Consider the following 288358-nt stretch of genomic DNA (forward strand, 5'->3'; position numbering starts at 1 on the left):
TTGGTTTTTATGACAATCCGACAGCTTCATGGTCACTTTTATTGATACCAGCTTTTTATTTCCAGATTTTATTCATGAACCGAATTCAAATTCTGAAACTACCACGGTGGGATTTGGACTCACATTCCCTGGATTACTTGACCGTTAACATGACCACTACACCAACCGTATCCTCTGTGGTGTCCCATTGCAGCACCACACACATTTTCCTTGTTGGCAGCACAGGCTTCCCCTTGTGATGGAGATGCCTCTGGGAGACCCCTCTGCAGTAGTAATGAGCCCCAACCCAGGAAGAGAGATTGGGCAGTAGGCAGAAGTCCAGCCCTGACCCTACTTTGGTGGGTGGAGGGAAATCCACCTCAAGTATAATGGCTGAAATGTGACACTTATGCATATAACATATGCTCCATATGACTTATATAAATTGACATATATATGTCAATGAAATTAAGGTGATTGGCTAAAGAGCCAGAGGCGACATGAGGAAACATTTTTTTTTACGCAGCGAGTTGTAATGATCTGGAATGCATTGCCTGGCAGGGTGGTGGAAGCAGATTAAATAGCAACTTTCAAAGGGGAATTAAATAAATACTTGAAGGGAAAAATTTACAGGCTATGGGGAAAGAGCAAGGGAATGGGACTAATTGGATAGCTCTTTCAAAGAGCCGGCTCAAACACGATGGGCCAAATGGCCTCCTCTTGTGCTGTACCTACTATGATACTATTATAGAAATGTTGAGAGTGTGAGATGAAGTAAGGTGAGTGGGTGGAGGCTCATGTGGAGCATGAACACCAGCATAGACCTGTTGGACCAAAAGGCCTGTTTCTGTGCTGTATAAAATTACATCGAATTTTACATCTACAAACTTGATAAAAATGTAACACAATGAAGTTTGGGTTCCGCCAGGACCACTCGGCTCCAGACCTCATTACAGCCTTGGTCCAAACATGAACAAAAGAGCTGAATTCCAGAGGTGAGGTGAGAGTGACTGCCCTTGACATCAAGGCAGCATTTGACCGAGTGTGGCACCAAGGAGCCCTTGTAAAATTGAAGTCAATGGGAATCAGGGGGAAAACTCTCCAGCAGCTGGAGTCATACCTAGCACAAAGGAAGATGGTAGTGGTTGTTGGAGGCCAATCATCTCACACCCAGGACATTGTTGCAGGAGTTCCTCAGGGCAGTGTCCTAGGCCCAACCATCTTCAACTGCTTCATCAATGACCTTCCCTCCATCGTAAGGTGAGAAATGGGGATATTTGCTGATGATTGCACAGTGTTCAGTTCCATTCGCAACCCCTCAGATAATGAAGCAGTCCGAGCCCGCATGCAGCAAGACCTGGACAACATCCAGGCTTGGGCTCATAAGTGGCAAGTAACATTCGCGCCAGACAAGTGCCAGGCAATGACCATCTCCAACAAGAGAGAGTCTAACCACCTCCCCTTGACATTCAACAGCATTACCATCGCCGAATCCCCCATCATCAACATTTTGGGGGTCACCATTGACCAGAAACTTAACTGGACCAGCCATATAAATACTGTGGCTACAAGAGCAGGACAGAGGCTGGGTATTCTGCGGCGAGTGACTCAACTCCTGACTCCCCAAAGCCTTTCCACCATCTACAAGGCACAAGTCAGGAGTGCGATGGAATACTCTCCACTTGCCTGGATGAGTGCAGCTCCAACAACATTCAAGAAGCTCGACACCATCCAGGACAAAGCAGCCCACTTGATTGGCACCCCATCCACCACCCTAAACATTCACTCCCTTCACCACCGGTGCACAGTGGCTCCAGTGTGTACCATCCACAGGATACACTGCAGCAACTCGCCAAGGCTTCTTCGACAGCACCTCCCAAACCCGCGACCTCTACCACCTAGAAGGATAAGAGCAGCAGGCACGTGGGAACAACACCACCTGCATGTTCCCCTCCAAGTCACACACCATCCCGACTAGGAAATATATCGTCGTTCCTTCATTATTGCTGGGTAAAAATCCTGGAACTCCCTTCCGAACAGCGCTGTGGGAGAACCATCACCACACGGACTGCAGCGGTTCAAGTAGGCGGCTCACCACCACCTTCTCAAGGGCAATTAGGGATGGGCAATAAATGCTGGCCTTGCCAGCGATGCCCACATCCCATGAACGAATAAAAAAAAAATAAACATCATCATATTATAGTGAGCTTAAAAGTACATGCATAACTTCATCTGGTATCTGCTTATTAAATAGAAAATTTGAAATTGGATTTGAAATCTAATGGGGTTTTAGGTCGAAGATCAGCCGTGATCTTATTGAATGGCGGAGCAGGCTCGAGGGGCCATATGGCCTACTCCTGCTCCTATTTGTTATGTTCTTGAAAGTTCCCTGACCCTCAGCTTAGGTGCAGATGGGGCTAAAAGAGATGGTACAACTTATGGAGTTCCTACAAAGCTACTGTCTGAGTGCATCCATGGAGACTCTGAAGAAGGATAGAAAGGAGGAGATTGAGGGGACAGGTTATGACTGGAGAAACGGTCATTGATCCCCTCAGATATTTGCAGGTGTGTAAGAAATAACTGCAGATGGTGGTGTCCAAATGTCTATTTTTCTATTTCCACTAAATGCCCATATAGTATCCTGCATCAAGTCCCTGCTCACCCATCACCCCTGTTCTCACTGACCTATATCCCCTTCCATGTCTGTAAACTCTTCCAGCCCTATAACCCCTTGCCCACCCCTCCAAATTCTTCTGACTCTAGCTTTCTGTGCATTTACCCGTTCCTTCGCCCCACTATCGACAGCCTTCAGCTGCCTAGGCCCCACACTCTAGAATTCCCAAACTAAACCCTTCAACCTCTCTGCCTCCTTAAAACTCACCTCTTTGACCAAGTTTTTGGTCACCCCTCCTAATATCTCCTTCTTTTGGATCAACGTCCACTTTTTTTTTTGATTATGCTTTTGTGAAATGCCTTGGGACATCTTAAGTTGAAGGCAATTTGTTATTATTGAAGCCGATGCTACTTTGCACCAATGCCAAATTTGGAATGTAAATCAAGTGTAAAGGCCCAAACTAACTCCTGAAGTGTAGTGAAGTAAGACTCTCCTTCAGGGAGTCTCCCTGCCCTTCAAACCAGTGTCAGGTTGGGCCCCAACACCAGATTCGGACGGCATTTACACAATAACTGCAGCAACAGTGTGAAGTAAAACCACTTAAATGAATACACCCTAAAGTTCTTCATCTGCTGAAGTGGAAATATTGCTACTGATATCTATATACACACAGCAAAGGAAACCCCAAAATAAATCTTCATGTCCTGAGGAATTTATTTGTGTTTTTCCACAACATCATTAAAAATGGTCCACTGCCAGTATTCCCTATTCCCCTTTCCAGTCCGGTATTAACATCGTATTAATTTTATAATATCATCTTACTTAACTGCAAATTGCATCCTTATTTCTGGAGTAATTCACTGATGCAAACAGGAAAATCAGCCAATTTAAATCGCCTGTCAGGCAGAGCATGGCAAGATTACTTTGAATCAGGTTTGAGGTGTTTCCCCATTTCTGAATTAAATAATGAGCCTTGGCAAAAGTTTGTATCAATCGTCCTCCATTAAAATGTGCAATTCTTAAAGAACAGATTTTACATTCTAACCGATGTTTAGTCCTAAAGATGGCAAAGAATCCACCTATTTTTCATTACTGGTTATTTTTGTTTAAAGTGTTGTATTTTCATCAGAGTTTTTTTTGCATTAATATTCATTAGCTGTTTGAATGGTTCCCTTCCCCTTCTACCTTACATTAGGTGATATTCTAAGAATGAAAAAGGGGAACAGCAACAGACTGCTACAAGTTCAATAGAACTTGAAGCCAATGATGTGACAATGTCACCAGCTCCGCCCCTCCCCTTCCCAACACAGAGATCACCTGTGGTCCATCCTATACATCTGGAACTGAAGAGAGAAGGCTGAGCTAATAGATGTCTTTAAAATTATGAAGGGGTTTGATAGGTTAGACGTGGAGAAGATGGCTCCACTTGTGGGGGGAGTCCAAAACTAGGACGTCGTAAATATAAGATAGTCACCAATAAATCCAATAGGGAATTTAGGAGAAACTGCTTTACCCAGAGAGTGGTTAGAATGTGGAACTTGCTACCAAATTAGTAGTTGAGGTGAATATCAGATGTATGATCTACCCCAATAGCTTAGCACAGCATACCACCGGGCAGCTCAGTAAGAGAAAAGAAAGACTTGCATTTATATAGGGTCTTGCATGACCTCAGGATGCCCTAAAGGGCTTTGCAGCCAATGAAGTACCTTTTGAAGTGTAGTCACTGTTGTAATGTAGGAAACCCGGCAGCCATTTGTGCACAGCAAGATCCCACAAATAGCAATTAAATAAATGACAAGATAATCCGTTCTTTTTTTAGTGGTATTGGTTGAGGAATAAATAATGGCCAGGACAGCGGGGAGAACTCCTCTGCTGCTCTTCAAAATAGTGCTACAGGACCTTTTATGTCCACCTGAGAGCGCAGATGGGACAGCACCTCCGATGGTGCAGCGCCCCCTCAGTGCTGCACTAGAATGTCAACCTAGATTTTGTGCTCAAATCTCTGGAAGAGGGGCTTGAACCCACAACTTTCTGACTCAGAGGTGAGAGTGCTACCAACTGAGCCATGGCTGACATACCTGAGAAAGAAGCTCAACACAAAAATAAGTGCTGGATACGTTTCAGCTCTGTTGCATCTCAAATGGCCTGAGCGTTTCAATAAACCTAGATCACTAACTGAGCTTTTAATTTTTTTTTATCATGTATCGGTGAGGTTTCCTGCTTGGGCTTTCCTGTTGCACATCGGGAAATTCTGCCTCCCCAGGTGTGAGTTTCCATCCATCAATCTTAGTGGAAACTCTCGCCTAGGAAAGGTACTGGCTGATGATTAACGTGCAAATAAAATTAAACAGCAACATCAAAAAATAAATAAGGAAAGAAATGTAATTGCAAAGCTTATGAGTGAAATTCCACTGCGCGATTTTAGTTTACATTGACAGATCTGTATGAAATTCCTATACAGCCAGGTTGATGTCATTGTTAAAATAGTAGACCAAAAAATTACATATGAATGTGTTCATTATGTTAATATTGCTAATTTCACCTCATTAATGTTTAATACAAGAAATCAGCAACGCCCCCAAATACTCAAACATATGATCAGTTGTCAAAGATAGACTATTGAATTATTTATTGATTATTATTCGGTTCCATGGTTTTTAAATAGACTCCACAGTGTTTCCTTTGGCATTTCTTAATTTTTGCTGGCATTTGTCTGTGCAGCTCACGCTAATATACTCATAAGAATAAAGACTTGCTGTTTCACTCCTTTGCCTCTTGGACTGAAGTCAATGCCCTCCTGATCCTCCAGGAATCGCAAAGCAAATAAGTCTGGCTGTTGTCAAAATCAGCTGGCGTCAGCCCACGTCAGCATTAAACTATCCGACTGTCCTAAATAGCCAGCAGTGGAGATCAAGAGTAGCAAACTGGACGTGCATCCCTAGCACTTGGGCTTAAATTCGGCCTTGACAGATGAGATTAATGTTTTCTCCGATTGATGGGCGTGTTTGGGTTTTTCTGCTAGATATCCTCCTTCGGTTCAGTGTCTCCGACCATTCCTGTAATTGGACCCACCTTTCCCTTACGAACCAGAGTGTACAGTTTCCTGTCCAATATTTAGATAAATGTAGTGAGTCCTAGAGGCTAAAGAGAACCCTTGTCACTGCACTCTGGCTTACTGGAATATATTGCATGCCGGGAGCTGGATCCCGGCCAGAAAAGGCCTTGAAGGTAAATGCAAAAGCTTTATTTTAGGTTTCCTTGTGGGCCAGGAGGGGTAGGAGTGCTCCTCCGCACCTCACAAGGAAGCCTTGGACCTCCCTTACACCGGGCTATTCCCTTCCCAATCATCGGCAGGGACTTACCCCGACCCCCCCACCCTGATCCTGCCCAGAGAATTCTCTCTCCTCCCGATTCCTGCTAACAGTCTCCCCCCCCCCACCCCACCCCCCAACCCTGATCCCTGCCTACAGCCTCTTCCACCTCCTCCCGATCCCTGCCCACAGCCTCTTCCACCTCCTCCCGATCCCTGCCTACAGCCTCTTCCACCTCCTCCCGATCCCTGCCTACAGCCTCTTCCACCTCCACCCGATCCCTGCCCACAGCCTCCCTTCCCCTCGATCCTGCCCAGAGCATTCTCTCCTCTCCCGATCCCTGCCAACAGCCTCCCCCCAAACATCCTCCACACCTGGCCCCATAAAAGTACTACAGCCAACCAGGTGGCCGGTGCACACATTCCCACCACCCCACCTCTTTTTACTTCTGTCTTCCAAGTTGGCACAACCATGGAGCGGCCATATTCCCTCCTCCCCCACCCCGCCCGGAAAGCTGCCCACTCTCGCTTGAATTCTGTTGATGTGGCCCGAAACTGAAAGTGGTTCCGGCCTCCCGACGCTGGTTTCGGGCCTCCCTCCCCAACTGGTGAGCTCCATCGGAGCCCTGGTCTGGAGAGGTGCAGCTCTCTGGATCCCTGCAAAGGAGGCGGGGGTTGACTTCATGTCCATTTTGGGTAGATGTTACTTGTCGCCGCCATTATGAACGGTCATTTTATGGGTGTGATCAGGGCTGGGGGGGGGGGGGTGGTGGGGGGAGCGGGACAAGCATTATGTGAAACTGGTCCAATGGGTGACTGATCCCTTATTAAAAAAATTTACAACATCTTTTTGTTCGGTCCATGGTGATCTAGTGAGGGTACAGAAGGCAGAAGAAAGGGAATTTTGGGAGGTTTCACTCCTGATGTGGATCCTCGCTAGACAGGAGTGCAGGCTGAGGAATTAGCTCCACTGAAAGAGGACAACCCTATAGCTGACCCATGCTCCCATCCAGCATGGCTCCATGACGGGAATGGGTCCCAGCAAAATTACCCTGGAGGTCTTGTGACTGACATGTGAATCTCATCTGTTGCAGTCTATTGCAGTAGTTTTAGACTCAGACCAACACCCTTTAGCACTGGTGCAGCTGTACAACCTCATACAATAGTTTCAGCATACCAAGGGGCATTGGTACGAAATGTCACTATTTGGACGTTCCTAGTCGCTGGTGGTCCAGGTAAGCCTGCATTCCTGCTTGCCTCTCATATAACCACAACATCTCCTCCGCCACCAATCTACTATCTGTAAAAGGGGCCCCGACTTCAGATAAAAATGACTGAGCTTGTGGACAATTCTCGTTGGCTAATATCTTTTGTGTTATCTTTAAAAGGATGAAAAAAATGAGAAAGCCCTACAATACTCCCATCAGACGTTCAGTATCACCCAATTTGTTCTCCCGCCTGTCAGGTTCGGCTGGCGTCAGGGAAGATTTTGAAGCTTTGTTGACTGTGTCTTGGGAAGGAACAGATTTCGCCCACACCCGCCGAGATGGCTTGGCCCTGCTTCTGGAAACAGCCGTCAGCCCCTGTATACTGGTTGTTATTTGAACAACGACGGAAACAACGGGGGGATTTCGCCATCCGACGGGTGCAACAGGCGGAACTACTCCTCGTATTCCACTCTGCAGACAGGAGCTAACTTAAAGTTTTGACGGTTCACTTTATAACTGTTGGTGTACTGACCTCTACTGGTATATCGCAAATAATAATTTATTTTAAAATTTATGAAGTTACAATTCTTTTTTTGTAGGCTAAACTATCAATGTTGAAGAAAAACTTCACAGCAAAAAGTGGGTTTCACTTACATTTAATTGAATTTCAAAGACCAATAAATGTCCTAGGTTGTTTTTGTTTTCCCCAGTACAGAATTATTGATAATAGAAAAATGTACAAGTAGCCAGATTATGTTGAGATTCTTAAATTCATAAAACAGTTTAAGCTCAACTGTTTTTTTCTCCCCACCCTGAAGGATACTTTTTTTGCTAAATTTATGTGTCCACTAAGGAGAGGGGTGTCAGTACTCGGCCGACCCATCGTTACCAGAGCAGGCAAGCTGCAGAAACAACCTCCCACAACCAGACCCGGCACTGGGGTCAATTTAGTTTTTGCCACTCCTGCTGTAGAACTTTGTACATTGTGTGTGTATGTTGGAAATTCAGGTACAACCCACACCACCCCTCCCATACCACTTGATTTTCTATCCAATGTGCCTTCACTCCAACCTCAAAATTGAGTTAAAATAAATACAATTGCACCAGTATGCTTTTTCCCATTTGCCACACCAGCCTCTCTAAGATTGCCAATTTAACATAACGTGTGCCCAAATTGTGGGCAGCTCTGTACTTCTGTCCAATATGAACTGGCTGGAGACTGCCCAGACTTAGTTCAAACAAGACACTTACAGCCAGCAGAAAGAGGAGGCTTGATGACACTAGTCTGGCCTGCATTCAAATCCAAGTTCCAGGAGTGAAAAGCTAGTGTGTTAACCCACTCAGAACTCTGTGTAATGACCAATGCAAGGTAATGACAAGGAAATCCTCAGTGAAAGGGTAAAATTTGTTTTGGGAGTTCAAATCCCAAAGGAATATGATTTATATAGGAACAAGGTTGCACAAGGTTGTGAGGAACTCATGGACTACTTTGTCACTAAGACTGAGACCACCCGTTCAGCTGCCTCTGCCGCATCCCTCATTTCCCCTTGCCCACCATGCCAAGCTTCCCCCAAGGTTTTCCCTGCCCTAGCCCTGAACCCGTATCTTTCTCCAGTTTCTTTCCCTACGTCCTGTCTCTACTCATCTTGTCCACAAGACCCACCTCCTGCTCTCTCGACCCTATATACACTAAACTGCTGACCACTCAACTTCCCTTCCAGGCCCCCATGCAAGCTGACATTGTAAACCTCTGACCGCTCCACTGCCTCTGCGTTGTGAGACTGCTTGTCCAACATTCAATCCTGGATGAGCTACAATTTCCTCCATTAAATATTTGGGAAGATCGAATCCGTTGTCTTCGGCCCCCGCCGCACATTCTGTTCCCTCGCCATCCCCCTCCCCGTCCACTGTCTCAAACTGTTCGCAACCTCGGCATGCCTTGCTCTGCTCCTCGGGGATAGCCTCAGAAATCCTGGGGGATGTGTGAAGGGGATGGAGACCAGGCGTAATGGGTCTTTGCCCTGTTTCCTGACCTTAGCACCTGAAGGATAGGGGTCCCTGGGAGCCCCAGAGAGTTTAAGTTTATAATACAATGAAATATCTTTTGTATAAATAGACCCTGAATTTCCACAGGCTTCTCCTAATCTCCTGCTGTAACACTGGTGGGAGATTGGCAGAACTCTTGGGGAAAAGCATAAACGGCCATTTACACCGTTTCTCTGGGGAATTCCGCCAATCCCTCATCTGAGAATCCTTGCGAAAATTCCAGGTGATAGTTTGGATAGGATGGTTCAACAGTAAGAGTCTATGATTTGCAGGTTAACAGCTGGATTGAACTTCACAGCGAGGAATGTGACCAAACCTCCTCTCTTACTAGAAAGAGTAATCCCCACACTACTCCGATTAAACAGATTGGGTTCGATTTTTAAAGTTAAAAACAGGTGGGTTGAGGGCGGGGGGGGCATTGAAAATTACCACCATTTCAGACCCAACCCACCCATTTCCAGTTTTCATGGGGACAGGACGAGGGGCAAGCGGCCAACCCGCTCCCGGGAGGTGGGTCGGGCCTTAATTCCTTTCAAGGAGGCTTTGGGCCTCCATTTTTAACTAATTCCCCATTTCAACCCTGGGGGGCCGGGATTCCCAGGCCTTCTGTTTTACGCCTCATGAAAGGAGGCGAGAAGGCCCGAGACTGCAGGTAAGTGCCTAGAAAGACACAGCTTGTGGGCCCAGAGGAGCAGGAGTGCTTCCCCCAGGCCCAACAAGCCTACCTGCACCGAACCCCCCTTCACCAAACCCCGATCACGGACCCCTGAACCCCCGACCCCGATCATCCTCCCCCTCCGACCCCGATCCCGACCCTCCCCCTCCCTGATCGTGGACCCATGATCCCATCTCCCGTGACGTGAGACCCCTGTGCCCCCCCACCCCTCCCCATGCAAACAAAGACTTAGCTGAAAACGTTCTCTCCCTGACTGGTCTCCCGTCCGAATAAGACCAGCCTGTCAGTCGGATGGGAAACCGACAAAAAAAAGACGTCCTTATGTCAAAATTATAAGGACGTCCAGGAAACCCGTACTACTGGGTTTCCCAACCTCAAATTGACCCCCCGCCCCCTTCCCGGCTCCGTTTGAAAATTGAGCCCATTATGTTAAATGTGCTGTAATAAGATGAAAGGAAATAAGTTCAGAACCTCCACTTTCATCTGAGCTATAACTTCTGCCAAGGTCCAGGTCCAGTGGCAGAATCTAACCTTTCCACTGTGGTTAGTTTCATAACTTTGAGATGGAGTGACCTTGAAGGGTTCTCAAAATTCCCACATTTTTCATATCATCAACGAGGATATGACTTTTGGAATTTTATTTGAAGACATATCAACTGCTAGTTTTAAAACATGGATCCCTGCAAGACATGCCTGGACTTGTTGCGACAGAGTGGATTGTTCCTGAAAACCAGACAATGAGAGTAGACAGAATACGCATTCTTCCCTTTAAAACAATCAACCCAGAGAAAGACTTCAGCTTACACGAAACTAAAGCCCATCAAAACCTTGCATAAATTATCGCTACTAACTACTAAAAGCAGGAAGCCAACAATCACCTGAAGAACACAAAGAACTAACCTTGTTTTGGGAATCAGATAAGAAATTCGAAAGTCAGTATAACTGGGGACCAGTTATGAAGCAGGGAGGTTTTGGTTTTGGAGCAGGTTCTAAGCAGTTCAGCTTTAAAACAGCAGTTTTGAAGCAGCAAGAAGGCAGCCACAGCCCTGCACGAAGATCGTCCACCCACAACTGCGCCTTACCGTACCAACAGACTCTATCCAACTGAAGAACCTTCGCAGATTCCTCAGACCAGGGCCACGTGGGGACGGCAGGTCCCAGAGGACACAAAGAGCGTACCCCAAAACTGCAACCGGCTTACCTGGCTGGATTTCGAACTGTCAAGGAACCCTGGTTTGGTGAGCATGATTCCTGACCTCTCCTAGTTCAATTTAGTTAGGTTTTGGGGGTGGGACAAGGGTAAGGGGATTAGTAGTGTGATTTTCCCTCGTTATGCCGTGTGTTCCCCGTTCTTAACTAAGTGTACTTTGTATCTCAGTGTTATCCTAATGTTATAAGTTCATTTGTGATTTCAATAAACCCAGTTTCTTTTCTTGTACCAAAACCAGTTGTCTGCTGCATTTTTTGTCACAACCCCCAAATAAGTCCAAGGTCTAGAACCCAGGGAGTGGGAGCGATTCGGTAGTCAGAGGTGAAGCTGACACAGACCACCACCCCCTACAACCTTCAAGGAGGCCTTCCAGGCTACAGGATTCAGAAAGCCCAGTATGGAGTTTCCAGCAAATTCAGAATTTAAGGGGAAATATCCGTGCGGCAAGTATGTAATCTGCACACAGAAAAAATACCACTCTGTGAAAAAGACCACCATGACCACCATGAATGTCATTACTAAAGTGTCTGGTTTGTGGCTCAGTGGTAGTATGCTCATCTCTGAGTCAGAAGGTCAGGGGTTCAAGCCTCACCCCAGACTTGAGCACATTAGCTAGGCTGGCACTTCAGTGAGTGTTGGATTGTCGGAGGCACCATCTTTTGAATGAGACGTTAAACGTAAAAGATCCCACAGCACTATTCGAAGAAGAGCGAGTTCTCCTGGTGTCCTGGCCAACATTTATTCCTCAATCAACATCACCACAAACAGATTACCTCATCATTTATTTCATTGCTGTGTGTAGGATCTTGCTGTGTGCAAATTGGCGGTCGTGTTTTCTACATTGCAACAGAGGCTGCACTTCAAAATGTACTTCATTGGCTAGAAAGTGCTTTAGGTCATCCTGGGGTTGTGAAAGGCGCTATATAAATGCAAGTTCTTTCTTTCATGAACAATACATTCTCACTTAGGTCCACCTGTGCGATATGTTCATCAGAAAGTAAATATTAGGAGTCTGGCTTCCAGGTAAATACTTGATGCTTGGCTTGTAGCAAATACCTAAATTTCTCTCTTGGCTGTTAACTTACAGGGAAAGGTGGCGACCCTTTTAAAAGCTGCTTAATGATGTTCCTTAGAATATCACATACTCTCCCTTCGGCCAGATGCAATCAGGGTTCGCCAGAAATGTCACTGAGCATTCCTTCAGCTTACTGATGAAGTTTTTCTTTTCTTAACACCCCTAGTAGACTGTTGCCACATAACCACGAGGAAGTATGTAGTATATTTCTGGCATGTTATATCTTGCACTATTTTCCCTTTAGATGTGGAATACAGCCAGCTCAATCATACCCAAGTGCCTTGCTAACCTTCAGAGGTCAGTTACCACTATGTTGCTGGGATCCTCGTCCCCACAGTGTACACTATCTGATGAGATCCCAGACAGTGTAGTGAATCTGGTGAAGAAACACAGAGGGGGGGCTGAATTCTCATGGCCATTCCAGTGGAATATCGCCTTGGCTTCTGCAGGAGCCCACCAAAACAGCAGCAATCTTTGCTGGCACCTGGATATGGCGGGTTCAGGACGTAATTTCTGCGATGTGGGGGTGGAGCCTCCACCCACCTCAATGAGGCCAACAAAATACGGGGGCGGGTGGGGCTAGGAACGGGGCCTACAACTGGCATTAGGACCCCAATTTGCATATGCAAGTTGCCTAATGGTTGTTTCAGGCGGGTGTCCTCCACACCTAGAAGATGCTGGCTTCCAAATTCGTAGTCAGCGCACTTCTGAGGGAGATCAGGCGCAGGAGGTCGTGACCCAAAATTCGTCCCCCCACCCCAACGTTGATTTATCACCCAAAAAAAAAACAGGTGCAAACGATGTTGAATTTCTCCCACTATATGCCTTGTGAACAAAGTGGGACCGCAGCAACAGAGTGACCCTGGGCTATCTCCGTTATCCAGTTGTAGTGGCCATCAGGAGACTTTGAGAAGTCCCTGAGCTACACCGAGAATGGTGACTGATGAAGCACAAGTGCGGTCAATACATTAAATTAAAGAAAAACTACAAGTCCGAACTAAAAAAATGGAAAAAATGCTGAAAATACTAATCAGGCCCATCAGAACTTGAAAAGAGAAAAGACAGGTTAATGTTTCGATTGTAGATCTTTCATTGGAATTGGAAACTGGAAGATAAGTGAGTCCCAATGGGGCTGAACAAAACAAATGGAAAGGGTGGGAACAGAACATGAGGTAAATAAATGACCGTATCAGTCTGTTTGGTTAACCTAACCAAAATTTCATATGATACAATGTTATCGTGCAGATGGCGCAAGGTAAATTAAAATGTGTTGCGGCAGCCACTGCATCTTGTTTCTAAGTAGAAAGTGGGGATGGGGGTGGGGGGAAATAGAGGAAACAGCTGATGAGGCCCTTTTGTTTTTTGAAGAGCCCCAACAAATGCCCAGTCTTTTATGATATACCTCTACAGAGGTTTCTACAACTGAAGGCACGTTCGCCCTTTCTCTCTTCCCAAGTGTGCTATTTATGTTATTATCCAGGCTTTCTGTTTTGTTATCTGCATTACAAGCGGGTACGATAGCATAGTGGTTATGTTACTAGACTAGTAATCCAGAGGCCTGGACCAATATTCTGGAGTCATGAGTTCAAATCCCGCCACGGCAGCTGGGGAATTTAAATTCAATTAATTAAATAAAATCTGGAATTTAAAAAAAAATAGTATCAGTAATGGTGGCCATGAAACTATCGGATTGTCGTAAAAACCCATCTAGTTCACTAATGCCCTTGTAAGAAAGGAAACCTGTCATCCTTACCCGGTCTGGCCTATATGTGACTCCAGACCCACAGCAATGTGGTTGATTCTTAATGGCCTAGCAAGCCACTCAGTTGTTCAAGAAGGTGGCTCATCACCACCACCTTCTCAAGGGCAATTAGGGATGGGCAATAAATGCTGGCCTTGCCAGCGACTTCCACATCCCATGAACGAATAAAAAAAAGAATTCCCAGTATGCTAGCCAACACTCTTCCATTGAAAACAGATTAACTGCTTATTCATCTCATTGCTTATTGTGGGTTCTTGCTATGTGCAAAATGGCAGTCGTGTTTCCCTACATGACACCAGTGACCGCACTTCAAAGTAATCCATTGTATGTGAAACGCTATGGGACATCCTGGGAGAAATTACGTCACAACCTCAGGATGTCCCAAAGTTCTTTTGAAGTAGAGTCACTGTTATAATATAGGAAACGCGACAGCCAATTTGAGTACAGCAAGGTTCTACAAATAGCAATGAAATAAATGACCAGATAATCTGTTTTAGGAATTGGCTGAGGGATAAATGTTGGTAGGACACCAGAGAAGTTCCCCTGCTTTTCTTCAAATAGTGCTGTGGGTCTTTTATGTCCACCTGAGAGGGAAGACTTGGTTTAAAGTCTCATCCAAAAGACGGCGTCCCCGACAGTGCAGCACGCCCTCAGTACTGCACTCAAGTGCCAGCCTAGATTTTGTGCTCAAGTCTCTGGATTGGGGCTTGACCACGTAACCTTCTGACTCAGATGCAAAAGTGCTACCACTAAGCCAAAGCTGACACCTTTTTGAAGTGTAGTCACTGTTGTAATGTAGGTAAACACAGCAGCCAATTTGCGCATGACATGGACCCACAAACAGCATGAGATAAATGACCAGATAATCTGTTTTTGGTGGTGGTCATGAGGGATAAACATTAACCAGAACACCTCCTCCAGCCTTACAACCCTCCAAGAATACTATGCATCTCCAATTTTGGCCTCTTGTCCATCCCCCACAACCCCCTCCTGCACAGCACCATTGGCAGCCGTGCCTTCAGCTGTCTAGGCCCAAAGCTCTACAATTCCCACCCTGAACCTCTCTACCTCTGTCTCCTCCTTAAAGGCGCTCCTTAAAATCTACCTCTTTGACCAAGCTTTTGGTCACCTGTCCTAATACCTCCTTCTTAGGCTCGCTGTCAATTTTTGCCTGATTACGCTTCTGTGACACACCTTGGGACATTTTTCTACGTTAAAGGCACTACATAAATGTAAGATCTTGTTGCTGCATCTAGTGTGGTAAATTGCTATATAAATACAAATTCTTTCTTTTACTTTTTTAATGCCCTTTGGATGTTAGATGGCATTCCATGGTGCCAATGGTCTCTGCCTCCATCCCCCTCCCCCCCCACAGTTCTCTCTCCTTGTCTTCATACTTATATGACAACATAACGGTACATTCCTTTGAGGAATCAAACATGGCTTGGGATGTAAGTGAATAATCTTTTAAGATTTGCAAACCTGATTTTGGATTGCGTTATTGTCTTTTTTTAAAAAAGACCGTAAGGTACATAAGAACAGGAGTAAGCCATTCAGCCCATCGAGCCTGTTCCGCCATTCAATTAGATCATGGCTGATCTTTACTTTAACTCCATCTACCCGCCTTGGTTCTGTAACCCTTAATACACTTGCCTAACAAAAATCTTTCAATCTCAGTTTTGAAATTTTCAATTGATTCCCAGCCTCAACAACTTTCTGGGGTAGAAAGTTCTAGATTTCCACTACCCTTTGTGTGAAACTACGATCGTGCAGTTCTCATACAAATGCTTAAATGCACTGGTGCCAAATTCCTTTCTGCACTATTTTAAACACAGGCACTAAGCCCAAATAGGTTATTGCCTGCACTTAAAGAGAAGAATTGGGTTCATGCATGTTGAGCATTTGTAGAGAAACAGCACTGGTAGTTACTTCTACCCTCGTATTTACAAATGGTATTCACAGAAATGTGAAACCTATCCTTCTGAAATGAAAAGATAAATAAATCAGTGTTCATTAAAAAGCATGACAGCAGATAGAGAGAGAGAAGACAGAAAGATAGATAGAGAACTGACATGAAGTGTCTCACAGTTAAGGCAGATCTTGGGAGATAGAGATAGAAGAAAAGATATCAAATTGGCATTGTATTGTCAGTTTATAAGTTTTATTCTGTGCTGCAGCTCAAGAATTGAATGAAGAAAATGATGAAATGTAAAAAGGTTTGTTCCAGTAATAGCTGTTGAATAATCCACACATCTGGATGCATATGTATGACCATCTCTCATTTTGACTAGATAACCACGGGTTTTATCAGGACCTTTGGTGTCTCCATTGGCGACTGATGAAGCCAATGCAGGAACCACTCAGCTCACACTGGCCACGGTGTAGGTTGGTCTGATTGGGATCGGCTGGTTGCTGCAGCCATTGTGTGGATTTGTGGTTTTCTCGCTCAACTCATACAATTTGCACAAGCACACGTTTTTGGTGAGAGGTCGCGCCAGCCCACAGGGATGTGGCAACATAGTCATGTCCTCTCACTGATCGGTATAAGTGTTGAAGTTGTTTCTCAAGATGTCTTTGTTGTTTCTCAAGATGTCTTTATACTACTTCAGCCCAGATCTCACAGCCTTTCAGCCTACAGTAGAACTCTTATTTCAGAAGTCTACTGTCTGGCATCCAAGCAGCATGGCTGACCCAGTGAAGCTGTGATTTGTTGAGCATTGCTTTGATGCAAGTTTTACTGGCTTGTGACAAATTACACAACCTCCTCTTCATTAACCCTTCCTCCCCCAAAGACCACCGGGGGGCTCATAAAAACCTCACAGTGCCAATGCCAGTGGCAGCCTTCAATTATATCAGGGACAGAAAGCAGAGATTAAGGGTAAGGGGATTTTTTTTTCCCGGATTGGCAGGGTGTGTGTCAAAGATCAGTACTGGGACCTATTTTGTTTACCATTTTTACAAATAATTCAGACATAGACTGTAAAAATATAGCTTAAAAAAAGCATAGAAAATAGGAGGACAAAGGTCCGTATCTGAGGAAAATAACTTACAGAAACCCAAGAGGTCATTGAAAGAGTGCTGAGGCACTGAATAGTGAAAAAGAGTAAGATTCACAAGACAGGGTATCCTATCCTAGTATAAACATACTGAGGCCTGATAATGGTAAAAGGCTACATAAACACGAAGACATTAAACAATCCTTGGTGGTTTTTGGAGAGTTAGCACAGTAGGATGGTTTACGAACAGGAGATAAGACCAGCGGTGCTTACATACTGGACAACACAGCCGAATAGTATAAAGATATGGCATGCTCCCTCTCAAAAAGAGCTCTCAAGAGGGGATGGTCGGAAGTCCACGGCTACACGCAGTCCGCAGAGGTCAGGTCTGATCTACCTGGATACGTGGACAGATCAGGTTGTATTGATTGCTCGTCATTAATGTAATCTGTAAGCTGTTGTATATAACTATAACTGTTGAATGTAACATTGAAGACAGCTGTAGTGCAATTCTGTTGTAAGTCAATCTATTAAACTTGCCATTTTATAACCACTCGGTCTAGAATCAAGCAGAGGTTATTGTTGATGGATTAACAACCCATAGTTACGACAGTAACAGGGGAAATCCGCAACCATAGGCACAAGATGATTGATATCAAATTAGGGAGCATGCCAAACTGTGAGGAAACATGCAGGAGAAAATAGACAGCTTAGCTGGAGGGGCAGATAGAAGGCAGCTTCAGTTCAATGAAGAGAAAAGTGAAGCATTATAGAGTCATAGAGTCATAGAGTTATACAGCACGGATAGAGGCCCTTCGGCCCATCGTGTCCGCGCCGGCCATCAGCCCTGTCTACTCTGATCCCATATTCCAGCATTTGGTCCGTAGCCTTGTATGCTATGGCATTTCAAGTGCTCATCCAAATGCTTCTTGAATGTTGTGAGGGTTCCTGCCTCCACAACCCTTTCAGGCAGTGAGTTCCAGACTCCAACCACCCTCTGGGTGAAAAAGTTCTTTCTCAAATCCCCTCTAAACCTCCCGCCTTTTACCTTGAATCTATGTCCCCTTGTTATAGAACCCTCAACGAAGGGAAAAAGCTCCTTAGGATCCATCCTATCTGTGCCCCTCATAATTTTGTACACCTCAATCATGTCCCCCCTCAGCCTCCTCTGCTCCAACGAAAACAAACCCAATCTTCCCAGTCTCTCTTCATAGCTGAAGCGCTCCAGCCCTGGTAACATCCTGGTGAATCTCCTCTGCACCCTCTCCAAAGCGATCACATCCTTCCTGTAGTGTGGCGACCAGAACTGCACACAGTACTCCAGCTGTGGCCTAACCAGTGTTTTATACAGCTCCATCATAACCTCCTTGCTCTTATATTCTATGCCTCGGCTAATAAAGGCAAGTATCCCATATGCCTTCTTTACCACCTTATCTACCTGTTCCGCCGCCTTCAGGGATCTGTGAACTTGCACACCAAGATCCCTCTGACCCTCTGTCTTGCCTAGGGTCCTCCCATTCATTGTGTATTCCCTTGCCTTGTTAGTCCCTCCAAAGTGCATCACCTCGCACTTTTCCGGGTTAAATTCCATTTGCCACTGTTCCGCCCATCTGACCAACCCATCTATATCGTCCTGCAGACTGAGGCTCTCCTCCTCGCTATTTACCACCCTACCAATCTTTGTATCATCAGCGAACTTACTGATCATACCTTTTACATTCATATCCAAGTCATTAATGTAGACCACAAACAGCAAGGGACCCAGCACCGATCCCTGTGGTACCCCACTGGCCACAGGCTTCCAGTCACAAAAACAACCTTCAACCATCACCCTCTGCCTTCTGCCACTAAGCCAGTTTTGTATCCAAAGTGCCAAGGCACCCTGGATTCCATGGGCTCGTACCTTCTTGACCAGTCTCCTGTGGGGGACTTTATCGAAGGCCTTACTGAAATCCATGTATACCACATCCACTGCGTTACCCTCATCCACACACCTAGTCACCTCCTCAAAAAATTCAATCAAATTAGTCAGACATGATCTTCCCTTGACAAAGCCATGTTGACTATCCCTGATTAATCCTTGCTTCTCCAAGTGGAGACTAATTTTGTCCTTCACATTTTTTTGAAAAAGTGCAAGGAAATATATACCAAATGGTGAAATTCTTAACCGAGCGCAGGAACAGAATGATCTGCAGGTGCCGATATGTGGATAATTGCCAATTTGGTTCAATTGGTAGCATTCTCACCTCTGAGTCAAACGATTACGGGTTCAAGACATGAGCACATAATCGCTGAATTCCAGTTCAGTACTAAGAATCAATGCTGACATTAATATTACAACCTCTAATCTTCGGCAAGGACTGGAAAGATTCTGGTCACTCTGCGGTTCTCAGGGTGAGGGGTCATCCTTTATGTCCCTGGTGGTTTAACATGGCAGTCTTCTTGTCATGACTCAATCTTTTTCTGATCTCTAGCTAGGTTCCTATTTTTTTGCAAGATTGCATTCATTCACTTAGTCGTTCTCTTCCCATGCCAGTCTACCTACTTTGGGATTTGATGCCTTCGCAGCACCTTTTCCATGATGAGTTCAAAATCCTGCTCCCTAACTAGTGACAGTGTCAATTTGACTCAACTACCTCTAAAAATCAGAAGGTTCGGGGGTTCAAGTCCCACTTCAGGACTTGAGTAAATAATCTCGGCTCACACTTCAGTGCAGCACTGTGCTACATTGTCTGAGGATAGGATGTAAAACCAAGGTCCCATCTACCTATTAAAGGATCCTGAGGCACTACTTGAAGAATGGGGAGTTCCCTTGGTGCCATTACCACCATTGCTCCCTCAATTAACACCTTCAAAATATAAATTCACAGGTTTTCATTACATTTGCTGTTTGTTGGACTTTACTCCACACAAACCGGCTACCATGTTTGCCAACATTACAATAGCAACAGCACTTGAAAAGGAATTCATTGGTTGTGAAGCACTTTGGGATGTCTTAAGAATTTGACAAGGTGCTATATAATTGTGCTATATAATTGCAAGCTCCTTCATTCTATTGGTTTCCCAACTTTCTTTAAAAATGACATAGAAATTACAACATGGAAACAGGTATGTTTGGCCCAACTAGTCAGTGTTGGTGTTTAACCTGCACACGAGCAGTAGTCCTAATCCCATCTGCCCGCCTTTTCCTTCAACCACTTTTCTAATCTATTCTTAAAAGCTGACATGGTCTCTGCTTCAATCATTAACTCCAGTAGAACATTCCACAGCCTCAACCATCTGTGTAAAAAATGTTTCTCCTGCTCTCTGTCCTAAATCTCTTACATTTAATCTTATATCTATGTCCCCTCACACTAGATCCCTCAGTCACTACAAACAGTGTGTTCCAACTGCTCTGTCCCATCCCTTCATAATTCTAAACACCCCTATCAAATCAGTCCAGAATCTTCTCTGTTCAAACAAAAAAAGGCCCAATTTTTCAAGTCTTTCTTTGCATTTGTATTTCCTCATACCACGCAGTTGGGGTGAGCCCTAAAGGTAGCACCTCTGTATTGTAGACAACTGCACCCAGAAGGGTGGTGTAACTAGCAGTTGGTCCTGACGACTCACCCAGCTCTCACTAGCAGCTCCAAGCGCCACATCCAGGGAGCCTTGCCTCGGTTGGCATGCTCAACTTAGTGAGAGTAGCCAAGGAGTAAAGGTCAAACACTTGGCGAATTCTAGACTGCTGAAAGCAAATCATCGTCCCCATCATTGCTGCTGAGTTGACAGATGGGAATTTAGTGGTCATAGTATATGCTGTACCCTCTCTGTTGCCTCAACATCCTTCCTATAGTGTTGAGACCAAAATTGTACACAGTTCCCTAACTGTGGTCTTACTAAGGTATTATATCGATTCGCCTTTGCATATTGACTTTTATATTCTATATCTCTTGCTGTAAAACCCAGTCTTCCATTTTTTAATGGTCTTATCCATTTGTGGTGCTGCTTTTAATTTCTGTGAACCTGAATCCATAATCCCATACAGGTCAAAGAGCTGTTCTCTAGCTAGATAAGATAGTTAAACCAATTGTTGCAACCATTGCTTTGATGAAATAATTTACTATTTCTAGTAACAGTACGATAATTGTATGTATAGCTAAAGGCACTTACCAAAATAATAGAGGATGGCAGTGTAGTGATTATGGCAGTGGCCTCGTAACCCAGAAATCATGAGGTCAAATCCCACCATGGCAACTTATTAATTCTGGTAATTTGTGGACTGACACCACCAAAAAAAATTCTAATTAGTTCACTAATGTCCTTCAGGAAAGAGAGCCAACATCCCATTCTTCATTTACCCTACTCATGACTGTAGTAACCATACTATGTGGTCAACTCTAAATGCCCTCTGAACCAGCCATTCAATTGCAAAAACAATCACTCAAGAAGGTGGCCTACCATCTTCTAAGGGCAGTAAGGGACGGGTCATAGCTGCAGCCTCATTAGTGTCACCCACATCCCAAGAATAATTTCTTTTAAAAGCCTTTACACCTAAAGACCAATCCTGACATGTGGAAGTTTCAGTAACTAAAACATGATATCGGTCCTTTAGGAAATAAATTAGTGTAAGAATATGGTTTAAAATAAGCATAGAAGTTAGGAGGGCAAAAGTTCAGTATCTCTCAGAACAAGGACAGCTCACACAACATATCATCAGGGAGACCATAGAATAGACAACATTAACATCAGAAGGTGGTTTACACCAAAACAAAAGATGTGATTGCTATGAAACTGACATTGGTGGGGCCTTGCAAGGCTGAATAAGGGGGGGTGGGGGTTATACTCAGATAAGAGGGACGCATTCCTCAGAGGAACACAACAGCTTGTAAACAGAGATGGAGGTTGAGGTAATTAGCTACGTTACGTAAAAAAAGCTCATCTTGTGTTGCTAACATGGCGTCAGCGCGGTGGGAGGGCTTATGACAATGAGATAAGACCAGTGGTGCTTACACACAGAACCACACAGCTGAAAGGTATAAAGATCGGGCATACTCCCTCCCAAAAGGGGACAGTCGGAGGTCCATCAGGTTGTACTGATTGCTTGTCATTTAATGTAATCTGCAGATAGTTGTATTATAACTATAATACTGTTGAACGTAATGTTGAAGACAGCTGTAATGCAATTCTGTTGTAAGTCAATCTATTAAACTTGCTATTTTATAACCACTCAGGCTAGAATTAAGCGGAAGTTATTGTTGATGGATTAACAACCCATAGTTGCAACAGTAACGAAGAAATCCGCTAGCATAATGATGTGTCTGGGTGGGCCCGAGTTTTAAAGGTTTAAAAATAACTAATGTTGAGTGACAGAGACACAGAGAGAGAGACACAGAGAGAGAGAGAGATAATAATGGCGAGCGCACCGGATAGTTTGTGTTCTAAGCAAAAAAGAGGGAAAGAAATTGTACAGGAGGATGAGGAGTTAAGAATGAGTCCTTTCATAGCAGACGGAGGCTGTAAAGAAATCATGTAAAAATCAATAGAGTGTTACTAGCTGCGGAATGTGTTCTTTGTTTTAACAGCCTGTGTTAGTGCTTTCTTTTCGCAATGTTTGCTTTGTGTTCTCTTTTGTGTAATGTTACAAAGAATTTGTTTAGCTGTGAAGGCTAACATGTCCTTCAATTAAAAGTGGTAGAAATGAAACTTAATCTCCTCTCTCTATGACAACAATCTAGAAATGTTGGACTAACTAAAAATAAGATGAATGAACTAAAATATTATCTTCCCTGACATGAAAGGTTTCTTTTTTAAAAATTTACACGAACGCTGCGTTACCGCACGCTGCGTGAGTTGTTTATATTTCTGCAAAGAAGTTAACCCTTTCCGGGGACACCAACATATGTTTTTACTTCACCAAGCAACAACCTTTGCATTCAAAATAAGTTTCTTAATATAAGTGGATATTTCCCCACGTGATGGAAGGAAATATTGGGCATAATTTTGTGCTCCTTTTGCTGACTATTGCTCCTGGAGTGAGGTCATTAGATTCATTCACGGAAACTTGTGTGGAGTCCTATCTGGTCCCGGGATAAAGGGTGACATGAGAAAATAATGCATTCTTTGTTGTTTTTAACCTCTTGGGCTCTCAAGAGGAGCCACAATAGATTTTCTATTTTTCTTTTAAAACAAGGGACCATGGTTTTCGGGACCGCAAAAAAGTGTCGGTGCAGGAAATGATCCAGTGGTGTTAAGAATTTAAGACCTTATCTGCAGACATTGGCAGATATCAAATGTCACACCATTTATTTTCCGAGACAGATTGGGGGGGGGGGGGGGGGAGGGGGGAGGGAAGAGGATTACTATCCAAGAGTAATTACGAGCACTTCTGTCTCTACTGTAGGACCACAAAGCCTGGACATAATTTGTTTCTGAAATTGGAATTGATAAGATAAATTGATATGAGTTGCTGTTTAAGCACTCGAGAAGGGACATTTACCTGTAGTTTAAGGGGATAATCAAATTATATTTTAAAATAAATTAAGTTCCACCTAAATGGTTCCTATCTAATGCAAGGAAGAAAGTATTTTGCGGGGAAATAAAATTGTACATTGACAAGTCCTGTCAGTCCAACAATACTGCTCTCGAATTGGGATAATGAAAAGTGGTCCAAAAAGAATTTAAGTAAAATAAACAAAAAAAAGTATTGGGATATTGGACCAGACTGTAAATATTGTATTGGACAGTAAAGTTCCTCCAGGGCTCATGAATGAGATGAAATGGTAATATAATGGGATGTGTAAAATTGGATGAGAGGAAGTGATAGGGAATTAAAGTATAGAAACAGAGAAATCACACCACCAAATGGGAATTTCTCTAAAGTCATCACCCTGGATGATTATACCCTGGGTAAATAAATCACCTGGGCATGAATTACCAAAAGGTATCAATCTAGTATAAATGTATGATCTAGTGAAAGTCAGAAAAGTGTATTTGAGAAAAGAGTAATTGATAGCTTTCTCTTGGAGATATCTGTGTCCTTGCCTATACTGAACAATGAGGAAACTGCATTTGATAGCCTGGCCACTACCCGAGAAGTCGGGACCATACAGGCGGAGATAAGCAAAAACCTTCAGACACCCACCCTGATCTTTTGATAAGATAACCTGAAAGCCCAAGAATAGCTACAGTGGACATGAAAGATACAAATGTATGTTGCCATCAATTGGAAATGGAGACCAGGATGAAGAACATGATTACTAAGGCCTATGGTCTGGTGAGCTATTGGAACCACTCTATAAACAGGGCAGTTGCTCTTACAGGATTGAATCTTACTGGACATATGACGTGTGCCATGGAAAACACATTCACCAATACCATGAGGAAAAAGAAACCGGGCAACAGAAAGTTAATATTCAAGGATATTACCTATGGTACGTTGCCTGCGAGGCAACCAATATGTGGAAATACATGATGAAGATGCAGTGAAGAACGGGTCTCAGACATGCTCAGTTACTTGACAACAGCACGGCATGAAATGGTTAATGTGGCTCAGGAGAGTGAGAAAACCTTTTAAACAAGGCACTGACATTTGCTCCATAGAGAAACCGACTAATTAATGAAACAATCAGGAAACAATCAGAGGGATTGAAATTAGAGTAAAGAAGGACATAGTAATTTGGATTTCCAAAATTCAGGGTTAGGTTCCTTTCAGTTAACAATTGGATCAGGGAGAAATAATACTTAGCAAAAATATCCACAAGATGGATATTAGTAAAAGGACAGTTAAAAAAAATTCTAAGTCCATGATTTCTTGATACACTGTAGGTTTCTGTATTAACCAAATGAAACTTAAAAGCAATATGTATAGGTTTATGTGTGCTTATGTACACTCAACATGATCTTAGGCAAGAGCAAAGAGATAGTTGAGGGATAAATTGAAAATTGAACCTGGGTGGAACCAGGAGCCAAACGTGGTCAATATCCCATCTTGCATAAAGCTCCCAAACATTTAGCAAGAGGGCGGTGTTAAGAGGAGGGTGGTAAAGTCGTGTCTCGGTGTATGTATAACGACAGTTTGTAACAGACAGAGCATGCTGACACTTCAGAACTATAAACACCCAAAAAGTCAAAAGATGGCCCATTTCTAGACGCTATAATTGAACCAGAGTGTTTCCACTCAGGTTCGAGAGGAGGGAATGTAAAAATATTGTTTAAAACAAGCACAGAAGATAGGAGGGCAAAAGTTCAGCACCTCTGTGAGAACAAGGTCAGCTCACACAATAGATCATCAGGGAGACCATAGAACAGATAACATTAATGTCAGAAAGTGATTTACACCAAAACAAGAGATGCGGTTGCTACGAAACCAACATTGGTAGGGCCTTGCAAGGCCGAATAAGGGGGGCTGCACTCATAAGAGGGACGCATTTCTCATAGGAACATGACAGCTTGTAAACAGAGATGGAGGTTGAGGTAATTAGCTACGTTACGTAAAATAGCTTATCTTGAGTTGCTAACATGGCGTCAGCATGGTGGGAGGACTTACGACAATGAGATAAGACCAGCGGTGCTTATGTACAGAACCACACAGCCAAATAGTATAAAGCTTGGGCACGCTCCCTCCCAAAAGTTAGAGCTCTCAAGAGGGGACGGTCGGAGGTCCATCAGGTTGTATGGATTGCTTGTCATTTAATGAAATCTGTAGACAGTTGTAGTATAACTAATACTGTTAAATATAATGTTGAAGACAGCTGTAATGCAACTCTGTTGTAAGTCAATCTACTAAACTTGCTATTTTATAACCACTTGGGCTAGAATCAAGCGGAAGTTATTGTTGATGGATTAACAACCCATAGTTGCAACGGTAATGGAGAAATCTGCTAACAATTAGTGAAATAAAACAATATTAATCTAAACCATGTTTAGAAGTGAATTAATTTAGATTCTTCATTGTCCACTCACAACAATGCTTGGTCATTCATATTTCAAAGATCCTATGAAGGATCTCTAAAATAGAGGTGGTTATATCAATGTGAAAAGGGGGATGGGCATATTGACTGACTTTTCAGAATTACTTGGGGTCACTGATTGGCATAAAGGAAGTTCTGAAAACATAAATGGCATTTGTGTAGCCAGAAATTGTAAAATGTATGTAGTCTGAAAATAAAAAAAGTTACAAAGAAACATCCCTATAGCAGGAATCTTCCTGTCTGTGGTTAAATTAATTTGACATAAGATGCAGTTAAGATCAAAACTATTTCAGAATGCAGTAGTAATTTACTTAAAATATGTAACAATAAAATTTGCCTAACTATTTGAATAATATTGACCGTCAGACACTGTGTAAAACATCTGAGTGCAGAAATCAGCAAAATGTTATCCATTTTGGATTGAGTATTCAATCACAATAAAGGTTCCCTTGTGCACTGGTCTTCCAGCTTTACCACAAAAAGTGTACTTTTGTGTTACACTGCAAACTCTGGGAAAGCTTTTATTAGCATAGAACACGACCCATTTTGGAAATATTAGGGTGCTGCACGGTTTATTTTGCTGAGACACTTGCAGAGGTAGTATTAGGTTACGTGAAAGTAAACACTTTGTCCCAAAGATCACTCAGCAGGAGCAGCACACACACGCTTAGGTAAAGAGCCAGCTCCACTTCATTCAAGGGCAGCCCCTGAATCTCATTAAATCTACCTCCCTCTTACAGCCCTAAATTCCATCATCACTGGTCTACATCTTACTACTTTGGACCATTTCAGAGGGTAGCAGCTGAGGGTGAGTATTTGGGCTTTGGATTAATTTGCAGTATCTAAATGTCTTCATTTTTTTTTTGGTTTTCATCAATGTAAAATTACAGACCAACCATTTATATATTAAGTGCTGAAGTGTCAGCTGCCAATTTTATGAAACTATTCTTGGTGTAGAATTCTTCACCCTACTGCAAGAATGACTATGTGGTAATGAATCAGTTACGACCATGCTTTTGTATGGTAGATGCAATACTGATACCGAGCACATTTGTTCATATAGAAGAAAAATCAACTGTTTTAATTTCCATTAGGTCGCGCTTGCTGTGGATGAAAATCTTTTGCTAAATTCTATGCAGGGACAAAGAGGACAACAAAGAGAAAACTGTTCTACCTTTTGAGCTAAGAGAGAGAATGCCAGGAGCTTCACTCAGCCAAGTAAAATAGGACCTAGATAGATACTGAGAGGCATACAAAATAAAAATGCAAGCCTGCAGTTGAAGTTATTACAACTTTTAATTTGCAAATTCCGTTATGTGAGTAAAACAAATGCTTCTGTGATAAAGGTAAAAGTTTTGAAATCACTGGTTGTCTGCTTCATATTTTTTATTTCAAAAAAACTATTTCTGGGACTGAAGCTAGGCTAATGTGTTCATTAAAATAAAAGTTGACTTGGTGGCAGTCTTGGAGGTGATAGTTTGATTCAAATTACAGTCCACGAGCCACATTAGGTATATTGGTTAATAAGAGTCACAAAGCTTCACTGTAACTCGTCTGTCTCAACAATTTACCCTTTGGCATGAAGAGTTTATGTGAAGAGGCCTGAAAAGGAAACCAGTGTGAAATCCATGGGCTGAACAGCAGTCCTCTGCTCCCAGAGGAATTTCATATACTGGTGATTAGAGCAACTCCATACACAGACCTGCTTTCATATAGGAAATTCTGTCTGTAAATAGAAATGCAGCAACAAAAAAAATACCTGGTCTACACTGGCTGAATATAATTTGATATAAATATATACAAGAATACACTATTTAAAATGGAAATAGCTTGCTTGAAGAAACTAACATTTGAATTATATTTGCTTTGTATTAGACAGGTTCTATATTAGGTATAATTATAGTCTTTTTTTATAATTGCAAAGAGCAACTACTTTATTACAAGATCATAATCTGGATACACAAAGTAACTGAGAAAAGAGGTTTTTCTGTGCAAGTTACGAGCGGTTCCATTACTCCTGTAATTTAATGCAAAAAGAGCACGGCCATTCATAGAAGTATTAACGGGACTATTTATTTCTTCAAGAATTCAAGAATGAAGACCTTTGCTTATATGGTATTGTTGGGACTTCTAATCCTGGAGGCAGTTTTTGCTGCCCCTACAAAGAATGAGGAGACATCAAAGAAATTTAGACAAATACAATTATTACCTGATGATCATTTTGAAGAATCTGACTACATGAATCAGGATGCAAGTGACTCCTATGACTACGAGGGAGAGCTGAATATTGACGAGCCATTGGTAATGGTTTTACTTTTTCCAGGACAAATAATCAGTTTAGATATTCTTTTTTAAACTTTGAAAAGATTAAAGTTCCTATAGTCTTAACCTCTCAAAAGGGAAATTGGATAAGTACTTGAAGGGGAAAAATTTCCAGGGTTATGGGGAAAGGGCAGGGGAATGGGACTAATTGGATAGCTCTTTCAAAGAGCCGGCACAGGCACGATGGGCTGAATGGCCTCCTTTTCTGCTGTACCATTCTATGATTCTAACGTATTACTCAATAAGAGGGTTTTATCACTATGGCTTATAAACCTACTTCTTCTTGAGATTGCTACTGGCAATAGAGTGTAGGTAACATTTTATAAATTGCCTTGTGTTGGTGGTGTTTATAATCTTAACCTTGGTGCCAAGGGAGAGAGGGTTAAAGCAGATGGACCAGTGTTAAGGGCTAGTTTCAACTGAATATATCATGTCTTTCTAACTCCCATGAATTTATCGTGTGTGATGTATGAAATCTTTTTACTTTCACTCACGATAAACTAACAGCTGTGATGTCACAAAAAAGTAAATACTACATGACGTGACTCTGTTACGGACTTGCAAACACTTTATTCCATTTAACTGGCAAGGAAGGACCAACAGTATTTTTTGAACAATTATATATAATACTACACTATAAAAATTATCTTAGACTATTACTGTCTATTTTAGCAGTTACATTATTTTAGAAACCTTTTCCACCAAACTGAACAGACAGCTGACAGCTCAATTAATGACTCCTGTGCTTATTGGCAAACTTGCGTTAGCTGGTAATCTACTACCCTGGTTTCAACAGTTTCGTTCCGGAATGCGACCTTTCCGATGGGGCTCAACTCTAATGAACCAGAGGCGACAGAGTTCAATTCACAGCCCACACAGAGCCCAGGCATTACAAACAGCCAGCTGTCCCTGCCTTCACATGCTGTCCATTAACCTTGCCCAGTTTCAAACACGCGCTAGAGAATAGCAACAGTATACCACCCCTATGCTTCTGAAAAAAAGACATTAGAATAAGCCTTTCACTTCTGGCAGGTGACTGCATGGGATGTATGATAAACTTTATAGATTACAGTTTATAAACTTCTTCTAGGGGATGGAAGGAGAGAGTGCTCAGTGCTTCCAAGTAAATAAGTGTGACAGCAAAGGAAGCAGGTTATTGATTGATTTTGAAACTAATTATAAAATACTCTAATTTGTACAATAAACATGGCCATGATTGCACTTCCATTGGCAAGCACTTCTTTTGTCATTCATCAACATTATGTGGCAAAGCTGACTTGCAAAACACTTTTAAAAAAGATGTTTAGAGCCAAAACAGTGATGCTGAGTGCACTTGGAACAGAATGAATCATAAAGCGAATTTAAATGATTAAAAATCTCAATCTTCACACAATACGTAAAACTCCAAGACATTAAAATGTTGTATGCCACTATTAAGATTTTTAAAAATTACAAAACACACTTTCAAACTGACATATATTTGAAGATCCTGAGCCACTAAAGAACGGGATTAAATAGTTCGAGAAATGGAAGAAATATTCTCTGGATAGTGAGCAAAACTACTAACCTCAAATGCAAAATGTTATTGCTAGGAACAACATAACTCAGCTACTCAAACACACGCATATACCTCTGAAAATCAACAAACCACTGCACCAGGAGCCTCACTGCCAAAGAAGGTAGCAGACAGCCACAAACCTTCAAACAAATTACGGATAGATGATGAGATGGACATCCATTTTCAGCTGTATTTAAAATTATGCCCTCCACCATTTCAGTGTAGCTCTGTGACACTTTCCATACCAAAATATGGCATGATAGTCAGCCATGATGTGTTAATCAGCAAATTATGGTATCCAACTTTCTTCCTACATAACTACATGACCACAATTACACTGATACCCAATACTCCTTTCTAACTTCATTGTAAAGAGACAAAATCCTAAACCAGGCAACACTGGGATAAGACACAACCTATGAGACTGAATAAAGCCAGCAATGTAGAGGGAAATGATAAACTTTGGAATACAAACCAACAAAATGATAAAAACCATTGGGTTTCAAGCAGCTTATTCAAAAAATGACAGTGAAGTTCCCCCTTAGCTAATTGTGTATGTTACTGAACACAATAAACTTAGAATGAAAATATTTAAACAATTTCCACTTACCTGACCGAACATGTAACTAATAAAAATGCCACCAAATGTCTCAAACATAGAAACCACTGATTTTAATGAAAACATTATTATTTCTGATTCTGTAATTACTGGTGGTACATTCAACATAAACAGCTACCAAACAAAGCAATCCAATAGCAACAATACATTTTAGATTCCTCTCTGTGCTACCTTTAGCACACTGGTTAACGTGTTTGTGTTATTTTCCTGTCTGCATTACTGTAACAACAGTTGTTCAATTTATTTATTTTAAACAGATTAACAGCTATGTTAAAATAGCACAGGCAGGAATTTAGCACCAATGCTTTAACCAGTACTAATCAGTGTTGCAAAGAAGAAATGAAACTAGTTGAAAATTAATACAAAAGCCCACAACAATTTCTTATTCATTTTGGAAAAACAAAAAAAGTTTCCCAAATAGAAAAAAAAAGTTTTAAAAATGTTTTATTCCTTACTTGATAGCTCACCCTTCAACGAACACATTTTGAAAATCCAAAAAGGCTTCCTCACAAATATCCACACCCAAAATGGCACCACTTCCCCCTCATGCTCTGCAACTTCACCCTCCAAGCTCCAGTCTCAAACTGACACTGGAATAATGAGCAGGACCAAATCACCTGAGTTCATCAAGTGTATCACTCCACACTTAAATGTTAGGTGCTCCCAAAAATGGGAGTAAATTAATGGAAAATTATCCAAAAAGGTTAAAAAATAAATCAATATTGATTGTGTACACCAATTCTGCAAATAGTTGGGAACCAGTGTTTTTTTTTAAACGAAAAACAGATCTTCTTGGTGCTGCCAATGTAAACCCATAAGGTCCTGCAATGCTGGTGAGTTGTGTGACTGACAGCACTCAGAGTTTTTTTTCTCATAAGCCACTGGCCTCCAACAAGTATTCTCTGTAGAACTGAAGATTTATACTATCACTTTTATTGATTTATTCCTTACCCGTTATACTGAATGGAATTGCTGGAATTAAATTAATAACTCATATGCTTATTAGCAAAAATGTCAGCCTTGTTTCAATGATAACCCTCTCACCTCTGAGTAGGAAGGACATATGTTCAAGCCCCACTCCAGAGATTTAAGCACAGAATGTAGGCTGACACTTGAGTGCAGTACTGAGGGAGCCTTTTGGATGAGAGGTTAAATTAAGGTAACATCTGCCCTCTCAGGTGGATGTACAAGGTTCCATGGCAATATTGCAGTGTCCTGGTCGATATTTATCCCTCAACGATCATCAATAAAACAGATTTTCAGGTCATTAATCCCACTGCTGTTTGTATGGGACCTTGCTGTGTGCAAATTGGCATTTCCCTACATTACAACAGTGACACTTCAAAAATACTTAATTGGCTGTGTAGCACTTTGGGACCTCCTGAGGTTATTAAAGGTGCTATATAAATTCAAATTCGTTCTTTCTTTATTGACCTGCACTTCAATGGCATCCAGCCAAATACTGCTAAAGAACATTTTTATCCCAAAGTACCCTACTGTAACTATGTATCACAAAACAGACAGGCTGTGAAATCTCCTTTGTGCTCCAACACCATTGCTGCTCCATAGATTGGCCAATGGAGACAGGTTTCATTTACCTGTTGGATGAAAACTTACATCTGCAATAATGAGGTGTTACTTCTTACTACAGCCTGGCCTTGATGTAATAGCAGCACAAACTATGTGCTTAAACGACTGGACTACAGGGATGAGCTGCACTTTTAAAAGCTGGAGTCAAAATCTTGGATCTGATGCTTAGTTGGAATTTGATTCTCTAAAGTGGCCTCGTACTGTGCAAATATCCAAGCCAAGACCAACTTGGTTTTGTTATTAAAGTTACTGGTACTTAGCAAGAACAATGTTTTGCTTTCCCTAGCTGTAGCACTTACTGATCAAAAATAGTATCCTGAACTCTGACCAGGGGAAATTAACCCCAAGTAACAAAACCATTGAGAAATAAAAACTCCATGGAAAAAGTGATCCATCCATGGCTAATTAAAGAAGCTAAGGATAGTATTAGATTAAAAGAAGAGGCTTAAAATATTGCCAAGAAGAGTAGTAAGCCTGGGGATCGTGAGATCTTCAGAAACCAGCAAAGGATGACCAAAAAATTGATAAAGAGGGAGAAAATAGAATGAGAGTAAACTAGCAAGAAATATAAGAACAGATTGTAAGAGCATCTACAAGTATGTAAAAAGGAAGAGAGTAGCGAAAGTAAACATGGATCCCTTAGAGGCTGAGACAGGAGAAATTATAATGGGGAATAAGGAAATGGCAGAGACAGTAAACAAATATTTTGCATCTCCAATTAGCCTGACATCAGTAGCCATGAAAATGCTGGATTCCATTATTAAGGAAGTGGTAACAGGGCACTTAGGAAATCATAATATGATTAGGCAGAGTCAACATGGTTTTATGAAAGGGAGATCATGTTTGCCAAACCTATTAGGGTTTTTTGAGGATGTAACCAGCAGGGTAGATAAAGGGGAACCGGTGGATGTAGTATATTTGGATTTTCAAAAGGCATTCGATAAGGTGCCACACAAAAGATTGTTACACAAGATAAGGGCTCATGGGGTTGGGGTTAATATATTAGCATGGATAGAGGATTGGTTAAAGGGCAGAAAACAGACAGCAGGAATAAATGGGTCATTTTCAGGTTGGCAGGCTGTTACTAGTGGGGTGCCGCAAGGATCAGTGCTTGGGCCTCAGCTATTTATAATCTATACGAATGACTTAGATGAAGGGATCGAGTGTAATGTACCCAACTTTGCTGACGATACAAAGCTAGGTGGGAAAGTAAGCTGTGAGGAGGACACAAAGGGAGGGATTTTAAACCCCAAGAACAGGTGGGTTGGGGGCGGGTGGGAGTTGAAAATAGTTGGTTTTTTTGGGTCGCAACCACAAACTTTTCAGATTTTGCATTCCCAGTGGGAAGCCAGTACTTTTACGCGCCGACATTAAACCCAGAAATAAAGCCGGGTTGCAATCACGACCCAAAAAAAAACTATTTTCAACTCCCAACCCACCCGTTTTTGGAGTTTAAAATCACCCCCAAAGAGTCTGCAAAGGGATATAGACAGGTTAAGTGAGTGGGCAAGAAGGTGGCAGATGGAGTATAATGTGGGGAAATGTGAGGTTATTCACTTTGGTAGGAATAATAAAAAAAAGAATATTTTTTAAATGGTGAGAAACTATTAAATGTTGGTGTTCAGAGGGATTTGGGTGTCCTTGTACATGAAACACAGAAAGTTAACATGCAGGTACAACAAGCAATTAGGAAGGCAAATGGAATGTTGGCCTTTATTGCAAGGGGATTGGAGTGCAAGAGCAAGGAAGTCTTATTGCAATTGTACAGGGCTTTGGTGAGACCACACCTAGAGTACTGTGTACAGTTTTGATCTCCTTACCTAAGGAAGGATATACTTGCCATAGAGGCGGTGCAATGAAGGTTCACTAGATTGATTCCTAGGATGAGAAGGTTGTCCTATGGGTTGTCAAATGAGAGGGTTGACCTATTGAGTAGAGTGGGCCTATACTCTCTGGAGATTAGAAGAATGAGAGGTGATCGCATTGAAACATATAAGATTCTGAGAGGCTCTTTCCCCTGGCTGGAGAGTCTAGAACCAGGGGACATAGTCTCAGGATAAGGGGTCGGCCATTTAGGACGGAGATGAGGAGAAATTTCTTCAATCAGAGGGTTATGAATCCTTGGAATTCTCTAACCCAGAATGCTGTGGATGCTCAGTCATTGAGTATATTCAAGGCTGAGATCGATAGATTTTTGGACTCCAAGGGAATCAAGGGATATGGGGATCAGGTGGAAAAGTGGAGTTGAGGTCGAAGATCAGCCATGATCTTATTGAATGGCGGAGTGGGTTCTAGGGACCATATGGCCTACTCCTGCTCTTATTTCTTATGTTCGTAAAATACTTATTCAGCACTGATAGTGACTTAGGAAGCTTATGGGTGGAGAATCACTGCACAAGGACTATGGCAAATGGGGAGGCCACCTCTCGAGGGAGCGTAGAGGCAGAGAATCATTGCACCGGGACTATGGAAAATGAGGAAGTGTCCTCTCCCGGAGTAAGAATAAGGATATGGAGTCACCAAACAAAGACAATAAGCACTTAGAAATTTTCCATTAACAACTACAACATATAGTTGCTCTTACACTGTGTTTCGATGTTTATGTTGTTCTGAGGTACTTAGCAGATATTTACATGGAACCTGAACACTTTGCAATCTTAAAAATGATCAGAATTACACTTGTTATGAGAAGGCTGACTCAATCCCAACCTGCACAGCAGTGGTTTATCTTAGCCAGTGCGATTGTAGGGGTGCTAAATCTGATCTCAGTGACCTGAGTTATGGATTGCGTTCAGAGGCCTCTGCTGGAAGTGTGCGCGTGTGGATGCCAGTGAGGTCAGGAATGTCAGCAGCCTACTCCACCGTGAGCTTGTGTTGCTTCATATAGTTCAACCTTCTGACTCAGAGGTGAGAGGGCTACCAACTGAGCCACGGCTGACACCCGAAGATCAGGGGGCAGTGCGCATCCCAAATTCAATATGCTCCTCACGCCAAGCAAGGTTCCCTGCCGGCAGCTCAGACTCGTAAAATTACCCCCGATCCTGTATGCAAATATCAACGATACCCCACCATCATCACATCGGTAAAATTCACCCTGACATATACCACCTATAGAACACAATCACAAAAAAACTTACATCCCTTTGCCAGACAACTGAAGTTTGTGAAAGATCATTATTTTTGGAAATGTTCTTATCACAGAATTTTAAAGTTTTTTTTAAAAATAATTTATAACACGGTATTGAATATCCTGCGAAATGTGGTGCCCATCTGTGGCCTACTTTAACAGTCGTGTTCTGTGTGTCTCACCATTCTGTCAGATTACAGTTGGAGTAACATTCCAGCACAAGATCACGATCGCACAATATTTTCTTTTGAAAAGAGATGATGAACCCAGGCTTGTTTGGCATGCAGGCTTTCCCTGTGCCAAGCAAGAGCCGAGTGCAGGCCTTAAATTTATTTTACTAGGAACAAAAAGCTACAAAAAGACATTCCTCATCCCAGATTTGGTGCTGGATGAAGATAACTGCTTCCATTGCAAAAAATGCCTGTGGGGGAAAAAGCTACAGGCTGATTAACTTGTGAAATAGGATAACACGGGGGAGAATTTTATGAATGTGCACTCCTGGCTCAGGGCATCGCCCTCTGGGAGCACCTCGCAGGAAACTGCAGGTGCGCTTCCCATGATCTTCCATCCATCTTGGGAAATCTCGGGCACACTATCAATCCATTTAAATTTCCGTGTTGGGTCTGAGCATTGTAAAATTTACCTCAGAGTCTTTTAACGTATTAGATAGCAAAACGCAGCAGTGGGTTAACATACAAATATTCGAAAATGACAGAGGAACAGGCCAACAACTTACATTTATATAGCGCCTTTGACATAGTAAAACGTCCCAAGGTGCTTCACAGGAGCATTATCAAACAAAATTTGATATTGAGCCACATAAGGAGATATTAGGATAGGTGATCAAAAGCTTGGTCAAAAAGGCAGGTTTTAAGGAGCGTCTTAAAGGAGGAGAGAGAGGTAGAGAGGTTAGGGAGGGAATTCCAGAGCTTAGGGCCTAGGCAGCTGAAGGCACGGAATTGCTGGACTGGGAGCCAATGTGGGTCTGCAAGCACAGTGACCAGCTGGTTCATTAAAGTCTCTCCCATACTGTCATGGTGCAACTTATGCATAAGTCCCCCATACGCCCCTTCCCACCAGCCAGCCACGCAATCTCCTGGGAGGGTCAAAAGCCCCCGAGGAAAAGGTCCTAAGCCAATCTAGGGGGGGAAAGCTTTGGGAGATTCCTCTCTGACTCCCAAAAGCAATAAAACAAGTTCCAGGAGCCCACAGGGACTGGGAGATACATTCCCCAATATCCCACCTACCTTTTATATGCAGTGATGTCGGCCACAGTTAGGAAGTTGTCCAGTTCCCTTTTGAACATTTGCAGCAAACCCACACTAACTGCACGAGCCAGCAATGTGTTCCGTAGTTCGACATCTCTCTGAGAAAAGAAATAACTCCTGACTTCTAACCTAGTTCAATGCTTACATAACGTATACATACTCATGATCCTCCCTTCCCTAGCTAACTCAAATATTCGATCCATATGGACTGAATCTAATCCTTTAGACCAAATTCCCTCAAAGTCGGTGCTTTTGTACAGTAAGAAAGCCCAGCTCTTTATCGTGGTCACTAAGGGCCTTTAAACTAGGTATCAGTCCAGTGACATTCTCTATATCACCCACAACGTGAGGAGACTAAAACTGGACACAGTATTCTAGATGAGACCTAACCAACGTCCTTACAAAAGGACGGGATTGTATTTTTTGTTTTGTATTTGATCGTCCTGGTGATACACCCTAGCACTCTACCTGCTTTTACTATAACCTCGTGACATTGGTCATGAACCTTCAGAGATTCACGCACTATGACACCTAGGTCTTTCTCTCACTCAATAGCCTTAAGTTTGCAATACTGCATGGTATATACATTCTTGGTATTACCCCTATCCTCGTCCATAACACTACATTTATCTGTTTAAATGACATCTGCCAGACGCAGGCCCATTTTTAAAAATTTTTTTTTTATTCGTTCGCGGGATGTGGGCGTCGCTGGTGAGGCCAGCATTTATTGCCCATCCCTAATTGCCCTAGAGAAGGTGGTGGTGAGCCGCCTTCTTGAACCGCTGCAGTCCGTGTGGTGACGGTTCTCCCACAGTGCTGTTAGGAAGGGAGTTCCAGGATTTTGACCCAGCGACGATGAAGGAACGGCGATATATTTCCAAGTCGGGATGGTGTGTGACTTGGAGGGGAACGTGCAGGTGGTGTTGTTCCCATGCGCCTGCTGCTCTTGTCCTTCTAGGTGGTAGAGGTCGCGGGTTTGGGAGTTGCTGCAGTGCATCCTGTGGATGGTACACACTGCAGCCACAGTGCGCCGGTGGTGAAGGGAGTGAATGTTTAGGGTGGTGGATGGGGTGCCAATCAAGCGGGCTGCTTTATCTTGGATGGTGTCGAGCTGCTTGAGTGTTGTTGGAGCTGCACTCATCCAGGCAAGTGGAGAGTATTCCATCACACTCCTGACTTGTGCCTTGTAGATGGTGGAAAGGCTTTGGGGAGTCAGGAGGTGAGTCACTCGCCGCAGAACACCCAACCTCTGACCTGCTCTCGTAGCCACAGTATTTATATGGCTGGTCCAGTTCAGTTTCTGGTCAATGGTGACCCCCAGGATGTTGATGGTGGGGGATTCGGCGATGGTAATGCCGTTGAATGTCAAGGGGAGGTGGTTAGACTTTCTCTTGTTGGAGATGGTCATTGCCTGGCACTTATCTGGCGCGAATGTTACTTGCCACTTATGAGCCCAAGCCTGGATGTTGTCCAGGTCTTGCTGCATGCGGGCTCGGACTGCTTCATTATTTGAGGGGTTGTGAATGGAACTGAACACTGTGCAGTCATCAGCGAACATCCCCATTTCTGACCTTATGATGGAGGGAAGGTCATTGATGAAGCAGCTGAAGATGGTTGGGCCTAGGACACTGCCCTGAGGAACTCCTGCAGCAATGCCCTGGGGCTGAGATGATTGGCCTCCAACAACCACTACCATCTTCCTTTGTGCTAGGTATGACTCCAGCCACTGGAGAGTTTTCCCCCCGATTCCCATGGACTTCAATTTTACTAGGGCTCCTTGGTGCCACACTCGGTCAAATGCTGCCTTGATGTCAAGGGCAGTCACTCTCACCTCACCTCTGGAATTCAGCTCTTTTGTCCATGTTTGGACCAAGGCTGTAATGAGGTCTGGAGCCGAGTGGTCCTGGCGGAACCCAAACTGAGCATCGGTGAGCAGGTTATTGGTGAGTAAGTGCCGCTTGATAGCACTGTCGACGACACCTTCCATCACTTTGCTGATGATTGAGAGTAGACTGATGGGGCGGTAATTGGCCGGATTGGATTTGTCCTGCTTTTTGTGGACAGGACATACCTGGGAAATTTTCCACATTGTCGGGTAGATGCCAGTGTTGTAGCTGTACTGGAACAGCTTGGCTAGAGGCGCAGCTAGTTCTGGAGCACAAGTCTTCAGCACTACAGCTGGGATGTTGTCGGGGCCCATAGCCTTTGCTGTATCTAGTGCACTCAGCCGTTTCTTGATATCACGTGGAGTGAATCGAATTGGCCGAAGACTGGCTTCCGTGATGGTGGGGATATCGGGAGGAGGCTGAGATGGATCATCCACTCAGCACTTCTGGCTGAAGATGGTTGCAAACGCTTCAGCCTTGTCTTTTGCACTCACGTGCTGGACTCCGCCATCATTGAGAATGGGGATGTTTGCAGAGCCTCCTCCTCCCGTTAGTTGTTTAATTGTCCACCACCATTCACGACTGGATGTGGCAGGACTGCAGAGCTTTGATCTGATCCGTTGGTTGTGGAATCGCTTAGCTCTGTCTACAGCATGTTGCTTCCGCTGTTTAGCATGCATGTAGTCCTGAATTGTAGCTTCACCAGGTTGGTACCTCATTTTTAGGTACGCCTGGTGCTGCTCCTGGCATGCTCTTCTACACTCCTCATTGAACCAGGGTTGATCCCCTGGCTTGTTGGTAATGGTAGAGTGAGGAATATGCCGGGCCATGAGGTTACAGATTGTGGTGGAATACAATTCTGCTGCTGCTGATGGCCCACAGCGCCTCATGGATGCCCAATTTTGAGCTGCTAGATCCGTTCTAGATCTGCTTGTAATCTATTTTTCTCAACTAACAACGGCACAAATCTTTGAATCATCCGCAAATTTGGAGAGAGTTGCCCCATGTTTTCATCCGGATCACTGGATGATGAAGACTAACATTCCTAACACCTATCCTTCCGGAACTCCACTAGTAATTGGTCCCCGCGCAGAACCACTGCCACTAATAACAACCTTCTGCCCAGGAGAATGCAACCAATTCCTTATCCAACCCAAAATCTGCTCCCAATCCCACAGGACTCTAACTTACTAAGTAGCCTATTGCGTGGCACCTGGACAAAAGCTTTTTGAAAATCAAGGTACAGAATGTCAACTGGGCTTTCTACATCCATCAACCTAGGAACTTCTTCAAAAAATTCAACCAGATTGATGGGCCATGACCTTCATTTCCAGAAGCCGTGTTAAGAGTCTCTAACTACCCCTTTTCTGTCAAAGTGGTCATAAAGTGTATCTCTAATGATCCCTTCCAGCAACTTGCCAATAACCAGTCAAGCTAATGGGCCTGTAATTTCCTGGTTGTGGCTGGTTCCCCTTTTTGAATATTGGCACCACATGGGCCTCCCTCCAGTACCTGGGAACAGTCCTAGACCCTAGGGAGCTGTTAAATATATGAGCAATGGGCTCACAGAACACAGCTCCCATTTCTTTAAGCACACTCAGGTGAATCCCGTCAGGACCAGCAGCCTGATCTGTTTTCAGACCTCTTATTCTAGCCAGGCCTATATCTGTATTCACTTTGACACTTTCAACTTTGGCATCAACCATTTAAATGTATCACTGGAGATTCAGCATTGTCTTATGACGCAAAGGAGCCATTCAAAACCTCTGTCATACCAGCATGAACTGCAAGGGAAAAACTGAACCGGTTTTTAAAATGTGTCACTGCCTTGGATTGCACTCTGGAATGTATTATTCTACAGAACACAATAGAGTAGATTTTCCTGATCCTGCACCCAGGTAAATTAGATCACTTGGGTACAGTCAATAAGAGATAATTGAGTGGACAGGAGTGCGTGCCCATCTACAAAAAGTAGCTCCCCTATGTGTACGTGCTCCTTCCCAGGTTTCCCTGTATTCGTCGTGCTCAGGAGATCCGGCGTGCCCAGGTGCAGGGCCAGGAACATCTATCCCAGTATGTCGATGCAGTGACTTTTCACTGTGTTCTGTTTTAGTTTTTTGCTGCAGTGTTGCTATGGCAGGTAACAACAGACTGTGGGCTCCTGTAATCAAAACATGTTACTTGGCTAGCAATCATACAGTACTGTGTGCTTTGACAAGTAACATCAGAATTTATTTTATTGATTAACATAAGAATGTGTTGTGCCATATATAATGTATACAAACAGGAATTGGATACTTAATTTTTGGTTTTATCCACAAAAATGTATTTGAAAATGTATTCCTTCAGGCATTTAAGGATGTCCATATATAAGGCATGCGCTTAAAATGGAGTCCTTGGTCCCTACCAGATCCGCAGATCTTTATAGGTCTATGAGTGAACCCCAGACATATCCACAAAGTCATCAGATTGATGAATTTTTCTGTGTGACAGTAATAGCACAATTTTTTGTTTGGGTAGTTGATACTGTCTTTCGGAAGCTAGGACAGGGGTGTCCAGGAGTGTGTCAATATTTGCAAAGTTTGTAAACCACTGCCTTTTGTAAATCCAAATTGGCCCATTATTTCTGAAAATGCATTGGATTTGGACATTAGCAATGTGGAAACTTGCGTTGACACTATTATACTAGCAAGGGTCCAAATGGGTTTTATTTCACACTGACACTGAAAATGCATGTAAACCTAGAGTTAGGGCCCAACCTGACTCTTGAGTGAAGTGTAACGAGACTCTATAGTGGAAAGAATCTCAATTCGCTTCGCTCCAGAATCAAGTCAAGCTCTGACTCTGGATTTACAAATCAATGACAGTGTTGGTGTGAGGCAGTTTCACTTCACACTAACACTGCAGCCTAGGAGTACCTTCAAATTTTCAAATAAAAGTGGTAGAAGTAAAAAAAGAGAAACAGCCCTGAAACACTAACTGAAAGTTAATGTGGGTATCTTCGGAAATCTGAAAATCATTCTTAAAATTAGTTGTAGTCAAACCTAATGAGCTTCCAAGCCTCTCAATAATTCAATGTTCAATGATTCTACTGATAAAGCATTTTTATGATACTGAACACTTTATCGAAACCACTGTTGCTCATCGAAAAAATATTTCTAGGCAGTTGACAGCTCTGACTGGACTGCTGGTAAACTGAGTCCAAGGCTTGTCCTGGACTCTAGACTTAACCAGGGCCAGGCCTTCAACTTAGTTAAAATTTTAGCTAGAACTCAAAACTTTTTGAACATTTGCCGATACTTCTGCTTACTCAAACTTTCAGTTAGAACTTTTAAATGGTTAGTTCAACTTATTAAAATTTCAGTTGTTGGTGCGCTTCCCCTGCTTTCTGTGTTTGTTGTAGAATACAGTTCTCAGATCTGATTGAGTCATGAGGCTAGCAGAGACCAATGTCATGTGATTAACACAGCCCAATCAGAAAGCAATTTGGAAGGACGCAGTCCTACAAACACAAAGTTTATTTTATGGATGGCTATTTGAACCATTGTTTGTTACACTCAGAAAACAGCATAAAGAACGAAGGAGAATATTTTCCTCTGTGCTTTTAATTTGATAACAACAACAACTTGCATTTATATAGCGCCTTTAATGTAGTAAAACGTCCCAAGGCACTTCACAGGAGCGATTTTCAAACAAATTTTGACACCGAGCCACATAAGAAGATATTAGGGCAGGTGACCAAAAGGTTTGTCAAAGAGGTAGGATTTAAGAAGCGTCTTAAAGGAGGAGAGAGAGGCGGAGAGGTTTAGGGAAGGAATTCCAGAGCTTAGGGCCTAGGCAGCTGTTGGCACTGCCGCCAATGAGCGATTAAAATCGGGGATGCGCAAGGGGCCAAAATTGGAGGAGCACAGAGATCTCGGAGGGTTGTAGGGCTGGAGGAGGTGACAGAGATAGGGAGGGGCGAGGCCAGGGAGGGATTTGAAAACAAGGATGAGAATTTTAAAATCGAGGCGTTCCCGGACCGGGAACCAATGTAGGTCAGAGAGCACAGGGGTGATGGGTGATGCGAGTTAGGATATGGGCAGCAGAGTTTTGGATGAACTCAAGTTTATGAAGGGTGGAAGAAGGGAGGCCAGCCAGGAGAGCATTAGAATAGTCAAGTCCAGAGGTAACAAAGGCATGGATGAGGGTTTCAGCAGCAGATGAGCTGAGGTGGGGCGGAGGTAGGCGATGTTACGGAGGCGGTCTTGGTGATGGAGCGGCTATGTGGAAGCTCAACTCAGGGTCAAATAGGACGCCAAGATTGCGAACGGTTTGGTTCAGCCTCAGACAGTGGCCAGGGAGAGGGATGGAGTCAGTGGCGGGGGACCAAAGACAACGGCTTCGGTCTTCCCAATATTTAGATATTACTCCAACTAATTTAACAAAAAGAGTTAAAAGCCGACAAGAATAGTAGAAAGCTTTTTATCCATTTGGATTGCTACTCTAAATATTGTTTCCAACTTAAAAGCTGTTAATGAAAATTAGCAAAAACAATTGCTTGTTACATACCACTAAACCTTATTAAAAACCAATCATGCTGGGGAATGTGAACAAAAGTGAATTCTGAACTCCAGGTCAGACCTAGAGTTAGTGTTGTTAATGATCAACATGATCTTGAAATATGATCATAAGATTAACTATTTTCATACAGCTACATCTTCTTTAAAGTAATTAATTGATGAATCTAGTTTGTATTAATTGTGCAGAATCTACAATCGAGGTCTTTTAAAAAAAATTAAAACATTTTTTAAACATACTTTTCCAAGTATGTTATGTTTGTTTGGTGAGCAGATCTTTGAATGATTCATTAGATCAAAAATTGCAAAACAGAAAAGTTCTGCACTGATTCTGAGTGAGAGGCTTATAAAACTAGATTTGCTAAGATGTAGTAAAAATGAATTTGCAGAAAATAAATAGTAAAAATATATTTTTTAAAAATCCAAGCATCTGTTGCAGTTACAAGTGCCAATTTTCAAATTTTATAACCTGGAATGAGCAGGAACTCCAAAAATCTTATCCGTTTTCTAACATCCTTTGCGTGCACACTCAGTGGCTCGCTTCACATCCTGGAAAGTAGAGATAATCATGAGGTAATCAAGTTATGCACGGAGCAGGAAATCAAACAGACCGCAGCAGCCAAGGAATATTCAGTTCAGCTTTATGGCCCTGATATTAAGTGAGACTGTGACAAGTCCTGGTTTGAACTGTAGTCAGGTTCACATAAACCAACAATGAAAGAAGTCACAAGGGGCCTGTTTGGAAAGGCTATCTTTTGCATTTGGTTTTTCGAAGGATACAGTAGCCGTAATGAACCGGTATAATATAATTCAAACTGCAAAACATTTTACCGAGAATATTTAAGATATGCAACTTGCTTTTTGTTAAGATTTGGTAAATCAGGACTTTATCCACTTTCACTCAGTATTGCACATTCCACACCTGGATCACCAAACTTTGTCTGTTTTACAAGTTAGCCAGTATTTTTTTTAGCTACTTAAGAACTGTGAGAGGACCATTATTACAAGTGTGCCATGATTGGCCAGTTTTCTGTCCGTCCCACCAACCAAATCAGGTTTCATACAATCACCTGCGGGGAAGTTGGGCGCAGTTGCCATTTTGATTGGAGGTTATCAACTTCTACAAAATTAGGATGATTAACTCTTATTTTCATGCAAAATGAGAAAACGGAGCCCTAGAAAAATAAAAGCAGTTATCACCCTACAACTAGTCGAAAATCATAGAATCATACAGCACAGGAGGCCATTTAGCACAGTGTTTGTGCCAGCTCTTTGAAATTCCCACTAGTCGCACTCCCCTGCTCTTTCTGCATAGCCCTGCAAATGTTTCCTCTTCAAGTATATATCCAAAATAATAAAAACAAGAGGGCTTGGGGGTTAATTAATGAGGGCAGGTTGCATTCCCTTGAGTATAGAAGATTGAGGGGTGATCTGATTGAGGTGTTCAAAATGTTAAAAGGATTTGATGGGGTGGATACGGAGAAACTATTTCCTTGGGTGGGGGAAATCAAGAACAAGGGGGCATAATCTTAAAATTAGAGCTAAACCATTTAGGAGTACAATCGGGAAGCACTTTTTCACACAACAGGTAGTAGAAATCTGCAACTGTCTTCCCCAAAAGGCTATGGATGCTGGGGGACAATTAGAGCTTTCAAGAATGAGATCGCTAGATTTTGGTTAGGTAAGGGTATCAAGGGATATGGAGCAATGGCAGGTAAATGAAGTTGAGGTACAGATCAGCCCTGGTCTAACTGAATGGCAGAGCAGGTTCGAGGGGCTGAATGCCTACTCCTGTTCCTAAGATCCAATGTGAGCCGGCTAATGATGTATGTATTATGTTAAATTTCTCTATTATTGAAAGATTGGCATGTTAAGAAATATTTTAATATTTTTCTGAGCATTGTGTCATCTAACATCAAATTTTCTGCTGTGCATCATAACAATTAACAGGAACATTGGCGAATTAAATTCTAGTTTGACGAACATGCAAAATAAAATTTTAGGAGGGCTTCCCAATGGCTTAGTTGTAGAACGCAACTATTCTATTGACTGCTGTGACACTGAGCCATAAGATCAAGGGGATCCCGGGTCCAAAATCTGGCCTATGTTGTGTTAGCTGATCTCAAACACGGCAGCAACAATCGGTCACAGCTAGCGAGGGGAGTAAAAAAATTTGTCTGGGCACCCAGCCCTGATCCGTATCTAGGAAACGACCCATACTGAAAAATGCACGAGTGTGGACTTTGCGTGAGGATCGGCTCAAACCTGACAATGATGTCCCCTCCCGTTCCATGACCGATTGGTTGTCGGCATTCTATTGTCTGGGCTCACTCACGAAGAATGGCCTCTTGGGTGTGGACCCAAGAAAACCGCTGACCCCTTTGGACCTAGGCCCCAGCATAAGTCAGCAACTTCAGGAAATGAGTTTAGAAAAGTTGAAAGAGAAAAAAGAAACCGAGTAAAATAACCAAGAAAAGCAGAATTTACTGGGTAAATTTTACGAATTAATGCTCCCGGCATGGAGCGGATACTGGGAATTTGGGTGCAAAGATCAGTGGGGCCCCACAGCATTTTCCATCCATGAAATCCTGTGTAATCTTTGACTTTCACATCCATATTCCTGATAGTCTGCTCTGGATGAGTAATCCTCTAAGCCAGGAGCGCAAATTCGTAAAATTTCCCCTCAATATATCTCTCTGCAGGTTTAGTGCTGTGTTACAATCAGAGGAAACGCAGTGGCCTGTAAGTATCCTAAAAAATATTAGAAGTGGAATTACATATAGTTTGAATTCCTAGTATGTGTATAGGCAAAGGTATACTTAGAAATGGCATTATCAAAAGGCGTTTTGTTACATTCTGAAAATTCATATTCAAGTTCTTCAGAGCTGTTACAGCAACAATTTATTGAAATGACTTAATATCTAATTAAAGGGAATAAAAGAAGAAAATCATAGCATTTTTCTACAAGCATACAACCTAAGACATGGGTTGAATCATTAATGTTTAAATAGAATTTGGACACGTATTGATTAGTTCAACGAGCCTGATGCAGTTTTACAATAACTTGTCAAGGACCTTTAAGGTCGTCAGACTTCGGTGCCCTCATGTGGTAGAACGTGGTACAGAGACTGAATTGGGTTTGCCTCGATTGCGACTGCGCAGATATAAAACTAGGTCAACGTGAAATGATATTTTTTCTTTAAACTTATGTACGTTGCGTTTTTGATCATAGCTCGAGATTGGCAGGCTGACACCTTCTGGCAACAGTGTGCTTGTTACCTATGACAGTGACTATGAGGAGGAGTTGATTCCCCATGAACCTTTGGATCCTGGTGCACCCAGTGTGCCTGGTCTTCTTGGCCCCGATGCGAAGGAAGGTTTGTAGCGCCGACAGTGTGAGATTCTATTCAGAATTTGGATCTATTTGCGCTTAATGGAATTTTGGACGATTGCCACAACTTACATTCTCAGTTTTTACAAAACTGTAAATATAAAAATCATTTTTAAAAAACAAACTAGTATGGTTAATACTAAATTTGTTATTTCTGATGATGCTTTGGTGTGCTATGATTTCTGAGTGACAGTTTATTTTCAGCCCATTTGTTAGAGGTGACAAAGGCCCTTTTGTAAGCCTTTCATTGTAATTTTGGCTTCGAGCAAGAACATTTTCTCTGAATGCCTCACCAAAGCGTGTGACTTTCCGGTGTCTATAATATAACCGCAGCAGACAAAAACTATCCATAAAAGTTTAAATTACCTCAAAAATTCCAGACTCTGGGTACGTTCATGAAATATCTATCAAATAGGATCCAAACCTAACATTCCACATTGCACAAAAGAATTAATAATTGGAAATTTGCAGTCTGTTAGGCTATAAAATTGATATTTTAAACTGGAGATCAGCAGTGAAAACTGTCACAATTACAAAATATGCAGGTATTTCCATTGATATTCTCCACCATTTCCAGAATTCCATCGTTTAAAGAAGAAAACAATCATCCTTTTATTAATGTGTCATCATTGATAAAGTTTACTCGAAACAAATTAGATTTAGTATTATACTAAAAGATGTCTCGTAAATATTCTACTTTAAAGCATTTGGTACTTAAAACGCTGCAAAATCTATGAACTGCAGGGATATCTTTTTACCCTATCTAACACTCAGTATTTGTGATTTGTCAGTTATATTGTAAAGGATATTGTTTGAGGAAAGGTAAGGATATGCTTATATGTCCAAGAGAGACCTTTACAGCCTGAATTTGTAACCTGTTTAAGAATATACAGTCCACTGATGATCTGGTATTTGGCTGAGTTTCCTGTTGCATTCTAAGCTTTCGTTACTCTTTAGGTACCATGCATCAGTCATTCAGTCATGCATGAGATAGGTACAGATCAGTATGGTTAGAACTAACGGCTGGGGCTTCCCACCCTTCCTCTGCTGATTGTTCAGCAGAACTGGGACAGAAAATGGGTTGGGGACATGCTCCATCTGCGCTCCACTGATTTTTACATCCTCCCCATTTCTTGCAGGCAGGGTACAGTATGCCAGCCATATATGGGTGAACCTAATTTATGCGTATGCGCTTCACAAACCCACGATCTCCACCACCTAGAAGGACCAGGCCAGTGGGCGCTTGTCCTGCCTGAGAAATTTCTTCAGAGGGTTGTGAATCTTTGGAATTCTCTACCCCAGAGTGCTGTGGATGTTCAGTCGTTGAGTATATTCAAGGCTGAGATCGATAGATTTTTGGACTCCAAGGGAATCAAGGGGTATGAAGATCAGACGGGAAAGTGGAGTTGAGGTCGAAGATCAGCCATGATCTTATTAAATGGCGGAGCAGGCTCGAGGGGCCGTATGGCCTGTCCCTGCTTCTATTTCTTATGTTCTTAACACTATAACCTCCAAGTTCCCCTCCAAGTCTCTCACCATCCTGACTTGGACATATATCGACCGTTCTTCATCATCGCTGGGTCAAAATCTTGGAACTTCCTACTTAACAGCAGTGTGGGAGCACCTTCACTGCAGCGGTTCAAGAAGGCCCACCACCACCTTCTCAAGGGCGACAAATGCCGGCCTCGCTAGTGATGCCCACATCCCAAGAATGATTTTTTTTTAAATGGAAGAAATATGTCATCAGATAGTTCTGTCATTTGCTCCAAAGCAACTCCAGGGTCACCTGTTCGCTCCTGGCATCCAGCATGAAGGGGATGATTTAATTTGAAGCATTCTGAAAACCCATGCAATCAATCACAGAACGATCAATGGTACAGGCCAAGGCAGTGGACACATTTTTTTTAATATAAATGCCTCCGTTTTGCCAATCACTTGCCAATGCTGCCGGAGCCCTGCCACAGGCCAAGGAGTCTGCTGCAAATATAATGATTACTCTCAGGCCGAAAGGTCAACCGGGGTCAGGAGCGCACCTTTGTGCCTGGCAGAAGTGCTTGGAAGCTGGAGACGTGCCCCGATTCCACAAAACTGGAAAATCTTGGCCAATGCATTCGGAAAGCTATCCCAACTGTGTTGTTTTTACGTAGCAAAAACATTTACTGCCCCAAACCTCCACGTGGCCATCAGCCCACTGATCCATTGCAGCGCTGACCCCACCCTAAATTGCAGCTTCGGGGAAGTGGGGCCCGGACCTCCTGAGTACTCGGGAGGATGAGAAGATGGGCTTTTGAGGAACATCGCGCCTATGGGCAGGCTCCGAGTTCGGTCTCCGAGGAGATGCGGCAACTGGCAGGAGCGACGCAGAAGTCACGGCCCTCATTTACAGTGACATCATGGAAGCGGTTTCTCTGTTGTGGGCATCAGTGAAGCGTTTTGCAGCTTCACCGGGGTCTGCAGCAGTCCGCCACCTCAGAAGTGGCCTGGGACCAGTCAATGCCTCCTTCCAAGCACGTTACTTTCTTTCCATTTAAGTAATAGTTCTTCCCTGGATCTCTTGTCCCCCTGTAAAGCACTTCGCGTTTCATTACATTCAATTTCATTTGCCATCTGTCTGCCCATTTCCCAAGTATTTTCAAATCCTCCTGTAGCTTATCCTGTTCAGCTTTGGAGTCCACCACCTTCATTAGCATTGTATCATCTGCAAGTTTTGCCACTGTGCTTGTGACGCCTAGCTTCAGATCATTTATAAAGATATTTAAAAAAAGACCCAAAATAGAACCCACTGGTAACATTCTCCCAGGCAGAAAAATTCCATATTCCACTGCTCTCTGGGTTGTATTGGTCAACCAATTATGTAACCATTGTAAAATATTTCCACTGATGCTCGAGTTGTACTAATATGAAGATGCACTTCTTCTTGTAAATTGGTTGTGGTTTGAGGTTGCAACACAATGGATAGTGCTGTCACTCACTGAGCACTTAAGAAATTAAGGCCCCAAATTCCCACTGGCAGGAGACCAGTGGCACCACAGGAACACAGCGGATATTCGGTTGTACCGGGTCTCTGTTGATTCTGCGAGTTTCCTCTTTGCCTTGCAAGGGGTAGAACTTCCGACCATCCTTTATAACGTCAAGGCAAGGGGGTGAAGCCAGGGATGGAGACTCCCTGAGCCAAGGGTTCCCACTTCTTAGGCACACTTAAGACCTGGTGCAACAATGGCGGCTGGTACATCAATTAAGTGGAGGCATACCAGGCTCTACATGGGCGTATATAGGGTTCGGGTCAGGCAAGCAGCTTGGACCCACCCCCCAAAGTATTTTAAATTTTAAAAAATACTGCAGCTCGGCCATCGGCCCCTTGATTGGGAACATAGGACTCTTGATGGGGGTCAGAGAGGGGCCTGCGCAAGACCACCTCCACCAGGGGCAGATAAATAGATGGGTGCCGGAATTTCCGCCAGTCGTGGCCAGAAATGTGCTCCAAGTGACATTGGTGCTTGCATGACGCTTCATATAAACATACGAACATGATGGGCATGAAAAGACCAACTGGTCTATCAAGCCTGCCCCACACTCATGATGGCTGAAGCAAGATGGCAAGACATTTCCTACCCCTCCCCCTCCCCCCCCCCACCCCTGCAGCTGTGTAATCTCCTGGGAGAGGAAAAAAAAAAGCCAACAAAACCCAGGGCCAAAATTCCTCTCCGACCCCTCAGGTGATCGAAAGGTGCCCGGCCTGCTGAATTTGCAAACACCAGCGGGGTTAGTGCTGGCGGGCACCCTGTTTCGTGAACCTGAACTTCCAGGATTGTGACCAGAGGAATTTCAAGGCCTGAATGTCAATTCTTCAGCTGTTCTCAAAGGAGTGGAGTGGCAAAATAAACAGGGTGAAACATGCTTAAATGTTATCATCATCATAATAGTACAACTTTAAGAAGCCAATATTTATCTTCTCATTTTACCTCTCAGGGCTTCCAACCTGCCTTTTGTGTACCTGCCTGAGTGGGTCTGTCTACTGTGATGATACAGATATCGAAAACATACCTCCTCTTCCCAAGGATACCACTCACTTCTATGCACGTTTTAACAAACTCACCAACATAAAGAAAGGAGATTTTGCTGGGCTAAGTATGAAATTGTGGAAATTCAAGCTTATTATTATGGAAGATGAGACAATATTAATGTCTGATTACGTAACGTGTGTTTTTATTCTGTTTTATACTTTTTGGGTGCTTGTAGCTTGGTTACAACGTAATGAAAGTAATAATGTGATGGCAGATAACCGAAGTGCTTCAAAGCTTTGATGCTGGGGCCTATATTGTTGGCCAGGCCTGGGGCCTACGACATGCCTGATGTCCTTAGCAGAGTGGACGGGAAGCACCTATCACTAGGGGCATGATTTTAAGTTGGAGCCTGGAACCCAGTCCGTCTGTAGATATTCGCGTGGGGAACCCGAAAGCCAATTGAGTGTATCGCAATTTGCGATCGCAGCTCAATTGAAGGTGAGTATTTGAACTTCCAGGTTTCCCGTGTGATAGGCAGCCAGATTGACAGGCTGGCTGCCTGTCAGAAGGGAAAGGAGCCACAAATCATAGAGCGGAGAGGGAGGGAAAGAGGGATTGAGGGTTCGTGGGCCCTGGAACAAACAAGGTTTGGGGGGGGGGGGGGGGGGGGGGAAAAGAGAGAAAACATGGATGACATTGGGGGTGGGGCCCAGCCTGCATTGGGATTGAGAGGGGGGGTCCAGCCAGCACGGGATTGGGTGGGGGCCCAGCCAGCATCAGGATCAGGGAGGGTCCATCTAGCATTGGGAACCGGGGAGGAGGGGTCCAGCATCTGGTGGGGGGGGGGTGGAACGGCCAATCGCGGGGGTCCTGTTGGCCAGGTGAGCTTGTTGGGCCTGGATGAAGCAGTCCTGTTCCTCCAGGCCCGCAAGCAGTGTAATAAAGGCCCTCACTCATCTCATGGATCCGCCCTTCCTGCCTGCTTTTACCTTACGTGCATCGGAAGCGATGCGAAACCCGAAAAGGTAAGGTTAAATTCATTTTACTTATGAAATACACAAAAACGCATGTACCTCAATTATTTCAATGAGGTACATTGCCCCTTTAAGTATCGTGATTACGTATCGTCTGCTTTACTTACACGCCTGGGTCAAACCCAGAAGTGGGTGAGTTGGAGCCGGGATATGGTCCAGCTTCAAAAAGCTATTAATTTAACCTCCCACCCGCCCCCAACCCACCCGTTCTTGGGGGTTAAAATTACCCCCTAGGAGTCTGCTCATCTCCTGCATGCAAGGCTCATTAGGGCCAAGACTTTCATTCAAATCAGGCCAAAGCCACCATCATGTGCCTGAGCAGTGCCTGTTAACAATGACTTAGATGAAGCAATAGAGAGCCATGTATCTAAGTTTGCTGACGACACTAAGTTAGGTGGCACAGTAAGTCGTGTAGATGGGAGCAGAAAGTTGCAACGGGTCATTGATGGATTAAGTGAGTGGGCAAAACTGTGGCAGATGGAGTTCAGTGAGGGGAAGTCATCCACTTTGGACCTAAGCGGCCTTTGGCAAAATACTATTCAGGCCAAGTCAATTGAAAAGTTCAATTAGGTAAAGGTATTAAGGGATATGGAACCAACACGGGTAAATGGAGTTAAGATACAGATCAGCCATGATCTAATTGAATGGCAGAACAGGCTCGAGGAGCTGACTGGCCAACTCTTGTTCATATGTTAACAATGGGCGTTGAAAGGGCAACCAGCTTTAAAAACTTCCCAATGCGGTCCTGGGCTGCCATCTCCTTGTTATAGGGAGTTCTTTAAATGCGTACCTTTTGTGAAAGCCTCCAATGGCTAATTCTTCACTGGGGACCTTTGTCCAGGAGCACCACAGAAATATTGAAATGAACTGAATTCACTTTACGTTGCAAGGCCAATTCATTTGGGCCCAGGACCATGCAGTGCTTCAGAAGCAGTAATTGGGGCAGCTCTGAAATGGGAGCATATTATCTGTCCCAGTGTGTGCAGTATCATTTATATCTACAATAAATTTGTTACCAAATGGGGAAGGAAAGTCTGGGCAGAATGCATTTTGTTCAAGGTACTCCCCCATTTTATGAAATGAATATTTGACTTATCATAAATTTCTTTGATTTTTTTTATAAACACGTCAACTTTGTCTCTGCCCCCAGTGATGTCGGTTACAGACAGTGTCAAGGAGCAGCTCTATTAGAAACAGCAGGGAACAACAGTCCAAGAACTGCTCTGAAGGAGGCTTGTCTTTTTAATATTGCATACACATACACATGTGGGATTTGTTAAAACCAGATAGATATTAAAAGGGGATCACTGTATTTGTAACTGTTCCACGAAGAAATAGTTAAGCTTTATTTTCCGAAGTATTTTAATTGTGTTATTATTATCTTAGATCACCTAAAGAGGATTGATGTGACAGGTAATATGATTTCTTCAATTGATGAAGATGCTTTAAGGCAGCTGCCTGAACTGGTGGATCTAATGGTTGCTTCAAATGACCTCGAGCAGCTCCCTGAGCTTCCCAACACTATGATCAACATTGATGCAAGTTACAACAAACTGCACAGCAATGGGATAAAGAAAGAGGCATTCAAAGTAGGAGCCATTATTATAAACTTTAGTACTTTAAAAAAAATATTATGAGGTCAACTTTCAAATATTAATGCAAATTTCAATTAATTGTAAGTTGATTGAACTTCCTTTATGCAGCAGATCTTTGCTCCTTTTGTCATATCCATATCTATATTATATATATATATCTCCTTTGAAAATCTTTCATCTGCACACACATCCTGTCTGCACTACATAAGTTTGTGTTGTCACGTTTTTGTCACACTTTGTGTCAACTTTTCCCATTATGAATTCCACACTTATAATGGGATTTGCCCATGTAAACTATGTCACAATTATTGTCCAATCAAAGATGACTCTGGAGCAGTTTTCAGAGCTGTCTGTGCCAGCTTAGCTTCCATCTTGTTTTTTTCCTAACTGTGGAAAACGCAAGTATTTACGCTTTTCTTCAACCATAAGTTTTATTTTTTTTACTTCAAAATAAATATTTACTCTCAATATTCTCTTCATAGAAATATGGTGCTGAACCTGAGTTTACGGGGGTAATTTTGACTTTGGGGAATAGCGTAAAACAGGCGATATCGATTCAGCCACCCGTTATACATCTCTCCTGATTGAAGTCAATGAATGTAAAAATCAGGAGAGATGTATAACGGGCACCTGAATCAATATCGCCAGAAGTCAAAATTACCCCCATATCAGAAATAAGTTGTAGCTTAAAACTAAAATCCCTCCTAGGTCAACTAACCAATAATCCTAATCATGAATCGGGTCAGAGATAGGGCTATGAGAGAGCAGCACTGATGCTCCTGCCCACTCCTCTCGTCTCATGTGTCTCCCAGCTTGGGAACTGAGGTGAGTAAATTCAACCTATAATATACACACTTTGCTTAAGACCAGTTTGCTGACTATTACTTCACTGCTCAACCATGAAGATTATTTAAATAAAAATATACAGCAAGGTACAGCTTACCCAATGTTTTTACAATCCTGGTGGGAATGGAAATGCTACAAATGCTTCACTTTTTGGGCCAGCTGAACCAGCATCTGAAGAAAGAACTTGCATTTATATGGCTCCATTTACAACCTCAGAATGTCCCCAAGATGCTTCACTGCCAACAAAGTACTTTTGAAGTGCAGTCACTGTTCTTTTTAAGGGAAACGTGGCAGCTAAATTGCACACATCAATGTCCCGCAAACAGCAATGAGATAAATGACCAGTTGATCTGTTTTTAGCGATGTTGATTGAAGAATCATCCCAATGGTAGCTTTTGAAAGTGTCTGTCCAGTAAATAAAATTTACAGATAGTATTATGCCGATAAAAGCTTTTGTAAAATTTGACCATAGATTTCTCATTGTTTTACTAAAGTTGGACGCTTCCTTTAAAAGCCAAAACAAAATTATTTTAACATTCAGTGATCCTTGGGACTGAAAATCTGCAGTCCACGTGTCATAAGTCTAGTAAAGTTGTGGGAGAAGCGCCATAAATTAGGCCAGGACCCGGATACGCCATGTCCCAATGTCTCCCGCTTGTTTCCATGAGCCTTGTTTGGGGTAGAGACTCTGTTTGCCCTGTATGTCACAGGACGCAAGGCCAAGGAAGGGGGCTCATGGGTATGAGACCAGCCTGTCATGCAGTGGAAATGGGACATATCTAGGGGTCATGGTCTGGACCCCTGAAGATTTAAAACATTTCTACAGTTTTTTTTCAGCTCCCTTATAAACCGACGGGCCACAAAGGACATCTTTCTGGGCAGGGAGACTGCTCCCCCAAAGCAGGCACCCCCTGCTGCATTTTGCAAGTTTCCCCCTCTGGTGGGTACCCAAAAATGCCCCTATTGGTACAGGCACCCATCTGAACTATGCAAATAGGGTGACCTCCTCCCTGACCTCATTGGAGGGGCCTATGCCAGAGCTCACCAATGGACACATCCCAGCCCGTACAGCGGGATGGATGGCCTGCGGATTTTTGCTCCCGCCTCCCCCAAGTTCAAACTTGGACTCAGCTTTCAATTAGATTCAGTTTTCCCTCGATATGTCTGCTAGCTTCAGGCTGCACCACTTTAGGAAGCACTTTGTGGCAGCACTCCACTTCAGGACAGATAAAAAGACAAAAAAAAAGTCTGAAATCATCTTTACCTTCACCTTCATGAAGCAGAGTTGTTGTTTGGTGAAAACTCCACTGAAACATGGATAAGGGAGGGGCAGGACTGGCAGCTCAATGTTCCAGGGTACAGATGCTATAGGAAAGATAAAGCAGGAGGTAAGAGAGGAGGGGGAGTTGCGTTCTTGATTAGGGAGAACATCACGGCAGTAGTGAGAGGGGATATATCCGAGGGTTCGCCCACTGAGTCTATATGGGTAGAACTGAAAAATAAGAAGGGAGAGATCACTTTGATAGGATTGTACTACAGACCCCCAAATAGTCAACGGGAAATTGAGGAGCAAATATGTAAGGAGATTACAGACAGCTGCAAGAAAAATAGGGTGGTAATAGTAGGGGACTTTAACTTTCCCAACATTGACTGGGACAGCCATAGCATTAGGGGCTTGGATGGAGAGAAATTTGTCGAGTGTATTCAGGAGGAATTTCTCATTCAGTATGTGGATGGCCCGACTAGAGAGGGGGCAAAACTTGACCTCCTCTTGGGAAATAAGGAAGGGCAGGTGACAGAAGTGTTAGTGAGGGATCACTTTGGGACAAGTGATCATAATTCCATTAGTTTTAAGATAGCTATGGAGAAGGATAGGTCTGGCCCAAAAGTTAAAATTCTAAATTGGGGAAAGGCCAATTTTGATGGTATTAGACAGGAACTTTCAGAAGTTGATTGGGAGAGTCTGTTGGCAGGCAAAGGGACGTCTGGTAAGTGGGAGGCTTTCAAAAGTGTGTTAACCAGGGTTCAGGGTAAGCACATTCCTTATAAAGTGAAGGGCAAGGCTGGTAGAAGTAGGGAACCTTGGATGACTCGGGAGATTGAGGCACTAGTCAAAAAGAAGAAGGAGGCATATGACATGCATAGGCAGCTGGGATCAAGTGGATCCCTTGAAGAGTATAGAGATTGCCGGAGTAGAGTTAAGAGAGAAATCAGGAGGGCAAAAAGGGGATATGAGATTGCTTTGGCAGATCAGGCAAAGGTGAATCCAAAGAGCTTCTACAAATACATAAAGGGCAAAAGGGTAACTAGGGAAAGAGTAGGGCCTCTTAAGGATCAACAAGGTCATCTATGTGCGGAACCACAAGAAATGGGTGAGATCCTGAATGAATATTTCACATCGGTATTTACGGTTGAGAAAGGCATGGATGTTAGGGAACTTGGGGAAATAAATAGTGATGTCTTGAGGAGTGTACACATTACAGAGAGGGAGGTGCTGGAAGTCTTAACGCGCATCAAGGTAGATAAATCTCCGGGACCTGATGAAATGTATCCCAGGACGTTATGGGAGGTTAGGGAGGAAATTGCGGGTCCCCTAGCAGAGATATTTGAATCATCCACCGCTACAGGTGAGGTGCCTGAAGATTGGAGGGTAGCAAATGTTGTGCCTTTGTTTAAGAAGGGCGGCAGGGAAAAGCCTGGGAACTACAGTGAGCCTGACATCTGTAGTGGGTAAGTTGTTCGAGGGTATTCTGAGGGACAGGATCTACAGGCATTTGGAGAGGCAGGGACTGATTAGGAACAGTCAGCATGGTTTTGTGAGAGGAAAATCACGTCTCACGAATTTGATTGAGTTTTTTGAAGGGGTAACCAAGAAGATAGATGAGGGCTGTGCAGTAGACGTGGTCTACATGGACTTCAGCAAAGCATTTGACAAGGTACCGCATGGTAGGTTGTTACATAAGGTTAAATCTCATGGGATCCAAGGTGAGGTAGCCAATTGGATACAAAATTGGCTTGACGACAGAAGACAGAGGGTGGTTGTGGAGGGTTGTTTTTCAAACTGGATGCCTGTGTCCAGCGGTGTGCCTCAGGGATCGGTGCTGGGTCCGCTGTTATTTGTTATTTATATTAATGATTTGGATGAGAATTTAGGAGGCATGGTTAGTAAGTTTGCAGATGACACCAAGATTGGTGGCATTGTGGACAGTGAAGAAAGTTATCTGGGATTGCAACGGGATCTTGATCAATTGGGCCAGTGGGCCGATGAATGGCAGATGGAGTTTAATTTAGATAAATGTGAGGTGATGCATTTTGGTAGATCGAATCGGGCCAGGACCTACTCCGTTAATGGTAGGGCGTTGGGGAGAGTTATAGAACAAAGAGATCTAGGAGTACAGATTCATAGCTCCTTGAAAGTGGAGTCACAGGTGGATAGGGTGGTGAAGAAGGCATTCGGCATGCTTGGTTTCATTGGTCAGAACATTGAATGCAGGAGTTGGGATGTCTTGTTGAAGTTGTACAGGGCATTGGTGAGGCCACACTTGGAGTACTGTGTACAGTTCTGGTCACCCTATTATAGAAAGGATATTATAAAACTAGAAAGAGTGCAGAAAAGATTTACTAGGATGCTACCGGGACTTGATGGTTTGACTTACAGGGAGAGGTTAGACAGACTGGGACTTTTTTCCCTGGAGAGTAGGAGGTTAAGGGGTGATCTTATAGAAGTCTATAAAATAATGAGGGGCATAGATAAGGTCGATAGTCAAAATCTTTTCCCAAAGGTAGGGGAGTCTATAACGAGGGGGCATAGATTTAAGGTGAGAGGGGAGAGATACAAAAGGGTCCAGAGGGGCAATTTTTTCACTCAAAGGGTGGTGAGTGTCTGGAACGAGCTGCCAGAGGCAGTAGTAGAGGCGGGTACAATTTTGTCTTTTAAAAAGCATTTGGACAGTTACATGGGTAAGATGGGTATAGAGGGATATGGGCCAAGTGCAGGCAATTGGGACTAGCTTAGTGGTATAAACTGGGCGACATGGACATGTTGGGCCGAAGGGCCTGTTTCCATGTTGTAACTTCTATGATTCTATGAAGTGAGAGCTAAGGATTAACAATCTTACACTTGGGAACTGGCTCATCAATATTCTTTACTCTCTGTACCAATTATAAACATGGATGACAGTCATCGCCATTTTCCCACGGCATTGTGCTCATTGATGATATTGGGCATTGTTTTCTCACTGTTCCTTTTCCCTCCTATTTGATAGGATATGAACAACCTTGTTTCTCTATATCTGGCTGGCAATGTGCTGAATTTCGTCCCACTTCCTCTGCCAGAGGGTCTTCGTTCTATTAACCTACAGGTAAAAGATACACCATCCATGTTGCACATTTATTGCAAATACCCTGGTAACCTGCTGTCACCACTCCCTCCAAAATTAATATAACTAGGGACCAACAATTATCCAAGTGCAGTATGGATGTCTGTCTGCCTATCTCTTCAAACTCCCACAAATAGGAATATAGACATTTGTACCCATCTCAAGTAGCTCAGTTGCTACGCAAACCAATGACTACACTAAATGTAGCCTCAGGAATATTCACACTCTGCTCATCACACCTTTCAATCAGGCATACACTCCATGCAATGTATCTGGTGCTTGGTTGAACATTTTCGATGTACTAAATCTCTGAATTTAATTTCATCTTTAGAATAGTGGTGTTTTTGCAGTTAACCAGGTTAAAATATAACATGTTTTTTGTGGACTCATAACATTATACAGTTTAAGAATGAACTTACACTCGAACTGTAGTGTCGATGCAAAGCAATTCGCTCTTTGCACTGACACAAAACCAACAGTGCAAATCTGGAGTCAGGGCCCAATCTGACTCTGGAGTGTATCAGAGTGAGATTCCCTGGATGGGTTGGTCTCACACGGTTCAGTTTCATGCTGCGTGGAGTGTGAATCCAATGCAATGTCCATCCAGTTTACACATTGCTCGTGAGAGTCTATTGGACACCCTGGACACTTGTTAAACTTCCCTAAGCTCAATTTAAATGTTTAGTGAGTGGGGATTCTTCCCTTTCCCACTTTCTAACCACATATATTTTTTTAACTGTTGGAAGAAAGCTCTGCTCATACCAATATCCAAGCAGCATACAGCTCCCTCCTGGGCAAAACTGTTACAGTTCAGCCAGACAGGATTCAGGCAATGCATCAGCAGTTCCGTCTTGCTGGAACCCAACAGTTGCAGTGTAAAGGCACCCTAAATGGTACCAACACAAATCTCGTCTGGTTAATACGAAGCCTGCTGATCATGTCGAACAGTGAAAAGTAACATAGAAAAGCGTCCCGAGGCATAAGGGAAAACAGATGGCAAGCCAAATAAGGAGAAATTAGGGCGGGTGGTGGAAAGCTTGGTCAAAGGGTTGAACTTTAAGGAGAGTCTTAAAGGAAGAGAGGTGGAGGGGTTTATTATGGAACAAGTTGCCAGCTTGCACAGCGAGTGTGGATTCACGACAGACATCCAACAGGAACCTGGAGGGGTTCCTGAGTGTGACCGACATAACTGCATACAGTAGGTAGATGGGGTATTGGAGGATGTGTCTCCCAGTCACTTTGGCCTCCTGGAATTTTCGTGATTGCCTATGGCAGGTGGTGCGGGGGGGGTCAGAGATCAATGTACCAAGTTCCTTTCTCTAAATTGGCCTAAAGTTTTTTTTCCTTCCATTTTCATTTTGCATCTCCCAAGAGATTGTGCAGCTGGTTGGTGGTGGGAGGGGGAACGCCTGGGTGGGGGCCATGGTGTGCACCACAACAGTATGAGACAGGCTTAATGCACCAGCTAGCCTTCATCTGTCCTTTCTTGTATGGTCATATGTTTAGAGAGGGAATTTCAGAAATTGGGATCTAGGCACGGCTGCCAATTGTGGGGCAGAGAGAGTGGGGGATGCACAAGAAGCCAGAGTCAGAGGAACAGAAAGTATGGTGGTGGGGGGGGGGTTATAGTGCTGGAGGAAGCTACAGAGATAGGGGAGGGCACAGCTCCAGATGGAAATATAACATTACTTATATCTTATTAAACTAATGTGCCAATTTATTTTGTTTTCATGTTTTCAGAACAACAATGTTCAGCAGATTGATGATGACACTTTCTGCAATTCAAAGGACATACACTATGTTCGCAAGGCCCTGGAGCTCATTCGACTGGATGGAAATCCCATTAATCTAAGCAAAACACCTCATGCCTATGTCTGCCTCCCTCAAGTGCCTCATGGCAATTATTAAAAGATCTGTAATTCTGTTAACTGCTCACACAAAAACCATATGACAGCAAGCAAAAGTCTTTTATTATTGTGCTTAGGATTTTTCAAAGGCAAATCCTGTTCCTTTAAAGGAATCTGTTTAAATACAACACCCACAGTATTTCCTACACTTTAGTGAACAATTGAATAATCTCAGTAAAGGAAGAGTGCTATTCAAAATAATTATATTTGAAATGCTAGGTAATAAAGTGAAAGGAAAAGTTGTAAATGTTTTAAAAAAAAACAACTACTTTGGAATCCAATCTGTACTGACCTTCCCAAATAAAAAATATGATTTGGTTAATATATTCTTGTTACTTGTTAAGCGATATATAAATGCTTCATCAACACATTTTCAACTTATTTCATGTTTTAAGCTACGATAAATCTGACTCAATAAACAGAACAATTTCTGTTGCCTTTTCATTCCTTTGAAGCATTTTACTTTATTGTTAAGAGTCTAATGGATCCAGTTATTGCAATCTGCCTTGTAACCATTATTCATAATTGTACTTGCAGCACGAATAAATGTCTTATTAATATTTTATTTTAAAAGTCTCTTAATATAAAAAAAATTTGAATCTTGTTATATGCAACAGGTCAGGACAGATTAAAAAAAGTTACTTATAGCTAGACATTGATGCACCAAGGTTAACTTTTATTGGTGCTGACTAAGGAGAGACAAGCATACTAGAGCTACGTAAAATATGGCTGCAGCATCCATTTCTTTGTATTGCATTTAAAAAGTACCACACGCCAGTTACGAATATGTAACATGGCTTAAAATGTTAAGTACAGTACATTCATTTATTTATGCAAATTAAGGTTTAAAACATTTTGTTTAACCCTTAGGCCTCACTTAACTACTTTCTTTTTCTCTGGAATAGACTTGTTTGAGCCAGAGTGGCAAAGCTATAACGGGCAAATAATTTTTGGGACTGACAATCCATGGGCGCCGGGGTGGGGGGGAGGGGAGGGGGGGAAAGAGGGCAGGGGCACATCCCTCTTAAATGTAAGGATGTGCCTGCCGAAGACCTCCACTACTGACCTTTTTTTTAAGTCATTCATGGGACCTGGGCGTCGCTGGCAAGGCCAACATTTATTGTCCATCCCTAATTGCCCTAGAGAAGGTGGTGGTGAGCCGCCTTCTTGAATCGCTGCAGTCCGTGTGGTGAAGGTTCTCTCACAGTGCCGTTAGGTAGGGAGTTCCAGGATTTCGACCCAGCGACGATGAAGGAACAGCGATAGATTTCCAAGTCAGGATGGTGTGTGACTTGGAGGGGAACGTGCAGGTGGTGTTGTTCCCATGCGCCTGCTGCCCTTGTCCTTCTAGGTGGTGGAGATCGCAGGTTTGAGCTAGAATTTCTGGGGTCAGAGGGAATTTTCCCACTTTGCATCACAGCAGCAGATGCCCACCTGTCTCAATCTGTCAGAAAATTTCAGGAATGTGGCTGGGCCAGAAGGGTTGGGGTCAGGCTCACGCCCCTCCCACCTCCCGGATATATATATATATATATTTATCTATCTCTGGGGGTGCAGGCTACATTGAGATCTGGAGTTCCAGGTGGGGCCCATGCCCGCTATTTGGTCGCTTGAGGTGTTTGGTTCCACTGTTGATGTTCCACCAGTCCTCTTTAGAGGTCAGGGATGCAAGAACACCTAGGGCAGATTTTAAAAGGGAAAAACGGGTGGGTTGGGGGCGGTGGGGCATTGAAAATTGCAACAATTTCAGACTTGCCTTCAACCCGTCCATTTCCAGTTTTCACCGGGGCGGGAGACCAACCTGCTCTCAGGAAGCGGGTTGGTCACTAAAACCTTTCAAGGTTTTTCAAGTTTTGCAATTTCAACCTCTGGGGGCCGGGATTCCCGGGCCTTCTCCTTCACGCCATGTGAGAGCAGGAGAGAAGGCCCAAAACTGCAGTTAAGTGCCTTTATAGCACAGCTTGTGGGCCCGGAGGAGCTGGAGTGCTTCCCCAGGCCCAACAAGCCTTTGTGCAGCGATCTCCCCAACGATTGCTGATGCCCCACTCCCAACGATCGCGTGACCCCCGACCCCCCACACCCTCGGTGACTGACTCCCCCATGTCTGACCTCCGATGACTGACCACCCCACCTACCATGACTGAGTTCTCCACCCCCCCCCCCACCCCGGTGATCCCCATGCCACCAATGCCCCCGTGCCCACCCATGCCCCTTCCATCCATACAATCTAAGACTTACCTGAACACTTACCTGAAGGTGTCCTCTTCCTTGCTCTGCTCCCGTCTGACTGAGACCAGCCTGTAAATCAGGCCGGCCTGTCGGACGGGAAACTGGCAAAAAAAATTCAAAGATGTCCTTACATCAAGATCGTAAGGACATCCAGGAAACTCGTACTTCCGGGTTTCCCGTTGGCGATTTAAACCCCCACCCCTTTCCCGGCTCCAGGTTGAAATCCTGGCCCTAATGTTGGGAGTCCCACTCCTGGCACCACCCACTCCTACATTGCTGGTCTTGCTACCTAGAATTACATAGACCCGGCATAGCAGGTCCCAGAATAATTTCTGGCCCTTCTTTTGTGCTCCTACTGGTCTTACAGCAGGAGTGTGCTGGAAGAGCCATGGATTTTTGGCCCCTTCATTTGACAAGTAGAGAGAGAAGGAAAGGTCTTGCATCTATATAGCAGGTCAAGTATTTCAGGATATATCAAAGTACTTTACACAAAATAAATTAATTTGAAGTGTAGTCACATGAAATAAATTACATTGTTGCTTTGCAAGCAGTGGAGCAGCCATTTTGTGCACAGTAATGTCGCACAAATATCAATGGGATGAATAACCAGTTAATCTATTGTTGGATGGCACTTCAGTTTAATCTCTCATCCAAAAGACGGAACCTCCGACCATGCACTGGAGTATCAGCCTTGATCATGTGTTCAAGTCCTAACATGAAGTAAAAGAGTAAATCCGTTGATTTTGCACTCCGAGGTGGGGAGCCGTGCCCAGTAGGAGCCTGGGTTGGAGACAGGGTTACAACACTGTGGCTCCAATTCTCTGGGTCGCTCTCCCTTTAAATGAAATAGTGCTGTGTGATATAAGCCTTCGAACACAGTGCATTTATATCAAATTCTTACACATGCTTTTGTTTTTAAAAAGACAAGGGAATTTTCACACACCTGCATTAAGCCGCTAATTGTTGGCACATTAATATCTTACAGCGCAATTTCACAAGAGTTTTGCAATTTCTGCAATGAAAAACAATTTTCAAAGAAATCATTTTTCTACAGAACATTCTGGGAGGAAGGGTTATTGAATTTTACATCACACAATAAAGAACATACGGAACCAACGGTGCTGTTAAGATTTTGAAAAAGTTAATTAAGCTTGATATGAGATTGAGACCTTGACGGCACAAATAGGAAATCGGAAAATCGGGTTCACATTGTTTACACTGGAGTAAATCAAATGATTACTCCCCTCCCCATTTTTATAGTCGGAGATGTGTTGCTACCATAAAGATACACTTGGGAAAGATTCACTGCACGTTATGAATATTATACTAAGCAGGCTTAAATTATTGTTGCTTTGGTTTTTGCATACAACATCGTTTGCAAAGAAACAACTTGCACTTATATAGTAGCTTTCACATCTTCAGGGCATCTTAAAATGCTTTACAGCCAACAAATTGGTTTCAAAATTCAGTCAATGTCGCTCGGTAGGCAAATGTGACATCTAATTTGCACAGAAGGATCCACAATAACAATGGAGATAAATGGCTAGTTAAACTCTTGATGGTGTTGGTTGAGGATGAATATTGAATTCTCTGCTCTTCTTCGAATAGTGCCATGGGATTTTCTACGTCCACGTGAATAGTCAGACAAGGGCCTCAGTTTAACGTCTCACTTAGCAGACAGTACTTCCAGCAATGTAGCACTGCATTAAAGCGTCAGCTTAGATCATGTGCTCAACACCTGGAGTGGGACTTGATCCCATAACCTTCTGTTTGAAAGAAAGAACTTGCATTTATAGATTGCCTTTCACAACCTCAGGACATCGCTAAGCGCTTTACAGCCAATGAAGTACTTTTGAAGTGTAGTCACTATTGCAATGTAGGAAACATGTCAGCCAATTTTCATACAGCAAGATCCCACAAACAGCAATGAGATAGTGAAAGACGACTGTGTTACCAAACTAAGCCAAACTGACAGGAAAGGAATGCATGTGAAAACCTTTCCTCATATTTAGTTTTTGATTGACATCTTTGCAGTATGTGTCATTCTCCAAATGAGAGGGTGGGCAAGACCTCCAAGACCTGCAATTCCATACCAAACTGACCAAAAAGAGATGCATAAAAGCAAGTGTGGAAACAGTTCCTGTAAATCTCCTGACATAGGAAAGGGGAATTACAAGGGAGACCGTCTATGTCCTACCTGCCCTTGGCACATCAACTTATGCCACTTGACCAGGATGAATGGAATGGAATGGTTTTAGCTAGAAATGCATACCTCATCTGCCTGTACTTTGAAGAAACCTAATGCCCAATTCAGGTTCCTTCTCTGATTTGGATACCAGCTTATAAATAACAAATGTAGATTGTCTTGAAACTCCTTCATTTTAAGGGTCATTTTCTGACTTTGTGCTTTCGGTGGGAAGTCTCAGCCGCCTGTAACACTAGATGGGAAACTTTTGATTTTTGAAACCATTTAAAGTACAGTCATGGGAAAGTGGCTCAGTGTGTGTCCGAATTTCTGATAAGCGCTCCCAGGGCAGAGGTTCCCCGCTGAGAGCACAAAGATAGAAAATGATCTCCTTTTGTGCTGCAGTAATTTTATTTTATTTCAACAGCTCCACCTGCAGGCAACTGGTTTGAACTGCAGTAGTCCTGGTAAGTGATGGTAAACAAGTCCCAGAAATCACTGCAACTAAATGATCAACTCTTAACATATTTTCAATGGTACAAGCTTAAAAAACAACACTCCTTTTAACATGTACTGAAAAAATGGGTAATTGTTACCAGAGTAGATTATTACATGATCACGTTCAGGGGTTTTAGTGTTGTGCGTGAGTACCACTACCTGCGAGGTGCAGGTATGCAATTTTTAAAACGTATTTAATTGCTGACATTTTTGAAACTGGAATGTAATGTCCCAGATGGTGTCTCACCTGGAGGAAGGTAAAAGCTATCAAGCACATCGATGCTGTTCTTAAGATCTCACAAAACAGGATACAAGTACCCAACTTTTCAAACCGTTTTCTTCCCCTTTTTTTCTTTTGCCTGGCTCCCAAGGGAGTTTTTGCCTGACCTCCAGAGCAGCATGGCTAAGATTGGGTCACGCAGTGATGTGAAGGGTTTTGGTCAGAGACCCAGATCCATTACTATGTGGTGAATCGCACTGCTGTTCATCATCTGTCTACAAATGATTCTTAGGAGAAAAAAATAAATGACAGCCTTGATTGTCCCATGCTGTAGGGTAAAGTCAAAAATCTTTCACTATCAGTATGGCTAATTGAAATTATTTTTTACATATTACATAGAATTTACAGCACAGAAACAGGCCATACGGCCCAACAGAACTATGCTGGCATTTATGCTCCACACGAGCCTCCTCCCGCCCTACTTCATCTCACCCTCTCAGCACATCCTTCTACTTCTTTCGCCCTCATGTACTTATCTAGCTTCCCCTTAAATGCATCGAGGCTAGTCGCCTCAACTACTCCCAGGTGATAGCAAGTTTCACATTCTAACCACTCTCTGGGTAAAGAAGTTTCTCCTGAATTCCCTACTGGATTTATTAGTGACTATTTTATACTTAAGGCCCCTACAAGTGGAAACGTCTTCTCTAAGTCTACCTTATTAAAACACTACACGATTTTAAGGACTTCTATTAGGTCACCCTTCAGCCTTCTCTTTTCTAGAGAAAAGAGCCCCAGCCTGTTCAATCTTTCTTGATCGTTATAACCTCTCAGTTCTGCTATCATCCTTGTAAATCTTTTTTGAACCTTCTCCATGGGCCTCGATAACCTTTTTGTAATATGGAGACCAGAACTGTGCACAGTACTCCAAGTGCAGTATAACCAAGGTTCTGTACAAGTTTAACATAACCTCTCTGCTTTTCAATTCTATTCCTCTAGAAATGAACCCCAGTGCTTTGTTTGCATTTTTAATGTAATATTATTTACTTACCAACCAAGTATTAAAATTGTTAGTGTATACTAATTGGAGCAAAAAAAGACAATTCATACATGGCTAGTAATTATTAATTCAGAGCAATTATTAAAATGAATTGGCAGCTAAGGAGTTAAAGCTGAGTTTCTTTTCATTCTCTGAATGTGGGCATCGCTAGCAACGCTAACAGTTATTGCCTATCCCTAGTTGCCCTTGAGAAAGTGGTGGTGAGCCGCCTTCTTGAACCGATGCAGTCCATGTGGTGAGGTTACTCGCACTGTGCTGTTAGGTAGGGAGTTCCTAGATTTTGACCCAGCGACCATGAAGGAATGGCCGATATATGTCCAAGTCGAGATGGTGTGTGACTTGGAGAACTTGGAGGTGATGGATGCCGTTGCCCTTCATGGTGGTGGAGGTCTCAGGTTTGGGAGATGCTGTCGAAGAAGCCTTGGCGACTTGCTGCGGTGCAACGTGTAGCTAGCACACGCTGCAGCCACGATGGAGGGAGTGAATGTTTAAGGTGGTTGATGGATTGCCGATCAAGCGGACTGCATTGTCCTGGATAGTACTGAGCTTCATGAGTGTTGTTGCAGCTGCATCCGTCCAGGCAAGTGGAGAGTATTCCATCACATTTCTGACTTGTGCCTTGTAGGTGGTGAAGAGGTTTTGGGGAGTCAGGAGGTGATCCACTTGCTGCAGAATACCCAGCCTCTGACCTGCTCTAGTAGCCACACCATTTATGTAGCTGGTCCAGTTGAGTTTCTGGTCAATTGCAACCCCCAGGACATTGATGGTGGGGGATTCGGTGATGGTAATGCCATTGAATGTCAAGGGGAGGTGGTTAGACTCTCTCTTGTTGGAGATAGTCATTGCTTGGCACTTGTGTGATGTGAATCTTACTTGCCACTTATCAGCCCAAGCCTGGATGTTGTCCAGATCTTGCTGCATGGGGACACGGACTGCTTCACTATCTGAGGAATGGAGCTGATCACTGTGAAATCATCAGTCGTGCTCTATCTTAATTTTTCAGGTGTGCTGTTATGCCTGTAAAGCACGGTTTAAAGATAGCCCAATGAGGATGTATAATATACAAATTTGAAGTATCAACACCACCGATAGCTTGGTGGGTTAGGCGGTGAGTAGCTCAGTCAGAGGGAGCAGCAAGGATGCTGTTCTGATGTCTACTGATCTCAGTTTTAGGTTAGGTAGCAGCATTATAATTGGCCCCAATGGCACTAGGTGAGGAAGGGGAAAATTTGCTCGCGTCCCTGCTCTTGATTGTTATTGAATGACCTGTTGGAAGTATATGTGTGTACAGTGGCTGAGTATAAGATTGGGCTCAGTTGGAACAGCCTGGATATTAGGAGGGGTGACCAAAGCTTGATCAAAGAGGTCGGTTTTAAAGAGGGGCTTAAAGGAGGAGGGGGAGGTGACAAAACAGATGGGCAAAGGGAGGGAGTTCGAGTTTGGGTCCTGGACGCTGAAAGCACAGCTGTCAATGGTGGAACGAAGAGAGGGGTTTGCACAAGTGGCCTGAGTTGGAGGAGAGTTCTGGGAGGGGTGGGGGTGAGGTTGTAGGGCTGGAGGAGGTTACATAGATAGGAAGGGGTAAGGCCATGAAGAGATTTAAACATGAGGGTGAGAATTTTAAATTGGAGCCAATGTAGGTCAGTAAGGACAGGAGTGATGGGTGACCAGGACTTGGTGTGGGATAGGATATGAGCAACAGGGTTTTGGATGAGCTGAAGTTTATAGCACGGAACAAGGAGAGCATTGGAATAGTCGAGTCTGGAGGTGACGAATACATGAATGAGAGTTGCAGCAAAAGATGGGCTGAGGCAGGGGCGGAAGTGGGCAATGTTACAGAAGTGGAAGTGAACAGTCTTTGTGATGGAGAAGATTATAGGGAGAGAAGCTCAGCTTGAAGTTGAATAGAATAAGGTTGCAAACAGTCTGGTTCAACCTGAGACAGTGCGGGGCAGGGGGATGGAATCAATGCCAAGGGTTGGCGGCGAAGCCAAAGACAATGGTTTCAGTCTTTCCAATATTTAACTGGAGGAAATTGCGGTTCATCACAGACTGGATATCGGACAAGCCTGGTCTGGAGGCAGTGGAGGGATCGAGAGGTGGTGAAGAGAGCGGGTCTATATCAGTGTTTGCTTCTCAGTCTAGTCTAATCCCAATCCTGTTCATACATATTTTTAATTCCCCTTTTTCAAGTAACTAATTTCCAAGTACTTATGGACTCTGCTTTAACAGCTTCTGACAAAAAAAATTCATATTCTAACCAACCTCTGTGTAAACAATTTTTTCAAACCCCCCCTTTAATTCTTTATCTTAAATTTGCACCCTTGTGTTACTGCCTTGACAACCAATAAAAACAATCTATGCCTATTCACCTTATCACAGCCCTCGTAATCTTAATTAGGCCACCCCCAAACTTTTCTGCTCCAGTGAAAAACTCTAATTTCAAATCTCCTTTCATAACTGTTACACCTCATCCCTGACAACGTTCCAGTGAATCCACAGACCATTTCAATTTTGTCTCTACTCTTTCTATAATGGGGTACCCAAAACTGCACACAATACTCCAACTTACTCCACTAACTATTGACAATGCAGCCATCCTGCATCAACAATGACGTCACAATGACTATTGACACCGCAGTCGACCCTGCATCACGCTAATGACAACACGCAGTTTAGAGTCTAGGGTTAGATCCAGGGGTTAGGGTTAGGGTTAGAAACCACCATTGTGGCTAGACCTGTCCTGTGCTTAAAGTATAAGTTACCTCCTTGCTTTTGTGTTCTATGCCTCTCGATGCACAACCAAAGATTCAGTTTGGCTTTTTATGGCTTTATCCACCAGCAAAGTCACCTTTAATGACCTTACGCTTCTGTGAAGTGCCTCGGGATGTTTTTCCATGTTGAAGATGCTATATAAATGCAAATTGCTGTTGTAGCCATGTGTTTGTGCACGGAAGGTCCCTCTGCTCTGCTACTCCAAGTTACATGGAGTAGCAGAGCCGAGGGACCTTCAAATTATATGGGATTTTGATAGAGTAGATGGGGAGAACCTTTTTCCACTGGCAGGCGTGTCGGTAACCAGAAGATACAGATTTAAAATAATTTTTAAATGCAGCGAATTGTTACAATTTGGAATGCACTGCCTGAAAGGTTGGCAGAAGCAGATTCAACAGTAACTTTCAAAAGGGGATTGGATATATACTTGAAAAGGAAAAATATGCAGGGCTTTGGGGAATCATAGAATGGTTACAGCACAGAAAGAGGCCATTCGGCCCATCAAGCCCGTATCAGCTCTTTGTAAGAGCAATCCAGTTAGTTCCATTCCTGTGCTCTTTCCCCGTAGCCCTGCAAATTTTTTCCCTTCAAGTATTTATCCAAGAAAGAGCAGGAGGGGGAGTGGGACTCATTGGATACCTCTTTCGAAGAGCCGGCACAGGCACGATGGGCCGAATGTCCCTCCTTCTGGATTGTATAATTCCCCTACCTCATAAATGCATTGCTTCACTTTTTTTTAAACCCACATTGAACTGAACCTGCCCATCCTACCACCCCATGTACATCCTTATACAGTCCTTACTACAATTTAGATTTACATAAAATGTACAGGACAGAAACAGGCCGTCTGGCCCAACAGGTCCATGCTGGCGTTTATGCTCCACACGAGCCTCCTCCAACCCTACTGCATCTAATCCTATCAACATATACTTCTATTCCTTTCTTCCTCATGTGGTTATCTAGCTTCCCCTTAAATGCATCTATGCTAGACACCTCAACTACTTCTTGTGGTAGCGAGTTCCACATTCTAACCACTCTCTACGTAAAGAAGTTTCTCCTGAATTTCCTATTGGATTTATTAGTGACTGTCTTATATTTATGGCCCCTAGTTGTGGTCTCCCCCACAAGTGGAAACACCTTCTCTATGTCTACCCCTATCAAACCCTTTCATAATCTTAAAGGCCTCTAACAGGTCACCCCTCAGCCTTCTCTTTTCTAGAGAAAAGGGCCCCAGCCTGTTCAATCTTTCCCGATAGGTATAACCTCTCAGTTCTGGTATCATCCTCGTAAATCTTTTTTGCACCTTCTCCAGTGCCTCTATATCCTTCTTATAATATGGTGACCAGAACTGTGCACAGTGCTCAAAGTGTGGTCTAACCAATGTTCTTCCATGTAACTTCTTTGCTTTTCAATTCTATCCCTCTAGAGATGAACCTAGTGCTTTGTTTGCTTTTTAAAAAAAAAATGGCCTTATTAATCCTGTGTTGCTACTTTTAGTGATTGGAGTTGTATATGCAAGTTTCCAGATGACACTAAGTTGTGTACCTTACAGCCTGTGCATGCAATCAGGAATTGTTTCCTCAATTTTGCTGAGTGTTACTGGTTAGTAGAGAATAGTTTACACAATATTCAGTGGCAGGGTTTTGAGTGGCATTCACCAGGAGCTCCACTTGATGTGAGTAGAAAAAAAAATCATATGGGTAGAGTCTTTATTTTTTTTTAAAAACACGACGACTTGTTTATACACTTTTAGATTGAAGCATGTCTCATCTATTACCTTCGACATGAAGCAGGGACGTAGCCACCGGCGGGCCTGATGGGGTCAAAACACCCCCCCCCCAAGGTTCTATATTTTGATATAAATGTAACTCCTTTCTCACCTTCTCAAATCTTTTTGTTCCCGAAAGATAACGTCCTAAAAGAAAAGAAAAATAAAATCTAATAGATGATGACGACGAACCCTCCCATCGGCGGTGGAGGAGAGGAAAAAAAAACTCGGTACTTAGCAACCGTCATCCGGGCACTTTTGTGCTGCGAGCGACGTCATCCCGCCAGCCGACGGATCTGATTGGCCGTCTCCCGTGGCAACGGCGCGGACCTGCCCCTCCCCCCCCCCTCTCCCAGGATGCGCGCGGCGGCGATGTAAATATATAAGACGTTTCCAGAACGTCGGCCGTTAGTTTGTCCGCTTGGAGAGGCGGAGGGAAGAGGTAGAAAGCAGTGCGTCAGGTACTGAAGGGAGGGGGGCTGCTTAAACAAGCGGGGTGTATTGTATTATATATATTTATTTTTTTTAAGAAAAAGAGAGCGTGAAGCTGCTTAACTGTTGACGCCGATATTCTGCGCTGGTGTTATGTGTGTGAGAGAGGGGTTTGGATCTCGCTGCCCGGTGGTCCCTGCCTCCCCCCACCCACCCACCCCTCCCTTATTATTGGTACCTTGGTTGTCAAGAGAGCCGAAGGCCTTACTCCTGCTTCTATAAACTTGCTTAAAAAAGGGCGGGGGGGAAGGGAACCACCAGTCTCTTGAACAGTGAACAACTTTCTGTTGAGCCCTTACAATCATCTCTCTTGGAGACTCTCTTCCCCAGGGCTTGCTCGGAAGGCCACAGCCCAGTTTGTATTGTGTGTTGCACTGGACTTACTACTACTACTACAACTTGCATTTATATAGCGCCTTTAACGTAGTAACACATCAAAAGGGCATTGACTTTCAATTGAGGTTAGGCTAAAAGAGGTGGTGTGTTTTTTTTTTGTTGTCTTGGAGACTATGGGAGGTAACGTCGTAAATGAAGGCTGGAGGAAGCCCCACTCTTATCAGAAGAGGTACAAACGCTGTCGATCCAAGTGCTGCTGTGCCCGCCAGCAAAAGTGGAGGAAGAATCAGCAGCAACGGTATCAGCAGCAGCAGCGACACAGGTATGGAAGAGGAAGGTCCTACTACCGCACTGACCCCCGGGCTTTGCTCAGGCCTGTTAATGTAAATGGCAAAAGGGCACCTGGTATGAGAGCCCCAAGGAACACGACACAGTTTCTAATGCATGAGAAATACCAAGAACTCAAAAAACAAGCTGCAGACTGCCCCAACTACTGGGAAGAGGAGGGTGATAGCATGCTAGACTACCTGTCTTACTTTGAACACTCGCGTGGAGGCTTCGAGCAAGCAAATGCTGCATCACTTAGGAATGGTGAGCATGGACAGTTGTCACAAAGTGTGTCTGAGCAATATTCTTCATCAGAAAAAGATGTAGACAGAACTGAAACATTCCTAAAGAGAAACTTTGAAGATATGTATAACAGGTTGGAAGATAATGTGAATTCTGAGGTCTAGTTAAAGACTCCATTTTATTTGATTTATCACATAGACCATTCATGTTAGACCTGGCAGAATTGAGAATTCTATCAGAAACCACAGACTTTAAAAGCAAGTTGTTTGTAGGGCTTTGAATTAATCTTGTAAAATAAAGGTGTCTGATTTAGAAGTTTCTGTCTTTATATATCTCTACATAAAGAATAACATTTTAGAAAAATAAATTAAAATGACTGTATAGAGTTCCATCAGGAAGTATTACTTTAAACTAGTTCTGAGAAACTAAAGAATCTTTATGCAATCTTTTATTTCAAATACATACTCAATTAGTTTTCTGAACTCTTACCTCCACTAAGCAGGTAATGCTGTCCTGATAGTAGATCTTACAACACCAGGTTATAGTCCAACAGTTTTATTTGAAAATCACAAGCTTTCGAAGATTATCTCCTTCGTCAGGTGAGTATGACTCACTCACCTGATGGAGATAATCTCCGAAAGCTTGTGATTTCCAAATAAAACTGTTGGACTATAACCTGGTGTTGTAAGATTCCATACATTTGTCCACCCCAGTCCATCACTGGCATCTCCACATCATGCCTGACAGTAGATGTTAGTGTGAAGTGATTACACCTTTATGCAGAAGTGTCTGGTTTCTGCTTGGGCACCTCCTCTGTCTGATGACATGGCTGTAACTAGGATGTTTGTGATGGCAGTTTTTAATCATGTTTTTCCCCCAAGCACCTGAATTCAACCAATTCCCCTTTGCTAACTTAAACGGAGTGAATTGCAAAGACCACCTACAATATGCTGATTCTTCCTTGTAGCTAAAATGGTGGTTTATGTGGAATAGCAGGAATGCTAGTCTACCTAAGTACCTAAAAAGAAACCTTTGTGTTGCAGCTTGGATTTTGCCACTGTTATGCTGAAATTTCCTTGAACCCCCAAAATTTTGTTGATTCTTACTCATTTTGAACATGTTCACTCTTATGGTGTAGAGGTAATTCGATTGCGTTGGGGGGAGAGGAAAAAAGGATGTTTTGCATGCTAGCCTTGATCTTAATTGGCTGTGAAGCAATAACTGAATGAAAGGTGGATTAAACTAATTTATTTGAATCTATTTTATGCTGGAAATACAAGATGCTTTTCCTGTCAAGTTTATCTGAAGGTTAGCAAATATTTGGGATGTGTATTTCACATTGGCAGTACTTATACAATGCAGTGTTGCATGTCAGATGTGACTGACATGGAGCTGAATAATTTGATAGTAAAGACTGGGTAAAATCTTCCAATGAGTAGTATCCTACAAAAATACATCACTTCGGAAGCTTAATTTTCCATTCAGGATTGGGCTTATAAATAGAAAAAGATTTCCATTATAAACATATAAAATGGTTGCCTGTGTGCCTTATTTTGGCTTTGAAAACTTTAATATGGATTGAAATCCATTTTTTGGGTGGCTTTGCTCCCTTTTTCTAGTTAAAGCATAACCCCAAGTCTCTAGGTTGTGTGGTTTGAATCCATTCCCCCCAACCCTGGCGCATCCCATCCCAACTACTGTAGGGCAACAAGGGGATATTGTCTCTTTAATTGTTGTGTACCTACTATTCGTGTACATCACACCCTTGCATATCGATGCTTACTCGTCTTCTTATCTCACAGCAATGGGACCTCCTGAAAGGCACAAGAAACCTGTCTACAGATGGCTGTTACCCTAGGCAGGCTGTTGCAGTCCAGGACCATGAAAAATGGTTGGGAGCCTGCTGATGACTGTCCATGATCTGGAGTCCACGCAGCAGTCGGCAGCTGGTGTGATTTCCAGGTAATCGTGCCCACTGGATCTGGCACAGCACATTATAGCAGAAAAAGCTATCAAAGTTTGTATTGGTATATGAAATGGAAATCATGTTGCCAAGATGAAAACAAAATTGACAATGCAAAGCTTTTGATAGTAAATTTTAAGATGAGATCCCTGATCTAAATTCTCTGCTGGTGGGCAATTTGTGCAATTTCAGAAGTGAGCTTGTAGTTTTCTATAAAGGGTGGCACACTCATTTTTAAAAATAAATGAGAAAGCCATGCCCTTTAATTTTAGGAGGATTGAATTCCACATTACTGATGATTTTTAATGTGTGCCAGTCCACTTCTAGCAGCTTCTGCTTTAAGTGGTCTGCAAGCATCTGGGTTAACCCCTTTGGCAACAGTTTCCAGGTGAAGTGACAATTGGCACCAGTTCAGTGTACAAATCACTCACTAATGAAGTGCCACTGTGCTTGCTCTAAATTTATTGGGTTGAAGAACTTTTGTTTTTTAAAACAAAAATAAAGCTGAACTGTGGTTGACCATGCAGGGTTTCAAATTCACTTTAGATGCTCATGTGGAAGGTAAGATTTAAATTAGAATGTGCATGGCATTATAAGTGTGATTTCAATGTGTAATTAAACATTTTTCTCTCCTGTTCTATCTCTTTCCATTATAACAGTAGTTCGATATAACTACAGTCCTGTCTGCAGCTTATTGATTGATTTTTCAGAAATCCTAAGGTGCATGATTAAGAAATATATTTTTGTCAGGTAACATAAGAACTCAAGTCTTTTATAAACAAATAGTAAAAGGGTAGTCAAATGAAGGGTGAGGCCAATTAGGGTCCAAAAAGGTCATCTTGTGGAGGCAGAGGATGTAGCCAAGGTGCTAATGAGTATTTTGCATCTGTCTTCACTATCGTGGATGAGTACTTCGCATCTGTCTTCACTATCGTGGATGCTGACAATGTCACAGTAAAGGAGATGGTTTTAGAGAAATTGGATAGGATTAAAAAATAGAGGATGTACTTAAAAGGTTTACAGCACTCAAAGTAGAAAAGTCACCTGGTCAAAATGGGATGCATCCTAGATTGCTGAGAGAAGTAAGGGTGGAAATTGTGGAGGCTCTGGCCACAATCTTCCAGTCCTCTAAATATTGGAGTGGTGCCAGAAGAATGGAGGATTGCAAAAATATTACACTGTTCAAGAAAGGGGGAGAGGGATAAACCTGGTAACTACAGGCCAGTCAGCCTAATGGTGGTGGGGAAACTTAGACAATAATCTGGGACAAAATGAATTGGCACTTGGAAAAGTATGGGTTAACAATGAAAAGCCAGCATGGATTTGTTAAAGGCAAATTGTGTTTGACTAACTTGTATTCTTTGCATTAAGAGGGTTAATGAAGGTAGTGTGGTTGGTTGATGTGTATATGGACTTTCAAAAGGCATTTGATAAAGTACCACATAAGAGACTTGTTAGCAAAATTGAAGCCCGTGGGATTAAAGGGGTAGTGGATACGAAATTGGCTAAGGGACAGAAAGCTGAGTGTGGTGAATGGTTGGTTGTTTTTCAGACTGGAGGGAAGTGTGCAGTGGTGTCCCCCAGGGGTTTGTGTTGGGACCACTGCTGTTTTTGATTTATAAATGACATGGACTTGGGTATACTGGGCATAATTTCAAAGTTTGTTGACTACACAAAATTCAGAAATGTAGTAAACAGTGAGGAGGATAGTAATGGGTATACACATGGCAGATGAAATTTAATGCAGAGAAGTGTGAAGTGATTCATTTTGGTAGGAAGAATGAAGAGAAGCAATATAAATTATTGTACAATTTTAAAGGGGGTACAGGAACAGAGACCTGGGGGTACACATGCACAAGTCTTTGAAGGTGACAGGACAAATTGAGAAGGCTGTTAAAAAGACATATGGGATTCTTGGCTTTATAAATAGAAGCATAGAATACAAAAGCAACAAAGTTATACTAAACCTTTATAAATCACTAGTTAGGCCCCAGCTGGAGTATTGTGGCCAATTCTGGGCACCACACTTGAAGGATGTCAAGGCCTGGGAGGGTGCAGAGAAGATTTACTAAATGGTACCAGCGATGAAAGACTTCAGTTATGTGGAGAGACTAGAGAAACTGGGGTTCTCGAGCAGAGAAGGTTAACAGGAGATTTGATAGAGGTATTCAAAATCATGAAGGATTTTGATAGAGTAAATAAGGAGAAACTTTCCAGTTGCAGAAGGGTTGGTAACCAGAGGATACAGATTTAAGGTAATTGGCAAATGAACCAGAGGCGGCATTAGGAAAACATTTTTTATGCAGCGCGTTGTTGTGATCTGGAATACACTGCCTGAAAAGGTGGTGGAAGCTGATTTGATAATAACTTTCAAAAGGGAATTGCATAAATAGTTGGAGAAAAATTTTCAGGGCTATGGGGAAAGATCAGGGGAGAGGGGCTAATTGGACAGCTCTTTCAGAGAACTGGCACAATGAGACAAATGGCCGCCTTCTGTGCTGTACCATTCTATGGCTTGCTGACCTCGACACTTTTTTTCCTTGTGCCTTCCTGGTAATTTAATTTTTCATGTCGTGAAGTTACTTAACCTGCTTTTGGGCACATAGGAATCTAATGGCCTCAAACCATGAGTGTGGAAAGGGACATGTTTTTAAAAGTATTAATAAATAAAATGCTTACAAAACATGAACTTGTGAATCTTAATTTGTCATATTTTACTGCTATAGAATGATTAGCTTTTTAATGTTGAGGTAAGTGGTCTGATATCTAAATGCTTTAGAAATAGGACATTGGCAATTAATGCATTGTGTGAAATTGGTACTGATGGCAAGCCTCTTGCACGCACAACATATTTTAGCTATGATTGGAAGAAACAGATTACCACTGCTGAGAGTTGCATCCTTGGTATTCAAACATCTAACTAATCTTCTGGAACTTGCGTTCATAGCCAGTCCAGAATGACATGATAAGCTTTGGAAATGAATAACTGACAGGGCCGCAACATGGCTGGCATGTCAAATGAGAAAAGTAGTCTCAATAGTGTAGTATCAGATTCCCTTGATGGGACTGGGACACATTGGGGCAGAAGAGAAGACATTTTACTCTTAGGTTACTGTTATGCGTCATTTTCATAGTGATGCAAAGTTGCTCATGTAACTGTCCTTAATCCATGCTTCTCCAAGTGAGAATTAATTTTGTCCTTGACTAATGGTCTCTAGTAGTTTTCCCACCACTGATGTTAGACTGACTACCCTGTAGTTACCAGGTTTATCCCCCTCTTTTTTTGAACAGGGGTGTAACATTTGCAGACCTCTGGCACCCCTCCCATAAATCCAAAGAGGATTGAAAAATTGTGGTCACAGCTTCTGCTATCTCCACCCTGGCTTCCCTCAGCATCTGGACTGGGTGACTTGTTAACTTTGGTGCTAATCTATTTAGCACCTCCTTTCTGTCTATTTTTATCCTACCCAATCCCTCTCCCCACTGCAACATTGAGTACTTCACAAAAGAGGATGAAGTTATTCAGTATCTGTCATGCCCTCTGCCTCCACAAGAAACTTGCCTTTTTTGTCCCTAATCATTCCACCATGTCCCCACCATTCCATTAACTATCCTTTTTTACTTTTTATGTTTAAGATTTTTGGGTTCCCTTTTATGTTACTTGCTAATCTTCTCACTTTTTGCCTATCTTATCGTTTTTTCAATTTTCTGCTGCACTCAGTATCCTGCTTGGTTTTCTACTGTATTCTGTACCTGACATTTGTCAATCCTTTATTTTATTTTAAGTTCTGTTTCCTTTGTCATCCAGAAAGCTTTAGCTTTGGATGCCCCATCTTTCCTCCTTATGGGAATATGCTCATCCCTGCCTTGAAGACCTGCCATTGCTGATTTACTGTTTTCCTGGACAACCTTTGTTTCTGGTCCACCTGTGCTAGATCCCTTCTCAAATCACTGAAATTGGTTCTCTTCCAGTTGGTATTTTCACCTTTGATTTTTCTTTTGTTCCTTTCCATAACTACTTTACTTTAAACCTAATTATATTACGATCACTATTACCCAGATGTTCTCTCTCTGAAACACACTGCACTTGCCCTACTTCATTCTCCAGAACTAGATCCAGCACTGCTTCCTTCCTCGGGCTAGAAACATACTGATTAAGAAAGTTCTCTTGTTCACATTTTAGGAATTCTTCACCTTCCTTGCCCTTTACACTTTTTTTTCCAGCCTATATTTCGGTAATTGAAGTCCCCTACTATTACTAATCTATTTTTACATTTTCTCTGAAATTTGCCTACAGATTTGCTCCTCTATCTCTTTCTCACTGGAGGTCTATAGTAAACATCCAGCAATGTAACTTTTTTTTTCTGTTCCTTAACTCTAACCAAATAGACTCAGTCTTTGAACCCTCTAGTATATCATCCCTCAGTAGGACTGTAATATTATCCTTGATCAATCACCTCTTCTGCACCTGCACCCACCCCCCTCCCCCAAACTCATTTCTTCTTTCCTTCGCTATCCCTCCTGAATACATTGTAGCCAGGAATGTTTAGTTCCCATTCCTGCCCATGTTTAAGCCAGCTCTCCATTATAGCTACTATATCATAACCCCATGTGACAACTTGTGCCTGCAGCTCATCAGCCTTATTTGTAACACTCCTCGCATTAATGCCATGCTAGTCGGTTTTCATATTTTACTCCATCTAACTCCTGTCCTTTCTACACTATTCTATTCTGTTGCTATTTGCCCCTCCTAGTTTTCTATGCACCTTGTCTCTCCTCTCTAGTCCTGGTTCCCAATGCCTGCCAAATTAGTTTAAACCCTCCCCAACAGCACTAGTTAACCTCCCAGCAAGGACATTGGTCCCAGCCCTGTTCAGGTGCAACCTGTGGCTTGTAGAGGTCCCTCCTGGCCCAGAACTGGTCCCAATGCCCCAGGAATCTGAAGCCCTCCCTCCTGCACCACTTCTCCAGCCATGCATTTACCTGCATTATCTTCCTGTTTCTGTACTCACTTGCATGTGGCACAGGGAGTAATCCAGAGTTTAACACATTTTGAGGTCATGTTTTGATCTATTTCCTAGCTTCTGAAACTCTGTAGTACCTCAACCCTTTTCCAACATGGACCATGACTTCTGACTGTTCCCCTTCCCCTCACAGAATGTCCTGCAACTGTTCAGTGATATCTTTTTACCGTGGCTTAATTTCTCTCTCACACATACCTCCATATTTTAGCTGAAGCCTTAATAGATGTTTTGAAAAGGGTTGGGAAAGAAAGATAGACAGACTTGCATTTATATTGTGCTGTAATTTCTATGTAAATTCTATACAAAGTGAAAAGTGCACATCCATATTAAAACATGGACAGACCTTGTACGCCCACCTGAAAGGGCAGACAGGGCATTGGTTTAACGTCCCATCCAAAAGACTGCATTTCCACCAATGCATTGGACTGGAGTGTAAGCCTAGATTTTGTGCTCAAGTCTCTAGTGGGACTGAGCCCATCTCCTTCTGACTTGGAGACAAGTGTGCTGCCAACTGAGCCAGTGACTGTTGGACTGAAAACACAAGATGAGGCCAGATACAAATTATTAAGCTGCTTTATTTTAGACAGCAGTGAATATACAGAGTAACAGTTATAAACAGACCTTAAAACTTTACTCAATTTCACTTGGCAAAAAAAAAGCCATGTGTCCTGTGCTTTTTTACGGAATGACTGAAATGTTTTTGATGTCGTCTTTCTGTCTAATCAACATGTGACTGCCAAAACTGACCATCTGCATCTTGGCTTCCAGCCTGAGATCAAGGCCTGCCACTCAGCCTCCTGTTTTAAACGCTACTGCCTATGCATGTTCTCTCGCATGCATAGGAAATGATAGGATGGTGCCTCTGATTCCTTCCTCATGCAGGGATTTGCCAGCAGGCCTGCCAACTATCCGTTCGCCACAAGTATATTCTCAGCAGACACTTCGAGCCAGTTTCATGTGAATAGTATTCCCACCATAAATATGGATGTTGTTAGGCCATCTGAGAAAAGATAATGAATTACTTGATGTCTGTCTCTAGTCATTGTGGCAAATTCTTAAATACCTGGCTCATTAAACCACCTAATTCTCTTCTGTCTCGGTGGCTGCAGCCTGTAGTTTTTTAAACCTGTTAAAATACAATATTGAAACATAACTTATTCCCAAATCCTTTCTGTGGAGGAATAAAATCAAAAATCCCAAAATGTGACCCTATAGCATTAGTTAGTAATAAAACAGTGCTGATAAGGTTTTGATTCCAAATAATCTTGTCCCTGCCAGATCCAGAAAAGAATTGCTAGCCGTTATGGAAAGACATGGCTCACTGGTCAGTTTTTCCTCCCTCCCATGCCTAGTTCAAATCCCTGTGCAGTAGTTTCTTAACTTTGGCTTGGTCTGGTTAAAGGCAGCTGAATTTGTAATAACTGCACAAACACAATTTAAAACTCAAATGCAAGTATACATACAATCCAGGTACAGTGCTTGTGTGTTTTAATTCTCGAGATTAAAATTGAAATAATTTTTCAAAACTTGCATTGCTTTAATTGGTCAGTATAGTGTTCTTGCATGATAAACTGATGCCATGAGTAACTGGAAAAATGAGACCAACTTTTTGGTAGGTAGGCAACAAATTGGTGGTCTGCACACACAGCCTCACATCACTGTTAAAAACATCAGAAATACAGGAAGAGACATGCCCACATGACTCTTCAATCCAAAACTTAATTAGAAGGGTAACAGAGGTAAAACAGGAAATTATAGGCAGATTAGCCCAATGTGTATTTTGGGGAAGTTACTAGAATCTGTTATGACAGTGACTGCATTTGGACAAATATGAACTGATTCGAGAGCCAGCATGGATTTGTAAAGGGCAAAGTCTTTTGAGGCGGTAACTAACGTAAATAAGGGAGTATCAGTGGACTTCCAGAAGGTATTCGATGAAGTTCCACTGTTAACAAAAATCAAAGCACATGGAATTGGAGGCAACCTACTTTGGATAGGGAATTGGTTAGGAGGTTGGAGTCAGTAGGGATAATGCGTATGTATTCAAATTTGCAGGATGTGACTAGTGGTGTCCCCCAGGGATCTGTACTGGGGCCGCAGCTTTTCGCTATAATTATCAATGACTTAGATGGAATAGAGGGCCGTTTTTCCAAGTTAGGTGGCACAACGAATAGTGTAGATGGGAGCAGAAAGTTGCAAAAGGAGATTGATAGATTGAGTGGGCAAAAATGTGGCAGATGGAGTTGACTGGAGAAAATATGACTTTATCCACTGTGGACCCAGGAAAGATAAATCATAGTATTTTCTAAATGGTGAGAAGCTAGGAACAATGGAGGAGCAGAGAGATTTAGGGGGTCCACATACAGAAATCACAAAGCTGGTGGACAGGTACAAAAAATAATTTAAACAGCTAATGGAATGTTGGCCTTTATCTTGAGGGCTGGAATACAAAGGGGTGGAAATTGTGTTGCAGCTGTACAGAGCTCTGGTTAGACCCCATCTGGAGTATGGTGTGCAGTTCTGGCCACCGCATCGCAGGAAGGCTATGTTGGCCTTAAAGGGGGTGCAATGCAAAATCACCAGTATGATACTGGGGCTAAAAGGGTTAAATTGAGGACTGGTTGCAAAGACTAGACCAATATTTGCTTGACTATAGAAGATTAAGGGGTGATCTAATTGAGGTGTTTTAAGATGATTAAAGGATTTGATAGGGTAGGTAGAGAAACTCTTTCCTCTAGTGGGGAGTCCAGAACAAGGGGGCATAACCTTAAAATTAGAGCTAGACTGTTCAGGGGCGATGTCAGGAAGCACTTTTTCCACAAAGGGTAGTGGAAATCTGGAACTCTTGCCCCAAAACCTGTTGAAGCGGGAGGTCAATTGAAAATTTCAAAGCTGATTGTTTTGTTAAGCAAAGGGTATTAATGGTTATGGCACCAAGGTGGGTAGATGGAGTTAAGGTACAAATCAGCCATGATCTAATTGAATGGTGGGACTGAATGACATGCTCCTGACCCTGTGGTCCTATGTTCCTAGAGCAGATTGACTGTGGAGTCCTTCCCATCACTCCTGATGTGAAGCTAACTGCTCCCCATAGTGCTCTGGATATAGCTATTCACTCTTGCTTGAATTGTCTGAGGCAATTTCAGTAAGAGGTCTGAGGCCCCTTGCTGTATTAAGATTGTACTTTTGTGTGCCACTCTATAGAGCATCTTTTAACAGAAGGGCCCTCTCTGATTTTTTTTTTAAAAAGTAATAAACTGGTTTACATGATCATTAGAACTAAAACTTACTTTTAATTGGTATGTTTTCCCCCAAAGGCAGTTGACTCCTTGGGATAGTTCCATGGATGTTGGTCACCCTAAATATCCATTTTTTTCATGTGGCAGCCTTGTTGAATGTTTGCAGGCTACTTGACCATGAAGTGGCATAAGAACTGAGCCTGGTCCTGTTCTCACCGATGCTGTTCCACAGGAGTTGCTGGATGACATCATAGAAATTTACAGCCTATAAGGAGACAATGCAGCCCATTATGTCTGCTAGAGAAATTGGGAGTGCAAATCTTGGCTGATTTAACCCTCCCTAAAACATAGGCCAATTGTACTGTCCCTTCAATCATCCTGACTGGTTAACCTGGCACAGACAAGGATCCATATCTATGATCTTTCCACTCTGCTCAGGTACCCAATAGTTAAATTGCTGAGCCTTCAGGGGTGCCCTGCTGGTTTGCATGTGTTGAAGTGTTGAATTATTGTGGTTTTGTAGATATTGCACAAAGACATTCACTTTATATTTGTCTTACTCAGTTTCCATCACAGATTGTAGTAGAGATTTTCAGTCTGTTGATTTTATTTATCTATAATTTTTCTATTTAAAAGTAGCCATTTTTGGTCATCAGTCTACATTGTCTTGTCCTGTTCCTCCCCCCTGCCCCGCCCCACCACAGCCCTTACCAGTTGTTCAATTCCACTTCATGTGTGGACTGCATGTATTCAGCTTGAAGGTGTAACCATTTTTGGAATGCTAAGTTGTGTGTGATGCTCCTTTTTGTCCTGTCATATTGTCCTTAATTGAGTTCTTTTAAAGAGTGTTTTCATTATGCTAGCAGCATACTTTATCTGCTCCATAAATATTTTGCAAATCATGCATATTTAATAGACCCATTTACAACAAAACCATTGTGCTGTAAGGATTGAGGTTTTGCTGCACATACTAATGTGTGTGCATAGTAGGAGAAAATCAGTCTTGCAGGATACCAACACATACCATCCATTTGGTATGCACAGTACTTTTGATTAAAACCATTTGGGGGGGGAGGCAAAGGGAGATGATATGATATATCTATTACTACATTTTTAGACCACTGATGTAATGACTTGCTGAGTGTAACTTAACTCTCAGTTGATTTATGCTACATAATTATCCAGGATTTGCAGTGATCTGTTCCACAGTAATTGATTATACAGGTGTGTTGTAGAAGTCTAATGCTGTAGTAAATATGTTGGAAATTGGGACCCTGCACAAATAAACATGTTCCTATTGCCATTTTCTGCAGGTTGACATAACTTTCCCTACAGGTGGAAAATCATTCTGTAAATGCCTACAAGGAATCTTGCCCAGATGGGATACATGACTCAAACATTGGAAATTGGGGAGGAAATGAATTCTAATATTTTTACAAGCATCATTAGGTGCAAGAGCTACACCCAAGGACAAGATTAATTGAGGAATTACAGAAATCAGTATTAATGAAAATGGCTGGGAGCTTTTAAATTTAATTTCACTTTTTTTTTAAATAAGATCAAATAGATGGATGAGTCACTTCTGAGTTGAGTACATTTCACGAACAGAGGGCTTGGGCTATGAACAATAGTCAGTGATAGTGAGAAACTATTTCCTCTGGTGGGTGTATCCGGAACAAGGGGACATAATCTTAAAATTGGAGCTAGACCATTTAGGAGTGAAAGCAGGAAGCACTTTTTCACAAAGGGTAGTGGAAATCTGGAACTTTCTTTTCCTGCAAAATGCTGGGTCAATTGAAATTTTTAAGACTTAAGATCGAATTTAGATTGTTGTTGGGTAAAGGCCTCAAGGGATATGGAACTAAGGTGGGTAAATGGAGTTGAGGTACAGATCAGCCATGATTTAATTGAATGGCAGAACAGGCTCAAGGGCTGAATGGTCTACTCCTGTTCCTGTGCTCCACCCCAGCAAGCTGCTGGACTAATGATTAGATTAGCCATAGATGTTGGAACTGCTTAATGTCTCATACTAAGATGTAAAGAAACATTGAAGAATAAGAGGTTGTGTTTCTATAGTGCCTTTCACATCTTCAGGATGTCCCAAAGCACTTTACAACCAGTGAATTACTTTAAGTGTAGTCATATTTGTTTTTTTGGCAAACCTAGAAGCCAATTTGCAGATAGCAAGATCCCAAATGCAGAAATTAGATACATGACAGATGGTGGTGGTGAAGGATAAATGTTGCCCAGGACTCCTCTCCTGCTCTTTGAATAGTGTCATATGATCTTTCATATACACCTAAACAGGCAGATGGGACGTTGGTTTAACATCCTAAAGACCACACCTCTAGTGCAGCACTGCTTCAGTACTGCACGGATGGATGTGTCAGCTGATAGTACGTGCTCAAATCCTGGAATGGGACTTGACCCCCACAACCTTCTGACTCCGAGGTGAGAGTGCTACTGTTGAGCCAAGGCTGACAAACACTATGCTTAATTGCATCACAGGATACTGAAACTTTTTGAGGCTTGGACCAATCCTTGTTCAGTAGTCTTATCAAGAGGGCTGACATAGCTGGAGAGAATTTTAAAAGGGGAGCACAAAACTGACAGCACAACTTGAGCCCCATCAGCTGAATACTTTAAGTGCAAAATGCTGGGAAAGAAAGATTGTCACCTTGAGATTCATTGTCATATGTGACAGCCAGTTGATCAAACCAAAAGGATTCCTTTATCAATGTAATGCATATGTTGGCATCAGTGTATTCTGGGGTTGTAGCCCACCAGTGTGACACTCAGATTGACATTAGTACATTATTGGAGCCTATTACCTGGAGAATACAGCAGAATTGGTCCATCTGATCTCCTGGACTGGTTTCAATCGCCTGAGGGGGTTGGAGAGGAATTTTCAAGAGTTTTTCCCCTTCATGGGGCAGGCTTGGTGGAGCAGCTGGTCTTTTCTGCCTGTTGATTTCATATGAATTCATGCCTCAGACTTGAGACTGAGGCAGACCAGAACAAAGGAAGCTTGTTGGAGGCATTTCTAATGTACAGTGATGGGTTTTATGGACAAGTTGTTACAGCTATATATTGAGCTGGTTCAGAAATAAAAATGGCAAAAAATAAAATTGCTTGCAATTGTGGTTTTTCAAGTGATTAAAGATCCTACAGAAAACACTGATCTACATTTCAGCTAATACTGGAGCTGCTTATTTATGCCAGTATGAAAAGTGCCAATTGATCTTTTTCTATATAGGCAGTTACTGAGCCACCCAGAGATTTAATTTCCTTCCCTTTGCCTCTTGTCTCTCTCCAACTCACGTCAGCTGAATCTCTCCATTGTGTTGAAACAGTTGGATAGCACGTAATTCAAAGTTGATGCTTGTGAGCAGCTTGGTTTGAATCCTCTACGTATCGGGTTGGTTGTCTAAATAAGAGGCAATTTAAAATTTTGTAACTTTATTTTAGATGAAGTTACAATATTGCACTGTAGCAAGTAATAGATACTAGAAAAAAATAAGTTTCTTTAAGGTTGCATTTTCCTGTTTGCACATTTTCTGGGTTAAAAACATTCATATTCTCCCCTTCCACTTTTTTTTCCACTTGGACTTACTTCGGGGGAGGATTGGAAAAATTCCCATTCATTTTTTTAAAAAAGTGAAGCTGGAAACAGCAGTTTAATGTATTTTATCTGAAATATTTAAACTAGGCCACTAGATGGAGCTGCAACTCAGTGTGTTCAGTGTATTATAATTTTTGCATCAAACAGTCTTGCTGCCAAGAGGCAAATGAGCACTTGCAACAGAAGCTTAACATTTGCACCAGCATCTGGTATATTGCCATTTGTCCTGCTCTCATTTTTACCACTTTTCCATAGCACCAAGACCAGTCCAGCCAAATTCTCGAATGTCCTCTGACTGCAATGCTGTCCGTCCTTGACCTCGACCCCCTCTAGCATATTATATGGTTAACCATGCCATCTCTCCATCATCCAGCTCAGTGGGACTGCCCTCGTGTGGTTCCACTCCCATCCGGCCCAGTGCATCTTTTGCCAGCCCTATGCAGTCTCCTTGTATTCTGTTCTTGCTGCTGCCTCCTTCCTCTTCTCTCCGCCCGCCCCCCCCCCCCCCCCCCCAAAAAAAAATCTCTTGGTGACATTATCCTGGGTACAGGGTCATCTTCTATGTGTATGCAATCAACACCCAGCTTTATTTCTCCACTGATTCCCTTGATCCCATGTCCAAGTTTTAATTACCCCTCCTAATTATTCTACCTTAACTCGCAATTTGTTAAAATCTGTACACCCCCCCCCCCCCCAATATGCCTGGGTTAAATGCCTTGTAAGACTTTCTATATTTAATGTTATTACTGTATGTAAATTCAAGTTGTTGACATGGAACGGATGTGCTGACGAGTACTTGGTAAATTGCCACTCGAGTGCCCTGTCACACAATCTCTGAATAGCCTGGATACATACAGCAACAATCCATTCCAGGACATGGGCAATTATTGAAGAGCATTTTTTCCTGAATGCATCATTTATTAAAGCAAAACCATCAAAGTGCATTGGGATTAATAGAAACCTGAAGGACAGAAATGATCCCTGATCAAGGTTACTAAGATACCAACATTTGACAATTAAAAAGTACAATTTATTTTCAAAATATGCACTGTACAATTCAAAGTTCTGCCAGCCCTGTGCTAGGGCAATTTAGTAGCATCATGGTGTAAACTGATTATGGTTGAGGGCAGTTGAATTGATCTTCTGATCTGAGTGAATGCCCAAAAGGGAAAACAAAATTAGTATGTTTTGCAGAACATGTCAGACATTAAGTAGCCCCTCAACTCTCATGATTCCTAAAAGTCAACTGCTGAAAGGAAGTGGTTTTGTGTGTGCATGCATGTGTTATGGATGGAAAGCATCTGTAGATGTTAGATCTATTCTTCTGGACAAATGGCTGACATTTTTGTGATCCCATTGTATATTATTTGTGCCCTGCAATATTTAAAATCATGGGCTTTAAGGCATTTTGGTATTATTTCGGGAACTCCAGCTATTTGAAGTGATTTATTTTTATGCAGAGATATGGTCAACTGCACTATAATGTATCCTCATCCAGTGTCTTTCTCTGTGGTTGTGAACAATTTTACAACACCAAGTTATAGTCCAACAATTTTATTTGAAAATCACAAGCTTTCGGAGGCTTCCTCCTTCCTCAGGTGAATGTGGAAATGAAATCCTCTAACCTTTCGCATTTATAAATCACCGAACAATACCTGGTGATTATAGTCTTTCCAACTGCCCGTTGCCAAGGCAATCAAAGTGTTCAGACAGAGGGGTGTTACCTACAGGGCCACCGAATATACAAACAACCAAAAAAAAAGAGGCAGAAACATCTGGAAGGAAAAGAAAGACAGCAAATGACCCGTTATATTAAAAACGGATATTTTTTGTTCGCTGGTGGGGTTACGTGTAGCGTGACATGAACCCAAGATCCCGGTTGAGGCTGTCCTCATGGGTGCGGAACTTGGCTATCAATTTCTGCTCGACTATTTTGCGTTGTCGTGTGTCTCGAAGGCCGCCTTGGAGAACGCTTACCTGAAGGTTGGTGGCTGAATGTCCTTGACTGCTGAGGTGTTCCCCGACTGGGAGGGAACCCTCCTGTCTGGCGATTGTTGCGCAGTGTCCGTTCATCCGTTGTCGCAGTGTCTGCATGGTCTCGCTGATGTACCATGCTCCGGGACATCCTTTCCTGCAACGTATGAGGTAGACAATGTTGGCCAAGTCACAGGAGTATGAACCATGCACCTGGTGGGTGGTGTCCTCTCGTGTGATGGTGGTATCTGTGTCGATGATCTGGCATGTCTTGCAGAGGTTGCCATGGCAGGGTTGTGTGGTGTCGTGGACGCTGTTCTCCTGAAAGCTGGGTAATTTGCTGCAAACGATGGTCTGTTTGAGGTTGGGTGGCTGTTTGAAGGAGAGTAGTGGAGGTGTGGGGATGGCCTTAGCGAGGTGTTCATCGTCATCGATGTCATGTTGAAGGCTGTGGAGAACATGGTGCAGTTTCTCCGCTCCGGGGAAGTACTGGACGACGAAGGGTACTCTGTTGGTTGCGTCCTGTATTTGTCTTCTGAGGAGGTCTATGCGATTTTTCGCTGTGGCCCGTCTGAACTGTCGATCGACGAGTTGAGCGTCCTGCCCCGTTCTTACGAGGGAGTCTTTCAACGTCTGTAGGTGTCCATCGCGTTCCTCCTCGTCTGAGCAGATCCTGTGTATTCGCAGGGGATGGCCTCTTTGACGTGGTTGGGGTGGAAGCTGAAAAAGTGGAGCATCGTGAGGTTGTCCGTGGGCTTGCGGTAGAGTGAGGTGCTGAGGTGCCAGTCTTTGATGGAGGTTACGGGTGTCCAAGAAAGAAACCGATTCTGAGGAGTAGTCCATGGTGAGCTTGTTGGTGGGATGGAACTTGATGTTATCGTGTAGTCTCTTTAGTGATTCTTCGCCGTGGGTCCATAGGAAGAAAATGTCATCGATGTATCTGGTGTATAGCGTTGGTTGGAGATCCTGTGCAGTGAAGAAGTCCTGCACGAACTTGTGCATGAAAATGTTGGCGTATTGGGGTGCGAATTTGGTCCCCATGGCTGTTCCGTGTGTTTGGGTAAAGAACTGGTTATTGAAGGTGAAGACATTGTGATCCAGGATGAAGCGGATGAGTTGTGGGATGACGTCTGGAGATTGGCTGTTGGTGTTGAGTATTGATGCTGTTGCAGCGATGCCGTCATCGTGGGGGATACTGGTGTAGAGTGCCGAGACGTCCATTGTGGTGAGCAGTGTTCCTGGTTCAACTGGTCCATGCGTGCTGAGTTTTTGTAGGAAGTCTGTAGTGTCGCGACAGAAGCTGGGGTTCCCCGTACGATGGGTTTCAGGATGCCCTCGACGTATCCAGAGAGGTTCTCCCACAGGGTTCCGTTGCCTGATACGATAGGACGTCTGGGTGTGTTGGCTTTGTGTATCTTTGGGAGGCAGTAGAAGTCTCCCACGTGGGATGAGAGCGCGTTGGATGCTTTGAAGGTCTGAGTCGAAGGTCTTGATCAGTTTGTTGAGCTGGTGGGTGGGTGTGTTCTTTGGTTGGATCTGCGGGTAACCATCTGTAGTGTTCCTGGTTGTCCAGTTGTCGGTATGCTTCTTTGCAATAGTCTGTTCTGTATGAGATGGCTCCTCCTTTGTCTGCTGGTTTGATGACTGTTGCGTTGTGCTCGGGTGACATTCTGGACTGTCTTGAGTGCAGCTGATGAATCTGGCATTGACGCATCTCCTGACAGCTTGAGCCTACATGTCATACAACGGGTCATTCTCTCTTTCTCTTCCTTTCGTGTGTGCATGCCTGCCCGCCCGGTATGTACCATCTCTCTGGCGGAACACTTTGATTGCCGTGACAACGGGCAGTTGGAAAGATTATCTGGAATCACCAGGTATTGTTCTCTGACTATAAATGCGATAACCTTCAAGGACTTCCACACTCACCTGACAAAGGAGAAAGCCTCCGAAAGCTTGTGATGTTCAAATAAAACGGTTGGACTATAACCTGGTGTATAACTATCATTAACCTATTAAAAACTGGTTTACAATTTCCTTGTGTATAGCACACAAGGAAAGAGTTGCTTTTTCCATCCCCAGGTTGAATGAAAGTTAAAGCTCCCAATACACTGCCCTTTCAATACACCTTGCCTACAGTTGAGTACCCCCATTCTGCATCAGTGTGATGCGCCTCCTGCATTAATCTGACAGATTGTACCCAGTTTTGTGATGTACACTCGTGCCCAACAGGAACTGCATTTAGATCATGTTTCTTAATTTATAGTATTCTTAAAATGCTAACTTAATGTTAAATTTTTGAACCAAAATTGGCTATTACAAATCTATTACTGTCAGGAGTTTGAGTCCATAGCCTGAAAAGCATATGCTTCCCTTTGTCAGTGAAATTTTATTTGCAATGCTTTTTCTAGAATCTAGGATTAAGTATCTGTGGAATTGTGTTGTAGTGCAGTGTGGGTGGACTGCTTGCTGTTTTGTGGATGAATATTTTATACTGTCACATTATAATGTCAAGTATTAGTGCAGTAGCATATAGACCATGACCTATCTAAATTATTCTGGATTGGCATAAAATCCATTTAGCAATGTAATAACGCTGTGCTATGGAACTGACGTGACAGCTCATTCCAAGATTGTTTTGTTCTGCTCCAACCATAGAATCTGACAGTGACATCAGAACTGGTATTTCCAAACCTTTGTTGCTATGGTGATGAACACAATCCAGTGTTAACTCATTCACAGCCATGCAAAGCTTTCAGGTGGGGTGAAAAGATGAAATAGACAAGAACCAATAACATGTGATTCATTTCTGGTCATTATAACAACTTGCATTTATATTGCACCTTTGGGACATTTTTCTATGTTAAAATATGCTTCAGTTGTAAAGGAAAAACTAGATTTTAAGCCAAAGAATGAAATGTTAGGATAGGTACCCAGAAGCTTAGTCAGAGGTAGCTTTTAAGGAAGGCCTTAAAGGGAAGTGAATTGGGGGAGAGGCCTTAAGGAGAGAATTCGAGTGTGGGGTCAAGGCAGCTGAAGGTACATGACAGACACCAGTGGTGAGGCAAAAAGAGCGTTTGGGAAGGATTGTAGCATTGAAGAGATTTAAACGTTAGGATAAGCGTTTTAAACGTGAGGCATTGGAATAGGGAGCCATTGTAAGTCAGTGGAAACGGGTGATAGATGAGTGGGACTATTAAGCTGCTAAATTTGTGATACCATCTGTTGCATGCTTTAACTTGCTGATGGTCATTTAAAATTTGAAAAAATACTAAATTGCAGGTTACTTTTTGGATGGGAACTGCGTTTACCACTCAGTCTTTTTGCCATTTTTTTATTCGTTAATGGGATGTGAGCGTCGCTGGCAAGGCCAGCAGTGATTGCCCTTGAGAAGGTGGTGGTGAGCTGCCGCCTTGAACCGCTGCAGTCTGTGTAGCAAAAGTTCTCCTGCAGTGCTGTTAGGTGGGGAGTTCCAGGATTTTGACCCAGTGACTATGAAGGAACAGCGATATCTTTCCAAGTCGGGATGATGTGTGACTTGGAGGGGAACGTGCAGGTGGTGTTCCCATGTGCCTGCTACCCTTGTCCTTCTAGGTGGTAGAGGTCGCGGGTTTGGGAGGTGCTGTCGAAGAAGCCTTGGCGAGTTGCTGCAGTGCATCCTGTGGATGGTGCACACTGCAGCCATGGTGCGCTGGTGGTGAAGGGAGTCGATGTTTAGGGTGGTGGATGGGGTGCCAATCAAGTGAGCTGCTTTGTCCTGGATGGTGTCGAGCTTCTTGTGTTGTTGGAGCTGCACTCATCCAGGCAAGTGGGGAGTATTCCGTCACACTCCTGACTTGTGCCTTGTAGATGGTGGAAAGGCTTTGGGGAGTCAGGAGGTGAGTCACTTGCTGCAGAATACCCAGCCTGTGACCTGCTCTTGTAGCCACAGTATTTATATGGCTGGTCCAGTTAAGTTTCTGGTCAATGGTGAGCCCCAGGATGTTGATGGTGGGGGATTCGGCGATGGTAATGCCGTTGAATGTCATGGAAAGGTGGTTAAACGCTTTTGTTGGAGATGGTGATTGCCTGGCACTTGTCTAGCGCGAATGTTACTTGCCACTTATGAGCCCAAGCCTGGATGTTGTCCAGGTCTTGCTGCTTGCGGGCACGGACTGTTTCGTTATTTGAGGGGTTGCGAATGGAACGGAACACTGTGCAATCATCAACGACCATCCCCATTTCTGACCTTATGGAGGGAAGGTCATTGATGAAGCAGCTGAAGATGGTTGGGCCTAGGACACTGCCCTGAGGAACTCCTGGGGCTGAGATGACTGGCCTCCAACAACCACTACCATCTTTTGTGCTAGGTATGACTCCAGCCACTGGAGAATTTTCCCCCTGATTCCCATTGACTTCAATTTTACTAGGGCTCCTTGGTGCCACACTCTGTCAAATGCTGCCTTGATGTCAAGGGCAATCACTCGCTCCTCCCCTCTGGAATTCAGCTCTTTTGTCCATGTCTGGAGCAAGGCTGTAATGAGGTCTATAGAATGGCATCCTCTGCGATTGACCATGGCAGATGATCCATCCTTGTCCTCTTAACCAATCAGCAACATTTGACATGCCATCCTGCTCCATTATCCAGCTATGTGCTTTTGGATAGTTAGGAAGGTAACCATGCAAGGGCAATGCATCTCTTCTCTCCTCAGCACTGCAGAGTCCTCCAGTGATCTTCCCCTCGATCGACATGTTGTCCCTCGGTGCCAGCAACACCCAGCTGCATCTCCACTTCTGCCGATTTCCTGACTATGCTGCCTGACACCAGTCTTGGATAAGTCCAACTCCTATAGCTCAACATCGAACAGACTGAAGCCACAAACTCAACCTCCCTCCATGGGTGCACTGAACCATAACATTCACAACCTTGGTGTCCCATTTGAACCTGAGCTGAACTTAAAGCTCACATCCTGTCCGCTACCAGAATTACTACTACCACAGTATCCCTCCGGCTGAAATCTTTATACATGCCCTTTTCATTTCCAAACTTGACTATTCCAACACTACTTGCTGGCTTCCCATCTTCCATAAACTGTAACTTGTTGCTCGTTACTTGTACCATTACCCCTGTCCTCGCTGACCTTTTTAACTGGCCTGCTGTGTCATCTCCCTGCCACCCACCCCACCCCCAGCACTAAATTTAAAATCCTTGCCTATAAATCAGTCCATTACATTGCCCAACTCTGCCTGTGCAAGCTCTTGCAGCCTATAACCACTGTTAAACACATTGTTGCTCCAACTCTGGCCTTTTCCTTTCTCTCCCCTTCACCTCCACCCCCCAGTTTCTCACTTCACTATCTGTGGCAGACCCTTTAGCCATCTCCAACTTATTTTTTGGAACTCTTCCCTAAACCTCTCAACTTCTGTCTCCCATTTTTAAAAAAAAATCTTTCTCCAAGCTTTGTCACCCCTCTGAATCTCTCCCTAACTTGCTGTCCATTCGCTTATGCTCATCTGTGAAGCGCAATAGGATGTTTTTTACATAAAAGGCACTATATGAATTCACATTCTATATCAATGTAACATTAGTTTTGCCTTCCTTTCTTTGGATTAAGTTATATAGCATGTCATTTCATTTCTCATCTCTAGATGGTGCTGTATTTCAAGTGGAGAAGTGAATTTTTTATGTAACCTTTTTTAATTAATACCACATTTGTATTCACAGAAGCTTCCACCATATTGCAATGGCAGTATTGTATACCTACATCACCATTCTCCCCAGTTCCCCCCACATTATCTGGCATTCAAACTCAGACTTTTCCTTGGTGGAAATTGATTGTATTTGAAGATAGTCACATCTTGGTTAATAGTGAAATTATTTTCAAAACCTATTAATCCAACCCCAAACAGCTATTATGATTTAAGACATTGTATTTTTGGAATTTGAGGTTATACAAGAAAACTTGTAATCTGCTGATTTCCAGTGTGTTGAACACAGTAGATTTCTGTCTACCTTTTTGAGCCAGAGTTCCCACTGTTGATTGCTGTCTACAGACCCCAGCTGGTAACTGGCATGTATATACGTAGGATGAGGATAGAATTGTTCAGCCAACATATTATAAAGCCTTTGAAATTAAGAATTGCCATTTGGGTGAGGTAACTTTTGACACTGTTGCTTTGTACCCCACCATGAGTCTGCCGTCAAGAGGGCAACAATTGGGGCAAGGGGGGGGGATCTTTTAGTGAAATATATTTACATCCGGCCTACAAATGTTAATCGCTTGCAGTTTTTTTTTAAATCAGAGGACAATGTTGTTGTGCTGTGTTTGTAAGGTTAAAAAAGTGTGGTTATTTTTCTTTAAGAAAATAGCTTTTATTTGGTGTAGCTTCACCTTCTGCCATTGCTAAATAATGAGGACTCTGGTACATTCTGCTTGTGTAGACAAACCTACAGGTTTTTTTTTAAAAAGTCTTTACCATTCATTGTGACGATATTGAAGGTTATGCAACAGACGACATAGTCACAAGTGGGTGGTTTGTGTATTCACAGGACTTGCTTTGGCTTTTGACAATTTCTGACTCCGTACTTTATAGGAAGTTGGGAAGAGTGAGTACACAAACTGCATTCCTGGAATCGGTCACCACTGTCTGAAGAACAAACAGACTTGCATTATAGAGCGCCTTTCATGACTTCAGGGGGTCCTAAGGTGCTTGACAACCAATGAAGTACTTTTTTGAAGTGTAGTCTTTGTTGTAATGTAGAACCTGTCCCTTCACAACAAATAGTAGCAGGAAGACTTTTTTTTTAAAAACAGTTGAATAGCCTGCCTAGGCTCACAGATCAGCTACCTGGGCAATCTGCATGAGGGCTGCTGACATTGGTGGCATTGTACCACCAGCATGAGCTGCTGCTTTCTGGAGAGAAGTGAAAGTAGGATGGCAATAGATATCTACTTAACAGTCAAACATTTTTTTTAAAAAGCCAGTTATTGCCACGGAACCTGAAGTTTACAAGCAGTTGCAACTGACCTGTGAATAACTTCAGTTTACAATTAGCTCCAATTCTCTGGATTTACCTATTTAGAGCAGCGGCCTTAAAATGACAAGCTAAGTTAGCAGCTAAACATTGCTGCTGTGCTCCCGACTAGTTATGAACAATGATGCAGGAGATCTGCTACGATTGGAAAAACTTAGTGTGTGAGCTGTTGGATGCTGCAGCTTTAAAACTGGTGATGACATTGAAGCAGAAAAACTGTCTGGATCTATTAGAGTCTGCACGTCAAAACTGATTTAGATTGATTTGAACTGGATTCTCAACTTGATGCGTACAGTAGGGTGCATGATGTGTGATGAATCAATATAGGACAACTTGATAAGTCAACTAAATAGTACATCTATTTGATTCTAAAGGAGTAAGTACTGTCATTTTACTTCGGGTTACTTCAAGAGCATGTCCATGAACTGCTGAAACATTGATTCATAAAGCATTACTAAGGGTGAAAAGATGGAAATAAAAAGGAAAATTGAGATTAATTTTGGATAGAAGAATCTACTTTTTTTTTTTTGAAACCCCTCACGTCAGGAATCTTAGTTCAGGCTTGAGTCAGTCTCAGTTAGAATCATAAAATGGCCATCTGTGCTGTGACCATTCAGTCCATCGAGCCTGTGCTGGCTCTTTGTAAGAGCAATCCAGTTAGTCCCCTCTCCCTGTAGCCCTGCAAATGTTTTCCCTTCAAGTATTTATCCAATTCCTTTTTGAAACTTATTGAATCTGCTTCCACCACCCTTTCAGGCAGTGCATTCCAGATCATAACTACTTGCTGCGTATTTTTTTTTAAAAAGTTTTCCTCATGTCGCCTTTAAATTCTATGTCCTCTGGTTCTCGTCACTTCATTTATTTTATCTAAACCCTTCATGATCTTGAACACTTCTATCAAATCTCCTCTTAACCTTTTCTGTTCTAAGGTTACCTGCTACTTAGATGAATCCACTTTCCTCAGGAGACTGGTCGTGTAAGTAATTCAATGGATGAATCACTATGAAATAGCAGGGGTTGGGGAGGAAAATGGTTGTCCTCTTGGTTTGTCAGATTAAATTTTAACCCTGGCGCTCTGGTCATTGAACAGAATGATAGTTTTTTATTATTCGTTCAGGGGATGTGGGCATCGCTGGCAAGGCCAGCATTTATTGTCGATCCCTAATTGCCTTTGAGAAGGTGGTTGTGAGCCGCCGCCTTGAACCACTGCAGTCTGTGTGGTGAAGGTTCTCCCACAGTGCTGTTAAGAAGGGAGTTCCAGGATTTTGACCCAGCAACTATGACGAAACGGTGATATATTTCCAACTGGGGATGGTGTGTGACTTGGAGGGGAACGTGCAGGTGGTGGTGTTCCCATGTACCTGCTGCTCTTGTCCCTCTAGGTGATAGAGGTTGTGGATTTGGGAGGTGCTGTCAAAGAAGCCTTGGCGAGTTGCTGCAGTGCATCCTGTGGATGGTACTCACTGCAGCCACAGTGCGCCGGTGGTGAAGGGAGTGAATGTTTAGGGTGGTGGATGGGGTACCAATCAAGCGGGCTGCTTTGTCCTGGATGGTGTCGAGCTTCTTGTGTTGTTGGAGCTGCACTCATCCAGGCAAGTGGAGAGTATTCCATCACATTGCTGACTTGTGCCTTGTAGATGGTGGAAAGGCTTTGGGGAGTCAGGAGGTGAGTCACTCACCGCAGAATACCCAGCCTGTGACCGGCTCTTGTAGCCACAGTATTTATGTGACTGGTCCAGTTAAGTTTCTGGTCAATGGTGACCCCCAGGATGTTGATGGTGGGGGATTTGGCGATGGTAATGCCATTGAATGTCATGGGGAGCTGGTTAGACACTCTTGTTGGAGATGGTCATTGCCTGGCACTTGTCTGGTGCGAATGTTACTTGCCACTTGAGCCTAAGCCTGGATGTTGTCCAGGTCTTGCTGCATATGGGCACAGACTGCTTCATTATCTGAGGCGTTGCGAATTGAACTGAACACTGCAATCATCAGCGAACATCTCCATTTCTGACCTTATGATGGAGGGAAGGTCATTGATGAAGCAGCTGAAGATGGTTGGGTCTAGGACACTGCTGCAGGAGTTCCTCAGGGCAATGTCCTGGGGCTGAGATGATTGGCCTCCAACAACCACTACCATCTTCCTTTGTGCTAGGTATGACTCCAGCCACTGGAGAGTGTTTCCCCCTGATTCCATTGACTTCAGTTTTACTCGGGCTCCTTGATGCCACACTTGGTCAAATGCTGCCTTGATGTCAAGGGCAGTCACTCTCGCCTCACCTCTGGAATTCAGCTCTTTTGTCCATGTTTGGACCAAGGCTGTAATGAGGTCTGGAGCTGAGTGGTCCTGGCGGAACCCAAACTGAGCATCGGTGAGTAGGTTATTAGTGAGTAAGTGCCGCTTGATAGCACTGTCGACGACACCTTCCATCGCTTTGCTGATGATTGAGAGTAGACTGATGGGGCGGTAATTGGCCAGATTGGATTTGTCCTGCTTTTTATTATCAGGACATACCTGGGCAATTTTCCACATTGTCAGGTAGATGCCAGTGTTGTAGCTGTACTGGAACAGTTTGGCTAGAGGCACAGCTAGTTCTGGAGCATAGGTCTTCAGCACTACAGCTGGTATGTTTTCGGGGCCCATAGCCTCTGCTGTATCCAGTGCACTCAGCCGTTTCTTGATATCACGTGGAGTGAATCGAATTGGCTGAAGACTGGCTTCTGTGATGGTGGGGATATCGGGAGGAGGCAGAGATGGATCGTCCACTTGGCACTTCTGGCTGAAGATGGTTGCAAACGCTTCAGCCTTGTCTTCTGCATTCACGTGCTGGACTCCGCCATCATTGAGGATGGGGACGTTTACAGAGCCGCCGCCTCCTCCTCCCATTAGTTGTTTAATTGTCCACCACCATTCACGACTGGATGTGGTAGGACTGCAGAGCTTTGATCTGATCTGTTGGTTGTGGAATTGCTTAGCTCTGTCTATCACGTTGCTTTTGCTGTTTAGCATGCATGTAGTCCTGAGTTGTAGCTTCACCAGGTTGCAACTTCATTTTTAGGTGCACCTGGTGCTGCTACTGGCATGCTCTTCTACGCTCCTCATTGAACCAGGGTTGATCCCCTAGCTTATTGGTAATGGTAGAATGAGGAATATGCCAGGCCATGAGGTTACAGATTGTGCTGGAATACAATTCTGCTGATGGTCCACAGCGCCTCATGGATGCCCAGTTTTGAGCTGCTAGATCTGTTCTGAATCTATCCTACTTAACATGGTGATCGTGCCACAGAACACGTTGGGTGGTCTCCTCAGTGCAAAGACGGGACTTCGTCTCCACAAGGACTGTGCGGTGGTCACTCCTACCAATACTGTCATGGACAGATGCATCTGTGACAGGTTGGTGAGGACGAGGTCAGTAAGTTTTCTCGTGTTGGTTCGCTCACCACCTGCTGCAGGCCCAGTCTGGCAGCTATGTCCTTCAGGACTCTGCCAGCTTGGTCAGTAGTGGTGCTACTGAGCCACTCTTGGTGATGGACATTGAAGTCCCCCACCCAGAGTATATTCTGTGCCTTTGCTACCCTCGGTGCTTCCTCCAATTGGTCACCATTGACCAGGAACTTAACTGGACCAGCCATATAAATACTGTGGCTACAAGAGCAGGTCAGAGGCTGGGTGTTCTGCAGCGAGTGACTCGCCTGACTCCCCAAAGCCTTTCCACCATCTACAAGGCACAAGTCAGGGGTGTGATGGAATACTCTCCACTTGGATGAGTGCAGCTCCAACAACACTAAGAAGCAGCCCACTTGATTGGCACCCCATCCACCACTCTAAACATTCATTCCCTTCACCACCAGCGCACAGTGGCTGCAGTGTGTGCCATCTACAGGATGCACTGCAGCAACTCTCCAAGGCTTCGACAGCACCTCCCAAACCTGCGACCTCCACCACCTAGGAGGACAAGGGCAGCAGACACATGGGAACAACACCACCTGCACGTTCCCCCTCCAAGTCACACACCATCCCAACTTGGAAATATATCGCCGTTCCTTCATTGTCGCTGGGTCAAAATCCTGGAACTCCCTTCCTAACAGCACTGTGGGAGAACCTTCACCTCACGGACTGCAGCAGTTCAAGAAGGCGGCTCACCACCACCTTGAGGGCAATTAGGGATGGGCAATAAATGCCGGCCTTGCCAGCGACGCCCACATTCCATAAACACCACTTTTTTAAAATTTGCTCAACATGGACTGATGCATCAGCTGAGGGAGGGTGGTAGGTGGTAATCAGCAGGAGGTTTCCTTGCTCCTATTTGACCTCATGCCATGAGATTTCATGGGGTTCGGAGTCAATGTTGACTACTCCCAGGGCCACTCCCTCCTGACTATCACTGTACTGCCATCTGTGGTTGGTCTGTCCTGCCATTTGGACAGGACATACCCAAGAATGATGGTGGAAGAGTCTGGGACGTTGGCTGAAAGGTATGATTCTGTGAGTATGACTGTCTGGCTGTTGCTTGACTAGTCTGTGGGACAGCTCTCCCAATTTTGGCTCGAGTCTCCAGATGTTCGTGAGGAGTGATAATTCCCATTCCAGTTTGTTAGGCAGTCCACAGCAAGACTAGCAGCTTGTCAAGTGTGAACATTTTGAAAGTTTGGGGGGGCAATCTTAATCCAAAGAGTTTATGCAACACTTTAGGATCTTGGCTGTTTTTAGAAAGTTCAGTGAACTTCAGTGCTGTCTTTGTATTAACAATGGGATAGTTCTCTTAATTGTGCCACCAAACACAATGGCAGTGAGAATCCTTTTTAAAATGCTGTATTGAATTTGAACAATATCAGTGGTGTGAAGGTTGTAATCTTCAGACTCCTAGCTATTCAAGAACATGGCTTGATCTGGTTGCTATGTGTAATGACATCATTAACTCTTTTTACACTACATGTAGCCATTGGAGCAATTTTCTGTGCTTGAATTTGCTGCCCACTACAATGGCTGATCAGTGTGATCATAGCTAGCAATAATATAGGTTGTTCCAAGGTGGGAATTTCCTCACATTTTGTCCTTGTGGATGCTATGAAATCCTTCAGGCCACGTATGTTTTACTAGTGTTCCTATTAATTTGCAAACATCTCAAAATTCAGATGCTAAAGCATCTAGGTGTTCTAAATTAGGATGTGTCCACCTTTAGCCCATTCTAAAACTCCAGTTTTGACATCCATGTTATGGGGCTTCTATAGCAACTCAGTTCCTACCCAACCCCTACAATGTGATTAGACCCAGTTAATTATTTAATTCTGTTTTGCTGGGGTTAAGGGATGTCTGGAAATTCTTTTTTGCTTTTCACCTTGCAGGATTGACATCCCCAAGTGTCCGGTATTTTTTGGATTTGGGAACAAGTAATGTTGAAGTATGTTTAAAATTCATTGTTTTTTAAAAAAAATTGTTTTTCTAATTTTAGCAGGAGAGAAGAAAAGTTGGATGATATAAACAAGATTTGATGAATTATTGCTGATTTGCTGTGTGTCAAGTCAAGCAGCTTAACAATTAGTCTTAAAGCAGACATGAAATGTGTAAGATGCAATATCCAGTTCAGATCCTGAGAACTACTGTACCCTGGGTTATGCTAGTTTCTAATTAGCTATTGGGCAATACAGGCATGCTCTTAAATTTAAGAAATGTGGTCGCTTATGAGTGTGACCAGCACTGCTGGTACCTGAGAATATCTAAGGCAGGCCCAAAATTTGTAACACCAGGTAAACTGGAACATGACCAACTGCAATGTAAAGCTTCCTCTACCCTACAATGTGCTTTGACCTTTTGAGTCAGAAAACACCCCCAATTGTACCTTGGTGACTTTTTATATTTCCATTGCTAGCCATGGAGTAACTTGGGCCCATACTCACTAGGAACTGAGTTGAGACTGCCCAATCTCATTACATGCAATACTCCTGCAGCTGCTAGTGTACATGGAGTCATTTGAGTCTTGGTTGAATTTGGTCCTGTAGTAAAAATATGAGAAGCAAAAGTTGTAAAGATGGAATAATCACCTCTGGCAGGCTGAAAAAAAGGCTATTAAATTACACCTCGTTAAAGACCAGAGAAGAACCAATCACCATAGCAACATGCAGAACCTGACTCCAAATCGGCTGAGACCTAATTAATTTAACTACATGAAAGGCACTGAGAGAAAACAAATGGACCATCAATCAATCCTGTTGCAGAGATGAAAGGGGCAGTATGTGACCCCCACCATACTTTTTAATGTTTTGAATGATAACTTATAATAAACTGGGAGGGAGGAGGAGAAGCTATAGGTACCAGAATTTTGTCTGTGGAGGATAGATACTAGGGCCATTAAAGAAACCACTCTCATAGCACCTTTCATGGCCTCAGGGCATCTCAAAGCATTTCACTACCAGTGAAACACTTAAGTGAAGACTTGGATGTATGTACATAATTTACTGAATTCTGTGTCGAGGATAGATTTCGGTGCATGTAATTTATAGCACAATTCAACTGACTGGATTAAACCCCCCCGCAGAAATTTTAAAAAATTCGTTCATGGGATGTGGGTGTCGCTGGCGAGGCTGGCATTTATTGCCTATCCCTAATTGCCCTTGAGAAGGTGGTGATGAGCCATCGCCTTGAAACGCTGCAGTCCGTGTGGTGAAGGTTCTCCCACAATGCTGTTAGGGAGTTCCAGGATTTTGACCCAGCGACGATGGAACGGCAATATATTTCCAAGTCTGGATGGTGTGTGACTTGGAGGGGACCATGCAGGTGGTGTTCCCATGTACCTGCTGCTCTTGTTCTTCTCGGTGGTAGAGGTCGCGGGTTTGGGAGGTGCTGTTGAAGAAGCCTTGGCGAGTTGCTGCAGTGCATCCTGTGGATGGTACACACTGCAGCCACTGTGTGCTGGTGGTGAAGGGAGTGAATGTTTAGGGTGGTGGATGGGGTGCCAATCAAGCAGGCTTATTTGTCCTGGATGGTGTCGAGCTTCTTGTGTTGTTGGAGCTGCACTCATCCAGGCAAGTGGAGAGTATTCCCTCACACTCCTGACTTGTGCCTTGTAGATGGTGGAAAGGCTTTGGGAGTCAGGAGGTGAGTCACTTGCTGCAGAATACCCAGCCTGTGACCTGCTCTTGTAGCCACAGTATTTATATGGCTGGTCCAGTTAAGTTTCTGGTCAATGGTGACCCCAGGTTGTTGATGGTGGGGGATCCGGCAATGGTAATGCAGTTGAATGTCGAGGGGAGGTGGTTAGACACTCTTGTTGGAGATGGTCATTGTCTGGCGCGAATGTTACTTGCCACTGTGAGCCCTAGCCTGGATGTTGTCCAGGTCTTGCTGCATGTGGGCTCGGACTGCTTCATTATCTGAGGGGTTGCGAATGGAACTGAACACTGTGCAATCATCAGCGATCATCCCCATTTCTGAACTTATGATGGAGGGAAGGTCATTGATGAAGCAGCTGAAGATGGTTGGGCCTGGGACACTGCCTTGAGGAACTCCTGCAGCAATGTCCTGGGGCTGAGATGATTGACCTCCAACAACCACTACCATCTTCCTTTGTGCTAGGTATGACTCCAGCCACTGGAGAGTTTTCCCCCTGATTCCCATTGACTTCAATTTTACTCGGGCTCCTTGGTGCCACACTCTGTCAAATGCTGCCTTGATGTCAAGGGCAGTCACTCACCTCACTGGAATTCAGCTTTTTTTTGTCCATGTTTGGACCAAGGCTGTAAAGAGGTCTGGAGCCGAGTGGTCCTGGCGGAATCCAATTTGAGCATCGGTGAACGGGTTATTGGTGAGTAAGTGCCGCTTGATAGCACTGTCGATGACACCTTCATCGCTTTGCTGATTGAGTCGACTGATGGGGTGGTAATTGGCCGGACTGGATTTGTCCTGCTTTTTGTTATCTGGACATACCTGGGCAATTTTCCACCTTGTCTGGTAGATGCCAGTGTTGTAGCTGTACTGGAACAGCTTGGCTAAAGGCGCAGCTAGTTCTGGAGCATAGGTCTTCAGCACTACAGCCGGGATGTTGTTGGACCCCATAGCCTTTGCTGTATCCAGTGCACTCAGCCGTTTCTTGATATCACATGGAGTGAATCAAATTGGCTGAAGACTGGCTTCTGTGATGGTGGGGATATCGGGATGCCGCCGAGATGGATCATCCACTCGGCACGTCTGGCTGAAGATGGTTGCAAACGCTTCAGCCTTGTCCTTTTTGCACTCACGTGCTGGACTCCGCCATCGTTGAGGATGCGGATGTTTACAGAGCCGCTTCCTCCTCCCATTAGTTGTTTAATTGTCCACCACCATTCACAACTGGATGTGGCAGGCCTGCAGAGCTTTGATCTGATCAGTTGGTTGTGGAATTGCTTAGCTCTGTCTTAAAGCATGTTGCTTCAGCTGTTTAGCCTGCATGTAGTCCTGAGTTGTAGCTTCACCAGGTTGGCACCTCATTTTTAGGTACACCTGGTGCTGCTCCTGGCATGCTCTTCTACACTCCTCATTGAACCAGGGTTGATCCCCTAGCTTGTTGGTAATGGTAGTGAGGAATATGCTGGGCCATGAGGTTACAGATTGTGCTGGAACACAATTCTGCTGCTGATGGCCCACAGCGCCTCATGGATGCCCAGTTTTGAGCTGCTAGATCTGTTCTGAATCTATCCCATTTAGCACGGTGGTAGTGCCACACAACACGTTGGATGGTGTCCTCAGTGCGAAGACGGGACTTCGTCTCCACGAGGACTGTGCGGTGGTCACTCCTACCAGTACTGTCATGGACAGATGCATTTGCGACAGGTAGATTGGTGAGGACAAGGTCAAGTAAGTGTTTCTCTCGTGTTGGTTCGCTCACCACCTGTCGCAGGCCCAGTGTCGCAGCTATGTCCTTTATGACTTGGCCAGTAGTGGTGCTACCGAGCCACTCTTGGTGATAGACGTTGAAGTCCCCCACCCAGAGTACAAATACTGATCATATCCCACTGGACAATGGTTTATATTCTATTTATAGTGCATGTATATTCTAAATGAGGAAAATTCAGAGAAGGGAATGCCCTAAGGTTGTATTTTTCATTTATGATGAAACAATCTGTGTGTATATAGTGTTCCTGGTGATGCTGTGGGTGTTTTACCAGTGTTTCCACAATATCGTTCCCTTTTAAAGATCTGCTCCATTTACACGTTTGACTGATTTATTGAAGCGAATAGCTGTGCTTGTTCTGATGTGCTGTGACGGGGAGGTGGGGCAGGGGACATATTGTTGATGAGCATGGTGAGAACGCGCAAACAGGTGCCCGACGGGACAAAGCTGACAGACCTATTTGAAACTCTCAGCTGCTGTGGGGATGACTGCCCAGCTATGTGTTTACCATGGGAAACTACTCTTCCAAGAAATCCCTCAATGTGAACGTGAAAAGTCTTAACAAGTTGGTCACAGTCTGTTTTCGCTCGTGGTTTGGGAGACACTAAAATAAAAGTTGTGAAGTCCAGGCGCTGATGTCTTGTTAACAATGAATAGTTTGGGATCTTAAAGCCATTAATAAATGTGCTTTATATTATGGATATATCTTAACGGGTAAAAGATTGAGTGTTGTTTCCATGGTAGTCTTTTCCAAGACAGCTTGCTATGTTTATATACATAGTTGCTCATTAATATAATAACTTACTTGCATTGCTGACTGTTTTAATGGAACCCAAGATGAATGAAACTGCATTTATAAAATGTTATATTGCAGCAGATCTAGTGGGCTGCTGTAGCAGAAGCTAACATGGAGTGACTAACAAGGTGCTCAGCGATGGACTCTGTTTCAAGAACTGTCCTCCAGGACTAAATTCTACAGTAGATGCACCATCAGACTGGGGTGCACAGCTTCCACTGTTTCAAATGAAGCTCTTCGAGTAACAATGTAATTACTTTTCTACTCCGCTAAACCTTCTTTCATACCCTTTCTCCCTACAAATTCAAGTATTTCATCACCTAGTCACTACTGCTTGATTTTATTTTGTCTTCCTTCAAACTGCTTTAACCTTGGTGTCCTGCACTTCGGGCTGAGATTAGAGTCATAGAGTCATAGAGTTATACAGCACGGATAGAGGCCCTTCGGCCCATCGTGTCCGCGCCGGCCATCAGCCCTGTCTACTCTAATCCCATATTCCAGCATTTGGTCCGTCGCCTTGTATGCTATGGCATTTCAAGTGCTCATCCAAATGCTTCTTGAATGTTGAGGGTTCCTGCCTCCACAACCCTTTCAGGCAGTGAGTTCCAGACTCCAACCACCCTCTGGGTGAAAAAGTTCTTTCTGAAATCCCCTCTAAACCTCCCGCCTTTTACCTTGAATCTATGTCCCCTTGTTATAGTACCCTCAACGAAGGGAAAAAGCTCCTTAGTATCCATCCTATCTGTGCCCCTCATAATTTTGTACACCTCAATCATGTCCCCCCTCAGCCTCCTCTGCTCCAAGGAAAACAAACCCAATCTTCCCAGTCTCTTCATTTAGGCTTCTGTTTTTTAAAACAAAAAATACTGTGTACTGTTGTATGGAACCAGTGCAACAGGGCAGAATTCAGATTTCCTAAAAGTCCATTTAAAATCCTCCCCTGCATTTAAAATTATTCTCAGCTATTTTAATATGGAAACTAATGATTTGAAGTCATCTGTGGAAAATGGATTCTTGCATTTTTGAGTTAACTTGTGCATCTTGTACAGATTCTGAAGCTTGGCATGAAATTACTTGAATATTTCGATTTCTTGGGAAGTCTATTAAGTGCTGTAAATATGCATAATAACTCAAGTTTTGAATTGAGCCTATTGCTTACAGCTCACTAACTTAGTGTGCAGATGTTTCCATTCAGAGGAATTGGAAAGAATGTGCTGTCACAGCTTTAATACTTCATACTGGTGACTATTCATATCACATCACATCCCAGGAATATCCATTCAGGAGATGGTTATTTCTTTATAGCACACCAACAGATTAAAGTGGTGTTAGATGTTCAAAGCATCCATGATCCTCCACATGATTGGAAGAATATAAGATTTAGGGGTCTGGTTTAGTAATCTGGATATTCAAGAGCAGTACAATTGTAGACTTAAGTAGCCTTATGCATAGCTAATATTTCGATGCATTTGTTCCAGCCAGTCAGCATTTCTTTTGAAATTCTGTGAGGCATCTATTTGCTGTTTAATGACAGATTCTGCGCAGATGGCACAGTAACTGCATAGCAGCCATGTGTGTACATGCAACACTATGAAAGGTGACCTTCAACTGTGTTAAGTGCTTGCCTCATTGATTCTTTTGGTGAGACAGCAGGCACTGCTGAATAATTCTCGTCTCCCACTGACAGACAACATCCTTTCTGCCTGCTGTCTCTAATGTGATACCAACAAACAGGTGCTCTGTCATGCAGGTTGGGTGAGGAGAGGGGCTGAAACGAAGCCTTGGTTAAGTATTTTGAGATTTCCTAATGAACTAGAGGGTGGGATTATACAAATCAACCTTGTATCAAATGCTTCAGGGATTTATTAAAACTGGGTTCTGTCTAAGCTTTGGTAAAAATTTGATGCAAGTAAGGTTGTTAATGCTTCAGTGTTAGCTTCAATAATGTTATCATCTAATTGACAGAGGTTAAGATTATAAAATGGGGGTTGGAGACTCCAGACTGCCAAGAGACTTGGATGCATCTGCCTCCCCCAGCTCACCAGGATGACTACCCTAGATACTTGGCAAAGGAATTAGTCACTTTTTGGCTTCAAGTTTTTTTTTAAAAAAGCATCCTGCATCTTATATCAATGTACTTGTCTCTGCGTCTCCAGTCCTTCATTGTTTCTCTGCTTTCCTTGTGCCTTTGACCCTTTGTGACTTGGTGCAACCTTTCCCCACCACTGACTAGCTTCTCATGTAAACCAAGTACAGAATGTATTTCATTTGCAATAGTATTGATTTTTCTTCTAAAGTAAAGCTTCAGATATGGTCATTTAGACAAGCTCACATTTAAGTCTTGCTAGCCAAGTGGATATAACGTTAGTTGTTTTTCTAGTTGTATGTGCCTCTCTGTACTGGTGTGGCAGAAGTCCCTCTTTCTCCTGTCCCCATTGACTTGGCTTAAAAATTGCTGGATGACAATTGTTGTGCTTTGCTCAAAATGAAAATACATATTTCCATACTTGATATTCCTTTTTAACATGTTCTAAAATGCAAATTCCCTTGCGATACTAAAGATGACGACAGAAGTGAGACACAACCTTACTTGCATCATCGGAGTCACATCGTCTGGGGTCAGTGGTGCTCCTATTTCAGGGCACCCCTTGTGTGTGCACACTACATGTGGGGTGTAGGTGCTCAGGGTTTGTGTGTAATCCACTTTATCCAATTCATCACACTTAGTCACACTACGAGAAGAATTAACTGCCTGATGGGTGCCAGCCTTGTCCTGGTGTTAGGAATACCATGATGTCACAATGTACATTAGTTTTGGAGGCACTAAACCAGCACCAGCTGTTAGACTGGTGTTGTCTGTGCTACTCTAGTGTCAAAACTATTTAGGACTTCCAACAGGAGGCAAAGTACATCCATCAATGTGGTTTGGCTGCTCTCTACTTATGTTCCTGTCAAATTTGCTCCACTACAGGTGTAAGTTTGGTACAAAAACCATAGTGTAACTAGGACATCTGATCTGTAGTCAAGAAAATTAACTTCCAGAGAATCCTATTGGCAAAAACTAGATAAATTGAAGAGTAGGTTAGAACTTTTCAATTTTGGGGGTCGGGAATCCCAACGTGAGTTAGTCACTCTAGCAGGTGGAATTAGCTCAATTTTTGTTGCTTTCCTTTTGCTTTGATGCTTATCCCTACTGGACTGAATCTCAGTTGCTTTACTTAATTTGTGAGGAGCTAGATGAATCTTTAATATAACAGCAATTGTTTGCATTTATGTAGTGTTCCTTGTGCTGGAAAGATGTTTTGGAGTGTTTGATGGAGCAGAGATGTACACCAAGATAGAGGAAAGAACAAGTAGAAATGGAATTAAGGGAAGGGGCTAAGAGAACAGATGGAAAAGTTTTTACAGACTTTTGAAGGGCGGGAGAGAGGAGGTAAAGTGAAAGGATATTGGAAGGTGCTCTACAAGTTGGGGATCTTGTGGCCAGAAGAGTGAGGCAAAAAGTAGATCAGTGTCACAGCCAGTGAAGTACTTTTGAAGTGTAGTCGCTATTGTGATGTAGGAAACACGACCGCCTGTTTGTGCACAGCAAGGTCTCACAAACAACAATGAAATAAATGACTTGATAATCTGTTTTAATGGTGTTGAGTGAAATATCAGCCAGAATGTCTTGAACTCCTCTGATCTTCAAATAGTGTCATGGGATCTTCTACATCCACCTGAGGGGGCATGAGGCCATATCGATACTAATGTTTTGAAGAACTTGCACAACTTACCATGAGCCATGTATAATAAAGCCAAGTAATATTTGCATTAAAAACTATGCTGTAAAGTAACATTATATTCTGCAATTGTTGATTCCAAGAGAATAGTAACCTGCAGTAATGAGCTTCCCTGGTGACAGCATCTTGCACTGTAGAACTATACAGACAGACAAGGACGGTCCCAGTTTGAATCCCTGACTTGTGCTGAATTATTTGGTCTGATGCAATAGTTCTGGGGACACTATATAGTTTGCCTTAGTGCCCCTAGAATCTGTCACCTGTACTGGTCTTTTGAGAGGACAAAATCAGCCAGGGTTTCAGTTCCTGAAGACTTAGTGCCCCCCCGGAAACCTTCTCTTATATAATGAAGATGTGGGATAAATCTTTAAAATCACATCTCGAGAAACAGCCCATGGTGCTTCATGTACAAAGGATCACTTTGAAGTGCAGTCATGTAGACAAAGGTGGCAGCCATTTTGAACACTAAGATCTCACAAACAGCAATGAGACGAATGAGGTGATTTTTTTTGGTGATATTGGTACAAATGTTTGATCAATAAACCTAAGGAAGTTGTGTACTACATTGGCTACTGCAGTGGTATAATTCTTTGTTGTACTTCCTTTATCCCTCTCTATACCTCATTAACCTTTTTCAATCAAGCAAGATTTTGCCCACAGTAATGTGCAACAGGATCCTATTAAAAGCTATCCAAAAATGCATTGAAGCACCCTCTTCTGTAAAAAAAAAATCCTCTTTCCCAAGAGGATACAAAAACAAACAACCCAAGTTTTTGTTTGAAGAAATGTCATTTTGTTGGTACAATGCCTAAGCCTGACCATGTTTCACTCGAGTGCCTTTTTAACACTTTAGCTCCAGATTTCTTCTTGGAATACACTAGAGTGCAAAACCAGGGCACAGCTAAGAGCAATGTGTGCTCAAATGCTATCTCTTAGAATGCTTTGTTCTTAATGGCATAGATCAGTTATTTGCCTACCTAACAGCAGTGACTGCATTTCAAAAGTAATTAATTGGTTGTGATGCCTTGAGCTTGTAATATTGGGCTGTATAAATGCTACTTTATTTTTTCATATTCATGAAAAGAAATAATAGATAATTCATTTGAATGTTCAGCCAAAAGCATCTGCTGCATAACAAGTATTTTGTTTTTAACTATGGAAGAAATAGGGCATGATGCAGTAGATTATATGGAGTCCAGATAATGTAGCACTATTAAGGGGCCTGACACCATTTAAAATGGTCAACAGAAAGTAGACACTTGTTTTTGTGCAAAGATGAGACTTGCTTTTGGTGGGAGCTGTCTGCTAATGGTTTTCAGATATTCCAACACAAAATAAATGGAAGATAAATCAGGTAGAGTGCTGCATTTGCTTCACTCTACTTCCACATAGCTGCAATGTGCCCCTTATGCTAGTGCCAGCAGTGTGCAAAATAGGATATTTTGGCACGTGAAGTAAATGCAAAGGTTTTTTTCTCCAGGGTCTATAGTATTCACACCCTTGTGTACAAAGGAGAATTGGTACCTGGTATTCTTGGCCATAAACCTCTGGTGCCATTTTCTTTTATTTACTTATTTTGGGGGTGGGGGTGTCAAACTATTTATCTTGGGATATGTCAGAATTGACAATTACACACCACCTGTGTCAGCTAACTCATCCTGAACAGCCACCAGGTTTCACACTGGCACAGTATGTATTTAGCTGTTTAAAATCCAGAAGTGCAAAGTGTACAGCAGTAAAGAAAGATGTGAAGGATTCAAATTAGCAGAATAAATCCAGGCCCCACGAAGGAATGGGCAAAGTGTCGCTCATTGGGAACAGTAATCGTTCACTTTTTGGTTTAAGTACGCAACCCATTTTTGATGTATCTTGCAGCTGAAATTAGAGCCTCCTAACTTTGGAGGAGATGGCAGCATGTGTCAAGTCTTGACTATCATAAATGTCACTAACATTTCAGCACTGCTCCAGTACAAGGTTTTGTGCCTTTTGCTTGCTGCCAGAAACCCCAACTGTGCAGAACTTAATCTACATCTCCCAGCCAAGCTTTCAAAGCTAATCGAAATGTGGTATTTTTATGAAAGCAACTTGTGAAACAAACACCACAGCAAAAAGTGTGCGGTGAGCTTAGCAGTTAATAGAATAATCTGCCTTAATTTTCCCGTGTGAAAGACTGCCCACTGTATTATAATTTCACATTTGAGCTTTCCTTCTCATACTGCAGACTGAATTAAAAAAAATAAGCATCTATTTTTTAAGTGTACTTTCATCAGCCCTCCTGGTGGCAGACACCAGCCACTGTCTGTGAGGAGCAACAGCTCATTAATCCTGCCCTTGTCCCATTACCTTCACAGAACACATACTATCCACTTCCCTTTAACATTAGATTCAGTGGTACCAATATTGCATTTACCAACTTTCCACAATTGAAAGTATTCAGGATCTGTGCAGTATGTAGACTATTCAGTAGTTTAAGTAGAGATGTCATCTTTTTGATCAATTAAGTAAAGGTTTTGGAATATGGTTTAATTTACTGAAACTTTGGCTTTTTTAAAAAAATATAAGTTCAGGTAGTTGCTTCATACCAGAGTTGTCCTGGCACTCAGAACCAACTCCCATGTATCAGGGCTGAGAGCTGAACTGTGTTGCAAAGCCAAAGCAATTAAATTTGTGATTTCAAATTTATTGCTGCACAACCAAATTTGCATCAGGTCTACTACTATGGCTCCCTTTTTAAAAAGAAGAGCAGTATGTAGTGTCCTCTGTTGATTGAAACAAAGTATTCTTTTGTGTAAGTCTTGCTATTTTTAAAAGTAAAGTGACAAAAAGCAAATGCTGGAAACGCTCAGCAGGTCAGTCAGCACCTGTGGAGAGAACAGGCAAGGTAACATTTCAGGTTGCACTTTTTGACTAGGTTAGAGGTTCAAGTAGATCGCACACAAGAACATTAAGAAATAGGAGCAGGAGTAGGCCATACAACCCCTTGAGCCTGCTCCGCCAGTCAATACGATCATAGCTAAACTTCGACCTCAACTCCACTTACCCGCCCGGTCCCCATATCCATTGATTACCTTAGAATCCAAAAATCTATCTATCTCAGCCTTGAATATACTCAACGACAGAGCATCCACAGCCCTGAGGTAGAGAATTCCAAAGATTCACAACCCTCTGAAGAAATTTCTCATCAGTCCAAAATGACCGACCCCTTGTCCCAAGACTCTGTCCCCTAGTTCTAGACTCTCCAGCCAGGGGAAGCTGCGTCCCAGCATCTGCCCTGTCAAGCCCTCTGAGTAGGCTGAAGACAGGCGAAAGGGTCAGATGTGCAGGGGGAAGTGGGGAAAATTTCACAAGGGGTAAGATTAGGAGAGATGGGGTCAGAAGAATGTGAAGGAGTAGAGAGGCTGGTATCCCTTCACTCACCCCTTGTCAAATTTTATTTGTCTCCTCTGACATAAACACTGACCTGGACCTGTTGGGCCGAATGGCCTGTTTCTGTGCTATACATTCTATGTAATTCCTCTGTCCGACTCAGTAGTCTATCTTCAGCTAGGACCGAGGCTTCAATTCCTCCTCCCGCCCCCCCCCCCCCCCATTTTAATGAATTCTGAGTTTAAACTGATGTAGAGTTCCTCTTCTGCCACCTTCGCCTCCATGCCTATCTTTTTGGCCAAAGGGGGTTCCCCCTGTCTGTCTCACCCTCCTCCATCCACCTGGACCCTTCCCTCTGGCCATGACACAGGATCCACACCTGAAACATTATCTTGCACAGATCTTAGGTTTGTGATGCATTGGTGCAGGAAGTACTTAAGTCCTTAAGACTTTGTGCCTCAAGGTGGCTGTGACCAGCCCAGCACTGGACAGAATGGCTACCTCCTGTGCTGTAACTTCCATGATACCGTAGTTAGCACTCCCATAAAGGATGGGGAAATAGTGAGTTGTAGTTGTAAATGAAAATCTACAAATGCTAGAATATGAAATGAAAACAAAGTTGCAGGTCATTAAATGTAGCTGTTGCCACTTGATATATTCTAGGTTTTAAAGTGAGTAGTGAACTGCCCATTTTGTCTTCCCAAACTACTGTTCTCATTAAATCAGTAAATGTGATCAGATGCTGAATTAAGTTATTAGAAGAGCTTAGTACCACACACCTAATTAGACTGTAACTAAGCTCCTACTTGTTCATCGGTCTCAGATGATTGTTTAATTTTATTGGCAGGTTTAATAGAAGGCTCTCCAGTTGATAGTGTTCCTGAATAATTAAACCTCCCGCCAGAAGACCATTATTATGGTCGATTGACTTTGTCCTTGTCAATCTTTTTGCATTTAAATTGTTCCCACATCACTTCTGAGCAGTATTGTGGGGAAGATCCTTTGTGTTTAAAAAATGAATCAAAATTTTCAGTATAATCTGTAATGTAGCCATCTCCCCTTTATTTTTGTTGAATATAGTCCTGAATGTATATAATTAATGCTAGTGCTGCTATAGTAAAAGGGGTAATCACCAAACAGGCCACAAGTGATACTTTTGCGCTTTGCCTAATCATATTGTCTATTTGAATATACAAATAGAGTCATAGAGTCATACAGCACGGATAGAGGCCCTTCGGCCCATCGTGTCCGCGCCGGCCATCAGCCCTGTCTACTCGAATCCCATATTCCAGCATTTGGTCCGTAGCCTTGTCTCAAATCCCCTCTAAACCTCCCGCCTTTTACCTTGAATCTATGTCCCCTTGTTATAGAACCCTCAACGAAGGGAAAAAGTCAAAGCTTTACATTTTGTATAGAGGCCAATTATTCTTCCCCTTCCCCCCCCCCCCCCCCCCCCCCCCCCAAAACCGGCCTTAGCATTAGACGGGCAATGGACTATGCCTGTTCAGGACAGGCCCATTATCCTGGAGAGCAGCAGCCTGAGGCCTCACAGCATGATCATCCACCCCAGTGAGCCAAAATAAAAAAATAAGGGCTTGCCTTGTGTGCTCCTTCAACCCATTGCAAAGCCTCCCCCAAAACCAGGGGGTTCCTGGCGCAGGCCCAATGCCAGATATTTAGGACGTCCGTTTCTCCACCTCCAGATAAAGACTGGGAATGTCTCCTGCTTTGGTAGCAGGACTTGTGCTTTTTGCAGGCATACATCCAACTGTGTCCTCACCGCCCCCGCCCCCCCCCCCCAAACCGTGGGAAATCCCAGGGTAATATGAGGCGGATATTCGGTATAACAGATCTCTACCCATTTTTCTTGACTTCTGCAGCTGATTACTGTTGATCTGGAGGGCAGAGGTCAGGAAAATTGACTCCCACGGTCTAACTGAGGGCTAGGTTATTTGTGGGAATTCTGCCTTTAATGCTGCAGACAGGGTGGAATTGATAACTCTTGGTTGTAGCTAAAGTCCAAATAGACTTTGGTAAAATCCTGAGCATTGGAGCCCAGAATGTTGAAATCAGATTGCATTTGTAAAACGGAAACAACTCCTAATAGCACCAATTTAAAAACCCCAGCATGACTTCCTCTTAATCTACTGAAACTAAACTGGAACCACATGCTCCTGGTCATCAACCAAGTGGCTTATTGCCACTTGCCCTGACTTAACCCAGTGCAAATAGAAAGGAGAAGATTAGTTTTTAAGCTTGGCACAATGAAAAGTTTACTTCCCATCCGGCAGAGTTTACTGCAGGTTCCAATTTGATGACAATTCATTTTACTTGAGCATTTCTAGGAGAAACAAGTATCGTATTGAATGTACTGTGCTAATAAGGGTGTACTAATGGTGGGTGAGTCACCATCTGTGCAGATCGGGAAATGGCAATTTCCCAAAATGCATAGCAATTACTGGACTGACAATCATGGCCAGCGGGGCCGCAGGTTGATAAAATCAGCCCTATAGTGCTAGAATAGTGTAAAAAAATTCTTGTCAATTCTGAGGGCTCCCCTCCTTTCCACACTCCTGAAGATAGTGGCCTCTTGCTTGAGTTTGGCTGAATGGGTATTTGCCCTCTAGTACCTCACCTAGGTGGGACAACAGTGAGTGTTGGCAAACTATTGGTCTGTCCTTATCTTACCCTGCCCAATGTATGCACGTCCAGTAGGGGTCACTGGACAGTAATTGTGCATGGCTGTTTAGCCCATCTCAGTTCTGAATACCAGTGAATGAGGGGGTTCCTCTGCGGAGTGCTGCCAGAGCCAAGTCCACACCACTATGGATGGCTCAGCTGTACGGGGTCAGGAGAGCAATAGTGATGGGGGATTCTATAGTGAAGCAGAGGGGTGTTTTTCTGGCTGCAGACATGATTCCAGGATGGCATGTTGCCTCCCCGGTGCCAGGATCAAGGATGTCACTGAGCAGCTGCAGAACATTCTGGGGGGGAGGGGGAGGGTGAACAACCAGAGGTCGTGGTCCATATCTGTACCAACGATATAAGTAGGAAGAGGGATGAGGTCCTGCAGGCAGATTTTAAGGAGTTAGGAAGGAGATTAACAAGCAGGACCTCAAAGTTAGTAATCTCCAGATTACTGCTGGTTCCACGTGCTAGTGAGTATAGAAATAGGATAGAGCAGATGAATGTGTGGCTGGAGAGATGATGCAGGAGGGAGGGCTTTAGATTCCTGGGGCATTGGGACCAGTTTTGGGGAAGGTGGGACCTGTACAGGCCAGAAGGGTTGCACCTCAACGGAGCTGGGACCAATGTCCTTATGGGGAGGTTCGCTAGTGCTATGGGGTGGGGAGTTAAACTAATTTTGGCAGCGGGGTGGACACTGGATGTAGTATTGGAAAAGAGAAACAGGGGGCACAAAGGATCAAGAGAAAAAGTGCAAGTAATAGTACAGTATTAGGTGGGATCAGACTGAGTGCACAAGGAAGTCTAAGACTAGTTTGTGGTGCATGTGTAAACACATGAAGCGTGATAAACAAGGTTGGTGAGCTGCAGGCACAAACAGCCACATGGGAATATGATGTTGTGGCATTAACGGAGACCTGGCTCAAAAAAGGGCAGGATTGGGTACTCAATATTCCTGGATACAAGATGTTCAGGAAAGATACGGAAAGAAAGGGGGGAGGGTGGTAGTATTGATTAAGGAATATTGCAGTACTGGAGAGAGGGGATGTCCTGGAGGGATCAAGGACAGAATTTATTTGGTTAAAGTTAAGAAATAGGAGGTGCCATTACCCTACTGGGTGTATTTTATAGGCCACCAACTGGTGGGAAGGATATAGAGGAGCAATTTGCAGGGAAATTAGAGGTGCAAAAGCTATAGAGTATGACGACTGGGGACTTCAACTATCCTAATATAGACTGGGATAATAATATAAGGGGCAAAGAGCAGGAGGAATTTTTGCAATGTGTTCAGGATAACTTTCTTAACCAGTATGTTTCCGGCCCAACGAGGAAGGAGGCATTGCTGGACTTAGTACAAGGGAATGAGGTGGGACAAGTGGAGTAAGTGTCAGTGGGGGAGCATTTAGGGATCAGCAATCATAGTATCATAAGGTTTAAAATAGCTATGGAAAAGGACATGGACCACTCTAAAGTAAAAATACTCAATTGGAAGAGGGCCAATTTCAATGGGATGAGAACAGATCTGGCCCGGGTAAATTGGAATCAAAAATTGGCAGGCAAAACTGTAATTTAACAGTGAGTGGCCTTTAAAGAGGAGATGGTTCGGATACAGTCTAGGCACATTCCCACGAGGCAGAAAGGTAGAGCAACTAAAGCCAGAGCACCCTGGATGATGAGTGAGTAAGATGAAATGGAAAAAAGGGGGTGTATGACAGATATCAGGTTGATAACACAAGTGAGAATCAGACAGAATACAGAAAGTTCAGAGGGGCAAAGAGAGTATGAGAATAGACTGCTGGCCAACATAAAAGGGAATCCAAAAGTCTTTTACAGGCATGTAAACAGGTAGTAAGAGGAGGGGTGCATCCTAGGTTGCTGAGGGAAGGGTGGAAATTGCAGAGATACTGGCCATAATCTTCCAAACATCTGTAGATATGGGGGTGGTACCAGAGGACTGGAGAATTGCAAATGTTATACCCTTGTTCAAAAAAGGTGTAAGGATAAACCCAGCAACTATAGGCCAGTCAGTTTAACCTCTGTGGTGGGGAAACTTTTAGAAACTATAATCCGGGACTTGGACAAGGTCACTTGGATGAGGGTGGATTGATTTAGGGAAAGTCAGCACGGATTTGTTAAAGGCAAATCGTGTTTAACCAACTTGATTGTTACCTCATCGTAAAACTGAGGGTAGATGAGAGCAATGCAGTTGATGTGGTGTATATGGACTTTCAAAAGGCTTTTGATAAAATGATGCACGGTAGGCTTATCAAGATTGTGGCCCAAGGAATAAAGGGGGCATAGCAACATGGATACAGAATTGGCTAAGGGACAGGAAACAGTAGTGGGTGAACAGTTGTTTTTCAGACTGGAGGGAGGTGTACAGTGGTGTTACCCAGGGGTTGGTGCTGGGACCACTCCTTTTCTTGATATATATTGATGACTTGGACTTGGGTGTACAGGGCACAATTTTAAAAATGTGACGTGATTCATTTTGGTAGGAAGAATGAGGAGAGGCAATATAAACTAGAGGGTACAACTCTAAAAGGGGTACAGGAACAGAGATCTGGGGGTATATGTGTACACATTGTTGAAGGTGGCAGGGCAGGTTGAGAAAGCAGTTTAAAAAAGCATACGGGATCCTGGACTTTATAAATAGAGGCATAGAGTACAAAAGTATGGATGTTATGAACTTTTATAATACATTGGTTCAGCCACAACTAGAATATTATGTCCAGTTCTGGGCACTGCATTTTAGGAGAGATGTGAAGGCCTTAGGGTACAGAAGAGATTTACTAGAATGATTCCAAGGATGAGTGACTAGGAATGTGGATAGACTGGAGAAGCTGGGGCTATTCTCCTTGGAACAGATGTGGAGATGCCGGTGATGGACTGGGGTTGACAATTGTAAACAATTTTACAACACCAAGTTATAGTCCAGCAATTTTATTTTAAATTCACAAGCTTTCGGAGATTTTCTCCTTCCTCAGGCAAATGTTTGGGAGATTTTCTCCTTCCTCAGGCACATTTGCCTGAGGAAGGAGAAAACCTTGGAACAGAGGCAGTTACAAGGAGATTTGATAGAGGTATTCAAAATCATGAAGGGTCTAGACAGACAGAATAGATAAACTGTTCCCATTGGCAAAAGGATCAAGAACCAGAGGACATAGATTTAAGGTGATTGGTTCTTTTGTCAAAGGTGACATGAAGGAAAAGCATTTTCATTGAGTGGTTAGAATCGGGAATGCACTGCCTGAGGGGTGGTCGAGGCAGATTCAATCATGGCCTTCAAAAGGGATCTGGATAAGTACTTGAAAGGAAAAAAATTGCAGGTCAACAGGAATAGGGCAGGGAAGTGGGACTAGCTGGATTGCTCTGGCATAGAGCCGGCCTGGACGCGATGGGCCGAATGGCTGCCTTTGCTTTAACTTTCTATAATTTCTATTCTATGATTTTAATCCAGGGCACTGAGGCCAATTTTATTGACTTTGCTATCACTGAGCACAACCTAGGGAACAAACCTGGGACTTTTCTGAACCATATGGCTCAGCTACTCATTGGATTCTTTTTTTAAAAAGTGAGATTAAAAATGTTTTTCTTTTTCTTTTAGGTCTGTTAAATTGTTAAGCACCTTTTAAACCAGCTGAGGGGTCAAGCCAGAAATCTGCTGTTCTGCAATGTCATTCTTGAATCACTTACAAATACATGAGCTCAACCTATGGTGACACATCCTGCAGTTTCCACCTCTAACTGTATAAATGCCTGGCATCCACTCATTGCCTCTCTTTTGGCTCAGTTGACTTTAGAAGGTTGGTATGTCAGAAATTATGGACATGAATTTGGTTTCTAATACAGCCCATGATCTCCAAAGACTTCAATTTGTTTCTTGCGTTGCATCGCCAATCCTGGCTCAGTCTGCAGCAGATAGAATCTCCTCGAGCCTCAAACGATGTCCCTGGCAGCAAGAGTGGGACCATGCGGAGGAATTCTTCATGCCTGGAATTTCCTCTGCCTCCACCTCAGTGACCTGGATGCCAGCTTAAATTGACTCGGTGGTCAAAGTGAGGCCGTCTGGACATCCAGGTCCAGACACCCACTTCTCCCCTCGACTGCTGGTCCTATGAGTAATATCAGCCCCCTTTTATAAAGGGGACAGATTTGAGACTGGCCATTGTTTGTTCTACCCCCAACCCCTGCAGCAAGTGCCCAAGATGTGCTGATGATAGCATTGACACTGAGCAACAAGTGACCCTAGATACTAAAACATGGTCGGGACTGGCGGCCACTGACAGTCGCTTCGCTGTACTTACGCCAGCCGAGTGGGGCTGAGCGTTTTCAGCCGTACTGTCTGTAATATATTACTAGTGGATCTCGTGTGGCTCTCAGGAAAGCTATAAAACAAACTAGTGCAAAATTGCATAAAATGTCATTGTATATGAAGAAATGTGAATTTTGTAGTTTATATATACAGTGGATCTGTCATGTTGCTCAGTGGAAGATGGAATGATGTCCTTCATAAGGATAGAAGGATTTAATAAAATTTTAGATTGCTCATTTCATTTTCTGTTAGCATTTAATCTCTTTAATGCACTTTCCCTTTATTCCCCAAAATGCCTAATATATTGCCACAAAATAATTGAGAATGCATTATTGTGGTATATTTTGGGTGTTTTTGGGAATAGTTCATTAAAAATAAATAATAAAAAATAGATTAAATGGTGGACAGAAATGGTATAGAAATTGAAATGAGTGATTTAAAATTTATAAAGTTGTAAATTGAAAGGTTTTCAATTGTAGGATTTATTTCTACAATTAAAGGGGGTGGGGTTCTTGGTACCTTATTTATATTTTAACTATTATAATCTATAGAGTTAATATGTAATGTGTATTCAATTGAATTGTATGGCACATTTTATATAGATGTATAATAAATATTATAGAACGTTGAATTTTTGTGTCCCTATTTGTTTCGTTGGGTCGGTTTGTGAAAGTGAGTCTGCTGAAGCAGGAGAAACAGACACCAGGAGCAGGACAAATAATTTTAATACACTTCCTGCACACATTGGCCAGGCAAATGTTTAATGCATAAGTGGGATATCCAGTGAGCCAACAGATCTTAGAGCTGCTGGGAAAATTTTAAAAGGATGCTTTTTTTTGTATGTATTCTTGGAGCATTAATGGCACTAAATGTGCACAAGCACTGTACCACACAAAATGTAGCTGACCAGAAATCACATGCAGATGGAATTTAGTGCAAAACATGCCTAAAGCTTGCTACCTTCCAATCTGACCTATATGTTAAACCAATGTTAGATAAGTAATTGGTATTTGAACAGAAAATAATACTGCTCAATCTCTCGTGTCAGGTAAAGTGGAGTGAGAGGGTGGAGCATAATTGGACCAGGGCAACCAGACATAATTCAGTTCCTAATGTAAAGTCATACATTCTGTCCTTATTTATAATATTTATTTGTAATTAAATAGCAAAACATGATCTGGTTGGAACATAGATGTTTTTCTGCAGTACAGGCTTATGACCTGGGAGACAAAATGGAGGCGATACCGATGTGAAATATTCATTTAGGATCTCACCCATCTCTTGTGGTTCTGCACATAGATGACCTTGTAGTTGTTAAGCTAACTTAAGGGTTAAGTCATGGCAGGAGATCCCAGACCCATGTCATGTTCCTCTTGTGGGATGTGGGAATTCAGGGATCCTTCCTGTGTCCCTGGTTCCTTCACCTGCGGGAAGTGTGTCCAGCTGCAGCTACTGTTTGACCGCTTGACGGCTCTGGAGATGCGGATGGACTCACTTTGGAGCATCCGCGATGCTGAGGAAGCCGTGGATAGCACGTTCAGTGAGTTGGTCACACCACAGATAAAAATTACTGAGGGAGATAGTGAATGGGTGACCAACAGACAGAGGAAGAGTAGGAAGGCAGTGCAGGGGTCCCCTGCGGTCATCTCCCTCCAAAACAGGTATACCGTTTTGGATACTGTTAGGGGAGATGGCTCACCAGGGGAAGGTGACAGCGGCCAGCTTCATGGCACCGTGGCTGGCTCCGCTGCACAGGAGGGCAGGAAAAAGAGTGGCAGAGCTATAGTGATAGGGGACTCGATTGTAAGGGGAATAGACAAGCGTTTCTGCGGACGCAACCGAGACTCCAGGATGGTATGTTGCCTCCCTGGTGCAAGGGTCAGGGATGTCTCGGAGCGGCTGCAGGACATTCTGGAGGGGGAGGGTGAACAGCCAGTTGTCGTGGTGCATATAGGTACCAACGATATAGATAAAAAACGGGATGAGGTCCTACAAGCTGAATTTAGGGAGTTAGGAGTTAAACTAAAAAGTAGGACCTCCAAGGTAGTAATCTCAGGATTGCTACCAGTGCCACGGGCTAGTCAGAGTAGGAATGACAGGATAGCTAGGATGAATACGTGGCTTGAGAGATGGTGCAAGAGGGAGGGATTCAAATTCCTGGGCCATTGGAACCGGTTCTGGGGGAGGTGGGACCAGTACAAATTGGACGGTCTGCATCTGGGCAGGATTGGAACCAATGTCCTAGGGGGAGTGTTTGCTAGTGCTGTTGGGGAGGGTTTAAACGAATGTGGCAGGGGGATGGGAACCGATGCAGGAAGTCAGTGGGAAGTAAAGTGGTGACAGAAACAAAAGGCAGTAAGGGAGAGTGTACAAAACATGACCGGACAGATGGTCTGAGAAAGCAGGGCAAAGACCAAGGGAAGTCTAGATTAAACTGCATTTATTTCAATGCAAGAAGTCTGATGGGCAAGGCAGATGAACTCAGGGCATGGATGGGTACATGGGACTGGGATGTTATAGCTATTACTGAAACATGGCTAAGGGAGGGGTAGGACTGGCAGCTTAATGTTCCAGGGTACAGATGCTATAGAAAAGATAGAGCAGGAGGTAAGAGAGGAGGGGGAGTTGCGTTCTTAATTAGGGAGAACATCACGGCAGTAGTGAGAGGGGATATATCCGAGGGTTCGCCCACTGAGTCTATATGGGTAGAACTGAAAAATAAGGGAGAGATCACTTTGATAGGATTGTACAACAGATCCCCAAATAGTCAACGGAAAATTGAGGAGCAAATATGTAAGGAGATTACAGACAGCTGCAAGGAAAATAGGGTGGTAATAGTGGGGGGACTTTAACTTTCCCAACATTGACTGGGACAGCCATAGCATTAGGGGCTTGGATGGAGAGAAATTTGTCGAGTGTATTCAGGAGGAATTTCTCATTCAGTATGTGGATGGCCCGACTGGAGAGGGGGCAAAACTTGACCTCCTCTTGGAAATAAGGAAGGGCAGGTGACAGAAGTGTTAGTGAGGGATCACTTTGGGACCAGTGATCATAATGCCATTAGTTTTAAGATAGCTATGGAGAATGATAGGTCTGGCCCAAAAGTTAAAATTCTAAATTGGGGAAAGGCCAATTTTGATGGTATTAGACAGGAACTTTCAGAAGTTGATTGAGTCTCTGTTGGCAGGCAAAGGGACGTCTGGTAAGTGGGAGGCTTTCAAAAGTGTTAACCAGGGTTCAGGGTAAGCACATTCCTTACAACGTGAAGGGCAAGGCTGGTAGAAGTAGGGAACCTTGGATGACTCGGGAGATTGAGGCCCTAGTCAAAAAGGAGGCATATGACATGCATAGGCAGCTGGGATCAAGTGGATCCCTTGAAGAGTATAGAGATTGCCGGAGTAGAGTTAAGAGAGAAATCAGGAGGGCAAAAAGGGGATATGAGATTGCTTTGGCAGATCAGGCAAAGGTGAATCCAAAGAGCTTCTACAAATACATAAAGGGCAAAAGGGTAACTAGGGAGAGAGTAGGGCCTCTTAAGGATCAACAAGGTCATCTATGTGCGGAACCACAAGAGATGGGTGAGATCCTGAATGAATATTTCACATCGGTATTTACGGTTGAGAAAGGCATGGATGTTGGGGAACTTGGGGAAATAAATAGTGATGTCTTGAGGAGTGTACATATTAGAGAGGGAGGTGCTGGAAGTCTTAACGCGCATCAAGGTAGATAAATCTCCGGGACCTGATTAAATGTATCCCAGGACGTTATGGGAGGTTAGGGAGGAAATTGCGGGTCCCCTAGCAGAGATATTTGAATCATCGACAGCTACAGGTGAGGTGCCTGAAGATTGGAGGGTAGCAAATGTTGTGCCTTTGTTTAAGAAGGGCGGCAGGGAAAAGCCTGGGAACTACAGACCGGTGAGCCTGACATCTGTAGTGGGTAAGTTGTTAGGGTATTCTGAGACACAGGATCTACAGGCATTTGGAGAGGCAGGGACTGATTAGGAACAGTCAGCATGGTTTTGTGAGAGGAAAACATGTCTCACGAATTTGAGTTTTTTGAAGGGGTAACCAAGAAGATAGATGAGGGCTGTGCAGTAGACGTGGTCTACATGGACTTCAGCAAAGCATTTGACAAGGTACCGCATGGTAGGTTGTTACATAAGGTTAAATCTCATGGGATCCAAGGTGAGGTAGCCAATTGGATACAAAATTGGATTGACGACAGAAGACGGTGGTTGTAGAGGGATGTTTTTCAAACTGGAGGCCTGTGACCAGCGGTGTGCCTCAGGGATCGGTGCTGGGTCTGCTGTTATTTGTTATTTATATTAATGATTTGGATGAGAATTTAGGAGGCATGGTTAGTAAGTTTGCAGATGACACCAAGATTGGTGGCATTGTGGACAGTGAAGAAGGTTATCTGGGATTGCAACGGGATCTTGATAAATTGGGTCAGTGGGCCGATGAATGGCAGATGGAGTTTAATTTAGATAAATGTGAGGTGATGCATTTTGGTAGATCGAATCGGGCCAGGACCTACTCCGTTAATGGTAGGGCGTTGGGGAGAGTTATAGAACAAAGAGATCTGGGAGTACAGGTTCATAGCTCCTTGAAAGTGGAGTCACAGGTGGATAGGGTGGTGAAGAAGGCATTCGGCATGCTTGGTTTCATTGGTCAGAACATTGAATACAGGAGTTGGGATGTCTTGTTGAAGTTGTACAAGACATTAATAGGGCCACACTTGGAATACTGTGTACAGTTCTGGTCACCCTATTATAGAAAGGATATTATTAAACTAGAAAGAGTGCAGAAAAGATTTACTAGGATGCTACCGGGACTTGATGGTTTGACTTATAGGGAGAGGTTGGATAGACTGAGACTTTTTTCCCTGGAGAGTAGGAGGTTTAGGGGTGATCTTATAGAAGTCTATAAAATAATGAGGGGCATAGATAAGGTCGATAGTCAAAATCTTTTCCCAAAGGTAGGGGAGTCTATAACGAGGGGGCATAGATTTAAGGTGAGAGGGGAGAGATACAAAAGGGTCCAGAGGGGCAATTTTTTCACTCAAAGGGTGGTGAGTGTCTGGAACGAGCTGCCAGAGGCAGTAGTAGAGGCGGGTACAATTTTGTCTTTTAAAAAGCATTTGGACAGTTACATGGGTAAGATGGGTATAGAGGGATATGGGCCAAGTGCAGGCAATTGGGACCAGCTTAGTGGTATAAACTGGGCGACATGGCCATGTTGGGCCGAAGGGCCTGTTTCCATGTTGTAAACTTCTGATTCTATAAAGTGCCATCATTGGCAGGAGAATGCAGTTTCAGTGTGGATATAGGCATTAATAACAAAGATTAACAAGTGTAAACATGACAAAAGCAACAAAGGTTTTGTAAAATGAAGTACATGCAGATGTACGTGTTTTACTAATTACTCTTCAATCTCCCTTAGCACTACACATGGTTAATCAGAGAACTTTGTCACTCTGACCTGTTGCTGGTGTCCTTGTGTTGCTGTTTCTGACTCTTGCTTTTCTTCCTTAAATTCCTGGTCATTCTGCTGTTTTTCTTCTTTCCTTTTGGTTGGGATTTGGTGGGTGATATCAGTGTGGTGGGGTAAGGACTCACCAGCTGGATGTGGTGGGGTGAGGGGTGCAGGGAAGATGGCATCAATGGCTCCTTTCCCATTTGCTCCCGAATCACTTGTGCTTTTTCTCTTTGCCGCCCCCCACCCCCAAACACCTCATTCCCATCCTGCCCCCACTCCTTTACCTTCTCACTATCCTTTTCCCTTTCCAACCCTCCCATCACTACCCTTGCCTCTTCCCTATTGAACTTAACCGCTGTATCCTGCCCTTGCCCTTAACACTCCAACTGCTCCTCCCACTTGCACTCAAAGCATAGTTGGTAAGAGGCTAAAGGCCCCAACCACCCTCAATTTTTCTCCTGCCCCCTTATCTTTTTAAAGAGGGTTTGTTTTCTTTCAAAATTTAACTTAATTTAATTTTGTTTTTAAAAAAAACAAGGAAATCAACTGTCTGTATCCCCTCTGTTTCTGTCTCATACATGTTATATATACACGAAGAGATTTTCATTTCGAAGTGATTAGCATTGACTTTTTCTAACTTAACAAAATGTAGGTGAGATAATTAGTTGGCTTCAAAATTTGATGTGAACACGAAGCACTGTTTCTCTCGGGTAGGACTGATGGCTGTGTAGACGCTGTGAAGATAGTCAGTGAGGATACCCTCCATGTAATGTGGCACTACTACCATACTAAATGGACAGTTTAAGGAAAGATCTAGCAGCCCAAAACTGGGTATCCACGTGACCCTGTGGGGTAATCAGTAGCAGCAGCCCTGTATGCCACCATAGTCTGTAACCACATGGCCTGACATCACTTACTCCTCCATCACAATTAATCCAGGAGATCAACCCTCTCCATCATAAGGTGTCTCACTCAAGTCTGGCAGGTGCTGAACCTGGTTTCTCCTATCCTGAGAAGTCTTAAAAAATTAAACGTTTCCAGCACAAATAGATCATCCGTCCCATTTTGTCTGTGTTACCTCTGAGAGAAATCCAAACTAATAGCACTGCCCGACTCACTTCTCATAACCCTGTACCTTCCACCGCTTTAAATATTTATCCACTTTTCCCTTAAAAGACGCAGTAGTCTCTGCCTTAACTGCTCTGTGGGGCAAAGCATTCTATGTTTGAGCAGCTCTCTGCAGAAAGAAATTTCTCCTAACCTCTCGACCTTCCTAACCATAAAGGCATTGGCTTACAGGATTACTGCAGCTGAGTGGGAGAATGCCAACCCCAGTGACAGGTCTACCCCTTCCAGATCCCATCAAGGAGGCAGACTGGCTCACCAAAGAACAAATGTCCTGGAGTATTGCGGACCTGACTGGCTGGCTCAGGTAACAGATTACTGAGTCCATCACTGATAGCAGCAGTTTATAGCTGGGTTTTTTTTCTGCTCGCAGTGCTGTTGGAGGGTAGGGGATCCCTGGTACCTGTTGTCCATCTAGCGAGGGTTGAGATCCTCCTTGGAGGTGGTTTCGGTCTCATCAGCAAATATGTCAATTTTGTAGCTAAACCGAACAACCATAGGAACCCTGCTTACCTCCCCCACGGAAGACCTGGACCCTCACTAAATGGGCAACAGGCAGAGAAACTCCACCCCAACCTCCCCTCCAGCTGCATTGTGAGCAGCAAAATCTGCCATAAAATGCTTTCAGTGCAGGACTTTCCTATTGCAACCTTTGGATGGCAGTAAAAAGGGTAACATTTTGGACCACACTCTCAGCAGGGAGCCTCACCCGCTGGCAGTACTTCAGAAATTTAGGCACATATTGTTTAACAACAACAACTCTCCTTTATGTAGTGTCTTTAATGTATTAAAATGTCCCAAGATGCTTCACAGGTGCATTAGAATCATATCAGAATTGTGTATCACAGAAGGAGGCCATTCGGCCCATCGTGCCTGTACTGGCTCTTTCAAAGAGCTATCCAATTAGTCCCACTCCCCTGCTCTTTCCCCATAGCCCTGCAAATTTTTCCTTTTCAAATATTTATCCAATTCCCTTTTGAAAGTTACCATTGAATCCGCTTCCACCACCCTTTCAGGGAGTGCATTCCAGATCATAACTCGTTGCGTTTTAAAAAAAAAAGTTTCCTTATCTCCCCGTCTGGTTACTTTGCCAACTACATTAAATCTGTGGCCTCTGGTTAACTACCCTCCTGCCACTGGAAACAGTTTCCCCCTGTGTAATCTATCAAAATGCCTCACAAGCGATATCAGTCAAAACTTTGACACTCGCTAGATGGACAGTAGCATGGTGGTTATGTTACTGGACTAAAATCCAGAGTCATGAGTTAAAATCCCGCCACGGCAGCTGGCGAATTTAAATTCAATTAATTAATTTTTAAAAAAATTCAATTAATTAAATAAAAATCTGGAATTAAAATACTAGTATCAGTAATGGTGGCCATGAAACTACCGGATTGTCGTAAAAACCCATCTGGTTCACTAATGTCCTTTAGGGAAGGAAGCCTGCCGCCCTTACCCGGTCTGGCCTATATGTGACTCCAGACCCACAGCAATGTGGTTGATTCTTAATTGCCCTCTGAAATGGCCTAGCAAGCCACTCAGTTGTAAAATCTCGCTACGAAAAGTCATAAGAATAAAACCGGACGGACCACCCGGCATCGGACCACTAGGCACCGGACACGACAACGGCAAAACACCAAGCCCAGTCGACCCTGCAAGGTCCTCCTTACTAACATCTGGGGACTTGTGCCAAAATTGGGAGAGCTGTCCCACAGACTAGTCAAGCAACAGCCTGACATAGCCATACTCACAGAATCATATCTTTCAGCCAACGTCCCAGACTCTTCCATCACCATCCCTGGATATGTCCTGTCCCACCGGCAGGACAGACCCACCAGAGGTGGCGGTACAGTGATATACAGTCAGGAGGGAGTGGCCCTGGGAGTCCTCAACATTGACTCTGGACCCCATGAAATCTCATGGCATCAGGTCAAAAATGGGCAAGGAAACCTCCTGCTGATTACCACCTACCGTCCTCCCTCAGCTGATGAATCAGTCCTCCTCCATGTTGAACACCACTTGGAGGAAGCACTGAGGGCAGCAAGGGCACAAAATGTACTCTGGGTGGGGGACTTCAATGTCCATCACCAAGAGTGGCTCAGTAGCACCACTACTGACCGAGCTGGTCGAGTCCTGAAGGACATAGCTGCTAGACTGGGCCTGCGGCAGGTGGTGAGTGAACCAACACGAGGGAAAAACTTACTTGACCTCGTCCTCACCAATCTACCTGTCGCAAATGCATCTGTCCATGACCGCATTGGTAGGAGTGACCACCGCACAGTCCTCGTGGAGATGAAATCCCGTCTTCGCACTGAGGACACCATCCAACGTGTTGTGTGGCACTACCACCGTGCTAAATGGGATAGATTCAGAACAGATCTAGCTGCTCAAAACTGGGCATCCATGAGGCGCTGTGGGCCATCAGCAGCAGCAGAATTGTATTCCAGCACAATCTGTAACCTCATGGCCCGGCATATTCCTCACTCTACCATTACCAACAAGCCAGGGGATCAACCCTGGTTCAATGAGGAGTGTAGAAGAGCATGCCAGGAGCAGCACCAGGCGTACCTAAAAATGAGGTGCCAACCTGGTGAAGCTACAACTCAGGACTACATGCATGCTAAACAGCGGAAGCAACATGCTATAGACAGAGCTAAGTGATTCCACAACCAACGGATCAGATCAAAGCTCTGCAGTCCTGCCACATCCAGTCGTGAATGGTGGCGGACAATTAAACAACTAACGGGAGGAGGAGGCTCTGCAAACATCCCCATTCTCAATGATGGCGGAGTCCAGCACGTGAGTGCAAAAGACAAGGCTGAAGCGTTTGCAACCATCTTCAGCCAGAAGTGCCGAGTGGATAATCCATCTCAGCCTCCTCCCGATATCCCCACCATCACAGAAGCCAGTCTTTGGCCAATTCGATTCACTCCACATGATATCAAGAAACGGCTGAGTGCACTGGATACAGCAAAGGCTAAGGGCCCCGACAACATCCCAGCTGTAGTGCTGAAGACTTGTGCTCCAGAACTAGCTGCACCTCTAGCCAAGCTGTTCCAGTACAGCTACAACACTGGCATCCACCCGACAATGTGGAAAATTGCCCAGGTATGTCCTGTCCACAAAAAGCAGGACAAATCCAATCCGGCCAATTACCGCCCCATCAGTCTACTCTCAATCATCAGCAAAGTGATGGAAGGTGTCGTCGACAGTGCTATCAAGCGGCACTTACTCACCAATAACCTGCTCACCGATGCTCAGTTTGGGTTCCGCCAGGATCACTCGGCTCCAGACCTCATTACAGCCTTGGTCCAAACATGGACAAAAGAGCTGAATTCCAGAGGTGAGGTGAGAGTGACTGCCCTTGACATCAAGGCAGCATTTGACCGAGTGTGGCACCAAGGAGCCCGAGTAAAATTGAAGTCAATGGGAATCAGGGGGAAAACTCTCCAGTGGCTGGAGTCATACCTAGCACAAAGGAAGATGGTAGTGGTTGTTGGAGGCCAATCATCTCAGCCCCAGGGCATTGCTGCAGGAGTTCCTCAGGGCAGTGTCCTAGGCCCAACCATCTTCAGCTGCTTCATCAATGACCTTCCCTCCATCATAAGGTCAGAAATGGGGATGTTCGCTGATGACTGCACAGTGCTCAGTTCCATTCGCAACCCCTCAGATAATGAAGCAGTCCGAGCCTGCATGCAGCAAGACCTGGACAACATCCAGGCTTGGGCTCATAAGTGGCAAGTAACATTCGCGCCAGATAAGTGCCAGGCAATGACCATCTTCAACAAGAGAGAGTCCAACCACCTCCCCTTGACATTCAACGGCATTACCATCGCCGAATCCCCCACCATCAACATCCTGGGGGTCACCATTGACCAGAAACTTAACTGGACCAGCCATATAAATACTGTGGCTACGAGAGCAGGTCAGAGGCTGGGTATTCTGCGGCGAGTGACTCACCTCCTGACTCCCCAAAGCCTTTCCACCATCTACAAGGCACAAGTCAGGAGTGTGATGGAATACTCTCCACTTGCCTGGATGAGTGCAGCTCCAACAACACTCAAGAAGCTCGACACCATCCAAGATAAAGCAGCCCGCTTGATTGGCACCCCATCCACCACCCTAAACGTTCACTCCCTTCACCACCGGCGCACTGTGGCTGCAGTGTGTACCATCCACAGGATGCACTGCAGCAACTCGCCAAGGCTTCTTCGACAGCACCTCCCAAACCCGCGACCTCTACCACCTAGAAGGACAAGGGCAGCAGGCGCATGGGAACAACACCACCTGCACGTTCCCCTCCAAGTCACACACCATCCCGACTTGGAAATATATCGCCGTTCCTTCATTGTCGCTGGGTCAAAATCCTGGAACTCCCTTCCTAACAGCACTGTGGGAGAACCGTCACCACACGGACTGCAGCGGTTCAAGAAGGCAGCTCACCACCACCTTCTCGAGGGCAATTAGGGATGGGTAATAAATGCCGGCCTTGCCAGCGACGCCCACATCCCGGGAACGAATAAAAAAAAACACTCAACCATTAAATGTGCAGCATATGATTGAACTTCTGTTTGACGAGCCTGCCCACCCCACCACAGTGAGAAGCGGAGAAATTACCCCTGGAAATGCCAGAGCAAGTTATTCTGCCCATGTCAAGTGTCGGACAACTGCCCTTCCGCACCCTCCCCTCCACCTCCACTGTTGAGATGCAAATTGCGTTGTAGCATTGCTACCTTTAATTTTAATCAGCTCAGATTTACTTCAGATGAAAAATAGATAAGCTCTGCGGCTAATCCCATATGGAAATATTTTGCACCATTTCGGAATCAAGAATGATAAGACCTTATCATACTTTAACGTATTACGGTCACCAGTTAGTGGAAACATTTTCATATGAAACAGATTTGTTTGTATTTTTGATGATTTCTTTGATCAGATTCTGAGCATCCAACTAACCCTGAACCATATCTGGAATGCGCTGCCTGAAAGGGTGGTGGAAGCAGATTCACTAGTAACTTTCAAAAGGGCAATTGGATAAATACTTGAAAAGGAAAAATTTCCAAAGGCTACAGGGAAAGAGCAGAGGGGAGTGGGACTAATTGGATAGCTCTTTGAAAGAGCTGGTACAGGCACGATGGGCCGAATGGCCTCTTTCTGTGCTGTAAGATTCTATGCTATACTGTCAAAATGCTCGTTCTTTTATTTCTCTTGATTATTGCTTTCACACAATTAGCCTTGAGTCTGTATATGGCTATCTAAAGTGATTGTTTAATCCTGAGGATTTACATCTGAGGACCCCATAATTTCTCTAAGCACAAAGTAGGAATAAAAATTCCGCTAACTATTGACCTGCTAATGAAATTGTAGCTTTAAAATGTATAATTTCTTTTTTTTAAAAAATGATTTATTGGGTTGTTAATTGTGGAGAATAGAGGCACTGCCCCATTTTTCATCAAAAGAGGAACTGTCTGTGTCCTTATTTACAGCAGGCAGAGGAAGCACTCTTCTTTCCCAGAATGACAGCTTCAGCTAATACTATCAAATTAGGAATTCCCAAGGATGAGCACAGCAAGTAACTTCTACCTTGTATATTGTGCTATGCATTGTGTATATATGTTGTTCATTGTCTACAATGGGATGGGCTTGATGCCATTTTCTGTTGCTAATGTTATTTGCTTATGTTCTATAGCCAGTAACAGATGAATAGTCTTGGCACTGACGCTACCACATTTTTTGGTAGTTGGAACATGACTGATTTCTTTACTCCCATTTTGGACATCCACTGGGTCCTAATAAAAACGACATGGTTTCTTCACATAAGAACAGAAATTATAATCATCATTCTTGTACAAATCCCCCATAACAAATTCCTCTCTGTACATTGACACAGTCTGTAGAGAGTAATTGGTACTTTTTGCACTTGTACCAAATCATATTTTCTGCCCTTTACAGTGGTCACAAAGAACAATTCTTGCATCTTCCAGACAGAATAAAAAGAACATTTCTCACCTTCTAAACTTCGACCAGGCCACAGAGATTAACAAACCCAAAACTTGCAGTAGAACAGAGGTCAGTATTGCATTTGATGTGCAGCATCTGCCCAAACAACACTCTAAGAACATTTGTAAAATCAATGACAGCTGTGCAGACCAGGAGACTTTTACCAGCCATTGATTTTTGAAAATCTCGCTTTGGTGTGCTTTTTAAAGTGATACAGACTTGATATCAGTACCTGCTATTGATTTTGAGGGGGAATGCTTTAGATTTCAGTGAATTTTTTTTTTATAAATGCAGTCACATTTGAAATTGTTGATTCTCCATATCTTACTGGGTACACTCACTGAACTATCATGCGAGCCCCAGTGTTTCTCCTTAAGGACACATGCCAGGTTATTCCCTCCTGCAAAGGCTTCAGTTTGGCCCAGTTGATAGAACCATTGCCTGAGTCAACAACAGCAACAACTACTTACATTTATATAGCGCCTTTAACGTTGTAAAACACCCCAAGGCACTTCCACAGGAGCAATCATCAAACAAAATTTGACACCAAGCCACATAAGATATTAGGACAGGTGACCAAAAGCTTGGTCAAAGAGGTAGGTTTTAAGGAGCATCTTAAAGGAGGGGAGAGAGGTAGAGAGGCGGAGAGATTTAGGGAGAGAAGTCAGAAGGTTGTGGGTTGAATCCCCCTTCTAGGAGCTGAGTACATAATCTATAGTGATACTTTAGTACGGTTCTTCTGTTACTGCAGTGTCGATGGTGCCTTTGGATGAGATGTTAAATGTGCCACCTGCCTGTGCTGGAGGTACAGGTTGATGTTGAAGATCCAATAGTGATATTAGAAGAACAGCAGCAATCTATCCTGGGCATCGTTCTTACTTCAGCCAACGCACCCAAAAAAGTTTAGGTGGTCGTTCATCTCATTGCTATTTATGGGACCTTGCTGTATGCAAAATGGCTGCTGCATTTTGCTACATAACAGTGACTGCACTTTGAAAAAATAATTCATTATATGTGAGGTGCTCCCCGGTGGACGTTTGAGAGGTGTGATAAGGTGCCATTTAAGTGCAAGTTCTTTCAGCACAACGCCAGCAGTTGAAATCAACCTTGGTTTTTTTAATGCAATATTCTTGTTCTTTTTAATGTGTCTTTTTTAAACTATTTTGTGCTTTTTTTTGTTGAGTTTCATTAAGGAAGTCTCCTCATAAAATCCATCAGAACATTTTAGGAAATATACCATGAAGTTACACTGAGAAAAATTGCACCGGTCGCTGTGTAGTGAAATCATAAACATGTTCTCTTTGAATGCATTTACAATGTTGCTACATGTCTTTTGGATGAGACATTAAACTGTCTGCCCTCTCAGTTGGATGTAAAAGATCCCATGGCACTATTTCGAAGAGCAGTGCAGTTCTCCCCGGTGCTCTGGCCAAGATTTATCCCTCAACCAACATCACTAAAAAAATATATATTATCTAGTCATTATCCCATTGCCCTTTGCGGGATCTTGCTGTGCACAAACTGGCTACCACGTTTCCTACGTTACAACACTGACTATGCTTCAAAAGTACTTCATTGGCTGTAAAAGGCATTATACAAATACAAGTTCTTTCTTTTAGTGCACCTTATTCTAATAAGTTGCTCAGTAGTATTAAAAAGTTTAATAATTTAACATTTAGCATTTATTGTTTTCATTAAACTCACATCTACTCAAACAAGTTGCTGAGTTGCAAGGTGAGGCTAAGTGGCTGCAATGGTGACATTAACACAAGATACGACCTTGAACGGTGAAACTCGAGCAGAAAAGTTCAACAACAAGCCAGGAAGAATGCTGTCATTGTACAAAAGTGGCAGCTGTGTTTTATACCTATAGCAAAGTCTCAGCCCTTCTGCTGTTCTTTAATCTTGCTCATGCAGAGAGAGAGTTCACTGATACAGAAGCTATTATTAGCTTTAAGTCACAGCAATTAATTAATTAGAACCTGTACTGTGATACTACTAAAAGGATTTTCGCATCTTTTTCCACATCAGTCACATGTGAAGGTAATTAAAATTCAGAACTATTAATGAGTGTTTTTGATACATTTGCTTCAGGAACCTATGGGAAAAGATTTACTATTTGCCCTTGTTGCTCCTACGCCCCTCACCTGCATGGTGCGCATCTAGACTATCGGTTAGCTTCTACAGAGTGAAACATAATACCTAATCTACAAACAAATATTTTATATCTGAAGTGCAAACAGGTCAAACAATAGCATTTTCCATTTTCTCTCATGGTGCCTGAAACGTGACTCTCGAGAGATAGAGAGGCCGGACTGCACGACAGCTACACAATGAGGTTGTACAACAGGTGTGTCCTTGTTGATCTCACCTCTTTTAAAATTTTATGGATCGCCGCTGTGGCTGCCGGCAACAGCACAGAGGAAAAAAAAAGGAACGTGCCAGAGATGGGAATATTTCCTGCAGCTCCTCGCGTGTGTCCAGAGTGGATTCAGACGGAATACCCTGTACTATCATTGTGTAAAAATAACCTGCCCTCGATATAACCCGTACCTACATACTTCGGGGGAGGGGGGGTGGAATTTTAACTTTAGGCAATAGTGTAAAATGGACGATATCGAATTGGCCGATTTTCCATTCTGTTGACCTTATTGGAAAGAAAAATCAGGCATGGTGTACAAAGGGCCGCCAATTCCATATCGTCCATTTTACCCGAACCCCCAAAGTTCAAATGACCCCCTTTGTGCTTAAAAAAGAACTAACTGAAAATTTGCTCTGTTGTTCAAGGGGGTATATTTTGCAACCGTGTACTTTCCGCATCTGAACATTTAACATGCTCATATTCAATCCTTCCATTCCATTTTTAATGTAAGCATTAATGTGTCTGCTTCAATGTTTACGTTAAAAAAGTGCACAGATAGATTTAGTACGAGCATCTTTTATACTATCAACGGAGGAATTTCACCTCTTGAAATTGCGATCCACTTTTTCTCCAAAGATGCGCTTTACACTACAGCTGTAGCATAGCACCAACACTGCAGTTATACTGTAAATGCAGCCCGAGGACAGAGTCCAGGCCCAGGCTAACACCATAGAAAAGTCTCATTCTGCTTCACCTCTGAGTCAGTTCAGCTCTTAATAGCGGAATGGTGGAAATGGAACCCACCTGGGAGTCAAGGACAGCATCGTGTCTATGACACAATAGTGACATCATAGAATGGTTACAGCACAGAAGGAGGCCATTCAGCCCGTCGAGCCCGTGCCAGCTCTTTGTAAGAGCAATCCAGTTAGTCCCATTCCCCCACTCTTTCCCCATAGCCCTGCAAATTTGTTCCCTTCAAGTATTTATCCAATTCCTTTTTGAAAGCCATAATTGAATCTGCCTCCACCGCCCTTTCGGGCAGCGCATTCCAGATCATAACTACTCGCTGTGTAAAAAAGTTTTTCCTCATGTCGCCTTTGGTTCTTTTGCCATTCGCTTTAAATCTGTGTCCTCTGGTTCTCGACCCATCCACCAATGGGAACAGTTTCTCTTTATTTACGTTATCTAAACCCTTCATGATTTTGAACACTTCTACAAATATCCTCTCAATCTTCTCTGCTCTGAGGAGAACAGCCCCAGCATCTCCTGTCTATCCACGTAACTGAAATCCCTCATCCCTGGAACCATTCTAGTAAATCTTTTCTGTACCCTCTCTAAGACCTTCACATCCGTGCTAAAGTGCGGTGCCCAGAATTGGACACACTACTCCAGTTGTGGCCGAACCAGTGTGTTATAAAGGTCAAGATGATGTGTGACTTGAACGGGAACTTAGAGGTGATGATGTTCAAAAGTAATTGGTTGACTTTGTAGTCCTTAGGATGTTCTATATAAATGAAAGTTCTTTCTATCTTTCCTTCTATTCCAAAACATTGCTCAACCTTTCAGCTCGAACACCTTGTTCCTGATACTCATTAGATTTGTATAAAAGTATATTGAGCTGATGAATTGTAAAATGATCTCTGCTAACAGGAAATATTTCATCTTTAGCGCCAGAGGGCAAAGCAGTGGCCAGGGAGGGGTGCAGTTCTCGCTACCTGATTTTTCTCTCTGCACCCTGCCCAATCGACGCTTCACGCCGAAGCACCAAAAGTTGGGCCTCGGGCCTCATTAATACTAATTTAGACGAGCTGCCTAATTTAGCTTGTCGCGCCTCCACAGGGAGCTTGTCCACCAGACAACATGAATATCGGGCCGCTTGCTTTGTCTTGAATGTTAAATCCCCGAGGTGGGTGGGGGGGGGGGGTTGGAACGGCAAATGGGGGGTTGGTGATCGGGATACGGTAGAGTCGGAGGAAGCACTCCCGCTCCTGGCTCTACAGCAACGTTTTTATTTAAAGGTACCCGTTGGCGTTGGCCATTGTTTAGGCCACAGTGGCGCTGAAGAGTCCTGAGCGGAGCAGGCCGGACTCCTGCTTCGCTCATCGGAGACCAATTTCACAGAGAGGCCACTAAACAGGCGCCAGGTCCCCTCATCAACAAATGCAAGGGACCTAATTCCTGCTTTAAGAGACACCTAAAAAATGGGCCTGATGAATTTAGCAGTGGCCTGTATGCATGAACTGATTGGGCGCGGTCTCGCCCGTAAAACGGGCGCAACACATACCAATTTTTACCCCAAGTTCTTTCTTTTCAAAGTTTGTACACTGTGGTAAAGGGAAGCTGTATCTAATCCTCTGCTGAACCATGTGATGCTGTGTTGTGGTGAACTCCAGCATCATAACTATTGTTCATCGCACAATGCATTAGAAAATGCAATACAGGGCGTCCTAAGAATGGTAACTTCACTGTGGCCATCTGTGCTCTGAAATGCTGTTAGCTGATCCATGAGACCTGCTATGGTTCGTAAGAAGAAAAATCTGCCTTATTTATCACTCAGAATTTTGTAGCTCTGCTACAAAGCTCAAACTAACAGGGCTGATGTAATCATTTGCCAGGATGCAGCATGTGAAGGAGAAACAATGAACAGTGCTTGAAATGTTAAAATAAAACAATAGGCTGGAGTTGTTCTTTAACTTGCAAAGCCTTTAGACTACATACAACTATCACGATGTGGAGATGCCGGTGATGGACTGGGGTTGACAATTGTAAACAATTTTACAACACCAAGTTATAGTCCAGCAATTTTATTTTAAATTCACAAGCTTTCGGAGGCTTCCCCCTTCCTCAGGTGAACGATGTGAAAATCACATCGTTCACCTGAGGAAGGGGGAAGCCTCCGAAAGCTTGTGAATTTAAAATAAAATTGCTGGACTATAACTTGGTGTTGTAAAATTGTTTACAACTATCACAGCATTGTTTGGTTTGGTCATTTATGTAATTGAGGGAAACAACTGGAATAACATTCTCGAGTAACAAATTGTAAGACAGGCACAATTGTTTTGCTTAAATCAGTTATGCGTGATAAAGTAAAGTGGGCTTTGAACAGAGAATACGTTTCAAGTGAGACGATAAACCAAGGCCTCGTCTGCCCTTTCAGATGGGTGTGAAAGATCCCATAGCACTATTTCGAAGAAGAGCAGGGGAGTTCTCCCCTGTGTCCAGGCCAATATTTATCTCTCAACCAATATCACTAAAACAGATTATCTGGTCATTATCTCATTGCTGTTTGTGGGACCTTGCTGTGAGCAAATTGGCTGCCGCTTTTCTCTACAATACAACAGTGACTACACTTCAAAAGTACTTCATTGGCTGTAAAGCGCTTTGGGAGGTCCCGAGATCGTGAAAGGCGCTACACTCTCTGTGTAGTAGGTTCCTTAATTAGAAGGTATGATGTTCCTTTAAGCTCCAGTTAACCAAGCATGGAAACTTCAATCCTGAAAACTATCTCGTCACACCGATCACAGACGCTCAGTTTCTTTCCATGCCGGGAGCCAAGAATTGGGTTGTGCCAAGTAGTTACACAGTGCCAAAGTCAGAGACAAAGAGACAACCCTGTTTCTGTGAGAACCCAAGCACGAAATGTGCTGACGCTGCAATCTGACAAAACGTACTCTCTTCTTTTTCAAAGATGCAGAGTGGTCGCCCCCCGCTCTTTTACAATACACCGGCAAAAGTTGTATGTTTTGCCACATTCAGTGATTTCCACCCCCCCCCGCCCCAATCCCCTAGAAAGAAAGAAAGATTTTTATTTACATAGCGCCTTTCACTACCTCAGGTCAATCCAAAGCGCTTTACAGCCAATGAAATACTTTTTAAAGTGTTGGCACTGTTGTAATGTAGGAAACGCAACAAGCAATTTACTTGCAAGGCCCCACAAACAGCAATGAAATAAATGACCAAATCATCTGTTATAGTGATGTTAGTTGAGGGATAAATAATGGCCCAGGACACCGGGCAAAACGCCCCTGCTCTTCTTCGGAATAATGCCGTGGGATCTTTTATGTCCATCTGAGAGGGCAGATGAGGCCTCTGTTTAACATCTCATCAGAAAGAAGGCACCTCAGACAGTGTAGCACTCCCTTAGTATTGCACTGGAGTGTCGGCCTAGATTTTGTGCTCAAGTCTCTGGAGTCTGACTTGAACCCACAACCTTCTGACTCTGACTCTTTGGGATCTTGCTGTGCATACATTGACTGCCATGTTTACTGAATTTCAAAAGTGACTACATTTTAAAAAGTACTTCATTGGCTGTAAAGCGCTTTGGGACGTTCTAAGGTCGTGAAAGGCGCTATATAAATGCAAATCTTTCTTTCTTTGATTGACTCGAATTTCCCAGGAACTGATCAGTTAACATTTTACCGTTACCTAGTCATTTTACTGTGTCTCACCACTTCCCTCACAAAATTCTCATGCGTCCTCAAACTCACCATGAGCAACACCACGGAAGGTCTAATGGTGGTCATTCTAGTTTTGTCGACATATCTGACGAACTGACTGTTCAGTGCTGAATGTACCTGTGTGATGAGAAAAAAAGAAATGTAACCTCCTCACCAAACAGTGAAAACTTCTTTGGCCGTCACACAAAATATGTCGAATGGAAATTGAAAAAGCATAAAGAACTGCTTTGTGTTAGGCTGGGCTGACAGTGCAGTGTGTCACAACACTTGGATAAGTGTTCAGTTCGCATTAAACCTGCTTTTCATCATCCTAATATAAAAGGTGAATACACGTCAAAGCACTTTAATTAAAAATGGGCAGGATTTACAATTGTTTATTCTCAGTCCTCTGTAAAAACATCAAAGTAGATCATGTCTTTCAAAATGGAAGCCTCGTTTACACCATTCATTTTGCATGCACAAATCTATTTGCTGTTTTCAGATCAATGATTGTTTTGGCAATTGTTTTGATTCAGAAACCCGTTTGATTTTGAGTCACTTAGTGATAAAAACAAAACATTTCTGTGCGAACGCATTGGTGGTGTCTCAAATAAGAACATAAGAAATAGGAGCAGGAGTAGGCCAATCGGCCCCTCGAGCCTGCTCCGCCATTCAATAAGATCATGGCTGATCTGATCCTAACCTCAAATCTAAATTCATGTCCAATTTCCTGCCCGCTCCTCGTATCCCCTAATTCCCTTTACTTCTAGGAAACTGTCTATTTCTGTTTTAAATTTATTTAATGATGTAGCTTCCACAGCTTCCTGGGGCAGCAAATTCCACAGACCCACTACCCTCTGAGTGAAGAAGTTTCTTCTCATCTCAGTTTTGAAAGAGCAGCCCCTTATTCTAAGATTATGCCCCCTAGTTCTAGTTTCACCCATCCTTGGGAACATCCTTACCGCATCCACCCGATCAAGCCCCTTCACAATCTTATGTTTCAATAAGATCGCCTCTCATTCTTCTGAACTCCAATGAGTAGAGTCCCAATCTACTCAACCTCTCCTCATATGTCCACCCCCTCATCCCCGGGATTAACCGAGTGAACCTTCTTTGTACTGCCTCGAGAGCAAGTATGTCTTTTCTTAAGTATGGAGACCAAAACTGTATGCAGTATTCCAGGTGCGGTCTCTCCAATACCTTATATAACTGCAGCAATACCTCCCTGTTTTTATATTCTATCCCCCTAGCAATAAAAGCCAACATTCCGTTGGCCTTCTTGATCACCTGCTGCACCTGCATACTAACTTTTTGATTTTCTTGCACTAGGACCCCCAGATCCATTTGTACTGCAGTACTTTCCAGTTTCTTGCCATGAAGATAATAACTTGCTCTCTGATTTTTCCTGCCAAAGTGCATAACCTCACATTTTCCAATATTGTATTGCATCTGCCAAATCTCCGCCCATTCACCCAGCCTGTCTATATCCCCTTGTAGGTTTTTTATGTCCTCCTCACTCTCTACTTTCGTTCCCATCTTTGTATCATCTTCAAACTTTGATATGTTACACTCGGTCCCCTCCTCCAAATCGTTAATATAGATTGTAAAGAGTTGGGGACCCAGCACCGACCCCTGCGGAACACCACTGGCTACTGGTTGCCAGTCCGAGAATGAACCATTTATCCCACTCTCTGCTTCCTGTTAGATAACCAATCCTCCACCCATGCCAGAATATTACCCCCAATCCAGTGATTCTTTATCTTGAGCAATAATCTTTTATGTGGCACCTTGTCGAATGCCTTCTGGAAGTCTAAATACACTACGTCCACTGGTTCCCCTTTATCCACCCTGTACGTTATGTCCTCAAAGAACTCAAGCAAATTTGTCAAAATAGAAAGAACCTTTTCTGCTCACAGAGATTCTAATCCAGCCACTCTAACTCAATGACTAATCCAGTGACTCTAACCCAGTGTCTAACCCAGCAACTCTTAACAGAATGACTCTAACCCAGTGATTCTAACCCAGCCATTCTAATCCAGCCACTCTAACTCAATGACTAACCCAGGGACTCTAACCCAGGGACTCTAATCCAGCGACTCTAACCCAGGGACTCTAATCCAGTGACTCTAACCCAATGACTCTAATCCAGCCACTCTAACCCAGCCACTCTAACCCAGTGATTCTAATCCAGCCACTCTAACCCAGTGTCTAACCCAGCGACTCTAATCCAGCAATTCTAACCCAGGGACTCTAACCCAGTGAATCTAATCCAGGGACTCTAACCCAGTGATTCTAACCCAGTGACTCTAACCCAGTGATTCTAACCCAGGGACTCTAACCCAGTGATTCTAACCCAGGGACTCTAACCCAGGGACTCTAACCCAGTGACTCTAACCCAGGGACTCTAACCCAGCCACTCTAACCCAGGGACTCTAACCCAGGGACTCTAACCCAGGGACTCTAACCCAGGGACTCTAACCCAGCGACTCTAACCCAATGACTCTAACCCAATGACTCTAATCCAGCGACTCTAACCCAGTGACTCTAACCCAGGGACTCTAACCCAATGACTCTAACCCAATGACTCTAATCCAGCGACTCTAACCCAGTGACTCTAACCCAATGACTCTAACCCAGTGACTCTAACCCAGTGACTCTAACCCAGTGACTCTAACCCAATGACTCTAATCCAGTGACTCTAACCCAATGACTCTAATCCAGTGACTCTAACCCAGGGACTCTAATCCAGCGACTGTAACCCAGTGACTCTAATCCAGTGACTCTAACCCAGTGACTCTAACCCAATGACTCTAATCCAGTGACTCTAATCCAGTGACTCTAACCCAGTGACTCTAACCCAATGACTCTAACCCAGGGACTCTAATCCAGTGACTCTAACCCAGTGACTCTAACCCAATGACTCTAATCCAGTGACTCTAACCCAGTGACTCTAACCCAATGACTCTAATCCAGTGACTCTAACCCAGGGATTCTAATCCAGTGACTCTAACCCAATGACTCTAACCCAGGGACTCTAATCCAGTGACTCTAATCCAGTGACTCTAACCCAATGACTCTAACCCAGGGACTCTAATCCAGTGACTCTAACCCAATGACTCTAACCCAGGGACTCTAATCCAGTGACTCTAACCCAGGGACTCTAACCCAGGGACTCTAACCCAGTGACTCTAACCCAGGGACTCTAATCCAGTGACTCTAACCCAGGGACTCTAACCCAGTGACTCTAACCCAGTGACTCTAATCCAGTGACTCTAACCCAGGGACTCTAATCCAGTGACTCTAACCCAGTGACTCTAACCCAGGGACTCTAACCCAGTGACTCTAACCCAGGGATTCTAATCCAGTGACTCTAACCCAGTGACTCTAACCCAGGGATTCTAATCCAGTGACTCTAACCCAATGACTCTAACCCAGGGACTCTAATCCAGTGACTCTAACCTAGCCACTCTAACCCAGCGATTCTAATCCAGTGACCCTAACCCAATGACTCTAACCCAGCCACTCTAACCCAGCGACTCTAACCCAGCGATTCTAACCCAGCGACTCTAACCCAGCCATTCTAACCCAGCGACTCTAACCCAGCGATTCTAACCCAGGGATTCTAACCCAGCCATTCTAACCCAGCGACTCTAACCCAGCGATTCTAACCCAGCGATTCTAACCCAGCCACTCTAACCCAGCGACTCTAACCCAGCGATTCTAACCCAGCGACTCTAACCCAGCCATTCTAACCCAGCGACTCTAACCCAGCGATTCTAACCCAGGGATTCTAACCCAGCCATTCTAACCCAGCGACTCTAACCCAGCGATTCTAACCCAGGGATTCTAACCCAGCCATTCTAACCCAGCGACTCTAACCCAGCGATTCTAACCCAGCCATTCTAATCCAGCGACTCTAACCCAGCCACTCTAACCCAGTGACTCTAATCCAGCCATTCTAACCCAGTGACTCTAACCCAGCCACTCTAACCCAGTGATTCTAATCCAGCAACTCTGTAAGAAATACGATTTCTAGACCAAGTTATAGTCCTGTATCCAATCCTGCAAAGCGAGGCTGTGGGCAGACCTTACATCTGTGAGAATACAAAGGGAACCAGTATCCCACAGAAAATGAAAAGCCTGATATCAGGCAAAGTAATTGAGAATATTGCAATAAAACTGTGAACAGACACATTGAAGACCAAATTGTCAGAAACAGATAACAAAACGTCTCAAGGCATAATCAAAGACTCAGGACTTGGACACAGACTAATCCTATTATGTTAATTGCAAGAGCTTTGTTCGATTAATTAGATAACTTTCATCATTGGCACATACAGGATGAGACATCTTAAATGTCTGCATCCGAACAATCAAAATACACAGAAAGATAAGGACATGTCCCTCCCCCATAAGATAGATAGAATGGACAGCAGTTAACACCATAGTAAAACAGAAAGTGCTGGAGAAGCTCAGCAAGTCAGGCAGCTTCGGTGGAGAAAGAAACAGAGTTAACGTTTCAGGTCGAAGACCTTTCATCAGAATTGGAAGATGTTAAAAGAGTTAAAGTTTTTACAGGGAAATGGGGTAGAGGGGAAGGGAGTAAAGAACAAAAGGGAGGGTCTCTGATAGGGTGGAGGGCACAAGTGATTAAATGGCAAAAGGGATGATGGTGCAAGGCAAGGAAGGTGATAATGGGACAGGTTAAAAAACAAAAGATTGATCAGGAGTAGCTGTAAATGGCAGCAGCAGAACCATTACCAGCACTAGCTGACCGAAAAAATAGGAGCAGTGGTTATGGTCTGAAGTTATTGAAATCAATGTTGAGTTCAGAAAGTTGTAAAGTGCCTAAACGAAAGATTGGGTGCTGTTCCTCGAGCTTACATTGAGCTTCATTGGAACAGTGTAAGAGGCCGAGGTCAGAGTGGGAGTGGGATGGGGAATTAAAATGGCAAGCAACCGGCAGGTCAGGATCAAGCTTGCGGACATTGCAGAGGTGTTCAGCAAAGCGATCACCCAGTCTGAGTTTGATCTCGCCAATGTAGAGGAGACCGCATCATGAGCAGCGGATACAGTAGAACTAAATTGAAAGAAGTACAAGTAAACGGCTGTTTCACCTGGAAGGAGTGTTTGGATGGTGGAAAGGGAGGAAGTGAAGGGGCAGGTGCTGTATCTCCTGCGCTTGCACGGGAAGGTGCCTTGGGGAGGAGATATCCATATCAGAAAGGTGTCTAGAACAATGGGCACCCTGGGGAGCGGGGGGAGAGATATCCGGGACAGACGATATCATGAGACTAATGTCGTTAAGCCCCCAGAAGCAAATATGCTTCAGAAAGATATATAAACTGAGCCACTGTCCCACTAAAATTAGAAGCAGTTTCTCGAGACGGCGGAGGCCCACACACCCTACGATACCAGGCCTGATCAGCTTGAAACTTCCTGGGGACAGGTTGTACTATACTTGTTTATTTGATATAACTGTATTAGAACATTGTTATATAAATACTTGTTGTTTGGTATAACCGCATTAGAACGTTGTTCTTGTGTCGATAATAAAGCTTGCATGTTCGGTCCCACTCGGGCCCGAATCATTGTGGAAATTATTATTAAGAAGGATTAACAACCCTTAGTAGCATTAATTATAGAATATTTCCAACAGACTCTAACCCAGTGACTCTAACCCAGTGACTCTAGAAACATAGAAAATAGGAGCAGGAGTAGGCCATTTGGCCCTTCGAGCCTGCTCCACCATTCAATATGATCATGGCTGATCCTCTATCTCAAAACCTTATACCAATACCAGTACCATCTGCTTTCTCCCCATACCCCTTGATGCCTTTTGTGTCTAGAAATCTATCTAGCTCCATCTTAAATATATTCAGTGACTTGGCCTCCACAGCCTTCTGTGGTAGAGAATTCCACAGGTTCACCACCCTCTGAGTGAAGAAATTTCTCCTCATCGAAGTCCGAAATGTCCTATCCCGTATCCTGAGACTGTGACCCCTTGTTCTGGACCCCCCAGCCAGGGGAAACATCTTCCCTGCATCCAGTCTGTCTAGCCCTGTCAGGATTTTATATGTTTCAATGAGATCCCCTCTCATTCTTCTAAACTCGAGTGAATACAGGCCGAGTCGACCCAATCTCTCCTCATACGACAGTCCTGCCAGCCCAGGAATCAGTCTGGTGAACCTTCGCGGCACTCCCTCTATGGCAAGTATATCCTTTCTTAGGTAAGGAGACCAAAATTGCACACAATACTCCAGGTGTGGTCTCACCAAGGCCCTGTATAACTGCAGTAAGACATCCTTGCTGCCATACTCAAATCCTCTTGCAATGAAGGCCAACATACCATTTGCCTTCCTAACTGCTTGTTGCACCTGCATATTTGCTTTCAGTGACTGGTGTACAAGGACACCCAGGTCCCTTTGTACATCAACATTTCCCAATCTATCACCATTTAAATAATACTCTGCCTTTCTGTTTTTCCTTCCGAAGTGGACAACTTCACATTTATCCACATTATACTGCATCTGCCATGTATTTGCCCACTCACTCAACTTGTCTAAATCGCCTTGAAGCCTCTTTGCATCCTCCTCACAACTCACGATCCCATCTAGTTTTGTGTCATCAGCAAACTTGGAAATATTACATTTGGTTCCCTCATCCAAATCATTGATATATATTGTGAACAGCTGGGGCCCAAGCACTGATCCCTGCGGTACCCCACTAGTCACCGCCTGCCACCCTGAAAAAGACCCATTTATTCCTACTCTCTGTTTTCTGTCTGTTAACCAATTTTCAATCCGTGCCAGTATATTACCCCCAATCCCATGTGCTTTAATTTTGCACACTAACCTCTTATGTGGGGCTTTATCAAAGGCCTTCTGAAAATCCAAATAAACCACATCCACTGGTTCTCTCTTATCTATCCTACCAGTTACATCCTCAAAAAATACCAGTAGGTTTGTCAATCACGATTTCCCTTTCATAAGTCCATGTTGACTTTGTCTAATCCCGTTGATATTTTCTAACCCAGTGACTCTATCCCACAATTCTATCCCAGTGACTCTAACCCAAGCCTCTAAACCTGCTACAAATGCTGAATTATTATGATATAAGGAATCAAATATACCTGGCACATACATGGCAACATTTGCCCTATAGGAACATAACAACAACTTGCATTTATATAGCATCTTTAATGTGGTAAAACGTCCCAAGGCGCTTCACCGGAGCAATTATCAAACAAAATTTGACACTGAGCCTCATGAGGAGATATTAGGACAGGTTGGTCACAAAGGTAGGTTTTAAGGAGCATCTTAAAGGAGGAGAGAGAGGTAGAAAGGCAGAGAGGTTTAGGGAGAGAATTCCAGAGGTTAGGGCCCAGACAGCTGAAGACACGGCCGCCAATGGTGGAGAGATGAAAATCGGGGATGGGCAAAAAACATAGGGACATAAGAACAGGAGTAGGCCATTCAGCCCCTTGAGCCTGATCCACCATACAATTAGTCCATGGCTAATCAGTATCTTAACTCCATTTACCCGCCATGGTTCCGTAACCTTTAGTACCCTTACCTAACAAAAATCTATCTCAGTTTTAACATTTTCAATTGACCCCCAGCCTCAACAGTTTTTTGGGGGAGAGAGTTCCAGATTTCCACTACCCTTTGTGTGAAGAAGTGCTTCCTGACATCATTTAGGATCCCAAAGTCACTGTAAACTTTGAACTGCTGTTGAACATTTTACGAAGTCATCGGAATCCCTCGGTTTAGTGGCTGCCAGCTGTTTATTTTTCTGTCCTGCAATCACCTTAACATAGAACATAGAAACATAGAAAATAGGAGCAGGGGTAGGCCACTCGGCCCTTCGAGCCTGCTCCACCATTCAATATGATTATGGCTGATCCTCTATCTCAATACCATATTCCCGCTCTCTTCCCATACCCCTTGATGCCTTCAATCCTTCAATCAATTTCTATTTATTCAAGTGAATTTATTAAAATTGATTGCATCAACAATAATAGAAGGCAGGCAACAGTTAATTTGAAATGTTCTCACATGACTTATTATGTTTGCCTCTAAAGCTTTGATAGTGATACACAAATTCCACATTGCAAAAGCTCGTGCATAATCTGACATAATGGCTGGGTTTTTCTGCTTGTTCATTTTAATCAACGGGAAAAGTGCAGGCTGGAAACTGCAGAAGTGGAAAAATTTTGGCTTGTATCAGAAGCAAAACTGAAGGCCTTCATGGTGAGTTTTTGGATCTAGCTGTTGCAAGAATTATCACCCAAAACTTCCCAATGTGACATCAATGCCCTTTTAAGTATGTAATAAGATGCAGCACACCTGGTTTAATTCGTATTGTCGTTCCATTTTCTGTTTCTTCTCAAACAATCAAACTGCGGATTCAATAATAACTTTCGAAAGGGAATTGGATAAATATTTGAAGGGGAAAAATTTGCAGGGCTATGGGGAAAGAACAGGGGAATGGGACTAATTGGATAGCTCTATCAAAGAGTTGGCACAGGCATAATGGGCCAAATGGCCTCCTTCTGTGCTGTATTATTCTATGATTCTATAACTGTGTTGGTCCTAGCTCCATTTATCAAATCAAAGCCAGCCAACCTGACGATTAAAGTATTTAACAGGCCGTGCTTTTTCAGCACCTCAAGGTATTCAAGTAATCCCTAATGTTTAGCATATTACGAGAGTAATTAACATTTTCATATATTCATTTGCCAACAGACGTCAATTCGTGTCAGTGATTGTGTGAAAGGTGATAGTGATCCATCTGAGATATGCAGACTACAGAGCTCCTCCTCACCATTGAGATTCCATGGAACTTTGACAACTACAGTGGATTGCTTCATCTATGCATCTTAATCACTCTGAGGACCTTTCATCAATTAGCTAATAAATTTTTTAATTAAAATCATGTGGCGCACAGCCCTTCCATTGCGTCTTAAAGGTGGCAGTTCCAATAAATGTACATCAGAACTTAGCGTGCTTTCTTGTAAGATCGCACTAGAATTATGTCCAATTCAGAAACAAAAAGATGTCATGTGGCCAACTCTCTAGGAAATGTAAAGGGGCACTGACACCATATGGGGGAGTTTCTGAGTTGGCTTACGTCCTAGAGTATCCAGGAGCAGGCTGGCCTGAAACTCTTCCGAGTGCCACCATGACAAGTTTGCATTGCCATGGACACTACATTAACTGCAGCACAAACTATGGGATTTTATCTCAGTTTTCCTGTAAGCCATAACGTGTTTGTAGTGCCAGATGTGACCGGTAATATTATGCACCAGCTCTGTATGTTCTTTGGTGTGACAACAATCACCTATAATAGGAGGGTATTACTTCAGTGTCAGCTGTGGCTCAGTGGGTAGTAATCTCACTTAGGAGGTTGTGGGTTCAAGTCCCACTCCAGCAACTCGAGGGCAAAATCTAGGCTGATACTGCCAGTGCAGTGCTGAGGAAGTGCTACACTGTCAGAAGTGCTGTCCTTTGGATGAATTGTTAAACTTCTCAGGTGGATGTAAAGGATCCCACGGCACTATTTTAAAGAAGAGCAGGGGAGTTCACCCCAGTGCCCTGGCCAATATTTATCCCTCAACCAACGTCACTAAAACAGATTATCTGGTCATTATCCCATTGTTGTTTGTGGGATCTTGCTGTGCGAAAATTGGCTGCTGCATTTCCCACATTACAACAGTGACAACACTTTAATAAGTACTTCATTGGCCGTAAAGCACTTAGGGACATCCTGAGGTCGTGAAAGGCACCATATAAATGCAAGTCTTTCTTTCTTTCTAAATTCTCTTCCGCCTTCTCTGTGGTGCCTAGCAACTCTTGTAGCCTGCTTTATGCTTGCCTGCATATGAATGAGACTGAAATGACAGTAAATGGGATATATGATGTTGCCACATCAATTACCACTTCATTTTTGGCTGCCAGAAATTACAACAACAAAATAGGCGTGTGCTCAAGTGGGCGGAGGTTTGGCGTTATGGATCCATGTCCCACTTCCTGTGGCTGCCTTCCCAATTCCCATCACAAAACCGGGTGGATGGCACTGGAACTCTAGGCTATTGGTCTCACATGTGAACGAGTAAAGCTATTCGGGCAAGGTGCAATATGGCTGCAATCACTTGCACAATCGCACATCTGTGTGTGTCACTGTCACCAGAAGAGGGGGCGGAAGAGGGGATGAAACTTGGAGAAGAAGCTTGCCACAATACCTGTGCAACAAAACCTATATACTTGCAATCTTAACATAAGAACAAGTAGTTAACAAATCTCAATATTGCTGCTTATTTAGTCTAGATGGGTGGACCCAATTCACTGAACAGGATTTTTCTGAACCAGGAGTTAAAATTGCAACATAACTGGAATTGGGAATTGAAATTGATCCAAATTGAGCTAATTCTACTCGTTTGTTAAGGAAAATCCAAATTTTGACCTGATTCAATTCAGCTTGGATTCTGATTTGGAAATAAAAACGGGAAGAGATATAAAACGGGCTGCCGACTCGCTGTCACCCATTTTACACTATCGCACAAAGTCAAGATCTACTTCGATGTGTCTGTCCCTTTAAGCAAATGGTGGGTTTCAGGATAGCATCAAAGCTTCCCCTTGGTATAAGAGGTGGTTGCGGCTGCAGGCACATCATTAGACATTCTTTATGTGGCTTGGTTGGTTCATGGTATGCATCCAGTGCTTGGCAATCTACAAGCAATATGTCCCAGTGTCCATAGTAATCACATTATACGTGTCAGAGATCCAGGTAAGCTGAGGGAGCTGAATCTTGCTCAGTTACTCAAACACAAAATTTGAACTTTAGTTCAGGATATTTGAATTTTGAACCCTCCCCGTCCAAAGTTCAAATATGTTCAAATTCTCATCCTTAATTTGCCAAGGCCACTGCAGTTTGGATTGTGATTTAGTCAGTATGAATTTCACTCTGTCGACCAGGTGTAGTTATATAATGTTCAGCTCAAAAAAAATAAGTTGTAGGATCTCAGGCTTGAGGTTAAATAAGGTGAGGCAACTCTCCTTTAAAGAAGATACCATTCTTCTATCCGTCCATCTGTAAACGCAGGGTGCAGATTTTTCTCCTAAGCACTATATTACATGTCAGCTTGGCTCAGTTGGTGATACTCTTGCCTCTGACTACTCCAGGATTTCAGCACATATTTTAGCACGACACTTTAAGTGCAGTACTGAGGGAGTGCTGCATTGTCGTGATGTGTGGGCCTAGAAATTCGATCGGGCTCCGCCCGTTTTACAGGCGTATAACAGGCTCCCACAGGTCCAATATGGTGGATGGTGCTCCATGCGCATATTGGATCGGACTGCTCCATAGACAAGTAGGACGTGCGCCAGATGTAGTAAAAAGCCTCATTGTAATATTTAATTAAGGGTCCTACGTTTGATGTAGGAACCTTTTGTGACATCGGTCTGCCCCGGCCCCTGACTCGCCTCGTGATAAACCCACTCAGCAAACCATGGCGCCAACAGTCAGCAGGGACTCTGCAGGAGGACTATTTAAAGGGCTCATCCACTCCATACAGGTTAGTTGCTGGTTTATCCTCTTAGGCTGCACCTTTTTTGGGCTATTTTTCTGTTCCACAAGTGAGTTCTGGGAGCAATTTTGTGGTGGTGCCGGACTGGTTTTGTCTGATTTGGAAACAGATTTATTCCAGTCAGGGGTGGTGTGGTTGGTCTGCCTTTGGGGCGGGAGGAGGGTGGGGTGGGGTGGGGGGGTGCGGGGAGATACAACGAAGAAGACAGGAGAGAGTAGAAGAGAGAGGAGGAGGAGGGCACTGCGCAGGAGGCCGTATAGAATCATAGAAAGGTTATAGCATGGAAGGAAGCCATTCAGCCCATCGAGTCTGCGCCGGCTCTATGCAAGAGCAATCCACTCCCCCGCCCTTTCCCCGTAGCCCTGCAAATTTTTTCCTTTCAAGTCATATAAATACTACAAGAGCAGGTCAGACGCTGGGTATTCTACAGCGAGTGACTCACCTTCTGATTCCCCAAAGCCTTTCCACCATCTACAAGGCACAAGTCAGGAGTGTGATGGAATACTCTGCACTTGCCTGGATGAGTGCAGCTCCAACAACACTCAAGAAGCTCGACACCATCCAGGACAAAGCAGCCCACTTGATTGGCACCCCATCCACCACCCTAAACATTCACTCCCTTCACCACCGGCGCACTGTGGCTGCAGCGTGTACATTCTACAGGATGCACTGCAGCAACTCGCCTAAGCTTCTTCGACAGCACCTCCCAAACCCGCAACCTGTACCACCTAGAAGGACAAGAGCAGCAGGCACATGGGAACAACACCACCTGCACGTTCCCCTCCAAGTCACACACCATCCCGACTTGAAAATATATCGCCGTTCCTTCATCGTCACTGGGTCAAAATCCTGGAACTCCCTTCCTAACAGCACTGTGGGAGAACCTTCACCACACGGACTGCAGTGGTCCAAGAAGGCAGCTCACCACCACCTTCTCAAAGGCAATTAGGAATGGGCAATAAATGCTGGCCTCACCAGCGATGATCACATCCCATGAAAGAATAAAATAAAAAGCACCTATCCAGTTCTTTTTTGAAGGCCATGATTGAATCTGCCTCCAAAACCCCTTCGAGCAGTGCATTCCAGATCCTAACCACTCGCTGTGTAAAAAAGCGGGTGACCCACTGCGGGTCTTCAGGGAGTACTTCCCATACCTCAACTTCACTGAGGAGCTACGTGTGAGGCGTCTTCGCTTCACCAAGGAGGCTGTCGTGGAGCTAGGTCATCTGCTGCAGCCTCAACTGGAGCTCCAAACCAGGGTATGGACAGCTCCGCCTGTGGCTGTCAAGGTCACCGTAACCCTTAACCTTTATGCTACGGGGTCATTCCAGGCTACAGCAGGTGGCATTGATGATGTCTCCCAGTTTACTGTGCGCCGCTATATTAGGGAGTTGACCAAGGCTCTTGACACCAAAAGGAACACATATGTGACGTTCCCCGTGGGTAGAGTGATGCAGTCATTTGTCTTGCACAGACTAATTTTCCGTCGAGGCTGGAGAGAAGGACAGGCGGCTGAGCGGTCTGAGACTGCAGGGTCTGCCTTCAGTCCGCAGAGTCGTAACTCTGAGCTTCTCCCAACCTCCGGTTTTATTCGCCTTGCCCCTTCTCTTCTGGTGACAGTGACGAACGCTGGGTATGGTTTGCAGGTATATGCTGGCCCAGGTACCTTTTCTTCACTGTGAGACCAGACTTTCTGCTGCCTGCTATCCGCTTTGTGTGTGTTTTTTTCTGCCTCCATTGCTGTAATTACAGTGAGACAAGTTTCCAGAGGCAGTTTTCATTATAACTGTGGACATAGGAATTTCTAATGGAAAAAGTGACAGGAAATGTGTGCATATATAAGGATTTTAGTCTATGTAAAACACCAAAAAAGCACAATCGAATCTTCTTTTCAAAACAGCATACAAAAAGAAAAAGGGAGTCAGTCATCTCTTGCTGGGTTTTTTTCTGACCTCAAGTTAACATCATCTCTTCCCGAGGAATCAGCTAATCTAAAGAAACTTCCACAGGCAAATCCTCCAATTGGCCTGAGCACAAAGGCCACTCAGACATTACCCCTACCTTCACTGACCTTCATTGGCTCCCCAATGCTCAGTGGTTTAACTTCAAAGCACTCATCTTCATCTACAACTCCCTCTGAGTCTTGCTGCTCCGTGCTTTTCCAACCTTTTCCAGTCCAACATTGCACCCTCCATTTTTTGATGTACCGTGTCCTCCATTTACTCCATCTTCGATGGCAGAGCTTACAGCCATCTTGCCCCCACTCTCTCCCCAAACCCTTCCATTTTTGCTTCATCCTTCTCACTTTCTTCAAAACTATTTCCAGGCGATACTTTCTGTTACCTCCACTAATTCCCTACTTACTGCTGCTTGGGTTCAACCACGAGCTGTGAATCACCTCAGGACCTTTTGTCATGTTGTAGGCTCTATACAAACATCATTTGTAGTTGGTGTGAGAATCATCGCTGTAATTAATAAAAAGACTTCTAAAGCATCGGTGTCACAATTTTTCTTGCTTCAAGCAGGCAAGTCTATATCGTTGGAGCGACCTAGGCATAAAAATCTTTTATTTATACGCTGTAACAAGTTGATGTCACCTGGTTTAGAAATTAATAGTTGCCTTGGAAATAAGACAGATGCTAGTTATGTATTTCTGAGTCACTCCAGTTAAGGATAATTACCTGGCGAGTCATTTATTTAGCAAGCTAGTGACGTATTTTGATGACACTGTACTAAATATTACATCCTAAGCTTCATTTCTGATCCTATTGAAATGCAGATATGTGACACTTTCAGAATACAGATTTCAACGTAGAGCATGCAAATGATTTTGTTTTTCGCCTAGGCTACTAAATTGCTAAGCATCAGGCTCATAAACGCATGAGAATGAAGAGCAGACTAAATTATTTACAGTTTTGCCTTATTTATGTTGACACTGCAGTGCTATCTGTGAGCTGCGAGACATCATTCTAGAGGATTGCAGTTACTTAGCTTGATGTTTCTGTCAAAGCTTTGCCTTGAGCTGTGCGGAACTAATTTATAGGTGGTGATTACTTTGACGTGGACTGTGAATTGACAGCTGGGAAACCACACAGCTTCCAAGAACAGGTCCTCCGTAGCGAGAGAGGGACTTGTTCAATTCTAGGTCGTTTTCGGCCGCTACTCTTATTTATGCATTATCACAGACATAATTGGTGTAGTGGATTAGTAACTCGCCTGGCAGATTTTCCCTGGTCCTGCACCCGGGTGCAGCAAATATAGGAAAATTGGGTGGCAAATACGCCAGTATTGGAGTCAGCCCGATTTTCGGAAAATCAGACGGGCTCCGTTACAGGTGTGCAGTCCTCTGCGGGGGATTTTTCCAGCATCCTGCCCCCAGGTGATCTAATAGCCCCAGGTAGAGGGACAAGAGAATGATACCAGAATTGAGAGATTGTAACTATCAGGCAAGACTGAACAGGCTGGGGTTCTTTTCTCTAGAAAAGAGAAGGTTGAGGGGTGACCTGATAGAGGTCTTTGAAATTATGAAGGGTAGAAGTAGAGGAGATGTTTCCACTTGTGGGGGAGTTCAAAACTAGGGGTCATAAATATAAGATAGTCACCAATCAATCCAATAAAGAATTCAGGAGAAACTTCTTTACCCAGAGAGTGGTGAGAATGTGGAACTTGCTACCACGAGGAGTAGTTGAGGCGAAAAGCATAGATGCATTTAAGGGGAAGCTCAATAAGTACATGAGGGAGAAAGGAATAGAAGGATATGCTGATAGGGTTAGATGAAGTAGGGTGGGAGGAGGCTCGTGTGGAATATTAACACCGGCATAAACCAGTTGGGCCGAATGGCCTGTTTCTGTGCTGTAAATTCTATGTAATTTTACGTAATTCTAACCAAGGTCTTGTACAAAGACAAACTGGTATGCTTTGTTTTGTAGCGAGTTGTCCTGTGAATACAATCCAGAACCCTGTTTGCTTCAGCCAAAGTCTCACAGCATTGGTCATGAACCTTTAGACAGTAATGCACAGTAACACCCTCTCTTTCTTTCACCACTGGCATCAATTCCGTCCCCTGCAAGGTGTATGTATATTCAGCATTAGACCTGTCCACGTGCATAACACTACATTTTTCTAAATTAAACATCATTTGCCAAACACGGGCCATTCCCCCAACACATTGAGATCTGCTTGCAGCAGTTGAGCATCCTCTACAGTCCTAATACTTGCACATATCTTGGTGTCATCTGCAAACTTGCAGATCATTCCCCCAACACCTATATCCAGATTATTAATGAAAATAGTAAAGAGCAAAGGTCCTAACACCGATCCTTGCGGAGTATCAGTTTCCAAGCAGATCCACAGCCATTGACAACAACTTTCTGCCTATGGGCATTCAACAACAACTTGCATTTATATAGCGCCTTTAACGTAGTAAAATGTCCCTGGACCAAATATCAGACAAAATTTGACACCGAGCCACATAAGGAGATATTAGGACAGGTGTCCAAAACCTTGGTCAAAAAGGTAGTTTTTAAGAAGCTTAAAGGAGGAGAGAGAGGTGGAGAGGTTTAGGGAGGGAATTCCAGAGTTTAGAGCCTAGGCAGTTGAAGGCACGGCCGCCAATGGTGGAGCGACGAAAATCGGGGCTATGCAAGAGGCCAGAATTGGAGGAGTGCAGAGATCTCAGAGGTTTGTAGGGCTGGAGGAGGTTACAGAGAAAGGGAGGGGCGAGGCCATGGAGGGATTTGAGAACAAGGAAGAGAATTTTAAAATCGAGGCGTTGCCGGACCGGGAGCCAATGTAGGTCAACGAGCACAGGGGTGATGGGTGAATGAGACTTGGTGCGAGTTAGGATACGGGCAGCAGAGTTTTGGATGAGCTGAAGTTTACAGAGGGTGCAAGGTGGGAGGCCAGCCAGGAGTGCATTGGAATAGTCGAGTCTGGAAATAACAAAAGCATGGTTTAGGGTTTCAGCAGCAGATGAGCTGAGGCAGGGGCAGAGACGGACAATGTTACGGAGAGAATACACTCTAAAACTCTAGTTCTGTACTGAAGGGGTGCAGTTTGTTCTATCAAATCTTAGGTAGTTATGATATCTTCGATTAGTCCCGTGTTGTGGGCATATTTCCTCTCATAGAAAGTACCCCTGTACTTTGCCTACAAATTCACAATCTACTGAAAACTGAGAGGGACAAGTATTTCCTTTTGTGAGGAGATGTGGTGTGGAGGTGTCAAAATGACTGTGTGTAGATAAGAGTGTGAAATATTGCAACTCTAAAGCTTTATTCAGCACAGGAAGTACCAAGATGGACTTTAAAACAGCAATAAATGGAAAGAAAAACAAGAGGGAGACATCTAGAAGAAATGAGATGAGAAATATTGAGAAATTAAAGGCAAGGAAGCAGAAACAAGGAAAGAAAAACCGATACTGCAACAAAGGGAAGAAGAAAAATAAAAATAAAGTGATAGAGAAAGAAAGTAAGTCAGAAATAAACTGATACAGAGCAAATCAGAATACAAGAAACCAACAGAAAAACGAGAAAGAAGAAAAATGAAGCATAAAGGTGTATTCCCGCAATAAGTTTAATGTCAGTGCAAAGTGGGTTTGGCTTTGCACTGATGCTAAACTGGTGGAGTACAAATTGGGCGCCAAGAAGGGTCATCGACTCTGGTTGGACGTATTCCTGGAGGTTTCATCACATGACCTCCCACCTTTTCTCACACAAAGGGTATTCAAAATTTGGAACTCTCTCCCCCAAAAGGCTGCGGATGCTGGGGGCCAATTGGAGCTTTCAAGACTAAGATCGATAGATTTTTGTTGGGTAAGGGTATCGAGATATGGAACAAAGGCGGGAAATTGGAGATGAGGTGCTGATCAGCCATGATCTAATTGAATGGCGGAACAGGCCCGAGGGGGCTGAATGGCCTACTCCTATCCCTAATGTTCTTATGTTCCTCCAACCACCCCGTCTAGACAAACAGCCGTTTTAACCCTCTCCAATATTTTAATAACCTTACAAACGAACGTGTTCAAAGAAAATTTTAAAAAAAATACCTCAGTGATTTTTCTCACAGATTGCTCATAACAGCGTCCAGGAGATTAATCTTTCATTCCTGGAAACTCCGGGACAGTCCTGAAGGGTTGGCAACCTTAGTGCCAAAGCCTGAACTGACTCCAAATTGAAGCAGAGTGAGACTCCCTCTCGAGCTCCCACCTCCAGGGAGTCTCATTCTTCTTCATGGGGTAATGACAAGTTGTAAAGTGGTCCTCGTGGTAACTTATTGTATTATAATTGATAAATAAAGGTTATTAACTCATCTCTATGTATAAATGTGCCTCAAATGTAAGGAGTCGTCAGGTGACGAAGGAGCAAAGCTCCGAAAGCTTGTGATTTCAAATAAAACTGTTGGACTATAACCTGGTGTTGTACGACTCCTTACATTTGTCCACCCCAGTCCATCACCGGCATCTCCACATCATAAATGTGCCTCGTTATTCTTGTACAGCAACACAATGAACTCATATGTTTAGGTCATAGTAGCACTTTGGGGGTTTTTAAGTTTGAAATAGCCATGTAGTGATTTTGACTAATCATATAAAGCATAACTCCATAATCCAGCATTCCCAGTAGGGAGCAGCACTCACAAGGAGCATCTTGTAGGATAGCATGGATTGTGTGCCTGAGATTTCCCAAGATACACGCCCTACAAGCAGAGTGCCTATTGACACCACTGTGTCAGCCAAGGAGTCGGAGGCGGGGCAGTGCTTACAGCAGGACTTACCGCAAACAGTCAATTTTACAGCCAACAAAGCCTATTTACTCAGCAAACAGAGTCTATTTAAGCAGCACACTACAGCAAACGATCTGCAGAGTCTGTGTAAAAAGAGTCTCTACGAACTACAGCAAACAGAACACCTGACTGAAACAGGGTGATTACGCCTCCCGATAAAAGCAGGATTATTTCTCCAGCAAAATGCAGTGAGTGGGGGATAGTTACATAATACAAATTATATGTGTGAAATCAATCCCAGTCACTTGCAGCATTGCAGCTTCCAGTTGTGATCGATGGGGGGAAATTTACCCAATCATCTGCATAACAATAGAAGAAATAGAAGCAGGAGTAGGCCATACGGCCCCTCGAGCCTGCTCCGCCATTCAATAAGATCATGGCTCATAGGAACATAGGAATAGGAGTAGGCCATTCGGCCCCTCGTGCCTGCTCCGCCATTCGATAAGATCATGGCTGATCTTCAACCTCAACTCCACTTTCAAGCCCAATCCCCATATCCCTTGATTTCCCCTACAGTCCAAAAATCTATCGCTCTCTTCTGGCGGGGACTTGTGGCGTCACTATATACAAGTGCTGGTCCCTGCTTTGAGCACTAAATCACAGAACCGTCTCTATATTGGACAGACCTCACTCTGATACACATAGGGTCAAAGATCACGCTCGTTTTGTGCGGTTACCTATTGAACATTGCCAGAATATATTTAGATCTCACACACTTTCTATTTTTCAAGAAATGGACAAAAGTGATGAATCGAAACACTGAGACTGGATTATGTTTGGAAAGAGGGTAATCTCTAAAATAATTGGCATAAACAAGGTTAAAGTGGTTTACATTCTCTGCTGTGTTGCCATTTACAGGACATTTACAGGCACATTATTTTTAGCACAACATTTAGATGTTTGTAAATGCCTTGATATTGGATATTCACACCAGTTAATATCTGTGTAATCCCTTTTGTCAAACGATGTAAATACCAATTGTTCACCGCAGAGACTTGCCAAGCACATCTGAGTGATGAACCTAGTGGGAATCCTCGAGAAAGATTGCCCTTACTTGCCAGGGTCACCACCTTCAGCGTTCTAAAACCCTGTCGTACTTTTTTCGATTTGCTTTCAGGAAATGGGCATCATTGGCAAGGCCACATTTGTTGCCCATCCCTAAATGCCCTGAGAAGGTGGTTCTGGGCCCGCTTCTTCTCCCATTTGCATTCCTTGTGCTGATGGTGCTCCCAAGTTGGCTTTGAGTGGGGCAATTCCAGGATTTTGACCCAAGGAATGATGAAGGAATGGTGATGCATGTCCAAATCAGGATGGTGTGTGATTTGGAGATGGTGGTGCTCTTGCTGCTCTTGACCTTCTTGGTGGCGGAGGCCACAGGGCCTGGGAGGTGTCATTAAATTAAGCTATGTCTGCACAGTGATAGAATAATGTGGCCCTGTTGAACAGAACGCTCTTGCTCATGTGCACTCCAAAGCAAAGAAGCACAGCGAGCCCGTTGAGAGTGGAATACTCCATGCCAGAGTCCACTATCTTCAACCCTGAAGGAAGGTGATCAGGCAAACAGTCGGTAGCAATACCACAAGAGTTACTAATGCTTAAACCAGACCTCCCATTGCTTGTGCCAAGGATGCAACATATAAACATACAGCACAGAAGGAGGCCATTCAACCCATCGTGCCTGTGCCGGCTCTTTGAAAGAGCTATCCAATTAGTCCCATTTATCTCCTGCTCTTTCCCCAAAGCCCTGCAAATTTTTCCTTTTAAAGTACTTATCCAATTCCCTTTTGAAAGTTACTGTTGAATCTGCTTCCACCGCCCTTTCAGGCAGCGCATTCCAGATCGTAGCAACTCGCTGCGTAAAAAAATCTCTCCTCATCTCCCCTCTGGTTCTTTTGTCAATTATCTTCAATCTGTGTCCTCTGGTTACCGATCCTCCTACCAGTGGAAACAGTTTCTCCTTATTTACCCTATCAAAACCTTTCATATTTTGAACACTATCTGATGCTCTGTCCATTGTAGAAGTTTAAGTGCAGCACTGACCATGTGCTTCCAACAGCTATCAGCCAGTTTTGATGAGACATCTATCCTTGTTACAGTTATCCTTCGGCATATTCTATCATTATTTCACATAATATGCCCACAATTTGACTTTTACTCCCAACACCCTATTAAATGTAATAGGCTCCTCACTGTACATTCTGCACTTGAGTAGCTATAATGAGCCCATTGCTTTGATATTAATTTACATCGGGCGAACCAACTACATGTCTTAAATGGGGCAATGTTTCATTGTGCTGTGAACGAGGCTTGCAAACTGGAATTAGTCAGGATATCTCAGATGTTTTATGCATTCCGTTTCAGTGAATGGATCTCTCTCAGCTGTCCAATTCCTGTTCAACAGTGTGGAAGTGTGATAATAAATATACATATTTAAAATATTGCATCTGGTTTGTTTGTGTCAGTCGCACCTCAGGTCAAGCACTTGATATGTAAAGTCATGCAGAAGGGAAAACAATTATATTGTTCCAAAAAACTTTCTTTAGCCACTATCTTGGATTCTCACTAAGTTGAGAAAGCTGACTGCAAATAAGGGTTGTAACATTAAAAAAAATACAACAGTTACAAGAAAATGATTAAGCCTACCTACACTGCAGCAATCTTTAGCTCAGATATTCTGAGTTATTTATTTACGTAACTGTGGTATGTGACAGGAACACATCTACTTCTCTAGAAACATAGAAAGATAGAAAATAGGAGTAAGAGTAGGCCATTCGGCCCTTCGGGCCTGCTCCGCCATTCAAAATGATCATGGCTGATCGTTTAACTCAGTACCTTGTTCCCGCTTTTTCCCCATATCCCTTGATCCCTTTAGCATTAAGAAATATATCTATCTCCTTCTTGAATACATCTAATGACTTGGCCTCCACAGCCTTCTGTGGTAGAGAATTCCACAGGTTCACCACCCTCTGAGTGAAGAAATTTCTCCTCATCTCAGTTCTAAATGGCATACCCCGTATCTTGAGACTGTGACCCCTGGTTCTGGACTCCCCAGTCATCAGGAACATCCTCCCTGCATCTAGTCTGTCTAGTCCTGTTAGAATTTTATATGTTTCGATGAGATCACCTCTCATTCTTCTAAACTCTAGTGAATATAGGCCTAGTCAACCCAATCTCTCCTCATACGTCAGTCCTGCCATCCCAGGAATCAGTCTGGTAAACCTTCGTTGCACTCCCTCCATGGCAAGTAGATCCTTCCTCAGATGAGAAGACCAAAACTGCACACAATACTCCAGATGTGGTCTCACCAAGGCCCCGTATAACTTTTTAAAATTCGTTTATGGGATGTGGGCGCCGATGGCGAGGCCAGCATTTATTGCCCATCCCTAATTGCCCTTGAGAAGATGGTGGTGAGCCGCCCTCTTGAACCGCTGCAGTCCGTGTGGTGAAGATTCTCCCACAGTGCTGTTAGGAAGGGAGTTCCAGGATTTTGACCCAGCGACGATGAAGGAATGGCGATATATTTCCAAGTCAGGATGGTGTGAGACTTGGAGGGGAACGTGCAGGTGGTGTTGTTCCCATGTGCCTGCTGCTCTTGTCCTTCTAGGTGGTAGAGGTCGTGGGTTTGGGAGGTGCTGTCGAAGAAGTCTTGGCGAGTTGCTGCAGTGCATCCTGTGGATGGTACACACTGCAGCCACAGTGCGCCGGTGGTGAAGGGAATGAATGTTTAGGGTGGTGGATGGGGTGCCAATCAAGCGGGCTGCTTTGTCTTGGATGGTGTCGAGCTTCTTGAGTGTTGTTGGAGCTGCATTCATCCAGGCAAGTGGAGAGTTTTCCATCACACTCCTGACTTGTGCCTTGTAGATGGTGGAAAGGCTTTGGGGAATCAGGAGGTGAGTCACTGCAGTAAGACATCCCTGCTCCTGTACTCAAATCCTCTTGCAATGAAGGCCAACATACCATTCGCCTTCCTGACTGCTTGCTGCACCTGAATGCTCGTTTTCAGCGACTGGTGTACAAGGACACCCAGGTCACATTGCACCTCCCCTTTTCCCAATCTATCACCATTCAGATAATAATCTGCCTTTCTGTTTTTACAACCAAAGTGGATAACCTCACATTTATCCACGTTATACTGCATCTGCCATGTTCTTGCCCACTCACCCAACTTGTCTAAATCACATTGGAGCCTCTTTGCATCCTACTCACAGCTCACATTCCACCCCAGCTTTGTGTCATCTGCAAACTTGGAAATGTTACATTTAGTTCCCTCATCCAAATCATTGATATATATTGTGAATAGCTGGGGCCCAAGCACTGATCCCTGTGGTACCCCACTAGTCACTGCCTGCCACCCGGAAAAAGACCCGTTTATTCCTACTCTCTGTTTCCTGTCTGTCAACCAATTCTCAATCCATGCCAGTATATTCCCCCCCAATCCCATGTGCTTTAATTTTGCACACTAACCTCTTGTGTGGGACTTTATCAAAAGCCTTCTGAAAATCCAAGCACAGCACGTCCACTGGTTCTCCCCTATCTATTCTACTAGTTACACAGTCAAAAAACTCCAGTAGATTTGTTAAGCATGATTTCCCTTTCATAAACCCATGCTGACTTTGTCCAATCCCGTTAATGCCTTCCAAGTATTCTGTTATCACATCTTTTATAATAGACTCTAGCATTTTCCCCACTACAGATGTTAGGCTAACTGGTCTGTAATTCCCTGTTTTTTCTCTCCTTCCTTTTTTAAATAGTGGGGTTACATTTGCCACCCTCCAATCTGTAGGAACTGTTCAAGTCTATAGAATTTTGGATGATGATCAATACGTCCACTATTTCCAGGGCCACTTCCTTTAGTACTCTGGGATGCAGATCAGGCCCTGGGGATTTGTCAGCCTTTAGCCCCATTAATTTCCCTAGCACTATTTTTTGTTTTACTAATACTGGTTTCCTTCAGTTCCTCCCTCTCACTAGACCCTTGGTTCCCTAACATTTCTGGGAGGTTATTTGTGTCCTCCTTTGTGAAGACAGAAGCAAAATATGTGTTTAATTGTTCTATCATTTCTTTGTTCCCCATTATAATTTCCCCCATTTCTGACGTAAGGGACCTACATTTGTCTTCATTAATCTTTTTCTCTTGACATATTCATAGAAGCTTTTACATTCAGTTTTTATGTTCCCTGCTAGTTTACTCTCATACTCTATTTTTCCCCTCTTAATCAATCTTTGTCCTCCTATGCTGAATTCTAAACTGTTCCCAATCCTCAGGCTTGCTGCTTTTTCTGGCAATTTTATATGTCTCTTCTTTGGATCTAATACTATCCCTAATTTCCTTTGTAAGCCACAGTTGAACTACCTTTCCTGTTTTATTATTGCGCTAGACAGGAATGAATAATTGTTGTAATTCCTGCACACGTTCTTTAAATATTAGCCATTGCCTATCCACCGTCATCCCTTTTAGTAAAGTTCCCCAATCATAGCCAACTCACACCTCATACTTTCGTGATTTCCTTTATTTAGATTCAGGACCCTAGTTTTGGATTCGACTACTTCACTCTCCATCTTAATGAGGAATTCTATCATGTTGTGTTCTATCTGCAGTACACAAGGAAAACATTTATTTTTCAGGGCCAATCAAAGCAACAACAACAACTTGCATTTATATAGCGCCTTTAACGTAATAAAACGTCCCAAGGCGCTTCACAGGAGCGATTATCAAACAAAAATTTGACACTGAGCCGCATAAGGAGATATTAGGACAGGTGACCAAAGGCTTGGCCAAAGAGGTAGGTTTTAAGGAGCGTCTTAAAGGAGGAGAGAGGGGTAGAGAGGGGGAGAGGTTTAGGGAGGGAATTCCAGAACCTAGGCAGCTGAAGGCAGGGCCGCCAATGGTGGAGCGATGAAAATTAGCGATGTGCACGAGGCCAGAATTGGAGGTGCGCAGAGATCTCGGAGGAAAACATTCTTACTTTAGTCTCTCTGAGTGTATTTCTCAGAAATTTCTTTCTAAATTATTTCACTGGCAAAGTGCACCCTATCCAGTATCCCCGCACCACCTCCTCTCCTCAGTATTGTAGACGGTGAGGGATGAGCTCTGCAATGTTAATGACGCCCTCTGTAATCCGGTGCCATTTCCTTTTCTTTTCTTGCTTCCATTATCACCACATGTAATGATAGGTTACAGATCAGGGAATTCACACATCACTGTACACTTTGCACCAAACTATTCCCTTTCAGAGCTAGATAATTAACTAAAATTGCTTTAAAGCTTTCGAGTGGGATACTGCTCCGCGGTCTAGTCAAGCATTCTTGATTCAGTTTTAATATTCTTCTGCAGTGTTGACAAATTGGCCTGTGGAAAAATGTTGGGGGGAGGAGGTGTGGCAAGTTGTTCAGTGCTTGATCTCAATGGGCTCGATTTTCAAACGGCAGCGGGGGATGGGGATCAATGGGCGCGCGGCAAACCCGGATACTAAAGTCTTACCGTTCCCCAGGCGATCGCGAGTTAATTGGTGGCCCTTAACGTGGCTTTCGGGTTTGCCGTCCGAAAGCTGCGCAGTGGGCGGACTGCGCACCCACGTGACAGGCTGTCAGCTGGAACATCTTCTATTTAGTGGGCCATTGCTCCAATGGCTTTTGCTGGAGCAAAGACCAACAACACAGAATATGGAGCAGCACAGGGGCAAGGCTGCTCCAAGATTCAGCGATGCCTCACTTCAGCTGCTACTGGCCGGGGTGAGGAGGAGGAGGGAACTGTTTAACCCGGCCGACAGGAGGAAGTGCCCCGCCTCTGCCACCAAGAAGGCCTGGCTCGAGGTATCAGGCGAGGTCACCAGCAGCAGTGACATCTCCCACACCTGGATGCTGTGCAGGAAGCGTTTTAATGACCTAACTAGGTCAGCAAAAGTGAGTACACTTACTGCTTCTCCTGCATTCCGCGGTGCGCATCAACACCACCGCCCCCAACTCATTCTGCACTGCCAAGACTACTCCATCACATCACTCCTCACACCCACTTAAGGCTCATCCTCAGCTTACCTTCACTTCCTGAGCACTTCCTCACCTCTCCATTTGTAACCCCACCACTACCTCTCACCTGAATCCTCATCCATTGTGATGTCTCTGTCTCACACTCACCCTCTGATGCACCTCTTTCACGGTCAGTCTCACCTAAAGCAATGCATTCATCGGTTGGCCACTTCACCCTCACTCGCTCACATGTCTGCACTTTCTCCCCTTCTAGGAGAAGAGAGCACAAAACACAAGCGAGAGGGCGAGGACTGGAGGGGGGCCTCCACAAATAGTTGTCCTCACAGACACGGAGGAGGAGGCCCTGGAGATCAGCTGCAGCCTCGAGTGCCTGCCCATCGGGGACACCGAGACTGGCACCCCACAAACGTCTGGTGACACAACTTTAACATTCATCACACACAATGTGAATTGATGTTAACAATGATTGGCATGTTGAACACCTCACTATGCTCATCACAAAATGACACATCTGTGATGATGCTTAATATTGCCTTCTGTTCTCTTTCGGGCCCTTCAATGACCGCAGTGACGGCAGAGGGCGATTCCTCAGAGGACCTGCCGGCCTCTGAAGGCACACTGTCACATCTTAGCGAGCCATCCACCAGCGGAGATACTCACACCTCGGTGGGTCCTAGTAGTCAGTTAGTTGGGTTGGCACCTGGTGAGTCACCACACACAAGTGAGCACGAGCAGACACTGGTGGCAGGGGCAGCTGTGGAGAGTCCGTGTCGGTGGGCACACTCCTCTCCAGGCTCTGCTCAGCTGGGTGCAGATGCTGAACCCCAGGGGCCATCCTTTAAAAGGAGAATGATCGAGGGACAGCAGCACAGTTGCGAGGTACTGGAACAGGTGCCACGCACACTCTCCACAATAGCGCAGAGGATGGAGGAGTCCAACTCCTGCATGAGTGGAATGGTGGCACAGGTACGTGAGAGAATCTCTGAGATAGTGTCGCAGGTAAGTGTGGGAATGTCTGCGATGGAGAGAAGGCTAGCCTCCGTTGAGCTTCAAGCACTGCTCACAAATGAGTCCATTCAGTCCCTGACAACAGCTGTTCGGACGCAGGGTGAACAACGTTCTGCCACCTTAGACAGGCAGACAGATACACTAGCACTGGTCTTACAAGGCATCACACATGTCCTCCAAACTGTTGTCCAGCAGAGTGGAAGGAGTGATGTGGGCCTGGCCCAGGGGAGGGATGATGGCGAAAGGGGACATGGAAGTTGGGACGCCACTCAAAGCACTCCCACGTCTCACCCGTTGCCCCCCTCTCAGCCAGTACCCACAATGCTGCCTCCTCTCCAGGTGGCCGAGTCTGCCCCTGCACAGGTGCAGGTGGAGCAGTCTTTGGAGGGGCCCATACGGGCTCCAAAACCCAGAGGGTGTAGGCCGAAAGCATCTAAGCAGTCAGGGCATGAACATGAGCAACCTGCCGCTACCTCTGCTGCAGCCACAGGGGATGCGCCACGTAGAAGCGGTAGGAAGAGAAAGGCGAAGGTTTTGTGATCACAAAGGGTATTCACGAGGGTGTCTGACAGACTGTTGTATTTTTCATTTATATTTGTTTTTTATTAAAGTCACATTAAATGTGCAGGTCCCTGTGGTGCAGCACTGTGTTGTGGAGCTCCAAGTGGTGGAAGTGCACGCCGTGCCTGGCGAGGATGGTGATGTTGCTCGTCCTCGGATGTAGTGTGAATGCAGCCATGGCACCCCCCATCCTGATAGTGTGAGTTTGAGGGGGTCCGAAAAGTTGGTAAATATGCGTAAACAGAAGAAATCTGAGTGGAAACCAAGAATTTTCAGTCCAAACACAAAGATCTCCCAGCCAAAAATTTGTCTGAGAGAACTGATTGCCCTGCTGCAATAACTCACCTTTTATCCCCATCTGTCAAACAGGCATTTAAATGTCCAAATGGCTGCTGGTTGAAACACGTCTCCTCCAACATGGAGTGTTTCCCTCAGCACGGGAAACACGCTGAGGCTGAATGAAAATCGCTCCCTGCCTCAATCGCCATGAAATGAACAACTGCAACAAGTTCAAGAACCTTAATAAGTGCTTTAAATATCAGCCTGTCGGCTCTAATTGCCGGCGGGACTTCTGCATTCCAGAAGCACGTGCGCAGACACAGATGCATCTGTGTGAGACGCGGAAGTCGGCGGGTTGGAGCCAGCTTCCTTATCCGCTTGGGATTTTCCCAATTTTTCCAACCCCTCCCGCCCCCAATGCACCCGCACTTCGATTTGAAAATCGAGCCCCATGTGTCACATTACAACAGAGAAAGAAAGATCTTGCATTTCTATAGCCCTTTCACGACCTCAGGACGTCCCAAAGCACTTTTCAGCCAATGAAGTACTTTTTGAAGAGTAGTCACTGTTTTAATGTACGAAATGCGGCAGCCAATTTGCACACAGCAAGCTCCCACAAACAGCAATGTGACAATGACCAGGTAATCTGTTTTATTGATGTTTGTTGAGGGATAAATATTGGCCCAGGAAATTGGGGAGAACTCCCCATGCTCTTCTTCGAAATAGTGCCATGGGATCTTTTACGAGAAGGTAGACAGGGCCTTAGTTTAACATTTCATCTGAAAGACAGCACCCCCGACAGTGCAGCACTCCCTCAGATACCACACATTGGCATCCATTGTACTTCTTTTGAACTTGGTGGGAGGATTGACGAAATATTTTAAAGTCGTTCACCAGAGATATTTCAGAGTACAAAATAGACAATGGGGTAGAAATTTGTCTCAGGGGTGGGGTTGATGTAGTTCAAAACAAGCGATGAAGAATCAGACGCCCATTATAAACCTCATCCAATATTTATTTCCATTGACTTCAATAGAAATGAATATCAGGCAGCCATAAAACAGTCGTTGCGATACCTCCCGTTTTGCGCTCCTCCCTCCCCCCCAGACAAATTTCTACCCTATTTAGTCAACAATGCAGAAATGTCTGGGCTAAGGCTTCACATTCGACATCAGACTTGCCTTTCTGTGTGTAACCTTGTTGCAAAGCATTGAAAAACACTAGTTTGCATGGGACTCTAATCTTTTCCCAACATCCCCTTCTTATCCATTACCGTTGACAGATTGAATCCTTTGAATCCGATCGAGACTCAGGATTGCTTAACAGTGGCAGGTCCAAACCAACTGGGAGCGTGACTAACAGTTAATGAACCATTTCAACTGTACAAAGCAGATCACTGCGGAAGTGGCAATTGACTGGATATTCCCTGGCGATCAGAGCGAAGAAAGAAAACCTGTATTTGTCAAACTCCAATGATACGTGACTTTAGTGGTGCTAAGTAAATGGGACTTTGATTCAGTCTTTGCTCCCCTGACAGCTAACTTCCATCCACTTTGGTATCCCCTGTCTAAGGAGGTATCTGCTCAGACAGCAGCTCACTCGAGGACATTTCCGACTTTCTGGTATTGCACGCAGTGGATTGCTAAACAATTAATATGTTCTTTCTATTTAGAAAATTACACCCAAAGGAAATCGTAACACCTCATAAACTGGGAAAATGTAGCATTTGCCCTCAGCTGAAATGCAATTTTAAGGTGACAATGGGAGGAGATGATTTGAATGCATGAGGCCAATATTCGAAGCATTGTCATTTTTCTTATTAAGTCAATGCCAGTCTGTCATCTATTGTTGTTTACTGTGATTTGTTAACCAGAAAATGATTTCACCACTTAAAGCACTCAAGTATTTGTTGGCAATGAGGCAAAATATATCTATCCTACTCAGAACATAAGCTAATTAATACCGTCTTGCAAATCAGTCATCGAAACCCATCTAATCCATCCTCCCTTTGTCTTAAGATCAGTAAAAATCAGGGAAATGAGAAAGAAAAATAAAACAATTAGAAAGTACTTAAGATTTGTGGGCTTGATTAAGGCATTTAAGAAGCATTCTGCCCATATCTGTTACAAACATATTACTTTGTGTATTCTCGCAAGCTTAAAACGAATAACTTGTTTGGCCAGCGATATTTCCTGGGTATTGGATTAACTAATTATGTTAACTTCCTCGCTCATTGTAAATTGGAAATGCTGCGTTACAGTTCAACAAACTGTCAGATCAATTAAAAGAGAAAACAGCGCAGAAGAATGAATATCATTTGAATTAATTACCTAAGTGTTCCTGTTGTTATTTACTCCTTGTAGCTTGATAAACAGAAAGTGGGAATATGTGAATATGTAACTGTCTCCTTATTAGATAATGAGTGGAGAAAGTCAGAGGATTGCACTAAGAGTCTTGATGCTTGATTTTGTGTGATGTTAGAAAAAGGATACTTTAGAAACAATTTTGATCCAATTAATAAAGGTTTCGGAGGATATAAGGAGTTAACTGGTAGTGTGCATTAATTTGTTAGTTTAACTCTCACGTGGCACAGATTAACTGGCAGCTATTTTGATCATTTTAACCAAACATTCAGTATCATGAACGGAAAATGATGCAGAGCAGACAGCATCTGCGAAGAGAACTGACAAGTCAATATTTCAACGACTTGCATTTATATAGCGCCTTTAACATAGTAAAATGCCCGAGGCGCTTCACAGGAGCGTTATCAGACAATGTTTGACACCGAATCACATAAGGAGATTGTAAAACAGTGACCAAAAGCTTGGTCAAAGAAGCAGGTTTTAAGGAGCGTTTTAAATGAGGAGAGAGAGGTAGAGAGGCAAAAGTTTAGAGAGGGAATTCCAGAGCAAATGGCCCAGGCAGCTGAAGGCACGGCCGCCAATGGCGGGGAGAAGGAAATGGGGGAAATGTAAGATTCTATGATAGATTTTTATTAGGTAAAGGGATATGGAACTAAGGCGGGTAGATGGAGTTAAGATACAGATCAGCCATGATCTAATTGAATGACAGAACAGGCTCAAAGCGGAAGGATTAGAGGGGACATGAGGAAAAACTCTTTTACCCAGAGGGTGATGGGTGTATGGAATTCGCTGCCTGAATTGGTCGTAGAGGCAGGGACCCTCAACTCTTTTAAAAAGTACCTGGACCTGCACCTAAAGTGCTGTAAGCTGCAGGGCTATGGACCGGGTGCTGGAAGGTAGGATTAGAATGGGCACCTGGTTGTTCTTCGAGCCAGCGCGGACACGATGGGCCGAATGGCCCCCTTCTGTGCTGTATCTTTTCTATAGTCCTATGGTTCTAAGGGGCTGAATGGCCTACTCCTGTTCCTTATATTCCTATAGAAGACTCCTTCAAGATGGAACCAAACTAGGTAAAATAGCTGCGGAATGTCGGGTAGACTAGAGGATAGCTCCATCAGAGGACAGTTTATGACATGAGGGTTCTTGCACAGAGAGCGCAGCTGTTGGCTGCTATGAAGAACAGACTTATTATTAGCGATCTTCCTGTCACATTTTATTACACTTTGCTCACTGTGAATAGAAGTGACACCGCACTGCTTCGACAAGGCAGCTCCATCTGCTTTATACTCTGTAAAACCTCAGGGAAAACCGTACTGAGAAGCTCTAACCCCAACTGAGAAACTGGTCTTTTGATTCCTACTGCTATATTAGCCTGAAGCCCTTTGGGAAGATTTCCAAAACTCTCTCTCTCCGATAAAGCAAAACATGTTTTTTTTTAAATACATATTTGTGTAGCATGGGTGAAAATGAATGACAAGTTTTTGCCAAGAAAATCACAGCCCTGCCCTTTCAGGAAACTGTATTTTCAAGGAACAATAGCAAGTCTTTTAATCTCTTTGTTTATTTTGCTTTCCAAGTACCCTGATTCCTTTAAAAACAAAAGATGCTGGGAATCCACGGCATCTAAAAGAGAAATAAGAGTATAAATGTGGTTATAAATACTGGTGTCAAAATAACACAGAGAGGAATTTTGCTACGTGTGTGTTAAACGTTGGTACAAGAACAGCCCCATTAGCAAAATATAGCCCATAATAATAACAATAACTTGCATTTATATAGCACCTTTAACGTGCTAAAACGTCCCAAGGCGCTTTATAGGAATGGTTATCAGACAAAATTTGACACCGAGCCACATGAGAAGATATTAGGACATGAGATCAAAAGCTTGATCAAAGAGGTAGGTTTTATGGAGGAGAGAGAGGTAGAGAGGCAGAGAGGTTTAGGGAGGGAATTCCAGAGCTTAGGGGCCTAGACAGCTGAAGGCATGGCTGCCATTGGTGGAGAGAAGGCAATCGGGGATGCGCAAGTGGCCAGAATTGGAGGAGCGCAGAGATCTCAGAGGGTTGCAGGGCTGGAGGAGGTTACAGAGATAGGGAGGGGAGAGTTCGTGGAGGGATTTGAACACAAGGATGAGGATTTTAAACTCGAGTCGTTGCTGGACCAGGAGCTAATGTGAGGAAGTGATTCTTCAGTTGTACAGAGCCTTAGTCAGACTCCATCTGGTGTACTGCATTCAGTTTTGGGCACCGCACCTCAGGAAGGATATATTGGCCTTGGAGGGGGTGCAGCGCAGATTCACCAGAATGATACTGGGGCTTAGAGGGTTAAATTATGAGGCCAGGTTGCATAGAGTCACAGAGAGTCATAGAGTCATACAGAACGGATAGAGGCCCTTCGGCCCATCGTGTCCGCGCCGGCCATCAGCCCTGTCTACTCTAATCCCATATTCCAGCATTTGGTCCGTAGCCTTGTATGCTATGGCATTTCAAGTGCTCATCCAAATGCTTCTTGAATGTTGTGAGGGTTCCTGCCTCCACAACCCTTTCAGGCAGTGAGTTCCAGACTCCAACCACCCTCTGGGTGAAAAAGTTCTTTCTCAAATCCCCTCTAAACCTCCCGCCTTTTACCTTGAATCTATGTCCCCTTGTTATAGAACCCTCAACGAAGGGAAAAAGCTCCTTAGTATCCATCCTATCTGTGCCCCTCATAATTTTGTACACCTCAATCATGTCCCCCCTCAGCCTCCTCTGCTCCAAGGAAAACAAACCCAATCTTCCCAGTCTCTCTTCATAGCTGAAGCGCTCCAGCCCTGGTAACATCCTGGTGAATCTCCTCTGCACCCTCTCCAAAGCGATCACATCCTTCCTGTAGTGTGGCGACCAGAACTGCACACAGTACTCCAGCTGTGGCCTAACCAGTGTTTTATACAGCTCCATCATAACCTCCTTGCTCTTATATTCTATGCCTCGGCTAATAAAGGCAAGTATCCCATATGCCTTCTTTACCACCTTATCTACCTGTTCCGCCGCCTTCAGGGATCTGTGAACTTGCACACCAAGATCCCTCTGACCCTCTGTCTTGCCTAGGGTCCTCCCATTCATTGTGTATTCCCTTGCCTTGTTAGTCCCTCCAAAGTGCATCACCTCGCACTTTTCCGGGTTACAAGCTTGGCTTGTATTCCCTTGAGTACAGAAGATTGAGGGGCGATCTGATCGAGGTGTTTAAAATGTTATAATGATTTGATAGGGTAGATATGGAGAAACTATTTCCTCTAGTGGGGATAATCAAGAACGAGGGGATGTAATCTAAAAATGAGAGCTAAGCCATTTAGAAGGGAAATCAGGAAGCACTTTCTCACGCAAAGGGTGAAATTTGAAATTCTTTCCTCCAAAAGTCTAGATGCTCGGGGTCAATTGAAGATTTCAAGCCTGCGATCGATAGATTTTGTTGGGTGAGGGTATCGAGGGATATGGAGCCAAGGTGGGTAAATGGAGTTTAAGTGCAGAACAGCTATGATCTAATTGAATGGCAGAGCAGGTTCAAGGGGCTGAACGGCCTCCTCCTGTTCCTAATGCTCCTATGTGAATTTCCAGCATCTTCTGTTTCATTTGATATTTCCAACATTCAGGCTTTTCTCCCCCTCTGTTGTAGCTTCTTTGTGCGTCATTGCAGAGCCTCACAGTCCTTCGTACCTCCGCAGTGTTATAATACACGCAAAGCTCAGTCACGAATTACTCAGTCTCGACTCAGTGCCAGCTGAAAGGTTTCCTGCGTCTTCGTCAATGGGATAAGGGGGTGAAGCTTTGGGAGTCCATCGCTATGACTTGAGTACCTTAGTAACCATTAAATCCCATAGATACAGCTTTTTGTATGCTGGAGTGAGTGATGTGACAAATAAAACAGGCAGCTGGGCTGAAGTAATAAAACGTGATATAAAAAAAAAACTGAAGAATCTGCCAGAAACTGAAATTAATAAAAAATAAATAACGAATGCTCAGGTGAGGGGAGTCCAGAACAAGGGGACATAACCTGAAAATTAGAGCTAGGCCATTCAGGGGGTGATGTCAGGAAGCATTTCTTCACACAAAGGGTAGTGGAAATCTGGAACTCTCTTCCCCCAAAAAGCTGTTGAGGCTGGGAGTCAATTGAAAATTTCAAAACTGAGATTGATAGATTTTTTTGTTAGGCAAAGGGTATTAAGGGTTACGGAACCAAGGCAGGTAGATGGAGTTAAGATACAGATAATCCATGATCCAATTGAATGGTGGAACAGGCTCGAGGGGCTGAACGGCCTACTCCTGTTCCGATGCTTTGGATAGAGACTCTTCATCAAAACTGAAGTGACAACAGACAAACGTTCAGTGATCAGAGAAGTCTAAAGGCAGGATTCTGTAATGGTGCTAATACTTCACTGGGGAATATGTGTGAGGGGGGGGTTGGCTTCTACAATCCAGCGGGAGTAGTACTTGCAGGGAACACCTCTCGAGAGACAGCGGGGTGCCTGTGATTTCCTGCAGAGCTCTTCACTGGTGTCAGTTGTGGCTCAGTTGGAAGCACCCTCTCCCCTCCTCCGTGTCAGAAAAGTCCTGGATTCAAGCCCTGCTCCAGAGACTTGAGCACAAAATCTAGTGCTGATACTCCTGTGCAGTAGTGAGGGAGTGCTGCACTGTCGGAATTGCTGTCTTTCGGATGAGATGTTAAACCGAGGCCCTGTCTGCCTTCTCAGGTGGATGTAAAAGATCCCACGGCACTATTTTGAAGAAGGGCAGGGGAGTTCTCCCCCAATATTTATCCCTCAACCAACACCACTAAAAAGCAGATTATCTGGTCATTATCTCATTGCTGTTTGTGGGATCTTGCTGAGTGCAATTTGGCTGCTGCGTTTCCTACATTACAACAGCGACTACACTTCAAAAGTACTTTATTGGCTGTAAAGCCTGTGAGAGCTGCTCTCCCACCATCCATCCTCTGCACCAAACTGCAGTGCATGCTATGATAAGCACCTAGAATGCTGCTGGTCTTTGTTCTCTTGTTAATGTCCAGTGTGGCAACATTGTAAGTGCCACACTCCATTTATCACTTTGAAGATGCTCACTGCCTTGTCCCTGTTACATCAAGACAAAGCTTTCTCTTGTGTTGAAGTCTGAGATGAAGAAAAAGAAGAGACTTGCATTTATATGGCGCCTTTCATGACATCAGGATGTCTCAAAGCGCTTTACAGCCAATGAAGTGCTTTTGAAGTGTAGTCACTGTTGTAATGTAGGAAATTGTAGCATCAAATTTGCGCACAGCAAGATCCCACAAACAGCAATGTGATAACGACCAGATAATCTGTTTTAGTGATGTTGGTTGAGAGAAAGTATTGGCCAGGACACTGGGGAGAACTCCCCTGCTCTTCTTCAAAATAGTGCTGTGGAACTTTTGCATCCACCTGAGAGGGCAGACCGGGCCTCGGTTTAGCATCCCATACCAAAAGACGGCACCTCCGACAGTGCAGCACTCCCTCAGTACTGCACTGGGGTGTCAGCCTAGATTATGTGCACAAGTCCCTGGAGTGGGACTTGAACCCATGACCTTCTGCCTCTGAGATGAGAGTGCTACCAATTGAGGCATGGCAAAATAAATCTACTGCAAACATCTGAAGAATAATCCTAGATATGTTGAAAGCAAAGCATTTTGAAGTTTCTCTGCAGTTCTGCACCACACTGTAAAAAACCTGAAACTTTGTTTTATTGGTGTTTTGGTTGGAAGGGGGGAATGAATCTATTCCTAGGCAATATAAGACACTGAACACATGGCCTTTCATTCCCCAACATATCCTTTAAATTCACTTCAATCTAATAACAAGAAGTGTAATCACATATTGGATTGATAATTGTGTGTAATCAGAACCAGTGGGTGGGAAGTTTTTGAAAGAGTACCTTTTCGGCATTGAATAGTTCAGGTATTTTGGTCCTGCCTACAGCTGACATATTCTGCTCTTCACACTTTGCCCGACTCGTGCCCTTCTCCAGAATTGTAAAACAAAGCGTTTTCATTAAAGCAAAGGCTATTTTTTTGTGTGAATCAAAAAGTTTTGTTTCATACCTGTGTGTTGTGACATCTGTTTGGAGACTTTGAAACAATAACAAACAGAGCTACGTGACGCCGTGTACATTGTCCCTGAAACTCGTCATACCCTGTGCGCCCGATCCCAAAACTGGAGGGCAGGGTGTTCACACACACACACACACACACACACGTGGTTGGATAGAAGCTGGCTTTACAGAGGTACCTGTTCATCAAAAAAATTGTATATTGTATGACAAGACCTACAGAGAAAATATCTTATAAAATGGGCACCGGGTCAGTATTTTAAAATAATAAAAGACATTGTTGGGTAGATTTTCTAGGTCCCCACATACAATGCAACCTTGGTGTGATTAGTGGTGTCCCCCAGGGATCTGTATTGGGGCCTCAGTTTTTGACCAATAATAAATGACTTGGATGAAGGAATAGAGAATTGTATATTCAACAACAACAACTTGCATTTATATAGCGCCTTTAGTGTAGTGAAACGTCCCAAGGTGCCACTCTGGAGCTTTATCAAACAAAATTTGACTCCGAGCCACGTAAGGAGATATTAGGACAGGTGATCAAAAGCTTGGTCAAAGAGGTAGGTTTTAAGGAGCATCTTAAAAGAGAAGAGAGGGGTAGAGAGGGGGAAAGGTTTAGGGAGGGAATTCCAGAGCTTAGGGCCGAGGCAGCTGAAGGCTGCCCCAATGGTGGGGCAATGAAACTCGAGGATGCGCAAGGGGCCAGAGTTGGAGGAGCGCAGAGATCTTGGAGGGTTGTAGGGCTGGAGGAGGTCACAGAGATAGGGAGGTATTTGATAACTAGGATGAGAATTTTAATATTGAGGCATTGCCAGCCAATGTAGGTCAGCGAGCACATGGGTGAACAGGACATCAACTTTACAGATGGCACTAGGTTAAGAGACACAGTAAGCTCTGTGGATGGAAGCAGTAAGTTGCAAAGGAACATTGACAGGGTGGACTAAACTATAGCAGATAGAGTTCAATGTGGGAAAGTATGAGGTTACCTCCGTTGGATCTTAGCAAAGATCTGCACTCCCTTGTTTAGCAGGTTACACAGTCTGAAAAAGAAAGAAAGACTCGCAATTATATAATGCCTTTCACGACCTCAGGACATCTCAAAGCGCTTCACTTTTGAAGTGTAGTCACTGTTGTAATGTAGGAAATGTGGCAGCCAATTTTGCACACAGCAAGATCCCACAAAGAGCAATGCGATAATGACCAGATCATCTGTTTTTAGTGATGTTCGTTGAGGGATAAATATTGGCTTGTTTAGTAGAGTTACAAAGTCTGTGCACCCTTGTGTATCAGGGTTACACAGTCTGAGCTCCCTTGTTTAACAGGGTTACAGAGTCTGAGCTCCCTTGTGTATCAGGGTTACAAAGTCTGAGCTCCCTTGTTTAACAGGGTTACACAGTCTGAGTTCCCTTGTGTACCAGGGTTACACAGTCTGAGCTCCCTTGTTTAACAGGGTTACACAGTCTGAGCTCCCTTGTTTAACAGGGTTACAGAGTCTGAGCTCCCTTGTGTATCAGGGTTACAAAGTCTGAGCTCCCTTGTTTAACAGGGTTACACAGTCTGAGCTCCCTTGTGTATCAGGGTTACACAGTCTGAGCTCCCTTGTGTATCAGGGTTACACAATCTGAGCTCCCTTGTTTAACAGGGTTACAGAGTCTGAGCTCCCTTGTGTATCAGGGTTACAAAGTCTGAGCTACCTTGTTTAACAGGGTTACACAGTCTGAGCTCCCTTGTTTAACAGGGTTACAGAGTCTGAGCTCCCTTGTGTATCAGGGTTACACAGTCTGAGCTCCCTTGAGTATCAGGGTTACACAGTCTGAGCTCCCTTGTGTATCAGGGTTACACAGTCTGAGCTCCCTTGTGTATCAGGGTTACACAGTCTGAGCTCCCTTGTGTATCAGGGTTACACAGTCTGAGCTCCCTTGTGTATCAGGGTTACAAAGTCTGAGCTACCTTGTTTAACAGGGTTACACAGTCTGAGCTCCCTTGTTTAACAGGGTTACAGAGTCTGAGCTCCCTTGTGTATCAGGGTTACACAGTCTGAGCTCCCTTGTGTATCAGGGTTACACAGTCTGAGCTCCCTTGTGTATCAGGGTTACACAGTCTGAGCTCCCTTGTGTATCAGGGTTACACAGTCTGAGCTCACTTGTGTATCAGGGTTACACAGTCTGAGCTCCCTTGTTTAACAGGGTTACACAGTCTGAGCTCCCTTGTGTATCAGGGTTACACAGTCTGAGCTCCCTTGTGTATCAGGGTTACACAGTCTGAGCTCCCTTGTGTATCAGGGTTACACAGTCTGAGCTCCCTTGTGTATCAGGGTTACACAGTCTGAGCTCCCTTGTTTAACAGAGTTACACAGTCTGAGCTCCCTTGTTTAACACGGTTACACAGTCTGAGCTCCCTTGTTTAACAGGGTTACACAGTCTGAGCTCCCTTGTGTATCAGGGTTACACAGTCTGAGCTCCCTTGTGTATCAGGGTTACACAGTCTGAGCTCCCTTGTGTATCAGGGTTACACAGTCTGAGCTCCCTTGTGTATCAGGGTTACACAGTCTGAGCTCCCTTGTTTAACAGAGTTACACAGTCTGAGCTCCCTTGTTTAACACGGTTACACAGTCTGAGCTCCCTTGTGTATCAGGGTTACACAGTCTGAGCTCCCTTGTGTATCAGGGTTACACAGTCTGAGCTCCCTTGTGTATCAGGGTTACACAGTCTGAGCTCCCTTGTGTATCAGGGTGACACAGTCTGAGCTCCCTTGTGTATCAGGGTTACAGAGTTCCGATGGTCTTAATAAAGCGATTGATGCAAATTTATTCTATTCACTTTCACAATTCTAACATACCCTTGTCAGCGTACATGTAGGGAAGCTCTCCTGAATGCAGAACATTTGTCTTTGCCTTCCTGTGCTTGTTTTCTGATCCCTTCTGTCTTGTGGCTCATTGAATGATTGTAGCGTTCTGGCAATGCTGAGCGGCGAGATCTGTATTTTCCAGTGTGTGAGCAAACACCTGCTGACTGTGTAACTACAGGCTATTACTTGAAGTATTCTAACTGCTTCAATGCACATCATCCCAATTATTCAAAGTGTTCTAATTTTACCAGGCAGTTGATAAGTTTTCCAGACACGATAAATTACATTTCATCATTTTCAACATGCGCCACTTATCTCTCAGCATTAAAGGTTGTTTGGTGCTTTCAAAGTGAATAAAATGACACCTCCGTTAATCTTCATGATAACATTTCTTGTGTCCGCCGTGACTCCCGAATCACTGCCACATTTCCTTCTGCCACATCGGTTAAGTCTTTAAGTCTCAGAGGCTGAAATTCCAGAGGTGTTTCTACTGATTGTCAGCAGTGGCTCAATGGGTAGTACTCTTACCTCAGAGAGAGTCAGAAGATCATAGGTATCAAGCCCCACTCCAGAGACTTTGAGCACAAAATCTAGGTTGATATTCCCAGTGCTGGTACTGAGGGTGTGCTATACTGTCAGAGGTGCCATCTTTTGGATGAGATGTTCAAATCAAGGCCCCTTCTGCCCTCTCAGGTGGGCGTAAAAGATCCCACGGCCACTATTTCGAAGAAGAGCAGGGGAGTTCTCCCCTGCGTCCTGGCTGATATTTATCCCTCAACCAACACCACTGAAAACAGATTATCTGGTCATTACCACATTGCTGTTTGTGGGATCTTGCTGTGCACAAATTGGCTGCTGTGTTTCCTACATTACAACAGTGACTACACTAAGTTGCCATGATAATATTGATTCGAACAGTATTACCTACATTTACAGAGTGTAAAGGGTGACTAAATCTAGATGTCTGTAACAGGAATCAAAATTCCTTCAAGATCACCTCCAAAAGTCCAAAATTCAAGTCTTCCACAAACTAAGTTGTAAGGTGGATCAGGCCAATCCATCAATGGCCCGGAATTTGTTCCAAAAAATAACAGGGCTCACCATTGTTTCAGGGCAAATGGAAGAGCAACTTCCAGCGAGCGCACACGCGCAGTCAAACGCCCAAATCTGGAAGCTGCTCTACAAGATTCCCTGCTGGTTTGAAAGCTGTGAAGGGAAGGTGATCTCGGTGGGTGGAATGAATTGATTAGCGTGAAGTTGCTGCACTGCCCAACTGGAAACGGACTAATCTACATCGAAAAGGGTACACTGGGTTTTTTTTAGGTCTAAGCTAAATTTTAACAGCATGGTAAGTCTTAATGACGGCCAAACAACCTCTCTGGCACTCAAAATTCACTTTTAAAAATGTGGAGCCTCATTCCTTCCAATTTTAATTGTTGTTGGACATTTTTTTTTTAAAGTTTTTTTTTTTACTTTTTCTTTCTGTCTCTTTTAGTTCAGTCTTTCTCTTTATTTCGCTTTCTCTAACTGATTTTTACATTGATTTAACTGTTGCAGCTTTCACTTCCTGGTTCTGACTCTACGCGGCTTGTCAAGGATGCTTCAATCTGATTGGTTGAGGGGAACAGAGCGCTCCTTGCCCCGCTCACGGATCTCCGGGAGAGGGCGCTGAACTTTTTTGCAGCTCACCCTTAGAGGAGGTTCCCGCACTAAAGCCCGTGGATCGTTTGTGGGTCAGTTTAAATCCAGTGAGTGGCGAGAGACGTTCGCTCCCCGCTCAGAGCTAATTCCAGGCCAACATGAGAAGCCGCAGAATGACCAGAAATCAAACGCGCTTTCCTCCGAGAATTGGACCCACCTTTTGGCTGTTAAGTATCTTTTAAATTACAGCTTTAAAAAAAAAGTGCCTTTACTGCTGTAACCAGCTCATTCAATACAACAGGGACCTTTACAGCAGGACATGCAAAGTAGTAGTGTTCATGAACAGAGGGGACACTTAATGCTTCTCCTTGATAAAGAAACAGGCCTGCATAAGTGAACTGATCCAAACCGCATGTAATTTGGGCATTAGCAAAGAATCCCAATGTTTTGGATCAAACTTATTTTACTGCCACTTGGAAATCTCAGGGTTAAAGGCGTATATCTATTTGATCGGACCTGTGGCTCTCAGTAAATGTCAACCATGGAAATCTTTAGATTTCCCACTTTAGGGGATATCAGGATCGCCTTGTGGGGATAGTAACACTGACAGGGGTAGATTTTGATGGCGGTGAAGAGGCCCCTGTCATTTTAAGGCTCCGGCCTCATTTAAATTCGACAGGCCCCACGCGGCTTGCTAGATTGAAGCCTGAAAATCGGGCCGGAGCTACCGCCAGCAAGCTAATTTGGGGGCGGGGGGTGGGGGGGTGGGAGGCGGTAGGGGTCCTGATCACGGAGCGTGGGCGTCCCAGGGTGGGCAGCAGCCCATATTATTTCTGTGGGCCCCAGACGTGCACTCCTTCCTCTCAGGGGCTATAACGAAAATAATTCAAGACTTATCTTCAGAGAGCCTCTGTCTCTTCTATCGTCCACAGCACTGGTCGGTGTCTGCGCTGTGCAGGCTTCGGCCAGTTCCTACCAAAAATGGCATCGGGGTTCCATTTATGACATAGGACTTCAATTTCCAAATTAACAGGAGCTGATCGCCTGAATCATGCAGGGACTTTGGACACACGGGGGTAGGCCCCTTTTAAAATGGCGCCGGCTGCATCGCCAGCATTAACGGGTGGGGGGGGCGCGGTGGGGCTACTGACCCCATTTTGAGGCCATTACAGCTCCGTTAATGCCAGGGCAGGGCAGCGAAAATCGACCCCATGGTCTTTTGGGAGAGTTGATGTAACACGAAAGATAAACCTTAATTGTGCAGGGTGCACACATTAGTTTTGGCTTTGTGGTAGCACACCAGAAGGGTGTGGGTTTAAACCCCACTTCATGGAACTTGAATATAAAATCTAGGCTTAGAGAGTTCTGCCTTGATCAGAGGTTTCACCTTTCAGAGGAGATGCCCTGTCTGATTGTTCAGGGGGGATGCAAAAGATCCCATGGCACACTATTTGAAATCAAGCAAGGGATGTTCTCCCTAGTGTCCTGGCCAATATTTTTCCCTTAAGCACCATCAGCAAAACAGATTAACTGGCCATTTATCTCATTGCTGTTTGTGGAAGCTTGCTGTGAAAATAGGCTGCTGCCTTTGCCTACATATTCAGCAGTGACTGCACTTCGAAAGCAACTTATTGCCTGAGAGGCACTTTGAGATGCCTCGAGGACAAGAAAGGCACTATATAAATGCAAGTTCTTTCTAAAGAGATGCAATGATATTGTGCTGTGTGATATTACCATGCAGATGCTTAATATGTTCGAACAAAATTCAATTTACCTCTAATTTTGAGGGGAGCATTTGTCTGAAATGGGTTTATGACTCCATTAAAATTGAGGACAATTGAATTTTCATAAGAAGGCGCTAAGCATTCAGACTCTATTGTCACACAGCACGATTTCACTCCAATAGAAATCATCGCTGTATGGAAAATCTTTGCAGCTCTCCAGCTCAGCTCGTCAGTGAATTCAACCCTGTTGATGTTTCTCAGTGTGAAAAGTTATTTCAGGAAGCACGAATTGATCACGTGATGTGTGGCTTCTAAAATAATTAACTCCTTAAGATGTGGTTCTTGCAGAGGTGTGACCTATAGGCCTAGAAACTCCTGCTGTCAGTGTAAAAGCATCATATAGGTGGCAAGTGTGTAATAGGGGCCAGCAATTCCAGGGGTTCCAGAGGTCATGTGATTCCTGTTTGCTGAATCCCTGTCACGAAATTGCTGTAGGGCATTTGAGCTGCTGGTGCGCTATAATTTGTAGATGACGTACTAAGCTTGCTCGGTATACAAATTGGGGGATTATTGCTTGTTAAAGGGGAGACCTCATGAAATGGCTGTCTTCACTCATCACACACGTGACGCCCTAATCTCCCCCGTATGAAATGGGAGTTAACGCACGGGCAGGTTCTCGTGCTCAAGGAATCGGAAGACAAGTGCAGCACATTAATCGGTTCTAGCAGTCAGGAAGTTCACCTTAATGAGGCTTGCTCCTGGTGCCCCCCACTCCCCCGTCACTCAATCGAGCGGAGGAGGAGGAGCAGGAGCAGCAGAGAGTGGCCAGAGACGTCAGGTGGCACCAAAGCCCTACTGTCTGCTCTTGCTACTCTGATGCCCATCATATCTACAGGTCTGGCCAACTTATCTGGCAGTGATTCAGCAATACTGCCTTCGGGGGCTCAGGTTTAGCAGGGAGGCAGCTACAGAGCTGTGCCATGTGCTTCAAGAAGACCTATCGGAGACCTCTAAGATAGGGGCAACACTGGCAGTACCCATCATGGTGACCATGGTCCTCCATTTATATACCTTTGGCTCTTTGCTGACTAGCAGAGAGGCCGTTAGCAGGATCAACTAACTTGGTGTCCATAGATGTATCAAGCATCCCAAACCCGCGAACTCTACCACCTAGAAGGACAAGAGCAGCAGGCACATGGGAACAACACCACCTGCACGTTCCCCTCCAAGTCACACACCATCCCGACTTGGAAATATATCGCCGTTCCTTCATTGTCGCTGGGTCAAAATCCTGGAACTCCCTTCCTAACAGCACTGTGGGAGAACCGTCACCACACGGACTGCAGCGGTTCAAGAAGGCGGCTCACCACCACCTTCTCGAGGGCAATTAGGGATGGGCAATAAATGCTGGCCTCGCCAGCGACGCCCACATCCCGTGAACGAATAAAAAAAAAGGTGACTGATACTTTGTTCAGCAAAGCCAACACACTCATTTCCTTTCCCACTAACACCAACCTGTAAAGCCATTGAGACCTTGGACACAAAAAAGCCCCTAGACTACATTTGTGGTCACAACCCTCTTCAAGTTGGGCCAATATCTGCTTCTCAGGTAGCCACAATGCTTCAATTTTGCACCAATCATCTGTAGAGGGGCACTTGGAGGTGAAATTAGGATAGAAGGAAGAAAAACGTGAGCATTGATACAGTGAACACGAGCAACTACTAGGATCGTTATTTAACATCCTATTGGCAATTTGAAGCAGCGATTCAGATACCCGGACAGAACAGAATCACCTTACAGCACAGAATCACCACCCCCAGGTCTCCAAGTTCATCATCATCCGTTACGTGCACCGTAACCTTGCTATCCGTCTTTCCGATGAGACGTTAAACCGAGGCCTCGTCTGCTCCCTCAGCTGGATGTAAAAGATCCCATGGCCACTATTCACAGAAGGACAAGGGAGTTCTCCTGTTGTTGTGACCAATATTTATCCCTCAACCAACATCACTAGAAACAGATGATTTGGTCATTTATCTCATTGCTGTTTGTGGGACCTTGCTAAGTGAAAATTGGCTGCCACATTTCCTACATTGCAACAGCGAATGCACTTCCAAAGTATCTCATTGGATGTGAAGCGATTTGTGAAGTCCTGAGGTCATAAAAGGCGCTATATAAATGCAAGTTCTTTCTTTCCTCTAAGCAAAATGGCTTAATCGTGGAGGAGGAGGACAATAAACCAGAATCAAAGGCAGAGCAGAATTCAGACAACAATCATACACAACTGCACAGATGTAGCTAATTAAATTCTCCATACTCCGAGCCAGATGTTGTAAAGTATTTTGGATAGATTGAAGTGGCTCCTGCAAATGATCATGCTCAAGGGGACATGTGAGGTCATCCACTTTGGATCTAAGAAAGACAAATTATTTTCTTAATGATGAGAAGCACTTTCCTCTATCCCATGAGGAAAGTCACGGCCTCTCCCATCCCAGGCTCGCCCCACCCCCTCGCCCCTTCCCTCCCGCAAGACAACGCCCCCCTCCCCGCAAAACCCCCTCCCCGCCACTTACCTGCAAACCAGCGGATGACCCAGGACCACCCAAATGTTCTCTGCAAGCAGACGCTCTGTGCCCTCTTCCTGCCCATTACGGGTGGCAAGTGGACCGGAGGCATTTAGATGAGGCCCAGAAGTTATAAAATACTCCAGGCCTGAAACCTAGGCTGGCGAGTGTGTTTCGCACCCGCCCCGCCTGCTTCCCCCACTCCCCCCCTGAAACACACTCAGGTTCAAATCAAGCTCCATATAACTGGATTGGGCTGATAAGTGGCAAGTAATATTCACGCCAGACAAGTGCCAGGCAATGACCATCTCCAACAAGAGAGAGTCTAACCACCTCCCCTTGACATTCAACAGTATTACCATCACCGAATCCCCCACCATCAACATCCTGGGTGTCACCATTGACCAGAAACTTAACTGGACCAGCCATATAAATACTGTGGCTACAAGAGCAGGTCAAAGGCTGGGTATTCTGCAGCGAGTGACCCACCTCCTGACTCCCCAAAGCCGTTCCACCATCTACAAGGCACAAGTCAGGAGTGTGATGGAATACTCTCCACTTGCCTGGATGAGTGCAGTTCCAACAACACTCAAGAAGCTCGACACCATCCAGGACAAAGCAGCCCGCCTGATTGGCACCCCATCCACCACCCTAAACATTCACTCCCTTCACCACCAGCGCACTGTGGCTGCAGTGTGTACCATTCACAGGATGCACTACAGCAACTCGCCAAGGCTTCTTCAACAGCACCTCCCAAACCCGCGACCTCTACCACCTAGAAGCAGCACGCACATGGGAACAACACCACCTGCACGTTCCCCTCCAAGTCACACACCATCCCGACTTGGAAATATATCGCCGTTCCTTCATCGTCACTGGGTCAAAATCCTGGAACTCCCTTCCTAACAGCACTGTAGGAGAACCTTCACCACACGGACTGCAGCGGTTCAAGAAGGCGGCTCACCACCACCTTCTCAAGGGCAATTAGGGATGGGCAATAAATGCCGGCCTTGATAGCGACGCCCACATCCCATGAACGAATAAAAAATAAAATAACTGCTGCTTGGTTGCCTAATTGGTGTTGACTGGGCATTGACTAGCTTGCTATGGGAGTAGGAGCTTCCACGATCTACATATGTAAGGAATCGTACAACACCGGGTTGTAGTCCAACAGCTTTATTTGAAATCACAAGCTTTCGGAGCTTTCCTCCTTCGTCAGGTGGTGATTTCTCCGAAAGCTTGTGATTTCAAATAAAGCTGTTGGACTATAACCTGGTGTTGTATGACTCCTTACATTTGTCCACCCCAGTCCATCACCGGCATCTCCACATCACGATCTACATAGACTGTTGAGGTAAATACTTAGCTCACCTGGTAGTGCTATTGTCTCTGAGCCAGGAAGGTTGTGTATTCAAGCCCTATTATGGGCTTGTACATATAATCCAGGCACAATTTGAAGTTGTACAAGGCCAGCTCTAGGTTAGATGTCAGGAGCTGGTTCTTTTCCCACAGATTAGTGGACCCCTGGAACAGGCTGCCGGCTCGTGCGGTGGACGCCAATTCGCTGAATTCCTTCAAGCGAGAGCTGGACCTGTTTCTGGCTGGGGCGGAGATCACCCCTTGCAAAAGGTGGGTAATATAATGCATAAAATTATCAGGGCCAGAGTGAACTCCTGGACTAGTTTCGATCGCCAAAGGGGTCGGAGAGGGATTTCCCAGATTTTTTTCCCCCAAATTGGCTTGGGTTTTTATCTGTTTTTTTGCCTCTCCCAGGAGATCACATGGTTGCAGGTGGGGTGAGGAGCATAAATATTGTGATGCACATGGTATCGCAATTGTGCGGGACAACCTGGATGGACCAGAGGGTCTTTTCCTGTCCTTCATTGTTCGTATGTTCATGTGATCGTTCAGTACTGCATTAAAGGCGTGCGGCATTGTTGGAGGAGCTGTTTTTTTTTGATGAGACGTTAAACTCAGGTCCTGCTCAAGTGAATGAGAAAGGTCCCATGGACCAATTGGAAGAAAAACAGGGAGTTCCCCTGGTGTCCTGGCCAACATTTCTCCTTTAACCAACATCCTCAAAAACTGATTATCATATAGTCATCCATTCATTTATGGGATCTTGCTCTACACAAATTGGCTGCTGCATTTGCCTGCATTACGGCAGTAATTCATTGGCTGGGAAGCACTTTGGGACATCCGGAGGGCAAGTTCTTTCTTTCTTAAAACCAGAATATCAGGGGTCAGTAGACAGGCGTGAATTCTTCCAAACACCTTCGCTAATCCACCATTACAGTACTATAATCTGTATCATCACAATACACTCGCAAAACAATAAATGTTTGACGATAAAAGAAGAGAACTATTTGAGACCTAGTCCACCACATTGAGCATGGAGTACAAGAAAAAGTAAGTACTGGAATGAGACTGAAATAATAAGAGTTTGAGGCAGTTTTGGCCTGGTTGGAGTAGGAAAGGGTTAATCTGTGATTGGAGACTGATGCCTTTTTACCGAGTACAGCACATTAGTGCTGTTCAACAATTCACTTCCAGTGATAACACGTATGGCCTTGAGAGTCAACACAGACCCACATCCTGTGATAATTTTCCCAGCTAACAATGGGTAATATTTCAAAATTTCCACTCAAAGTGCACACGATGAATAAATATAAACGTCTGGGATTCTAACCAAAGAAAACCTTATTGTTGGTCATCTCTTGCAATTAGCGTTTTCGATAACAAGACTGTTGAAACCTTTGTTCAGCTGAGCACTACGTAGTAATTAAGTACGAGTCGAGAGGTGAAATCTCTTTGATGTACTTCACTTTGGATGTTTCTTTGTATATATTCATTTTATACTAATTTGCATGTCTAATTTGCATTGAGGTGTGCATACTTCAGATAATGAGGCATAACAAAAAAACAACCCTGAATACACAGATTAACTGAAAATATCTCAAAGTAGATTGAAATAGAATTTAAGGGTAGTGGGAATCTGGAACTCTCTCCCCCCCAAAAGACTGTTGAGGCTGGGGGTCAATTGAAAATTTCAAAACTGAGATTGATCGATTTTTGTTAAGGGTTACAGAACCAATGTGGGTAAATGGAGTTGAGAAACAGATCTTATTGAATGGTGGAAGAGGCTTGAGGGGCTGAAAGGCCTCCTCCTGTTCCTATATCCGTGTGTTCCTAAGCCCTTGTCGTTTGAACTGTGTGTCGTGCTACCTCAGCCTCCCCACCCTACTGAGTTCCGTAACTGCTCCAAGCCAGTTCTGCAACGATGCCGTCCGAATTCAATGATTATCTGAACAAGATTAATAATCAGCAGTAGCAACAGAACTAGAAAAGGATAGGATGATAGCGAGGCTCTTTGTAGTGCTTTGTACTTGTAAGTGGTGGAAATTTTAAAAGGAGTCCAATATTTTTGACAGCTCTTTTTTTATTATTCATTCTCGGGATGAGGGCGTCGCTGGCAAGGTCAGTATTTATTGCCCATCCCAAGACGCCCTGAGAAGATGGTGGTGGGGCCTCCTCCTTGAACCGCTGCAGTACCAATTTGATACAACTGGGCCGCTCCAATTAACAGTCAACCATGTTGGTTGGAGTCACAAATAGGCCAGGCCAGGTAAGAATGGCAAGTTTCCTTCCCTAAAGGACATTAGTGAACCAATTGGGTTTTTACGATAATCCGACAGCTTCATGGCCATTTTTACTGATACCAGATTTTTTTTTTAAACTGATTTGAAATTCTCAAAACTTGCGTGGAGGGATTTGAACTCACATTCTCTGGATAAATATTCCAGCCCCGACTGGATTACATAAGAAATAGGAGCAGGAGTAGGCCATACGGCCCCTCGAGCCTGCTCCACCAGTCAATAAGATCGTGGGTGATCTTCAACCTCAACTCCACTGTTCCGCCAGATCCCCATATCCATTGATTCCGCTAGAGTCCAAAAATCTATCAATCTCAGTCTTGAATATACTCAATGACAGAGCATCCACAGGCCTCTGAGGCAGAGAATTCCAAAGAGTCACAACCCTCTGAGTGAAGAAATTTCTCCTCATCTCAGTCCTAAATGGCCGACCCCTTACCCTGAGACTATGACCCCTAGTTCTAGACTCTCTAGCCAGGGGAAGCAGCCTGTCAGCATCTACCTTGTCAAGCCCTCTCAGAATCTTATATGTTTCAATGAGATCACCTCTCATTCTTCTAAACCCCAGAGAGTATAGACCCATTCTACTCAATCTCTCCTCATGGGAGCAGAAAAGATTTACAAGAATGAGTCCAGGGTTGAGGGACTTTAGTTACGCAGATAGACTGGAGAAGCTGGGGTTGTTCTCCTTGGAACAGAGAAAGTTGAGAGGAAATTTGATAGAGGTATTTAAAATCATGAAGGGTCTAGACAGAGTAGATAGAGAGAAACTGTTCCCTTTGGCGGAACAATCAAGAACCAGAGGACATAGATTTAAGGTGACTGGCAAAAGAACCAAAGGCGAGATGAGGAAAAACTTTTTTATGCAGCGAGTGGTTGGGATCTGGAATGCACTGCCTGAGGGGGTGGTGGAGGCAGATTCAATCATGGCTTTCAAAAGGGAACTGGATAAGTACTTGAAAGGAAATAAATTGCAGGGCTACAGGGATAGGGCGGGGGAGTGGGTCTAGCTGGATTGCTCTTGCATAGAGCCGGCACGGACTTGAAGGGTCGAATGGCCTCCTTCCGTGCTGTAACCTTTCTATGATTCTATGATTCACACAACCCTCTCATCCCAGGAATCAATCTAATGAACCTTCGTTACACCGCCTCTAAGGCAAGTATATCCTTCCTTACCTAAGGAGACCAAAACTGTACACTGTACCCCAGATGTGGTCTCGCCAAAGCCCTATAAAATTGCAGCAACTCTTGTTCTCCAAGCCTCTTGCAATAAAGGTCAACAAACTATTTGCCTTCCTAATTGCTTGCTGTGCCAGCACGTTAACTTTCTGCATTTTGTGTACGAGGACACCCAAATCTCTCTGAACACCAACATTTAATAGTTTCTCACCATTTAAAAAATATTCTGTTTTCCGTTCTTCCTTCCAAAGTGAATAACCTCAGATTTCCCCACATTATATTCCATCTGCCACCTTCTTGCCGACTCACTTAACCTGTCTATATCCCTTTGCAGACTCTTTGTGTCCTCCTCACAGATTATTTTCCCACCTAGCTTTGAATTGTCAGCAAACTTGGATACATTACATTCGGTCCCTTTATCTAAGTCATTAATAAACGATCATAAATAGCTGAGACCCCAGCAATGATCTTTGCGTCACCCAGCTAGTAATAGTCTGCTGACCTAAAAATGGCCCCTTTATTCCTGCTGTCTGTTTTCTGTCCTTTAACCAATCCTCTATCCATGCTAATATATTACCCCAAACCCCATGAGCTCTTATCTTGTGTAACAACCTTTTGTGTGGCACTTTATCGAATGCCTTTTGAAAATCCAAAATATATTACATCCACCGGTTCCCCTTTATCTACCCTTCTAGTTACATCCTCAAAAAATGCTAATAGATTTGTCAAACACGATTTCCCTTTCATAAAACCATGTTGACTCTGCCTAATCATATTATGATGTTCTAAGTGCCCTATTTACCACTTCCTTAATAATGGATTCCAGCATTTTCCTGACGACTGATGTCAGGCTAACTGGTCTGTAGTTCCCTGTTTTCTCTCTCCCTCCTTTCTTGAATAGCGGGGTTACATTTGCTACCTTCCAATCCACTGGGATCATTCTAGAATCTACGGAATTCTGGAAGATCACAACCAATGCATCCACTATCTCTGCAGCCACCTCTTTTAGAAACCTAGAATGTAGGCCATCAGGTGCAGGGGATTTGTCAGCTTTTAGTCCCATTAATTTCTCCAGTACTTTTTCTTTATTTAATTACTTTAAGTTCCTCACTCTCATTAGCCCCTTGGTTCCCCATTATTTCTGATATGCTCTTTGTATCTTCTACTGTGGAGACAGATACAAAATATTTGTTTAACGTCTCTGCCATTTCCTTATTCCCCATTATAATTTCTCCTGTCTCAGCCTCTAAGGGACCCACATTTACTTTCACCACTCCCTTCCTTTTTACATACTTGTAGAAGCTTTTACAATCTGTTTTTATATTTCTTGCTAGTTTACTCTCATATTCTATTTTCTCCCTCTTTATCAATTTTTTGGTCATCCTTTGCTAGTTTCTAAAACCTTCCCAATCCTCAGGCTAACTATCCTTTTTTGCAACATTGTAAGCCTCTTCTTTTAATATAATAGTATACTTAACTTCTTTAGTTAAGTTTGTTGGCCTTTATTGGAAGAGGGTTGGAGTACAAGAGTAAGGAAGTCTTGCTGCAATTGTACAGGGCTTTGGTGAGACCACATCTGGAGTACTGTGTACAGTTTTGGTCTCCTTACATGAGGAAGGATTTACTTTCCTTAGAGGCGGTGCATCGAAGGTTCACTGGATTGATTCCTGGGATGAGAGGGTCTATGTGAAAATTAAAGTCCCCTACGATTATTGCATTACCTTTGTTACAAACTCCTCTTACTTCTTGATTAATACTCTGTCCAACAGTATAACTACAGTTAGGGGGCCTGTAAATTACTCCCACCAGTGTTTTCTGCTCCTTGTTATTTCTTATCTCCACCCATACTGATTCTACTTCCTGATCTTCCGAGCTAAGACCCTTTCTCACTACTGTCCTTATGTCATCCTTTATTATCAGGGCTACCCCCCCTCCTTTTCCATTTTGTCTATCTTTTCGAAAAAATTAAGTATCCTGGAATATTTAGTTCCCAATCTTGGTCACTTTGCAACCACGTCTCTGTGATGGCAACTAGATCAAACCCACTTATCTCTATTTGTGCCATTAATTCATCTATTTTGTTACGAATGCTCTGTGCATTCCAGATAACGCGCCTATAATTTTAACTTCTTGCTATTTTTCCCTGATTTGACCTTATTCACTGATGCACTATTACCGTTAAACTCTTTGTCCCTTCCTGACACACTCTGCTTATTTTTACCCAAATCCCTGCGCTGCTCTATGGCCTTGACTTTTGTCTTTAGATTTATAATTTTACCATTACCTGAATTTTCCCCACCCTCACTTTTAGTTTAAGTCCCTATCTACAGCCCTAGTTATTCGATTCATCAGGACACTGCTCCCAGCTCGGTTTAAGTGGAGCCCATCCCAATGGAACAGCTCCCTCTTTTCCCAGTACTGGTACCAGGGCCCCTTGAATTGAAACCCTGTCTCCCACACCACTCTTTGAACCACGCATTTAACTCTCTGATCTGTTTGACCCAATGTCAATTTGTACGTGGCTCAGGTAGTAATCCAGAGATTATTACCTTTGAGTTTCTGTTTATTAATTTAGACCCTAGCTCATCCAACTCCCTCAGCAGAACCTCGTTCCTAATTCTACCTCTGTTGTTGGTTCCTCCGTGGACCATGTCAACTGGATCCTCCCCCTCATGCTCCAAGTTCTTCTCCAGCCACGTGGAGATGTCCTTAACCCTGGCACCAGGCAGGCAACACAGCCTTCAGGACTCCCAGTCGCGGCTGCAGAGAACAGCATCTGACTATACTATGCCCTACTTGGATTACTAGTCCAGATTTGAATTCAACATGATATTGTAATACCACCAATATATAGAATAGGTTAGAGTGTTTCACAAAACCTGAACACATCCAGAGGACAAACAATTTCCAATTTCATAAAACTTGGGGGATTTATCAATATTGGGTGGATTTTACAAATTATCACTCGCAATCGAGGGCTTTGCGGGACGGGAGGATAAATCAGGATTTCAGCACTCCCCATATTCAGATGTTCTATTCGATGAGTTTAACATTGTGTGGGACACAATGGCTTTGGTGTCTGAATAGGGGGAGATTTTTGTCTGGGCCCGAGGACCGCCAAGGATTGGGCCTCGAGCCTCACCTCGGGCCCCACGAGAAAATTGAATTACAGGTCGCCTATTTTGCCAGCAGCGGCCCTCAGGTAAGCCCCGGGAGGGAGGGGGCTGGAGCAAACCGGGATGGGGGGCTGCTGGGCGATTGTCCGGTCTGTGGAGTCGAGGGGACGCTCTCCTGCCGGCTCCAAAGGAAACATTTTAAAAACCTTACCTGTTGTTGGAGGCCATGAGGGTGGCTGAAGAATCCTGAGTGAGACAAAATTTACACAGGGGTCCCTCAACAGGTGGTAGGCCCCTCATTAACATATTTAAGGAGTCTTACGCCTGCTTTAGACGGCTGCCCGGGAAGCCTGAAAAATGGGCACCACGAGTTTAGCAGTGGGCCCAACATCTGGGCAGATTGGGCACGGCCTAACCCACTGCTAAATTGGGCTGCCTTGCGCCCGTATTGCATCCGAAAAACGGGCGTGATGCATAGCAATTTCTACACCATGAATTCCCATCTCACATTAACTTGTAAACCCTACCTAAACTTTATTATGTGCAGTGTCCTTGCAACACACTCTTACCTGTGTTCTACTTTATAGGTGGTCCTTGTGAGCATCGTTTACAGTCAGTCTTTTACTTGCTGTCAGGTGCCAACACACAGCAGGTTTCCACAGCTGAATCTAGTGAATTGAACCCAAGTGTTATTAAAAGAAAGAACTTGCATTTATACAGATCCTCTCACGACCTCAGGACGTCCCAAAGCGCTTTACAGCCAATGAAGTGTTTTTTGAAGTGTGGTCGCTGTTGCAACGTGGGAAACGCAGCAGCCAATTTGCGCACAGCAAGATCCCACAAACAGCAATGCGATAATGATCAGATAATCTGTTTTTTTAGGAATGTTGGTTGAGGGATAAATATTAGCCGGGACACCGGGGAGAACTCCCCTAAGCAGTTAATTTGAAATATAGCGATATGAGGCTTTCTTTCAATGTGATTTACAGGAAAATTATAATCCATGTTTATATCTGTATAACACTAATGCTGCACCATCACTACATTCTGTCAACTAATGGATTACCATTCAGGTCTATCATGTATACTAATACCACTGACATGTACCATATACATAACAGCAAATACATTGTGTCAGGTTTCCAGATTAGTATTCAGCCCCATCACCCGTACCAACAGTGTCAATTTATCTTCTCTCAATGAAATCTAAAAATACAATCCCCTCTAGGTTTCTTCCTACCCTTTAATATCTGAATGACATTCCAGATTGGGATTGCGCTGTGTGTGACGTATACTCTGAGCGCTTCTATTTTCACACCACTCTGGCGTGTCAATTCGATCTTTACTGGCAACAATGCACATGAGAGCAGCAGGAAAGATTGCAGCAGCATTACGCAGGGTGAATGCATAAGATCTTTTGCTGCTGAAAAAGAATTTTAGTGTGTGTTGCTTTGCTGGATCACAAAATGGGACACTTCGTATAATTCCACTGCCTTCAATTCTGCTTACTTCTGCCTAACACTGAGATAAATGACCAGATTATCCATTTTAGTGATGTTGGTTGAGGGATAAATGTTGGCCAGGACACCGGGGAGAACGCCCCTGCTCTCCTTCGAAATAGAGCCTTGGGGTCCAATCAGGCAGGGTGTAAAACCAACGTTGCACTCAATCTCCTCAGTCCCAACTGAGTGAGAGAGCGATCTCTGAACAAATAAAGCTTACTAAACCTTTATAAAAGTTCCAAACCTTCTGGGTGCAGCATTCCCAGGAATCTCGCTGACTGGGGTGCAGCATAGGTGCAACCATTAAGGGGGAATCGAAGGGATTTTTTAACCATGAATTGTGACTCCCTTCCTGCCCCCAATCAAATCCCAAATGACCCCTTGATGGCGTCACCAACTCTTCATATCCAGTTGTACCTCTGATGCACAATGTATTCTCTTTCAAAGAGTCACCTGGTACTGGGTACTGGTAGGGTAGTGGTTACACTACTGGACTAATAATCCACGAGGCCTGGACTAGTAACCCAGTAGAACATGAGTTTGAATCCCACCGTAGTAGTTTGAGAACCCAGTTTAAAAAAAAAATCTGGGATCAGTAAAAGTGACCATGAAGCTGTGAGATTGTCATAAAAATCCACCTGTTTCACTAAGGTCCATTAGGGAAGGAAACCTACTGTCCTTACCTGGTCTGGCCCATATGTAACTCCAGTCCCACACCAATGTAGTTAACTCTTGACCAAAGCAGAGAAGTTATGCTAAACTTGTCTAGAACCTTGGTCAGACCACACTTGGAGTACTGTGAACAGTTCTGGTCTCCATATTATAAAAAAGATATCGAGGCAGTAGAGACGGTGCAAAAAGGATTTACGAGGATGATACCAAAACTGAGATGTTATACCTATCAGGAAAGATTGAACAGGCTGGGTCTCTTTTCTCTAGAAAAGAGATGACTGAGGGGTGACCTGATAGAGGTCTTTTAGATTATGGAAGAGTTTTGATAGGGTAGATGCAGAAAAGATGTTTCCACTTGCAGGGAGACCAGAACTAGGGACATAAATATAAGATAGTCACTCATAAATCTAATGGGGAATTCAGGAGAAACTTCTTTACCCAGAGAGTGGTTAGAATATGGAACTCGCTAGCACAAGGAGCGGTTGAGGTGACTAGCGTAGATGCCTTTAAGGGGAAGCTAGATAAACACATGAGGGAGAAAGGAATAGAAGGTTCTGCTGATAGGGTTCGATGAGGAAAGGTGGGAGGAGGCTCGTGTGGAGCATAAACACCAGCATAGACCAAGTGGGCCGAATGCTGTACATTTTATGTAATTCTATGTAACTCTTACCTAGTAAACCACTCAGTTGTACCAAACCTCTACCAGCGGTTCAAGAAAGCCATCACCAACCTTCTCAGGGCAACTAGGTATGGGCAATAAATGCCAGCGATGCCCACATCCTGAGAATGAACAATAAAAAGAAATGCCGGTGATGGACTGGGGTGGACAGACTTCACCTGACGAAGGGGCAAAGCTCCGAAAGCTTGTGATTTCAAATAAAGCTGTTGGACAATAACCTGGTGTCGTGCGACTCCTTACAATAAAAGGAAAGATATTTGGACAGTCTGACCAGATAATGTAAAATTCTCACGGGTAAGTAGAATGGAAAGACTAGGCATAGGTCTGAATAAATATTTCAGATCAAGAAGAACTTCAAAGGACGCATGCGGCTGAGCAGGAACTGACTGGTGCCCTCCAAAGGGTTTCGATGTAGCTTAGTTTCACTTTACATCACAGTAGGATACAATGCCAAACTTGGCCCGTATGGGTTCTTTACTGATACATGATACAATGTACAGCTCAAGAGTTCAAATAATTTCCCAGAATTGCTCTTATGCAGGTGAACAGTTAATTAAAAGGAGATTGTATAAAATAATGTATAGTGCGGAATGTTAAGGATAAACATTTTCTATTTATAGGGTTGTATAGGAAAATGTTGCCATTATTAAAGAAAAGGAAAGACTTGCATTTATATCACACTTTTCAGGGCGTCCCAAAGCGCTTTTTGAAGTGTAGTCACTGTTGTAATGTAGGAAACACGGCAGCTAATTTGCGCACAGCAAGATCCCACAAGCAGCAATGTGATAATGACCAGATAATCTGTTTTATTGGTGCTGGTCGAGGGATAAATATTGGCCAGGGCACCGGGGAGAACTCCCCTGCTCTTCTTTGAAATAGTGGCCATGGGATCTCTTACATCCACCTGAGAGGGCAGGCAGGGACTCTTATTTAACGTCTCATCCGAAAGATGGCACCTCTGACAGTACTGCACTCCCTCAGTACAGCACTGGAGCATCAGCCTGGATTTTGTACTTAAATCTCTGGCGCCATGGCTGACACCATATTCTGCTGGTCTGATGAGTAATTTTACCATTCACTCAAAAATGATAACTCACACACGTGAACTGACACTTAATCATGGACACCAGAGTGTGGAATTCCAGAATTTAGACAAAAAGGCTCTTCAGATGCAGACAGGAATCCCTAACCGTCGAATTAGACAGTTCTCAGCAGGCGCAGAGAGCCCCCAACTCTATTCATTCACGTGACAAGTTGTCTCTTACCCGTGATTATCTGGCCTGTGAGCTCGAAACCTTTCGTGCTCATGCAAACTGCCCTATGATAACAACGCTAGCAAGAGGAGGTCTGTATGTTGTGGATGAACTGTAATTATCAAACAAATGTGATACTAGATGAATCATGCAGTTGTGTTAACACTGTGGCAGGGACTACCTTTGAACCACATCAGCCTTTTTGCAGGTGTCAGCTGTGGCTCAGTGGGTAGCTCTCTTTCTTCTGAGTCCGACAGGTTGTAGGTTCACAGTCCCTACTCCAGAGACTTGAGTATGTAATCCAGGCTGACACTCCAGTGCAGATGAGATATTAAACTGTCCGCCCTTTCAGGTGGATAAAAGATCCCACAGTGCGATTGGGAAAAGAGCAGTGGAGATCTCCTGGTGTCCTAGCCGATATTTGTTCCTTAACCAACATCACCCCACAGATGATCTGGTTGTTTATTTCATTGCTGTGTGCAAATTGGCTGCATTTCCGACATAATAACGGTGACTTCACTTCAAAAGTACCTCATAGGCTGTAAAGTGCTTTGGGACGTCATATAAAGTGTGATTTAAATTCTTTGAACCCTTGTGGATGCTTGGGTCCAGTTCATCTCCCAGCACAGCCTTGGAGACCTGCTTCCTTGTTTTAAAGAAAAGGGGGATGGGAGGGGGGGGTAAATTGTACGCTGGTTTGTATACAAATGCAACTACTGTAGACTTTTTTACACAGCATGTACAGGGAGGTACAATGATACAATCGTATGTTCTGCAAGGCCAGAATGATCTCACATTCTCTGTGCAACTGTCATAAAATGGGGTCCATGACCTCACTTGCGTGATTTGTTACAAGCTTTGATGTTCTGAGGCGCAAATTGAGTCCTTTTTCAGAGGTAGGAGTTGCCAACCCTCCAGGATTGCCCTGGAATTAAAGACTAATCTCCAAGAAACTGCTGTGAGCAATACCCAGGAGATAAATCATAGGGGCATTAAAAAAAATTGTGTTTTAAAAAAATTTTCTTTGAACACTTTTGTTTACTAGTTACAAAAATATTGGACTTGGGTAAAATGCTGTTTGACTGACAGCCAAGAATCAGCCAATCGGGTAATGAAGAGTCTATTCGCTTTCCAATTGGCTGTGGGAAGGCGGGACACCATGAGGATGGACATGCTGGGCAACCAATGGCGGGAGTGTGGGGGGCGGGGCGGTTGGAGGCAGGAAGTCAAGTGACGAAACCTCCAGGAAAATGTCCAACCAGAGTCGGCAAACCTATTCAGAGGTCATACTGCAGGCATTACGTTGGCCTCATAAAACATATTTAAATTAGGTCAAGCTGCACCCCCGCTACATTGGGCCAGGCCCCGCCCCATAATATTAGCCTTGCCCATAAAACCGGGCCACAGGTGGCAAGGTCTGCTAAAGTAGGCTTTTTTTTAAAGCTGTTGTGTACAAAATTCGGCTGCATTTTCTAAAAAGCTGGTTCTTGACTGCGAGCATTTGCAAGAAGGTGCATTTAGTTATTTTGCATATTTTGCGCTTGATTGTGCTGACCTTTTGTGAAGCTGGCCTTTTTATAAATTTGGTCTGTGCTGCACTTGTGCTTATAGTGCAGTTAGCCAAGTGTCTGTTGGGAACGGTTGGGAGAATGGGCCCAGCATCTTCTGTTCTTATGCGTGATCTAGCATCCCTGACAGAATCAACCTGATAAACTTAACAGGGGTTTTTTTTCCCCATTAGAACGTATTCAAAAATAATTGGTGTCAGATCGAATATTCCCCTTTACTGAACATTGCCTTTAATCGCTCGTGGACTGTATCCCATTCTATTGGCAAGCCTAATCTTTAATTAAAGTTTTAAAAATAGTAGATCTGCTAAACAATCTATTTCGACACATTTTCTAGCCACCTCTGACAGTGTCTTCTGTTTTCTTGACAATTTGAATAAATAAAGGATGCTGATTGCAGCTCTGGAATTAATATCCCAATATGATTCAACTGTATGGTTACCGATAATTGTTAGTAAATTAAAGGGTTAGGTGGAGTTCACTGCGGAACTGATGATTATTACCAGACAAGACAATTAGATTACTTGAGGATAATTAATAATAGATCTACAAATGTTTCTGGAGCTGCTCGGCTAAGACAATAAAGGTCAAAGATGAATGGGACTGTGTTTTTACTGTGGGCCTGCCTCTTTTATCTTGATTCATTTTTAAAGCCCTCTAGTTTGTTGAAATTACTTCTTTGAGAGGACCTCTGCTATTCATAATACTATAATAACATGAATGAAAAACCAGAGGGGGAGATGAGGATAATTGTTTTTTATGCAACGAGTTATGATGATCTGGAGTGCGCTGCCTGAAAGGGCGGTGGAAGCAGATTCAATAGTAACTTTCAAAAGGGGAGTTGGATATATAGTCGAAAAGGAAAAAAATTTGCAGGGCTATGGGGAAAGAGCGAGGGAGTGGGACTAATTGGATAGCTCTATCAAAGAGCCGACACAAGCACGATGGACCGAATGGCCTCTTTCTGTATTGTATGATTCTATAATATCATGAATGTTCTTGAGGTTCTGAGAAATAGAATAAATATTCTTCAAACTTTTATACCGAAAAAGTGGCACTAGGCCTTACATACACCGTTGTTTCAACACACACTGGGCCATTGGATATTGGGTTTTTATTACATGTCAGCTTGGCTCAGTTAGTAGCACACTTGTCTCTATTGCTGAAGGTTATAGATTCAAGTTCCACATTGGACCAGGCACATGATATGCAACACTGAAAATATGCTCTATTTTCATTTTCTAATGAGATGTTAAACTAAGTTAGGGCGGGGCAGTTGGACTAGCTGGATTGCTCATGCATAGAGCCGACGCGGACTCGATGGGCCGAACGGCCTCCTTCTGTGCTGTAACCTTCTATGATTCTATAATTCTATAAGTCCCTGTCTGCCTGTTCAGTTGGATGTAAAAGATCCTGTGGCACTATTTGAAGAAGAAGGGAGTTCTCCCAGTGTCCTGGCCAACATTCCTCCCTCAACCAACACCACCAAATAAAGATTATCTGTTCGTTCATTCATTCATTCATTTGCTGTTGGTGGGACCTTGCCATGTGCAAATTGGCTGTTTTGTTTCCTTACATAACAACAGTAACTGCGCTTCAAAAGTAATCCATTGGTGTAAAGTACTTTGAGATTATATGAGGATATGTAAGGCGCTATATGAATGCAAATTCGTTCTTTCTTTTAATCACATCGGCACCTCACTCTTTTACGAGTTCTGTTTAATAGTTGTATCAATACTTTGTCACCAAAATATGCCTTTTCTTCTGTGTTTTCCTGGTTAATTTATATTTTGGTGATTCTATCCAGACTGTTCAGGTCAGAGAGATTACCGCTGGCACCCAGTGTAATTCCCAGTTCAGGTCGAATCATGGAATCATACAGCACAGGAGAAGGCCATTCGGCCCATCGTGCCTGTGCTGGTTCTTTGAAAGAGCGATCCAATTAGTACCACTCCCCCCCTGCCCTTTCCCCATAGCCCCTGCAAAATTTTCCTTTTCAAGTATATGTCCTTTGAAGGATATGGCAATGGACAGATATACCTCAAATCTCCCTCTACTCTGCCCAACAATGTTCCTTGAACCCTAACCTCAGAGAAGGACCCTTACTGCACTAATGCAACTTTTGCGATTCCCACATCAATTAACCCACAGTCTGTCCGAGCCAGTGGGCCCGTTTTTTTGGGCAGTTTTGTGTGTTATATGGATAGGATCTACAGCAGAGAAACAGGCCATTCGGCCCAATTGTTCTATGCAGTATTTATACTCCACATGAGCTTCCTCCCACTCTAATTACCTCTTCCTACCCTACCCTTGTATCCCTCTATTCCCACCTCTCTCGTGTATATTGGATCCACACCCTCCAAGTCACACACCACCCCAAGTTGGAAATATATCGCCGTTCCTTCATTGTCGCTGGGTCAAAATCCTGGAACTCCCTTCCTAACAGCTCTGTGGGAGAACTTTCACCACACGGACTGCAGCGGTTCAAGAAGGCGGCTCACCACCACCTTGTCAAGGGCAATTAGGGATGGGCAATAAATGCTGACCTCGCCAGCGACGCCCACATCCCATGAACGAATAAAAAAACACTAGGAACTGGATTGAACCTGCCTAAACTTATTTTAAATAGAAGAACTTTCATTTTTATATAGCACCTTTTACATCGTCAGGACAACCCAAAGTGCTTCACAGCCAATGAATTACTTTTTGAAGTGCAGTCACTGTTGTTCTGTAGGCAAATGCATCAGCCAATTAGCGCACAGCAAGGCCCCAAAAACTGCAATGAGATATCAACCTGGTAACCTGTTTTTTGGTGTTGGTTGAGGGATAAATGTCGGCCACCACACCAAATAGTGCCACGGGATCTTTTATGTCCACCTGAACAGGCAGACGAGGCCTCAGTTTAACATTTCATTGTCGGCACCTCTGACAGTGCAGCACTCCCTAAATACTGCACTCCCTAAATACTGCACTGAAGTGTTAGCCTAGATTATGTGCTTAAGTCCTGGCGCTGGGCCTGAACCCATGAACCTCTGACTTGGAAGCAAAAGTGCTACCACCGAGCCAAGCTGCCAGCAGAGGAGTGGCCTTTCATCCTTCATTGAAAGGATAATATCTGCGACCCAATCCCTCTCCCGTGCCACTGATGGGAGATTACAACTCAATGCTCAGTTTGTTAACTTGCGTCTTCAGGGTCATTTTTTCAGGCCGGAATGTCCCTTCACTGGATACCAGCTGCATGTAAAGCATGAAGGGAAATAGTTACTTTCCCAGGGGTTCGTGGACCTGGATAATAGCAGTCAAAGAAAGTCATCCTTCACATGGTAGTTTCGTTAATCAAAAGTGATTATTTAATGATTCTATAATCCCACACAAACATGCATGAAGCAAAGCAAGCAAATACATACAATCTTACAAACCAAGGACTCCAGCGTCAAGGCAGTTCAGAAGTGATCAGCTTCTGGTGCCTTGAGGTTCTTTGTCTTCTTGTTGTTCCGTCTTCCAGGCGAAGCTTCGTCAACTGTCTCTGCCCATGGCTCCTCCGCCTACAGCTGTCCTGTTGACTGTCCAGCTGCTGCTACGATATCCTTTCTTTATGTGATTTTTTAACAGTTACGGTGTGTTTGAAGTTTGCGAGACATCCCATTTTGGCCGCTCTCCAACCGTTGCATTAATGATGGATGGTTGGCTGGGCCACTCAAAAACCGTGTGAACCCTGCTCTGCCTTCTGGTTCATGTGAATCCAGGTGCGGTTATCTTTCTCAAGGATTTCTTGTTATCTCAACACTGTTTTTCCAAATTAATTGATTTGAGTTGTTATGAGAACCTACTTATATTGTTTTGAGAACAAAAGGCCTGTTCAAACTCTCTTGACACTTCTGTATATTGTTGCTTTTCGTTCTTATCAGTTGTTATTGAAAACCGAAGCTTGTTGAAGTTTTTGTACACTGGCTGCTGCTTTTGCAGTTTTAAACTGTCCAATGTCCAGTTTTAAACTGACTGCAATTTGCTACCTTTGCAGTTTTGAATTTATACTGTCCATGGCCCCGATATTACCAGGGAGGCGGGATGGCAGTGGGGGGGGGGGCGACTGGGCGCGTGGGTAACCCGCCCAGTAAATTGAAACCACTTACCGTGGCTTCCGGGTTTCCCATTGGAAACCTGCGCAGTGGGCGGACTGCGCACCCGCATCACAGGCTGTCAGCTGGAGGAGCCCTGTTTAAAGGGGCCGTCCTCCAATGACTGATCCTGCAGCAAACAACGACACAGCACCATGGAGCAGCCCAGGGGAAAGGCTGCCCCCAGGTTTAATGATGCCTCACTCCAGGTCTTACTGGATGGGGTGAGGAGGAGGAGGGAGATCTTCTACCCGGCGGACGGGAGGAAGTGGCCTGCCTCTGCCACCAAGAAGGCCTGGCTCGAGGAGGTCAGCAGCAGCAGCAACGTCTCCCGCACCTGGATACAGTGCAGGAAGCGCTCCAATGACCTAACTAGGTCAGCCAAAGTGAGTAAACTTACTCATTACCCTACACTCTGTCTTCCACATCATCGCCCCCACCCCACAACTCCTTCTGCACTGCCAACATTACTCTCTCACGTCACTCCTCACACCCACTCAAACCTCATCCTCAACTTATCTGTACTTACTCACCTCACAAGTACTCATCCCACCACTACCACTCAATCCAATCCTCATACAATGTCATGGCTCTATCTCATACTCACCCTCTGATGCATCTCTTTCACGGTCAGCCTCACCCAAACCAATGCATTCAGCGGTTGGCCACGTCACCATCCCTCACTCACGCCTCTCTACTTTCTCCCCTTATAGGAGAAGAGAGCCCAGAATGCACGGGAGAGGGCGAAGACCGGAGGGGGGCCGCAACATCTGGTCGTCCTCACGGACGCGGAGCAGGAGGCTCTTCAAGTGAGCCGCACCCTCGAGTGCCTGTCCGTCTGCCTCCTGACAAACGGCTGGTGACTGAATTTTAACATTCAGTACTCACAATAGCAAATGATGTTAACATGCCTTGCCATCTTCAGCACCTCAACATCTGTCATCATGCTTAATATTGCCTTCTGTTCTCTTACAGGGCCTTCAGCGGCTGCTGTGATGGCAGAGGGCAATTCCTCAGAGGACCTGCCGGCCTCTGAGGGGGCACCGTCACATCTGAGCCAGCCATCCACCAGCGCAGATACACACACCAGGGTGGGTCCCCGTCCTCAGTTAGTTGGGGTTGCACATGGTGAGTCACCACACACATGTGAGCACGAGCAGACACTGGTGGCAGGGGCAGCTCTGGAGAGTCTGCCTTGGTGGGAGCACCCCTCTCCAGGCTCTGCTCAGCTGGACACAGATGCTGAACCCCAGGGGCCATCCTTTAAAACGAGAATGATTGAGGGACAGCAGCACATTTGCGAGGTGCTGGAATAGGTGCCACGCACACTCTCCACAATAGCGCAGAGGATGGAGGAGTCCAACTCCTGCACGAGTGGAATGGTGGCACAGGTACTAGAGGGGATCTCTGAGATACTGTCACAGGGACGTGAGGGCATCTCTGAGATAGTGTCGTGGGTAAGTGCGAGAATGTCTGCGACGGAGGGAAGGCTAGCCTCCATCGAGCTTCAAGCACGGCTCACCAATGAGTCCATTGAGGCCCTGACAACGGCCCTTCAGACTCAGGGTGAGCAACTTTCTGCCGCCTTAAACAGGCAGGTAGATACACTAGCACTGGCCTTACAAGGCTTCACACATGTCCTCCAAACTGTCATCCAGCAGGGTGGAAGGAGTGATGTGGGCCTGGCCCAGGAGAGGGATGATGGTGAAAGGGGACATGGAAGTGGGGACGCCACTCAAAGCGCTTCCACGTCTCACCCATTGCCCCCCTCTCAACCAATACCTGCAATGCTGCCTCCTCCTCCTCGTCCTCCTCCTCCTCCTCAATATGGGTGGCAGATGTGGATGGGGCCCCCTCCAGCGGCACCCCTCTCTGTTGTGCCCTGTTGCGGGGCACAACAGATGACTGTAATGCGTCCCACTCTGTCTGGTGCGATTTGAAGCTCTCCCCCAGAACGATCAAGGCACCTGAAGTGCATCTTGAGCAGCCTTATACCATGCTTAATTGTAAACCTGATAGCGATGTGGCTGTTGTTATATCGACACTGTTGCTCGGTGGTAGGGTTCCTCAGAGGTGTCATGAGCCACGTGTGCAGGGGATAGCCCTTGTCCCCGAGGAGCCAGCTCTTGTGGGTGTTCGGTGCATGGAAGAGGGGCGGGATGTTGGACTCCCGGAGGATGAAGGAATCGTGGCAGCTGCCAGGGTATCTGGCGCACATGTGAAGGAATCTCTTGCGTGGTCATATATGAGCTGAGTGTCGATGGAGTGATAGCCCTTCCTGTTGATGAACAGTCCTGGCTCATGTGGAGGTGCTCGGATTGCTATATGGGTGCAATCGATTACACCCTGCACCCGTGGGAAGCCAGCCACAGCGTGGAATCCCACTGCCCTCTCCATCCGGCTAAGGTCATCCATGGGGAAGTTGATATAGTGCGAGGCCCTGCAAAACAAGCCGTCGTTGACCTGCCTTATGCACTTGTGTGCAGACGACTGAGAGACCCTGGCGATGTCCCCGGTAGCACCCTGGAACGATCCGGAGACGAAGAAGTTGAGGGCAGTGGTGACTTTGACAGCAACAGGTAAGAAGATGCTGCTCGGGCCAGCCGGGAACAGCTCGGCATGAAGGAGGCTGCAGATGTCCGCGACTACCTGGCGACTGACTCTGAGCCTCCATATGCACTGCTCCTCAGAGAGGTCCAGGAAGCTGAGCCTCGGTCTGTAGACCCTTTGGCGAGGGTAGTGCCTCCTGCGACGCCGCTCTCTCTGCTGTTGCCCTCCCTGCTGTTGTGCAGGTGCCTGTGGCGCAGCACTGTGTTGTGGAGCTCCACGTGACGGATGCGGACGGCGTGCCTGGCGAGGCTGGTGATGTTGCTCGTCCTCGGATGAAGTGATGAATGCAGCCATAGCGCCGCCCCCCATCCTGACGGTGTGAGTTTGAGGGGGTCCGCAAAGTAGGTAAATGTGTTTGCACAGCAGAGTTTAGGGTATAAATTAATAATTTTGAGTGGAAAGACAAAGGCGTTGCAGCCAAAACTTTGTCTGAAGTGACAGAGTGCCCTGCCGCAATAAATGAGGTATTCCCCCCAACTGTCAAAAAATCCTTTGCATCTCCCACTGGCTGCTGACTGAAACACGTCTGCTCCAACAGGGAGTGTTTCCCACAGCACGGGAAACACGCTGAGGATCCATGAAAATTGCACCCCTGCCAAAATCTCCTGTCAATGAGGTCTGTCAAGGACCACAACTAGGTTAATAAGTATTTAAATTATCATCCCGTCGGCTTTAATTGCCGGTGGGAGTCCCGCACGCGGGAGCTGCGCGCGCACCCGAACGCGTCTTTGGGGAACCCGGAAGTGAGCGGGTTGGAGCCGGGCTCCAAACCCGCTCCGGGATTCCGCCATTTTCGGAGCCCCCCCCCGCCAACGCACCCGCTCGGCCATCCGAAAATCGGCCCCCAAATGTCCAAATGTAACGTCAAGGGGCGAGTTAACCCTTTCCTTCAAATGTTCAAAAGGGGCATGTTAACCCTTTCCTGTTTAGAATCAAAGTCCAGCAGGTTTTAAAATCACAATGTTCAAGGGTTTTAACCCCTGCCCTGCAAGCACCACTTTTTCTTTCAAATGCTTTGGAACACAGGAACCCCTCTTATGCAGTGGCCTGCAGAGGCGCAAGAACCAAGGTCTGGAAGTAAATCGTGGTCCTTTTGGAAGACCAGGGCAACCCAGAAGGGAAACTAATTTTCTGAAGGGCCTGTCCAAATGGGCATTGAGCATCTGGAACACACCTGAGGCACTCCAGTCTCGTTATACGAAGGACCCCCTAATTTCCTTAAAAAATTGGGGGTCTTGCACACAGTTGATGCTCAGACCCCTAGCTCGTATCTTGCCGTCTCACGGCATCGGTGCGTACAGTGCGTTTGTGGGCACGTAGTAGGCCTCAGGCCTCTGCACTGATGAGACAGAGCTCACCCGCCTTACCATCGCGTCCAGCAGAGCAGTGAAATACGACAGGCGAGGAGAAGATCGTAATATTCTCTCCATTTGGTTCTTGTGGTTTTATGTCAAAACAAAAAAAAATTCCAACAAAATGGGGTTTTAAAAAAAAATAGCACAGCAGACACAAGCTGTTGCTAACGCATCACCATGGTAACCGGCCTGAGGCTGCAGCGTTGAAGCGTTCTCCTGAATCCTGAATGGTTTTATAAGATGCTTTTTGTTCTCTTCTAGAAAAAAAAATCTATTTTGATGTTAAAAAGAACATATTGGCCCAGAATTTGTTGGAGTGGGGCATCTCGTTAGTTGGATTTTTTTTCCCTCAACTTTCAGCTCCAGTTAATTTTTCGCACTGTGACTTGCTGGAAGTGCGAGCTGATGACGGTGCCGCGAGGTCAAAGGTGCACCTGGGACCCTGGTGGACCAACAGTCTGTCTCCTTAAGCAATGAAATGTAAGAATAGAGAAACAGTGAATGACGGAGAAGGAAATTAGGGTGAATTAGAGTCAGATTAGACACAGAAAGAGAAATAAAGAGAGGGAAAGGAAGATTGGATTAAGAGAGAGAGAGAGAGAAAATAAAGAGACAGAAAGGAAAAATAAGAAAAAAAATTACAAATTTAAAATTTTAAAAAACCTCTAAGAACAATTTGCTACCTGCTGGAGTCCACAATTTCAATTGTTCCCTTTCTGGGCTCCTAAGTTCGGGCAGGGGTTTAACTAATAAATTAATTAGTTAATAAAACTAAGAATAGCAAGAGATTAAAAACTCTAATTAAGTAAATAAATAAATTCTAGTTCAAAGGCAGGGCAGGTGGTGTATCGTAACTGCAGCATTTGGGAGTTGGTGGAGAGCAGCATGATCCCCGGCAACCACATCTGCAGTAAGTGTCTGCAGCTCGAGGTACTTCAGCTCAGAGTTATTGAGCTGGAGTCCGAGCTGCAGGCATTGCGATGCATCCAGGAGGAGGAGAGTTACCCGGACACTTTGAGCCAGGAGGCAGTCACACCCCTTAGGTTAGGTAGTAGTTTAGATTCGTTCAGTGGTCAGAGAGTGACTGCGAGTCAGGCAGGTACGTGGACCCAGGATCTGGCGATGGAGGAGCATCATCCCTTGACCTTGCCCAACAGGTACGAGATACTTGCTACCTGTGTGGATGAGAACAAAGACTGCAGGGAGGATGGGCAAACTGACCACGGCACTGTGGTACAGGGAGCCATTCAAGTGGGGGGAGTAAAAAGGAATGCGGTAGTGGTAGGGGATAGTATAGTCAAGGGGATAGATACTGTTCGCTGCAGCCGCGGCCAGGAGTCCCAAAGGCTGTGTTCCCTGCCCGGTGCAGGGGTTAAGGACACCTCCACGCGGCTGGAAAAGAACTTGGAGCATGAGGGGGAGGATCCAGTTGTCATGGTCCACGTGGAACCAATGACATAGGCAGAACTAGGAATGAGGTTCTGCTGAGACAGTTTGAGGTGCTAGGGTCCAAATTAATAAGCAGAACCTCAAAGGTAATAATCTCTGGATTACTACCTGAGCCACATGCAAATTGGCATAGGGACAAACAGATCAGAGAGTTAAATGTGTGGCTCAAAGAGTGGTGTGGGAGACAGGGGTTTCGATTCATGGGGCACTGGCACCAGTGCCGGGAAAGAGGGAGACGTTCCGTTGGGATGGGCTCCACTTAAACCGGGCCGGGACCAGAGTCCTGGTGAATCGAATAACCAGGGCTATAGATAGGGCTTTAAACTAAAAGGGGGGGGGAGGGGTCAGGTGAGGGGAAATTTAGAAATCTAATCAGAAAAGTCAAGGCAACAGAGCAATGTAGTGACCTGGGTAAAGATAAGCAGAGTGTGGCAGGAAGGGACAGAGAGTTTATTAATAATAGAGCATCAACAAGTAAGGTCAAAGCAGGAAAAAGAGGTAAAAAGTCTAAACGAAAGTCTCTTTATTTGAATGCACGAAGCATTTGTAACAAGATAGAGGAATTAGTTGCATAAATAGAGATAAATGAGTTTGATGTAATAGCCATTGCAGGGTCATGGTTGCAAAGTGACCAAGATTGGGAACCAAATATTCCAGGGTACTTGACGTTTAGAAAAGACAGGCAGAATGGAAAAAAAAGGGGTGTAGCTCTAATAATAGAGGATGACATAAGGACAATGGTTAAAAAGGATCTTGGCTCAGAAGATCAGAAAATGGAATCAATATGGGTGGAAATAAGAAATAACAAGGGGCAGAAAACAATGGTGGGAGTAGTTTATAGGCTCCCTAATAGTAGTTATACCGTTGGACAGAGTATTAATCATGAAATAATAGGAGCTTGTAACAAAGGTAATGCAGTAATCATGGGGGACTTTAATCTTCATAGAGACCGGGCAAATCAAATTGGCAAAGGTAGTTTGGAGGACGAGTTCATGGAATGCATTCGAGACGGTTTCCTAGAGCAATACGTCATGGAACCAACCAGGGAACAGGCTATTTTAGATCTTGTATTGTGTAATGAGACAGGGTTAATTAATAATCTCACAGTAAAGGATCCTCTGGGGAAGAGTGATCATAACATGATAGAATTTCACATTATGTTTGAGAGTGACGTACTTAAGTCCAAAACTAGAGTCTTAAACTGAAATAAAACCAATTACATGGGTATGAGGGGCGAGCTGGCTAAGGTAGATTGGGAAATTAAATTAAAGGGTCTGATGGTTGAAAAGCAATGGCAAACATTTAAAGAAATATTTCAACATTCTCAACAAATATACATTCCATTGAGAAATAAAAACTCCATGGGAAAAGTTGTTAAGGATAGTATTAGATTAAAAGAAGATGCCTATAATGTTGCCAAGAAGAGTAGTAAGCTTGAGGATTGGAAGAACTTTAGACAACCACAAAATTGATAAAAAGGGAGAAAATAGAATATGATAGTAAACTAGCAAGAAATATAAAAACGGATTGTAAGAGCTTCTACAAATATGTAAAAAGGAAGAGAGGAGCAAAAATAAGCATTGGTCCCTTAGAGGCTGAGATGGAAGAAATTATAATGGGGAATCAGGAAATGGCAGATGTGTTAAACAAATATTTTGCATCTGTCTTCACAGAAGAAGGAACAAAAAAATACCAAAAATATTGGGGAACCAAGGGGCTAATGAGAGTGAGGAACTTAAAGTAACTATTATCAGTAGAGAAAAAGTACTTGAGAACTAATGGGACTAAAAGCCAATAAATCCCTTGGACCTGATGGCCTACATCCAAGGGTTCTAAAAGAGGTGGCTGCAGAGATAGTGGAGGCATTGGTTATGACCTTCCAAAATTCCCTAGATCCTAGAATGTTCCCAGCGGATTGGAAGGTAGCAAATGTAACCCCAATATTCAAAAAAGGAGGGAGAGAGAAAACAGGGAACTACAGGCCAGTTAGCCGGACTTCAGTAGTCGGGAAAATGCTGGGATCCATTATTAAGGAAATGATAATAGGGCACTTAGAACATCATAATATGATTAGGCAGAGTCAATATGATTTTATGAAAGGGAACTCGTATCAAACAAATCTATTAGAGTTTTTTGAGGATGTAACTAGTAGGGTGGATAAAGGGGAACCAGTGGATGTAGTATATTTGGATTTTCAAAAGGCATTTGATAAGGTGCCACATAAAAGGTTGTTACACAAGATAAGGGCTCATGGGGTTGGGGGTAATATATTAGCATGGATAGAGGATTGGTTAACAGACAGAAAACAGAGAGTAGGGATAAACGGGTCATTTTCAGGTTGGTAGGCTGTAACTAGTGGGTTGCCTCGAGGATCAGTGTTTGGGCCTCAGCTATTTACAATCCACTTTAATGACTTGGATGAAAGGATCGAGTGTAATGTATCCAAGTTTGCTGATGATACAAAGCTAGGTGGGAAAGTTAGCTGTGAGGAGGACATAAAGATGCTGCATAGACAGGTTAAGTGAGTGGGCAAGAAGGTGGCAGATGGAGTATAATGTGGGGAATGTGAGGTCATTCACTTTGGTAGGAAGAACAGAAAAAGAGAATATTTTTTAAATGGTGAGAAACAATTAAATGTTGATGTCCAGAGAGACTTGGGTGTCCTGGTACAAGAATCACAAAAAGTTAACATGCAGGTACAGCAAGCAATTAGGAAGGCAAATGACATGCTGTCCTTTATTGCAAGAGGGTTGGAGAACAAGAGTAAGGAAGTCTTACTACATTTGTACAGGGCTTTGGTGTGACCACATCTGGGGTGCTGTGTACAGTTTTGGTCTCCTTATCTAAGGAAGGATATACTTGCCTTAGAGGTGATGCAACGAAGGTTCACTAGATTGATTCCTGGGATGAGAGGGTTGTCCTATGAGGAGAGGTTGAGTAAAATGGGTCTATACTCTCTGGAGTTTAAAAGAATGAGAGGTGATCTCATTGAAACATATAAGATTCTGAGGGGGCTTGACAGGGCAGAGGCTGAGAGGTTGTTTCCCCTGGCTGGAGAGTCTAGAACTAGGGGGTATAATCTTTGGACAAGGGGCTTGCCATTTAAGACTGAGATGAGGGGGAATTTCTTCACTCAGAGGGTTGTGAATTTTCAGGATTCTCTACCCCAGAGGGCTGTGGATACTCAGTCGTTGAGTATATTCAAGGCAGAGATTGATAGATTTTTGGACTCTCGGTGAATCAAGGGATATGGGGATCAGGCAGGAAATGGAGTTGAGGTCGAAGATCAGCCATGATCTGATTGAACGGCGGAGCAAGCTCGAGGGGCCATGTGGCCTGCTCCTGCTCCTATTTCTTATGTTCTTATGGGCCGGAGAGGTTGAGTGACTTTGCAGGAATATAAACCTTCTCATTAAAAGCACCTTTACATTGTGAAACAGCAGCTCTAACTTTCTGTGACGAATTTAATTTGTATTTACGGCGCAGATCCAGCAATTTCCTGACACTCACGGGGAGATTGACGGTGAGATCCCGTTTTTGTGAGGCCAACACCGGAGCAAATCGTCCAGCAATTTGTGACGATTCACGACTCTCCGCTTATCTCCTTCTCTCCACAAGCTGCTGGGTTTTTTAAGCACTAACAACGGCGAGTGCCGTGAACTTGCTATTATTTTTCTGGACCAATATTATCTATACTACCTAACACTTGCAGAAGGGTGACATTGATACTGACATTCTGTCCAATCACCCATCACTATTGTGAATGATTCTAAGCTGCATCGGCAGCAACAAAGATTTTTCCTTGCGTTTTGGCCCTTTTTATCTATCACCTTCTCCCATTCCATTCTGAACATTCCTGCACACAAGCAACATCCCATCACAAAACTTCAATAAAGGAGGACTCGGGGTGAGCACAGTATCACAGTGGTGTGGGATGTCATTCTTTAGGGCATCTTTCACCACTTGACTTCACCGTATTCGGGAATCACATCAGGATCCAATTACTGCTACTTTTGCATTGATGTGCAGCCAAAATCAATTTCTAGGTCAGACCCTCCAACTTACCAATTCTGATGCACTATGTGCCCCATCTTGTCCCCCCCAATCTGTTCCATTTCTGATGGTAGAGCCTCAGAATCATTTCACCCCTTCATTCTGATATTCTCCTCCTAAATCCCTCCACTGTACTGGATCTTTTCCCTCCTTCAAAAGCTTCTTGCAAAACAGCATCTTTAACCATACCTTTAATCACCTCTACTAACTCTTCTGCCAACTCTAGGTTGGTGTCTGACCCCTCCTTGTAAAGCACCTAGGGGACGTGTTGCTGCGTTAAAGGTGCTACATAAGTGAAAGTTGGTCTTAGTAGTGTTGTTGGTGGTGGTGGTGTTGGTGTTGGTGGTGTTGGTGTTGGTGGTGTTGGTGTTGGTGGTGGTGATGTTGGTAGTGGTGTTGGTGGTGGTGGTGGTATTGGTGGTGTTGGTGTTGGTGGTGGTGATGTTGGTAGTGGTGTTGGTGGTGGTGGTGGTATTGGTGGTGTTGGTGGTGGTGATGTTGGTAGTGGTGTTGGTGTTGGCGTTGGTGGTGGTGGTGGTATTGGTGTCGTTGTTGGTGTTGGTGCTGGTGATAGTGATGGTGTTGTTGATATCATAGTAGGTACAGCATAGGAAGAGGCCATTCTGTCCACCGTGCTCTTTCACAGAGCTATCCATTTAGTCCTATTCCTCTGCTCTCTCCCCATGGCCCTGTAATTTTTTTCCCTTAAAGTATTCATCTAATTCCCTTTTCAAAATTACTATTGAATCTGCTTCTACCACCCTGTCAGGCAGTGCATTCCAGATCATTATAACTCGCTGCATAAAAAAAATGTTTCCTCCTGTCGCCTCTGGCTCTTTTGCCGATCACCTTAAATCTGTGTCCTCTGGTTATCGATCCTTTTGCTACTGGAAACAGTTTCTCCTTACATACTCTATCAAAAGTGTTCATGATTTTGAACACCTCTATCAAATCTCCCCTTAACCTTCTCTGTTCTAAGAAGAACAACCCAGCTTCCCCAGTCTCTCCACATAACTGAAGTCCCTCATGCCTGGCACCATTCTAGTAAATCTCTTCAATACCCCCTCTAAGCCCTTGTCATCCTTCCTAAAGTGTGGTGCCTAGAATTGAACACAATACTCCAGCTGAGGCTTAACCTTTTATAATGGTTTAGCATACCTTCTTTGCTCTGCCTCTATTAACAAAGCCCAGGATCCCATATGCTTTTTTAACAGCTTTCTCAACTTGTCCTGCCACCTTCAAAGATTTGTGTATGTGCACCTCCAGCTCTCTCTGTTCCTGTACGCCCTTTGAAATTGTACCATTTAGTTTATATTGCTTCTCTTCATTTTTCCTACCAAAATGTATCACTTCACACTTCTCTGCATTAAATTTCATCTGCCATGTGTCTGCCATTTCACCAATCTGTCTATGTCCACCTGAAGTCTGTTACTATCCTCCACATTGTTTACTACATTTCTGAGTTTCTTGTCATCTGCAAACTTTGAAATTATACCCTCCATACCCAAGCCCTGATCATTATTAAAAATCAAAAAGAGCAGTGGTCCTAATACTGACCCCTGGGGTACACCACTGTGTACTTCCCTCCAGTCTGAAAAACAACCGTTCACCATTACTCTCTGCTTTCTGTCCCTTACCCAATTTTGTATTCATGCTGCCATATCTCTTTAATTCCGTGGGCTTTAATTTTGCTAACAAGTCTATTATGTGGTACTTTATCAAATGCCTTTTGAAAGTCCATATACACAACATCAACTGCACTACCCCCATCAACCCTCTCCGTTACTTCATCAAAGAACTCAATCAAGTTAGTCAAACATGATTTTCCTTTAATCAATCCGTGCTGATGTTCATTTATTAGCCCATACTTTTCCAAGTGCCAATTAATTTTGTCCCGGATTATTGACTCTAAAGGTTTTCCCACCACTGACGTTAGGCTGACTGGCCTGTCATTGCCGAGTTCATCCCTCTCCCCTTTTTTTAACAGGGCTGTAACATTTGCAATCCTCCAGTCCTCCGGCACCATCCCCATATCTAAGGAGGATTGAAAGATTGTGGCCAGAGCCTCTGCAATTTCCAGCCTTACTTTCCTCAGTAACCTAGGATGCATCCTATCTGGACCGGGTGACTTTTCTACTTTGAGTACTGCCAATCTTTGAAGTACCTCCTCTTTATCTATTTTCATCCTATCCAATCCTCCTTTACTGCTACAATGGCAGCATTCCCTTCTCTAGTGAAGACGGATGTGAAGTATTCATTTAGTACCTCTGCCAGGCCCTCTGCCTCCATAAGAAGATCTCCATTTTTGTCCCTAATTGGCCCCACCCTTCCTTTGACTGCCCTTTTAATATTTATATGTTTACAAAAGACTTTTGGGTTCCCTTTTATGTTAGCCGCTAGTCTATTCTCATACTTGCTTTGCCCCTCTTATTCCCTTTTCTAGATCTCCTCTGTACTTTCTGTATTCAGCCTGGTTCTCCACTGTATTATGCAACTTACATTCATCTCATTGAAACATATAAGATTATGAGGGGGCTTGACAGGGTAGATGCCGAGAGATTATTTCCCCTGGCTAGAGAGTCTAGAACTAGAGGGCATAATCGCAGGATAAGGGGTCGGCCATTCAAGACTGAGATGAGGAGGAATTTCTTCTTGCAGAGGGTTGTGAATCTTTGGAATTCTCTACCCCAGAGGATGCTCAGTCATTGAGTATATTCAAGGTTGAGATGGACAGATTTTTGAACTCTAGGGGAATCAAGGGATATGGGGATCGGGTGGGAAAGTGGATTTGAGGTTGAAGATTAGCCTCGATCTGATTGAATAGTGGAGCAGGCTCGAGGGGCCGTATGTCCTACTCCTGCTCCTATTTCTTATGTTCTTATGTTCTTACAAGCCTTCTTTTTCTGTTTCATTTTAATCTCTATATCATTAGTCATCCAGGGTGCTCTAGTTTCGGATGCCCTTCCTTTCCCCCTCATAGGAATGTGTCTACTCTGTACCTGAACCAACTCCTCCTTGAAAGCCTCCCATTGTTCAATTACTGTTCTGCCTACCAATTTTTGATTTCAATCCACCTGGGCAAGATCCCTTTTTAACTCATTGAAATTAGCCGTCCTTTAGTTAAGTATTTTCATATTTGATTGCTTTTTGTCCTTTTCCATAACTATTCTAAACCTAATGATAATATGATCACTGTTCCCCAAATGCTCCCACACTGAAAGATGCCCCACCTGCCCTACTTCATTCCCCAGAACTAGATCCAACACTGCTTCATTCGTCGTTGGCTTGGAAACGTGCTGTTCCAGAAAGTTTTTGTACACATTTCAGGAATTCTTCCCCCTCTTTGCCCTTTACACTATTACTATCCCAGTCTATATTGGGATAATTAAAGTCCCCCATTATCACTACTCTATAGTTTTTGCATCTCTCTGTAATTTGCCAGCAAATTTGCTCCTCTATCTCTTTCCCACTAGTTGGCAGCCTATAGTATACACCCAGTAGTATAATAGTTCCTCTCTTGTTCCCTATTTCTAACCAAATTGATTCTGTCTTTGACCCCTCAACTAATCATCCCTTTCCAGTGCTATAATCATTTCTTTGATCAATACTGCCATCCCCTCCTTTCTTTCCTTCCCTATCTTTCCTGAATACTTTGTAGGCAGGAATATTAAGTAAACAATCCTCTCCTTCTTTAAGCCAGGTCTCTGTTATTACCATTACTACATAATCCCATTTGGCAACTTGTTGGTGTTGTTGGTAGTGTTGGTGTTGTTGATGGTGTTGTTGTTGTCGTCGCTGGTGTTGTTGTTGTTGTTGTTGTTGGTGGTGGTGGTGTTGTTGTTGGTGGTGTTGTTAGTGGTGGGGTTGGTGTTGTCATTGTTGTTGTTGTTGGGGTCATTGTTATTGGTGTTGTTGGTATTGTTATTATTGTTGTTGGCACAGCTTGAGTTCAAAAGTTGGAACTGAACCAGGTTTTCACATCCGAGTAGGATCTTTCATACCATTACACAAGAAATATGTCTCAAACGCAATGGCACTGCACTTCTGCTCTTCATATTACTTGATATTTTTGTTCAGTAGCAAGTAGGCATTCAATTAAAACTTTAGACGAGTAGTTCTTTCACATTCAGGGAATACATAAATCTTTAAATGGATGGTAATAAGAGGGTATTGATGTAGTTGATTGTCTTCTGTTATTTTATTGGCCAACATTTTTATTATACGATGCTCTGTAATTACCTCCTGCGCTCAGATAGTTGCAGTAAAATGATCGTCCCGCTAGAGTTACTGCACTTCCTGACATCTCAACAATCGATGTCAAGAGAGTCTTTTATATTAATTGTATTTCCTTCCATTACATTACCCTCTTTGTGTTAAGCAAAGCAACCCAGTGGAAACCGACAGGTGTGCAAATGCTCCATGAAAAAGCAACAGTCCACTTCACATGGAAGGAAACTGCACTAAAATCATTAAATATGATTAGTAGGCAACTCAGGCTCGGTCCGGTCAGCATTCTCTTACTGCCTCACTATCTCACAGTTTGTACTGTTGCAAGTTGCGTGGTGGACAATAACATTTTTAGTCGTCAACACCTAGGGAATTCATTTCTGAGCAAGTGAAGGTCAAAGTTCAGAGCAGACATTAATCTTTGCCTAGTTTTCATGAGCTATCTGGACAGGTAAGGACATGAAAGGATGAGGAAAGCTCTGCTTGAACAGGAGGAGGTCGCTGATGCAGTCACTAGGTGGGCCTGCTTGGTGGGCCTGTATCTGCTAGAGTTGAGCACTGATTAATACTCTCCTGTCAAATTATAGGATGAGGACTGGAGTTCGACTAATCCAGGTTGATTTTGGACTAATATTTACAAAACCTGCCTCTCGTTGTGTGGAAAAAGCACAGTACATCTTTTCCCCATTCTTCATAGTTTATTGACCTTTGAGGATTTTGTTATCATGCGTAATTAAGATGCTTTCTTTGGTTTGTCCATCTGTAGGCTCTTGTGTCCAAGTCCCACAGAATGGTCCAATGGAATACTTGATGATTTTTAGTTCGTTTTTCTTTAGCCAGAGAGGATTGTTCTTAAACCTAGAGTGCGCACCCAAATTTCCAACAGGTGCTCCCGGCAGGTGAAGTTCCACGTCGGGGACAAGAATTCATAAAATTACCCCTCATGAGTTGCCTGGGCTTCATGGGCTGCTTGTGTCTCATGGGGAGCCCCTGATTTAAAGTATGAAAGGTTAGAATCCTCCAAAACTCCCCTGAGCCAGTCATAAGTGAAGAGTACCCAGATCCAAGAGAATTGTCACAGCACGTACATAAAGCTTTTATTGTGTTCTATCAAAGAGTTCCTCCATTATGGTGGCCAGTAGCTGAAATCTGGTATTAGGACCTTAGCCAGTTGGGTTGTGCTTTACTCATAGATGTCAGCCATGTCAGAACGTTGTGGGTGCAAGTCCCACCCCAGGGACTTGAGCTCATAATCTAGGCTGACACTTCAGTACGTTACTGAGGGAGTGCTGCACTGTCAGAGGTGCCGTCTTTCAGATGAGATGTTAAACTGAGGCCCCTTCTGCCCTCTCAGGTGGGCGTAAAAGATCCCATGGCACTATTTCAAAGAAGAGCAGGGGAGTTCTCCCCAGTGTCCTGGCCTATATTTATCCCTCAACCAATACCTAAAATCATATTATCTGGTCATTATCACATTGCTGTTTGTGGGACCTTGCTGTGCACAAATTGGCTGCCGGGTTTCCTACATTACAACAGTGACCACATTTCAAAAGTACATAATTGGCTTTAAAGCACTTTGGGACATCCTGAGGTCATGAACAATGCTATATAAATGCAATTACTTTCTTTTTCTCTTTTTGGTAACTATGTGGAAAATTCACTCGACATTTACAGACCATTTATGCTGGTATCTTTGTTTTGCAATATTTTTGTTTCGAAGGTTCAGTTTCACCAGTCACCAATACAATTTTTTCAGTTAAATAATGTAATTCAGTTACATCAAATACTGAGAATGAGCTTTTAGATTAATTCAGACTTTAGGTGCTAACAGCCCAGAGCCAAATGCAAAGTCTTAAAAAGTAAAGAGTAAAGTCAAAGGGAAGAATTTTGCCTAAACCTGCAAAAGTGGGCATCGCAAAGGGACAAACAGAACAGCATTGGAGTTAAACTGAATGAGTACAAACCATAGGTTTACAGGTGTAGACACTAGCTACGGCCCGTTGTTTATTCGACACTTTGCCGTTAACAATATGGCCTTTAATCTTCCCAACAAGTCTCTTATCTGGTACTTATAAAACACCTTTTTAAAGGCCAAATATATACCTGTTTCACTTTGTCTTCCTGCTTAATAACTTACCTGAAGATCTTAGTTAAATTAATCCAGCATGACTTGACCTTTAACAAATTGTCTGTCTCTAATTAGCTCACACATTTACTACGGGCTCGCTGATGTTACCCCTTATTATAGTCTCTAGCAGTTGCCTGACTATCAACATGAGTCTAACTGCTCTGTAGCCACTTGGTTTATCCCTTTCCCCTTTTTTTTTGAAGAAGTGTAATATTTTCCACACACCAGTCCTTTGGGATAATTCCTGTCTCCAAAGAATTCTGGAAAATTAAAGTCGTTGTCTCTGCTACCCTCCCTCGGTGTTCTGTAGTCTAGACCATCTAGTCCTGATGACTTATCAACTTTAAAGTCTGTTTCACCATTTTAATACCATTTCCTTAACTGCCCTATGTGCCACTTCAGAGTCAACCACATTGGTGTGGGATTGGAGTCACATATATACCAAATCAGTTTTTATGGCAATTTAACAGCTGGTTAATTTTGATACCAGTTTTTTATTTCCAGATTTATTTTAAACTGAATTCATATTCTCAAACTGCAATGGTGGGATTTGAACTCACATCCTTTTGGATTATTAGTCCTGGCCTACTAAATTACTAGTCCAGTAACATGACGACTACATCACTGTACCCGTATAGCCATCAATCCCAACCCTTCTTTAATTATTCCCTTGCTTTTGATATGTTTATAATCCTTATATGTTGACTGCCGTGGTTTTTCATATTCTCTCAGCCTTTCTAATCTTTTTGCTTCCTTTCCACACTTTCGCTATTTCTCCTGGTTTTCTTCTGTATTGCTGCCTTTAATTTTATTTTGTACCTTCTTTCACCTTGTGTCCTTTTCATCTGTGGAATTCAGGGTGTTGTCACAACCGCTTTATACCTGGGTCAAAATGATCTTTGTCTTTTTCTTACCCATGCCCTACTTAAATACAATGGCAATTTAATCCATGGTGTCAGCTGTGGTTCAGTGATTAGTACTCTTGCCTTTAAGTTAGAAAGTTGTGGGTTCAAGTCTCAATCCAGAGATTTGCAGAACAAAATCTAGGTTGACACTCTAGTGTGATACTGAGGGAGTGCTGCACTGTTGGAGGTGCCATCTTCGGATGAGATGTTAATCTGAGGCCCTATCTACCCTCTCAGGTGGATGTAAAAGATCCCATGGCACTATTTGGAAAAGAGCAGGATAGGAGTTCTCCCTGGTATCCTGGCCAATATTTATCCCTCAACCAACATCATTAAAAACCGATCATGTAGTCATTATCACATTGCTGTTTGTGGGATCTTGCTGTGTGCAAATTGGCTGTCGCCTTTCCTATATTACAACAGTGGTGACACTTCAAAAGTACTTAATTGGTTGTAAAGTGCTTCGGGGCATTGTCTAAGGTGCTGTATAAATGCAAGTTCTTTCTTTCTATAAGAAATGTGTGTTATATCCAGGCCTGAGATTATCAACAAAGGCCAGAAATTACTGTTAGCAATATTCCCAGACCAACTCATGAACAGATTCCGTTGATGTTCTGTCATTATTTTAATAGAGGCATTAAATTGTTTCATTTAAGTAGGTAAAGTCTCTGTTAAAAGACAGGAACGTCACATGGGAACACCGAGCATTTGTTCTCTGATATCGGCGACACTCATTCGAATCTTGTATTTTTGAACAAGGAGTCGTGTTGCTATTATTATTATGACCAAGGTCCACAGTAAATTTGCCCTTTACATATTAATAATAAATTTATAGGCCTTCGGTCTTATCGATGTAAGGTGGCTGAAAATATTTTAAATATTGCAAGGTATAAATAAAATGTGAGGATCAGAGAGATAAATAAATACTGAGAGAAGGAAAATTCTTAAATATGTTTATTGTCTACACAGGCCTCTTATTAACTGGTTACTCAGAATTGATTACTGGCCCTTTATTCAATCTACATTAATGCTCTCGCGTGTATAGTCTACTTTAAGTAATAGTGAAAGGCATCGAATGGGACAACATTGCTTTGTGTGTATGTGAAGCACAGCATATTCAGAAAGGTCATGTCCGACCATTATAGAAATTTCTGTTTCCAGAGATAATAGTAGCTGATCCATAAACTGCATGCAAGACTTAGCATTAGAAGCCATGCAAATCTCCCCTCACATCAGTAGACAGCCTTCATTGCTTTCACCTTGACTAATGACTGATAAGAATTTTCAATTTCTTACAAAGGCAACATTGCCGAAATTAAACTGTTTGACTGCGGTTAAAAAAAAAACATTCAGTGATGGTCCAGGTTGATCTCTGATTATTCCCTGTGATTATGGCCAGGTTCCAACTAAGTGACATCTCACACAATGGTCCATCAAACTGCATACTCAATTACACCAAAGGTTCCCTGAGAATCTATGTAATTTAGAAGGGCTGTTCTTCACCCTGACCATTGCCACAAGGTTCAATTCTCGAAGGTATCTCGCTTATTGCTGTTTTTACTGCAAAGCATATTTGTGTAACGTAGAATTACATAGAATTTACAGCACAGAAACAGGCCATTCGGCCCAACTGGTCTATGCCGGTGTTTATGCTCCACATGAGCCTCTGCCGCCTGTAAGAATCTATCAAACAAGCTAAGAATCTATTAAATATGAAATCAGCTGTAAACGGATTAAAAACTAAGATTAAGCAGCAAACCAGGCAGGGGGGCAAAGTATAATGAAGCAGCAGCATGGAAAATTACTGACCCTCCTAACAGAACAATGTAGTCAGATAACAGAGAAGCTGCAGACCCTTAGGTCACTGCCTGCGTCAGCTATTTTGGAGAACCTTTGCTCTGCTTCTGTTTAAACAACAGGAAAGCTGCAAAGCTTCAGACCCTCAAGAAGCTGCCTGAGTCAGCGATATCGGAGAACCTTCCTTCTGCTTCTGCGAAAATGCTACCGGCTGCAGGATGACCTTTGCGCTGATTCCAGGAATATTTTGGCCACTCTTGCCCAGATAAGAAAAAGAGAAACTAATACTATTATCTAGCCCACCACCTGCAAACAGTACATGCAAAACTGCACATTCCTCAGGCAAAAAATAGGGTACTTTAGCCAGAAGTCCCACAGTCGGAGGGGAAGGGGAGTTAGACATATCCAGGTGATCCATGCTGGCTTCGACCTAACCCTGTGTAACTCTCCGAGGAACAACTAGGAGCGGGCCATCCGTGCCGGCTGCCCACTTGCTAAACGGGTAATATCATGCTTGATTAAGACAGTTAGTTACTGCTCAATGATTGTTATATAAAATGATCAAACGCTGTCTGTGAACAATAAAAACCTCAATTCTCCAACCAATATGGTGTCAGTTCGGATTAATTGACAGGAATCTCTGTACCGGCATACGGAATTCCAACACACCCTACTTCAGCTCATCCTATCAGCATATCCTTCTATTCCTTTCTCCCTCATGTGTTTATCTAATTTCCCCTTAAAGGCGTCTATGCTATTTGCCTCAACTGTTCCATGTGGTAGCAAGTTCCACATTCTAACCACTTTCTGAGTAAAGAAGTTTCTTCTGAATTCTTTATTGGATTTATTATTGATTATCGGATACTTATGGCCCCTAGTGTTTGACTCCCCGACAAGTGCAAACATCTTCTCTTCGTTTACCGTATCAAAACCCTTGATCATTTTAAAGACCTCTATTAGGTCACCCCCCATCTGTACCTTTTCTCGAGAAAAGAGCCCAGCCTGTTCAGTTTTTCCTGCTAGTTATAACCTCTCAATTCTGGTATCAATCTTTTTGCACCTTCTCTGGTGCCTCTATATCCTTTTTGTAATTATGGGGACCGGAACCGTGTTGCTGATTTTTTTTTATTATTCCCAAAACGCCATCCCGAATATTAAATACATAAGAACATAAGAAATAGGAGCAGGTGTAGGCCATTCGGCCCCTCGAGCCTGCTCCACCATTCAATAAGATCATGCCTGATTTTCAACCTCAACTCCACTTCCCGCCTGATCTCCATTTCCCTTGATTCCCTTGGAGTCCAAAAATCTATCGATCTCAGCCTTGAATATACTCAACGGCTGAGCATCCACAGCCCTCTAGGGTAAAGTATTCCAAAGATTCACCACCCCTTGAGCGAAGAAATTCCTCCTCATCTCAGTCCTAAATCTCCCACCCCTTATCCTGCGACTATGCCCCCTAATTCTAGACTCTCCAGCCAGGGAAAACAGCCTTTCCACATTCACCCTGTCAAGCCCTCTAAGGATTTTATACATTTGAATGAGTTCATCTCTCATTCTTCTAAAACCCAGAGAATATAGGTCCATTGTACTCAACCTCTCTTCATAGGACAACCCTCTCATCCCAGGAATCAATCTGGTGAAGCTTCATTGCACCGCCTCTAAGGTAAGTTTATCCTTCCTTAGGTAAGGAGACTAAAACTGTACACAGTACTCCAGGTGTGGTCTCACCAACGCCCTGTACAATTGTAGTAAGACTTCCTTACTCTTGTACTCTAACCCCATTGCAATAAAGGCCAACATACCATTTGCCTTCCTAATTGCTTGCTGTACCTGCATGCTAACTTTTTGTGTTTCGTGGACAAGGACACACAAATCTTTCTGAACACCAACATTTAATAGTTAAGTATTTTTAATATTTAAAAAATATTCTGTTTTTTTATTCTTCCTACCAAAGTGAATAACCTCACATTTCCCCACATTATACTCCATCTGTCACCTTCTCGCCCACTCACTTAACCTGTCAATATCCCTTTGCAGCCTCTTTGTGCCCTCCTCACAGCTTACTTTCCCACCTAGCTTTGTATCGTCAGCAAACTTGGATACATTACACCCGGCCCCTTCATCTAAGTCATTAATATAGATTGTAAATAGCTGAGGCCCCAGCACTGATCCTTGCGGCACCCCACTAGTTACAGCCTGCCAACCTGAAAATGACCCGTTTATTCCTACTCTCTTTTCTGTCCATTAACCAGTCCTCAATCCATGCTAATATATTACCTCCAACCCCATGAGCCCTTATCTTGTGTAACAACCTTTTGTGTGGCACCTTATCGAATGCCTTTTGAAAGTCCAAATATACTACATCCATTGGTTTCACTTTATCTACCCTGCTAGTTACATCCTCAAAAAACATTAATAGACTGGTCAAACACGATTTCCTTTTCATAAAACCATGTTGACTCTGGCTAATCATATTATGATTTTCTAAGTGCCTGTTACCACTTCCTTAATAATGCATTTTCCTGACAAATGATGTCTGGCCTGTAGTTCCCTGTTTTCTCTCTCCTTCCTTTCTTGAATAGCGGGGTTACATTTGCTAACTTCCAATCTACTGGGACTGTTCTAGAATCTTGAATTTTGAAAGATCATAACCAATGCATCCACTATCTCTGCAGCCACCTCTTTTAGAACCCTAAGATGTAGACCATCAGGTCCAGGGGATTTGTCGGCTTTTAGTCCCCTTAGTTTCACCAGTACTTTTTCTTTATTAATATTAATTACTTTAAGTTCCTCACTCTCATTAGCCCCTTGGTTCCCCACTATTTGTGCCTTCTACTGTGAGACAGATACAAAATATTTGTTTAATGTCTCTGCCATTTCCTTATTCCCCATTATAATTTCTCCTGTCTCAACCTCTAAGGGACCCACGTTTACTTTCGCTACTCTCTTCCTTTTTACATACTTGTAGAAGCTCTTACAATCCGTTTTTATATTTCTTGCTAGTTTAATCTCATTCTATTTTCTCCCTCTTCATCAATTTTTTCATCATCCTTTGCTGGTTTCTAAAACTCTCCCAATCCTCAGGCTTACTACTCTGCTTGGCAACATTATAAGCCTCTTCTTTTAATCTAATACTATCCTTAACTTTTTTAGTTAGCCACGGATGGATCACTTTTCCCAAGGAGCTTTTATTTATCAACATGTCAATTTGTATGTTCGTTGTGAATTATGAAATATTTCTTTAAATGTTTGCCATTGCTTATCTACTATCATATACTTCGGGCTTTGCCTCTCTATGGCCTAGAAATTAGATCACAGGCGTAAAACGGGCACCTAAGGGTCCAATATGGCGCTGGAGATACATCTCCTGCCATATTGGTAAAGGCTCCTCCATAGACGTCCAGGGTGCGCGACTGAAACTGGCATTAGGCTCTTTATATATGCAAATAGGAGGCCTAATGCCTGTTTGAGGCAACCTTTGCAAAATTGGCATGCGCCATGCAGGCTACGCACAGGTCCTTCGCGCAGCCAAACCAAGGGTCCTCAAAGGTTAGTTTGAACTTTTCTACATACCTTATTGTGGAGCCGCACGAGGCAGAAATGCTCCTTCTGGCTCCACATTTATTTCGCTGGGCGCCTGCCTGGCCACCGATCTTCCCCCACCCCGCTCCTGACACCCTCCCTCCCTCCCCTGGACTCTCGCGACGACCTAGGCCAGCTAATCTTGCTGCCCCAACCCCATGCGCCCGGCGAGCTGTCTCTGGTGTCGTGACTGGCGCCCGTACGAATGTGCGGGGATGGGCAGTTATTAGGCGGGGATCAGGAGTCCTTGGGTCCCTGACCTTACGTTGAGGATCCTGCAAGGATTGGCTCCTCTGCCTTCTCCTTACAAGGCCAGTGTTGGAGGAAGGGGGCTGGTGGGTGGGGCTTCAGGGGGGGGGCGGGGAGGAATTCCAACACCAGGATTTCCTGCATCCCCTGAGCCTCACGAGGACCCAGGGCATCATCGATGGCAGCTACCAGGCTACCGATAGGTGGTAGTGGAGCCCACCTTGGAGGTCGTGGCACGAATGAGCCTGAAGAAAAAAAACAGGTAATATTTTAAATACAGCCCCTTTACAAAGAGGGTCGGTCATGGGGAACTCGTCACAGTTCTTAAAGGGAAGAGAAGTCAGTACCGCAACCGGGAACTTGTGCTTTAACATGTGGCCTTGTGGAGATGCATCACTAGTGGCATGGGTGCCCACCATTGGATGCTAATTAAGAGATCTCCCGCTAACCCTGCAAAGTTTGGGGGCACAGTCCCGTGCAGTTCTCCTTACATCCCCACCCCTGCCCCACCTATCCTACCACCACCCCCCATCCCCACTCCCATCCCCTCCTGCCCCCCACCCCGCCCCGCCCCCCCACTCCCACTCCATGATCCCCACTCCCCCCATCCACGCCCCGCCCTGCCCCCAACCCCCCACCGCTTCTCCCCCATCCCCGCCACCCAGCTCCACGCTCCCCCCACCCCCACCCCGCCCCCCCTCACTCCTCGTTCCCCACTCCCCGCTCCCCGCCCCCACCCCCACTCCCCGATCCCCACACTCCCCACTCTCCACACGCCTGCTCCCCACCCCCACCTCCACTCCCCGATCCCCACTCCCCCCACCCCCCCACCCCCCCCATCCCCACTCCCCGGCCCCCCACCCCACCCACCCCCACTCCCCCCACCCCCACTCCCTGCTCCCCCCACCCCCCCATTGCCAGTGGCTTTTTGGTGCTTCTGAGGAAGAAAGCAGCATTCATTATTCAATCAATAATCAGCTTTTGACCCACTATGTAGAAGCAAACATTAAACGATGCAAATCTCCAAGGCTAAACTCAAATAATAAAAAGGTATATCATAAAAAGAACGAGCCGGACCCTAACAAATGGAGAAGGCCATCTAACAGTTAATGTGCCCCAGAGCAGCATTAGATACCAGGGGGAGAATAAGCATCCTCCTTTTCAAATTCTCAAACTACCATGTGAGATTTGAACTCACATATACCAGGATTAACTAGTCCACTAACATAACCACGACACCACCGTACCCATTTCTGGCACCAAGCGTTGTTATGGCACAAATGACGGTTGACGTACATTCTGACATTTGCATCCATTGTGTTGTACCTTCCCCCATTAACTCTGGTGGGAAATTTCAGAAGTGATGGGGGCCAAGGGGAGAGAGGGGGGAGCAGATGATAGTCATGATCAGAAACAGGTATACTTTAATAATTATTTCTAAAAGAGAAAAATATGGCCTTATGTTCTTTATTGACCTTTACTGGGATCTATGATGGTCTACGTCCAAAATACAAGTTTTAGCAGATGTTATAATATCATAGTATCATAGTAGGTACAGCACAAGAGTAGGCCATTTGGCCCATCGTGCCTGTACCAGCTCTTAGAAACATAGAAAATAGGAGCAAGGGTAGGCCATTCAGCCCTTCGGGCCTGCCACTCCATTCAAAATGATAATGGCCAATCGGCTAACTCAGTACCCTGTTCCCGCTTTTTCCCCATATCCCTTGATCCCTTTAGCATTAAGAAATATATCTATCTCCTTCTTGAATACATCTAATGACTTGGCCTCCACTGTCTTCTGTGGTGGAGAAATTTCTCCTCATCTCGGTTCTAAATGGCATACCCCGTATCCTGAGACTGTGACCCCTGGTTCTGGACTCCCCAATCATCGGGAATATCCTCCCTGCATCTAGTCTGTCTAGTCCTGTTAGAATTTTATATGTTTCGATGAGATCACCTCTCATTCCTCTAAACTCTAGTGAATATAGGCCTAGTCAACCCAATCTCTCCTCATACGTCAGTCCTGCCATCCCAGGAATCAGTCTGGTAAACCTTCATTGCACTCCCTCCATGTCAAGGACATCCTTCCTCAGATAAGGAGACCAAAACTGCACACAATACTCCAGATGTGGTCTCACCAAGGCCCTGTATAACTGCAGTAAGACATCTCTGCTCCTGTACTCAAATCCTCTTGCAATGAAGGCCAACATACCATTCGCCTTCCTAACTGCTTGCTGCACCTGAATGCTCGCTTTCAGCGACTGGCGTACAAGGACACCCAGGTCTTGTTGAAAGAGCTATCCAATTAGTCCCACTTTCCTGCTCTTTCCCCATAGCCCTGTAAACATATCAGAAAATGTTATAGTGAGGATCCAATGTATTGTAACATAATATAAGCAGCACTCTACATTAAAGCTAAAGAACCAGTCACACATAGAAAGGAAGGAAGAGTTTGGGGCGAAATTCGACAGTAGTGTAAAACGGGCGACTGTGAATCGGCAGGCTGCTTTACCCTCCGCCCGGTTTTCGTTAACTTCTTTCATTGGAAAAGAAAGTCAGGTGTGGTATAAAACGGGCTGCCGATTCGCCATCGCCCATTTTGCTTTACGGAACCAAAATGAACTTCACCACCCCCCCCCCCCCCCCCCCCCCAGATTTTCCTGTTCCTGGCTGGGTTGTTGGATTCAGGGAATGCAGGAAAGTTGGCCGAGCGGCAGTCCACGCCACTATTGGAGCCCGGCCGAATTTTCTGTTTATCGATTTAAACGGACTTCAAAATTGGGTGGGCTTGGGTAATAGTCTCCCACCTGTCCGATTTTCCTGTATTCGCCCCGGGTTCAGGAACAGGAAAATCTGCCTCTCATATGTGAAGTGTAGTCACTGTTGCTATGCAGGTAAAATTTAGACTAGTCTGGATATAAATGTACATTTTCAGTAGATGTGAAGCAGCATTAGAACTGAGATCTAAAACTGGTTGAGGCTCGCGTCTCTGTTACCTGCAGTTTGGTGACAAAGTGGGAATATTTTGATGACACGATCTTGCCCTCGTCAGTCTGTCGAAATAAGAGCTAGCAGGCACACAGAACGACTGAAGTTTTGTTCTAATTGTTGTGTTCTCAGTGACTCATCTTCATGGCTTAGCTGCAATCTTTTCAGTTCCAAGGCTCTGAGGATGAATCAGAGCTCCATGACGAAGACAAGCCATCGGCAGACAGATTAACACCTCCGCTTGTCAATCAGGGGGCTTCATTCACAACACACAAGGCAATGAGAAAACAGAGAATAGTGCCTCACTGTACTGGTGCTCTGAACTTTGCCGAGGAAGATAATGGTACAAGATAACAGCTTTGCAACATCTGGAAGTAATCAGGCTTCAACAAAGCCTGCAGACAAGAGAAAACATCTTTACACGGAGGCTGTGGAATGCATTGCTGGAGCTCGTGACTGAAGCAGAGACCACGTCAACATTTAAGAATAGGTTAGCTAGGGGCTTGAAGGAAAAGGGGAATAACAGGATATGGGAGCAGGACAGGCATGTGGCATTAGGTCTACTGCACGTGTGGAAGATAAACACCAACACGGATTAATTGGGTCGAACGGCATATTTCCGTGTTACAATTTTTACGTAAACACATAGAGTTTGTAGAAAATTACCAGTTTACAAAACAATTTACCATTAATTCAAATCCATATGTGTGTTTGCGTGTGTGTGTGTGTGTGTGTGTGTGTGCGTGAGGCGGGGTTGGGGAGAGTGAACTGGTGAACTCCTAAATTAATTTTTCTGATCTAAACTGAGAAGCAGGCGGATAAATCACAGTGTTTGACTTGCAGAAACTGCAACCAAACAATCAAATCTTTCGAAGACGCTACCATCCTCTACTGTATTGCAATTCTACTTCAGACCAAAGCTGTCCGGATTGGGGCTCCCGGTGGAGAGCCTTGCCGCCTGGAAACACATATCAGAACTTCGAGCACAGGTTGCACCCAATTTTCTGACCGTTAATTTAAGATGGTGAGGAAATCATTTCATAGACTCATAGAATGATACAGCACAGAAGGAGGCCATTCAGCCCACCATGCCTGTCAAAGATCTATCCAATTAGTCCCACTCCCCATATGTAGCCCATGATTAATGCCTTATAGGTGAAATTGGCTTCTCACGGCTGCCCCAATCTGTTAGCTGCCTGGCAAAGCAGTAATTCACCACTCCAGTTATACCCTGTCTTTGCTTTTTAGTCAAGGCTTTGCACGGGAGGTTGTGTGGATGGGAGCAGGAAGTTACAAAGGGACATGGGCAGATTATGGTAGATGGAGTTCAGTGTGGGGAAGTGTGAGGTCATCCACTTTGGATCCGATAAAGACAAATCGGAACATTTTCTTAATGGTGAGAGACCAGGAGCTGTGGAGGAGCAAAGGGATTTGGGGGTCCATGTGCACAAATCACTAAAAGCTAGTGCACAGGTACAAAACATAATCAAAAAGGCTGATGGAATGCCAGCGTTTATCTCAAGGAGATTGGAGTTCAAAAGTGAGGAAGTTATGCTTCAGTTGTACAGAGCCTTGGTCAGACCCCATCAGGAGTACTGAGTTCGGCTTTGGGCATCGCACCTCGGGAAGGATATATTAGCCTTGGAGGGGGGGGGGGGGGGGGGGGGTGGGTGCAGCGCAGGTTCACCAGAATGATACTGGGGCTTAAAGGGTTAAATTATGAGGACAGGTTGCATAAACTTGGCTTGTATTCCCTTGCGTTTAGAAGGTTGAGGAATGATCTAATCGAGGTGTTCAAAATGATTAGGGGTTTTGATAGGGTCGATACAGAGAAACTATTTCCTCTGGTGGGGGAATCCAGAACAAGGGGTCATAATCTTAAATCAGAGCTAGGCCATTCAGGAGTGAAATCAGGAAGCACTTTTTCGCACAAAGAGCAGTGGAAATCTGGAACTGTCTTCCCCAAAAGGCTGTGGAGGCTGGGGGACAATTGAAATTTTGAAGAGTGAGATTGATAGATTTTTGTTGGGTGAGGGTGTCAAGGGATAGGGAGCAAAGGCGGGTAGATGGGGTTGAGGTACAGATCAGCCATGAACTAATTGAATGGCGGAACAGGCTCGAGGGGCTGAACGGCCTCCTCCTGTCCCTATGTAATGTTAAAAAAAATTGCCCAACGGACAGCCTTGAGCACTTTGTAAACCAGGCTCAACCACAGCATGGGATTTACACTCCATCTGGTGTCAAAGCTGAGTGGTGAGAGACTAACCCCCTGCAGGGATTCTTACATTGCTTCTCCCTGGACTCAGCTCAAACCCTGGCTCCAGATTTACACTGTCTGTACGATTCGTGTCGATGAGAAGCACAAACCATTTCATGCTGACATCAAACTTGCAGGTTAAATGCAGCCACAGGGGAGGCAGATTGCAAATCCAATGGAATAAATCATTAATTTTTTTAAGATGGCATGGCTCCTATAGGCCACGTTTTGAGACCAAAATGAGTGAATATCACTTGCAATTGATACCTCCATCTTTGGACCTGTGTATTTTTTTAGGAGAGAGAGAGGGGGAGAGAGACGGAGACTGTGGGGTGAAAGTTCGTTTGGGCTTAGTTTTGGGCCTAGACTCAGTGCTGCTCAAGCAGTGGCCTGAAGGCATGTTTCAGGAGGGGAGTTGGAGCGAGCAATGGGGAGGGGTGGGGGGGGCCCGGCCAGGACCAAACAGAATTTCGGGGCAGACATTTTTCAGGCGATAATGGGGCGCAGGACCTTGCTCCCCGAAATTGGGCCTCGTTGTGTCCGTTTTATGCCCGTAAATCAAGGTCCAATTTCTGCCCCGTGACCATTGGCACAATTTTCATCTTCAAAAATTAAATTAATTTTTTAATATGCTGGAATGCATGCAGGACTAAGTAATATAATTGAGAATTCATGAATGTGACACCAGCTCACATTTTGTCAAGTCAATTATTTCTGCACTGCATTTACATGAACTCGTCAAGATGAGTGATGACAGCAGTAGGTAATTGATTCTTTTTTTTTACTTTGCACAAGTTAATGACTGAACTGGGCATCTCCACCCCAGATAATTAAAACAAGGGCTGTCGCAACACCACTGTGGTCAGGGGCTGGGTATTCTGCGGCGAGTGACTCACCTCCTGACTCCCCAAAGCCTTTCCACCATCTACAAGGCACAAGTCAGGAGTGTGATGGAATACTCTCCACTTGCCTGGATGACTGCTGCTCCAACAACACTCAAGAAGCTCGACACCATCCAGGACAAAGCAGCCCGCTTGATTGGCACCCCATCCACCACCCTAAACATTCACTCCCTTCACCACCGGCGCACTGTGGGTGCAGTGTGTACCATCCACAGGATGCACTGCAGCAACTCGCCAAGGCTTCTTTGACAGCACCTCTCAAACCCGCGACCTCTACCACCTCGAAGGACAAGAGCAGCAGGCACATGGGAACAACACCACCCGCACGTTCCCCTCCAAGTCACACACCATCCCGACTTGGAAATATATCGCCGTTCCTTCATCGTCGCTGGGTCAAAATCCTGGAACTCCCTTCCTAACAGCACTGTGGGAGAACCGTCACCACATGGACTGCAGCGGTTCAAGAAGGCAAACTCACCACCTTCTCAAGGGCAATTAGGGATGGGCAATAAATGCCGGCATTGCCAGCGACGCCCACATCCCATGAACGAATTTTTAAAAAATGTCTCCACTCATGGCTTGTGACAATAATGGGGGAATTTAACTCCATCCGATGAACAGAAACCATGTGGTATGGGCATTAAAATCAAAGTGGCCCACTCACCGCTCTTTTTCCGTACCGTGGCTATCTTAAAGCCGGGCCGTGAGGAGCCCACCTAACTCAGACGGGATGCTCATGAATTTATGCTAATCAAGATCCTTTTACGTAGTTAGAAAGAAAGAAAGAACTTGCATTTATACAAAGCCTTTCATGACCTCAGGACGTTCTAAAGCACTTTACAACAAATGAAATACTTTTTGAAGTGTAGTCACTGTTGTAATGTAGGAAACGTGGCAGCCAATTTGTGCACAGCAAGATCCCACAAACAGCAAATGTGATAAAGACCAGATAATCTGTTGTTTTTTTTATTGCTGTGGGATAAATATGGCCACAACACCAGGGCAGAAGTCCCCTGCTCTTCTTCGAATAGTGGCCATGGGATCTTTTACGTCCACCTGAGAGGGCAGACGGCACCTCCAACAGTGCAGCACTCCCTCAGTACCGCACCGAGTGTGTCAGCCTGGATTATGTGCTCAAGTTGCTGGAGTGGGACTTGAACCCACGACCTTCTGACTAGAATAATAGAACCCCGATGCCAGTTTTACAGCCCGCTGGGGCCAGGAGGAGTGCCACTGCCAGCAGATTTTTCCCTCTGTTCCTGCCTGTGTACCGCAAGTGGAGAGTGATGCCAGACGAGAGGAATCAGTCAGAGGATGTGGCACAGGGAGGCAGGAGCAATCATTGTCATGACTGAAAGGTAGATGTTCTGGCCCTGTGAAAACTAAGTTATATCTGCGCAGGGCGCAGAGCTTTCATCAGGCGGTACGGTTTCCAGAAGCGCAACGTGTCGATTATGGCCTCCATGTGGGTATCAGGGCTCCTCGTATTAATCCCACGCCCTACATGAAAAGCAAGGGCTTGTGCCCAATTATTTATCATCATTTTGTACATCTACGACTGTTGTCCAGGAAGCAGTCACGATGCCTTCACGTCGCAGCGGTCCACAGGGGCGGTATTTTTGGAAGGAGAAGAACGACGGGAGTTGAATGGTCAGAAATCGTGACCAATGCGCGCTCAAATTTCTTATACATGCTCCCATTGGGCCAAGCTCCCTGTCGGGGGTACATACTTGTAAAACGGCCCCTTACCGCCTACCTCACCAAAACAACCTCAACCACATTTTGATCTGACCTCAGGGTGCGTTTTCAATTCATTGATAGATTAGGTGAATGGGCAAAACTGTGGCAAATGGAATTCAATGTAGACAAATGTGAGGTCATCCACTTTGGATCAAAAAAGGATAGAACAGGGTACTTTCTAAATGGTAAAAAGTTAAAAAACAGTGGATGTCCAAAGGGGTTCAGGTACATAGATCGTTGAAGTGTCATGAACAGGTGCAGAAAATAATCAAGAAGGCTAATGGAATGCTGGCCTTTATATCTAGAGGACTAGAGTACAAGGGGGCAGAAGTTATGCTGCAGCTATACAAAACCCTGGTTAGACCGCACCTGGAGTACTGTGAGCAGTTCTGGGCACTGCACCTTCGGAAGGACATATTGGCCTTGGAGGCAGTGCAGCGTAGGTTTACTAGAATGATAACCGGACTTCAAGGGTTAAGTTACGAGGAGAGATTGGGGTTGTATTCTCTGGAGTTTCGAAGGTTAAGGGGTGATCTGATCGAAGTTCATAAGATATTAAGGGGAGCAGATAGGGTGGATAGAGAGAAACTATTTCCGCTGGTTGGGGATTTTAGGAGTAGGGGGCACAGTCTAAAAATTAGAGCCAGACCTTTCAGGAGCGAGATTAGAAAACATTTCTACACACAAAGGGTTGTAGAAGTTTGGAACTCTCTTCCGCAAGCGGCAATTGATACTAGCTCAATTGCTAAATTTAATTCTGAGATAGATAGCTTTTTGGCAACCAAAGGTATTAAGGGATATGGGCCAAAGGCAGGTATATGGAGTTAGATCACAGATCAGCCATGATCTTATCAAATGGCAGAGCAGGCACGAGGGGCTGAATGGCCTACTCCTGTTCCTATGTTCCTATTGTAATATGTTTACAAAGACTACAACAGGACCCAGGACAGATTTACATGAGAGAAGTACACCAACTTGACTCATGCAGCGCCCTGACAGGAATGTGACTCAGATGCCAGAATTTCGCTATTAGGGCATCAGTGCAGAGTGAGTACATGTCCAACAAATTCACATATGTTCCTGGGGAGGTGCAAAGTTATGAATTATTTTACAGTGCAAGCACCTGACAAGACAGGTGTGAGCCATGGCTCAGTTGGAAGCCCTCTCGCCTCTATCTCAGAAGGTCTGTGGGTTCAAGTTCCACTCCAGAGACTTGAGCACAAAATCCAGGTCTGACACTCCCAGTGCAAGTACTGAGGGAGTGCTGAACTGTCAGAGGTGCTGTCTCTCGGATGAAACGTTAAACCGAGGTCCCGTCTGCCCTCTCAGGTGGGTGTAAAAGATCCCATGGCACTATCTCAAAGAGGAGCAGGGAAATTCTCCCCAGTGTCCTGGCCAATATTTATCCCTCAACCAACATCACTAACAAAGATGACCTAATCATTTATTTCATTGCTGTTTGTGGGAGCTTGCTGCTGCGTTTCCTACATTACAACAGTGACTACACTTCAAAAAGTACTTCATTGGTTGTAAAGCGCTTTGGGAGGTCCTGAGGTTGTGAAAGGTGCTATATAAATGCAAATCTTTCCTTCTTTTAGATTGGGGACACTTACTCCTTTATATACGTACTGCTATATGTGTACTGACAGATCGAGCAAGTCTATGATCATTTTCAAAGATCCTTACTGACTGCTGTTTTCAAGGCATCAGAAAATCAGTCGAATGTAAATCTGGTGCAGCATTTCTTTCAATTTCAGATGAAATTTCTAAGAGAGAGAAAAAACAGAGAATGGGCAAAAGATTTTTCAAATGTTAATGAAGCACACGGATGTTGAGTGGGTGAGTGTGTGGGTGACTGAGCGAGCACGTTGATGAGGACGTGACAAGTGTGTGGGCAAAGTGGTGACACTATGTGGAAGAGAGGGTAGCAGTGTGTTAATGAGTGGGTGAGTGGGTGGCTGTATGCTGGTGCCTAGGTGAATATATGAGTAATTGGATGATAGAGCAAGAGGCTTGGTCCTTGAGACATTCGAGTAAATGTAAAAAGAAAAAGAAAGACTTGCATTTATATAGTGCCTTTCACGACCTCAGGATGTCTCAAAGTGCTTTACAGTCAATAAGTGTTGTAATGTAGGAAACACAGCAGCCAATTTGCGCATAGCAAGCTCCCACAAACAGCAATGTGATAATGGCCAGATAATCTGTTTTAGTGATGTTGGTTGAGGGATTAATATTGGCCAGGACGCCAGGGAGAGCTCCCCTGCTCTTCTTCGGAATAGTGCCGTGGGATATTTTACTGAGGGGGGCAGATGGGGCCTTGGTTTAATGACCCATCTGAAAGACGGCACTTCCGACACCGCAGTGCTTCCTCAGATTTGCATTGGAATGTCAGCCTAGATTTTGTGCACAAGTCGCTGAATTGGAGCTCGAATCCACAACCTTCTGACCCAGAGAGTGAAAGTGCTACCAACTGAGCCAGGGCTGATGACCAGTAGATGTGGTTTGAACTGAAATTTTTCAATTCCAAAGAATGAAACAAATGGGATAGAATTAAATTAGCTCCTATGGGTATTAAACATGTTTAATTTAACAATTATTGAACTACTACACTTTTTTTATAGATACCAATGCTGTACTACATAATATAGTGACGCATTCGTGGGTCTATCTGCAATTCTGAGCTCAGAGTGGGAAACTGTACCGACAGGAAACGTGAAGGTCAGAGGATTGGGGCTATCATGTTGTACCCCTGTTGACAATCTGCGTTCCCCTTTGAGCATGGCTTGCCATTGGAAAAAAAAAACTTGCACTTATATGGCACCGTTCAAATCTTCAGAACATCCCAAAGATTGTCACAGCCGATGAATTACTTTTGAAGTGCAGCCATTGGTATAATGGAGGCAAACACAGCAGCTAATTTTCACACAGCTATAATCACTGGATCACAGAATCAACCCCTCCATGTTTTATATTGATTGTACAGGAATATTTATATGGGCTAAATATTCCACCCTTGCTTGTGAATGGAATTTGTAGCCAAGGGGTTGAAAATTTAGCCCAGTACCTCCGAAATTCCCTCATTATAACTTTCCACCTCCCTCTCCTCCTTTAAAAATCTTTCCAAAACTCAACTCTTTGACCAAGGCTTTGATCACACCTCCTAACCTCTTTGGTGTCAGCCGTGGCTCTTGCCTCTGAATCAGAAGGTTGTGAGTTCTTGTTCCCACTCCAGGTTGACACTCCAGTGCAGTACTGAGGGAGTGCAGCACTGTTGGAGGTGCAGTCTTTCTGAAGAGGTGTTAAACCAGGGCCCTGTCTGTCCTTTCAGGTGGACGTAAAAGATCACATGGCACTATTTCGGAGAAGAGTAAGAGAAATATTTATCCTTCAACCAACATCACTAAAACAGATTAGCTGGTCATTATCACATTGCTATTTGTTGGTCTTTGCTGTGCGCAAATTGGCTGCCACATTTCTTACATTACAACAGTGACTACACTTCAAAAGTACCTCATTAGCTGTAAAGTGCTTTGAGATGTCCTGAGGTCGTGAAAAGCAAGTCTTTCTTTCTTTCTTTTCCTCCACAAAACCCTATCTGATGGAAATCCCGTAATAGGATATAAAGATCACAGCCTCGAAATTACGATTGGAGATGTGAGCAGACAATAACAATCACGCTCAATAATAACAACTTGCATTTATACGGCACGTTTAAGGTAGAGACTGTCCCAAGATGTTTTACAGAGGGGGCATGGGGGGTGGGGTGGGCAGGGGGAACGGTGGGGGGGGGGGGAGAAAAAAGATAAAGAATAAGATGACGAACCAAACATTGAGCATGAGGGAGAGATTGGGAGGCGCTCAGTGAAAGCTGGGTCAAAGAGGTGGGTTTTGTGAAGGTTTTGTAAGGTGGTGAGAGAAGAGGAGAGGCTTTGGAAAAGGGGGTCTAGAGATATTTCGCGAGAGTGTTCCAAAAGAATGTTCACGTGACATGTTGTCAGCTACTTTCATTGAGGTTTTAGCCCATTTAAGATGAACAGGCTAAGGGCCTGCAAGGAAAAGAGTCTTACAAACTCACGGGGCTCGATTTTCCAGTGAAGTAGCGGGTGTGTTGGGGGCGGGGTGGGGGCCACGAAAATGGCAGAAATCCCGAGCGGGTTTGGAACCCGGCTCCAACCCACAGACTTCCGGGTTCCCCGTTGACGTGTCTGGGTGCGCCCGCGCCTCCCAAATGCGGAAGTCCCACCGGCAATTAAAGCCGGCGGGACGATAGTTAAGACACTTATTTAGATACTTAAAGTACTTAATTTTGTCCACATTAAAGCAGGGGTCCGCTTTTGAAACATCCCCAGCGTGTTCTGCCAGGCGTGTTTCAGCCAGCAGCCAGTGGGACATTCAAACGCTTGTTTGACAGTTGGGGAGAAAAGGTGAGTTATTGCTGCAGGGCACTCTGTTCTTTCACACAAACTTTTGGCTGCACGATCTTTGAGTTTTCACTGAAAATCCTTACTTTCCACTCACAATTCTTCTGTTCACACATAACTTTTCGGCCCCCACCCCCCAAACTCATACCATCAGGATGGGGGGGGGGGCGATGGCTGCATTCACCACACCATCCGAGGGCGAGCAACATCACCAGCCTCACCAGGCACGGCGTGCACTTCCACCACTTGCAGCTCCACAACACAGTGCTGTGCCACAGGCACCTGCACAAGAGCACAGAGGGCAACAACACACAGGGCTGCCACGTGAGGAGGCCCCATCGACATCTGTCACCCACATGGAGGAGGAGGAGGAGGAACCCATGGGCAGAGCAGCGGCTCATCTGGCTGCTCGTGAGGCCCGGGAGTCACTCATATGTGAACGGTTACCTAACATCAGAAAGGGTGAAGAGCCCAGTCGTCACACCACCTGGAAAGAGCAGCGCCCACACCGGGCCGCCCACCCCTCCCTGCGGAAAACAGTTCTGCAACTACACATACACCCATTGTAAAGTGACCCAATGAGTGGCATCAAGTGTCGCCGTTCATGGTGAACCTCATGAAAGGGCCCTAACACAAAAGCCAGTCAAGAATGGGCAAGACTTGGCAGCAGTGGTGACAATCATAAAATTTAACGTCACTTTAACAAAAACTAAATATAAATGAAAAACACGACAGTCTGTCAAACATCCTTGTGCATCCCCTTCGTGCTCACAAAACCTTCGCCTTTCTCTTCTGGACTACTTCTATGTGGTGCATCCCCTGTGGCTGCGGCAGAGGTAGTGGCAGGTTGCTCATGTTCATGCCCTGACTGCTTAGATGCTTTGGGCCTACGCCCTCTGGGTTTTGGAGCCGTGAGGGCCCCTCCAAAGGCTGCTCCATCTGCACCTGTGCAGGGGCAGACTCAGCCACCTGGAGAGGAGGCAGCATTGCGGGTATTGGTTATGAGGGGAACAACGGGTGAGACGTGGGAGCGCTTTGAGTGGCGTCCCCATTTCCATGTCCCCTTTCGCCATCATCCCTCTCCTGGACCAGGCCCACATTACTCCTACCACCCTGCTGGAGAACAGTTTGGAGGACATGTATGATGCCTTGGAAGCCCAGTTGTAAAGTTTCTGTCTGCCTGTTTAAGGTGGCAGAATGTTGCTCACCCTGAGTACGAATGGCCGTTGTCAGGGCCTGAATGGACTCATTTGTGAGCCGTGCTTGAAGCTCCACGGAGGCTAGCCTTCTCTCTATTGCAGACATTCCCGCACTTACCTGTAACACTATCTCAGAGAGATGCTCACGTCCCTGTGACACTATCTCAGAGATTCCCTCCCGTACCTGTGCCACCATTCCACTCATGCAGGAGTTGGACTCCTCCATCCTCTGCGCTATTGTGGAGAGTGCGGATGGCACCTGTTCTAGTACCTCGCAAATGTGCTGCTGCCCCTCGATCATTCTCGTTTTAAAGGATGGCCCCCAGGGTTCTGCATCTGCACCCAGGCGATCAGAGCCTGGAGAGGAGTGCGCCCACTGCGCGGACTCTCCACAGCTGCCCCTGCCACCAGTGTTTGCTTGTGCTCACATGTGCATGGTGACTCACCAGGTGCCAACCCATCTAACTGAGGACTAGGACCCAGCGAGGTGTGAGTATCTGCGCTGGTGGATGGCTCGCTAAGATGTGACGGTGCATCCTCAGAGGCCGGCAGGTCCTCTGAGGAATCGTCCTCTGCCGTCACAGCGGTCGTTGAAGGCCCTGTGAGAGAACAGAAGGCAATATTAAGCATCATCTCAGATGTGTCTTGTTGTGATGAGCATACTGAGGTGCTGAAGATGGCAAGGCATGTTAACATCATTTGCTATTGTGAGCACTGAATGTTAAAGTTCCGTCACCAGCCGTTTGTCGGGAGGCAGTCTCGGCGTCCCCGACGGACAGGCACCCGAGGGTACGGCTCACTTGAAGAGCCTCCTGCTCCGCGTCCGTGAGGGCAACCTGATGTTGCGGCCCCCCTCCGGTCCTCGCCCTCTCCCGTGCATTTTGTGCTCTCTTCTCCTAGAAGGGGAGAAAGAACAGACGTGTGAGTGAGTGATGGTGAAGTGGCCAACCGATGAATGCATTGGTTTGGGTGAGGCTGACCGTGAAAGAGGTGCATCAGAGGGTGAATATCAGACAGAGACATCACATTGGACGAGGATTGGGTGAGTGGTAGTGGTGGGGTGACTAATGGGAAGGTGAGGAATTGCTGAGGAAGTGCAGGTAAGTTGAGGATGAGCCTTAAGTGGGTGTGAGGAGTGATGTGATGGAGTAGTGTTGACAGTGTAGAATGAGTTGGGGGGATGCGGTGATGTGGAACATGGAATGTAGGAGAATTATTAAGTGTACTCACTTTTGCTGACCTACTTAGGTCATTGAAACGCTTCCTGCTCCGGATCCAGGTGCGGGAGATGTCGCTGCTGCTGCTGGTGACCTCCTCTGATACCTGGAGCCAGGCCTTCTTGGTGGCAGAGGCAGGCCACTTCCTCCCATCCGGCGGGTAAAACAGATCTCTCCTCCTCCTCACCCCGTCCAGTAGCACCTGGAGTGAGGCATCATTGAACCTTGGAGCAGCCTTTTCCCTGTGCTGCTCCTTTGTGCTGTGTGGGTGTTTGCTCCAGGAAAAGCCACTGGAGCTATGGCCCTTTAAACAGAGCTCCTCCAGCCGACAGCCTGTGATGCGGGTGCGCAGTCCGCCCGCTGCGCAGCTTTCGGACGGCAAACCCGGAAACCACGTTAAGTGGCACCAATTGAATCGCGATCGCATGGGAAACGGACATTATTTATTGGTCGGGTTACCCGCGCTCCCGTTCACCCCCCTCCCCCCCCCCCACCGCCCCCCGTCCCCCCCCCCCCTACTCCCCCACTGCCATCCCGCCTCCAATCTAATTTCGGGGCCATAGAATCTTATAGCACATAAGGAGGCCATTCGACCCATCATGCCTGTGCCATCTCTTTGAAAGAGCAATCCAATTAGCCCTGCTCCTCCGCTCTTTCAACCCTTTCCTTCTCATTAGAAGTTTGTCCTCTAATTCCATCGACAGTAATTCCTAGGCTCCCGTCTCTTTGTAAACAAATTCCAGCCATAATGACCACAAGGTAATGAGCGCTTTACGACATAGTGTCATCGTAAGGGTGATTCTGGGATCTGGTGCTCAGGAAGTCACAGCCCAAGCCCACAGTTTTCCATCCTTTAAACGAATAGATGGAAAAGTGCGGGTTTACATCCTGTGAGCGGTGTTCCCTGCGGGGAGGGCCGGATGACGGAATCTCCTCTTATATTTAAGAGTGGGTCCGAGGGATGAGCTAATGCTAAAATCTCTTGTCAGGGGAATATGGCCAGGTGACATCTCCTAGCATTTCGAGCGCTGTGAATAAACTCATAACGACAAAAGGGAGAGAGTCAGAGAGTCGGAGGAAGCTGAGCACCGAGAGGAGTTTATCTGTCGGATGAAAGAAACTCTCACACAATTCAACACAGTTCCATTCCTTCATAAACCATAGTGCTTAAATGGCTCTTATTAATAGAGTGCCAGGTCGACTTAATGAATCATCCTTTCAGAGTAAAACTGCAGCATTTCATTTACCCCAGCAACTCGAATCGGCATCGGTGTGCTCTTTAATTAGAAAGCATTATTCTTTGCCAGAGAAAAAAAAAGTGCTGAGCGAATCTTTGGTGCAGCCTCTGCTTCATTCTCCGCCTGTGACACCTGTGGACTGATAGATGTCCCCCAGGGCCTCAGTGGGTAAACGCACCTTATACTGACCCATACTCTGAGTACATAGACAATGAAGGAGAGGAAGACAAAAGGGAATACAAAGAGGTTAGGAAAGAAGTCAAAAAAACAATTAGGAAAGCAGAGGGGAACTACGAGATTACATTATCAAGGAATATAAAAAGAAATAGTAAATAACTAAAGAAGAATCAGAATAGGGATAGAAATGTACAAGATAAACTCATAGGTAACAACAGCGAAATGGCAGAAATATCGAATAGTTACTTTGCCTCTGCATTTACCAGGGAGACTAATAAGGTGGGCAGAACATTAGAAGAAGAGGTCAAAAAATATATTAAAACATTTAAGGTAGAAAAGGGGGAGATAATTGATAAACTAATGAAACTTACGGAGGATGGTCCAGATGGATTGCATCCGCGAATATTAAAAGAAGTTAGGGAAGAGGTAGCAGAGGCTCTATTACGCATATATGAAAGTTTACTAGAAAAGGGAATAGTGCCAGAGGACTGACGGACAGCTAATGTTATTCCTATATTTAAAAAGGGAGATAGAACAAGTCCAGGGAACTATAGATCAATTAGCTTAATGTCGGTGATAGGAATGATAATGGAATCTTTATTCAAAGATGTAATAGAAAGACATCTCGAGAACAAAAATATAACAAAGAATAGTCAGCACAGATTTCAGAAGGGAAAGTCATGCTTGACCAACCTTATTGAATTCTTTGAAGAAGTCACAGAAAGGGTAGACAAGGGTAATTCAGTAGATGTAACATATTTGGATTTTCAAAAGGCCCTCAATAAGGTTCCACACTGTAGACTCATGACTAAGGTCAGAGCATGTGGAGTCAGGGGACAGGTAGCAGAATGGATAGCAAGTTGCTACAGAAAACAGAGAGTAGGGGTTAAGGGTGGTCGCTCAGACTGGCAAAAGGTGGGAAATGGTGTTCCACAGGGATTGGTGCTGGGACCACTGTTGTTCACAATTTACATTAACGATTTGGATTCGGGAATCGGAGGTACAATTTCAAAATTTGCAGATGACACCAAATTGGGGGGTGGAGTTCATACAGTGGAAGAATGTGTCAAAATGCAAGAGGACTTTAATAAACTTGCAGAATAGGTGTGTAATTGGCAAATGAATTTCAATATAGGTAAGTGTGAGGTGGTGAATTTTGGTAGGAAGAATAAGGAGTCCACATACTGCTTGGATATTAAGAGTCTAAATGGGATAGAGGAGCAAAGGGATCTAGGGGTACAGATACACAAATCACTAAAAGTAGTCACAAAGGTTAATAAGGCCTTCAGGGTTCATTTCTAGACAGATAGAATTGAAAAGCAAAGAAGTTATGTTAAACTTGTATAGAACCTTGGTTAGACCACACTTGGAGGATTGTGCACGGTTCTAGTCTCCATATAATAGAAAAGATATAGAGGCATTGGAGAGGGTTCAAAAAAGATTCACAAGGGTGATAGCAGAACTGAGAGGATATTCTTATCAGGAAAGGCTGAACAGGCTGGGACTCTTTTCTCTAGAAAAGAGAAGGCTGAAGGGGTGACCTGACTGAGGTCTTTCAGATAATGAGGGTTGATGTAGAGACAATGGGCTCGATTTTACACGTAAATTGCGGGTGCGGCGGGGGGGGCTGCGAAAATTGCAGAAAGGCAGAGTGGGTTCGGAAGCCGGCTCCAACCCACCGACTTCCGAGTTCCCCACGGACGCACGTGTTTCATTGAGGTACTTAAGGCTCTTTACTTGTGACATATGAGGTAGATCGAATGATTTTTAACTTACCTGGCCAGCTTTCCCATGGCTTCTGATTCACGCCTGGTTTCAACAGACTTGAAGGGTCGGATCAGACAAAAAGAAACAAAATAAATGAAATAAAAAACCATTGCACGAAGTTAAAACACAAAATCAACCTACCTTTCCACCCTGCTCTGATGTCCGATGTCTCCCTCTCCAATCTCCCCCTCTTCACCCCCCAATGTCCCCCCCGATCTCCCCCTTTTTGCCCCTCATGTCCCCCCAATCTCCCCCTCTTCACCCCCTCGATGTCCCCCTGATCTTCCACTCTCCCCCCGATCTTCCCCTCTTCCCCCTTGATCTTCCTCTCCCCCTGATCTTCCCCTCTTCCCCCTTGATCTTCCTCTCCCCCGATCTTCCCCTCTTCCCCCTTGATCTTCCTCTCCCCCCCCGATCTTCCCCTCTCCCCCCGATCTTCCACTCTCCCCCCGATCTTCCCCTCTTCCCCCTTGATCTTCCTCTCCCCCCCGATCTTCCCCTCTCCCCCCGATCTTCCCCTCTCCCCCCGATCTTCCCCTCTTCCCCCTTGATCTTCCTCTCCCCCTGATCTTCCCCTCTTCCCCCTTGATCTTCCTCTCCCCCCCGATCTTCCCCTCTCCCCCCCCGATCTTCCCCTCTCCCCCCCCGATCTTCCACTCTCCCCCCGATCTTCCCCTCTTCCCTCTTGATCTTCCTCTCCCCCCCGATCTTCCCCTCTCCCCCCCCCCGATCTTCCACTCTCCCCCCGATCTTCCCCTCTTCCCTCTTGATCTTCCTCTCCCCCCCGATCTTCCCCTCTCCCCCCCCGATCTTCCACTCCCCCCCCCCCCCCGATCTTCCCCTCTCCCCCCCCCCCGATCTTCCTCTCCCCCCCGATCTTCCCCTCTCCCCCCTGATCTTCCCCTCTCCCCCCTGATCTTCCCCTCTCCCCCCTGATCTTCCCCTCTCCCCCCCCGATCTTCCACTCCCCCCCGGATCTTCTGTTCCAGCGCTGGATGACCATTCTCTCTCTTTCTCTCCTCCCCCCTTCACATTGTACCTCCTATTGGCAGCCAGCCTGTCAATCAGGGGCTGCTGGGCGTGAACCAGAAAGACCTTTAATCACCATCAATTACGTTGCGATCACGTCGCAAACGGTAAGTTTTGTTTATTCGTGTTTGCCACGCGCATCTTCACCCCCCCCCGCCCGCCCCCGCTGCCAACCTGCCACCATTTCAAAATTGAGCCCAATCTTTCCACTTGTGGGGGAGTCCAAAGGTCAGAAATATAAAATAGTCACTAATAAATCCAATAGGGAATTCAGGAGAAACTTCTTTACCCAAAGAGTGGTAAGAATGTGGAACTCGCTCCCACAAGGAGTGGTTGAGGCAAATAACACAGATGCATTTAAGGGGAAGCTAAATAAGCACATGAGGGAGAAAGGAATAGAAGGATATGGGGATAGGATTAGATGAAGTAGGAAGGGGGGAGGCTCATGTGGCACATAAACGCTGTCATAGTCCAGTTGAGTCGAATAGCCTGTTTCTGTGCTGCAGTTTCGATATAACTCGATGTAAAATGGACCCCCCCATAGAATCATAGAATCTTACAGCACAGAGGAGGCCATTCAGCCCATTGAGCTTGTACCAGCTCCTTGAAAGAGCTATCCAATTAATCCCACTCCTCTGTTCTTTCCCCGGAGCCCTGCAAACTTTTCCTTCTCATTAAGTGACCGTCCGCTAATTTTGTCGACAGTATTTCCTAGGCTCCCATTTCTTTGTAAACAAGTTCCAGCCATAATCATCAGCAGATAATGAGCGCTTTAGGTGTTAAGATCTACCCCACTGTGCTTGCAACACATGGTGCAGGTTGCAGATGGGAGAGATACATGATGATGTTATGGGCCCTCTAAGGCCTGCGGGCCTGAGTTTAGGAATCTATGCCATATGGCAGGAGTGCAAACCATGACTCATGGACCCAATGAGCTGCCCTCAAGCCCAGGCAACCCAGCACTCGAGGCCCATAGCAACCCAGCACTCGAGGCCCATGGCAACCCAGCACTCGAGGCCCATGGCAACCCAGCACTCAAAGCCATGGCAACCCAGCTCTCAAAGCCATGGCAACCCAGCACTCGAGGCCCATGGCAACCCAGCACTCAAGGCCCATGGCAACCCAGCACTCAAAGCCATGGCAACCCAGCACTCTTTTTTTGTTCTTCGTTCATGGGATGTGGGTGTCGCTGGCGAAGCCAGCATTTATTGCCCATCCCTAATTGCCCTTGAGAAGGTGGTGGTGAGCCGCCTTCTTGAACCGCTGCAGTCCGTGTGGTGACGGTTCTCCCACAGTGCTGTTAGGAAGGGAGTTCCAGGATTTTGACCCAGCGACGATGAAGGAACGGCTGGCGAATTTAAATTCAATTAATTAATTAAATTCAATTAATTAAATAAAAATCTGGAATTAAAATACTAGTATCAGTGATGATGGCCATGAAACTGCCGGATTGTCGTAAAAACCCATCTGGTTCACTAATGTCCTTAAGGGAAGGAAGCCTGCCGCCCTTACCCGGTCTGGCCTATATGTGACTCCAGACCCACAGCAATGTGGTTGATTCTTAATTGCCCTCTGAAATGGCCTAGCAAGCCACTCAGTTGTAAAATCTCGCTACGAAAAGTCATAATAAGAATAAAACCGGACGGACCACCCGGCATCGGACCACTAGGCACCGGACACGACAACGGCAAAACACCAAGCCCAGTCGACCCTGCAAGGTCCTCCTTACTAACATCTGGGGACTTGTGCCAAAATTGGGAGAGCTGTCCCACAGACTAGTAAAGCAACAGCCTGACATAGCCATACTTACAGAATCATATCTTTCAGCCAACGTCCCAGACTCTTCCATCACCATCCCTGGGTATGTCCTGTCCCACCGGCAGGACAGACCCACCAGAGGTGGCGGTACAGTGATATACAGTCAGGAGGGAGTGGCCCTGGGAGTCCTCAACATTGACTCTGGACCCCATGAAATCTCATGGCATCAGGTCAAACATGGGCAAGGAAACCTCCTGCTGATTACCACCTACCGTCCTCCCTCAGCTGATGAATCAGTCCTCCTCCATGTTGAGCACCACTTGGAGGAAGCACTGAGGGTAGCAAGGGCACAAAATGTACTCTGGGTGGGGGACTTCAATGTCCATCACCAAGAGTGGCTCAGTAGCACCACAACTGACCGAGCTGGCCGAGTCCTGAAGGACATAGCTGCTAGACTGGGCCTGCGGCAGGTGGTGAGCGAACCAACACGAGGGAAAAACTTACTTGACCTCGTCCTCACCAATCTACCTGTCGCAAATGCATCTGTCCATGACAGTATTGGTAGGAGTGACCACCGCACAGTCCTCGTGGAGATGAAGTCCCGTCTTCGCACTGAGGACACCATCCAACGTGTTGTGTGGCACTACCACCGTGCTAAATGGGATAGATTCAGAACGGATCTAGCAGCTCAAAATTGGGCATCCATGAGGCGCTGTGGGCCATCAGCAGCAGCAGAATTGAATTCCAGCACAATCTGTAACCTCATGGCCCGGCATATTCCTCACTCTACCATTACCAACAAGCCAGGGGATCAACCCTGGTTCAATGAGGAGTGTAGAAGAGCATGCCAGGAGCAGCACCAGGCGTACCTAAAAATGAGGTACCAACCTGGTGAAGCTACAACTCAGGACTACATGCATGCTAAACAGCGGAAGCAACATGCTATGGACAGAGCTAAGCGATTCCACAACCAACGGATCAGATCAAAGCTCTGCAGTCCTGCCACATCCAGTCGTGAATGGTGGTGGACAATTAAACAACTAATGGGAGGAGGAGGCTCTGCAAACATCCCCATTCTCAATGATGGCGGAGTCCAGCACGTGAGTGCAAAAGACAAGGCTGAAGCGTTTGCAACCATCTTCAGCCAGAAGTGCCGAGTGGATGATCCATCTCAGCCTCCTCCCGATATCTCCACCATCACGGAAGCCAGTCTTCGACCAATTCGATTCACTCCACGTGATATCAGGAAACGGCTGAGTGCACTGGATACAGCAAAGGCTATGGGCCCCGACAACATCCCAGCTGTAGTGCTGAAGACTTGTGCTCCAGAACTAGCTGCGCCTCTAGCCAAGCTGTTCCAGTACAGCTACAACACTGGCATCTACCCGACAATGTGGAAAATTGCCCAGGTATGTCCTGTCCACAAAAAGCAGGACAAATCCAATCCGGCCAATTACCGCCCCATCAGTCTACTCTCAATCATCAGCAAAGTGATGGAAGGTGTCGTCGACAGTGCTATCAAGCGGCACTTACTCACCAATAACCTGCTCACCGATGCTCAGTTTGGGTTCCACCAGGACCACTCGGCTCCAGACCTCATTACAGCCTTGGTCCAAACATGGACAAAAGAGCTGAATTCCAGAGGTGAGGTGAGAGTGACTGCCCTTGACATCAAGGCAGCATTTGACCGAGTGTGGCACCAAGGAGCCCTAGTAAAATTGAAGTCCATGGGAATCGGGGGGAAAACTCTCCAGTGGCTGGAGTCATACCTAGCACAAAGGAAGATGGTAGTGGTTGTTGGAGGCCAATCATCTCAGCCCCAGGGCATTGCTGCAGGAGTTCCTCAGGGCAGTGTCCTAGGCCCAACCATCTTCAGCTGCTTCATCAATGACCTTCCCTCCATCATAAGGTCAGAAATGGGGATGTTCGCTGATGACTGCACAGTGTTCAGTTCCATTCGCAACCCCTCAGATAATGAAGCAGTCCGAGCCCGCATGCAGCAAGACCTGGACAACATCCAGGCTTGGGCTCATAAGTGGCAAGTAACATTCGCGCCAGATAAGTGCCAGGCAATGACCATCTCCAACAAGAGAAAGTCTAACCACCTCCCCTTGACATTCAACGGCATTACCATCGCCGAATCCCCCACCATCAACATCCTGGGGGTCACCATTGACCAGAAACTGAACTGGACCAGCCATATAAATACTGTGGCTACAAGAGCAGGTCAGAGGCTGGGTATTCTGCGGCGAGTGACTCACCTCCTGACTCCCCAAAGCCTTTCCACCATCTACAAGGCACAAGTCAGGAGTGTGATGGAATGCTCTCCACTTGCCTGGATGAGTGCAGCTCCAACAACACTCAAGAAGCTCGACACCATCCAAGATAAAGCAGCCCGCTTGATTGGCACCCCATCCACCACCCTAAACATTCACTCCCTTCACCACCGGCACACAGTGGCTGCAGTGTGTACCATCCACAGGATGCACTGCAGCAACTCGCCAAGGCTTCTTCGACAGCACCTCCCAAACCCGCGACCCCTACCACCTAGAAGGACAAGAGCAGCAGGCGCATGGGAACAACATCACCTGCACGTTCCCCTCCAAGTCACACACCATCCCGACTTGGAAATATATCGCCGTTCCTTCATCGTCGCTGGGTCAAAATCCTGGAACTCCCTTCCTAACAGCACTGTGGGAGAACCGTCACCACACGGACTGCAGCGGTTCAAGAAGGCGGCTCACCACCACCTTCTCGAGAGCAATTAGGGATGGGCAATAAATGCTGGCCTCACCAGCGACGCCCACATCCCGCGAATGAATAAAAAAAAATAAAAATAAAAAATATTTCCAAGTCGGGATGGTGTGTGACTTGGAGGGGAACGTGCAGGTGGTGTTGTTCCCATGTGCCTGCTGCTCTTGTCCTTCTAGGTGGTAGAGGTCGCGGGTTTGGGAGGTGCTGTCGAAGAAGCCTTGGCGAGTTGCTGCAGTGCATCCTGTGGATGGTACACACTGCAGCCACAGTGTGCCGGTGGTGAAGGGAGTGAATGTTAAGGGTGGTGGATGGGGTGCCAATCAAGCGGGCTGCTTTATCTTGGATGGTGTCGAGCTTCTTGAGTGTTGTTGGAGCTGCACTCATCCAGGCAAGTGGAGAGTATTCCATCACACTCCTGACTTGATCTAGTTCCACACACTCAAAGCCATGGCAACCCAGCACTCGAAGCCATGGCAACTCAACAACAACGACAACTTGCATTTATATAACGGCTTTAACATAGTAAAACGTCCCAAGGTGCTTCACAGGAGCGTAATCAGATATATTAGGACAGGTGGCCAAAAACTTGGTCAAAGAGGTAGGTTTTAAGGAGCGTCTTAATGGAGGAGAGAGATAGAGAAGTAGAGTGTTTAGGGAGGGAATTCCAGACCTCAGGACCTAGGCAACTGAAGGCACGGCCCCCAATAGTGGGGCGATGAAAATCGGGAATATAAATGTGAGTTGTTGTTGTTGTTGTGGTGGTGGTGGTGGTGTGTGGTGGTGTATGGCCCTGAAAGATACCTCTGATGTATGAATGACTCCAGTTATAAATGAAAGGGCCTTGTTGCTCCAATTTCACTGACAGCAATGGGTTAAGAATGTCTAACAGGAGTAAAACTGATGAATCAGTTCATGTCTGTGCACACAGTTCACAGGTGTGCCTGTGCTTTAGACTGTGATCTAGTTCTAGGGTGTGTGCCTTGTTGATGTGTACACCTAGCAATGTAAATCTTTCCAAATAAAAGATACACATCCCGGGTGAGTGGAAGTTATGAGTAGCAAATAATGCGTCAATGCTTGATTGTACGCCAAGCTCCCTTGAAAGAGGGTTAATTGAGTAATCCTTGAAATGAGGTGCAAACCTAACCCGATGTATAATGGACTTCAGCTTTCTTTGAATTACTGTACTGTAAATTAGGGATAATCAGGGAAATGAAGTGTCGGTATTTATCAATATATAATGATGTAATCTTGATTTTTTTTTTGCCATTCAGATAATCCTAAATCATGATGAGATTGATCCATCTCATTAAATCACCTTGTTATGTTGTTATAATCACAGAAGCATAGAATCATACAATGCAGGAGGACATTTGACCCATTGTGCCTGTGCCAGCTCTTTGAAGGAGCTACCCCATTAATCCCACCGCCCTTGCTCTTTTCCCATAGCACTACAATTTTCTCCCCTGCAGGTATATATCCAATTCCCTACTGAAAGTTACTATTGGTGCTAAGGCGGCTAAACGGAGTTGAGGTACAGATCAGCCATGATCTAATTGAATGGCGAAGCAGATTTCGAGGGGCTGAATGGCCGACTCCTGTTCCTATGATAGAGCCAAAACGAAATGAGTAAACAACAAAAATAATCTTTTATGTTGCACAAAGCGGCTGGATTTATCCAGCGACTTTCGCGACCTCGGAACATCCCAAAGCGTTTTATAACCAATAAAGTTCTTCTGAAGTGCAGTCACTGTGTGATGTCGGGAAACGCGGCAGCCAATTTGTGCACAGCAAGGTCCCACAAACAGCAATATGATAATGACCAGATAATCTGTTTTTTAGTGGAGTTTTTTGAGGGGTAACTATTGGCCAGGTCACTGGCTCTACCATTTTCTGTACTCGAGGACTACTTTAGTTGACGTGACGGTGTGAATCATAAGAGAGAGCAGAGCGAGGATGGAATTTGGAACCTTTCCGGACTGTCTGATTTAGTACTACATCAGGGAGTGCATTTATTGACTGAGAAATGGGTGAGCCTAAAAGATAGGTTTGACAGTTGGTGATTGATTAAATTTTTTTTTACAAGCTTAACAGAGCACACAATCACCGCAATAAATGTCTAAATTATTAATAGACTGATATGGTTATCAATCTTTAAGTGAGTGTACGTAACCTCTGATTTACAAACCACAAAAGAGACTGAGTGACTAAATTCACATGTTATGACTCACAATAAGGAGGATGAGAAGGGTGTGTGATTATGTCAATCTCTGTCTCATTTTGAGATGCAGGCTCAATAGACTAAATACTTGTGTTAAATAGTGATGAAGGAATGTATCGTACCATATCAAATGCATATGTAATGAGGCAAAGACATGCTCCACCAGCACTGAGGTGTCTAGTTGTGACTCAGTTGGTAGCACGCTTGCCTCTGAGTCAGAAGTTCAGAGATTCAAGTCCCACTCCAGAGGCTTGAGCACAAAATCTAGGCTGACACTCCCAGTGCAGTACTGAGGGGGTGCTACATTGTCGGAGGTACTATCTTTCGGATGAGACGTTAAACCGAGGTCCTGTCTGTCCTCTCAGGTGGACGTAAAAGATCCCATGGAACTATTTTGAAGAAGAGCAGGAGAGTTCTCCCTGGTGTCCAATGTTTATCCCTCAACCAGCACCACTATTATCTGGTCATTACCACATTGCTGTTTGTGGGATCTTGCTGCGCGCAAATTGGCTGCTGTGTTTCCTACAATACAACAGCGACTACACTTCAAAAGTACCTCATTGGCTGTAAAGTGTTTTGGAATATCGTGAGGTCATGAAAGGTGCTACATAAATGCAACTTCTTTCTTTCAAAACCTCTCTTGCCCGGTGTTGCACTGCAAATGCAGCCTGAGTGAGTACTTTATTCAAGCAGCAAGGCAGTTGTTACCACACTTCAGTCACACATATAATCAGAAAAAAATGATTCAGCCATCGGAATGAGCATGACACAGTTTGGTATCTGAATAACATTATCATTGCCCAACACAATCCAGTTTTCCAATTTTGATAATTTGAGTGATGCAATTCCTGATCATTAAATAGCATCATGGAAAATTAAAATGCTGCTTTTTGGATGGTACTGGGGCAATTTGTAAATGATAAAAGGTGATAAATTGGAATCAAAGATTGGCAGGCAAAACTGTAATCAAACAATGGGCGGCCTTTAAAGAGGAGCTGGTTCGGGTACAGTCTAGGTACATTCCCATGAGGGAGAAAGGCAGGGCAACTAAAGCCAGAGCTCCCTGGATGACGAAAGAGATAGAGAGTAAGATGAAGCAGAAAAAAGGGAACGGAAGACAAATGTCAGTTTGAAAATACAAATGAGAACCAGGCTGAATACAGAAAGTACAGAGAAGTGAAAAAGAAAATAAGAGGGGCAAAGAGAGAGAGCATGAGAATAGACTGGCGGCTAACATAAAAGGGAATCCAAAAGTCTTCGATAGGCATATAAATAGTAAACGGGTAGTAAGAGGAGGGGTGGGGCCGGTTAGGGACCAAAAAGGAGATCTACGCATGGAGGCAGAGGGCATGGCTTACGCACTAAGGGAGTATTTGCACCTGTCTTTACCAAGGAAGAAGATGCTGCCAAAGTCACAGTAAAAGAGGAGGCAGTTGAGGTACTGGATAGCTAAAAATTGATAAAGAGGAGGTACTAGAAAGGCTGGCTGTACTTAAAGTAGATAAATCATCAGGTCCGAATGGGATGCATCCTAGGTTGCTGAGGGAAGTAAGGGTAGAAATTGCAGAAGTGCTGACCATAACCTTCCAATCCTCCTTGGATGCGGGTGTGGTGCCAGAGGCCTGGAGAATTGCAAATGTTACACCATTGTTCAAAAAAGGGTGTAAGGATAAACCCAGCAACTACAGGCCAGTCAGTTTAACTTCGATGATGGGGATGCTTTTAGAAATGATAATCCAGGACAAAATTAATAGTCAATTGGACAAGTGTGAGTTAATAAAGGAAAGCCAGCACGGATTTGTTAAAGGCAAATAGTGTTTAACTAACCTGATTGAGTTTTTCGATGAGGTAACAGAGAGGGTTGATGAGGGCAATTTGGTTGAAATGGTGAATATGGACTTTCAAAAGGTGCTTGATAAAGTGCCACATAATAGGCTTATCAGCAAAATTGACACCCATGGAATAGAAGGGGCAGTGGCAGCATGGATACGAAATTGGCTAAGTGATAGGAAACAGAGAGTAGTGGCGAACGGTTGTTTTTCAGACTGGAGGAAGGTAGTTCCCCAGGGGTCAGTACTAGGACCACTGTTTTTTTATATATATATTAATGACTTGGATTTGGGTATACAGGGCACAATTTCAAAATTTGTAGATGACACAAAACTTGGAAGTGTAGTAAACAGTGAGGAGGATAGTAATAGACTTCAAGAGGACATAGACAGGCTGGTAGAATGGGCGGACATGTGGCAGATGAAATTTAACGCAGAGAAGTGTAAAGCGATACATTTTGGTAGGAAGAATGAGGAGAGGCAATATAAACTAAATGGTACAATTCTAAAAGGGGTGCAGGAACAGAGAGACGTGGGGGTATATGTACACAAACCTTTGAAGGTGGCAGGACAAGTTAAGAAAGCGGTTAAAAAAAGCATACGGGATCCTGGGCTTTATAAATAGAGACGTAGAATACAAAAGCAAGGAACTTATATTGAACCTTTATAAAACACTGGAATATTGTGTCCAATTCTGGGCACCGCATTTAGGAAGGATGTGAAGGCCTTAGAGAGGGTGCAGAAAAGATTTACTAGAATGGTTCCAGGGATGAGGGACTTCAATTACATGGATAGACTGGAGAAGCTGGGGTTGTTCTCTTTAGAGCAGAGAAGATCAAGAGGAGATTTGAAAGAAGTGTTCAAAATCATGAAGGGTTTAGATAAAGTAAATAAAGAGAAACTGTTTCCATTGGTGGAAGGGTCAAGAATCAGAGGACACAGATTTAAGATGATTGGCAAAAGAACCAAAGGCGACATGAGTAGTTATGATCTGGAATGCGCTGCCTGAAAAGGTGGTGGAAGCAGATTCAATCGTGGCTTTCAAAAAGGAATCGGATAAATACTTGAAGAGAAAAAGTTTGCAGGACTACAGGGAAAGAGTGAGGGAATGGGACTAACTGAATTGCTCTTAGAAAGAGCCAGCATGGGCTCAATGGGCCGAATGACCACCTTCTGTGCTGTAATCATTCTATTAGCGTAGTTAAACGGCCCAAGGTGCTTCACAGGAGCGTTATCAGACAAAAATTGACACCAAGCTAAAGAAGAAGATATTAGGACTGGTGACCAAATACTCGCTCAAAGAAGTAGGTTTTAAGAAGCGTCTTAAAGGAGGAGAGAGAGGCGGAGAGGTTTAGGCAAGGAATACCAGTGCTTAGGGCCATGGCAGCTGAAAGCATGGCCACCAATGGTGGGGTCTTTGGCGGAAGATCCACGGAAACCCAGAGAAACGGGCTAAGGCCCACTGATGCCGTTTCCCCGGGGTACCCGCGGACCTGCTGCTAAAGTTACGGGGGACAATCAAGAGCCCCTCCCACCACCGAAATACCCTCCCTATAAATGTATTAATACTTTGCACACTTAGCTTATTTGTGTGAATCTGAATGCATCTAAAATTCAAGGCATAAGGGTAAATTTACTGAATCTGCTTTCCCAGCAGGGAATCATGCAGTGTTTCAGCTGTGGGCTGTTTGACTAATGTTGCTGAGTGGCTTTCGTTGCCTGCTATTCATTGAAGAGCAAGCATTTTGAGCTTGACAAATATTAACATCTGTGACATATTTGTATATTTGTTATATTTAATGACAATACAATTGATATATCATTGTCATGGCCTGAGTTTGTCTATCCAATTTGTTGCTTCCATTTAGGCATGCTTTCTGGAGAGCATCAACAGTGTAACACAGGAATTCATCTGCATCTTCCTGGTTTCCAAATCAAAAAGGTTTTGCTATTTGTCTGAGGTTGTTAATGACGGACATGGGCTTGATGACATTTCCAGAACTGGAAAAGACCTGGGTAATATGATTCTGCATCATACAAATCATACAGAATCCTTGTTCATTACATGTTCTAGAATGTTCTTGGGAAAGCATGTAGTTTGCAAGAGGCGGCGTATGTGGCCTTCTGGGTTAAAAGGTTGTGGGTTCAAGTCCCACTCCAATGACTTGAACACAAAACTCTTGGCTGACACTCCAATGCAGTACTGAGGGAGTGCTGCACTGTGGGGCATGCTGTCTTTCTGATGAGATGTTAAACTGAGGCCCTTTCTGCCTTTTCAGGTAGATGTAAAAAAATCTCATAGTGCTATTGGAAGAAGAGCAGGGGAGTTCTCCCTGGTGTCCTAGCCAATATTTATCTCTCAAACAACATCACTAAAACAGATGATATGGTCATTTATCTCATTGCTGCTTGAGGGACCTTGCTGTGCGCAACTTGGCTGCCGCGTTTCCTACATTACAATAGTGACTACATTTCCAAAGTACTTAATTGGCTGTAAAGAGCTTTGGGACGTCCTGAGGTCGTGAAAGGCGCTATATAAATTCAAGTTCTCCCTTTTCTTCTTTCAAAGGAGTGTAGATTGGAGATAGGGCTGAAGCTCTGTAATGCAGATTCTCCGTCTGATGCTCCCTTTGAACACGACTCCCCACTGGAAGTGTAGGATCAATAGTTTATTCTATAACCTTTCCAACACTATTATTTGTTGTTGGGTACCAGAAAAGAAATGTTATTAATCAATAAGAGAGCTGGTAAGATCTGACCTCTCAACTGGTTTGATGACTCTTTGTAGAACTAGACAACAGTGTTTTGTGCACTTGGTCCATGTGATCTCCTGGATTGGTTTGGATCACCTGAGGGGGTCAGAGAGAAATTTTCCAGGGTATTTTTTCCCTTGAACTTGCATCTTTCTCTAGTTTCTCTCCTATCTCCCCTCATGCCCTCTCTGTGCTCACCTTGACCATGAGAGCCACCTCCTGATCCCTCAACCCTATTCCCACCAAAGTGCTGACCACCCAACTTCCCTTTCTGGCCCTCACGTTAGCTCATGGTTCCCTCTCCTCAGGTACTGTCCCCCTCCACTTCAAATCTTCCGTCATCACCCTCTTCAAAAAAAAACTCACCCTTGACCCCTCTGTCCTTGCAAACTACCGCCCCAACTCCCCAATCTCCCTTTCCTCTCCAAAGTCCTTGAACGTGTTGTCGCCTCCCAAATCCATGCCCTTCTTTCCCGCAACTCCATGTTTGAATTGCTCCAATCAGGTTTCCGCCCTGCGGAAGTACTGAAACAGCTCTGATCAAAATTACAAATGACATCCTATGGGATTGTGACCGTGGTAAACTAACCCTTCTCATCCTTCTCAACCTGCCTTTGACACAGTTGACCACACCATCCTCCTCCAACGCCTCTCCTCCGTCGTCCAGCTGGGTGGGACTGCCCTCACCTGGTTCCATTCCTATCTATCCAGTCATAGCCAGAGAATTACCTGCAACGGCATCTCTTCCCGGTCCCACACTGTTACCTCTGGAGTCCCTCCACGGCCTCGCCCCCCCCTATCTCTGTAACTTCCTCCAGCCTAAAACCCTCTGAGATCCTGACACTCCTTCAATTCTGGCCTCTTGCGCAACCCCGATTTTAATCACTCCACCATTGGCGGCCGTGCCTTCAGCTGCCTAGGCCCTAAGCTCTGGAATTCCCTCCCTAAACCTCTCTGCCTCTCTACCTCTCTCCCCTCCTTTAAGATGCTCCTTAAAACCTACCTCTTTGACCAAGCTTTTGGTCACCTGTCCTAATATCTCCTTATGTGGTTCGGTGTCAAATTTTGTTTGATAATTGCTCCTGTGAAGCGCCTTGAGACGTTTTACTACATTAAAGGTGCTATATAAATGCATGTTGTTGTTGTTGTTGTTGTTGTCGTCGTCGTCGTCGTCGTCGTCGTCGTCGTCGTCGTCGTCCCTGGGTTTTTTTTCTCTGCTTTTTTGCCTCTCCCAGAAGATTACATGGCTGCGAGAATGCTTGTGAGAGGGGGGTGAGGGGGCACTGGAGGACTGAGAGCTCAGGGGAGGGAAGAAACGTTTAGCCATGATGGTCTGGTCATTGTGGCGTGGGGCAGGCTTGATGGACCAACTGGTCTTTTTCTGCACATCAGTGTTTGTATGTTTGAGGCAGTAGATTGTGTGGCTGCACCTGATTTGAAAAATTGCCACGCAGGTACACCACCTGGATTGTCCCAGCTCAGATAAGAAGCAATGACCAACAGATCTTTGTCACTCCAAATTGGCCCACGCTTGACCAGCTCCAGGAGACAGGAGCTCAAACGAATCTGTTCCTAATGCTGGCGTGTAAATTGTGCTTGACTTCACTGCATACAGTCATGAAATATTGGCTCAGAAATTGCTTTCAAAATAACGGTGAGTCTAACTGCGCTCACTGTTGTTAATGGCGAAATCGAACGGCAAGTTCCAGCGACCGCACAAGCGCAGTCAAATCTGGAACTTGCTCTTCCTGGTTCACCGGCAACCTGACAGCTACACCTTAAAGGGATATCGCCAGCTGCAATCAATGGAATCAACGGACCAGCGCCAACTTGCTCTCCTGCCCAGCTGGAAACGAACTAATCGCACCACAAAACAGATACGCTCAGTTTTTTTAGGTCTAAACTAAGTTTTAACAGCGTACTAAGTCTTAATGACTGCCAAATAACCTCCCTGGCACTAAAAATTAACTTTTAAAAATGCAACGTCTTTGGACATTTAAAAAAAAACATTTTTTAATCAAAAAATTAATTTTTAAAAAACTTTTTCCTTCTGTCTCTTTTATCTCAGTCTTTTAATCTTACCGTCTCTTTATTTCACTTTCTCTATGTCATTTTACAATACCTTATCAGGTATATCCGGGTTTTTAGTCTGTGCTGTTTGTGAATAAACTGCACTTCCTGGTTCTCACATTTTGGCTTCCTTCAAGCTGATTGGCTGAGGGGCCTTAGCGATCCTTTCACCACTCACACAGCTCGGGAAAGAAACTGATGATGTTTGAACTCGCAAAAAGAACACGGTAACTTAGAGGGTGAATTTAAATCTAATGAGCATCAATCAATCACAGCTGGTTCACTTCTGATATTAAGATTGCCGTACAGTTAGCAGCAAAAATTAATACAGAAATAGTCAAAGGCAAAAATTGTTTATGCTTGTGTGGAACGTCATAAAGCAGTTTAATAATATGTCAACTGGCACATGAATAATGGCATCATACGCTCAGCCCGGAGTAATTGAGGAATCACCTTTCACATCAATCATAGAATCATACAGCACAGCAGGAGGCCATTCAGTTCATCGTGCCCGTGCGGGCTCTTAGAAAGAGCTATCCAATTAGTCCCACCCACCCCCCGCTCTTTCTCCATAGTCCTGTAAATTTTTTCCCTTTTCAAGTATTTATCCAATTCCTTTTTGAAAGTTACTGTTGAATCTGCTTCCACCGCCCTTTCAGGCAGCGCATTCCAGATCGTAGCAACTCGCTGCGTAAAAAAATCTCTCCTCATCTTCCCTCTGGTTCTTTTGCCAATTACCTTAAATCTGTGTCTTCTGGTTATCGACAATAGTTTCTTCTTATTTACTGCATCAAAACCCTTCATAGTATTGAACACCTCTATTAAATCCCCTCTTAACCTTCACTGCTCTAAAGAGAACAATCCCAGCTTCTCTAGTCTTTCTGCATAACTGAATGATACAGGTCCTCTCCTTCCCCTCTGCTTTGTAGACGTCTATAGGGAATTTTCTCTGACCATGGGCAGCTGTTCTGACCCCATTCATGCCAATAGCTAATTGAGGATGGCCCAGCACAGTCACACTGAGTAGGAACTTTATTTTCCATTGTGCGTGGTCGGAAGCAGTCTCATTGGTATCGATGCTCTCTTTCAGGAAAGCTAGGACTGGCAGCAGGCTCATCTCTCACCCAGAAGCAGTTGTTGGAATCGCCTGCACTTAGGGAGTTGCCAACCCCCCAGGAATTGGAGATCAGAAGTGCTGGGGCCTCAACTATTTCCAAATATATCAATGACTTGGATGAAGGAACAGTGTGGCCAAATTTGCTGATGATACAGAGATAGGTGGAAAAGCAAGTTGCGATGAGGACACAAAGTGTCTGCGAAGGGATATTGACAGGTTAAGCGAATGGGCAAAAATTTGGCAGATGGAATATAATGTGGGAAAATGAGAAGTCATCCAGTTTGGGAGGAAAATAAAAAAACAAAATATTATTTGAATGGAGAAATACTGCAAAATGCTGCGGTACAGAAGGATCTGGGTGTCCTCGTACATGAAACACAAGAAGTTAACATACAGGGGAGCAGGTAATCCGGAAGGCAAACGGAATATTGGCCTTTATTTCTAGGGGGGGTGGAGTATAAAAGCAGGGAAGTTATTCTACAACTGTACAGGGTGCTGGTGAGACCACACCTGGAGTACTGCGTACAGTTCTGGTGCCCTTATTTAAGGAAGGACATGCTTGCATTGGAGGCAGTTCAGAGAAGGTTCACTAGGTTGATTCCGGGTATGGAAGGGTTGTCTTATGAGGAAAGATTGAACAGGTTGGGTCTATACACATTGGAGTTTAGAAGAATGAGAGGAGATCTTATTGAAACATACAAGTTTCTGAGGGAACTCGATAGGGTAGATGCTGAGAGGATGTTACCCCTCATGGGGGAGTCTAAAATTAGGGAGCATAGTCTCAAAATAAGAGGTCGCCCGTTTAAGACAGAAATGAGGAGGAATTTCTTCTCCCAGAGGGTCATGAATCTTTGGAATTCTTTACCCCAAAAAGCTATGGAGGCTGAGTCATTGAATACATTCAAGGCTGAGTTAGACAAATTTTTGATCAGCAAGGGAGTCAAAGGATATGGGGAAAAGGAGGGAAAGTGGAGTTGAGGTAAAAATCAGATCAGCCATGACCTCATTGAATGGCGGAGCAGGGTCGAGGGGCTGAATGGCCTACTCCTGCTCCTATCTCTTATGGTCTTGTGGTCTCTTATGGAATTGACCTGGAGTCTCGAGGAATTGAAGATTGATCTCCTGGACACTGCTGCGAACAAAACACCCAGGGAGAAAAATCATCGGGACAATTTTAGTTATAAAAATATTGGAGATGGGAGAGAAAGGCTGTTTGACTGAGAGTCAAGAATCATCCAATGCGGGTAACAAAGAGTCTGTTCGTTTCCCAATTGGCCGTGGGACGGCGGGTCACCGCGAGGATGGACGTGTCGGGCGACCAATGGCGGGAGTGTGGGGGTGGGGCTGTTGGAGGCTGGAGGTCATGTAATGAAACCTCCAAGGATAGATCCAAATAGATTTGGCAACCCTACTTGTGCTCCCAGCTGTTTTCACCTGTGCATGGCCTTCTTTACTTGTATTATTTGAACTTGATGTGACATCTCATCAAGCTGACACACTTCAGTGACAGAAGCTTGCATTTATATAGCACCTTTAACATAGAAAATACAAAACATATTAAAACATACAAAAATGATGGGCAGGAAAAGACCAGCTGGTCCATCAAGCCTGCCCCACACACCATGATAGTCGGAGCATCCTGACTAAACATTCCCCATCCTCCACACAATTATGTAATCTCCTGGGAGGGGCAAAAAAAACAAGAGAAAAAAACCCAGGGCCAATAAGGGGGAAAAAAACGCTGGAAAATTCCTCTCCGACCACTTCAGGCGATCAAAACCAGTCCAGGAAATCAAATGGACCACGTGTTGGCTATCTGTTAATCCATTTACCTTCTATACGATGCGACATAGAATGATCCAGGGCTTTTCACGATGAGGCGGAGCAGAGGAAGAAAATGGACACAAGGAACAGACGTGGAGTCATGATGGAAGAATCAACAGAGGTGACCGAAAGCTCGGTCAAAAGGATGAGTTTTCGGAAGGATGCTAAAGGTGGAGGGGAACGTGGAGGGGCAGAGTGGTTTAGGGGCAGAATTCTAGAGGCAGCTGAAGGCTTTGTCACTAGATGTGAGGTCATCCGTTTTGGACCAAAAAAGGATAGATCTGAGTATTTTTTTTAAATGGTGAAAAGTTTGGAACAATGGAGGTCCAAAGAGATTTAGGGGTCGATGTGTACGGATCACTAAAATGTGGCGGTCAGGTACAAAAAAATATTCAAAAAGGCTAATGGAATGTTAGCTTTCATGCCTAGAGGGCTAGAATATAAAGGGGAGGAAGTTTTGCTACAGCTGTACAAAGCCCTGGGCAAACCACACCCGTGGTACTGTGTACAGTTTTGGGCATCACACCTTAGAGAGGATATATTAGCCTTGGAAGGAGTACAGTGCAGATTCAACAGAATGTTACCAGGGCTCCAAGGATTAGACTATGAGGAGAGATTACATAAACTAGGCTTGTATTCCCTGGAATATAGAAGGTGATTTGATTGAGGTTTACAGGATTTTGAAAGGAATTGATAGGATAGATAGAGAGAAACTTTTTCCGCTAGTGGGAGAGTCTAGGACAAGGGGAAAATTCTATGATTGAAACGTATAACATATGTAATGGCCATTTGCCATTTTGTAAGCAAAATGATGTTTTACAAAACAAATTATGAATTGGTAATCTACAAACTTTGATTCATTGTCGTGATCTTGGCATAACCATCTGGATCGTGCCTGTCCATGCCCTCCAGTGCTAAAACGGCCAAAGTTTGTGGGTTACCAATTTATAATTTGTTTTGTAAAACGTCATTTTGCTTATAAATTTTGCCCTCTTAAAGGGGTATTGTCTTCTTAAAGGGGCACTGTCATATTGAACAAGTGTTTGACAAGCCAATTTTTTTAATGTTAAAAGAGAGAGAAAAACAAAAGGACCATGATAAGGGATAGCATAAGTTTCAACTCAATTTTTGACATCGTAGTGTATATTTGTCAATTGAAAAAAGAATCGCCTGACGCTTTTCCATGAAGGTGGTATCTCTTTAAATACAGGAGTGAATTGCTGTTCCCACCTGCCTCTCCAGTATATCTGGAGAAGGAATGCTGTATTGTCTGCTCTGTCCTGTTGCTACTTGCTTTTACTGACATTGTTCTATCTTGTCTCCTTTTAAGAAAGAAAGAAAGACTTGCATTTCATGACCTCAGGACATGCCAAAGTTCAAGTCTCTGAAGTTGGGACTTGAACCCACAACCTTCTGACTCAGAGGCAAGAGTTCTACCAAGGACTCTGATCCACACAGGCTTTTGCATTGCACTACATTGACCCACTGCTTTGATAATAAAGCTCCCAAAATACCTTCCTTACTTTTCTCTGGCCTCTTCTTCCGCACAGCAGTGGTCCATCCCCACAGGGACGCTGCAAATGTTGTTACTCTTGGAGAAGTCTCCTGTTAGGCACTTTGTGAGCTTTTGAGGTTTAGTCTGTAAACAGCCTTATTTCTCTGGTTTGCACTGGCTCCCTCCTCTGCACATGCCTAGTTGTCAGTCTCTTTTCTCCATTGGCATCCTTGCTTGTGGAACGGCTCTGCCTAAGCATTGTAACACTCACTTTGGATTTTAATAGTAGTTTAATTATATGCTCTGTGTTGTTTTCCTCTAAGACCCATCATTAAGTTTGCAAGTACCTGCCTTCTGTACTGTCCATGCACTTACACTTGGGCTTGGCCTATACTTTGTGCTGTTATTATGTTCTCCTATCTTTACACAAACTAAGCAAGCCAAAATACTTAGGTGTCAGCTGTGGCTCAGTGGGTAGCACTCTCGCTTGTAGGTTCAAGTCCCACTCCAGAGACTTAAGCACAAAGTCTAGGCTGACACTCTAGTGCAGTACTGAGGGAGTGCCGCACTGTTGGAGGTGCCGTCTTTCAGATGAGATGTTAAATTAAGGCTCTGTCTGCCCTCTCAGGTGGACGTAAAAGATCCCATGGCACCATTTCGAAGACGAGCAGGAGAGTTCTCCTTGATGTCCTGGCCAATATTTATCCCTCAACCAACATCACAAAAAAAAAAGTCACATTGCTGTTTGTGGGAGCTTGCTGTGTGCATTTTGGCTGCCTCACTTCCTACATTATAGCAGTGACCACACTTCAAAAAGTACCTAATTGGCTGTAAAGCGTGATTGTCTCTGGCCTGGAGCCCAGCGGCAGGGCTCACCTTCGCCCATCTCGAAGCTGGTGCGACTACATACCGCCCACCACAGATACACAAGGCCCCTGACCCTGGCTCCGTGCCCCCACAACACTTGCCTCGAGAAGGGGCAGGCAAGGCAAGTTAGAACCTCTCAGAAATATCAGGGACCCGGAGCAACTGGATCTCCGGCGTTTTCTGGGGTGTGGAGGAGTGGATTCGGCCGGTCTCCCGCTGGAGTTAGGACGGGAGACAGCTGGAAGCCCCAAAGAATTTTGAACCCAATTTGTCTACACTTTGCATGCGGTAATACCGAAGTTTAAGTCTTAGCACACCGCAGACAAGTTTAGTAGAATGGGCAAGTCCTTTCTCCGGGGTTTGCTTACAAGATTGGCCGCCTGTTCCAATAGGTCATAGGGTTTGCTTACTGCTCATTCATTGGCAGCCTGTTCCAATAGGTTATAGGGTTTGCTTACTGCTCATTCATTGGCCGCCTGTTCCAATAGGTCAAAGGTTGATATGGTTGCTTCAACGAGCCGACTGTCTCAATCGTCAGTTCTTTGTCATTTTAGTTAACTGAAATAAAAAGATTTTTGCAGCTGGTGTTTAACCAAGTCAAAATAGAGTGGAAGCAGGGAGAAAGATAAATTAAATATTGTGTCACAGAAAAGAAATGATTAAATTACAAGTATCCTTGTTTTAAAAAATTTGTTCTGAGATTGTGGATAACACGGTAATATTTATTGCCCAACTCCAGACGCCCTGTGGGCAGTGAGAGTCAGCCACCTAGTGAGAGCCTGGAGCCACATGTAGGCAAGACCCCTTCCCTGAAGGATCATAGGATTTTTCCAGAACAGAAGGAGGCCATTCGGCCCATCGAGCCTATGCTAGTTTGTCCCACTCCCCCCTGCACTTTCCCCATTGCCCTGCAAATTTTTCCTTTTCAAGCATTTATCCAATTACCTTTTGAAAGTTACTATTGAATCTGCTTCCACCACCCTTTCAGGCAGTGCATTCCACATCATAAGAACTTGCTACCCCTCGACAACATCTGAAAACACGTCAGGTTCCATTTCTACGCTGACAACACCCCTACCTCGCTCAACCCCCTCATTGCCTCTGATTTGTCACACTGCTTGTCCGATGAGCAAAAATTTCCTCCAACTAAATACTGGGAGGACTGAAGCCATTGTCTTCAGTCCTAGCCACAAACTCCATTCCCTGGCCATTGACTCCATCCCTCTCCCTGGCCACTGTCTGAGGCTGAACCAGACCCTTCGCAACCTTGGCGTCCTATTTGACCCTGAGATGAGCTTCCGACCACATATCCGCTCCATCACCAAGACCACCCACTTCCACCTCTGTAACCTCGCCCGTCTCCGCCTCTGCCTCACCTCATCTGCTGCTGAAATCCTCATCCATGCCTTTGTTACCTCTAGACTTGACTATTCCAATGCTCTCCTGGACGGACTCCCATCTTCCACCCTCCATAAACTTGAGCTCATCCAAAACTCTGCTGCCTGTATCCTAACTCACACCAAGTCCCGTTCACCCATCACCCCTGTGCTCGCTGACCTACATTGGCTCCCGGTCTGGGAATGCCTCGATTTTAAAATTCTCATTCTTGTTTTCAAATCCCTCCATGGCCTTGCCCCTCCCTATCTCTGTAACCTCCTCCAGCCCTACAACCCTCTGAGATTTCCATGCTTCTCCATTTCTGGCCTCTTGCACATCCCCGACTTTAATCTCTTCACCATTGGCAGCCGTGCCTTCAGCTGCCTAGGCGCTAAGCTATGGAATTCCCTCCCTAAACCTCTCCGCCTCTCCGCCTCTCTCTTCTCCTTTAAGTCGCTATTTTAAACCTACCTCTTTGACCAAGCTTTTGGTTAACTGTCCTAAAATCTCCTTATGTGGCTCGGGGTAAAATTTTGTTTGTTAACGCTCCTGTGTAGCGCCTCGGGACGTTTTACTACGTTAAAGGCGCTATATAAATGCAAGATGTTGTCATTGCGTAAAAAGAATTCTCCTCATCTTCCCTCTGGTTCTTTTTCTGCAGGATACATTGAATCAGCCGGGTTTTTACAACAAAATGACAGCTTTATTCAGCATTTGATCTGGTGCCAGTTCACAAATTATCAGATTTATTGAATTCAATTTCACGACATATGGTGGTGGGATTTGAATGCCATGGTTATGAGATATGGCTGCTAAGTTTCATATCATAACCACTAGGCTACGGTACTCTTGCTGCAGGGGTATATAATATTTTACCTTTACCTAAAGTTGTGTCATTTGTAATGTCCACAAATCTACAAGGCACTGGTGGTTAGGGTGCATTACTCTCCTTGTATAGGGAGCACCTCAACAACAGAAGAGTCAGATGCCAATCCAAACCATCTGAATTGTCTTCAAGTTATTAGAATTTAAGTTACTGACTGCTTCTCCCCTATTCATCCTTGTCAACAGAGATACAGAAATGGTAATAGATCAGAATAGAACTCAGGTGTGAGATCAATCCTGTCACATCCAGGAAGGAAGGGATTGGGCCAAACACTCGTTCTGTTTAAATTTAAGTACGGTATTACAGAAAGAACAAATGGATCATAGGCAGAGTCCGTCTGTGGATCAAGAGTAAGAAATATGGAAAGCTTTAGAAGCTCTTCCATCATTGTGTCTTTTGGTCCAGCACAAGTCTATCAAGAAGGTGAGGGTGCAGCATGTTGGAGAGGGGTTTTGATTGAGCTTTTTTTTATTATTCGTTCATGGGATGTGGGCTTTGCTGGCGAGGCCGGCATTTATTGCCCATCCCTAATTGCCCTTGAGAAGGTGGTGGTGAGCCGCCTTCTTGAACCGCTGCAGTCCGTGTGGTGACGGTTCTCCCACAGTGCTGTTAGAAAGGGAGTTCCAGGATTTTGACCCAGCGATGATGAAGGAACGGCGATATATTTCCAAGTCGGGATGGTGTGTGACTTGGAGGGGAACGTGCAGGTGGTGTTGTTCCCATGTGCCTGCTGCTCTTGTCCTTCCAGGTGGTAGAGGTCGCGGGTTTGGGAAGTGCTGTCGAAGAAGCCTTGGCGAGTTGCTGCAGTGCATCCTGTGGATGGTACACACTGCAGCCACTGTGCGCCGGTGGTGAAGGGAGTGAATGTTTAGGGCGGTGGATGGGGTGCCAATCAAGCGGACTGCTTTGTCCTGGATGGTGTCGAGCTTCTTGAGTGTTGTTGGAGCTGTACTCATCCAGGCAAGTGGAGAGTATTCCATCACACTCCTGACTTGTGCCTTGTAGATGGTGGAAAGGCTTTGGGGAGTCAGGAGGTGAATCACTCGCCGCAGAATACCCAGCCTCTGACCTGCTCTCGTAGCCACTGTATTTATATGGCTGGTCCAGTTAAGTTTCTGGTCAATGGTGACCCCCAGGATGTTGATGGTGGGGGATTCGGTGATGGCAATGCCGTTGAATGTCAAGGGGAGGTGGTTAGACTCTCTCTTGTTGGAGATGGTCATTGCCTGGCACTTATCTGGCGCGAATGTTACTTGCCACTTATGAACCCAAGCCTGGATGTTGTCCAGGTCTTGCTGCATGCGGGCTCAGACTGCTTCATTATTTGAGGGGTTGCAAATGGAACTGAACACTATGCAATCATCAGCGAACATCCCCATTTCTGACCTTATGATGAAGGGAAGGTCATTGATGAATCAGCTGAAGATGGTTGGGCCTAGGACACTGCCCTGAGGAACTCCTGCAGCAATGCCCTGGGGCTGAGATGATTGGCCTCCAACAACAACTACCATCTTCCTTTGTGCTAGGTATGACTCCAGCCACTGGAGAGTTTTCCCCCTGATTCCCATTGACTTCAATTTTACTAGGGCTCCTTGGTGCCACACTCGGTCAAATGCTGCCTTGATGTCAAGGGCAGTCACTCTCACCTCACCTCTGGAATTCAGCTCTTTTGTCCATGTTTGGACCAAGGCTGTAATGAGGTCTGGAGCCGAGTGGTTCTGGCGGAACCCAAACTGAGCATCGGTGAGCAGGTTATTGGTGAGTAAGTGCCGCTTGATAGCACTGTCGACGAGTAAATAGGGAGAAACTGTTTCCGTTGGCAGGGGGGTCGGTAACCAGAGGATATAGATTTAAGGTAATTGGCAAAAGAACCCGAGGGGAGCTGAGGAGAAATTCTTTTACGCAGCAATTTGTTACGATCTGGAATGCACTGCTTGAAATGGTGGTGGAAGCAGATTCAATAGTAACTTTCAAAAGGGAATTGGATAAACACTTGAAGGGGGTAAAAGTTGCTTGGCTATGCGGAAAGAGCAGGGGGAGTGGGGCTAATTGGATAGCTCTTTCGAAGAGCTGGCACGGGCATGATGGGCCGAATGGCCTCCTTCTGTGCTGTATCATTCTATGAGAACAAACCCCCAGCAGTGTGAATGGTGAGTCTCACCATCCTATACCCAGACTGCCAGTTTCCAAACCTCACCCACGTGAAATTGAAGCCAAACACTTTCCTTCAAGGAAAGAGAACCCATGGAGGGAGTCAGCGCTAGGCCGATCTTCGGCACCTGACAGCGGCCCAGCTCAGAACGGCAATGGCAGGGACCTAGAAAAAAAAGGTCACGTACTCTCTCTCTCTCTCTCTCTCTCAACTGCAGTTGAACCATAGCCTGGGGACACGTGCTAGAGGCGGGAAGCAATTTATTAAAAGAGAGTTTTGTAACTTATGAAAGGGGATGCCCAGTTTTTTCCTCTGTTCTCCAGTCCCTTTTTGTCAAGGTGGTGACTCAGGCTGGATCTGGTTCCACAGGCACCAAGAACTTTTCAAATTTGACGTCCAAAGCAGGGGCTGACAATATAATTACAATAATCTGCGCTTTATACCGGGCTGCAGATAAACACAAAGTAATGTGATGCTGATATATTATCATCTGCAAACAATGCAATCCATTTGTATTTAACTATAAACACATACAGATGTGTACAAAGGCCGCTCATGACATATAAGAGGTGATACTGTGATCCAGTATTCCCGTTAATCCCAGCAGGGGTAAGTGCTCACAGATGGCACAATATGGAAAATATTACATAGAATTACATATAAATTACAGCACAGAAACTGGCCATTCGGCCCATTTGGTCTGTGCCGGTGTTTATGCTCCACATGAGCCTCTTCCCACCCTACTTCATCTCACCCTATCAGTATATCCTTCTATTCCTTTCTCCCTCACGTGTTTATCTAACTTCCCCTTAAATGCTTCCATGCTATTCATCTCAATACTCCATGTGGTAGCAAGTTCTCACCACTCTCTGGGTAAAGAAGTTTCTCTTGAATTCCCTATAGGATTTATTAATGACTATCTTATATTTATGATCCCTAGTTTTGGATTACCCTTCAAGCGGAAACATCTTCTCTACTTCTACCCTATCGAGCCCCGTCATAATTTTAAAAGACCTCTATCAGGTCATCACTCAGCTTTCTCTTTTCTAGAGAAAAGAGACCAGCCTGTGTGCCTGCGATTTCCTAAGGTGCATTCCCTGGTAGCGCTGGGTTGTGGATTCACCCCTACAGATTTATATGGCCAGATCTACTGGACTAACGCAAGAAGTGCCCCTCTCTGTTTCCAGTGGAGTTTTGCAATGTAAAATGAAGGGGCGGACAGAGCCTGTCCCAAACTCCGACCCGGGAATTTCGGGCATTCTGTGTCAGGAATGGAGCCTCACGAAATTAACCCTCGAATGTAAGAGCTACAAGTGCAGTTTGTCAAAACAGAAAAAAATTACGGCCTGCGATATGGAAAGTCCCTTCCTGGCCTCCATGCTAGCTGACATTGTGGATGGTGCCCCTTGCTTAGGTAGTGTCCCTCTTGCTTTCAAAACTACTGTCAGCACCCCCATCCCCAAAATACCCTCCTTCAAACCCTCTGTCCTTGTAAACTACCCGCCCCATCTCCTTTTCCTCTCCAAGGTCCTTGAACGTCTTGGCACCTCCCAAATCCACACCCATCTTACCTGCAACTCCATGTTTGAATCTCTTGAATCTGGCTTCTGTCCCTGACACAGCACTGAAACAGCCCAAACCAAAGTCACAAATTACACCTTCTGTGACTGCGGCTGTGGTGCATTAACCTTTCCTGTCCCCCTCGACCTCTCACCAGCTTTTGACATGGTTGACCACACCAGCCTCCTCCAACACTCTCCCCCGTTGTCCAGCTAAGTGGGGCTGCCCTGGCTTGATTCCACTCTTTCCTATCTGATCCTAGCCCGAGGATCTCCAGCAATGGTTTCTCTTCTTGCCCCCACACCGTTACCTCAAGAGCCCCCAAGGATCTGTCCTTGGCCCCCTCCTCTTTCTCATCTACATGCTGCCCCTTGGAGACATCATCAGCAGGCAAGGGGTCAGCTTCCACATGTAGGCTGATGACACTCAACTCTACCTGCCCACCACCTCTCTGGGCCCCTCAATTACCTCTGTGTTGTCCGACAGCTTGTCCCACATCCAGTCTTGGATAAGGCACAATTTCCTCCAGTTAAACACTGGCAATATTGAAGCCAGTGACTTCAGCTCCCGTCACAAACTACATTCACTCTCCACTGATTCCACCCCACTCTTTGGCCATTGTCTCAGGTCGAACCAGACTGTTTGCAATCTTGGTGCCCTATTCGACCCTGAACTAAGCTTCCAACCCCATATTCTTTCCATCACAAAGACCACTTACTTCCACCTCCATAACATCGCTTGCCTCCGGCCCTACCTCATCCCATACAGCACTGCAAACCTCATCCTTGCCTCCAGACTCAACTATTCCAATGTTCTCCTGGCCAGTTTCCCATCCTCCACCCACTGTAAACTTCAGCTCATCCAAATCTCTGCTGCCCGTATTCTACCCCTTACCAAGTCCCACTCGTCCATCATGCCTGTTGTCACTGACCTACATTGACTTCTGGTCCCCCAATTTAAAATTCTCATCCTCATATTTCAATCACTTGATGGCCGCGCCCCTCCCTATCTCCAAACTCCAGTTCCTTTGACTTTGACACCCCCCTTCCTTCACCCCATCATTGGCTGCCATACTATCAGCCACCGTGGCCCAACACCATGGAATTCCCTCCCTAAGCCTCTCCGCCTCTCCACCTCTCTCTCCTCCTTCAAGATCATCTTTAAAACTCACCTCTTTGACTAAACATTTGGTCACTCCCCCCGCACCCCCCACCCCCCTAGTGTCTCCTTTTTTGTCTTGGCATCCATTTTTGCCTAATTACTCCTCTGTGAAACGCCTTGGGACATTTTTCCACATTCAAGGTGCTATATGAATGCAAGTTGCTGCTGCTGTTGTTGTTGTTGTAAAGACACTGACCTGCTCAACCAGCCTACCAATATCAAGGACTAAACCAAGATCTTATTTGTACAAACTTCTCCTGACACTTGGAGCATACGCAGGTAAAAATAAATTCTGACTGAGTCCTATGTACACTTGTGTGAAATTTATTGTCAAACATTAATTATCAAGGAGTTGCAGTTTGTATTTTCAGTACAAACAACGGCAGCGATGCTGGTACAATACAACAGCTGAGGAGGTTTAATAGGGCCTTTAAAATGATGAAGAGTTTTGATAAAGTGATTCAGGGAAAAATTATTTCCTCTGGCTGTGATCAAGGATCATCAATTTAAGATTGACACAAAGAGAGTGAAGAGAAACGTTAGGAGCAATTTTGTTCTGCAGGGGGTTGTTTTGTTGGAGCATGGAATACTTTGTCAGGGGAGTGGTTGAATCAGAGACTATTTGCATCCATTAATGGGAAATTGGATAAACATTTAAAGTAGAGGAAGATACAGGGCTATGGGGAGAAACCTGGGCAGTGGAACTCATTTTGGATTGCTGTGACAAAGTGCCAGCACAGACACAGTGGGCCAAATGGCCTCTTAATAGAATTATACAATCATACAGCACAGAAGGAGGCCATTCGGCTCATCGTGCCTGTGCCAGCTCTTTGAAAGAGCCATCCAATTAGTCCCGCTCCCCTGCTCTTTCCCTAAAGCCCTGCAATTCCATTTTGAAAGTTACTATTGAATCTGCTTCCACCGCCCTTTCAGGCAGTGCATTCCAGATCATAACAACGCGCTGAGTAAAAAAAGTTCTTCTCCTCTACCCCTCTGGTTCTTTTGCCAATTATCTTAAATCTGTGTCCACTGGTTACTGACCCTCCTGCCAGTGGAAACAGTTTCTCTTTATTTACTTTATCGAAACCCTTTATAATTTTGAACGCCTCTATTGAATTTTGTGCTTTAAATGTCTAAGATTATATGGTTTACCTCTTACATCTCAGGTCAAACTAAATCTACTTCCATGTTAGAAAACCGAATGAATAATTTAAACTTGTTTTTTTATTTAAAAGCGGTTTGATCTTACATATATGATTAACATGAGCTATGCTCATGAAGTTGGGTAGTCTCAGTCCACTTTGCTTGGGAGTCAAGTCAGATGCTGACCCTGAATTCATACTACAGCTTTAGCGTTGGTGTGACAGTTTCCACCTCACAATGACACTAAGTAGAGTAAATGGACTTCCAGAATGCATTTGATAAGGTTCCACCTAAGAGACTGTTCGCTAAAATTAAAGCTCATGGAATTGAAGGCAAATTATTAACCTGGTTAGGAGATTAGTTAGGTGATAGAAGACAGAGAGTAGGAATAAGGCAAAAGGTGGGAAGTGGTGTTCCACAAGGATTGCTGCTGGGACCACTGTTTTTCACAACTTACATTAACGATTTGGACTCGGGAATCGGAAGTACAATTTCAATATTTGCAGACGACACCAAATTGGGGGGGGGTGTAGTTAATACAAGGGAAGAATGTGTCAAAATGCTTTAATAAACTTGCAGAATGGGTGTGTAATTGGCAAATTAATTTCAATATAGGTAAGTGTGAGGTGGTGCATTTTGGTAGGAAGAATAAGGAGGCCACATACTGCTTGGATAAGAAGAGCCTAAACAGGATACAGGAGCAAAGGGATCTCGGGATACAGGTACACAAATCACTAGAAGTAGCGACGCAGGTTAATAAGGCCATAAAAAAGGCAAATCAAGCACTGGGGTTCATTTCTAGAGAGATAGAATTGTAAAGCAGAGAAGTCATGTTAAACTTGTATAGAACCTTGGTTGGACCAAACTTGGAGTTCCTGGAGTACAGTTCTGATCTCCATATTATAAAAAGGATACAGAGGCATTGGAGAAGGTGCAACAAAGACTCACAAGGATGATACCAGAACTCAGAGGATGTTTTTATCAGGAAAGATCAAACAGGCTGGGGCCCCTTTGTGCAGAGGGTGTGGAGAGAGATGTGTCGGTATCTGTCCAGGTTCATCCCAAACAGTTCGGTAACACAGGACCCTGTGCTCCACGGGCTGTTCCCCGGGACGCACACCGAGACAGATATCACCTGCGGCTGGAAGACCATCAACTCGGTGAAGGAGGCCCTTTGGTCCGCCCGAAACCTGCTGACCTTCCAGCTGAAGGAGCTGTCCACGACCGAGTGTTGCCGACTGGCACACTCCAAGGTCCAGGAGTACGTGCTGCGGGACGCACTGAGGCGAGGTGCGACCTACACAAAGGCTCTATGGGGAAAGGCCACCCCACCTTGTATTGTACACCATGAGTCATAAGAAATACTGCGTTTGAATTGTAATAATGAGATCGCTTTGTGTACGACCAGTAATGTTCCTGGTTTAAAATGTTCTGGTTTGGAATTGTGATATTTACTTTGAACTGTGTGTATCTTTAAATTCTATGAAATAAAGTATATTTTGAAATTTTAAAAAAGGCTAAACAGACTGGGGCTCTTTTCCCTAGAAAAGAGAAGGCTGAGGGATGACCTGATAAAGGTCCTTAGGATAATGATAGGGTTTGATAGGGTAGGGTAGACATAGAGAAAATATTTCCACTTGTGGGGGAGTCCCAAATGAGAGGTCATCAATATAAGATAGTCGCTAATAAATTCAATAGTGAATTCAGGAGAAACTTCTTTATCCAGAGAGTGTTTATAATGTGGAACGCGCTACCACAAGGAGTAGTTGAGGCAAATAGCATCGATGTATTTAAGGGGAAGCCAGATAAGTACATGAAGGAGAAAGGTATAGAAGGATATGCTGATAGGGTTAGATGAAGTAGGGAGGGAGGAGGCTCGTATGGAGCATAAACACCGGCATAGACCAGTTGGGCCAAATGGCCTGTTTCTGTGCTATGGACTCAATGTAACTCAATGTAACTCAATATGTACTTGAATTGGAAGGAAGTGGTATCCCTCAAGGATCTGTGCTGGGGCCTCAACTATTCACCATATTTATTAATGACTTAGATAACACAATAGAGAGCTACATATCCAAGTTGGCCGATGACACAAAGGTAGCTGGCATAGTAAGCAGTGTAGGTGGGGGCATAAAATTACAAAGAGGCATTGGTAGATTAAGTGAGTGGGCAAAACCGTGGTAGATGGATTTCAACGCAGATAAGTGTGAAGTCATCCATTTTGGACCAAGAATATAAAGGGGAGGAAGTTTTGCTACAGCTATACAAAGCCCTGGTTAGACCACATCTGGAGTACTGTGTACAGTTCTGGGCACCGCACATTACAAAAGATATATTGGCCTTGGAAGGAGTGCAGCACAGATTCACTCGAATGTTACCAGGGCTCCAAGGGTTAAATTATGAGGCGAGATTCCATAAACTAGGCTTGTATTCACTGGAATATAAAATGTTAAGGGATGATTTGATTGGGGTTTTTAGGATTTTGAAAGGAATTGTTAGGGTAGAGAGAAACTTTTTCTGCTGGTGAGCAATTCTAGGACAAGGGGACATAATATGAAATCAGAGCCAGGCCGTTAAGGAGAGAAGTTAGGAAACATTTCCTCACGCAAAGGGTGGTAGAAGTGTGGAACTCTCTCCCACAAAAGGCAGTAGATGCTAGCTCAATTAATCATTTTAAACCTGTCATCGATAGATTTTTGCTAGCCGAGGGTACTAAGGGATATGGATCCAAGGCAGGTAAATGGAGTTAGGATGCAGATCAGCCACGATCGCATTGAATGGTGGAACAGGCTCGAGGGGCTGAATGGCCTACTCCTGTTAACAATGTTCCTAAATGCTCTCTCACAGATAATTGGATAGGTCCATCATAACTGGATAGTTCATCTAAACAGGAGGCGTGTCCTTGCCAAAGTTGAGTGGCATCTCTGTATTTGACTTTGTTCCAATCAGAGAGAAAACAAAAGAGGAGAGGATTCCCTTGAAGCTAATCTTCTGTCGGTTTCGAGCCCCGCTAGCTATGAAAGCAATGCTAGCTGAAATGTCAGCCATTCAGCTGTTGTCTCTCTCACAATGGCGGCAGCATTCCCATGGCAACCTTAACCCTATCCCATCCCAGAAATATAAGCCATTCCCCTTATTTTCAGAAGAATTTGCTCTCAATTTTTCAGTCAGCGAGGAAATTGTCCACTGCCTCTCAGTATTCAACCCACCTGCAGTTACTGGCCACGGTGCCTTAGGGAGATTTTTTTTTAAAAAGACTTGCATTTATACAGCACCTTTCACAGCCTCAGGACGTCTCATGGGATCTTTTAAGAGGGAAGACGGGCCCTGGGTTTAATGTCTCATTCCAAAGACGGCACCTCTGACAGCGCAGCATTCCCTCAGCACTGGCACCGGGAGTGTCAGCCTAGATATTGTGCTCAAGTCCCTAGAATGGAGATGTGAACCCACAACCTTCTGACTGAGAGGTGAGAGTATTATCACTGGGCCACAGCTGACTCATTTGTTTTTTTTTAAAATGCGTCTTTAGAGGGTTGGTTCTTGCCTAAAATATCTCTTAGTCTCATGTAACCTACCCATAAAATGCAGTTTAAAAAAGAATCCATTTGCAAATTGATACCAATAAAGCCTTCAGGGACTGTGTGGAATTTTGAAATATGCCCTGTGATGTGCCTTTAGTGTTTGCTTGGACATGTTTTCGCTTTTCACTTTTTTGGCATTAAGCGTTCTACAAACAGTCTTTTTTGGGCAGCATCCAGTAGCTTTGAATGTTTACAGCAGACTTGTCATTAGAAGCCCATCACACACTTGGCGAGGTTACGAAATAGACTCGACAGGCAGCTTACTCTCTTTATTTTCCATGGTGGTTTTCTCTACTTTATTTTTAGCTTATTCGATTTTTTTTTTCTTCTTCATTTTTTGCAAAAACACTGCCTTCTGGTGATTGGCTCTCACAGAGGAATAAAGTTCCACAGAACTGCTGAAACATTCGGCACAGATTTAGTTTTCTTTGCCTGTTCCAAGGACGGGGAATTGCCGACATAATTCCAGAGTCGTGCTATCATGTGTACGGCTTACTTACTGCAAAATAGAAAGAAATTGCATTTATATAGCATCTTTCACAACGCCCCAAAGCGTTTTATAGCCAATGAGGTACTTTTGAAGTGTAGTTACTGTTGTAATGCAGGAAACACGACAGACAGTTTTGCGCACAGCAAGATCCCACAAATAGCAAAGCGATAATGACCAGATAATCTGTTCTTAGGTGTTGGTTGAGGAACATTGGCCCAGGACACCAGGGAGAACTCTCCTGCTCTTTTTCCAAATAGTGCCATGGGATCTTTACATCCACCTGAGAGGGCAGATGGGGCCTCGGTTTAACATCTCATCTGAAAAACTGCACCTCTGACAGTGCAGCACTCCTCAGTACTGCACTGGGACTGTCAGTTTGTGTGCTCTGGAGGGGGACTTGAACCAACAACCTTCTGAATCAGGCAAGAGTGCTACCAACTGAGCCACAACTGACAAACATCTTTGATTCAATATGTAGCCCACTGTCACAGGATTTTCTGCAGTCAAACATAACTCAGTAGTTAGATTAAATTAAGAGTACATTTCCACACCAGCTTTAATGTCACAAAATCACCTCGCTATAACTCTAAAGGTGGGACATAAACATGGAGTCAGATCAGTAACTCCGCATCATGTGGAGAATAGCAAAATAGGACCCCCCCAGTTTGAAGAAAGAAAGAAAGAACTTGCATTTATATAGCTCCTGTTACATCCTCAAGACTTCCCAAAGCTTCACAAGCAACAGATTATTTTTGAAATGTAGTCACTGTATGTAAGGGATCGCAGCAGCCAGTTCGGGCACAGCAAGGTCCCACAAACATCAATGAGTTGAATGGCCAGTTATTCTGTTCTTGTGGTGTTGCCTCGAGAGATGAATGTTGACCAAGACACCGGGAGAATTCCCCTGTTCTTCTTCCAAATATGTGCCGTGGGATCTTTTACCTGGACAGCCAGCTGGGGCTTCAGTTTAATGTTTTATCCAGAAGACGGCACCTCCAGCAATGTAGCACTCCCTCAGTATTGCACTGCATTGTCAGCTTAGATTTATGTGCTCGAGTAGGACTTGAAGCCACAACCTTCTGACTCGGAAGCTACCATGGAGTTTAATTGGGCTCCTCAGCAATTCAGGTCTTGCAGTCATCTTCCCCGGGCTGCCTTTCAACATCAAATTGTAATCTCTGTGATGAGCTCCTCCCGCTAAATGAAGAATTATTTACTCTCCCCCCCCCACCCCTTTCATAACTAAACATCAGGCTTTCCCGTTATGTGCATGCGTGCTCTCGTGTGTCATAACAGCGATGTCACAATGAAACACAGCTGTCGAAGAAAGATCGATTCTGGAAGAGCCAGCGTGAATCAGCTGTCCAGAATCTCAGTCAAGACCAATTCAGCTCGGGTCTGCTTTGTGTATTGTCATTGCACCATAGACGTCTGGTGGGACTAATTTATACAGGAGGATGGTCCTTATTGTCCTCTACTGACAGGCCCAGCTTGATTCACGTATGGTATTTCGAGCTAGAATTACAAAGCATTTGAAGGCCTAGTATTGCATTACCCAGCTTGGTGTGTCGTCTGTCCTAAGTATGTGCTGAGTGCATGACTTGCCACCTAAAAATGGGTTGCATTTGGCTGCAACCCCAGAGAAGTCCCCAGGCAGAGGCTCCATATTAGGCGATTCTACCTCCTCCCCGTGTAGAAGGTCACTGAGAGTTAATACAGGAGCTGTATATAGCACATCTCATGCTGCCGCGTGAGTACGGGGAGTACGGGAACTCTCCTTAATATCTCAAAACAGTCTATCTGAATCCTGATTCATTCAGCAAACACAGAGACGTACTCATATACACACACACGCGAACATATACTTACTCACACACACACATTCACACATAAACACACACTTGCACATATACTCACACATAAACACACACTCGCACATATACTCACACATAAACACACACTCGCACATATACTCACACATAAACACACACTTGCACATATACTCACACATAAACACACACTCGCACATATACTCACACATAAACACACACTCGCACATATACTCACACATACACACACGCTCACACATATACTCACACATACACACATGCTCGCACATATACTCACACATACACACACGCTCGCACATATACTCACACATACACACACGCTCACACATATACTCACACATACACACACGCTCGCACATATACTCACACATACACACGCTCGCACATATACTCACATAAACACACACTTGCACATATACTCACACATACACACACGCTCGCACATATACTCACACATACACACACGCTCGCACATATACTCACACATACACACACGCTCACACATATACTCACACATACACACACGCTCGCACATATACTCACACATAAACACACACTTGCACATATACTCACACATACACACACGCTCACACATATACTCACACATACACACACGCTCGCACATATACTCACACATAAACACACACTCGCACATATACTCACACATACACACACGCTCGCACATATACACACATACACACATGCTCGCACATATACTCACACATACACACATGCTCGCACATATACACACACATACACACACGCTCGCACATATACTCACACATAAACACACACTCGCACATATACTCACACATACACATGCTCACACATATACTCACACATACACACACGCTCGCACATATACTCACACATACACACACGCTCGCACATATACTCACATATACACATGCTCGCACATATACTCACACATTCTCACATAAATTCACACATATACACATACATGCTTACACACATACTCACACATACACACACTCGCACATACGCATATACTCACACATATACACATACACACTCGCACATATACTCACACATACACACACACTCGCATATATACTCACACATGTACACTCGCACATATACTTATACATATATGCACTCAGATACAAACAAGTACAGACACATTTTTACACTGAGCTGTGGAGAACGGGAAGGTGGGGAGGATTTCAGGATGGGAAACCCGGAAGTATAGGTTTCCTGGGCGTCTTGACCATTTTGACATCAGGACGTCTTTTACATTTTTTCAGCAGGTTTCCCACCTGACAGGCAGCCAGATTGACAGGCTGTCAGTCTGTTGGGCAGGAAAACCCGCGACCTCTACCACCTAGAAGGACAAGAGCAGCAGGCACATGGGAACAACACCACCTGCACGTTCCCCTCCAAGTCACACACCATCCCGACTTGGAAATATATCGGCTGTTCCTTCATCGTCACTGGGTCAAAATCCTGGAACTCCCTTCCTAACGGCACTGTGGGAGAACCTTCACCACACGGACTGCAGCGGTTCAAGAAGGCGGCTCACCACCACCTTCTCAAGGGCAATTAGGGATGGGCAATAAATGCTGGCCTCGCCAGCGACGCCCACATCCCATGAACGAATAAAAAAAAAACAGCTGGGGAGCAAATGCTAGGTAAGTCTATCATCGGCGGGGGGGTTGAGGTTGGACATTGAGGAGGGGGGCTGGTCATTGGGGGGGGGTGTCAGTCATGGGGTTGGGGGAGGGGTAGGACACGGGGGGAGCGGGGTCAGCCGATCATGTGTGTCAAGATCGTGACAGGTGAGCTTGTTGGGCCTGGAGGAAACACTCCTGCTTCTCCTGGCCCACAAGCAGTGCAAAAAAGGCGCTTACTTCATGATCTAGGCCTTCTCGCCTCCTCCTACATGGGGAATAAGGAAATGGCAGAGATGTTAAACAAATATTTTGTATCTGTCTTCACAGTAGAAGACACAAAATAGGGGGCAACCAAGGGTCTAACGAGAATGAGGAACTTAAAGTAATTAAAATTAGTAAAGAAAAAGTACTGGAGAAATTGATGGGACTAAAAGCCGACAAATCCCCTGGACCTGATGGCCTACATCCTAGGGTTCTAAAAGAGGTGGCTGCAGAGAGAGTGGATGCAATGGTTTTGATCTTCCAGAATTCCCTAGATTCTAGAATGATCCTCATGGATTGGAAGGTAGCAAATGTAACACCACTATTCAAGAAAGGAGGGAAAGAGGAAACAGCGAACTATAGGCCAGTTAGCTTGACATCAGTAGTAGAGAAAATGCTAGAACCTATTATTAAGGACGTAGTAACAGGGCACTTAGAAAATCATAATATGATTAGGCAGAGTCAACACGGTTTTATGAAAGGCAAATCGTGTTTGACAAATCTATTAGAGTTTTTTGAGGGTGTAACTAGCAGGGTAGACAAGTGGAACCAGTGGATGTAGTATATTTGGACATTAAAAAGGCATTCAATAAGGTGCCACACAAAAGGTTGTTACACAAGATTAGGTCTCATGGATTGGGGGTAACATATTAGCATGGATAGAGGATTGGTTAACGGACAGAAAACAGATAGTAGGAATAAATAGGTCATTTTCGGGTTGGCAGGTTGTAACTAGTGGGGTGCTGTAAGGATCAGCGCTTGGGCCTCAGCTATTTACAATATATATCAATGACTTAGATAAGGGGACAGTGTGTAATGTATCCAAGTTTGCTGATGATACAAAACTAGGTGGGAAAGTAAGCTGTGAGAAGGATGCAAAGAGACTGCAAAAGGATATAGACAGGTTAAGTGAGTGGGCGAGAAGGTGGCAGATGGATTATAATGTGGGGAAATATGAGGTTATTCATTTTGGTAGGAATAGAAAAACAGAATATCTTTTAAAAGGTGAGAGAATATGAAATGTTGGTAGTCAGAAGGATTCGGGTGTCCTTGTACACGAGTCACAGACAGGTACAACAAGCAATTAGGAAAGCAAATGGTATGTTAGCCTTTATTGCAAAAGGATTGGAGTATAAGAGTAAGGAGGTCTTGCTGCAATTATAGACGGCTCTGGTGAGACCACACCTGGAGTACTGTGTACAGTTTTGGTCTCCTTATGTAAGGAAGGATATACTTGCCTTAGAGGCAGTGCAACGAAGGTTCACTAGATTGATTCCTGGGATGAGAGGGTTGTCCTATGAGGAGATTGAGTAGAATGGGCCTATGTTCTCTGGAGTTTAGAAGATTGAGAGGTGATCTCATTGAAACGTATAAAATTCTTAGAGGACTTGACAGGGTAGATGCTGAGAGGCTGTTTCTCCTGGCTGGAGAGTCTAGAACTAGGGGGGTCATAGTCTCAAGATAAGGGGTCAGCCATTTAGGACCGAGATGAGGAAAAATTTCTTCACTCAGAGGATTGTGAATCTTTGAAATTCTCTACCCCCGAGGACTGTGGATGCTGAGTCATTGAGTATATTCAAGACTGAGGTCGATAGATTTTTGGACACTAAGGGAATCAAGGAGATAGGACGGGAAAGTTCAGCCATGATCTTATTGAATGGTGGAGCAGGCTCAAAGGGGGGGGGCCGTCTGGCCTACTCCTGCTCCTGTTTCTTATGTTCTCATGAGAATCACAAGCCCCGGGAATCCCGGCCCCCAGGAGTTAACGATAAAAACGCTATTAAAATGGAGGCACACAGCCTCTTTAAAAGATTTTACTGACCGACCCGCCTCCTGAGAACGGGTTGGTCGCCCGCTCCTCGACCCACCTCAGTTAAAACCGGAAGTGGGCGGGTTGGAGGCGAGTTGAGGGCGGGTTTTACATTTTTACAATTTTTACCTTCCCACCTGCCCCCAACCCCACCCATCCTTGGGGGTTAAAATTACCCCCCATAGACACAGTTACACACATATATACACTCATACATGCATATACACACTCACACACACACATATGCACTTCGATACAAACACACACATATACAAAACTTACACACATACGTACACATAAACACACAAATAGATAGGCGCACTTACACGCATATAAGGGGCGATTTTAACCCTGCCCGCCCGAAGGAAACTGGCTGGGCGAGCCGTTAAAATCGGCCAGATGACTTACCCACCGACGTCCCACACCAACTCCCCTGTCTTCCAAAGACACACGCCCGAAGGCGGCGGAGTCCTTCTTTAAATATGCAGATCGGGGTCTGATGACATCATCCCGACTGGAATTTTAACAGGAGGCCTGAGCGGCCTGTTTTCCCGCCAGGTGAGGACAGCGGGGAGAATAGACCAGAAGAGGCCCAGGCTGGTAGTTTGGAGTGTTCCTCCAGGCCACACAAGGACACTCTAGGCCTCACTGGACAGAATGTACCTGAAAATAAATTGTTTTCATTTTTATTGCACATGCCGGAAGGGCTGATGAAATCTTCTATATTATTAAAAAAAAACCTCCTGCCCGTGTGTCTACGTGTGGTTGTTGTACAAATTGTCGTGGGCCTCTAATGTTGCAGATCGATCCATGCTAACTACATTATTTTCAGGCGCACTCTGTCCAGTGTGACATTTAATAGGGTTTAGTTAGAACATTGATCCGATTTTGTTTTCTTGCTTATTTAACTTAACACATAAGAGACCCACAAACAAAACAAAGAGGCTGAATTTCCTCGAGGATAACGCCCGCTTCACTGCCACAACTTTGTGGAACCCCTTGTCGCTGGTTGTGGTGACAGAGCGGGAGAGGCCCTGAGGAAATTCACCTCCAACGTTTTTTTATCTGTTTTTTAATTCATTCCTGGGATGTGGGCATTGCTGGCAAGGCCGGCATTTATTGCCCATCCCCAGTTGACCTTGAGAAGGTGGTGGTGGGCCTTCTTCTTGAACCGCTGCAGTCCGTGTGGTGAAGGTGCTCCCACAGTGCTGTTGGGGAGGGAGTTCCAGGGTTTTGACACAGCGATGATGAAGGAACGGCCGATATATGTCCAAGTCGGGATGATGTGTGACTTGGAGGTGATGGCGTTCCCATGTGCCTGTTGCCCTTGTCCTTCTAGGTGGTGGAGGTCGCGGGTTTGGGAGGTGCCGTCAAAGAAGCCTTGGCGAGTTGCTGCAGTGCATCCTGTGGATGGTACACACTGCAGCCACGGTGCACCGGTGGTGGAGGGAGTGGATGATGGAGGGAAGGTCATTGATGAAGCAGCTAAAGATAGTTGGGCCTCGGATGCTGCCCTGGGGAACTCCTGCGGCAACGTCCTGGGGCTGAGATGATTGGTCTTCAACAACCACTACCATCTTCCTTTGTACCAGGTATGACTCCAGCCACTGGAGATTTTTCCCCTGATCCTCACTGACCAGTTTTACTCGGGCACCTTGGTGCCACACTCGGTCGAATGCTGCCTTGATGTCAAAGGCAATCACTCTCACCTCACCTCTGGAATTCAGCTCTTGTGTCCATGTTTGGACTAAGGCTGTAATGAGGTCTGGAATTGAGTGGTCCTGATGGGATCCGAACTGAGCATCGGTGAGCAGGTTATTGGTGAGTAAGTGCCGCTTGATAGCACTGTTGACAACTCCTTCCATCACAAGAAGCTAGTTGAAGTGTACAAAAGTACTGCAAGCCAAAATGAGGTGGCGCTGTATCTGATCTAGTATCGATGTGACTCTGCTGACTTTGCCCCAATTGCTAGTGCGTTTTAAAAATGATCTTTCTCCTTTTTTTTAACTCTCTCCGTGGACCTTGCACTGCGGGCAACATTATGACCGAGAAGATGACTAGGGAATCTATATCCAAGGCCTCTGTCAACGTCGCATTGTAACTGGCTGCCAGGGTTACGGGACCGATTTTACCTCTGGCAGTGGGTGGATTACTCAGGCCTGAGTTAAAATGCCATCGGAGTCCGATTAGGACGAACCAGCTTCAGGTAAATGTCATTGCCATCTGTTCAGAAGAGCAGGTTAAAACTGGACACGCCATGATCAATGCGGCTACCCGCTGGGTAAGTAACCCGGGGCTTTTTAACTCCCCGCTCGCCCGGTTTCCGCCAGGCTGGTCGGGTTAAAATCTCCCCTTATGTCAATTGGTTTGACTTGTTGCAAACTTGCAAAGGGAAAGATCTGATGGTTTCCAACAGCCCAGTTGAGAGTAGCAACTCACTACATGGAGAGCTACTAACACAACCCCGAAGGTCCACCAATTTATGATGCCATAGTCATTAGTGCATCAATGACTAGACCACCTACCCCATCATTAGCACTTTACAAAGCAGAGGTCTCATTATAAACCCTTCAGTTTAAAACTCCTACACTTTGACACCCAATTTTTCTCTTGATGAACCAGAGCACAATTATTAGAAGGTGTAAGGAACACTTGGAGTGAATAAGCAGCAGTGCTATAAATAGACAGCTTCTCTCTAGTGTCCATCAAGTGCTCAGTGTAACAGAGTCTGTGCTCTGTGTATATTTTTTTTTTGGAAGGTTGGTTGCTTTGCTCCTCTGAAGTCACACCGTAGCAATGTTCACCCTGCGCTGAAACTGGTGCGATGCCAAAATGGAACGGAGAGGCCGAAAGGAGATCAGTCCAGGCCTGCAGCAACGGGCAGTGTGCGTTGGAGTGAGGAGCACAAATAGTGGATCAGGTTCTAAAGTCCCTGGTTTTAACTTGGAGCTAGGATTCGGGCAGGTGGGGAGGGAACGGGGCAGGCACGAAATTCCACCCCTGCCTCAGCCGCGTTAAAATCGCCCCGGTCTCAACTGCATGCTGCCAGTCAGCTGCCTGCTCAAAACGGGCGGAAAGTGGCAGATGGCCGACGGACGGGAATGGAGGTTCATTTTTTGGGGAGGTGGGGGGGGGGGAGGGTGGCAGAGGGAGATCTGCCGACAAGAATGTAAGTCACGTTGATTGGGTTTCGAGCGGGTCTCGAGGGAGGGATGGGCGATGGAGTCTGGGCCAGGGGAGGATTAAATGTTCCTTGTGGGGCCCAGAGGAACATTCCTTGAAAGTATGAAACTTACCTGTTTGGGCCTCTTCCCGCCCCAGATAAGCTTCCTGTTGTCTTCACCTGACGGGAAAACCACAACAACTTCCCCTTTTCAGGGTGCCCGTTAAAATTGCCGTTGGGGTCTGATGATGTCATTGGACCCCATTCTGCATATTTAAAGAAGGATTGCACCAACTTCCGGTGAAATCTTTTGCCACCTGCTCAGAAGAGCGGGTTAAATTTGAAGATGCCGGGATCCAGGTGAGACATGGCTGACATCAACTGCTCATCTGCCCGGGGTGGGGGGAGGGGGGGGGGAGGGTTAAAATTGTCCTTCAGTGTGGACCTCAGGGTACATTCTTTGGACCCCCAAAGATTTGGACCCCACTGTTCGGAGCTGGATGCGGTAGCGCAGTGGTTATCGCGCAGAAGTAACAACCGTGAGGTCAAATCGCACCATGGTAACTAGGGTAGAATTTCTATGGGGGTTCAGCAGAAGGTCAGTGGAAATTCTGGAGAAATGGCATAGAGGTTCATGGAGAATCCCAGTGGAAATTCTATCCCATTAAATCTGGCTAGCACCAAAAATGGACCATGAAAACTGATGGGTTGTCAGAAAAACCCACAGGGTCAGTAATATCCATCATGGAAGGGAACCCAGCCTGAATGAGTCCAGTCCCACACTATGTGGTTGACTCTTAATACCCTTTGAGGCGACCTAGCAAGTCACCAAAACAAGCATTTACGAAGCGAGAAGGTGGCTCACCAATTTCTCAGGGCAACTAGGGATGGACAACAAATATGGCATTGGCCACATCTCGAAAACAATTTTTTTTTAAATGTATACAGGCATCAGTGTCTCTGAGTTGTTCTGGGTCCAGGCCACTTCTCCTGTTGGCTCTTATTGAATTTTCAACAGAATTTGCTCCCATTCGCTGCCATAAACAAGATTTTAAAAAGCCTGTCGAAGCCTGGTGGACATCACCAAAGTTTCACCTTTGAATTATACCATCCATCCAGGTATAATTCATCCATATCGACACCATCCAGGACAAAGCAGTCTGCTTGATCGGCAGCCCATCCATCACCTTAAACTTCCACTCCCTCCACCATCATCTACAGGATGCACTGCAGCAACTTGCCAAGGCTTCTTCAACGGCATCTCCCTAACCCGTGACCTCCACCACCTAGAAAGACAAGGGCTGCAGGACCATGGGAACACCGTCACCTCCAAGTTCCCCTCCAAGTCACACACCATCCCGACTTGGACATATACAGTCACCATGGATTTGTCACGGGGGGGTTGTGTCTGACTAATTTGATTGGGTTTTTTGAGGAGGTGGCAGCGTTTGATGTAATCTACGTGGATTTTAGCAAGGCTTCTGGCGCGGTCCCACATGGCAGACTGGTCAGAAAAGTAAAAACCCGTGGGATCCAAGGGAAAGTGGCAAGTTGGATCCAAAATTGGCTCAGTGGCAGGAAGCAAATGGTAATGGTCGACGGGAGTTTTTGTGGCTGGAAGGCTGTTTCCAGTGGGGTTCCGCATGGTTCAGTACTAGGTCCCTTGCTTTTTGTGGCATATATCAGAGATTTAGACTTAAATGTAGGGGACATGATTAAGAAAGTTGCAGTTGATACAAAAATTGTTCGTGTGGTTGATAGTGAGGAGGAAGGCTGTAGTCTGCAGGGAAATGTCAATGGACTGGTCAGATGGGCAGAAAAGTGGCAAATGGAATTCAAACCGAAGAAGTGTGAGGTAATACATTTGGGGAGGGCAAACAAGGCAAGGGAATACACAATAAATGGGAGGATATTGAGAAGTGTGGAGGAACAAAGGGACCTTGGAGTGCATGTCCGCAGATCCCTGAAGGTAGCAGGACAGGTAGATAAGGTGGTTAAGAAGGCGTACAAGATACCTTCCTTTATTAGCCGAGGCATAGAATAGAAGAGCAGGGAGGTTATGCTAGAACTGCATAAAACACTAGTTAGGCCACAGCTAGAGTACTGCGTACAGTTCTGGTCACCACACTAGAGGAAAGATGTGATTGCACTAGAGAGGGTAGAGAGGAGATTTACGAGGATGTTGCCAGGACTGGAGATTTTTAGCTACGTGGAAAGATTGGATAGGCTGCGATCGTTTTCCTTGGAACAGAGGAGGCTGAGGAGAGATTTAATTGAGGTATATAAAATTATGAGGGGCCTAGATAGAATGGATAGGAAGGACCTAAGTTCCTGTAGCAGAGAGGTCAATAACCAGGGTCATAGATTTAAAGTGATTGGTAGAAGGATTAGAGGGAAGCTGAGGAGAAATTTTTTCACCCAGAGGGTGGTGGGGGTTTGGAACTCACTGCCTGGAAGGGTGGTGGAGGCAGAAACCCTCAACTCATTTAAAGGGTGCTTGGATGTGCACTTGAAGTGCCGTAACCTACAAGGCTAGGGACTAAGTGCTGGAAAGTGGGATCAGTCTAGATAGCTTTCTTTCGGCCGGCACAAGCACGATGGGCCGAATGGCCCCCTTCTGTTCCGAAAATTTCTATGATTCCATATCGGCCGTTCCTTCATCGTCACTGGGCCAAAATCTTGGAACTCCCTGCCTCACAGCACTGTGGGAGCACCTTCCCCACAGGGACTGCAGCGGTTCAAGAAGAAGGCCCACCACCACCTTCTCAAGGGGCAACGAAGGATGGCCAATAAATACCGGCCTTGCCAGCAACGCTCGCATCCCGAGAATGAATATATTTTTAAAATTATAGCTTTATTCTGGGGTTAAATCCTTACAAGCTTCCCTCTGGAATGATGCTTGTGTAAATGTTTCTGTTTCACTACAGTGTCACACTTTACGTGAAAGGAGGTCATGTCATGCTCATTTCGATATCTTCAACCCCCTCACAGTAATACTGAATATCCGTTTCCCGGCCCCTCCCCCCTCCTATAAAGCCTGCTCTGCTGAGCAGAAACACAAAGGTGAGGTCTTTTCTTTCACCGACAATCTATCTTCTGTTTCAAAATACCAGATTTGGCCCCCTTTTTCCTCTGAGTACCCTGGGTATTTGCATAAACTTGCTGAATAAACTCTAAAGAGTGAAATACTTTGAGGATCACATCCCTGTTCAATTGAACCTTTCCCGTTGACTGCAGCATGTTGTGGTTGCTAACTGACGCCAAAGTGAAAGAAATATTGAGTGAAATGTAAACACTCTTGTACAGTGCACCCATGTTAAAATTGATGCTGGTACTTGCATTGTATTTACAAGAGATTACTAGGTGTGGGGGCAGGATGGAGAGTTGGAACTGCAGTGTTTAACCGTATCTCATCCAATGCAAGTTCTTTCTATCTATGGAACAGGACCTCGATTAGCATAAGTTCACGAGACACCCGCCTGAGTCCAAAAACACAACATCAGGTTCCAGTTGTATGTTAACGACACCCAGCCCTACCTCACCATCACCTCTCTCGACCCCTCCACTGCCTCTGATTTGTAACGCTGCTTGTCAACATTCAGTACTGGATGGGCAGAAATTTCTTCCAACTAAATATTGGGAAGACTGAAGCCATTGTCTTTGGTCCCCGCCACAAACTCCGTTCCCTGGCCAGCGACTCCATCCCTCTCCCTGGCCACTGTCTGAGGCTGAACCAGACCGTTCGGAACCTTGGCGTCCTATTTGACCCTGAGATGAGCTTCTGACCCTATATCCAGTCCATCACCAAGACCGCCTACTTCCACCTCCGTAACATCGGCCATCTCCGCCCCTGTCTCAGCTCATCTGCTGCTGAAACCCTCATCAATACCTTTGTTACCTCTAGACTCGACTATTCCAATGCTCTCCTGACTGGCCTCCCATCTTCCACCCTCCATAAACTTGAGCTCACCCATCTTCATCCATGCATTGAATATATTCAAGGCTGAGATGGACAGATTTCAGGACTCTAGGGGGAATCAAGGGTTATGGGGATCAGGCAGGAAAGTGGAGTTGAGGACGAAGATCAGCCATGATCTGATTGGTGGAGCAGGCTCGAGGGGCCATGTGGCCTACTCCCGCTCCTATTTCTTATGTTCTTATGTAACTCTGCTGCCCGCATCCTAACTCGCACCAAACCCAGCGTACCCCTCACCCATGCTCGTGTGCACAACACGAGGCGTGCGAGTGTCCAGTCTTGGAGAGACCCGGGACACTTCATTGTAATATTTAAATTAGGCCCCCACAGTGCAATTGGGAGCCTGATCTAAATTTAACATCTGCCAGCCGGGTTTCCCAGGGCTCGGGAAAGCTGGCAGCCAAAGGGAGGCGAGAGCGGCCGGCTCCAGAGGAAAAGTGCTTTTTACAGCACTCCTAGTGGGGCCAGGAGGAGCAGGAGTGCTCTCCCTCCTGAAACGCTCAAGCAAACCATCTGCCGATTGCGGCCTCTCCTCGCTACTCCGATCGGCCGACCCCATCCTCCAACCCCTGATCTTTCCAGACCCTCCCTCCCTCCCTATAGCCAGTCCCCGATCTCCCTCCCACCAGTCCCCAATCTTTCCCTATTGCCGGCCTTCTACGGCTGAATTTTCCGCCTGGCAGCAGGCCGGCCCGTCAATCTGGCCAGCTGCCGGGCGGGAAACGGAACAAAAACACGATAACGAGGTCCCGCCGTTAAACTCGGCAGGACCTCTGCGTTCTCGGGATTCCCTCGCGCTCCCCCCACCTTCCCCCCACAAACACGCTCCCTCCCTGCCTCGCAGTAAATATCGGGGCCATTATCATAAGCCGGGAGTGGAGACGTATTGTCACAGTGATGTTGCGGTCGCCCTAGCTTTAACCAGCTGGGATGGAGGCGCTCGGTTCAGTCATTAATTATCCCCCGTGGGTTAAAGTTCAGGACTTTCTGTTTCACTTATTCTCCACGGTACATCATTTGGGGACATACCACCAGTGATGAACATTAAAGCTTAGACAGCAAATGAATCTTCTGTCACTGAGGGGTCCATTTGAAATGAAATTGAAATAGATGATGTCATGGTTTGGGGAGGGTCGGGGGGAAGGGTGTCAAAAAATGATCAACTTTATTTTATTTGTTCTTGGGATGTGGGTGATGGCGACAAGGCAGCATTTAATTGCCCTAAGGGGGATTAAGAGTCAACTACCATAGGTGGAGACTGGAGTAGCATGTAGGCCAGAACTGGTAAGAGCTGGAGTCTCCTTTGCCTGAATGACATGAGTGAACCTGAATTCGTTGGCTTTTGACAGCAATCCAGCTCAGCTTTCTTGGTATCAGAATTTCATTAAATTCAATGTCACCACTTGCAATGGCGGGATTTAAACTCACCACCTCAGGGTTACTGGTCCAATACCATAACCACAAGGCTACCATAAGGCTAAGAGGTCGTTCTGGTACTAATTGTATTTGGACGGAACGATGGTGAGGAATATCTGTGCACCCTCCAGGAGACCGTCTCATGGAGAAAGGACAAGCAGCGAGGCAATGGGTTGAGGGGAACTGCAGTCAATGAGGATGAGCTGTCATTTTGTTAATTGAGCTCTTGGCAAAGAACTTCTGATGACTTCAACAGCAACAACTCCTTAGCCTGAGGGTTGTCTATTTTACATTCCACAATGCAGCACATTCCATGGGGATTGAGTGAGATCCACCGCAGTAAGCTGGTTGCCCTGTTTCGCTTACCACCATTAACCCTAAGCAAGCCACTCATTGCCATCAACAAACTGAGCAATGTAAATATGGACCAGGTATGTCTCATTGACCCGCCCATGGTAAAAAAACAAAAACATCCTCCATTTATATAATACCTTCAACATAGAAAATTATCCCAGGCCACTTCACAAAGGAGGAAAGGGTTAGGGCTGAACATTAGTGAGGGAGTTAAGATATTAAGGAAATGAAAGCTCAGTGAAAGAGATGGGCGTTTTAAGGACGCTTTTAAAAGGTGAGGAAAGGGGCGGGGCATTTTAAGGAAAAAGTTTTAGAAAGTCAGGCTGAGACGGGCTGAAGAACCTGCCACCAATGGTGGAGCGGAGAGAAGAGAGGATGCACAGGAGGCCACGGGCAGAGGGCAAAAATAAACCAACTTCCTTGACAGTCGCTGTTTTTTGATTAGCAATATTACATAGAATGTACAGCACAGAAACAGGCCATTCGGCCCAACTGGCATTTCTGCCCCACACGAGCCTCCTCCCACCCTACTTCATCTAACCCTATCAGCACAACCTCCTTTCTCCCTCATGTATTCATCTAGCTTCCCCTTAAATGCATCTATGCTATTCGCCTCAACTACTCCATGTGGGTAGCGAGTTAGTTATTTTATTAATAAAGAGTTAAGGCCTAAAGCCACTACACAAAGACCACTACAACAGTAGAGAGCTTCCCTTCTCAATGAAAGCAACTTTACTATCGGAAATGTATTTAATACTGGAGTCAATACATTATCAACAGGACAGGGTTTGAACTCTATGTGGCCACGCGTATCCCTCGCACTTAAAAGAAAGGAAATCCAGTACATTGGTCTTCCAACTCGCTCTGCCATGGAATGTGAGGCCGTGGGATTATGGCCCATGATTTAGAGCTTACCAGAGTAGTGTGCCCTTGTACCCTGTCTTGTACAAGTTTATGGTAACATGGTCCACAGCGAGCTGCAGGTCATAATAAACACACACTGACTCATTTGCTATTGTCAAATGAGTAATTATCAGAGTTAAACTGGTAGTTGAACATTCTAAAACGATATCAGAAAATTCTGCAGAGTTATAAGCAGAAGTGACTCAGGCAATTCTTCTTATCGGAAGGAGGATTATTTCCATAAATGCTGTTGGGTTTGTCTCACCTTCATGTGTGTTCATCAGAAAGTGTCTAGAGCAACTCTCACAAGCTAGGTCATGTAGCAAGAATCAAGTCTTCAGCAACTCCTTTTAGAACTACCAGTTTCCCGATGAGAGGGATCAGAAAATATAAATTACT

At 44.5% G+C, this 288358-nt stretch overlaps 2 protein-coding genes and 2 long non-coding RNA genes across 9 annotated transcripts; 2 read left to right on the forward strand and 2 right to left on the reverse strand.

Annotated features, from left to right (window-relative positions):
* Positions 1–27921: 27921 nt before the first annotated feature.
* LOC137334559 (epiphycan-like) lies at positions 27922–60332 on the forward strand. Its single transcript, XM_067999321.1, has 6 exons — positions 27922–28128; positions 45989–46133; positions 50117–50275; positions 52572–52774; positions 57892–57987; positions 59746–60332. The coding sequence occupies exons 1-6, from the start codon at positions 27922–27924 to the stop codon at positions 59911–59913; spliced, it is 978 nt and encodes a 325-aa protein (XP_067855422.1). The 3' UTR covers positions 59914–60332.
* Positions 60333–71012: 10680 nt separating this feature from the next.
* wu:fb55g09 (uncharacterized) lies at positions 71013–147063 on the forward strand. 5 transcript variants are annotated; one of them, XM_068000033.1, is made up of 5 exons: positions 71113–72063; positions 73845–74004; positions 117977–118175; positions 125464–125596; positions 146835–147056. In XM_068000033.1, exons 1-2 carry the CDS (start codon positions 71646–71648, stop codon positions 73898–73900), a joined length of 474 nt encoding a protein of 157 aa, XP_067856134.1. In that variant the 5' UTR covers positions 71113–71645; the 3' UTR covers positions 73901–74004; positions 117977–118175; positions 125464–125596; positions 146835–147056. The 5 variants fall into 5 exon arrangements, 4 of the variants coding, with proteins under 4 accessions (XP_067856134.1, XP_067856132.1, XP_067856135.1 ...); XM_068000031.1 differs by lacking the exon at positions 146835–147056 and adding an exon at positions 130776–130878; XR_010966271.1 differs by lacking the exons at positions 71113–72063; positions 125464–125596; positions 146835–147056 and adding an exon at positions 71013–71105 and having other exon boundaries at positions 117977–119315.
* Positions 85618–232277, reverse strand: LOC137334940 (uncharacterized). 2 transcript variants are annotated; one of them, XR_010966272.1, is made up of 4 exons: positions 232196–232277; positions 174737–174790; positions 138139–138225; positions 85618–85695 (listed from the first exon to the last, which is right to left on the reverse strand). It is a non-coding gene; the product is annotated as an uncharacterized lncRNA (long non-coding RNA). The 2 variants fall into 2 exon arrangements; XR_010966273.1 differs by lacking the exon at positions 232196–232277 and adding an exon at positions 225619–225988.
* A 35412-nt stretch (positions 232278–267689) lies between these two features.
* On the reverse strand, positions 267690–273954 carry LOC137334941 (uncharacterized). Its single transcript, XR_010966274.1, has 2 exons — positions 273286–273954; positions 267690–272604 (listed from the first exon to the last, which is right to left on the reverse strand). It is a non-coding gene; the product is annotated as an uncharacterized lncRNA (long non-coding RNA).
* Positions 273955–288358: the final 14404 nt, after the last annotated feature.

This window comes from Heptranchias perlo, chromosome 18, assembly GCF_035084215.1.
Source record: "Heptranchias perlo isolate sHepPer1 chromosome 18, sHepPer1.hap1, whole genome shotgun sequence".
Taxonomy (NCBI): domain Eukaryota; kingdom Metazoa; phylum Chordata; class Chondrichthyes; order Hexanchiformes; family Hexanchidae; genus Heptranchias; species Heptranchias perlo.

Bases quoted from the DNA above. Each gene is read 5' to 3' on its own strand.
- LOC137334559 (XM_067999321.1), top strand. From the start codon at position 27,922: ATGAAGACCTTTGCTTATATGGTATTGTTGGGACTTCTAATCCTGGAG. The intron at 50,276-52,571 runs GTATGAAATTGT...TTATTATCTTAG, and splicing joins AGGAGATTTTGCTGGGCTAA to ATCACCTAAAGAGGATTGAT. The intron at 57,988-59,745 runs GTAAAAGATACA...TCATGTTTTCAG, and splicing joins TTCGTTCTATTAACCTACAG to AACAACAATGTTCAGCAGAT.
- wu:fb55g09 (XM_068000034.1), top strand. From the start codon at position 71,646: ATGGGAGGTAACGTCGTAAATGAAGGCTGGAGGAAGCCCCACTCTTAT. The intron at 72,064-73,844 runs GTGAGCATGGAC...CTTATCTCACAG, and splicing joins TGCTGCATCACTTAGGAATG to CAATGGGACCTCCTGAAAGG.